The sequence below is a fragment of the Homo sapiens genome, chromosome 12, assembly GCF_000001405.40.
Source record: "Homo sapiens chromosome 12, GRCh38.p14 Primary Assembly".
In the NCBI taxonomy this organism is placed as follows: Eukaryota; Metazoa; Chordata; class Mammalia; order Primates; family Hominidae; genus Homo; species Homo sapiens.
Genome location: NC_000012.12, coordinates 4,466,024 through 4,699,036, shown reverse-complemented (window position 1 = coordinate 4,699,036; position 233,013 = coordinate 4,466,024). Strand labels below are relative to the sequence as shown.

At 39.3% G+C, this 233,013-nt stretch overlaps 5 protein-coding genes and 2 pseudogenes across 39 annotated transcripts, besides 18 other annotated features; 4 read left to right on the top strand and 3 right to left on the bottom strand.

The window, feature by feature from the left end:
- Positions 1-4,719: 4,719 nt before the first annotated feature.
- On the bottom strand, positions 4,720-49,923 carry NDUFA9 (NADH:ubiquinone oxidoreductase subunit A9). The gene is made up of 11 exons (NM_005002.5): positions 49,862-49,923; positions 44,575-44,745; positions 44,115-44,212; positions 41,198-41,289; positions 39,860-40,001; positions 36,402-36,504; positions 30,513-30,580; positions 29,220-29,296; positions 16,737-16,832; positions 13,712-13,778; positions 4,720-12,099 (listed from the first exon to the last, which is right to left on the bottom strand). Exons 1-11 carry the CDS (start codon positions 49,908-49,910, stop codon positions 11,929-11,931), a joined length of 1,134 nt encoding a protein of 377 aa, NP_004993.1. The 5' UTR covers positions 49,911-49,923; the 3' UTR covers positions 4,720-11,928.
- Positions 49,498-50,153: an enhancer, noted in NCBI's record as "H3K27ac hESC enhancer chr12:4758050-4758705 (GRCh37/hg19 assembly coordinates)". NCBI's record gives its function as "activates a minimal SCP1, AML or CMV promoter by ChIP-STARR-seq in naive H9 embryonic stem cells {active_cell/tissue: H9 hESC(naive)}" and the evidence as "EXISTENCE:reporter gene assay evidence [ECO:0000049][PMID:30033119]".
- Positions 49,498-50,231: a biological region, named in NCBI's record as "H3K27ac hESC enhancer GRCh37_chr12:4758050-4758705".
- AKAP3 (A-kinase anchoring protein 3) lies at positions 49,986-83,519 on the top strand. Of its 2 annotated transcripts, none has more exons than NM_006422.4 (6): positions 49,986-50,270; positions 53,845-53,982; positions 57,033-57,138; positions 60,841-60,936; positions 70,232-72,541; positions 83,143-83,519. In NM_006422.4, exons 4-6 carry the CDS (start codon positions 60,841-60,843, stop codon positions 83,296-83,298), a joined length of 2,562 nt encoding a protein of 853 aa, NP_006413.4. In that variant the 5' UTR covers positions 49,986-50,270; positions 53,845-53,982; positions 57,033-57,138; the 3' UTR covers positions 83,299-83,519. The 2 variants fall into 2 exon arrangements, with proteins under 2 accessions (NP_006413.4, NP_001265238.2); NM_001278309.2 differs by having other exon boundaries at positions 49,986-50,292.
- Positions 50,022-50,231: an enhancer, noted in NCBI's record as "active region_5829". NCBI's record gives its function as "activates an Ori minimal core promoter by ATAC-STARR-seq in GM12878 lymphoblastoid cells {active_cell/tissue: GM12878}" and the evidence as "EXISTENCE:reporter gene assay evidence [ECO:0000049][PMID:35858748]".
- Positions 50,512-50,561: an enhancer, noted in NCBI's record as "active region_5828". NCBI's record gives its function as "activates an Ori minimal core promoter by ATAC-STARR-seq in GM12878 lymphoblastoid cells {active_cell/tissue: GM12878}" and the evidence as "EXISTENCE:reporter gene assay evidence [ECO:0000049][PMID:35858748]".
- Positions 62,677-63,890, top strand: LOC100420673 (RAB5A, member RAS oncogene family pseudogene; annotated as a pseudogene).
- Positions 65,058-65,558: an enhancer, noted in NCBI's record as "H3K27ac hESC enhancer chr12:4742645-4743145 (GRCh37/hg19 assembly coordinates)". NCBI's record gives its function as "activates a minimal SCP1, AML or CMV promoter by ChIP-STARR-seq in naive H9 embryonic stem cells {active_cell/tissue: H9 hESC(naive)}" and the evidence as "EXISTENCE:reporter gene assay evidence [ECO:0000049][PMID:30033119]".
- Positions 65,559-66,059: an enhancer, noted in NCBI's record as "H3K27ac hESC enhancer chr12:4742144-4742644 (GRCh37/hg19 assembly coordinates)". NCBI's record gives its function as "activates a minimal SCP1, AML or CMV promoter by ChIP-STARR-seq in naive H9 embryonic stem cells {active_cell/tissue: H9 hESC(naive)}" and the evidence as "EXISTENCE:reporter gene assay evidence [ECO:0000049][PMID:30033119]".
- Positions 68,118-68,981: an enhancer, noted in NCBI's record as "OCT4-NANOG hESC enhancer chr12:4739222-4740085 (GRCh37/hg19 assembly coordinates)". NCBI's record gives its function as "activates a minimal SCP1, AML or CMV promoter by ChIP-STARR-seq in primed H9 embryonic stem cells {active_cell/tissue: H9 hESC(primed)}" and the evidence as "EXISTENCE:reporter gene assay evidence [ECO:0000049][PMID:30033119]".
- Positions 69,981-71,180: an enhancer, noted in NCBI's record as "CDK7 strongly-dependent group 2 enhancer chr12:4737023-4738222 (GRCh37/hg19 assembly coordinates)". NCBI's record gives its function as "activates an origin of replication core promoter dependent on BRD2, BRD4, P300/CBP, MED14 and CDK7 cofactors, with strong dependence on CDK7, by STARR-seq in HCT116 cells {active_cell/tissue: HCT116}" and the evidence as "EXISTENCE:reporter gene assay evidence [ECO:0000049][PMID:35650434]".
- Positions 70,152-70,984: a transcriptional cis regulatory region, noted in NCBI's record as "H3 fragment used in the reporter construct". NCBI's record gives its function as "negatively affects activity of a beta-globin enhancer-driven SV40 promoter in transfected K562 erythroleukemia cells {active_cell/tissue: K562}" and the evidence as "EXISTENCE:reporter gene assay evidence [ECO:0000049][PMID:30886051]".
- Positions 83,520-85,161: 1,642 nt separating the features above from the next.
- DYRK4 (dual specificity tyrosine phosphorylation regulated kinase 4) lies at positions 85,162-136,829 on the bottom strand. Of its 8 annotated transcripts, none has more exons than NM_001371301.2 (15): positions 136,754-136,829; positions 130,989-131,082; positions 110,020-110,100; positions 108,597-108,707; positions 107,739-107,877; positions 105,872-106,035; positions 102,752-102,888; positions 102,308-102,448; positions 99,871-100,009; positions 99,249-99,330; positions 93,951-94,123; positions 91,650-91,710; positions 88,753-88,882; positions 86,319-86,494; positions 85,162-85,525 (listed from the first exon to the last, which is right to left on the bottom strand). In NM_001371301.2, the coding sequence occupies exons 1-15, from the start codon at positions 136,789-136,791 to the stop codon at positions 85,284-85,286; spliced, it is 1,908 nt and encodes a 635-aa protein (NP_001358230.1). In that variant the 5' UTR covers positions 136,792-136,829; the 3' UTR covers positions 85,162-85,283. The 8 variants fall into 8 exon arrangements, 7 of the variants coding, with proteins under 7 accessions (NP_001358230.1, NP_001381708.1, NP_001381709.1 ...); NM_001394779.1 differs by having other exon boundaries at positions 85,162-85,522; NM_001394780.1 differs by lacking the exon at positions 136,754-136,829 and adding an exon at positions 125,681-125,707 and having other exon boundaries at positions 130,989-131,204.
- Positions 93,877-94,216: an enhancer, noted in NCBI's record as "active region_5827". NCBI's record gives its function as "activates an Ori minimal core promoter by ATAC-STARR-seq in GM12878 lymphoblastoid cells {active_cell/tissue: GM12878}" and the evidence as "EXISTENCE:reporter gene assay evidence [ECO:0000049][PMID:35858748]".
- LOC103568124 (coiled-coil domain containing 181 pseudogene) lies at positions 95,401-96,848 on the top strand (annotated as a pseudogene).
- Positions 132,565-132,644: an enhancer, noted in NCBI's record as "active region_5826". NCBI's record gives its function as "activates an Ori minimal core promoter by ATAC-STARR-seq in GM12878 lymphoblastoid cells {active_cell/tissue: GM12878}" and the evidence as "EXISTENCE:reporter gene assay evidence [ECO:0000049][PMID:35858748]".
- Positions 136,700-136,994: a silencer, noted in NCBI's record as "tiled region #10040; HepG2 Repressive DNase matched - State 4:PromP". NCBI's record gives its function as "represses a minimal TATA promoter and a strong SV40 promoter by Sharpr-MPRA in HepG2 cells {active_cell/tissue: HepG2}" and the evidence as "EXISTENCE:reporter gene assay evidence [ECO:0000049][PMID:27701403]".
- On the bottom strand, positions 138,990-160,147 carry RAD51AP1 (RAD51 associated protein 1). Of its 17 annotated transcripts, none has more exons than XM_047428085.1 (10): positions 160,081-160,147; positions 157,104-157,153; positions 155,133-155,274; positions 153,205-153,255; positions 152,619-152,728; positions 150,859-150,945; positions 150,201-150,350; positions 145,890-146,054; positions 142,487-142,684; positions 138,990-140,180 (listed from the first exon to the last, which is right to left on the bottom strand). In XM_047428085.1, the coding sequence occupies exons 1-10, from the start codon at positions 160,095-160,097 to the stop codon at positions 140,044-140,046; spliced, it is 1,107 nt and encodes a 368-aa protein (XP_047284041.1). In that variant the 5' UTR covers positions 160,098-160,147; the 3' UTR covers positions 138,990-140,043. The 17 variants fall into 17 exon arrangements, with proteins under 17 accessions (XP_047284041.1, NP_001124334.1, XP_047284045.1 ...); NM_001130862.2 differs by having other exon boundaries at positions 142,535-142,684; XM_047428089.1 differs by lacking the exon at positions 142,487-142,684.
- Positions 159,715-160,323: an enhancer, noted in NCBI's record as "H3K27ac hESC enhancer chr12:4647880-4648488 (GRCh37/hg19 assembly coordinates)". NCBI's record gives its function as "activates a minimal SCP1, AML or CMV promoter by ChIP-STARR-seq in primed H9 embryonic stem cells {active_cell/tissue: H9 hESC(primed)}" and the evidence as "EXISTENCE:reporter gene assay evidence [ECO:0000049][PMID:30033119]".
- Positions 160,324-160,933: an enhancer, noted in NCBI's record as "H3K27ac hESC enhancer chr12:4647270-4647879 (GRCh37/hg19 assembly coordinates)". NCBI's record gives its function as "activates a minimal SCP1, AML or CMV promoter by ChIP-STARR-seq in primed H9 embryonic stem cells {active_cell/tissue: H9 hESC(primed)}" and the evidence as "EXISTENCE:reporter gene assay evidence [ECO:0000049][PMID:30033119]".
- Positions 160,539-160,588: a silencer, noted in NCBI's record as "silent region_4154". NCBI's record gives its function as "represses an Ori minimal core promoter by ATAC-STARR-seq in GM12878 lymphoblastoid cells {active_cell/tissue: GM12878}" and the evidence as "EXISTENCE:reporter gene assay evidence [ECO:0000049][PMID:35858748]".
- On the top strand, positions 160,568-211,302 carry FERRY3 (FERRY endosomal RAB5 effector complex subunit 3). 11 transcript variants are annotated; one of them, NM_001304811.2, is made up of 14 exons: positions 160,568-160,628; positions 162,826-163,020; positions 164,735-164,880; positions 168,987-169,168; positions 173,454-173,553; positions 173,662-173,783; positions 180,157-180,263; positions 180,782-180,979; positions 181,848-181,976; positions 193,657-193,731; positions 198,697-198,899; positions 207,803-207,860; positions 208,448-208,515; positions 209,138-211,302. In NM_001304811.2, the coding sequence occupies exons 2-14, from the start codon at positions 162,843-162,845 to the stop codon at positions 209,228-209,230; spliced, it is 1,659 nt and encodes a 552-aa protein (NP_001291740.1). In that variant the 5' UTR covers positions 160,568-160,628; positions 162,826-162,842; the 3' UTR covers positions 209,231-211,302. The 11 variants fall into 11 exon arrangements, 8 of the variants coding, with proteins under 8 accessions (NP_001291740.1, NP_065107.1, NP_001333085.1 ...); NM_020374.4 differs by having other exon boundaries at positions 162,818-163,020; NR_144379.2 differs by lacking the exon at positions 180,157-180,263 and having other exon boundaries at positions 162,818-163,020.
- Positions 163,608-163,667: an enhancer, noted in NCBI's record as "active region_5825". NCBI's record gives its function as "activates an Ori minimal core promoter by ATAC-STARR-seq in GM12878 lymphoblastoid cells {active_cell/tissue: GM12878}" and the evidence as "EXISTENCE:reporter gene assay evidence [ECO:0000049][PMID:35858748]".
- Positions 189,179-189,813: an enhancer, noted in NCBI's record as "OCT4-NANOG-H3K27ac-H3K4me1 hESC enhancer chr12:4618390-4619024 (GRCh37/hg19 assembly coordinates)". NCBI's record gives its function as "activates a minimal SCP1, AML or CMV promoter by ChIP-STARR-seq in primed H9 embryonic stem cells {active_cell/tissue: H9 hESC(primed)}" and the evidence as "EXISTENCE:reporter gene assay evidence [ECO:0000049][PMID:30033119]".
- Positions 212,600-212,894: an enhancer, noted in NCBI's record as "tiled region #2870; HepG2 Activating DNase matched - State 7:EnhWF". NCBI's record gives its function as "activates a minimal TATA promoter and a strong SV40 promoter by Sharpr-MPRA in HepG2 cells {active_cell/tissue: HepG2}" and the evidence as "EXISTENCE:reporter gene assay evidence [ECO:0000049][PMID:27701403]".

Sequence of the window (233,013 nt, the reverse complement as noted above, 5' to 3'; positions counted from 1 at the left end):
CAATCATGCCTATGTAATGAAGTCCCTATAAAAATGCGAAAAGACATGGTTCAGAGAGTTTTCTGGCGTAAACCAAAATGTATCTGAGACAGGTCTCAATCCATTTAGAAGTTTATTTTGCCAAAGGTAAGGACGTGCCCAGAAAAAAGGAACACAAATCCACAGAAACAATCTGTGGTCCATGCCTTTTTCCAAAGACGATTTTGAAGCCTTCAATATTTAAAGGAGAAAAGCAGGCTGAAGAGGAAAGAGGGAAGGTATGATCACATTACTGAATCCACATGTTGTAAGAGAAACGGTACAGGTAGCGGAATAGTCAATTATGTGTTTGTCTCACATTCAGTCAATCGGCACTTAAGGTGAACACAGAGTAGCTACCTGTGGAGATATTTAACATTTTATCTGTAGCTATCTGCTTAGGAACAAAAGGAAAGACAGTTTTTGCACAATCAGGTTTTAGCTTTTTTCCTTTTTGCATAGGGAATTGGGGTCCTGAGATTTTCTTTTCTTTTTTTTTTTTTTCTTTTGAGATGGAGTCTCGCTCTGTTGCTCAGGCTGGAGTGCAGTGGCGTGATCTTGGGTCAATGCAAGCTCCGCCTCCCAAATTCATGCCGTTCTCCTGCCTCAGCCTCCCGAGTAGCTGGGACTACAGGTACCCGCCACCACGCCCGGCTAATTTTTTTGTATTTTTAGTAGAGACGGGGTTTCACCGTGTTAGCCAGGATGATCTCGATCTCATGACCTCGTGATCTGCCCGCCTCGGCCTCCCAAAGTGCCAGGATCACAGGTGTGAGTCACTGCACCCGGCCTGAGATTTTATTTTCTTTTCATATTGGATTGCTGAACATGTGGAGGTTCCTGGAGGGCGGCACATCCAGAGACAGCATGGACACTGCGCATCTCTTCCCCCATACCTTACCCTATGCATCTCCATCTGTATCCTTTGTAGTTTCTTTTATAATAAACTGGTAAAAGTGTTTCCCTGAGTTCTTTGAGCTGCTCTAGCAAATTAAACGAACTCATGGAGAAGGTCGTGGGATCCTCGATTTGTAGCCAATCGGTCAGGAGCACAGATAGAAAAACTTAGGGCTTGGGATGGACATTGGAAGTGGGGGGCAGTCTTATGGGACTGAGTCCTCAATCTGTGGGATCTTACGCTATCTCAGGTGGATGGTGTCAGAATTAAATTGAAGGACACCCAGCTGGTGTCCACCGCAGAATGTCCCCAACCCCGACACACACACACACACACACACACACACACACACACACACACACACACAAATTTAATCACAGAGGTCTTATGTGTTGATTGTTGTGGTGTGAAAGCAGTCTAAATTTTTCCACATTCAATATGTCATAGGATTAATAGTCTTGCTATGTAAAATGTCACATGCCAGTTAAAGAAAGATGATCATCTCAATAAGAAAATATGCAAATAATCTTTATAAGAAGTATAATGACCAATAAACATAAGAAAGTTAATAATTCATGATCAAAGTAAGGCATATTGAATAAAAAATAAAATGCCCTTTACACCCTATTAAATAGAAAAAAATTTAAAGGAATATATTTAGCAGTAGCAATGATGGGCTTTAATTGGCAGGTATATACATTATCCAATCTTTCTTGAGGCCAGTTTCTCAGTGGTTAACTAGAACCTTAAAGATGTTAACTCCCTTTAGCCCAGTAATTCCATTTCTTGAGGAAATAATCACAAATCTGGGCAAAGTGTACAGCATGTCCTTTGCAGAATTACTTATGGTGTTGATGAGAAAACACTGTTGGTCACACCATGCTGGATCATCATCTCCAAACTGGGCAAAAGTAATTTGAAGATTTATATCATGCTAATTTACCTGCTTTCCTGGAACAAATTTTTATCCAGGAGTGGGAATAATTTATACCACTTGTGTTCAGGTCCTGGGGACCTTGATGCAGTACAGATGGTCCTGAACTTACTATATGATTTGACTCACAATTGTTCACAATTTACAATGGTGCAAAAGCAATACGCATTCAGTAGAAGCTGTACTTTGAGTACCCATACAACCATTCTGGTGTTCACTTTCAGTGCAGTATTCAATGAATTACACGAGATGTTTAACACTTTATGATAAAACAGGCTTTGTGCTGGTAATTTTGCCCAACAGTAGGCTAATGTAAGTGTTCTGAGCATGTTTAAGGTAGACTAGGCCAAGCAATTATGTTCTGTAGGCTAAGTATATTAAGTGCATTCTCAACTTACAATATTTTCAATTTCTGATGGATTTACTGGGACATAACCCCATTGTAAGTCAGGGGAGCATTTGTATTAATTTTGCCATTTTCTTCAAAAGCAAAGGAACCAAGTGGCCTCATGCAGAAAGGATATGAGGTGGCCATGCCAAGACCCTGGAGCCCTGAGAGTTTCTAGATTATTCTCCAACATCCTCAGCATATCTCTACTTGTATCCCATTTCAAGGGCTCTTCTTTCCCCTTGGACTCAGCATTGATGGTCTCCAAATCTGTACCTTCAGAACTAACTTTAGCCACAATGCCAGCTGTGAACTTTGAAACCCCTCCTCTCTGATTCCCCAGAATCACAAGTCCACATGTCTAAAATGAACATCATTATCCCTATTGAACTAAATTCCCTTTCTGATCCTCATTCCAACTCTGGCCCTGCTCAGGAGTTTTTACTTCATTATGAGAGAATCATTTAGCAAATTTAAATAAGGAAATAAAAATTCAAGCTCTTATGTTAAGGAGAAAATTCAGACAATGATGAGAGTCAGAATGAGTAGAGATCAAGGTAAAGAGACCAATTAGGAGGTCTTCTCTGGAGTAGTGTCAATTTCTTAATTAGCTTGGAATCCCCAACACCTAACACAACATCTAAAATGTCATGAGAGTTCACCAAAGTGAATCAAATAGGAAATTCTGCGATAATCAATGAAGGCAATTGAACCGGCATCGCAGAAAGATTTATCAGTGATTAGCATGTAATATAGTCTTCTTTTTTATTTCAGAGCATATAATTATGAGCACCACAAGACATACCGTTTAGAGCTCTGGACTTTGATGTTTTGCCACATATCAGCTATGCAACTATAGGTAAATCTACCAACTTCTCCTTACCTGTAAGGATATATTTGGCAGGAGGTCAACAATTTTTTAGATAAAGGAAGGAATGCTTCATGTCATGAAACATATTAAGGAAGCTCAAGAGTGTGGAAGCTCTGTTTTTTGTCCACCCTCTGATTCCACCAGCTTTCCTAATAATTTATTCGTGGTGGTTTTTTTTTTTTTTTTTTTTGAGACAGAGTTTTGATCTTGTTGCCCAGGCTGGAGTGCAATGGCGCAATCTCTGCTCACCCCAACCTCCACCTCCCAGGTTCAAGTGATTCTCCTGCCTCAGCCTTCCCAAGTAGCTGGGATTATAGGCATGCGCCACCAAGCCCGGCTAATTTTGTACTTTTAGTAGAGATGGGGTTTCTCCGTGTGGGTCAGGCTGGTCTCAAACTCCTGACCTCAGGTGATCTGCCCACCTTGGCCTCCCAAAGTGCTGGGATTACAGGCATGAGCCACCATGCCCGGCCTCATGGTTTTGTTTTTATTTTGGTTTACAACCATTAGATTCAGACTCTCCTAGAGAAAGAATCTAAGTATTAGGCTTCAAAACCTAGTAATCACTGATAAAAGTCATTTGGATGAGAAAGAAAAGAAACTTTTATCTGAGGAATGTGAGCCTCCTCTAAATTACCTGGCTCAGAGGGCCCTTGAAATGAGACAGCAGTCATGTCCCACTCACCCACCTTGAGCTAAGTAATCACCTCTTGAAGCTGCCTGCTGTATGGACTCTAGACTGACTAACACAAGTAGCTCATACCCTGTAATTCAACAATGCATAGCCAATCACTAACCAATGTTATTTCTATAAACCAATGAGAATTCCTGACAAACAACTTTGTATCAGCTCACTCCTTGTTCCCCATTTTGCCTTTAAAAAGCCTGCTTTGAAAAAAAAAAAGCCAAATGGAGCTCACACCCAAGGTTACTTGGAGAACGTGGCGGGTTATGGAAGCTTCTTTGTAAATCCACCCATCCCACTCCGTTAAAGGATCTCCCAACTCACATTTCTTGTGACCTCCCATGGCTCAGATGTGGACTGGCTCCAGGCAACATTGTAAAGCAAGCCCTTTAGATGCCTCCTCCACTTCTCACCGCTCTCAGCAAAACTGCACTGGACAGTAAATCTGGGTCTGGTCCTGCTGTTGCCATTTACTCTCTGGCACTTGGCATATGTGTGGCTGTCCTGTAAAATGGCATGACAATATCTACCTCACAAGGCTGTGGTGAGAATGAGAAAATACACGAGGAGTACTTGGTCCACTTCAGGTCAGCATACAGCACTTCTTAGATCCAGATGTCCTGTTTCCCTGACCCAACAAGGTGGCCAATGGAACAGATCCCACCACAGGTGAGTTTTCTTAGGCACACTTTTTTTTTTTTTTTCAATTAGTTGCCAATATTGAAACATAAAGAAGTTTCACATATTGACAAAAATGAGATTTTTCAGCTTCCCTTGAAAAAGTGGAGATCTGGCAACACTGGCCAGCGCCCTCCCCTGGTAACAACCACCTGGAGTGGGCAGCTCCGCCTGCCTAGTTCACCACCGTCCCTTTGGTTAAAGGATAATTTTGAAACGAAGGTAAAAATTGCAGCTCTCAAACAGATGCAAAAGAAGAGCACATGCCAAAAATTTTATTTCATTTTTCAGTGAGGAATGTCCAAGGAGAATCCAAAGATCAAAATTACTGAAATAAATGTGCTAATAGAAGCAAAACTGGGGAAGGAGGTCGGGTGAATCTACGCTAAGACACAATGTACACGTCTATAGACAAGAATTATTTTGCTCTGCTATCAGTTACCTACAGCTTACAGAGTTGCAAGATAGCTCCCATAGAATCAAAATCAAACAGCCAGGAAGGAAGGGTCTTTGTCCAGAGTCTAGATTCCAGACAATGCATAGTTTTCCACTGAAGTACAATGGGATCTCCCCCTACACTTCCATTTCCAAGTCCTATTTATGGACTGTCTAGCCCCAGAAAAGATGTGTTTTTCCCCAATCAGATGCTATAAAGCTGTCACTTCTCTTGTTTTTTATTGTTTATTCAGTTATAAAATGTCGAGGGGAAACTAGATAATCTCGATTCCCTTACGATTCCTTAATTCAAATTTCTTACTACTGCTTCCACCCAGTTCCCCGCTACATCCATAAATCATTCATCATTATTTAGCCATTCAGGTCCTTATCAGTGAGGTATAGCTAGTTTTAATTTGTGCTAAGGTGTTAATGGGCAATGTTTTATTAATATGATACTTCATCCTCAACATCTACTTCTACAACTTCAGTTACCATCTCAAACCATCACTCTCCTGAAAGTAGAACCAGATTCAGCTTTAAACACCTGCTGTCAAGAAGGCCCAGACATCTGTCAGCAAAGACCCTTGCCTGGTAAGACTGCCCTTCTCACCCCTGGCCCAGTCTTGGAGAGAGGATAACCACTGCTGGTAAACTGGGGGTGGAGATAAATGAAAATACAGAAGAGTAGCCAGCCACAGGGTCTTCTTGGATCCCAGCTGTGGGGCAGAGAGGAAATTTAACGCTTTAATTATTACACAACACTGGGCATCCTAATTATCAAATTGAGCCTATTATAACTTGAGATTTTATTATAGAATTAAAATTATTACCTGAACAAGACCAGAACAATTTGGGGTCCGATGGAGTTTTCATCTAAGTGTAAAGAAAGACTTCCCACCTCATTCATTCATTTATTCAACAGATGTCTGGGACTGTTTTAGGTGCTGTGGACATAGCAGTGATTATGACAGATAAAAAGTTCTGCTTCAAGTGCTTTATTTTTTTAAAGAGATGGGGTTTCACTCTGTTGCCCAGGCTGGTCTCAAACTCCTGGGCTCAAGTGATCCTCCCACCTCAGCCTCCCAAAGTGCTGGGATTACAGGCGCGAGCCACTGCACCCGGCCTAGTACAGAGGTTTTAAAGGAAAGCCTAGTCACTAAAAATAAAATTCTGGCCGGGTGTGGTGGCTCATGCCAAGCAGATGTTAGTGCCATGCTTGTACAGCCTACAGAACAGTGAGCCAAATAAACCCCTTTTCTTTATTAATTACCCAGCTTCAGGTACTCCTTTATGGCAATACAAAATGGACTCACACACATGCTATCGTATACTACTGCTATCATATACTATGCTATCATATACTATTACTTGTCAGCCCACACAATCCCACCTATGCTCTGGATTCTGGCCCTTCCATTCCCTCTAGGGCTAGGCACCACAAGTTATACCCTCCCTCTCTGCCAACAACATCATCATCTGCTCGCATTAGGGTACTAAAAGATTTCCCCCATCAAGATGGCCTTCATGCTCCCCTCAGCCTGACTGCACTTCAGACAGGCTTCTTCCTAACACGATTAGGCCATTCTTGTATTGCTATAAAGAAATATCTGAGTCTAGGTAATGTATAAAGAAAAGAGGTTTAATTGGCTCATGGTTCTGCAGGCTGTACAGGAAGCGTCACATAGGCATCTGCTTCTGGGGAGGCTTCAGGAAGCTTCCAGTCATGGCAGTAGGTGAAAAGGGAGCAAGCACCTCACATGGTAGGAGTAGGAACAAGGGGTGAGGAGAGTTGCCTCACACTTTTAAATGACCAGATCTTGTAAGAACTCACTATCTTGAGGATTGTACCAAGAGAATGGTACTAAATCATTCATGATAAATCTACTCCATGATCTAATCGCCTCCCACTAGGCCCCAACTCCAACACTGGAGATTACATTGCAACATGAGATTTGGGTGGGGACATCCAAACCACATCACCAATATTAGGCACCTGACTTCCCTTAGAGCATCAGAAAACTTAAAATTATAAATTATTTGAGTTCCCCTTTGAGACATACATCTTCCCTCAGCCTCTTGCCAGTTTTACAACCCAGGACTGTCTTTCTCAAGGACCCAGGGGAACCATTCTCTGAAATGTAACCTCAAAAGGAGATAGCACTCCTTTCTCCCACTTGCTGTGGGATGTGCCTAACTTTGGTGGGCACCTTGCTCCAAGCTGCAGGACTACTTCCTGTCATAAGGATGAGATGTTTACTCTTCCTTTGGATAAAGCCAATCAGCAAACACAGATGACCCATGACCCCCCCCCCCATCCTGGCCCTCACAGGATCCACATGGCTTCTTGTTCTCAGTACTTCTACACTCTCACACAGCCCTCAAAAACCCCACCACCCTCTGCTTCCAGGGAGGTGAGTTCAGACTTTCTTCTAGTCTCTTCTCTATTGTAAATAGCCCCTTTCCTTCTCTCACAAGAATCTTTTCAAGTTTAAGTCTCTCCTTACTTCATTCTCTTGGATTTTCCTTCACAGGAAGGGTTTCTTCAAATACGCCCTCCATTCCACTATACCTCCCATTCACTCCAAGACCTTCTAGAGTGTAACTCTGGGAATGTCTTCCTCCTGAGCATCCTTAAATCCTTTCTGGAACAAGGCATCAGTTTTGTAGCCAGAAAGATCCAGGTTGGAAAACCAATTCAGCTACTTACTAATGGGGCAATTTACCTTCTATAAGTCCCTGTTTCCAGCATTTGGGAAATAGGAATCCCTCCTTCTCAGGAACGGCAGCTATTTTATTAAGTCAGGAAACAAATGTATGGACTCAGATGGGCATGATATTCCCTACTTAAATGATAATGGCTCACATTTACTTAGTTCTTATTATGTGCAGGGCTCAGCATTTTACATGCATGATCTCATTTAATTCCTCATCACTATCCCATCATGTAGTTATTACTATCACCCCCATTTTATAAACAAGAAAACTGAGGCTGACAAAGAGAGGTCAAGTGACTTGTCCAATCTCACAACTAAGAAGTAGTGGAACTCATATTCGAAGCCAAATCTGTATGGAACTCAACTGCTCTGCATCACCTCCAAGGTAAAGGTTAAACTCGCTTGTGCCCCTCCCAACTCACGGACTCTGCCTCCCACTCATAACCACCCACTCATTCATGCCCCACTGCAATTGCTCATGCTGTTCTCTTCCACAGCATGAATGACTGCTTCCTCCTCACCCCGGTCCAACACACACATTTCAGCAGGTTAACATCAAGATGCAGCTTTAAAAATCCGTTTTCTATGGAGTTTTTGCTAATCCTTCCAGAGACCTTTCTTTATCTTCTCAGAGATCTTTGCATATATTCCCATATATGCTTCCATCATGTACCTTTATTATTATTATTATTATTATTTATTTTAGACAGAGTCTCCCTCTGTCTCCCAGGCTGGAGTGCAGTGGTGTGATCTCAGCTCACTGCAACCTCTGCCTCCCAGGTTTCAGTGATTCTCCTGCCTCAGTCTCCCTCCTGGGCTGGGACTATATACAGGTGGGCCCCACCATGCCTGGCTGATTTTTTGTATTTTTTAGTAGAGACGGGGTTTCACCATATTGGCCAGGCTGGTCTTGAACTCCTAACCTCATGATCCACCCCCATCAGCCTCCCAAAGTGCTGGGATTACAGGCAAGAGCCACCGCGCCCAGCCCATAGAACTTATTTTTGTCATTAGGATGAAGAATGTGAGATGATCTTAAGGCCTAGCAAAGCTGTGGGAAATACACAGGAGGGCCAAGGAAGAACATGAACGGAATTTAAAGTAGAATCAGAAGGTAAACAGATTTGCTGAATCACAAAGGTTTAATGATAAATGTAGGTAAATGAGGAAGAAAACATGATAATGGGATGGGTTTACAGTCTTGCAGGCTCAAATCAACTGTGAGAATCAGGTAATGTGCAACCTGAATCCCTAGAAAGGTGTGGCTTGAAGTCTCTATGGGGACAGCCCCTATAAATGGAGACTCAGCCCATGCCTCCTTATGAAGAGAATCACCCTGGATATGAGTGTCCTAGATCTTATGCCCAGCTCCCAGTTACTTGTCATATGCAACCTCCATACACTGAGAGGGTGACATCCACTAGCTTAGGATGGTAAAATTGTTTCCTTAGTCAATGCTACGGCTTCAGTGTTTGTGTGGGGGGCGCCTCCGCCCAGCCAGCCGACCAGTCCGGGAGGTGGGGGGCGCTTCTGCCCGGCCGCCCCTACTGGGAAGTGAGGAGCCCCTCTGCCCGGCCACCACCACGTCTGGGAGGTGTACCCAACAGCTCATTGAGAACGGGCCATGATGACGATGGTGGTTTTGCGGAATAGAAAAGGGGGAAATGTGGGGAAAAGATAGAGAAATCACATTGTTGCTGTGTCTGTGTAGAAAGAAGTAGACATGGGAGACTTCACTTTGTTCTGTACTAAGAAAAATTCTTCTGCCTTGGGATGCTGTTGATCTATGATCTTACCCCCAACCCTGTGCTCTCTGAAACATGTGCTGTGTCCACTCAGGGTTAAATGGATTAAGGGCGGTGCAAGATGTACTTTGTTAAACAGATGCTTGAAGGCAGCATGCTCGTTAAGAGTCATCACCACTCCCTAATCTCAAGTACCCAGGGACACAAACACTGCGGAAGGCCGCAGGGTCCTCTGCCTAGGAAAACCAGAGACCTTTGTTCACTTGTTTATCTGCTGACCTTCCCTCCACTATTGTCCTATGACCCTGCCAAATCCCCCTCTGCGAGAAACACCCAAGAATGATCAATAAAAATAAAAAAATAAAAAATAAAAAATAAAAGAAATATACAGCATCCTGAGATGATACAAGTTAGAGATGAGAAATAGCATTGCTAGAAAATGAAGATAATTACAGTTAAGACAGAAGAAGTAAGACCTGGTGTTCAATAGATCAGTAGGGTAACTAGAGTTAATACTAATCTACTGTACATTTCAAAATAGCTAGAAGAGAGTAATTTGAATGTTACTAGCATAAAGGTAAATGTTTAAGGTGATGGATATCCCAATTACACTGATTGATTATATGAATATATCAAATTACCACATATACCCTGACAATATTTACATCTATTATGTATCAATAAGTTTTTTTTTAAGAATCAAAAAAAGGAAAGAAAGTGTAGATATTCTAAGAGAGGACACTGTGCATTATAGAATTATAGTTCCTTTTCAAATTAAATCCACCCATCTCTGTGCCTAATGGCTGGCTTATGGCCAGGAGGGGTGTCATCCAAAATAACAGACAGCATCTGAAGAAAAAACGTGAAGTTGGGTTTGTGTTCCTTTCCCTAGTACGCTGATTCTGACATACTAGTGTACAGGAGAATAAACTAGAATGTTTAATAAAACTAAAATTCCTGGGCCCTCCTTCCTGAGACTCTGATTCAGTAGGTCTGGGGTGGGGTCAGCAACCTGGATTAATAACAGGGATCACACTGAACTCTGATACAGCTCTTCTGTATGGCAGTGCTTCTCATACTGTAATGTGCATACAAATCTCCTGGAGACCTTGCTAAAATGCAGATTCTGATTCAACACGCCTGGGACAGGACAAAACCTAGGATTCTGCCTTTTTTTTTTTTTTTTTCTGAGACAGGATCTTCAGTCCAAGCTGAAGTGCAGTGGCACTATCATAGCTCACTGTAACCTTGAACTCCCAGGCTCAAGCAATCATCATACCTTAGCCTCCCGAATAACTGAGACTACAGGTGCGTGCCACCATGCCCTACTAACTTTTTGAAATTTTTCTGTAGAGACAAGGTCTTGCCATATTGCCTAGGCTGGTCTCAAACTCCTGGCCTCAAGCGACCGTCCCACCACAGCAACTCAAAAGCGTTGGGATTACAGGTGTGAGCCACTGTGCCCAGCCCGGGTTCTGCATTTCTAACAAGCCCCAAGATGATCCCAATGCTGGTGATCTATGGACCACACTTGGAGTAGCTCACTGTTGACCGTTTTGGGATAAAAAGATTCTGATGCAGGCAGAAAGGGCAGGTGGAGAACTTACCTTCAACACTGATATACCTTTCTCTCTGTAAGGAGACGGGCATTCCCTCATCAAACAGCGTTTTTACTGACATCCCTGTCCCAAATATAGATCAGGAGGCTGAAGTCCAGTGAAACACAATGACCAACCCTGGGTCACCTAGGATGGTGGTATGTTGGCTTCACCACAAATTGTGGGAGTTTTAAATCACACTGTACTGGTGGGATTTGCCAACACTAAACCAAATGTTCATCTGGGTCTTGGCTGCAATTTTAAGAACTTCATTAGAAGGTCATAATTCCTAAGTGCTGGCACTGCTGGCATAGAAGCTGAAGCATCTCCTTTGCATGTGAAGAGAATCTATCTCCACCTATGTGTCTGAAATAATCCAGATGTGGTACTAAGGGCATCGGGCTGGCCTCAGATAGCTCAGATCCAAGAAGACTGTGGAATTACTGCAAGGGGTTTGAGAATCTATGGACAATGTTTTTCTATATATGTACTACTATTTTTAAAAGGCATATGGACATTATTAAAATAAATTTTAAAAACACCTTCAGTGTAAACACATTCAGGTTAGGGGATACTGTATGCTCTCTCATTTAATGGAAATTAAAAAACAATCACATATCACTTGGGGTCTTTACAATACTTTGACATTAAAAAGGGTCCTTGTCTTCTAGAACGTATGCTAGAAGTGGTTTGTCATAGGAAAATTCAAACTCTCTGGCATTTCAGAGAATAAATAGTATATATATCATTATTAAATATGTTTAACAAAAATCATGCTCAAGTTCTAAGTGACTACATTTCTCATTTTGTAAATCAAGGAAGAAAATACTGCAGAATTCAACCTGAAATGTTTTAATAGTGGAACTGTGTACAGGATCCTCTAAAGAGACCGCCTGGCTGGGTGCTCAAACCACATGGGCCGACCCAAAAGACGCCAAAACCAAGAGCTGCTCAGGAGGCACTAAATGTTGACGGTCTTGGCCGGCTTCACATCCTCAATTTCAGCAGACAGCCAGCGGTAAGTGCGATGACGCCGCAGCACCTCAATGGCCTTGAGTTCCAGTGGTGTTGCCTGAATACCAAGGTCTTCTAAGCCAGGCAGGTGAGGCAATTTCATGTCTGTGATGTGCATCTTTGGATAAACAAAGGACCACAGACAATGCTGAAAACTGGCTGAGAACAAAGTGCTATCCTAGCAGGCACTTAAACATTCAAGCTGGCATGAGTCCTATTATTGAGACTTAATTGCTTTCAAAGAATATGTGGCAATTTTCGATTCATGCAAATCACTATAAAAGCAGAACACACAAAGAGGGCTTAAGACAAAAGAGGGCGAGATCACCAAGTATCAGATCGAGGTCCCCAGTGGCAGCCGCGAGCACAGGATGTTGGCACTACATGAGCCATTCTATATACAGATTTCAACAGAAATAAATCTAGGGCAGGGAAGCACAAGTCACCACACTTGCCAGGGGAGGCTGAACAGGAGGGTTTAGGAATAAAATCAGGGCTTAAGCAGAGCTGGTCCATTCCTCAGTCCTCTCACGCCCCTGTTTTCTGAGCACGGGCGTTCTGACTCAGTTTTAACTTTGAATTTAGGAGATAACACAACATTTGTTCCTTGCCCATTAAAAAAAAAAAAAAACAAGTAACTTTTTTTGCTCCAGCTGTACTCAACCTGGTTGACTAATGCTCACTGTAGAGCTAGAAAACCAAACCCATCTTGTTTATAGGGAAAGATAATGAACTGTAAAGTTTGCAAACATCCCAGATTATTATTCAAAACCACATAAATAGAATCCATTTGCACCTAGAGCAGCAGCAATCCCTCATCCTACCCACCTGAAAGTCTGCAATTCTTTTACCAGAGGGCTGTAAGCCAGTCTGCAAACCAAATCCAAAACCTACTCAGGCCACTGTATCAACACTTTCTCAAGTATAAACGTAAGAGACACTTTAGTGTAAGATAAACTGAAGTGTCTGACAACCAGCGATCCTGCCTGATCTTTCATAGACCATGTCTGAAGAAAGTATGTGAGTTGCCCACTTCCACATGTTCCCTAAGCACTACTTTCTCATCTTCTCTACACTTTAGCTTTCAGGCAGCATTCAGGGGACAATTTGGCTACTTCTTGCCAATATATGGTCCATAGGTCTTCCAAGGTAGATGTGGTATTGGTATAGTATTTTTATTTTATTTTGCATCCTCCCTAGAAGCAAATGCACAGGCACATGACATGAGGTCTGAGAACTGACCATTGGATGTGGCAGCAAGGAGACTGGAGATTGTGGATAACCTTGAAAAGAGCAATTTTAGGGGAGAAATGGGAATAAAAGCCTGACTGGAGTAGGTTAAAGAAAGAAGGAAGAAACTGTCAACAGTTTCTTCAGGACGTTAGGAGGAAGTTAGGAGGAGTTAGGATGTGAAGGGACACAACAGGAAAGTAGCTGGAAGAGTGATGGGAGGAAGAGAGGCTTTGGCAGGGGAGCTATTAGGCAATTTTGTGTGTTGACAGGAGTGATCAAGCAGAGAAAGAAACACTGATAATGACGGACAGAAAGTAGGGAGGAGCCGCCCCCTGGAGCAGGGCAGGTGGATGAGCTTCAGCGCTAGTAGAGGGGCTGACTGCAGACAGCAAGAACAGCAAACAGACAAGGGCCGGGAAACAAGCAAGCAGGCAAAGCAAAATAAGTCTAACGCCTCATCATCTGCCCAGGCAGACGCTTTCCACACATGTACTCACCCGCTCCACTTTATCCCTTGTTATCCAGGGCTCAAATGGGCTTATTTCAAAGACTCTTGCTACCCATCTGGAAAGAGAAATACATATAGCACATGTGATAAGCATCTCTCTGCCCAAGATGTAAGCTAGCCTATGAGAACTGCAGGAAGACAGACCGCTGTAGAGCAGTCTGAACTGATTTTTTTTTTTTAAGAAAATAACCACCTCGACCTGTGAGGCTACCTCTGCTTTTTGGTCCATCTCCTCTCAAGCCAACCCAGTCGGCTGCTGTAACTGCTGGTACACTTTGTTCTCCTCCAAAGAAACAACAGATCTTAAACTTAAAATGAAATAAAACCAACAAACAACAAAGCAAACAGAAAAACTCCAGTATTTAATCAAGTCTGTGAAATTCAATTTAATCTAAACCTCAGATATTCAAATATGCTGCCTTTACAGAAGCAGGGCAAGCTGAATGGTGTGTAAAATATACAACGTAACCCCTGAAAGCTGGGGCCCTTGAGGAAAAAAAAAAAAATCCAAAAGCAAGGAGAAGGCTAAAATCTACGGTTCAAATCAGGACGACAATATAAAACCCAAAACGGAAAAGGCCACCTATCTTCATTACTGCCATCTCTTCACTGCTAATGAAAATTGAAGGGCTCCTTACGTGCCACTTGAGCTCCCATCATCAGTTACCTCAGGGCAGTGACTTTTTCTTTTCTTTCCTTGTTTTTGTTCCACAGACAGGGTCTCACTATGTTGTCCAGGCCGGACTCACACTCCCAGGCTCAAGTGATCCTCCCACTTCAGCCTCCCAAGTAGCTGGGACTACAGGTGTACACCACTGTGCCCAGTAGCAGTGGGTTTTCAACTAGCATCTGAGGAACACTAGGAATTTGCTGGGGCCCCACAGAGTCCTGGGGGGCCAAGGGTTTGGGAGTACATGCGTTGAGTATCACCCATCACTGCAACCAGACCAGCTCTTTTATTGGATTTACCCAGCAGGACTTGACGTAAAACTTCAGTGAGCACAGGGTTCCACAGCCGTTTAAAGGCTTGAAAAACAACATTCTAATGCATAGTATAAATAAATGAAAAAGGAAGCTGGCTGGAATTTCTCCAGCAACATATAAAGCCTCAGATTCCTCAACGGCAGAAAAAAATAATTTATTGGGCTAACATAGCTTAATAAAAACACTCATTACAAACCTCTAACTCTCTGTGCCCTCATTCTATGCTAACAGATCACTTCAGGTCTCTATTCTAGTGTCCTCAGTGGGCCATGTCATGGGCATACATAAGCCAACTCTAACTCAATTTTATATACAACCATGAAAGTGCCTCACTGCAATCTGGCTTATATCCCTTTCACGGCACTGAAGCCACGGTCACAATGGTCATTTGTAGACATTTTTTGGTCCTTTATCTTATTTGACTTTTCTGTAAGACTTCATTCTACCAATATTAACAGAGTGCCTAATGTGTACCAGGCATTGTTCTAGGGGCTTGAGATACATGTGAATGAACAGCAATGTTCCCCTTCTTAAAACATCGATTCTCTCCTGAAAACACTCCATTCCCTTTGGTATCTAGAATTCCAAACTCTCATTTCCCACTTAAATGCCTGATCACTTTTTGGCCTTCTTGTAAGTTTCTCTTACTCTGTGGCCTCCTCTTCCACTCACTCCACATACTCTCCTTACTTACTTTATAGATAACTGAGTATTAAAGGAGACAAAGTGAATAGTCTGAAAGGTGTAACACTCAATAAATATCGTTATCACCCTGCATTCTAGTGGTCTATTTTTCTGGTACCCCTGTTAGACCATAAGATTTTTGAGTTTTTGTTGTAACATTCTGACCATAAGATTTTTGAGTGTTTGTTGTAACCTTCTGAGTACCTAGTACATTATCTAAGACATAGTAGGCATTCAATAAACATTTGTTGAATGAATGGATGAAAACCCAAATGAAGATCAGTTTGTGGCACAATGGATGTGACAGTCTCCTTAACCAGACCACTAGGGTGTGACATGGTAAGTTCAAGATTTTATTTTATTTGGTTCAAATCAGGACAATATAAAACCTAGGACGAGAAAGGAGCTCCCATCAACAGTTACCTCAGGGCAGTAGGTTTTTCTTTTCTTTCTTTTTTTTTTTTTTGTTCCAGAGACAGGGTCTCACTATGTTGTCCAGGCTGGATTCAAACTCCTGAACTCAAGTGATCCTCCCACCTCAGCCTCCCAAGTAGCTGGGACTATAGGTGTGCACCACTGTGCGCAGTAGCAGTCACCTAGGCTGGAGTGCAGTGGCACAATCTCAGCTCACTGGAAGCCTTGAACTCCCAAGCTCAAGCAATTCTCTTGCATCACCCCACCTCCACCCCAGTAGGTGGGACTACAGGCAGATGCCACCACATCCAGCTAATTTGGTATGTTTTGTAGAGATGGGGCTTCGCTATATTGCCCAGGCTGGTCTCAAACTCCTGGGCTCAAGCAATCTGCCCTCCTTGGCCTCCCAAAGTACTGGGATTATAGGCATGAGCCACCACTCCCAGCCAAGTCAAAGATATTTAACCCACAAAGAGAAGAAGTAAACTAAGAAGCAGGGAAAGAAGAGAAGGCAACCACAAATCCAAGTCTGAATTAGCCTGACTCCTTTCCCCAATAGCATGATCAGGTTGATTTAATAATGAGCGACATGAAACACAGGGGAACCTGACTGCCCCTTACATATGTGCCTAGCAAGATATTTCTCCAAAATTAAACTCGATGGTTTTAAATTGGAGAAAGTGAAGAACTGCATCTTCACTTTTGGGAAGTGGGAAGATTCACTTTTGGGAATTGGGAAGATTTAATGTTCCAATATATTTTTTTTTAACCAACACTAATCTATTTCTGCTTCTTCTCTATGCTAATGTCATAACACTAGGAGATCTGGAGACCAGCCCTTCACACACCCTATAACCCTAAGGGAGAACATTAGGAACAAGTGTGTGGAGCTGGCTTTTTCAGAAGTCACACAAAAGGAGCACTCTACTTACCGATAGGCAAAAAGCGGCAAGGGGAATGGGAGGAACAATCTGTGAGCCACAGCAAAGATGTACTTCACCAGGTGGAAAAGGAGGTACCGACTGGGACTATAAAAAGACAATACACAGTTCTTTCAATTACACGCTTCTCACAAAGTTTCCTTTATAACAAAATAACATTTTCCTTATAAAAAAGGAAACATATATGCACTGTAGTAGATACAGAATAGCACAAAGAAAAATCACCCATAATCCCATTATGAAAGATAGTTAATATATTTGATCTATATCCTTCTCATCCCCTTACATATATACATTATTCTGCTTTTAATAAATACACAATCCATTCTATTCCGTAATGTCTTTTTCATTTAACATTACATCATAATCGTCTTTCCACATCATTATTTTATTGCATGTTTCATGACAACATATTACACTGCATGTAATCACAATTATTTTATCAATTGCCAGTTTTGAGATATTTATGCTATTAAAATTTTTTTCTTTTATAATGTTTTAATGAACATTCTTGTAATAAATATTTGTACTTATCCATGATTACGCATTTAGAATATATTTGTAGAAGTGGAACTGGGTCAATGTAGACTTTAAAATTTTAAGGCTTTTATTGAATACTTCTAAACTGCTTTTCAAAATGGTTCTATCAATTTATATAAAATGTTAAGTATATAACATTTTAGATAATTATATAAATTATAATTATATATATGTAATTATATATAAGAATGCCCCCTCCACCCGAAATGAGTTGTCATAAGAAAATAAAATTTTTGCCAATCTGCTAGGTTAAAAAAAAAAAGGTATCTCATGTTTTAATTATTATGTCTTTAATATGAGAGATCATTTCTTCACGAATTTTTGGTCATTTATACATCTATCTTTTCTTTCCTCCTGGAGTCCCTGTCTATAAAAATAATTTGTAAGAATTCTCTATATTTTAGTGATATTGTTGGAAATACCTTTTATTGTTTGTATTTTAACTTTTAGTGTTATTTACAGTGTTTTGTGCACATAAAATTTTAACTGTTTAATTTAACCAAAACTACTGATTTTCTTTATGGCTTGGATTCATAGTTAGAAAATTCCTCTGCAGTGACATAAATTTCTACATATTTTGTCTAAACCTTATAAAAAAGATTTTTTTTTTACTATAAAGTTCCTTCTGTGACGTATTTTTGTACATTATATAAGGTAAACATGTAATTATATTTTTCCCAAGATGTAAGCCAATTGCTTCAATGCTACTTACAGAATCATTTACTGTACTGCCTCTTTCCCTATACTGAAATGTCACCCTTATCACATACTATATCCTTACATATAATGGGACTGTTTCTGAACGTTCCGCTCTATTCCATTAATCTGAATAGTTCTGTACGATTTTAACCTAGCATTAATAAGTATCAGTGCTTATAATGCATTTTAATATTTCTTTACCCATTTCCTAATTCATTTGCATGCTTCATGACAGTAAATCTGTGACAACCAAGAGCTGAGTGAAGGTAATTCAGTGAGAACCTCATTATTCTGACATACTTTACTAAAAAACATGAAACTATCAGCCAGGAGAAATATCAGACAAAGGCCTTAGCAGGGTTCTTCAAATTCCAGAGGGATTTGTAAGGATCATTACAGGACATATAATACATGCTACGCCAAGAGCAACTTGAATTTTTACGATGACAAACAAAACTGGTATCATGGGTTAACTAACTCTACATAATAGGTTTCCTTTTCAGCTGTTCTGAAGCACTTTGTGTTCCATCAAGTGCAACCGGAACACTAGTTTAAGTGCCCTTCCTCACAGCCAAAGGTACATTGAAGCCCGCATCCTCCCAGCTTAGATTTCAAGGCTCAGCATCACAGTTATTCCTCTGCAAATATCCTCAGCAAAATCTTGTCTCCCAGGCCCCTACCCACTATACTTGCTAAGCAAAACTCACTCTGGTTGACCCAAACATGTGCCTTCTCTGAGCCTGAAACCCCAGAAGGACAAAACTGTAGACGAAATACAATTGAACTGATTGACTTCACCTTATTTTTTTATCAGTAATTTCCAATGGAACACTCAGTTCTGCTTGGCAATCCCACATGTTCTCCTAGGAAATGCTCTTTCCTGTTCTCCCAGGGCATACTTTCTATCTTCTGTCCTCAAATTTTCCACACACTTTTCTGACCCACTCCATCCTGCCTTTTAGCTAACCTCACATTCCAACAAGAAAAGATACTCCTAACATTCCCACAGCCAAACCTACCTGCATCTGCATATATCCTTGAATTCTTTTCCTTGTTAAAGTTGAAGAAATGTTTGCCTTTTACAAAGGTCAAACCCTCATTTGCACTCTGTATCCAACTCCTCTCAATTCCTGAAGGACTTTGCTCCTTTTCTGTCGGCCTCATCTCCTGAGTCATGAAGTGACATCTCTTTCCTGGACCATTCTTACCAATTTATAAACAAGATGTACCATCTTCCAAATCCAGGGTGGTACCTCCCTTGACAAGACATTCATGTTTCATAGCCTTCTCTTTACCCGTTTCCTTTGCTCCCTTTTACAGGGAAACTTCTCCAAATAGTTACCTAACTGTTGCCTCCACTTCCTATCCTGCCATTCAAATCTCACTGCAATCCAATCTGCCCTTTGCCTAATGTTCAAATGAGGTCATTAAGGTGACCATGAATCTCTATGCTGTCACTCACTCAACCTCCTGGCAGCATCCAATATAGTTGCCAACTTCCTCCTTCTGGTTTTCTTTCCAATTAACTGGACTTTCCTTTTCGGTCATTTATTTTAATTATTTTGCTTAATTATTACTTATGCATCTCATCACTAATCTATAAGCTCCACAAAGGCAGAAATCTTACCCATGCTATTCACTATTGTGGTATAATTTACATACATTAAAATTCATCCATTTTAAGCATATAATTCAATGATTTTTCATACATTTACCAAGTTGTACAATCATTACCATAATCCAGTTTTAGAATATTTTTCCTTACTCTAGTAAGATCCTCCACAGCCATTTAATCCTGGATTTTACTCCCAGGCTCAGGCAATCACTAATCTACTTACATTTGCCTTTTATAGATACTTCATATAAACGGAATCACACAACATGTGATCTTCTGTATCTAGCTTCTTTCATTTACCATGTTTTTGAGGTTCACACATGTAACATGTCAATATTTCATTCCTTTTATTGTTGAACTTCTATTATATGAGAATGCTACTATATTTTATTTCTCCTTTCATCAGTTAATGAATATGTGGGATGTTTCCAATTTTTAGCATTTATGATAACGCTGCTATGAAAATTCAAGTGCAAATCTTTGTGTAGACACATTTTCATTTCTTTTGGGTAAATATCTAGGAGTAAAATTGATAGGCCATATGGTAAATTTATGCTAACTTTTTAAGAAGATGCCAAACTGTTTTCTAAAGTGGCTATACAATTTTACACCCCTACCAGCAATGTATGAAGGTTCTCATTACTCCATGTCTTCCTCAACATTTGTTATTTTCTCTCTGTGAACTGGTATCTCATAATGGTTTTGATTTGCATTTTCTGTAATGACTAATGATATGGAGCATCTTTTCATATGTTTTTTAGTGATTAAGTACATCTGCTGGGCTGATATGCCTATTCATGTCTTTTGCTCATATTAAAAAATGGATCATCTTCTCATTGAGTTCTAAGATTTCTTTGTATATTCTAGATAGTAGTCCTCTATCAGATATGTAATTAACAAATATTTTCCCCCAATCTGTGACTTGTTTTTTCATTTTCTTAATGGTGTCTTTTGAAACACAAGAGCTTTAATTTTGGTGAAGTCTAATGTATCCATTTATTTTTTATTTTATGAAATAGGCTTTTGATGCCATAGGTAAAAATCTTCTAGAATCCAAGGTCTAGAAGATTTTCTATTTTCCTTCCAAAATTATTATAGTTTTATAACTCTTTTATTTATTTTTTTACATTTTTACCAATTGAAATTTTTTTTTTAATTATACTTTAACTTCTGGGGTACATGTGCAGAACGTACAGGTTTGTTACATAGGTATACATGTGCCATGGTGGTTTGCTGCACCCATCAACCTGCCATCTACATTAGGTATTTCTCCTAATGCTATCCCTCCTCTAGCCTCCCACCTCCAGCAGGCCCCAGTGTGTGATGTTCACCTCCCTGTTTCCATGTGTTCAACTCCCACTTATAAGTGAGAACATATGGTGTTTGGTTTTCTGTTCTTGTGTTAGTTTGCTGAGAATGATGGTTTCCAGCTTCATCCATGTCCCTGCAAAGGACATGAACTCATCCTTTTCTGTATACTGGCTGCATAGTATTCCATGGTGTATATGTGGCACATTTTCTTAATCCAGTCTATCATTGATGGGCATCTGGGTTGGTTCCAAGTCTTTGCTATTGTGAACAGTGCCGTAATAAACATACGTGTGCATGTGGCTTTATACTAGAATAATTTATAATCCTTTGGGTATATATACTCAGTAATGGGATTACTGGGTCAAATGGTATTTCTACTTCGAGATCCTTGAGGAATTGCCACACTGTCTTCCACAATGGTTTACACTTCCACCAACAGTGGAAAAGCGTCACTATTTCTCCACATCCTCTCCAGCATCTGTTGTTTCCTGACATTTTAATGATTGCCATCCTAACTGGCATGAGATGGTATCTCACTGTGGTTTTGATTTGCACTTCTCTAATGACCAGTGACGATGAGCTTTTTTCATATGTTTGTTGAGCTGCATAAATGTCTTCTTTTGAGAAGTGTCTGCTCATATCTTTCGCTCACTTTTTGATGAAGTTTTTTTCTTGTAAATCTGTTTAAGTTCTTTGTAGATTCTGGATATTAGCCCTTTTTCAGAAGGATAGATTGCAAAAATTTTCTCCCATTCTGTAGGTTGCCTGTTCACTCTGATGATAGTTTCTTTTGCTGTGCAGAAGCTCTTTAGATTAATTAGATCCCATTTGTCTATTTTGGCTTTTGTTGCCATTGCTTTTGGTGTTTTAATTACGAAGTCTTTGCCCATGCCTATGTCCTGAATGGTATTGCCTAGCTTTTCTTCTAAGGTTTTTATGGTTTTAGGTCTTACGTTTAAGTCTTTAATCCATCTTGAGTTAATTTTTGTATCAGGTGTAAGGAAAGGATCCAGTTTCAGCTTTCTGCATATGGCTAGCCAGTTTTCCCAACACCATTTATTAAACGGAGAATCATTTCCTCATTGCTTGTTTTTGTCAGATTTGTCAAAGATCAGATGGTTGTAAATGTGTGGCATTATTTCTGAGCCCTCTGTTCTGTCCCATTGGTCTATATACCTGTTTTGGTACCAGTACCGTGCTGTTTTGGTTACTGTAGCCTTGTAGTATAGTTTGAAGTCAGGTAGCATGATGCCTCCAGCTTTGTTCTTTTTGCTTAGGATTGTCTTGGCTATGTGGGCTCTTTTTTGGTTCCATATGAAATTTAAAGTAGTATTTTTCCAATTCTGTGAAGAAAGTCAATGGAAGTTTGATGGGGATAGCACTGAATCTACAAATTACTTTGGGCAATATGGCCATTTTCATTGTATTGATTCTTTCTATCCATGATCATGGAATGTTTTTCCATTTGTTTGTTTGTGTCCTCTCTTATTTACTTGAGCAGTGGTTGGTAGTTCTCCTTGAATAGGTCCTTCACATCCCTTGTTAAGTTGGATTCCTAGATATTTTATTCTCTTTGTAGCAATTGTGAATGAAAGTTCACTCATGATTTGGTTCACTCATGGTTTGTCTGTTATTGGTGTATGGGAATGCTTGTGATTTTTGCACATTGATTTTGTATCCTGATACTTTGCTGAAGTTGCTTACCAGCTAAGGAGATTTGGGGCTGAGACAATGGAGTTTTCTAAATATACAATCATGTCATCTGCAAACAGAGACAATTTGACTTCCTCTTTTCCTAATTGAATACCCTTTATTTCTTTCTCTTGCCTAATTGTCCCAGCCAGAACTTCCAACACTACGTTGAACACGAGTGGTGACAGAGGGCATCCTTGTCTTGTGCCGATTTTCAAAGGGAATGCTTCCAGTTTTCGCCCAATCAGTATGATATTGGCTGTGGGTTTGTCATAAATAGCTCTTATTATTTTGAGATATATTCCATCAACACCTAGTTTATTGAGGGTTCTTAGCATGAAGGGCTGTTGAATTTTGTCGAAGGCCTTCTGCATCTATTGAAATATTCATGTAGTTTTTGTCATTGGTTCTGTTTATGTGATGGATTACATTTATTGATTTGCATATGTTGAACCAGCCTTTTATCCCCGGATGAAGCCAACTTTATCGTGCTGGATAAGTTTTTTGATGTGCTGCTGGATTTTATTGAGGATTTTCGATTCAATGTTCATCAGGGACATTGGCCTGAAATTTTCTTTTTTTGCTGTCTCTGCCAGGTTTTGGTATTAGGATGATGCTGGCCTCATAAAATGAATTAGGGAGGATTCCCTCTTTTTCTATTGATTGGAATAGTTTCAGAAGGAATGGTACCAGCTCCTCTTTGTACCTCTGGAATAATTCAGCTGTGAATCCATCTGGTCCTGGACTTTTTTTGGTTGATAAGCTATTAATTGCTGCCTCAATTTCAGAACTTGTTATAGGTCTATTAAGGGATTCAATTTCTTCCTGGTTTAGTCTTGGGAGGGGGTATGTGTCCAGGAACCTATCCATTTCTTCTAGATTTTCTAGTTTACTGGTATAGAGGTGTTTATAGTATTCTCTGATGGTACTTAGTATTTCTGTGGGATCAGTGGTGATATCCCCTTTATCATTTTTTATTGCATCTATTTGATTCTTCTCTCTTTTCTTCTTTATTAGTCTGGCTAGCAGTCTATCTATGTTGTTGAAAAAAACCAGCTCCTGGATTCATTGATTTTTTGAAGGGTTTTTCCTGTCTCTATCTCCTTCGGTTCTGCTCTGATCTTAGCTATTTCTTGCCTTCTGCTAGCTTTTAAATTTGTTTGTTCCTGCTTCTCTAGTTCTTTTAAATGTGATGTTAGAGTGTCAATTTTAGATCATTCCTGCTTTCTCTTGTGGGCATTTAGTGCTATAAATTTCCCTCTACACACTGTTTTAAATGTGCTCCAGAGATTCTGGAATGTTGTGTCTTTGTTCTCATCGGTTTCAAAGAACATCTTTATTTCTGCCTTCATTTCATTATTTAGCCCGTAGTCATTCAGGAGCAGGTTGTTCAGTTTCCATGTAGTTGTGCAGTTTTGAGTGAGTTTCTTAATCCTGAGTTCTAATTTGATTGTCCTGTGGTCTGAGAGACTGTTATGATTTCTGTTCTTTCGCATTTGCTGAGAACTGTTTTACTTTCAATTATGTGGTCAATTTTAGAAGAAGTGCAATGTGGTGCTGAGAAGAAATTATATTCTGTTGATTTGGGGTGGAGAGTTCTGTAGACGTCTATTAGGTCCACTTGGTCCAGAGCTGAGTTCAAGTCCTGGATATCCTTGTTAATTTTCTGTCTCGTTGATCTTTCTAATATTGACAGTGGGGTGTTAAAGTCTCCCACTATTATTGTGTGGGAGTCTAAGTCTCTTTGTAGGTCTCCAAGAACTTGCTTTTTGAATCTGGGTGCTCCTGTATTGGGAGCATATATATTCAGGATAGTTAGCTCTTCTTGTTGCATTGATCCCTTTACCATTATGTAATGCCCTTGTCTCTTTTGATCTTTGTTGGTTTAAAGTCTGTTTTATCAGAGTAGGATTGCAACTCCTGCCTTTTTTTGCTTTCCATTTGCTTGGTAAATATTCCTCCATCCCTTTATTTTGAGCCTATGTGTGTCTTTGCATGTGAAATGGGTCTCCTGAATACAGCAAACTGATGAGTCTTGACCCTTTCTCCAATTTGCCAGTCTGTGTCTTTTAATTGGAGCATTTAGCCAATGCAAGGAAGCCATTTAAGGTTAATATTGTTATGTGTGAATTTGATCCTGCCATTATGATGCTAGCTGGTTATTTTGCCCGTTAGTTGATGCAGTTTCTTCATAGCGTCAATGGTCTTAAGAATTTGGTATGTTTTTGCAGTGGCTGGTATCAGTTGATCCTTTCCATGTTTAGTGCTTCCTTCAGGAGCTCTTGTAAGGCAGGCCTGGTGGTGATGCAATCTCTCAGCATTTGCTTGTCTGTAAAGGATTTTATTTCTCCTTCACTTATGAAGCTTAGTTTGGCCAGATGTGAAATTCTAGGTTGAAAATTCTTTTCTTTAAGAATGTTGAATGTTGGCCCCCATTCTCTTCTGGCTTGTAGGGTTTCTGCTGAGAGATCCACTGTTAGTCTGATGGGCTTCCCTTTGTGGGTAACCTGACCTTTTTCTCTGGCTGCCCTTAATATTTTTTCCTTCATTTCAGCCTTGGTGAATGTGACAATTATGTGTCTTGTGGTTGCTCTTCTCGAGGAGTATCTTTGTGGTGTTCTCTGTATTTCCTGAATTTGAATGTTGGCCTGCCTTGCTAGTTGGGGAAGTTCTCCTGGAGTTTTCCAACTTGGCTCCTGGTTCCATTCTCCCCATCACTTTCAGTTACACCAACCAAATGTAGATTTGGTCTTTTCACACAGGCCCATATTTCTTGGAAGTTTTGTTCATTTCTTTTCACTCTTTTGTCTCTTATCTTGTCTTTTCACTTTATTTCGTTGAGTTAATCTTCAATCTCTGATATGCTTTCTTCCACCTGATCGATTCGGCTATTGATACTTGTGTATGCTTCACAAAGTTCTCGTGCTGTGTTTTTCAGCTCCATCAGGTCATTTATGTTGTTCTCTAAACTGGTTATTCTAGTTAGCAATTCATCTAACCTTTTCTCAAGGTTCTTAGCTTCCTTGCATTGGGTTAGAACATGCCTACTTCTGTCAAATCGTCAAACTCATTCTCCATCCAGTTTTGTTTCCTTGCTGGCAAGGAGTTGTAATCCTTTGGAGGAAAAGAGGCTTTCTGGTTTTTGGAATTTTCAGCCTTTCTGCCCTAGTTTCTCCCCATCTTCATGGATTTATCTACCTTTGGTCTTTGAAGTCAGTGACCTTCGGCTGGGGTCTCTGAGTGGACGTCCTTTTTGTTGATGTTGATACTATTCTTTTCTGTTTGTTAGTTTTCCTTCTAACAGGCCCCTCTGCTGCAGGTCTGCTGGAGGTCCACACCAGACCCTGTTTGCCTGGGTATCACTAGCAGAGGCTGCAGAACAGCAAAGATTGTTGCCTGTTCCTTCCTCTGGAAGCTTCGTCCCAGAGGGGCACCTGCCAGATGCCAACCAGATCTCCCTTGTATGAGGTGTCTGTTGGCCCCTACAGGGATGTATCTCCCAGTCAGGATACACGGGGGCAGGGATCCACTTGAGGAGGCAGTCTGTCCCTTATCAGAGCTCAAATGCTGTGCTGGGAGATCTGCTGCTTTCTTCAGAGCTGCCAGGCAGGGATGTTAAAAGTCTGCTGAAGCTGCACCCCCAACTGCCCCTTCCCCCAGATGCTCTGTCCCAGGATGGTGGGGGTTTTATCTATAAGTCCCTGACTTGGGCTACTGCCTTTTTTTCAGAGATGCCTGGCCCAGAGAGGAGGGAATCTGGAGAGGCAGTCTGGCCACAGTGTCTTCCTGAGCTGCAGTGGGCTCTGCCCAGTTTGAACTTCCTGGTGGCTTTGTTTACTGTGAGGGGAAAACCACCTACTCAAATCTCAGCAATGGTGGACGCCCCTCCCTCCCAAGCTCATACGTCCCAGGTTGAACTCAGACTGCTGAGCTAGGAGCGAGAATTTCAAGCCAGTAGATCTTAGCTTGCTGGGCTCTGTGGGGGTGGGACCCGCTGAGCCAGATCACTTGGCTCCCTGGCTTCAGCCCACTTTCCAGGGGAGTGAAAGGTTCTGTCTCACTGGCGTTCCAGGTGCCACTGGGATATGGAAAAAAAACTCCTGCGGCTAGCCCAGTGTCTGCCCAAACGGCTGCCCAGTTTGGTGCTGGAAAACCAGGGCCCTGGTGGCATGGGCACCTTAGTGAATCTCCTGGTCTGCGGATTGCAAAGACCATGGGAAAAGCGCAGTATCTGGGCCAGAGTGCATGGTACAGTCCCTAATGGCTTCCCTTGGCTAGGAGAGGGAGTTCCCCGACCCCTTATGCTTCCCGGGTGAAGCGACACCCCACCCTGTTTTGGCTCACCCTCCTTGGGCTGCACCCACCGTCCAACCAGTCCCAATGAGATGAACCAGGCACCTCAGTTGGAAATGCAGAAATCACTCGCCTTCTGTGTCAATCTTGCTGGCAGCTGCAGACTGCAGCTGTTCCTATTCAGCCATCTTGCCACCAATCCTTGTTTTATAACTCTTACACTGAAGTCTCTGAATTATTTTAATTTTTTCATGTACAGAGCAAGGTAGGAGTCGAAGTTCATCTTTTTTTTAATGTGGATATCCCAAAACCATTTGTTGAAAAGACTATCCTTTCCCCTTTGAAATGCCATAGCACCTTTTTCAAAAATCAATTGTCCATAAAGATTTATTTCTGAACTATCAATTCTGGTTAATTCATCTATACGTCAATTCTTATGTCAGTACCATACTATCTTGATAATTATAGCTATTAGGTTTTGAAATTATGAAACTTAATGGTTTTGTCTATTGTGGGTCTTTGCATTACCATATAAATTTAGAATCAATTTATCAACTTCTGCAAAAAAGTCTGTTGGAATTTCGATAGAATTAAGTTGAATTTGTCAATCAATTTGAAGGAAATTATCATTTTAATCATACTGACTCATTCAATCCATGAACATGGTATGTCATTACTTATTAGGTATAATATAATAAATTTAATTGTTAAATTTATACTTAAATATTCTATTATTTTTTATGCTGCTGTGAATAAAATTCTTTTCTTAATTTTATTTTCACATTGTTCATTTACTAGTATATATTGATTTTTCTATGCTGATCTTATACATCGTGATTTTGCTGAATGTGTTTATTCATCATCACAGTTGTGTGTAATGTTGTATGAGTGTGTATCAATAGGTATTTTATGAATGAATGGCAAATAGAATGGACCAACATAATATAATTCATAATTACAAAAAACCTAGGAGGAAAATTATAGTCTTATGCCACTGCCTTAGCCTCAAAATATCAGAGAAAGAAGCAAAGTTTTTTCCTGGGGCTGAAGAGATGAGAAATGTGTAGATACCTATCTACAATTTCAAGAGGAAAAATATCTACACTGCAATGTCTAGTATTATTTTTCCCATCGTTACGCCAAACAAGAATGACTTACTGGAGCCCAGACAAAAGGATAATGGCTGGGCAAAGGTAAAAAGGAAAATGTGCAACTCATCCAGAGCTAGAGCAAGTAAAGTTCACAAAGCCATTTCCGCTCATTTATTCCCTGAAATCCTAGTCCATGTACCTCTTCACTGGAACTAATGTCTTTTGTGTAGTATTTTATGAAACCTGTATTGAATATATTGAATTGTAATTCTTATCTAGACTATATAACTGATTGCATGCTAATGTACCAAACTGGGAACTGAAAAGGAGAAATATATTTTGCAGCTGCTAGTTGACATGGAAAACCAAGACTTTCACACTGAAAAAAATTATGTATTAAATAATAATAGTGGAACATAACAATGTATAGATTCAGAATTCTGGGAGTATATTCTATGCCTCTTGGCTTAAAGAGAACAGTGTCATTTTCCTCTAGAGGCAAACATTTCTTATGAATTAGGCTATCCCTTAATTACTGAGCCAGATCCTTAACTTTCATAGATGTCAAGTGTCACTAGTTTGCTTCACAGAATCACAGGGTTATGAACCACTTACCAGGTGAATTTGATACCTCTCAACTTGGCAAATGAAGTCTTAGTTTTTGACTTTTAGTTAATTCAGCAAAAAAATTCCTAAGCTTAGCTGTCACATGATTTAGTAATTTCAGGTAAGCCACATAGCTTAACTGTACCCCTTTTTTCTGAAAGCAAATTTTAGCAAAGAGCATAAAAGAAATAATCAATCTCGCACAGCACTAGTAATTGTGCTATAAACCACCCGTTTTTCAGCCTCTGGAGGCATTGTGATACTCCATCAAAATTAATGTGGTTTTATAACCATACTTACTCCCTAAAAGTGTTTTGTTTGTGTTTTAGAATTTACAGCAATATCCTTTTATATATTAAAAACATCACTGGAGTAGTACAAAACCATCCCTAAGGGTCACTGGACTAAGTATATGTAATAGTCTAGGGCAGTGGTTCTCAGACCTTGGTAACAGAAGAATCATTCATTAAAGTAGATTCCAGGTTCCCTCAAATTCTGATTTAATGCAAGCAATGAGGAGATTTTGATATTGTAAAAGTGCAACAAATAAATCTGTTAGTAACTAATTTAGATATTGATTCCTTCATTATAATAGCACAATTTAAAATTCAAACTCTAAGCACTTACCCAACGAAAGCAAAGGATTTCCCATTGGCATCAGGATCCTTAACTGCATTAACAATTCCTTTGGATACATCTACGACCTGTAAGAAATTATAATATATGTCTAAGTAATTGTTGAAAAAGAGACAGAATGGGAGATGGAGAGATAGAAAGAAAGGAAAGAAGAGAAAAAGGAAGGAAGGAAGGAAGGAGAAAGGAGGAAGGCCACACTGATCTCAACAAAGAAAATGTGAAGTTAAAATAATGGCATTATCTATTCCCAGAAAGCTTCTTAAAAGAATGAGCCTTCTCAAGAGCTCAAATAATCACCGCTATCCAAGTATTTTCCAAGTACGCATAATCCAAGGCTCATCCAAGTATTTTCTGTAGTAGGAATGCACTTACCTTCAGATAGCTTGAGGCCCCTCTGATTTGCTTTTGCCCACAACTTGCCAAGCTCATCTCTTACCATTCCCAACTCTCTTATTAACCATCACAAGCTATTAGGCTTAACCACATGGAATTGCTAATATTCTACCATTTTGATTTTCAAAAACAGTAATAGTAATAGTGATTTTGGCCCCCAGGGGACATTTGACAACTGTCTAGAGTCATTTTCAGTTGTCACAACTGAAGGGTGGTGTGACTGGCGTCTAGTGGCTAGAAGCCAGGAATGCTGCCCAACACCCTTTAACAACCCCCATAACGAAGAATTATCTGGCTCAAAATGTCAATAGTGCCACTACTGAGAAAACTTGGTTCAATCTAACATGGAATCCAACATGCTCTTTCACCTCTGGGCCCCTGTATATACTGTTCCCTCTGCATGCAATACTCTTCCCCAACTCCTTTCATCAGGCTTACCTTTAGTCATCTTTAAGGTTTTACCCTAAATGCCCTTCCTTTTGAAATGCCCAAGTCTAGATTAGGTGCCCTTCTGATGTAATTACATAAAACCCTCTCCTTATCATAGCACTCATCACGTTGTACAATAACTGCTTTATTTATCTGCCTCAGACTGAAAGCAATTTGAGAACAGCAATTTGTGTCTATCTAGTTAATATCTTTATTTCCCTAGTGACATGTGACATGTATGATGTGTCTAGCACATTATGAGTTCAATAACTTTTTCTTAAATGAACAAGTGAAGACACAGAGAAGGCATGTACCTCTTAAGTAAACTAAGAGGCAGCTAGCTGACACAAGTTGACAAAGAAAATGACAGAGTTACTAAATTAGGACAAAACCAGAAACTTGATCACTCAAATCTGAATTCATCAAAAATCCCTTTCTGACCCCCTTCATCCAAGTACTTACATATACTGGTTGTTTAACTGTCTTCCAGCCCAAGGAACCAAGGGGTATAGGACCAAACCGATGCATACCTAGCGGAAGAAAGAATGAGAACTATACTGAGAAGGCTTAAATTGCTGTAAGATCCAACAGTCTTAAGATTAACATAATTATTGTGCATAATAGAAATAATATAATGAATGTAGCTGACTCTGAGGAAGTGAATGCACTTACAAAAGGCAGTCATTAGTTTTTCAGATAATAAACTCGGAAAATAAAAAGGCCAAATGTTTAAAACCATGAAGAGCAAAGAAAAGAGGTCAAATGTCTAGACAACTAGTCTGCTCTGCAATGCTAAATGCATCGCTACGACCAAGACTGGACTCTAGCTGCACCCATTCTAAGGAGAAACATGGAACTCTTCCTCCTTATGATACTCATCTGTTGATATGGCAGATGAGCTGTCTATCTAGTTAATATCTAGATGAGTTCTGCTGCTGTATCAACAGATGAGTGATACAGCACAGATAACCCAGAAAAAGGGCCTGATGGAAATATTAGTTGATATATGGTGCTGGCACAATTATTCTGCTATTTGAAAAAAAGGTGAGATAATGTCTTAGTTCTCACCATAAACTAAAACAAATCCCAAGTAGTTTAAATGTTAGGTTAAAAAAGTTTTTTTTGTTTTGTTTGTTTGTTTTTCTTTTTTTTTTAAACCATTTAAGAGTAGAAATTAGGCCGGGCACAGTGGCTCATGCCTGTAATCCCAGCACTTTGGGAGGCCAAGATGGGCGGATCACAAGGTCAGGAGTTTGAGACCAGCCTGGCCAATGTGGTGAAACCCCATCTCTACTAAAAATACAAAAATTAGCTGGGCGTGGTGGCACACACCTGTAGTCCCAGCTACTTGGGAGGCTGAGGCCAGAGAATCGCTTGAACCTGGGAGGCAGAGGTTGCAGTGAGCCGAGATCACGCCACCGCACTCCAGCCTGGGTGTCAGAGTGCGACTCTGTCTCAAAAAAAAAAAAAAAAAGAGTAGAAATTATTCACAATAGTACAATAAAGAATAAAATACTTAAAAATAAACTTTATCAAAGTGGCAAAAGACACATATGCTGAAAACCACAAAACATTGCTGAAAGAAATTAAAGGCACAATTAAATGGAAAGGCATCCCAAGTTCATGGAATGGAAGACTTAATATTGTTAGGATGTTGCTATGGTTTAAATATGTTCCCTCCAAAGTTCAGATGTTGCCAATGTGATAGGAACTAAGAGATAATTAGGCCATGAGGGTGCTCCCTCATGAATAGGATTAAGGCCCTCATAAAGGAGGCTTCATGAAGCATTCAGCTAGCTTGCTCTTCTCCTCTTCTGCCATGTGGGGACATAGCATTTGTCCCTTTCACCCTTCCACCTTCCACCATGTGAGCACACAGCAAGAAGGCCCTCACCAGATGACAGCACCTGGATCTTGAGATTCCCAGCCTCCAGAACTGTTGGAAATAAATTTCTCTTCTTTATAAATTACTCAACGTTTGTTGTACCCCAAAATGGACTAAGACATATGTCAATTCTACCCAAAGCAATCTCAGATTTAATGCAATCCCTATCAAAATCCCAATGGCTTTTTATTTTTGCAAAAATATAGAAAACTCCATCCTAAAATTCATATGACATTTAAAGGGATTCCTTTAAATAGCCAAAACAATCTTGAAAAAGAACAAATTTTTGGAAGTCTCACACACTTTCTGATTTCAAAACTTACTACAAAGGCACAGTAATCAAAACAGTGTAGTGATCAAAACAGTGGCGTAAAGAAAAACATACAGAGCAATGGAATAGAGAAAAATAACTCTTGCATATATGGTCAAATGATTTCTGACAAAAGCACCAAGACCATTCAATGGGGAAAGATAATCTTTTCAACATACTGGATAACCACATGCAAAAGAATAAAATTGGACCCTTACCTCATACCATATACAAAAACTAAGTCAAAATGGATCAAAGACCTAAACCTAAGAGCTAAAACTCTAAAACTCTTAGACAAAAACAAAAGGAGAAAGCTTCATGGCATTGGACTTGGCAACGACTCCTTAGATACAATACTAAAAGCACAGGCAACAAAAGTAAAAATAGATAAGCCTGACTACATCAAAATTAAAACTTCTGTGCATCAAAGAACACAATTAACAGAGTGAAGAGACAAACTAAAAAATGAGAGAAAATTTTACAAATCACATATCTGATAAGTATTTAATGTTCTGAATAAATAAAAAAACTCCTACAACTCAATAACAAAAAATAAACAACCCAATTTTAAAAATTAGCCAAGGACATGAACAGACATTTCTCCAAATAATAAAGTAGCCAAAAAGCACATGAAAAGATGCTCAACATCACTAATCATTAGGAAAACATAAATCAAAACCACATTGTTGCCAGGCGTGGTGGCCCATGCCTATAATCCTAGAACTTTGGGAGGCTGGGGCAAAAAGACTGCTTGAGGCCAGGAGTTTGAGTCCAGCCCGGGCAAGAGAGCAAGACCTGTCTCTACAAAAATATATATATTTTTTAAGCCAGGTGTGGTGGTACACACCTCTAGTCCCACCTATGTAGGAAACTGAGGCAAGAGGATCCCCTGAGCCCAGGAGTTCAAGGCTGCAGTGAGCTGTGATTGTATCACTGCCTAGGTGACAGAGCAAGACCCAATCTCAAAAACAAAAACAAAAAAACCACACACAATGAAATACCACCTTAGAACTATTAGGATGGCTATTATAAAAAAAAAAAAAAACAGAAAATAACAAATATTGACAAAGATCTGGAGAAAGTGGAAACCTTGTGCACTGTTGGTGGCAATGTAAAATGGTGCAGCCACTGTGGAATACACTATGGTGGCTTGTCGAAAAAGTAAAAATAGATATACCATATGCTACAGAATTCCACTTCTCAGTACATACACCAAATAACTGAAATCAGGGATATTTCGTACATCCATGGTCATTGCAGCATTATTCACAATAGCCAAAAGTGGGAAGAAATCCAAGTATCCATTGATGGATGGCTTATTAAACAAAATGTGGTATAGACATATCACAGAATATTATTCAGCCTTCAGTAGGAAGGAAATCACATCACGTGGTACAACAGGAATGCACCTTGAGCATATTATGCTAAGTCAAATAAGCCAGCTACGAAAAGACAAATACTGTATGATTCCACTTATATGAGGTGGTCAAATTCATAGAAACCAAAAGCAGAATGGTAGTTGCCAGGGGCTGGGGGGAAGGAGGGAACAGAGAGTTGTTTAAGGGGTACAGAATTTCAGTTTTACAAGATGAAAAAGTTCTGGGGATTGGTTGTACAACAATGTAAATATCTTAATACTACTGAACTGTACTCTTACAAATAGTTAAAAGGGTCTTAATCTTGTCTTAGTCTCAAGACTCTAAACTCCAAAGTCGCATCCAAATATTATCTAAATCAGATATAGGTAAGACTCAAGGTGTGGGTCATCCTGAGGCAAAATTCCTAACTATGAACATGTGAAACCAGACAAGTTATGTGCTTCCAAAATACAGCCGTGAGACAGGCATAAGATAGACATTCCTATTCTAAAAGGAAGACGTAAGAAAGAAAGGGTAACAACTCCCAAGTAAGTCCAAAACTTAGCAAGGTAAATTCTATTAGATTTTAGAATCTAATAAAAACACACACACAATGAAACACCACCTATTAGGGTGGCTACTAAAAATCAATAATCTTCTTTGCCTAGATGCATTGCCTTCTAGATTCACAGAGGTGGTGGTCTCACCTTCAGGACCCACTGAAGCGGTAGTTCTAACTTCTAGGACCTACTGGGGCAGCAGCCCCACCCCAATAGCTCTCCTGGGCAGAGGGTCAACACCTCAAAGGTTCCAGGGGGCTGTAGCCCCAAGGATCAGGCAGCTGTACCTCCAAGACTCTGGGTGGTCCCACCTCCAAGGCCTCTGACAAAGGCCATGTGGTGTTTAAACTGAGGCAATGGCCCCATCCTTTGAAACCAAAGAGATAGTTCTAAACATCTCTGAACCCCTTTTGGGGTCATTCTTCCCTTTTCTTGAAGAATAGCTCAAATTCACAGCCAAATAGCTCTGTGGTCTGGTCCTGTAGGATATCAGAAGTCAGACAGGCTTCTTTCATTCTGCCCCTTCTAGTTCAAACTGGTGGTGACTTTGCTGATGTAATCTCATCTCTATTCCTGGCTTCTGCCAAGATAGCTTGTTAGTTGGTGAGTCGCATCCACAATCTCTTCATCAAATGGTTGTTCAGCCACACTCTTAGTGTTCTCTTCAAAACAAGCTTTCTCATTTTTTGCAATATGGATAAGCTGAGAATTTTCCAAATCTTCAGGTTCCGGTTCCTTTTTGCTTAACAAGTCCTTCTTCATTTCCTCTTTCTCTCTTTTTCTATTCTGTTGTAAGCAGTCGGGAGGAACCAAGGCATTTCTTCAATACTTTGTACTTAGAAATCTTCTCAGCTGAATAAACAATTTCATCACTCACAAGTTCTACCTTCCACTAGAACACACACAGATCAGCCAATTTCTTTGCCATTTTATTATATGGATCACCTTTCCTCCAGTTTCCAATGACATCTTACTCATTTCCATCTGAGACCTTACAAAAATCACCCTTAACGTCCATATTTCTACCAGGTACCTCAAAACTCTTCTAGCCTCTACCTTTACATAGTTCCAAAGGCACGTTCACATTTTTAGGTATTTGCTACAGCAGCACCCCACTTCTTGGTACCAAAATCTATTTTGGTCTGCTCAGGCTACCATAACAAAATACCATAGACTGGGTGGCTTGTACAATAAAAATGTATTTTCTCACAGTTCTGGAGGCTGGCAAATTCAAGATCAAAGTGCCAGCCAGTTTGGTTCCTGATAAGGGCTCTCTTCCTGGCTTGTAGACAGCAGATTTCTTGCTGTGTCCTCACATATGGCCTTTCCTCAGTATGTGCACACAGGGAGAGAGAGATCTCTCTTTTTGCCTCTTCTTATAAGGTCACCAATCCTACTGAATTACGACCTCACCCTTATGGCCTCATTTAACCTCAATTTCCTCCAAAAGTCCTAACTCCAAATAAATTCACAATGGTGTTAAGGCTTCAACATACGAATTATGAGGGGGCGCAATTTAGCCCATAGCAGATGGGAAATTTTATACTATGTATATTTTGCCACAATTTTTTTTAAGTAGAAATTATTACAGATGTTAGGTGGACACAAGCAACAGGGGGAAAAACAAGATAGAAACATCTAAATTGGATAAACCAATATCCAATACAATGGAATATACACAATGGAATACTATTTAGCTATATAAAGAAATGAGCTATCAAGCTATGAAAAGAAATGAAAGAACCTTAAATGCATATTGCTAAGTGAAAGAAGTCCACCTAAAAAGGCTACATACTGCAATGATTCTAACCATATATGTAATATCCTGGAAAAGGCAAAACTATAGAGACAATAAAAAGATCAGTGGTTGTCTGGGGTTAGGGGTGGGTAGGAGGGTAAGAATCAATACATATAACACAGGGGATTTTAGGATAGAGAAACTATTCCATGTGATATTCGAATATTTGCCAAGGTCACAGAGTTAGCTGGGCCAAGACTTAAACTCAAGTCTCTGACTCCCAAGTTCATGCTCTTTCCATTAATCTAAGTTGCTTCTTTTGATATGGAATATAACAAAGACTACATTGACTATGAAAATATAAACTTAGGGGAGGAAAAGGCAACTGGGAAAGAAAAAATATATCCTTAGTCTGTCAATCAGAGAAAACTGTTAGCTTGAGCAGCTTCAACTTGGTTAATCAGTATCCCTCTCTTCTACCATTAAGAAAGAATACGTACTTGCAAAAGAATTAAGGAATCTATCCTCTCTTCCAAAGATGTCCGACGGCTTTACGATAATGGCTTCCGGAAATGCATCTCTCACTACTTTCTCTCCAACAGCCTAAACAATAACCAAACAAACCTGTTTTGAGTTTAGAGACAAGTGAATAAAGCATCCATTCTTTCCACTATTAAGACATGACTTGTATTTCAAAGGCGATATTTTCCTCCAGATAAAGGTAATCATGTAATTCATAAAACTCAGTTACACAGAACTTTTAAAAAATATAATCCACAAAAATGTCCTGCACCTTACAGATTGGGTTGGGTCTCTTCCAATTTTTTTATTTTAAGGGAAGCTTACATTGAAGAAGGAGAAAAATCAAAGTAGAATTTCTTCAGCCTCCATTTTTCCTTCTATTTACAGATTCTCTGGTTTGTGTCAACCATCTAGCAGCCTGTTAGAAAAAGGACAGTATGGTGGCAGCAGGCTGCAATAATGGAAGTGTCACCAGTACCTACATATCCAAAGGAGGTTGGGGATAGAGTCACTAATCCTCCTAATCTCAATTGCTGTACCATCCTTACTTGTTATCATCTACTAGCCTCCTAGGCAAGTCTTCTTGTTCGATGAAGATATCAGCACCTAATTCAGTCTTCCTTTCTACTTCCACCACCACTGGAGGTGACATGATGTCCAAGTGGGCTTGGACTTCTCAGGTTCTTGAGCTGCTCAACTCCAACGACCTCCTCTTCCTTCCACCTCTACCACTCTTAACTTGGTTACACCACCTACTGTATCAACATCTGGAATTGCTCTTCTTCTGAGGTATTAAATGAAGACATCCTGCTCTTGGATGTCCATTTCCTACAATTTCCAGCCTGCTTGTTCTTTGTTCATCTGCTCCTGGGATACCTGTTTCTCAACCTTCTCAAGAACTCTAGTGCACTGATTCTGCTTCCCCTGTATCAACTCTTCCGACTGTTCCTGTCCTTCCCTCTGAATTCCAGATTAGGTTCCATAGACCATCTTCTCATCACTCTCTTGCCAATATTGTAAACTACCTTGTCCCTTTGTCCTTTACTCTAGCCACCAGGCAAAATTCTAATCCTAGAAGAACTCCATTGGCCTCCCTTGGGCCATGCACTCCCACTGTCTTGAGCAGCTGGCAGGAAAATAAATCAATAAAAACCATGAATTGGTACCACTATAAATTCATGCCTCCAATTTTAACCAGGCCCTCAACATTTCCCAAAAACCGTGTTTTCCTCTAATTAACTTACTTTCCCATGAGACAATTTGAAACATTTTCTACTGTATTCAAATTTCAGACATCCCTTTCTTTTCTCTTCCTTCCAGTAAATGACTCTGCCTTCTAATAAAAGAGAAAATGTAAGACAGTAGAGGAAAAACCACCTCAAGTTCTCACCACTAAATCTACAAACCCCGGTATATAAAGCACAATTTTCTCCTCCTCTCTTACCTGATGGGAGGAACAGTGCCACTTTCAATGCTTTAGAGCTCATGTCCTTTCACTTTTTCAGGAACCTGTCCAATTTACTCTCTCTTCCACATCCTCAGCCTCACTCTTTTTACCAGCATCTCCCTACCAGCATGTAAACAATGTAGATCCTCTACCTTAAAAAAAAACATACCAACTCCACATCCCCCTCCAGCTTCTATCCTCTCAGTCTTTCATCTTCCTCTTGCCAGTCAAGCTACCTGAAAATGTACCTACCCTTACCATTCCCACTTCCTCAGTTCCAACTCACTCTTCACGCACCCGCATTCTGGATTCTGCTCCAACCACTGCACTCAATCTATTCTTGATAAGATCACCAATGACCTCCATGTCAGTAGATCCAAGGAGACTTTACAGTTAACATTTGCTTGACTTCTCAATGGCATTCATAAGTATTCACTTCCTCCTGTGAGACTGTCTGGCCATGGCTTCCCTAGCACTGTACTCTCCTGGTTTCCCTTCCGCCTTATCATGTCCTGCTTAGTCTTTCTGTTTGATTGGTTTGGGTTTCTGCAGGTGCCTCCTTCTCTACCAGATTACTAACCATTGGTATGTTCTGGGCCCAATCTGAAACTACCTTCTCAATCTTCAGCCATCTTATCCTCTCTCATCACTTAAATTAACAACAAATGCTGGTAACTCCCACATTTCTGTCTCCAACCCAGACCTCTCTTCTGACCTCCAGGATCAGAAACCCTATATACCAGTTACTTGGAAGATTGACACACATCTGAAATGCACCTGAAACGTGAGTCCAAAACTCAATCATCTTCCATTCTCTCAAGTAAAATAGTGCTCCTCAATCTTTGCTGCACTCAGAATTACCTAGACAGAGTTAAAAAATACTGGTGCTGAAGTTGCAACCCCAGAAATTGTTTTAATTGGTCTGGAGCGCAGCCTAGGCATCAGAATTTTTAAAAGCTCCCTCAGTGGTTTTAATGTGCAACTAAGGCTAAGACTCACTGCCCTACAGCCTAGTCCCTCCCAAGCATTTCCCATCTTATTCAACAGTACTATCATCTACCCAGTGGCTTCAGCCAGAGGGCTGGACATCTTTGACTCTTCTCTCTTCCTCACCATTGACACCTCCCATTCCCTTCCAGTCATGAAATTCTGATGATTTTATGAATGTTTGGGCAGAGGCAGGCACAAGCATTCTCTCTCTTATTTTCTCTCTATTTACTACCGTAGCCACAGTGCTTAACACAATATGTGACACACAGTAGGTGCTTAATGAATAGTTTATCCAGTAAACTAATGTGGTGAGTCAAAAACTTGGAACCATTATCAAGGAACTCTCTTGTCCTTATCAGTATGACTCCAAACAGGCTTCCATATGGCAGAATCCAAATGTTAAGCGCACGGCCAGACACTGATATCCCTTCTGCGTCCCTGATAATGAACACGTTTCACTTAGGCTACAGACTGACTCCAAACTACAGTGGTCAGTCTCTAGGTATGGCATTTCTGGGAGTAAAAGGAGCATAAGCACTGTGTGAATAGGCATCTTCCCTGGCAAATATTAATCCCTGTCATTCTGAGCCTTCACATTGCCCCTTTAAGAGTGGCACAAAACCACTGCAGTGCAAGGGGTGAGAAAGAAAGATGGTCCTTTAACCATGGTAGATGACACAGGTATGATTCCTTTGGCAGAAATCTGTGATGGTTTCTGTATAATTCAATGATGCCCCAAAGAAACTTTAAGTATCTGAATGCCAACAGTAACATGGTCTAGCCAACTCCGAAGCCCCATAGCACAGTTCCCTGCAAACAGAAGGCAATCAATCAAAACGTCAAAACATCACACACACCCCTAGTTCTGGATGCAGGGAATCAGAAAACCTTTTAATTCTACATATGTCTGTGATAAACCCTTCTCACTGAAATCATGTTTCAAATGGCCCAAGAAACTCTGGCTCTGTGAACCACTTCCCAGATCAATTTGTTACTTACCTTATTTCTCAAATATCTAGAAGAGCTTTTAATATTCGCATTCAGATGTGAAACATGAATGAATTTTTCAACTCCAGCTTCCTTGGACAGTTGAGCAATTGCTTGGGGAATCTTCACAAAAACATCCTCAAAATCAAAGTTTCTGGAAGATAAAAAATAAAAGGATTGGTTAAGAACTCCACACACAGGATCTCAAAGCTTTACGTGATAAGATGGTTTTCATAACAGTACTGAAATTCACACTACTTAAACTTTTAAACAGCAATGATTTAACTTAAAGCTAAATTTGGCCAGGTGTGGTGGCTCATGCCTGTAATCCCAGCACTTTGGGAGGCCAAGGCGGGTGAATCATTTGAGCCCAGGAGTTCAAGACCAGCCTGCACAAAACAGTAAAACCCTGTCTCTATTTCTAAAAAAAGAAAAAAAATTTTTAATTTTTTTAAGCTAAAATTATTTTTTTAAAAAAGTTGACAGCTCTGCTGTCATTACTCTACACAATTTAAGGACTACTTTAAGTTAGAAATCCAGTATACTTCATGTTCTGCATTATCAGGGAATCCTGAGGCTGAGGCCCTTTAAAGAAACCTGGCCGTACTGGCTGCTGAAGTGTTAGGAATCACTTCTTACCCCGGGACTTTGTTTCCCGCAAGGGAAAAAAAAGAAACTAAAAACAAGTCAGTCAACAATTTCATTCGGTAACGTTAACTAAATGTTTACTCTGTACAATACACTATGTTAATCATTAGGGGGGATAAAAAGTTGAATAAGACCCCCAAGTCATCAAAGAATTTATAAAATATTTGATGAGAAGACACATATTAAAAAACTAAGTCAAATTTTAACACTATAAAAAGAGGTGTAAACAAAGTGTTGTGGACTATAGGATTGAAACATTATTTGTTAATAAACAATCCATACAAAGAACTGTTCAAATTAGTCCTCACGCCACCTCCAATTAACAATGCAGAAAAGACATCTAGAACACTGTCTACACAAGAAAAACCAAAGTTCAGCTTGCTAAACAGCAGAACAGGCAAAATCCTATTTCTTAACCCCATCCCATAGGGACTGATCCAAGTACAGGACCAACAGCAGCCACACCAATACCACCTACTGGCTTTTTATGGGCAGTATATCACACTGCTGACTTATACCAGACTTAATGTCAGCTACATCTCCTCAGGGGTGTCACTGGGTATGCAAGTGGTTGTTCAACCAACCCTTATTCACTAATTGAAAATGTCACTGTGATAGCTGGCACATAAAAGGTGCCCAGCGAAGGTCCATTAAACCCTAAGAAAGACTTAAGCAAAGAAGAAACAAGAGTCAAAGACTTACTTGGTTTCCCAGTCTCGTCCAATAAGATTGATGACCACATTGCTGTGTTGTACTACTCGTCGGATAGAATCTTTATCTCTCGCGTCCCATTCCTATAATAGCAGAAAGCAATCGGATGAAAACATAGGGGTATACCTCAGCACTCAACACTTCTGCAGCCTCCTCAATGCAAGTTTCAAAATGGGCCATCTGCTGTAGTCATAATATAGTGCCATTTCATCCAAGCTCCATTTATTACAACAGAAATGACATCTCAGACTCCCTGCTGATTCCCTCACTCTTTCCGAGACAAACAGGTAACAGTACACTTTACTCAGGTAATCAAATGACAGAGCTAAAAAGGAGGCTATTGATTTTTAATGGAGCATATTAGTTTTTGTCCACCCAACTACTCCTTACTAAGTTTGAAAAGAAACCCAGGAAACCAAGTCTCCAATCCTGAAATACAGACAAAGAAGCAAGGATCATTAGGGAGATAGACTTTCCCTTCTTGACAGCAACCACTTACAGACTGAAGATAGGAAGAGTGTCTTTTAAAGACTAGTGTTAGTTGGGGCCATTCATGACTATTTTCTTATTTCTTTTTAATTCTTTCCTCTTTTATAACCCCAGATCTAGTAATTTCTCCATTAACAACATAAAAACAAGAGTCAAAGAGAACTACCTAAAACTTCAGGGTGAGCCAAGGGCAGGTTTCTATAAGCATTTCAATGGAAGATAACAAGTAATAAGAATTTCTTAGCACCAAATAATAAGTGCACATGCATGAGTCAGTGCAATAGGAAGGAGACAGAGCAAGAAGGGAAAAGAGAAAGAAAGTGGGGATGAAAGAGAAAGAGAGAGAACTAGGATGTCTGTTTAATTTAGGAAAGAGAAAACAAACTATAAAATCAGATTCAAGAACAAAAAGATGAAGCCCCAGCAGGAAGAACCAGTTAGGACTGATGATAGAAAGTGGGTTAAAAGACACAGTCTAAACAGTGGCTTTGGAGTCAAACAGACAGGAATGCAAATCCCAGTTTGCCATATACTAACTTTGTACAAATTATCTCTTCAAACCCCATGTAAAATTAGAAAACACAACTTACCTCACGAGGTTATTATGACGATTAAGTGAAATATACATAAAATCTACAGCAGTGAGTGATGTAATAAAAGGAAACCAAATTTTCAGGGCTAAGGCCCAAGGGCACACAGTCAGGTGGGCAAACCAAGTGGACATTCAGACAGCAGATGCAAACAAAGACTAAAGCGGGGAAATCAGCACCTCACACCCCAAATAGTCCTTCTCGAAAATAAACACATAAACAAACACTAAACATACAAGTCTCTGAGTTCCCTGTGGTCTTGGTCATCCAAACGTGCTCAGAGCACAGGTCAATGCTAGACATTCAGGAAATAAATCTCTGCAGAAATAATGGAATAGATGTCATTTGGTTTAATTCCAATGGTTCAAAAGTTTTCACCTATCACTTTTTAAATACTTCAATTTTGAGGCTCTGACAAGGTGACCAACAAACTTGAGGGACAAAGAACTAGGAATAAGCTAAGATTCTGTAACTTTAATACCAAGAATATACTTAATAGTAAGATTTTGGAGAAGAAAAACATTTTGGAAATAAGAAATTTCTGATACAAGTATTATACTTAGCTTGTGAACACTGAGTCAAGAATAAATGAAAATGTGAAAATGAAATGAAAATAAATCAAAATTTAAAGGGATTACAAATAATCTGTATGAATATTACCAGAGATAGTAAGAAAGTTTAGCAAGTATTTTTTAAAAGGGAAAATGTATAACTCCATTCCTTACAGGACAACACAAGTAGGAAGTCAGCTATAAGATCAGTAGATTTAAGCATCAAGGCCCAGACAGTATCGCAATCAATAGCTTGGCTGCAGGCATTTGGGGCAGCACAACTCTTTGTGGAAAGAGACTGTCCTGTGCTCCGTAGGATATTTAGCATCCCTGTGCCTGTACCTAATAACCAGGACAGCTCCCCAATCACTGTGACAATCAAAGAGTTCCATTAATCACTCCCTTAATGGCCCTCCTCTACCCTCTTTCCCCTGCCTCACCGCATTGGCAACTACTGCCCTAAAGAACCTGTAGATTAAAGGACGACAAAGGGAATGCTCAGAAAGGACTGTTCTAAGTTAAATCTATACTAAACAACCAAGTTATAAAACACCCTATTTGTGATTTTTTTATGTTTATAGAGCACTATTCAATAGAAATATAACATGAGGCACATAGGTAAAAAAGAAACAAGTAAAATTCATTTTAATAATACATTTTATTTAACCTAATATATCCAAAATATTATTTTAATATGTAACAAATATAAAAAATTGTTAATGATGAATCGTATATTGTTTTCTTCATACTGAGTCTTTGAAATCTAGTGTATATTTTATACGTACAGCATATCTCAATTCAGACTAGCCACATTTCATGTGCTCAGTAGCCACATGTGGCCAGTGGCTACCACACTGGACAGCACAGGTCTAGAGCAGGGATTGATAAACTATAGTCCATAGGCCAAATTCAGCCTGCAGCCTCATTTTGTAAATAAAATTTTACTGAAATGCAGCCATGCCCATTTGTGTACATATTGTCTATGGCTACTTCCAGTTACAAGGGCAGAGCTGAGTAATTATGACAAAGACTCTACGACCTGCAAAGCCAGAAGTATTTACTCTCTGTCCCTTCAAAGAAAAAGTTTGCCAACTGCCAATCTAGAGCTTGCATGACAAAGGAGATGCCGGAACCTAGCTGAAAGAATGACCTGGGAACAGAGGATGCCTTTGGTCCATTCTGGGAAGAAATTACTGCTTTATTATACTGCCTATCACTCCTAAAAATGACCTTAGTAATTTATATTTGTCAACTTCATTCAGTCATAAAGGCCCTTACCAGAAACAGAAGCTGGCCCAGGTCACCCATGGGACGAAGGTGCATGATGTCATATTTATCACACCGATAGGGTATGATTACCTGTGACCCCATGCGTCCTAAAAGAGAATGGATTGAAAAAAGGATCAACATTAACATAATGTGGATATATTATACAATTGTGACTTGGTAAATATTTAAATTCTAGTATGGTATGTGAATTGATATTATATTTGACAAAAAGAATATTTTGCCATGCTAAAGATGCCATAGCTTTTCAGAGTCCCTTATTCCTATCCTAATAATTCCTATATAGGAGCATGAGTGTGCTCTTCATGTCACAACAAATAAAAATTACATACATCCAAGACAGGAGTAATTCATAATACTGTTAAAATGAAGAGAAACATAGCTCATGCTTCTCATCAGGCAATCCTGATCAATGGCAATGGAGCATATGAACTTAAGGAACTTTACTTACCAAGGTGGTTGACAACATATCGCCCCAGGAATCCTGTTGCTCCAAACACAGTGGCCACAATCCCACTGACTGAGGAACGTCCACCTTTCCCATGAGGCATGAGGGCATGATGAAGCTGGCGACAGGGTGGGCCGTGACACACAGATGTGGCTATTGCAGTAATGGCAGAACCTTAAACAAAACCCCAAAGTATACAAGCATGGCAAATATTAATATTTTTAAAACTGTCAACACAAATAGCTCCTTTCTCTAAAAACTTGTAACATTATTTTGCAATCAGTACTTTAGCAATTTAAGTATCAAGGGCAATAATAAACACAAACTACTACGACACAGAATCCAGAGGACATGAGGAAATATACTCCCTACCCTATACAATGTAACTTACCTAAGAAGATAAGTCACATTTTTTAAAAAACATATTAAACAGTCACAAAGTAGGAAAGCATAAGCCTATACGGTAAAAGGAACTGAGAATATGTAATAAATGAGCAATAAATCACATTACCATGAGGAAGTATTCCTGGATAAAATGTTTTGAGAAAGGTCTTAAAAGAGGAAAAAAAAAAGAAAGGACAGAATCCCATGAGGAACACATCACAATGCAGAGGTAGAATGAATAAGCCTACAGCACAGGGCAACAGCAAAAGACTCTCCTGGAACAGAATCTGAAACTGGTGACTAATGAAAAATAAGGTTGATGATACTGGTCGGAAGCAGATGATTATTAGTACAGAACATTAAAAAAAAAAAAAAAGAATGCAGTTCAATAGTTCAGACTTACTATAAAACCACTGAAGAACATCACAAATAATGATAAAAGGAGTGAAGTGCTTGAGAAAAGATATTCTGACTTTTAGAAAGTTTAACAGCAAGAGACTTGTCAAACATTCCACCATTTCTTTTTCATTGACTGAGGTTCTTGGTACTAGAATGAACCCTCAAAGTTCATGTACCAATGCTTACATCTTCTCTACAGCATGTGTGCAAAGAAATCATCTGGCTTTTGCCTGAACACCTGTGGAGTTGGGAAACTCACTACTTCCTGTAGCTGCCCATTCTGCTTTGAGCCATTCTAACAGAAAGAAAGTTCTACCACAAGGGGAATCAGTGACTGCTTCCCAGAAGTTTTTATCCCTGTGTTCCTCCAGAATGACAAAGAACAAGTCTAATCCCTCTTCTACAATTAAGTGTAGCAATTATAGCCCCACTAAATATTTTCTTCTCCAGGTTAAACATTCCCTGTCCTGTCAAATATTCTTCATATGGCAGGAATGAGAATCTCTTTTGGATACATTCCAGTTTTCAAGTTATTGCTAACTCCTTAGAATAGAATTTTAGAGTTAGCTGCTCAACTTTCATGTAAGTAGAAACAAAAAGGTTTAAAGTGCTAACGCACTTCTGCTCCAATCAACAAACTTCGGAGCTTAGCATTCGTGCTTTGTACACTTGGGAGAGGTGAAAGACACAAACAGGACTTTCTTTAGAAAATCTGTGTTTGTTTCTAGGGATGACTTTCAGGTGGCATTCTGCCCAAAGGTCATTGTTCTTCCCTATCCAAAAGTATTGAATTGGAGAAATAGCCTAGCTCACTGATAGTGACAGAAATTAAAAGTAAACATCATGGACCACACATCATAATAACAAAATAATAACATCATATTAACAGCTACCTTTACAGAGCTCTTGGCAGGTGTCCAGCATTATTCTAAGTGCTGCATAGGTATTATCTTTTTTAATGCTATCTTTATCACCACTTTATGGATAAGGTTAGTGACTAGCCCAAAGCACTAGTAAAGGAGATTAAAAAGCAGTCCCATGAGGTAGGAGAAAAACTCAGAAGGAAACAGAATCTAAAAACCCAAAATAAGAAACTGTTTCAAGGAGAGAATGGTTAACTTTACCAAATGCTGAAAGTGAAGTAGGAAGAGGACAGAGGACCACAGAAGCTGGAGGATGTGGCTGTAGGTGGCATAAATAAGAGCAATTTTATTGGATTAGTGGGACTGAAAGCCAGACTGGAGCAAACAAGAGAGGCTGTGAGGCAAGGAAGTAGATGAGGAGTATACACAATCCTTCTGAAAAAGGAGAAATGGAACTAGAGAAAACAAGGACAGGAATAGGTTTGTTTGTTTGTTTTAAATATGAGTTAACATTTATGTGCTGATGGAAATGACATGATTTCCATGGTAGAGGTAGAAAATTACTGATTCAGGAAAGGGAATGAATAGTTGAGAGAGGATAAGATTGAATGCAAAGTGAAGGAACTGGCCACAGATTGGAACAGAAGGAGCTCACCCACTGTAACAAGAGAAAAGGCAAAGAATTATCACATATCAACTATTAGAGTTTATGGTGGGAAAATGACTGTTCTCATCTGATTCCTTTGATTTCTCTGTAAAGCTGAGAATGAGACAAAAGCACATGTTAGAGGTTTTAGGAAACTCGCTATGTTAAGTAATGATTATGGAGACAAGGAAACCAAATTTCCTAGAAAAATGTAGCACTGAAAATCTACTTGAGATTTGTATTCATGAATTTAAAATAAGGCCAGTTAGTCTGAAGTTTTCCCTAGCCCCGTTCTCCATTGCTCAGTGGCAGGCAGCAAATTACGTGGAAAGTTTTGTTTAATCAGGGTCAATGTTTTTTACGACAATGGGAGTTGGGCTGGGGAGTTGAGGATGCATAAAAGGGAATGATAAGAGTGAAGAGTAAGGAAATGAGGACATAGGATAAGACAGGCAAAAGATGGCAGAGTCAATGAACTGGGAAGAATTACTTGAGTTGAGGAATTAATACCTCAAAGGACTGTTAAGAGGATTAAACATACATAAACCACGTAGCACATTACCTAGAGCACATTAAGCATTCTATGAATAATAGTTGCTTTTATTACTTTGAAATTTCTCAGAAGGTAATGTCACACTAACCTCACATGGCTATTGTTTTTTTTTAATAATTATGGGCCAAGAATTATTCTAGAAACTGTGACTATCACAGTAAAATACAAAACCCTGGCTTCATGAAGCTCACAGTTTAAAGGGTTAATGAGAATAACATATGGGCAAGCATCTGTCACAGTGCCTTGCAAATACTAGGTGCTCAATAAATATAAATTATTACTCTCTTTGGTTCCAGCCTCTCCACTTTCTTCCATTTATTATGAGTACTATTAGAAGAATGATATTCTTTATTAATTATATATTCATTATATTTCTCTGCTTAAAAACCTACATTAGTTTCCTACTGCAATACCCAAACCAATAGTCCAGACATATTTGCTTGCACACTGCATTAATTTTTTTAAGTATTTATTTAAAAAATTATATGCACGTTCTATGTAGTACCAATATGATATACACATTATAAATCATACATTACTTAGAATAGTGTGTGGCATACAGTTTAAACTACATAAGTGTTAGCTATTATTACTATAGAAAGCAATTTTTAGGAGTTCTAATTTATATTTCCACAACTTATTAGGTCCTCTTGCACAACTCCCTTTGGAGACTACCGATCTAAACTCTGCTTGGCTTTCAAAGGTCTCCATTGTCTGATCCCATCTAACACATTCAACCTCCTTTTCCACTATCCCAGATATTCAGGTAGTCATTTCACTGCCTCTTGAATACCTCATGACTCCATTCTCACCCACTTGTCTTTGCCAGAGGACTTTCCAGATCATAACAGCCCTAAAGAGACCAGTGGGAGCACTACAATTCTCCACTGGTCTTCCAATCATCCCTCAGTACCTCAAATGATACTAATCTTTCCCTTTTATGATTTCCTGTGATACTTAATAGTCTTGCCACACTTAACTATATATAGTTGTCTTACACAGTTCTGTCCTATAGTGTGTGGATTATGTTACATACTAGACTTGCCTCTACAGAATTTACTCAAAAACTTACTTTACCAGACAATAACGCAGAGTGGTTAAGAACACAAGCTATGGTGTCAGTCAGAGGAAAGTAAGTTAAAAGAGGAAAATTAATAAAAATACCTAGAACTGGAGATTGCAGATAGCAGGTACTCAATAAATAGTGATTACCATTCACAATCTACATTACGTCATACAATTGTAATAGTTTAACAAGAACCAGCAAATGTCTTTGCAAAGACATTGTGACTACAAAACCATCCACTATAAGTGATGTGCACCACCACCTTCCCAGTGGTATGCAGGAGTTCTACCCAAGATGGAAAACAAAAAAAAAAGGATCCTCTAAACACTCCTAATTCTTGCCTCAGGCTGAACATCAAGCCTATCTGTGGTGCTTTTAAAAATTTAAGGTGCAAGGAGCTAATCTCACAAATTCTGACTCAATAGCTCTACACTCAGTCCTCATTTCTAATTTTTATAAAGCTTTACGAGTGATTCTGACATGAGCCAATTTTGAAAGCAAATGATATTCTGTAACGACTAAAATACACTAAGAAAAATACAACTTTGGGGGTTTGATTGGAATATGTTTGTGGAAGAGTAGAGGGTGAAAGGACAATGATGAAGTGTAACCGTATTTCTAATTTCCTTGCTTTTTAGTGAGTGGAAGGACAAATGTATGTTTTCAGTTTGAGGAGTGGGAGCAGATCCAATCAGAACAGAAGAGAAACTAAATAATGCTAACAAATTCTAACATAGCCTTCATTCTTCACTTTCCTTTCCACCAAGCTCCTGATTCTTCTCTCCTCAAACATCACTCTCTCCCCCAGACCCCAACGCACTTTGCCGAACACATTCTACATCCGTAGAGACGCTTTTGGGTAAAAGGATGCTTTTACAAATATTAGCTCATTTAATCTTATCAGAGACTCCCTGGTATTGTAATATTATCATTTCCATTGTGCTCATATGAATTGAGACCCATTAAGGGTTTGCACAAGGTCATAAAATCAATCTAAGAAAACCTCTCGCCACTAGCCTTTTTTCCCTCCCTTACACATTTCTCCCCCCGCCCCATACAAATATTTCTCATAACCCTAAACCCTTACAACCATATCAGAATTCTGATTCTCTCGATCCCTAACGTGTCCCCCGCATTCTCCTCTTCGCTTACAGCTGCTTAAGATCTTTTGTCCCCTCCCAAGGTGGTGCACAATTGAATATGTGAGCCGGGGAAGCGGAAAGCGAAAGGAGAAACCAGACTGAGGCAGCTCCAAACCTAGAGAAACCAGAGTGTGCCTAGGAAGTTGGCGTGACCGCTGCAGCACGGTGCCACTTCCAAAACCTTAAATCCCCGTCTCGGAATCCCGACCAGGGGCCGCCGTTCCCGGTAACACTTACGTGACATTGACAGGACCCGGACAACCCGGGATTGTGCGGCAGCCGCCATCTTTTCCCACAATCCCCCACGACAGCACTCCCGGCTGACTACGGCTGCTAAGCTGGGTCAAAACTTACCTTTCTCGCCTGTCTGCGCAAGCGCTAACCAAGAAACGACGGTTTCGGGTAGATTGTTGGTTAAGAAGAAAGCTGGGAAAGTGAAGGAGAGGGGGAAGAAAGGAAGTGAAAAGACTTTGGCTGTTGGAATCTCAGATCTGGAATAGGCTGTATAGGCTATTTATAATCTCTAATTGCCGAGGAACCTGAAGTTCAGAGTTAACCAGTGACTGACTCAGGACATGCAAAATGGCAAGACCCGAGGTAGAAGAGCTCACCTTTCCTGACTCTCAGTTTCCTGTTCCCTGAAAATGTAAGCTAAGCTGGCAGCCCTGGTGAGTCCGGAGGAAGAAGGAGGCGTAGCCCTCCGCGCTCAGGAGATCCAGGGCCCAGGAGAGAGAAAAGGGGGGACAAGAACGAGGGGAAAAGTGGAGAAGAGAAACCAAAATAGGGTGTGTCCCAAGTAAATAAATGTGCGTCGAGCCCGCCAAGCACATTCTCTCATAGGGACCCTTGCGCCTGCTGTTCGCGTTTCCTGGAATGCACACTCAGGTGTCTGCACCAGCTCAAGTCTCTGCTCAAAAGTGACCTCTTCGGATAAAACTTCTCTGACCATCCTATCCAAGGTGGTAATTATTCCACCAATTTTTGGTTTAAGTTTATATACCAAAGCACTTATCACCAACTAGCATATGAATCTAGGAGTTCTTAACCAGAAGTGTGATTCATGAGTGGGCTTCGGGAAATCTGTGAACTTCCTGAAATATTATGCAAATTTAGTGGCCATGTGTGCCATCTGAACATCTGTCTAAGGAGAAACTGCAGATGGCTCTCTCTAGCGCAATGGCTTGTAATTTTTTCTTTAACTGTGGTCACCTTTGAGAATCTGCATTGTTCTACAAAGAGCCATCTAGAAACTGAGGAAATTCCAGGTTAGACTAAGCGCTTGGATTTTAAAATACTTTATTCTGGTCAACCTCTCCAGATTGCTGGGTAGGAGATGGCAACCAGTGATCCTGTGAAACATACCTTAGGCTTATCAGAAAACCACCTAGTTTGGGGAGGGCGGGTTCTTTCTAGACTTGGTAATCCTTCCAGTGCTTTGTTTTTTCAGGAAAAGTATGTGTTTCTGGGATAGACAAAAAGGCCTGTGATGAGTAGGGATGTAGAAGTTGCTTATTACTAGGCTTGAAATCTTGGCTGTTTCCACTCTATCTTGCCCCTACTGTTTACTGAAGTGTCGCCTAACAAATTGAATTGGAAGAGAGAAAAAAACCTTGAATTTCATCGGAGAAGCTTAGTAGTAACGCTACACTGTCATATTTCTTGGCCTTATCCTATGTTCACTTAACACAATTTGCTAATACTTGATTTTGGGACCAATATGGATACTAACATACTTTCCTTGTTCGGATCAACAGATCCTGACTGTCATCAGCAACCTGCTTACTCCTGTATAACACTGCCAATTATATAATTTAAAATCTCTAAGTTAAACACTGCCTCATGTTCTCAGTTCTAGTTTCAAGGTTGCATGGTGTAATTAAAAGAACACTGACTTTTTTTTTTTTCAGAGATGGGGTCTTACTGTATTGCCCAGGCTTGTCTCAAATTCCTGGGCTCAAGACCTCCTCTCACCTTGGCCTCCAAAAGTGCTGGGATTACAGGCATGAGTCACTGTGCCCAACTGAAAGAACACCGATTTTTAACACCTAGAATACTAGATCCCATCCCCAGTTTTGTCATTCGTTAGCTGTGACCTGGACAAGTTTCTACACTTGTCTAACAGGGTAAATAAAACCTACCCTGGTACCTCAAAAGGTTATTATGAGAATCGGGTGGCGTAATGGATGCAAAGATGCTTTGTCACCCGTAAAGTGCTATATGTAGGTCCATGCAGTACTATTCAAATACCACTGAAGTATCAAAATCATAGAATGTTAGAGCTGGAAGAGATTTTAGGAGCTCAGCAAGCCCCATTATTTCAAAGACGAAGAGGCCAGGTGCGGTGGCTCATGCCTGTAATCCCAGCACTTTGGGAGGTCGAGGCAGGCGGATCACTTGAGGTCAGGAGTTCGAGACCAGCTTGGCCAACATAGTGAAACCCAGCCTCTACTAAAAATACAAAAATTAGCCGTGTGTGGTGGTGTGCACCTGTAATCCCAGTTACTCGGGAGACTGAGGCACAAGAATCACTTGAACCTGGGAAGCGGAGGTTGCAGTGAGCCGAGATCGTGCCACTGTACTCCAGCCTGGGCGAGAGTTGAGACTCTGTCTCAAAAAAAAGAAAAAAGAAACTGAGATATTTTGACAAATATAATTTGACTAGTAGGTGCACTTTCTGTGAAAAGAATACAAAAGCTCTTGAGACAATATAAAAGATCATCAATGGATAAATAACTTTTTTTTTTTTCAAGTCTCACTCTGTCACCCAGGCTGGAGTGCAATGGTGCTATCTCTGCTCACTGCAACTTCCGCCTCCCAGGTTCAAGCAATTCTCCTGCCTCAGTCTCCCGAGTAGCTGGCATTACAAGCGTGTACCACCATGCCTGGCTAATTTTTTGTATTTTTAGTAGAGACAGGGTTCTGCCATGTTGGCCAGGCTGGTCCTGAACTCCTGACCTCTAGTGATCCGCCTGCCTCAGCCTCCCAAAGTGCTGGCATTACAGACGTGAGCCACTGTGCCCAGCGATAAATAACTTTTTTGAAGGAACCCTGTGATAAACCAGCCGCTTTTGAATCTGTTGCAATTTTCATCATTATCTCGTGGCCATGCTTGGAATTTCTTTTTGCTCCATGGAAACTATATACTAGTCCTATATTTAATCATTAATTACAGAGTAGCTGAGGTAACATTTTCAGAGAATGTAGTAATAAAGCATAGAAAGAGTAGCTAACCAAATGCCTCTTGGTGTGATTTTTCCCACTACAGTTTCTCAGGTCAGGCATTGCAAATGATAAAATAGGGTTATTGTATCTCTGAAGATCTAAGACAAATTATAACCCAGAGATGGTCAGTTTAGGCAAAATATCCTAAAAATAATTTTTTTACAGAAGGCAAGATGCTTATAAATAAAAAGAGTCCTGGCTGGATCTGACAAAATGAAGTGATTCCATGGGATATGCATAAAATTTAGACCCTCAATTCTTTTATTTCTCATTCTCCTCTGCCGTCCTCTAGATTTGTTAATACATAATACTTACTCTGCTGCTTTAAGTGGAATCCATTGGCAAAATGTCCCCTTCCCGTATTCCCCCACCTATATTAAACACTCTAAAGCAGAGGTCCCCAACCCTCAGGCCATGGACCGGTACCAGTCCATGGTCTTTTAGAACCTGGCCACACAGCAGGTAAATGGTGAGCAAGTGAGCAAAGCTGAGCTCCACCTCCTGTCAGATCAGTGGTGGCATTAGATTCTCATAGGAGCTTGAACCCTATTGTGGAAAGTGTACGTTGTGCACTCCTTATGAGAATCTAGTGCCTGATGATCTGTCGCTGTCTCCCACCATCCCCAGATGAGACCATCTAGTTGCAGGAAGACAGGACTCCCACTGATTCTATATTATGGCATAATAGTAGAAATAGAGTGCACAACAAATGTAATGTGCTTGAATCATCCAGAAACCATACTCCCACCCCACTCCCATCCGTGGAAAAATTGTCTTTCACAAAACTGGTCCCTGGTGTGAAAAAGTTTGGGGACCACTGCTCTAAAGAGAGAATTAATCAGAATAAAGCCCAGTCCTTCTAAACTAAACATCAGCCCCTTGGAGTATATCTTCACCCCTCCTCTTTGTCCTGTTGACCATTCATTTTCTGGTAGCCTCACTACTGTTGCTATAGAGACAGTGATATCACCAATTGTGATTCTGATGTCACTCTCCAGTCCCAGCAAGGGGGAGGTACATGGAAGGCCACAGGAAGAAACAAGATCTTGAGCTGAGCAAGAACATCCCAGCATCTTCATTGACTTTAAAAGTATATTCTGGAGTCTTCCGTGGTTCACTATTCCAGTACTACAGAGGTAGGTAATCTTACTGGACTGATAAAACAGCCCATTTTCTGATCCTCTGTGGTTGGAAGGGAGAATTCAATGACAAGTGATAGGAAAATTGTTATGTTCAACCTAGCGTTGTTCTTCTGTCCAGCTGATTTTTTTTTTGTTTGAGATGGAGTCTCACTCTGTTGCCCAACTGGAGTGCAGTGCTGCAATCTCGGCTCACTGCAACCTCCACCTCCTGGATTCAAGTGATTCCTCTGCCTCAGACTCCCGAGTAGCTGAGATTACAGGCATCCACCATCTCACCTGGCTAATTTTTTGTATTTCTAGTAGAGACAGGTTTTCGCCATGTTGGCCAGGCTGGTCTCAAACTCCTGACCTCAAGTGATCCCCTCCACTTCGGCCTCCCAAAGTAATGGGATTACAGGTGTGAGTCGCCATGCCTGGCCTGCTCAGCCAATTTTAATTTTACCTGTGAGTCCTCTGGAAATAAGTGAACCTCTCCTTCAGCAGCTTTAAAGTCAAACCTACCATCTTTGCTGCTGACATTGTGATTTGGTTACAGATTTGACAAGATCTCCTCAGCTATCCTTTTGGAGACATGAGGGGCCTTACTTCCTGCTTCCCCATTTGATAGAGTAGAAGCTTGACTACCTACTGACTTTTCCTAGTCATTGTGTGGCCATTCCTAAATTTATTTTCTTTCCAGTGCCCCAAGAGCAAAATAGAACTGGTATAACCCCGAGTCCAATTCTCATACACTTTTATCTTCTCACTGTTATTTCTGAAGTCTTGGTTAGACAACAGAACTGGGAAAGGGCAGGATATCTATAGCTATGTGGTGAAAGTATCTATACTAACAGGGACTAGAAGAAGAAGCTCTTACTTAGGGAAGGTAAAAATAAAGACTTTCCACCGGAAAGCTTAACAATGAATGGTGCCATTGAGACACACACACACACAAATCTTTATTTAAAGAAAATCGATTGAAATTCTTATTTAATCAGCAACCAAGTTTATTGAGCTTCTACGATGTAGCAGGCACTTACAGAAAGGAAGGCAGTAAAAGAAAACGGATATGAGAAACATACTGTTCCCTCTCAAAACTAGTAATAAAACCTGGTTGAATGAACCTCAAAACTCGATCAAGTACTTAGCAACCCTGCAAGAACTTTGCTTATGCTTTCGCTTCTGCAATCTGAGTTTTTACATGAGTTTAGGAACCTTGGGTAAACAGGAGCCTCTCACTTAAAATGGATACAGGAGAAAACTGCCTTGAGATAGAGCTATGGTCTAGGATATAACGACCATAACCAAGCCCCTATGTTGCTTATGCCTTTCATGACTGGCATTCAGGTTTGCACTCCTCCTCAACTTGAAGTAATCATCACATTGACATTTTTGAGAAACATTTTAGTCCAATCCTTCTACTTGCCATGGGAAAATTTCACAGCTGCCAGAATGTTATCAGGGCTGGAATATCTAAAGGAATATATCTGCTGATTCTAGTATTTCCTTTCTGAGCCTCAATATCCTAATCTATAAGCTGAGAGTATTAGAAAACATGGTTTCTGAGGTCCATTTATCTTTAATAGATAACACAAAGTATCATTTTCTCTTTTTTTTTTCTACCCTAACTCCAGGATATTATTTACCAGCTTTTAAACTTATAGCAATTTATGAATCCATTCACTGACTTCATTAAACTCTTTAGATCTTCCTTCTTTTCCACTTTTATTATGAGAAACATTGATTTAGAAATCTGAATGTCATTATCATTAATAAGTTTTAAAGTACCTCTTTATAGATGCTGTCATCTAGGACAGACAGGAAGTTTTAAAAGTCCAAAACAAGCTTCATGATGCAGCTAAACCCACTCATAGGACCTAGAAAATAGAATTAAAACATTAGAATATATTTAAGTGAAGTGTTTGCTGAATATATTTGACTAGTAGTTATGCTTTCATGAAAAAAATACAAAAGCACTTTTAAGATGTTGATTTATTTGTACTAGTGGAATAGGAAGGTCTGTTAGTAAATCACTGAGTAAGTCTGTGCGGTGAACGTATCTCCCAAAGGAGTCAAGCTTCAAGGCGTCTTGAATATATGGATTACCGCCATAGTAACCGCCATAGTAAATTTGAGCAAGCCGTCTGTTTTTTTGTCCTTGGATTCTCCAATCCAAAAGGAAAAATGAACTATCTGAAAATGGGCAGGTGGTGCATATTCATTCTTCCAGCAGATAATTATTGAGCTCCAATTTTAAGATACTAGCTACTATAAGGCATACCAAGATGAATAGGAAAATGCCTCTCCCCTTATGAAGTCATCCAGTAAAGAAAATGAAATACATGGGAGCAATTAAACTACTAGATAGAATGTACACATTGAAACAAAATATGATGGAAACTTCAATGAGGGAGCAATCACATTCATTAGGTATCTAGAAAATATTTCATGGATGGGGTAGCCCTTGACCTGGGCTAAAAAGTAAGGGTAGAATTTAGAGAGCCATTACTGGGGGGCTGGGTGGATATTCAAGAAGAGAGTACAGTGCCCTAATGTCTTCCACTGAAATGTCTTAGTAGAACTAAAACAAGGAAGTTAATTAATCTGGAAGATATCTATGAACTCCCTTTATAACTTGAGGGTGTGTATTTCTCTCAAGTCCTCAAAGATGCTTGCAAAGTGTTTTGAGTTCCATAAATTCAGGGTGCTTATTCTTCATTCCAGCTATTTTTCTTCCAACTTCCTATTCAAGCAAATTTAAAATTAAGCTAAAAATTTTTAGGGTCTTCGTTGTTTAAAAAGACTGTATAGCAATGATTTGAAAGTGAGGAATAACAATAGTCATTTAAGAAATCATTGGCCCAAAAGTGCAACCTTTTTGTCATCTTGGAACTGCTAGACTGCATCAAGAATAAGATGTGTGCTCATGAAATTTGAATGTCATTTTGAGCTCATTACTTAAATGCACATGTGAAAAATAATAAGTCAAAAACATTATTGGGTAATAAGAGCAATACGTTCCATCTGTAAAATTAGTCATTTTTATCTGTGTCTTTCCATTGCAGATTCCTTATATTACATGGCAGGAGGGGGGTAAACTGAGGGATAGTGAAGACAACAATAAATTAATCAAGAGCTTTCCTCATATCTCAGAACCTATCCTCTGTAAGAGTAAGTGATCACATAATTTCTGTACTTTTTGTACATAATTGTCAGCATTTTAATTTTATATAGCTTGAATAAAGCAATAGATCCTATTGATTTTGTCACAATTTTCTACTAGGAGTAACTCATTTGGATGAAATATACACAGAAGATTAAGAGATTGTGTTTCTGGCTCTCACTTGTACTATCAATAATCTAGGACAAACTGCTTCCAAGTCTTCCAATTCTTTGGCCAAATAATAGTAGCATTCATTGTTTTCTTTATAGTAACGATGCAAGCATAAGAACATTTCTATGTGTGTATGTTTATGCAGAGGACATTATAGAGTTTAACTTCAAGGCATTAACAACTTCCTTGTTAAGATAACAAAACATTAACATAAGATACCAAAGAAAATTAGGAAATCTGGCCGGGTGCAGTGGCCCACACCTGCAGGCCAAGGCTGGCGGATCACTTGAGGTCAGGAGTTCGAGACCAGCCTGGCCAACATGGTGAAACCCTGTCCCTACTAAAAATACAAAAATTAGCCAGATGTGGAGCGCCTGGTGTAGTCCCAACTACTTGGGAGGCTGAGGCAGGTAATCATCACATGAACATTTTTGAGGAACATTTTAATCCAATCCTTCTATTGGCCATTGGCCATGGGAAAACTTCACAGCTTCCAGGATGTTAGCAGGGCTGGAATATCTAAAGGAATTAGATACTCCCTGGGAAGGCGGAGGTTGCGGTGAGCATCCTGGGAGGCAGATGTTGCAGTGAGCCGAGATCGCGCCTGTACACTCCAACCTGGCCAACAGAGTGAGACTTTGTCACCAAAAAAAAAAAAAAAAAAAAAAAAAAAGGAAGTTAGAAAATCTGTCTCAGAGAAAATTTTTAAAGAAATGGGTAAATAATTATCTTTCTGGACCTACCCAGTCTTTTTCACAGAGTCTGTCCAGATAAGCCCTGGTCTAGGAATTCTCAATTCTTGATGTGTTTTAGAATCACTCAGGGAGCATTTAAGAATGTTAAGAATGCCTAAGTTTCCCCAACCCAAAACCATTGAAATAAGATTTTCGGGGGGTAGTAACTTGGATTCAGTATCTTTACACAGTTCTCTTGGTGATGCTCATGTCTAATTAGGATGGAGAACTCATTGTTTACCTAAGGAATCCATTGTATTTGAGTGCCTGGAAGATTAAAATAAACTGCTTCCTTAGCTCAGTAATCTGAGTTAGTGATTCCTGTGTGAAAATGAGTACAAATCCTTGTAGGAGCAAAGAATAAGTAGCTCTTAAAAGATCTTGTATTTTCTTTGTAATGATTATCTAAAACACCCTGTATAACAAAAATGACATATCCACTTATATAAGTTTCAATGATGTATTTAATCTTTCTTTAATCTGTGTTGGTTTTATTTTGAGGAAGGACGTCTACCCTCACCACAGTCCAAAGTCCTTTAAAACAAATATTTCCAGTTAACCAGATGTTCATGCCTTAATACTGCTTCACTTATTTCAAGCAATTCTTCATAAAACACAATTTCACTATAAAAAATTAGGATAAGCTGTTGAGCTTGATTATAACAGTATTTTAAACAAGTATTTTGTTGGAATCAAAGCACAGAGATATTCTATTTCATAAAGATGTCTGAGGCATTGGGGAGGAGAAATGGGCTATCTTATTCCACCTTGATAATTGAGAAGTATAGATCTGAGCAGAGTTTTTTTTGTTTGTTTTTAAATTTTTTAACGCCACCAACCCAAATGTCCATCAATGATAGACTGGATTAAGAAAATGTGGCACATAGGCTGGGCACGGTGGCTCATGCCTGTAATCCCAGCACTTTGGGAGGCCGAGGCGGGTGGATCACGAGGTCAGGAGATCAAGACCATCCTGGCTAACACGGTGAAACCCCGTCTCTACTAAAAATACAAAAAATTAGCTGGGCGTTGTGGCAGGTGCCTGTAGTCCCAGCTACTTGGGAGGCTGAGGCAGGAGAATGGCGTGAACCCAGGAGGCGGAGCTTGCAGTGAGCCGAGATGGTGCCACTGCAGTTCGGCCTGGGCGAAAGAGCGAGACTCTGTCTCAAAAAAAAAAAAAAAAAAAAGACAAGAAAATGTGGCACATATCCATCATGGAATACTATGCAGCCATAAAAAAAGATGAGTTCATGTCCTTTGTAGTGACAGGGATGAAGCTGGAAACCATCATTCTGAGCAAACTATCGCAAGGACAGAAAACCAAACACTGCATGTTCTCACTCATAGGTGGGAATTGAACAATGAGAACACTTAGACACAGGGCGGGGAACATCACACACCGGGGCCTGTTGTGGGGTGGGGGGATGGGGGAGGGACAGCATTAGGAGAAATACCTAATGTAAATGATGAGCTAATGGGGGCAGCAAACCAAGACAGCACACGTATACATATGTAACAAACCTGCACGTTGTGCACATGTGCCCTAGAACTTAAAAGTATAATTTTAAAAAAGAAAAAATTAAATTAAATTAAATATTACTGCACCCCCCAAAAGAAAAAAATTTTTTAACGCCAACCGAGCCTAAGGGATGAAGAGGGAAGGAGGGGTGAGCTGAGCAAAGAATATAAGAAGGGAAACTTCAGTGTGAAAGCCTGGGAATGGAAGTCTGGCATAGAAAAAGAGGGCAAAGAGAAGGTTCTCATACTTTTAGATGATCAGTGGATAACTCTCAGTCATCATGAGAGTTGGCCATGTTTTCAAAGACTAGCAAGTAAGATTCGGTGTTGTGGAAAGTGTGTGAGACTAAGGCCAAAGCCCAAAGGAGTACATATAATAGGTATGTACATATAATACTCATTTGCAAGGAGAATCAATGAAAGCAGCAGGTATAAGCAATATGTTTAAGAAAAATGACTGCAAATGGAAAAAGAGAGAAATAGTAGCTAGAGGGAAGCTTGGGGTGGAAGAAGACAATTAAAATGAATCTCAGTTTTCTGGCTTAGAAGACCAGGTAAATGGTGGTGCCATTACTGAGATTAGGGAATAGAGCAAAGTATTGGGAAGGTTGTGAACGAATTCACATCAACAAGGAAATCACTGCGTCCATAGACAAAGGCCTTTTGAATGGCGCACATGACATCTCTTTTGTCCTGACTGATACTCAGAAATTTAGCTGAACCATAGAGGCTGAGAATTCCCCCAGGATCCTTGGCTAATGAGGAGGGATTGGTCTTAAGAAAGAGCTACCAGACTTACTGCTGGTATGAGTAAGTAACAGCTTTAGAAATTAATTAAAAATGAAACAATTACTTAAAAGCTAAGTTGGTGGGGCAAGAACAGACAAAGGAGCAGTAAATTAATTCTATTTTGGTCACCTTGAGTTTTGAGTGTCTACTGAAAATCCTGTGAGTGCAGGGGGAGGGTCGTCAAGCAAGGACATAAAGGGGCGGGACATGGCTGCCTAGGTTCATTCATTTAACAAAGATGTGTTAAGCACCTGTCGCAGATACCAGGCACCAGCTTCTTCCTTAGAGTTACAAATATGTTTAAGAAATATTCCTTCCATTGAGAGCTGAGGATGAAGCTATTCAGGGTGGAGTGGTTCTGAAGTGGCTGTTGGGGAAGGTCTCTATTGAAGGCATTGTTCATCTTTCCCGTGCTTTAGCCCTTTACCACATTTCTTCTTACTTTCATAAAATCTGCCCTTGTGATGACCCTTTCTCATTTTTTTCCCCTGCTTCCAGATGTCAGAAAAGGTTGACTGGTTACAAAGCCAAAATGGAGTATGCAAAGTTGATGTCTATTCTCCTGGAGACAACCAAGCCCAGGACTGGAAAATGGTAAGGGTCAACCTCTTGATAAACACTAGGTTAAGAATATGGGGGCTGTCATTAAGAGTAGCCTTATTCTCTCCACCATACCACCAACCTCTTATTTTTCAAGGTGGGATTCTTGAGGCAGGTGGGAAATCAGCCCTTATAGAACAAAACATTCCCATTTATAGTTTTCTGGAAAAAATTCCCATCCTATGGTATTTAATATGCTATAACTAATGAAATATGTATGTACATATAAGCTGTATAACATATATCATGTATGTATATATAAATATATATGTATATGTCAGCTGTATATTACAGCTATAAAATTTTAATTTTCAAACAGAGAGGAATTGGAGATAAATGTCTCCAAGGCTTATAGAAAATATTTTCTAAAGTGTAGGATGCCTTAAAATTCTCAGAACTATAAACTCTCATCTAAGTAACATTGTCATCCTGCCTTCATCATTCAACAAACATGTATTAAATGCTTACTTAATATCAGGCAATGTATCGTCAGGGTCTAGTCAGAAGATAGAAACCGTACCAGTAACTTAACATTTAAAAATTATTTATTAATAAAACGTAGTTAACTACTAAAAGGCATAAAAGAGGACTCTAGGAATCCCAGAAATAACAAATGCAGAAAGCAGCTACTACCCCCAGGCTGAGAATTACATAAACAAGGAAGAAACTAAGTAAATACTCACAAGAGCTCGCTCTCCCTCAACCAAAGCTGCTTCCCATCTCTTTGGAGAGAATGTGGCTGCCATAGGAAACTTGCCAGAGGGAAGCCCTTTCCTCCTGCTCTGACCATGCAGTGTCCCCCAGTACCCTCTGTCGACAATGCCAACCGCAAAGGAGAAATGTTTAGGGTTTAGCTCTGGTATCACAAAGCAAGGCAAAGAAGGGTGGATTTGGAGTGAGAGACAGTAAGTCAATAACTGGCACAGACACTGTCCTGACTGTCAGGGTCAGAGATATAAAAATAAATTAGAATTCTCTCCTTTTAAGGATCTCATAATCTAATGGAATCACTATTATTAATAGACTCTATCCTATTACATCATTTATCAGACTGGGCACAGTGGCTCACACCTGTAATCCTAACACCTTGGGAGGCCAAGGTGGGAGGATTGCTTGAGCCCAGGAGTTGGAGACCAGCCCAGGCAACACGGCAAAACTCTGTCTTTACTAAAAAAAGAATTAGCCAGAGTGGTTGCACACGTCTGTAGTCACAGCAACTTGAGAGGCTGAGGCAGGAGAATCACTTGAGCCCAGGAGTTTGAGGTCGTAGTGAGCTGTGACCATGCCACTGAGCTCCAGCCTGGGCAACAGTGAGACCTTGTCTCAAAATAAAAAAAAAGTTAACATTTATCAAACATTTATTTGCATGTAATCAAATGCAAATGACCCATCTTCTTCTATTTGTCCAAATCTGGTCGATCTATATAAAGTTTTAAAAAGAAAATATTAACAAATCTACATAAGACATTAGACATAAAGATAATAAATATTCAATTACTATAGAGTAAGGGCCAACCAAAACTGCTTCAACTAGATCTTTGATTTACTTCTGCCCTTTCATTTGGAGAAACAAAAGGCAGATCAGTTTCAATGTTAAATCAAATGAACTTAGTGATTTTTTACTAAGTGAGAAACAAAAAGGTATATAACAGTTACTGCCCCTCTGAACCTTATCATTCATTTTGGAAAATAAAAAGTACACATATCAAAGTAGAAATGTCGGTGAGGGTAGCAGCCCAAAGAGCAGATGCCACGGCCACCACCACCGCCATAGACACACTCTCGTCCTACGGGCCATGCCTGGGGCTTCAGCCCACAGCTCCGCTTGCCGCGTCTGAGGTTTCTTTACCTCCAGAAAGAAGAAAATTGACCGCTTGAATTCTGGAAGTTCATTGAAGAGTCTGAAATTAGGGACTTATTTCAAATGTGAACATGGCTAATCGAGGCGCAAGCAAGACCCTATGGCTCAAATACTGGAAATAAAATATGCCAGTTCAATATGCCAGTATTTCTGGGAGAGTCTGCTGTTGGCAAATCAAGCCTAGTGCTTCGTTTTGTGAAAGGCCCATTTCATGAATTTCAAGAGAGTACCATTGGGGTAACTCTCAAAGTGATAAAAGCTGTTTCTTTGTGAAATATGGGCCCAAAAAGAAAACCAACTGCTAGTGTTGGTGATGGAAGTGAAGAAAAAATGGAGAGATCTAAGAGTGGTGGTTCTTAGCCAGAAAATAGACGTTTTGGATAAATTAAAGTGGTTTTACAGATTCAGCTGATTTTCTAACCCAAAATGTGTGTCTTGATGACACTACAGTATAGTTTGAAATACAGGATACAGCTGGTCAAGAATGATACCGTAGCCTAGCACCAATGTACTACAGAGGAGCACAAGCAGCCATAGCTGTATATGATACCACAAATGAGGAGTCCTTTGCAAGAGCAAAAAATTGGGTTAAAGAACTTCAGAGGCAAGCATGTCCTGATATTGTAATAGCTTTATCAGGAAACAAGGCTGACCTAGCAAATAAAAGAGCAGTAGATTTCCAGGAAGCACAGTCCTATGCAGATGACAATAGTTTATTATTCATGAAGACATCAGCTAAACATCAGTGAATGTAAATGAAATGTTCGTGGCAATAGCTAAAAAATTGCCAAAGAATGAACCACAAAATCCAGAAGCAAATTCTGCCAGAAAAAGAGGAGTAGCCCTTACTGAACCCACACAACCAAACAGGAGTCAGTGTTGTAGTAACTCAACCTCCAGTTTGCACTAGCTAGAATAGTCTTCTGCTTCTTAAATGTTAATAACAATGGAATTGGACCATTTAACCAGCCCAGTATGACTTCCAAAAGAGACTTATGATAGAGTCAAGTTTCTAATGCAGAATTATTTTAAGTGTTTTGAACTTAATTTTTAATAACATGCATGGGTCCCTCTTACTAATGTTTCAGCAATAGGGAAAAATGAGAACTGTGTGTATACTTGTTTCATTGGAAGGTTAGGGGGAATAATTTCTCATCGCTAGCAATATAGACAAATGACTATCTGGACCCACACAGTTAACCAGCCCATTTCTCCACACTGGTGCAGTAGTCACCTGTGGAAAAAAAAATAGAATTTACTAATTTGGGCTTTTCAAAAAACATTCTTTTTGTAGAAGGAGATTCTAAAGTTATTTATGCTTAGCCATAGTATTCAGGCAAATGTTCATTTCTCCTGGTATCAGTATTTTAAATGAACATTCCATATTTTAATAAATGAACCACAAGAAAATAATCCCACATATAAAAGGTGGGGGCTGGAAAGAGCGTTAATGGCATCTAAATTATAGCCAGTCCTGTGTGTGTGTGTTTTTTTTTAATGGGGTAAAAAAAAAAATCAAATGCAATCCCATCTTGTTTTAGGAATTTGAGAACTAATAAATGCATCTTAATAGATAGTGTTCCTTTCAAACATGTGAGTTCTTTAACAAAAATGAAATAAACCAGGTGTCTGTGATATCTAATTAATCACTGCTGGCCATTACATAGGTTTTGTTGTTTGGTGCAGGGAGGGGACTTTTGTTCGCTTGTGACACAATGTAGTCAATGCACTAGCAATTGTGTATATTTAAACTTGATTATTTTAAATTCGATCTTCAGCTGTACTGTCAATAGGGTACTGCATTATAGTCTCCATATATGTATTACTTTTCTGTAATATTTAAGAGTTGCTTAAAAGTATACAAAATGTACAGTTACTAAAACAGCCAATGATTTCTCTCTCCCCTTTTGACAGGAAGGGGCTTCAGTTGTTCCTCCATGGCTAGAACCATAACGAGCAATGTACCCGTAATTTGCAACATAAAGTATTGCAATATGTTAGTAACAATCTTGTAGCCTTGTTTTCCAACCTTCATTTTATTTTGATCAATTCGGTATATTGCACTATTTTAGGTATTTTCCTTATATGAGAGCTACCATATGTGTGTCAGAGATGATTTAATCTGTTTAAGTGTTGGACTGTTAGGAGAACTTGTACATCTACAATAATTCAGAATTAGAAAAATGGGTCACCAGTGTTTAGTTTTATATTGAGGTGCTCAGGTTTGAATAAAGTGGTATAAAAAGCAAAAAAAAAAAAAAAAGAATATAGATATGTCACTTGAAATCTCTGAATAACTGTTGGACTAATGAAAAACAGTTCATGATTATTTGTCAAATGTATTTTCTAGACAATAATTGCTATAGGTGTTTAAAGAATTGATCATTTCAAAATGGGAGGTGGTCAGAGAAAATTTTATAAGGTATGTTTAATTGAGACAAAGGTGGAGAAGAGAAATAGAACAGGAAGGTAGATAGCTGACTTAAAACTACTGAAGCAAAAGATGCTGAGCAGAGAAAATAAAACCCATGACCTCTTCTTATATTCTCCTTCATGGACATGAAAACTTGCCCCAGGATTCAGAAATACTGAGATAATTTGGCATCTTCCTTCCCTAATTGCTCAGAATACTATAGTTGTGTAAGAAGAGGAAGGTTGCAAGAGGGCAAGGGGGTTTGAAGAGATGGATGTTTGGTTATAGACTGCATTGATAAGAAATGAATGTGGGTACTTAGTCTTTCAGTCACTACAGTTGGATTAACCCCTTTTGCAAAATCCCTGTGGATAGAGGGGAGTAATAGACATAAGGCACACACGTTTTAGGTTTAAAAATATATAGACATTAAAAACCCATAAACACAGCAACTTAACACAATTCTGTGGACTCCATTGTAAATCTCTATTCTACGCTGTAGGTTTGGTTTTTTATTTTTATTTTTTTAAATTTTATTTATCTTTTAAAATATATTTTTTGTAGAGATGGATTTTCGCCATGTTGCCCAGGCTGGTCTCAAACTCCTGAGCTCAAGTGAGATCTGCCCTCCTCAGCCTCCCAAAGTGATGGGACTGCAGGCAACTGCACCCAACAGGTTTGGGTTTTTTGTTTTTTTTTTTTTTAATTGAAAAGGGTAAAAGAATAAACTCCACAGCTGCACTATAGTAAGGCTTTCCTGTACTGTTACAGCTCAATAGTATGGAAACACACCTATTTGCAAGTTAATGTGCTTATTCGTAAATAACTAGGTAGTAATATATTATCATTTTCAAAAACCCCATTAAAAAGTGGGCAAAGGGGGCCGGGCATGGTGGCTCACGCCTGTAATCCCAGCACTTTGGGAGGCCGAGGCAGGCGGATCACGAGGTCAGGAGATCGAGACCATCCTGGCTAACATGGTGAAACCCCATCTCTACTAAAAATATAAAAAATTAGCCGGGCGTGATGGCGGGCACCTGTAGTCCCAGCTACTCGGGAGGCTGAGGCTGGAGAATGTCATGAACTCGGGAGGCAGAGCTTGCAGTGAGCTGAGATCGCACGACTGCACTCCAGCCTGGGTGACAGAGCAAGACTCTGTATCAAAACAAAAACAAAAACAAAAACAAACAAACAAAAAGCCCTCTGTTATTTACTGTCCTGAGATTAGGAAGTCAAGCCTAAGAAACACTCTCCACCAGGTTTCACCTGCAGTCCCTAGGAAAACAAGCAGGTATACACTTAGACTTCTCTGAAACTCTTGTTCCTAATTATAGTCTCAACCATTAATATTAATCATAACTGCTAACCCAAAGTTAACAGTTATGATTATGAAAGAATATACACTCTTTCTATATCACAAAAAAACTAGGGTGAGGGGTATATAATTGGGAACATCACACACCAGCTGAAACGCAGATGAGTAGAACTCACGACTACACATGACGACGACTTCCTACAGTCACATACACCCCTTATACCACCTCTCTAAGTGGAGAAGATGAACAGACTCATTAACAGATTTAAAGAGGTAGCCTCTTTATAAGTGATAAAAATAATAAGCAAAAGCATATATACTTTACGCTTAGCCATCAATGTCTCAGTGTTCCATCTTACTTAGAAATGATTTACATATCCAGTGAATATGCATTAACTCAATGTAATACCACTCCAGTGTTTTCAGTTATATAAAGATGTTGGAAACTTATCATTAGGCTGACATACTATAAAACATAATAACTGTTGAAATAAAGTTTGTCAGAATGATTATTCAACTTGGTTAAATGCAAATTTACATTTTTCATAATCTTAAACATTAAATAGAAGTAATGTGGCTTTTTTGGATCTGTAAACCTGTATGAGTTTATGAAAAGCATATCAAAGTAAAATAAAAGCATACAATTGTATAATATCTAACACTGATAAATAAGAAAAGGTATAGCTGTTTTTATTAAACCAAAATTATTAAACTAGTATTATTTGCCAAAGATTTACCTAATTTATGTGAATTTGGGTTTCTAAAATGTTTCTGAGTTAGGTTCTGTAAAAATACTTTGTTTTCTTAGCATTCCCTTTGAGTATTTTAAGTATTAGGAGCTTGATTTCCTTATTTTCTGGGGATACAAGAATATGTAATTTACGTGTGTGTTTGTGTGCGTGTGTGTGTGTGAGCATGCACCAATCAGAATAAACTTCCTTTAAGAGACTTCATAGTATAACACATTAATACTCTCTGGGGGAAGACATTGCTGCTTACATCTAACATTTTTTGAATTACAGACACATAGTGATACAGACACTGATAGAGACAGTTTATAGCTTCAATTCTAAACTTTCAGCCCCACTTTGTGGCAAAAATAAACCATAAACATAAAACTCACCTGTCCGGACATCAAGGAGCACTTCTCCTTCCATGTGAGCACAAACGTCTTAGTTGGTGAGCTTAAGATGGACAAAAAATGCTGTCAGAACAGATTTTCTGTTGCCTCACACCCAGCAGAGAATATAACTCTATAAATCATTAATCCATAAAAGAGATTACCAAATGGTCAGACATAAAATCAAATTTCCAATCATTGCTGCCACCAATTGGCCATAAACAAACCGAAGTGAGAACCAAAAACAAAATTAGTAGAGAGGAAAATTAAAACTAGAAAAACCGAATGTCTGCAAACTTCTATTGCTACTCTGGAGGCTGAGAAAAGACACACCTAGTGCACCTGTTTCATGAGGACATTTATCTCCATTAGATGGATCTATTGGGCATCTTGGTGGAAGACTTCCAAAACCATTAAAAGATAATTTTCAAAGAAGGGCAAAATAATGACTCCCATACATATATAAAAATGAATATCTGTTAAAGATTTTATTTAACTCATTAACAAGGAACTGGTGAGGTTCAAAAGACACATATAGCTTGGAAATATTGAAGTGAACGTGCCATTGGAGGCAAACTGACCTTCTCTACAGTGGAAGAGGCAGTCAGTCGACCCTCCCCTTATAGGTGTCTAGACAAGAATTATATTGCATTGATGTCAGTTGTCTATAGTTAACAGAGTTGTAAAATAGCTCCAAGGGAATGAGAATCAGATAATGTGGAAGGGTATGCTATAGATGATGTGTGATTTTCCACTAAAGCACAAAATATCCCATAAAGTAGCTATTATTCTAATTAGGAGAACCATTTGGGAGAATTTTGAACCAAGCACAATGGATCTTAACTCCGACATGATAACAAGCCACTTAAACCAGTCCTGCAGACAACTAGCACAACTGCTTTTCTTTTCTTTTCTTTTCTTTCCAAGTAATCAAAGCACAGCAGGATATTGTAGACGTGGAGCGCCCAGATTTTAGAATCAGAATTGCATCTGAATACGAAACTCCACCATGGACTAGCTGTGAGATGCCTGGCAAACTATTTAACTTCTCTAAGTCTCTGTTTTCTTACCTGTGAAACTGGAAGAGTAAAACCTATCTTACTAGGCGAATATGAGGATTAAACAAAATAGTGCCTATAAAGCATTTAGCACAGAGCCTGGCAAACATTACGAGTACTTCACAAATAGTAACTAGTAACTATATGACACTTGGTAATAAAAATACCGAATTGTTCTTTAAAGGTGGGTAATATCTGTGGTCATTCCCAGATAGACATATGAACTCCAATAATTACAGTGATTCTTTACATTTGATAATAAATAGGAGACTTTCATATATATTATGTTATTTTATCCTGTGTTTCAGAGTTTTTCCCACATGCAGATTGTACAATTTACAAACATATAAACATGTTCATATGCTTATCACAGCTAGCGTCCATCAAAGAATCTAATAAATTGCCAATACATATTAACTCCTGAATTATAAATCGGATTGTTAAATGATGTCAGTCCATTGGAAGCCATTTAACATATCCAGATAGTGTTTGTGCAGCCTGGCAAAGTGATTAATTATCCACAATTTTCCCTGAATTTTCTCATTTTTTTGGAAACTATACTTGTAATAAGATCGAAATAAAAACAGGTAAACCATAGAAAATAGCAATTAATATTAAAACAAGAAAAAATCTGATTCAGTTCAACTGCTAACTCTTCTATCTAGCTGATGACTGTCAGATCTGTTTTTTAACTTTTATTTTAAGTTCAGGGGTACATGTGCAGGTTTGTTACATAGGTAAACGTGTGTCATGGGAGTAGTTGTACAGATTATTTAATCACCCAGGTATTAAGCCTAGTACCCATTAGTTATTTTTCCTTGTCCTCTCCCTCCTCCCTACCTCCACTCTCCAAAAGGCCCCAGTGTGTGTTGTTCCCCTCTATGTGTCCATGTGTTCTCATCATTTAGCTCCCACTTATAAGTATGAACATGTGGTATTTGGTTTTCTGTTCATGAATCAACATAAATGCCCATCAATGATCAACTGGGTAAGGAAAATGTGGTATGTATACACCATGGAATACTATGCAGCCATAAAAAAAGAATGATATCACGTCCTTTACAGGGACATGGATGGAGCTGGAAGTCATTATCCTTGGCAGACTATCCAATCTTAAAGATATATGTCATTAGAAGCAACATAGTATACTAGCTGAGAGCATGGGCTGTGGAGTCAGACTGCCAGGGCTGGAATTTCTGCTCCATCAATGGTTAGCTGTATTATTTCAAGTAAGTTACAGACTTAACCTCTCACTTCTTCAATTTCCTCCTCTGTAAAAAGAAGATAATAAGAGAGCTAAATCTCAGGTTTAGTATGAGAAATAATTAAATGAGATAATAGACTTTAAATACTTGGAACAATGTCTGATACACAGTGAGTACTTAATAAATGGTTACTTTTATTGCCAAGATGGAGCAAGCTTGAGAGGGCTGATGACATTTGTAACTGAACTTTGAGGTTGTCTTGAATATCCCATATCTTTACTTTGTTATAGTCAGATGAATCCTTGTCTATTTTTAAGGACACCTCCACGGATCCTGTCAGAGTGCTCAGCTGGCTCCGCAGAGACCTGGAGAAGAGTACAGCAGAGTTCCAAGATGTTCGGTTCAAACCCGGAGAATCATTTGGTGGGGAAACGTCCAACTCAGGAGACCCACACAAAGGTTTCTCTGTAGACTATTACAACACCACCACCAAGGGCACTCCAGAAAGATTGCATTTTGAGATGACTCACAAAGAGATTCCTTGCCAGGGCCCCAGGGCCCAACTTGGCAACGGGAGTTCAGTAGATGAAGTTTCCTTCTATGCTAACCGCCTCACGAATCTAGTCATAGCCATGGCCCGCAAAGAGATCAATGAGAAGATCGATGGCTCTGAAAACAAATGTGTCTATCAGTCATTGTACATGGGGAATGAACCCACACCCACCAAAAGCCTCAGTAAGATAGCATCAGAGCTTGTGAATGAGACCGTCTCTGCATGTTCCAGGAATGCTGCCCCAGACAAGGCTCCTGGCTCTGGAGACAGAGTCTCGGGATCATCACAAAGTCCCCCAAATTTGAAATACAAGTCCACTTTGAAGATCAAGGAGAGCACCAAAGAAAGACAGGGTCCAGATGACAAGCCTCCTTCTAAGAAGTCTTTCTTCTATAAGGAAGTGTTTGAATCTCGTAATGGAGATTATGCCAGAGAGGGTGGAAGGTTCTTTCCTCGGGAGAGAAAGAGGTTTCGAGGGCAGGAAAGGCCTGATGACTTTACGGCTTCTGTTAGTGAAGGGATCATGACCTATGCTAACAGTGTGGTATCTGATATGATGGTCTCCATCATGAAGACACTGAAGATCCAAGTGAAAGACACAACCATTGCCACCATCCTACTGAAGAAGGTTCTGCTCAAGCATGCAAAAGAGGTGGTCTCGGATCTCATCGACTCCTTCTTGAGGAATCTCCACAGCGTCACAGGGACCCTCATGACTGACACACAGTTTGTCTCGGCTGTGAAAAGAACTGTCTTCTCTCATGGAAGCCAAAAGGCCACAGATATCATGGATGCCATGCTAAGGAAGCTGTACAATGTAATGTTTGCCAAGAAAGTCCCTGAGCATGTCAGGAAAGCCCAAGACAAGGCTGAGAGTTATTCCCTCATCTCCATGAAAGGAATGGGTGATCCTAAAAACCGAAATGTGAACTTTGCCATGAAATCTGAAACTAAATTGAGAGAAAAAATGTATTCTGAACCCAAATCAGAGGAGGAGACTTGTGCGAAAACTCTGGGTGAGCACATTATCAAAGAGGGGCTTACCTTGTGGCATAAAACTCAGCAGAAAGAATGTAAATCTCTAGGTTTCCAGCATGCAGCATTTGAAGCTCCCAACACACAGCGTAAGCCTGCATCAGACATTTCCTTTGAGTACCCTGAAGATATTGGCAACCTCAGCCTTCCTCCATATCCTCCAGAGAAACCTGAGAATTTTATGTATGATTCAGACTCCTGGGCCGAGGACCTGATCGTGTCTGCCCTGCTTCTGATTCAATATCACCTGGCCCAGGGAGGAAGAAGGGATGCACGGAGCTTCGTTGAAGCTGCTGGCACCACCAACTTTCCTGCCAATGAACCTCCTGTAGCTCCCGATGAATCTTGCCTTAAGTCTGCTCCCATTGTAGGTGACCAAGAACAAGCAGAAAAGAAGGACCTAAGGAGTGTTTTCTTTAATTTCATCCGGAACTTACTTAGTGAGACCATTTTCAAGCGTGACCAGAGCCCTGAACCCAAGGTGCCGGAACAGCCAGTTAAGGAAGATAGGAAGTTGTGTGAAAGACCGTTGGCGTCTTCTCCCCCCAGGCTATATGAGGATGATGAGACCCCTGGTGCCCTTTCTGGGCTGACCAAGATGGCTGTCAGCCAGATAGATGGCCACATGAGTGGGCAGATGGTAGAACATCTGATGAACTCAGTGATGAAGCTGTGTGTCATCATTGCTAAGTCCTGTGATGCTTCGTTGGCAGAGCTGGGAGATGACAAGTCTGGAGATGCCAGTAGGCTAACTTCGGCCTTCCCAGATAGTTTATATGAGTGCTTACCAGCCAAGGGCACAGGGTCAGCAGAAGCTGTCCTGCAGAATGCCTATCAAGCTATCCATAATGAAATGAGAGGCACATCAGGACAGCCCCCTGAAGGGTGTGCAGCACCCACGGTGATTGTCAGCAATCACAACCTAACGGACACAGTTCAGAACAAGCAACTCCAAGCCGTCCTTCAATGGGTAGCTGCCTCTGAGCTCAATGTCCCTATTTTGTATTTTGCTGGTGATGATGAAGGGATCCAGGAGAAGGTAAGAAACAAAGGCAGAGGAATTTGGAAGCTTTATTAAGATTTAACTAGGGCTTTAAGTTCTGGTTTCTTTCTGAATGGGAAGATAGCCACAGAGAAGGTAAAATGGGAACAGTGGGATTTGAAGATCATGCCTCCTGGCAGAGATAATGGATAAAGTAAAATTAGATTTTGCCCAATCCAAGGCGTATCAAAGGGGAACAGGGGGATAAATGATATGTTTCTGTTTTCTGCGTTTAGGAGTAGGAGTGTACAGATGAGGAACCTCCAAGAGACCTAGTGAAAGAATCAGATTAAGGTCTGGGCTCTAGGCTGAGTTTTGGATAGGACAGCATTGCTCAAAGGATGAGATGAAGCTGGAAAGTAGCCCTGGGATGTGTTAGGGAAGAGGCAGAGTCTGAATTTATGACCTTTTCAAACATGCCATTACTGTCTTAGCTGGTTGTCTAGGTGGCGTTGGGGATTTGAAAGGATTCAGTGGATAACACCCCTCTTCCCCCTACCCTAAGCTCTGAATCAGTTGACAAGTAAGACTAAAGCATAAGGTAGATGGGAAATCAACTTATCACTGTTATTACTGATAAAGGTAAACGTGCCTGATAAGTTCTTGTCCTCCACCCAAGGTGCCCAGTAAGCATCAGAACTGCGCGCCAAAGGGAGGGTTTGAGTCTGGAGAACACGCACACTTACCCCAGATGCTTCACACTGAAGTGCGGGAATTAAAAAGACCATCCCTACAACCTTCTCTTCTCTCTCCTCTCTGCCTTCTCGCTCGCTTGCTCTCTCTCTCTCTCTCTCTCTCTCATTTTCTCTTCCTCAGTGCTTTTGATTGTCTCCTCTTGATTGAGAAAAGTGGACCAACTGCTGTTAATCATTAAGTAGCAAAGGGTGGCACAAGAGGCTAGAATTATTTAGAAAATTTCATCATCATAGGAATCAGAAGATAAGGAAAAACAGGCTTTCTCTGCTTAATTAAGTGGTATTTACATGGTATTAGCAACGCTTGCAACTGGGTCGCTATATTTATCTGATGACTGGGAAAACACACGATTACAGAGCATCCAGATTAGGCTATATCAAGCCTAAACAAGAAACTGTATGGTCTTTGACTTTGGTCTTAAAAAGACTACACGTGCTACTTAAAGTGTAGTCTGTGGACCTACAACATTGGCATCACCTGGGAGCTTTTTAGAAGTGCAGAATCTCACACTTCCCTCCAGACCTACTGAATCAGAATCTTCATCTTAGCAAAATACCCAGGTGAGTTGTGTGCACATTCAAGTTAGGCTAGAAGACAGTGTGAACTTCCAATATTAGATCTATTCCTAAGGGTCGTTGGCAAGCTCTGTCTCCACGCAGGGTTTCCAATCCGTGAAACAGACAACTATTTTACAGTATATAGCAATTAGTAGAGGTGGGGAGTGGGAGGCTATATGCTGAAGAAAATTTAAACTGATGAAAAAAATCTAAAAGTAAGCATAGCTTTCAGGTGTGTAATGTGTGAGAAAGCCTTTTGTAGCCATCTTTGAAATCAAACCCCTCATATATAACATACATAATACATTCTGGCTTTAGACTTTTTTTGTATTGGAATGTGTTGTTTTAGATTATTTTAAATTGAAACATGTATCTAAAATAGGACAATAGACTTGCAGTCCCCCACTTTTATATACACACACACACACACCTTTGTCTACTCTAAAGATAAAGCCAGTCATCTATTTTATTGACTCCCTCTAAGAGTAGAAGGAATGAGAAGCAGCATGTTCAAACTTCAACTAATAAATAGACGCACTGAATATTAGTATATTTTTAAGAACAGGGATGACATAGACACCAAAGAAACTACCTAAAAATGACTTTTTGAAAAGAGATTAATGTATGCAAATATTCTCATACTGATTCAGGTGATTGAACCTGCTGTCACTGGGATGTCTGTGAGCCCGATGTCTTTAAATACATTTGTATTTATTTTTGAATAAATAATATGTGTGCATAGTTCAAAATTCAAAAGTACAAAAGGATGCATGGTGAAAATTAAGGGTTGTTTTCTCATTTGTGTGCTCCATCCCATTGCCTTCCCTGGAGAAAAAAATTGTTTGGATCAATTTCTTATTTATCCTTCCAGCAATACACACACACACACACACACACACACACACACACACACACACACACACGTAAAGTCACAAATTATTATTTTTTATATATATATCCTCTTCTGCAACATATAGAGTTGCCACATTCTTTTTAATGGCTTTATATATTTTATAATATATGAAGCCATTTCATATATCATATATGTTTTATATATGTTTTATATATTTAACCCCTCCCTTATGTATGGATATTTCAGTTGCCACTATTCTGCACTGTAAGCAATGCTACACTGAATATCCTTGAATATACATAATTTTGCACAGATTCAAATGTATTCACATGTGCTATACACCTAGGAAAGGAACTTCAAGGTCACTGAGAATATTATTTGTGTAATTTGATACATGTTTCCAAATTGCCTTCCATAGAGCTTGTACCAATTAACACACCTATTAAAACAGTGTAAGAGGACTATTTCCTCACACTTTAACCAACAGTGCATGCTAAAATTTTTAATTTGCTAAGTTGCTTTACTTTTTGTCTTATTAGGAATAAGGGTGAGTATCTTTGCATATAAGACCATTTGAATTTCCTCTTCTGTGGATTAATTTGTCATAACTTCTGCCCATTTTTCTTTTTTTAACTTATTTTAGGTTCAGGGGTATATGTGCTTGTTTGTTATATAGGTAAACTCATGTCACACGGGTTTGTTGTACAGCTTATTTTGTCACCCAGGTACTAAGCCTAGTACTGACCCAATAGTTATTTTTTTCTGAGTGTCTTCTTCCTCCCACCCTTCACCCTCAAGTGTCTGTTGTTCCCTCTTTGTGTCCATGTGTTCTCATCATTTAACTCCCACTTCTGATAACACGCTGCATTTCATTTTCTGTTCCTGAGTTAATTTGCCAATGGCAATGGCCTCCAACTGCATCCATGTTCCTGCAAAGGAAATGGCTGTGTTCTTTTTTATGACTGCATAATATTCCATGGTGTATATGTACCACATTTTCTTTATCCCATCTGCCATTGATGGGCACTTAGGTTATCTCCATGTCTTTGTTATTGTGAATAGTGTTGCAGTGAACATCCACGTGCATGTGTCTTTATGGTAAAACAATTTATATTCCTTTGGATATACACCCAGTAATGGGATTGCTGGGTTGAACAGTAGTTCTGTTTTTAGCTCTTTGAGGAATTGCCACACTGCTTTTGACAATGGTTGAGCTAATTTACACTCCCACCAACAGTGTATAAGTGTTGCCTTTTCTCCACATCCTTGCCATTACTTTTAATAATAGCCATTCTAACTGGTGTGAGATGGTATCTCATTATGGTTTGGATTTGCGTTTATCTAGTGACCAGTGATATTAAGCTTGTTTTTATATGCTTGTTGGCCACACGTATGTCTTCTTTTGCAAAGAGTCTGTTTGTGTCCTTTGCCCACTTTTTAATGGGGTTGTTTTTTTCTTGCAAATTTGTTTCAGTTCCTTATAGCTGAACATTAGACCTTTGTCAGATGCATAGTTTGCAAATATTTCCTTCCATTATGTAGGTTGTCTGTTTACTCTATTAATAGTTTCTATTGATGTGCAGAAGCTCTTAAATTTAATTAGATCCCATTTGTCAAGCTTTGCTCTTGTTGCAGTTGCTTTTGGTGTATTCATCATGAAATCTTTGCCGGTTCCTATGTCCAGAATGGTATTGTCTAGGTGTTCTTCTAGGGTTTTTACAGTTTTTAATCTTACATTTAACTCTTTAATCCATGTTGAGTTGATTTTTGTATATGGTGTAAGGAAGGGGTCCAGTTTCAATCTTCTGTATATGGCTAGCCAGTTATCCCAGCACCTATTGAATTAGGGAATCCTTCCCCATTGCTTGTTTTTGTCAGCTTTGTCAAAGATCAGATGGTTGTAGCTGTGTGGCCTTATTTTTGGGCTCTCTATTCTGTTCCATTGGTCTGTATGTCTGTTTTTGTACCAGTACCATGCTGTTTTGGTTACTGTGGTCCTGGAGTATAGTTTGAAGTTGAGTAATGTGATGCCTCTAGCTTTGTTCTTTTCACCTAGGAGTGCCTTGGCTGTTGGCAGGCTCTTTTTTGGTTCCATATGAATTTTAAAATAGTTTTTTCTAGTTCTATGAAGAATTTCATTGGTAGTTTAATAGGAATAGCATTGAACATTTAAGTTGCTTTGGGCAATATGACCATTTTAACAATATTGACTCTTTCTATCCATGAGAATGGAATATTTTTCCATTTGTTTGTGTCATTTCCGATTTCTTCGAGCAGTGTTTTGTAATTCTCATTGTAGAGATTTTCACCTCCCTAGTTAGCTGTATTCCTAGGTATTCTTTTTATGTTCTGCCCATTTTCTTATTGCATTGTAGGCCTTTTTCTTATTGATCTATAAGAGTTTTATATATTACAAGGAATCAACCTTTATGATATTAAATACAAATGTTTCCTTTGCCATTGGTCCTTTGATTGGTGTTTTGTTGTTGTTGTTGTTGTAGTTTGTTTCTGCCATACAAATGTCATCAAATATGAGACATTTTTCTTTTATTTTTGCTGGGTTTTATGTTATATTTTGGAAAACATTCTCCACTTTACGATATTAGCAAAACTTTCCCATGTTTTTTTCTAGTCCACTCATGCATTGCTTAGTCATGGGGATATGCTCTGAGAAGTGTGTCATTAAGCGATTTCCTCATTGTGTGAACATAATAGACGGTACTTACACAAACCTAGCTGGTATAGCCTACTACATATCTAGCTTATATTGTATAGCCTATTGCTCCTAGGCTACACACTTATATACAGCATGTTACTGTACTGAATACTGTAAGCAATTATAACACCACAGTATGTGTGGATCTAAACATATCTAAATATAGAAAAGGTACAGTAAAAATATGGTTTGAAAGATAAAAAATGGTACATCTGTATAGGTCACTTACCATGAATGGAGCTCACAGGACTAGAAGTTGCTCTGGATGAGTGAGTGACTGAGTGGTGAGTGAATGCGAAGGCCTAGGACATTACTGTTCACTACTGTAGACTTCATAAAAACTGTATATTTAGGCTACAATAAATATTTTAAAATATTTTTCTTTCTTCAATAATAAATTAGCAGCTTACTGTAACATTTTTATGTTACAAAGTTTTGATTTTTTTTAACTTTTTGGCTCTTTTGTAATAACAGCTTAAAACACGTTGTACAGTTATACAAAAATATTTTCTTTATATTCTTTTTTATAAGCTTTTTTCTATTTAATTTTTTTATTTTTTATTAAAAATGAAGATACAAACACACATATTGACCTAGGCCCACACAGGGTCAGGATCATCAATACCATTGCCTTCCACCTCTGCATGTTCTCCCATTAGAAGGTCTTCAGGGTAAGTAACACTCATGGAGCTATTATGTCCTATGATGACAATGCCTTTGTCCTGAAGGACCTGCCTGAGGCTGTTTTACAATTAATTTTTTTAATAAGTAGAAGGAGTAGACTAAAATAATACCAAAAGTATAGTACAGTGATACAGAAATCAGTAATGTAGTCATTTATTATCATTATGAAGTACTATCCACTATATGTAATAGTGTGTGCTAGACTTTTATATAACTGGCAGCACGGTAGGTTTGTTTACAGCAGCATCCCCCCAAACAAGTGAGTAATGTGTTGTGCTCTGTTACGATAACTATGATATCACTAGAAAATAGGAGTTTTTCAGGTCCAGTATAAGCATATGGAACCACCATCATATGTACAGTCTGTGGTTCACTGAAACATCATTATGCAGTGTATGACTGTACTTTTATGATTTTTAAAATATATTTAAGACTTTAATACATTTTGAATTCATTTTTATATAAGGTATGAAGTAGGGTTACAATCTCTCTTTTTTTTTTTTTTTTTTTTTGAGACAGTCTCGCTCTGTCACCCAGGCTGGAGTGTAGTGGCACGATCGTGGCTCACTGCAACCTCCGCCCCCCAGGTTCAAGCGATTCTCCTGTCTCAGCCTCCCAAGTAGCTGGGATTACAGGTGCACTGTAATTTTTGTACTTTTAGTAGAGACGGGGTTTCACCATCTTGGCCAGGCTGGTCTTGAACTCCTGACCTCATGATTCACCTGCCTCGGCCTCCCAAAGTGCTGGGATTACAGGCGTGAGCCACCGCGTCTGGCCACAATCTCTTATTTTTTTCCTATTCTTTTTCTAAACTTTCTATTCTGTGCCATTGAATTGTCCATCTACTCTTGTACCAATAGCATCTATTTTAATTACTGTAATTCTATAATATTTTTGAATATCCGATAGGACTGGAGACTCTTTATTTCTCTGCCTCAGAATTTTATAGGCTATTCATGTTTACATTTCCCAGTTTTCATCCCCTATCCATGGGCAACCATTAACCTTTCCATCATTATAAATTTGCCTTTCCTTGACATTTTATGCAATGGAGCCATAAAGTATGTGGTCTTTTACATCAGGCTCTTTACACTTAGTGTAAGGTTTTTGTGGTTCATCTGTGTTGTAGCATGTATCAGTAGTTTATTTCTTTTTATTGCTGAATAGTACCTCATTATGTAGATATACTACATTTTGTTTGTCCATCTATCAGATAATAGATATTTAGATGGTTTCCATTTTTGCTATTATGAGTAATGCGACTATGAGCATTCACATACAAGTCTGTGTGGTTATATGTTTTCATTTCTCTTGGGCAGATAATGAGGAGCATTAATGTAATGCAGCATGTTACAATAAGTGTAATTCAATAAATCTAATTTATTTTCTTTCCTTTTTTCTTATGTTTTTTTGTTGTTGTTGTTGTTTTTGAGACAGGGTCTCCCTCTCTTGCCCAGGCTGGAGTGCAGTGGCATAATCATAGTCACTGCAGCCTCAAACTCCCTAGGCTTAAGCGATCCTCCCACCTCAGCCTCCCGAGTAGCTGGGACTACAGGCATCCCCCACCATGCCCAGTTAATTGTATTTTGTTTTAGAGATGGGGTCTTGTCATGTTGCCCAGGCTGGTCTCAAGCTCCAGGGCTCAAGTGATCTGAACACCTCAGCCTCCCAAAGTGCCAGGAAAACAGGCATGAGCCACCATGCCTGACCGGTTAAGTGTAATTTCTTAAGAAATTGCCAAACTATTTCCTGAAGTGGTTGTAGCATTTTACATTTTCACCAGTAATTTGCACAGGTTTCAGTTTCTCCACATCCTGGTCAATATTATTCTTTCATTTGTTGTAATAATTATAGTGGTATCTCATTGTGCATTTCATTTGGCCTACATACATTAAAATGATGAGAAATATTGAGCACGTTATTCCGTTATGTGCTCATTAGCCATTCATATATATTCTTTAGTGAGATACCTATGCAATCCTTTCACCCATAATTTGGTTGGATTGTTTTCTTCTTGATTAGAATTATAAGAGCTCTTTTATGTATTCTGGATACAAGTCCTTTATCTGATATATTTTTGCAAATATTTTCTCTCAGTTTGTGGCTTATCTTTTTATTTAATGGAGTCTTTTGAAGAGCAAAATGAAGTCTAACTAGATGACAGCCGATTTATCACGTTTTACTTTTATGTCTTGTGATTTTAGTGTCATAACAAATGTTTGCCTACCCAGTGGTTCTCAACCAGGAGCAATTTTGCCCCCCAGGGGACATTTGGCAATGTCTGGAGACGTATTTGGCTGTCACAACAGAGAAAGGGGTTACCACTGGAGTCAAACAGGTAGAGGCCAAGGATACTGGTAAACAACATGCAATGAGCAAAATAGCCCCACAACAAACCCAGAAGGCCAGGAGTGCTGAGAACTAGAAACCTTGACCTATGCAAGGCCATGAAGATTTTCTCCTTGTTTTTGCCTACATGCTTGATAATTTTAGCTCTTATGTTTAGGTCTATGATCTACTTTGAGTTAATTTGTGTGAGGTAGGAGTCCAAATTCAATATCTTGCATATAGATATGAAGCTTATCTTGGCACCATTCGTTGAAAAGACCACTGGGAATCTGGCCCCTCTGAATTATCCATCTCCTTTATTAAAAAATCCTATTGACCATAAATGTTAGATTCAAGTCTTCTTTTGATTGGCATTTTCATGGTACATCTTTTCTTATAATTTTAACTTATTATATTTGAAGTGAGGTTTTTGGTAGGCAGCATACACTTGGGTTATATTTTTTGTCCATTCTGACATTTGATGTTTAGATATGTTAATCATTTATGCTTAGCCCAATTTATGGATATGTTTGAAGTTTACCATTTTATTATTTGTTGCTTCTCTTTTTTCTTCCTGTTTTCCCTTTGCTGCCTTCTCTTGGACTATTTGAACATGTTTTAGTATTCCATTTTAATTTATCTATTGCATTTTTGACTATATCTTTGTGTGTAGTTTTTTTAGTGGTTAATCTAGGGATTACAATGTACATACCAACTTCTCAGAATCCATGTAGCATCAATAGTTTACCACTTAAGCTGGAAGGTAGAAATATTACTACCATATAAGGTTCCTTTATCCTTCTCCCTTTATAGTTGAGTTGCTTTATGTATTTAATCTACATACTTTGAAAAAGCCCTCAATGTTACTTTTGCTTTCAACCTTAAAACACTTTTTTTTTTTTTTTTTGAGACAGAATCTCACTCTGTTGCTCAGGCTGGAGTGCAGTGGCGTGATCTCGGCTCATTGCAACCTCAGCCTCCTGGGTTCAAGCAATTCTCTTGCCTCCGCCTCTCGAGTAGCTGGGATTACAGGCACGTGCCATGACACCCAGTTATTTTCGTATTTTTAGTAGAGATGGGGTTTTGCCATATTGGCCAGGCTGGTCTCAAACTCCTGACTTCAGGTGATCTTCCTGCCTCAGCCTCCCAAAGTACTGGGATTACAGGCGTGAGCCACTGCTCCCGGCCCTTAAAATATATTTTAAAGAACTGAAGAGGATAGCCTACTATTTATACTGAGAGTTTTACTGTTTGTGTTGCTCTTCATTCATTCTTAATGTTCCCAGTTTCCTTCTGATATCATCGTCCTTCTCTCTGAAGAACTTCCTTTAGCAATTCTTTTAGAACACATTTTCTGGCAATGAATTCTCTCAGTTTTATTTAATCTGACAATGTCTTTACTTGACTTTCATTCTTGAGTTATAATTTCTGCTGGATATAGAATTCTAATTTGGCAAGTTTTTTTCTCTTAGCAGTTAAAAGACGTGACACTTTCTTCTGTCCTCTATGGTTTCTGATGAGAAATTGGCTGTCATTTGACTTGCAGTTCCCCTATAAATGGTTTTCTCTGGATGCTTTTAAGATTTTTTTCTTTTTCTTTAATTTTCAGTGATTTAGTTATGGTAGGTCTTGGAGTTAATTTCTTTGGGTTTGGGTTTGGGTTTATTTTATTTTAGGTACCCTGAGCTTTTTGAATGTATAGGTTTAAAACTTTTTGGCAAATTAGGAATACTCTCATCTATTATTTCTTCAGATATGTTTTGCATCATCGCTTTTCTCTTCTTTGGTATTCTAATAACATAAATGTTAAAGTTTTTGGTATTGCCCACAAGTCCTTGGGCTCTGTTTATTTTTTAAATGTTTTTTGAAATAAGTTTAATCAATTTCATATGTTGTTCAGCATGGATAATTTTTATTGATCTACCTTCAAGTTTACTGACTTTCCTCTCTCATTTACATTCTGCTATTTAGCCCATCTGACAGGTTTTTATTTTATATTTTGTAGGTAAGTTTTAGTTCTAAAATTTCCATTTGGTTCTTCTGTTTCAGTTTCTCACATGGATATTTCTCTTTCTGAAGAGGCTCTCAATATTTGGTGTGTTTATTTGCCTGCCCTTTGTTGTAAAAAGTCAAGAGCAAAATGAACAAAATAAAAATCTGATTACTTGAGAGAGTTTGTTGCCCTTAGGATTCCAGATAAATGACAGCGTTGTATTTATATTAGAATGGTTGCTTAACTTTCTCATTTTGTACTTGGAAAAAGAGCTAAAGATAGGCTCCAATACCTGCAATGAATTTTGGTTCTGCTAATTACTAGCAGTTAATTCTGACAAATCTCTGTACTTCTCTGGGAAACATTTTCATGAGGGTTGAATTGATCTCTGAGGTGCCTTTTTGCTCTAACATTTTAGGATTCTGTGGTCTATGGGGCATGGAAAGCAGCATCCACATTTGTCCACTGGACATTTTCCATCCTGCCCTGTTGGTCTTAGGACAATGATGGAGACTTTTATGATATTAGGGTGAGCTTAGAACCTTAGAATTCTTAGAGAGCAAGATCATGGGCAGGTGGGTGTTAACATCTCTTCTTTAAACTAAGAATGAAGTCACCAACCTCCTTCTGTTAAACAGGCCAGCAAACTTTAAAGTCTGTGTTGCAGTTTCCCAAGGTCTGCCTGGCCTCTCTGCTCCAGCCTTGGCAGGCTCCATCTGGCCTGCCATGAGATGCTGTGCCTCACCACTGGTGTTTTCTTTCCTTTCACAGCTACTTCAGCTCTCAGCTGCTGCTGTGGACAAAGGATGCAGTGTGGGCGAGGTTCTGCAGTCGGTGCTGCGCTATGAGAAGGAGCGCCAGCTGAATGAGGCGGTGGGGAATGTCACACCGCTGCAGCTGCTGGACTGGCTGATGGTGAACCTGTAATCGGCAACCCCACTGCTTTCCCCTCTTCTGGCAGTGGGGCCGGCCCTTATCCCCGCCCTTCTTTCTCACTTCCACATCTCCCCCTCTATATCCTCACAGAGCCCTAACATTATCTTCACACCACTCTCATCAAAGACATGTCATCTTGTGCTAGCCACTGGATTTTGCAGATTTTCCTGTCCATGCAAGCAAGGACGTAAAATTAAAAAATTACAATTAAAGGGCTCCACATGTTTTGTTTCCTTGGGATCCAATGGGACAATCAGGTAAAGAAATCCCAGGAGTGAAAAAAATAACCAGATGAATGGTAGAGGTACAACAGAGCTGGACTGAGAGGCCCTGCTGAAGGTCACTCAGCCTGTCCCCTGTCTGTGTCACAATTTGCAGCTTCCTTATTTAAACTATTCTCTTAAAATAAGCCACAGTTTATCAAGAATTCATTTTAACCTTTTATAACCATGAAAATCAGAAGATACTTTTGAATTATTCAATCAAAATCATCCTGATTACAATGTTGAAGACCTGGCTTCTTATTCTCTGTAGAGCTGCAGAACAGTGTCCACCTCCAACTTCATCCATGGTTGAAGATCGTTTCAAGAATGTTCCCAAGGATCTGAGTTCTATTGCTGGTTTTGTGGCTTTCTGGCTATAGAAACTGGGATAAGTTACCTGTTCTAACACTGCTCTGACTTAATGTCCATATCACCCCACTTAAGAAATATTTTCTGTTCTTACCCTGGATTTTCTGTGGAATTTTCTATCTTGACTCCTCTTTCTGTCTAGAAACTTCTCCATTGGCTTCTAATTTTCTTTCTGTATCTCTGGGTCTCTTGGAGGACCTCCTCAACTCTGGCAACTCCTTATATATTTGTCTTTCCTGGGACTTTCTCTCAACCCTCTGCTATTCTAACTCAAGATTTTTCCTGGGAGATTACATCCAAATCCATTGCTTCAATGACCTGGTGTCCCCCTTCATAAAATATTATGCAACAATTAAAATGAAAACTGTACTGGGGGGAGGTTATTCCAAATGGCAAGCAAAAAAGAAAACTATTTTTATATACTCTATGTTGTTTCTGATGTTATGATCTTAAGTTTCACGTAAAATTCTATCTGTCCTATGACAACCACATAAAAATTATGTATTTGTGTAGATGAGGATTAGAAAGGGAAGTAAGAAGACATACTTAGATTTGGCGTATGGTAGATGAGTGAACATGTCCTGCTTGTTTACTTAGCTTCCCTTCCTTTGGGAAACCTTCCATCCCTTGCTCTAGTCTAGAGAAGCATCAGTCACAGTGCCTTCACCATCACTGTGGGCTTGGGGCCCAGACTGGCCAAGCATCCCAGTATCCCAGTCACAATTTCTGTGTCACAATCATTTTGGAGACTCCCTGTTAGCAAGGAAGCCTGTATCTTTTTGACTGGATGTTGGCGGTTAACTTCTGAGCAGGGCCTGACATCAGGATGAAGTTAACCATAGTGAGAAGCAAGGCTAATAGATGAAGAGGGAGTCTGAGCCCTACAACCTCATTTGAATTCCTGGATCCTGCTGCGCCTGAAACTACATCTACCTTTTCTGATGCCCCAATTATGTAAGTCAATAAGTGTCTTCCGTTGTTTAAACTGCTTTTGAATTCAGCTTCTATCATTTTCAAACAAAAATCCTGACATAGGTTGGCAGTCATGGGCAAGAAGAAAAAAAATTTCTTTTGTTTGGAGTTCCATTAATGATGCTGTAACACTGAGAGTTCAAAACTACCCGCCCCCTCTACACACACAGATGCATATGGAATGAGTTTAAGTGCAAGGACATCCTCCCCCATCCCTCATAAGAGGAGTCATGCCAATTGGCCATGTTAATAGAGTTTTTTAACATAAAGTTTTATGTATTTAAAAAAAACAGTCTGAAGTATTGTACAATATAAGTGCTGTCTTAATACAAATCACTGGTGGAAAGGAGCAGGACATACCCTCAGCAAAGGTCATACAATAGGGGGTAAAACGTTTGTGTTCTTGAGGGAGAAGTTTTTGCTCTGTCCTGGGGAGGTCATGGACACCTCCGCCCCGACAGCTGCCTCTGACTTCTTGGGAGCGTCTACCAGTTGAGGCAGCTGAACAGTGTCAGCTCCGTGCTGGAGACAGTCCTGCTGATCACCTGAATGCTGAACATGCTTCGTGGGGCTATCTTTTGTTTTCTCTGTAGTCTCTTTGGTGATCTCATCTGCTAAAGGAGAGAGAAGACAGAAGGGAACAAGATTCAAATGTGGATTATATGTTAATTGTCCTTTAGGTTGTACATCACTTAGTGGAAACGATGACCGTGATGATATAAAAACAGTTCATTTGTAAAGCACCTCCAATGTGCCGGGCATTATTCTAAGCACTGTACATTTACTAATTCGTCTGATCATTTCAGCGACCCTGGAGAACAGGCTTTATTCTCATTCTCATAAATGGAGATACTGAGCTACAGAGAGGTTAAGTCCACACCTGATAAGTGGTAGAACCAGAATTTAATCCCCAGGTAACCTGACTCTTGTGACCATGTACCTAACCACTAGGCTATATTGCATATAAAAATTTGCATAATGCCATAATCTGGCACTGACAGAAATTCTAAAGGTAATTATAGGGCATAAAGGGGTGGACGCAGTTAATGAAAAAGGGAGGAGGAGAAAGGAAATTGATTATAGGAGAAAAATGGAAAATCCTAATAAGGGGCAAAAAAGATCCAGGCTAATGCCAAATTTCCCTGAAAAGGAAAATCCCAAAGGTAAGAAATGGCAGGCTAGTCATGATGTAGCCACAAGAATTATCCCAGGTTGAGGTTAGAGAAATTGACATGCAAATCCTTCAGAAATGCTTAAACAGCATATTAAACAGAATATTAAAAACAAAGATTTTAATTTCCAGACTACAGAACTGGGGCTTCAAAAATATCACAAGGAGATTTACAGAATTCTAGAATATTAATTCCCGGACTGTGGGACTAGGACTGGTTATTTGACAGGCTGTACCTTTTCTGCTCGAGTGATGACAGCCTTGAACCTTGTCCTTCCTTGTCTCAGAGGGGAAAAAGGAATTGGATTTCCTCAGGGTCTGGGGCCTGGGCTGTGGCTTGAGGTTCCGAGACTGATGAATCCAAGCATGCTTGAGGGCCTGGTCCGGGGTCATGCGAAGAGAAGGTTCCCATCTGCACCCCAACAAAGCCCCACATGGGTTATTGTTTTATTTCCTTTTAATATATTAAAACATTTTTAAAACCCAATAAAGATTTTTATTTAAGCTATGTTGATATCTCAAAGATATATAATCATAGAACAGAGATTATGGCATATAACTTAAAAGTACCTGGAAACAACTAATGGAAATAATCTTTTTAGAAGATGTGTATAACAAGCCAGGGAATATATATTACAGTCCAAGTCTTCCAGCATTCCTAGAAATTTCCTTATAAGAAATATTATTTTACAAAAGCTTAATCAATAGGATTTAGGGTTTGGTAAGCTAAGAATATTAAAACAAAGATTTCAATTTCCAGACTACAGAATTGGGGCTTCAAAAATATTGCAAGGAGATTTACAGAATTCTAGAATATTAAGATTTGCAAGGGGACTTGGATATAATCCAATCAAACTTGTAATACAGTAGCAGAATACATTGACTGAACTACCATCATGGAATCACCCTGCAATTCTTGAGTAATTTCAGTGACAAGATACTAACTCACAGAACCATCTATTCCAATTCTGAAAAAACTCCGATTCTTTAAAAGTTCTTGACTTTTATTGTGCCAAAACTGGTTTGCTTCCCAGTAACTTTTACCCAGGTCCTAATTCATCAACACATTACCATCACACAAAATAACTATCCTAATTTTATGGTTCAGTCCTTCAACCATCTGAAAATATTTACATCGCTACTAACTAATGATCATATGATATGGTTTTCACCATCTGACCACCTTCTGAAATAAGGATATTTTAGCAGTTGTCTAACTGGTGTCCATCATGGTGGGAATAGCTTCTATAACTGCAGGGAGACAGTATTAACATTCTAGACTCATTAAGGTCCTAAAACAGCTCAAACTCTCATTTCTGTGTCAAATGAATTGCTGTTAAACAACATCTCTCCTTTCCTGGACTTCTGGAGTTCGCCTACAAAGTCTAGACACGGGGCTTTACATTTATGCCTATTGAACTTGGCTCAAAACTTTTAGTCTCAAAGATTTTCTAATTAGCAATATATATATATAAGATAACAGTCCCCATCAGCCTGACTGCCTCTTGCAAGTTATGAGTAATCAGTCCTTTGCACTAAAGAAGAAAATAATGCCTTCCTTGGTGCTGAGCTGTGTTCTGGATGGTTGAGGTTTCTGGATAACCCATCTGTCTCAGCAGTTGGTTTCTGTCATTTGTTAAGGTAGGGGTAAAGATGGGGTACAGGATCCTTCCCTACCTTGATTATTCTGATGAGTGAATAGCATGACCCCCTACGATGGGAATACTTTCATCATTACCTCATGGTTCACCCTCTGAGCTAGTACTGAAATTCCAGAGAGCACAGATGCCAGAAGAGTATTTTGATAACATCACTCCATCCAACTGGAAGAATAAGAGACTGTAATGATATGGTCTTCTAAAAATACTAAATTATAGGACTGATAGAACTGGAAGGGAGCTTAGGAATACCGTATTTTATAGGAAAGAACACTGAGGCCCAGAAAAAAGTGATGACTTGCCAAGTATCACATGGATAATCTACTTGCCACTCTGTGGAGATAGATTTACCTCTTTAATAGTCGTAAAATAATAAGAATAGCTAACGTTTTCTAAACACCTTTTAAACTGGGTGCTGTGCTGGGTACTACGACTTAAGTACAGATCTAATTTCTAAGATTCAAAATATGCATATAGATTATAAAAAGTTGTACATAATAAATGGTTTACAGCTCACCTTCCCCCTAATTCCCTAATATAAGACGATTTGGGTACTAAATCCTAGGGGGAGGGGGACAGGCCCTGAAACCAGTTTACACTGGATGTGTATGCAAATCATTACAACAAGCAGTCAGGGGGTTGGCTTCAGCTCACAGAGCAGAAGACATTTAGGACTGGCAAACAATCTCACTGCCAGGCAGTTTGAGGCCAGGAAGATGACAAACTCTACCATACGCTGTGTATTCCAGGGCAGGTCACTTAATCTCTTTGAACCCCAACCTCCATACGTGCAAAACAGAGCAAATCATCTGCCCTGACAACCACACAGTAGGGAGAGATGTCTGATGAAACAACAGATGTGGAAGCAATTTGTAGACTTTAAAGCTCTATTGTTAGCATTTCTTGTTACTTTTATAACTATCTCCCAGCCTTAGTCTTTCACCAGCAAACGTGTGTCAAAGTACAGCATTTAAGAGGAAACCCAGAAGCAGAGATGTCCCAACAAACTCACACCAAACACCTTCTGAGAAAGTCCAGGAAGCTGGTGTCATAGGTTTTCAGCACCATCGTGAGGTCCTTGGAATCTGGGTATCTTTTTTTCCCCCTGTTGTTGGTTATATTTTTAGGAAAACCTTTGGAATCTGTAGAGATAGAACATTCTGTATTTAGTTTCAGGTGTAAATCTTTAGTGGTCACATGATGCTGCTGCTTAGAGTGGCCTCTGTAGCTCTTTTGCTCTCTGTCTTACACACTCGCCTCATGCCACACCCCAATAAACACACACACACACACTCAGTTTGAAATAACCATGTGTAGATTACCCAAGGAATGCAATTTACTTTAAAAATTGATTTTTTCCTACTATTCAGTATGTTCTGAACTTCCTTCCCACTGCCTCCTCTCCAAATCAAAGAAATAATTTAAATGGCTTAACACCAACCAAGATAAAATAATAATGCTAATGATAATAATGACAATGGTAAAGTAAATGTTAAGTGACAAGGTCCTGTGAAATTGTACAAATATCCATTTCCTTTTGGATCATGGCCTTAGCCCTCCCACTTCATCCTACATTGTCCTTTTTACCAATGACCAAAGAAGAATCAAGCTCACAGTCTTATCAATAACAAAGCTCCTAAAGTCATGATCATGTAATTGTTTTTTCTCACTCTGGCCCTCATCAGTCATTCCCTCCATCCCCTTCTTACTACCTGAGCCACCTGGGCCACCTAAGTATAATATCTTACCAGCCTTGAGACAACACCATTTTGCTGCTAATTAGGGGTATTAACTAGGAGTCGCCCGGGGCAGAGGAGCAGTTGGCAGCCCAAACCTGGGAAAGGAACAGTCAAGAACTGAAGTGGACAACCGTGTTTCCCAAACTTATTTTGTCATAAGAATCACAAGGAGCCGTCATTAAAAACGTCGAATCCTGGGTCCTATCGCAATCTTCCCATAGCATAGCTTATAGAAGAGAATCACAGGAATTCGCTTTTTTGCCAAGTCCCCAAATGATTCTTACATTTGGATAGAGTTTGGAAAACACTGACGAAGATGCAGTTCTCAGCAACATTCCTTCTTTCACAGGAAGTGAAGACATGGATATTGCTGCCAAAACCCCATCACCATCCTAAAGCCTAGTGCTGATGGTAGAAATAAGGAACTCTATGAAGTAGACATGCCTATGTCTTTAGTACGTTCCTACGAAGGTGCTCTGTGTTCCCTTCCTGCTAGTCCCCACCTAGATGCTATCTCATGAGTTCAGAGTTACAGGCTCAAGATATGTCTTCCCACAGTGACTCTGCCTAATCCAAAAGGCTGAATTATTAAGTTGTGGGTAGAAAAAGTATATTTGGGATCCAAAGACCAGTTCGCGTGCTCCATGTGTAAATTATACTGGGGAGCCAGCCAGATCCTTTGCCTACCGCCAGATTGCTCGGTTAATGTGTGGTCACCATTCTATGGCAACCAGGACACTGCCCTGCTCAGAGGCAAGGTCTCCAAAGCTCCAGCCATGATTACCAGATGATGTTTAAAAGAATTAACCATTGGAATGAATGGCATGGAACCAACTAATCAGAATGGAAGACAGCCCTGGCACTGGAGTAGGATCATAGAGAACTTCTGCTTGCTTGGCCTTCAGCTTTTAGGTTTTTGGATCATGGAGAGTTTAAGGAGTCCTGGGAGAGGGCCAGGGAGCCTGCAGTTGTAGCAGGGCTCAGGGCTGTGGCTTTTTACCAAATGGTACAGAAATAGACAAATTATAACCCCCACATGGCTGAATCAGTTCATACTGACCAGCATGACCCAAACCCTTTTATCCTAAAGGATCTCCCCACGAGAGTGTTTTGGACCTTCCTACTGATGGAGCAAGTTGTGAACAGAAATTGTGTGATTTGCATACATATTCAGAAGCTGCTCGCAGTTGAAAATCAGAGGTGGGAGGGCCAGGAATGTCTGGGATTGTGTGGTCAGAGGGAGTCCATGAACCGACCTGACAACAATGGCTGGTCAGAAATGTCACTCCAGGTAGCATGGAGTCCCTGTCTGTGGAGTTCCCTTTTCCTCCTATTTGGCTTTGCTCCACTTTGCTGACCTTCAGCCCACTCTGGCTGTTTCTATCTGGGACTCTTAGCTTCCTGTGGTTCTTTAAAGGGATTTTAGGTATGAGATTTGCTGCATCTTTTTGGTGCGTGTACGTTGAAAGCCCTGCCTCAGTTGATACCTTGTCGACCCATCCTTCCATCTTGTATAGGACCACTTAAATAGAAAGGCGGAGGATCATAAAAATCCAGAATTCTGGGAATTATGAGGAGAGGGGCAGCCTGGACTGTGGACGAAGTTTACTCCCAACAATCAGACAGATGACACGTACATAACTACCAGCCACAACACATCAAAGCAAAACTAAGTCCTTGCTTAACCATTGGCAATGAACCTGGCACAGTAAGGTCTGGAGGATAAGAAGAATTTTAGCAGGGGAAACAATAATGCAGCAATGGAATTTTCCACTATTCTTGAAATGAAGCTTCTGCTCTTTGATTTCCCTGCACAGTGCATAGTGTGAGAGGGCAAGTTGCTTGGGAGAGTGGGGAGAACTTCCGGGAGAGGATGCAGTTACAATATTTTGAGGTTGCAATATTTGCTGATAGCTCTTCTGAGCAGGGACCTGGCTATTCTCCTCCTCCTGAGCATTTTTACTGTCAAGACCCTGTTCCCACTGTGACTCCCCCATCCCATCTCCAACATGCTATCCGATTCCCCTGCTCATTATCTTTTACTTCTCTGAAAGACGCTCTTAATCACAGCCCTTTGGTATGTGGCCAGGGGAAAAGAATGAAATGAGCCTTAAGGTATGGCAGGTGTCTTCAAGGCCTGTGACACCTCATGAGACACACTAGGACTTACCAAAGAATGTCTGTCTCCTGGAGGCTGTCTGAATGAAGCCGGCTGGCGGCAGACCCAGCACCTTAATAAGGATAATTCAATTGGTTCATTCTTTGTGGGAGCACAGATTCAAAGGCTGAGGGGTGGAGCGTACTTTGGCCAAGCTTTGCCTTCTACAGATAAGGATTCAAAGCATTAAGTAATAACATCTGGTCAGTAGCAGAGCAAACCCAGAGCCTGGGCCTTTTAACTCCTAATCCAGGGCTGGTTTCATATCCTAAGAATCAACACTGGCCATGTTATTCTACACAAACATCAGCACCAACTAGGGGTGGGCCACCACCCTTGATAGCAGCCAGATGTCATTGTCAAAGCAAATAAACTAGTACACATGCTGCCATGTCAGAATTAAAGAATGATATATCCCACCATGGAGCACTGGAAAGGGAGAAGAAAAGATGAAAATCACCGGATGAGCATCAGACAATTATAAGACAAAATACCTTCTTGAAAAGAAAAGTGTAGCACCTACTTGTTCATCTTTTCCTACTGCAACTTAGAGGGGCACACAGAGATAAGGAAATTACAGTGTGGGTCACCTGCCCTTGCTGCTCGGTTCCCACCCATAATCCATCCATTATCCTGCTCTTCTGTTCCTCAGACCCTTTGACACTGAGGTCAAGAGGAAGCTGAGTCAGTTCTGGGGCTGTAGGAAATTTGAAACATAGGCCCCGTTCTCTTTGGTATTGGAAGCAGGAGTGGTCTGGGGATGCTTTATAAAATCATTCATTATCAACCTTAGAAGCCATCTTCTCTGCTCCCCTCATTTTATAGTCCAGAGCTGGGAAATGCCTAGTCAAAAAGACAGAGCCAGGACTAAGACCCCAGGTTTAATGACTCGCAGGCCAGTGTTCATTCCACCACAGCTATTTTTACCTAAGTTATTTTAATATTTTATTATTAGTTTCGATCATGAAATGAAATTATCTATGTTTAGTCATTCTCAAGGCTATATGTGTTTCTCTGTAACTTTGAGACAATCTGGAAAATAGAAATTTGGCAAAGATAGATAGATACAGATACATAGATAGATAGATAGATAGATAGATAGATAGCCAGCCAGCCAGCTAGCTTGGTGTTTGCACACAAAATATCTTTGTTCACTGGGAAAATCCTAAAATGTAAAATTTAAAATTTTTAAAGTTATTTTTCTATTTTGTCTAATTTATTTCCAAAACAAGATGGCTTTCAAGTGAAAGCATAATAGATATAATTAATAATCATATCATGAGTCTTGGTCAAGCCTTGCTATTAGGAGATAGTTTTCCCAGAAAACTGTCATTTCCCATAATGAATGACTAATGCCTGAACAATACACATACTTTGAAGTCAAATAATTTCCAATTCTTTGTTTTCAACATTTTAATCGGGTTGTCAGCTGACAGGCTGGTAAACATAATTTTAGATGACAGATCACCATTTGATTCTTACACAGAACTCAAAAGGAGTCACCGAATTAGACGACATTAATTAGAACAGGCTTCCTCACTGGGTTCACATCTACACCACCAAGCAATTGGAATCACATTGATCCCGAGCCCGGGCATTCTAGCAAGAAGCATTATTCACCTATGGGTATAGGCATTAATTTGGAAAAAAAAAAAAAAAAAAAAAAAAAACCCAGCTCTATTCATTTTTCTAAGAGCTGTATGCCCAATAAGATTTCACATTTTATTTTCAATAATTATCAAAATTTGCACACCAGATATATTTTAATGGTAACTTACCAGAAAGAAATTTTTACACATGAGGCTTACGGTATCAGGAAATTTTTAAAGCTATAATGATTGATAGAAGTTTCTAAACATAAACGTATATTAAATTAGAATAAAATTCCATAGAGGAAGTAGAAAAAAGAGTAGAAACAAAAGGGAAAAAAGAACAAAGTAAAATCATGGCACAACTCTTAAGAACCTGTTCACATACTATCAGATAGATTTTAATGGGTGTCATGTCCGTCTGGTTTTGCATTCTTTTGGATATTTTTGAAAGAGCGGTGTAATTTTATTTTAAAATGTCACTATTTACAATATGATGGAAATGACATCCTCTGCAACTATTTAAATTTATGATAAAACGTTAGATGTCGACTTGACAAGTACAAGGGAGTACACAATTTCAAAACTCCTTTTAGGGAATACTCAACAACAACAACAACAACAAGGTATGCAGGCCATGGTCCTGGGCGAGTCTGGTGCAGCCCCGTGTCTGAGGGCCAAGCCCACGGTCTCCGTGGGAGCCGACCGCCAGCCCTCCGCGTACCTCCATGATGCAGGCCAGCTGCTCCACCTCATTCTCCCCGGGGAACAGGGGGTAGCCCGTGTACAACTCCGCCGTGATGCAGCCCAGGCTCCACATGTCAATGGCCACGTCGTAGGGGTGGCCCAGGATCACTTCTGGGGATCGGTAGAACCGGCTTTGGATGTACGTGTATACTGCGGAGGCAAAGTAAGAGAAACCTCGTGGGACAAACTTCTTACCCTCCAGAACGCTCTCCCCCAGGACAACTTCTCAGTTAGACTGCGCCCCCGCTGGCAGTGAAAGGGAAGTGCAGCTGGCCAGCACTTAGAACTCCCATTACACCATCACAGCATCAAATCCGCCAGCAACCTGATTATAAAGGAGGTGTGACTGTCCCTGCTTTATTGATAACGAACTCCAACGTGGGCACTGTCGTAGGAAAGTGAATCTAAGTGAGCCAAGTTTATAACAAACAAACAAAACATAAGACAAATATAAGACTAAGTTTTCAAACTGTCAGATTGATTTGGGGTAGACAGCTTCTGAGTCTTGTGACTTGGCAAGAGAGTTATCAAGTTAGAAAGGGAGCATATCAAGTTAGAAAGGGAGCATGCAAAGTCTGTATTCAATATAGCATGTGCACTTATTGTATAGAAAGAAAATTCTCAACAGGTGAGGATGAACAGACTGAAGTCGAAGAAATGGAACACGGTAGTTATTTCCGCATAACTGGGGTTTCTGGTTACCTGGGGAGGGGCAGGGATTCTGTAACCACTTTTCTGTTGTTTAAATTGGTTATTGTCAGAACATAATTCTGTGATTTAAAACAAAATAGAGATTTAATAAAAATAATGTTTATATCCTGCCTGCTTCCCAAATGTGTTTGTGGTACTTTGCAAAGTACACATGCACAGAGTATTTTAGAACATGGATTTAATGGTATTTACATTATGTTTAGTATGTGCCAGGCACGATTCCAAGTACTTTTATAGATAAGCCCTTTCAACCCTTACATTAATTCTGTGAAGCAAGTAGTATTATTGCCTCCAATTTAAAGAAGAGAAAACTGAGGCATACAGAGGTTAAAATGTCAAGGTTACTCAGCTATAAGTGACAGAGCTGGGATTTGAGAGTAGGCAGTTTAATTCTAGCATCAATATTAGATACTGCCTCACAGTTAAAATAAAGATAAAAAAGATGTCAGAAAATATGCAAAGGGGGAAATGACTGCTAGAAACCAAGGATAAAATAATTACGAATTCAGTTCCGAGCATCTTGGCAGCCAAGATAAATGAAAACTGAAAAGTTACACAGCTTTCAACATCTGAGAAGGGAAAACATACAAGTTCTTTGTGGGAAGCATTACTTTTTAGCTGGAATTTCTTATAGGATTCATACATAAAGACACAAAGGTTTTATGTCCTCAAAAATTGATCTGCCAGAGAGGCCCAGATGGAGGACACAGAGGCATGCTGTTGCCATGGCAGTGTGGTCCTGGCTGCTGCGGAGGCAGGTGCCAGGGTCTCCCTTGCCTCGATGTGAAGAGCTTAGAAAGCGGAGGAGAGGAGAACTCCCCTGGCCGTCTCTGTGACCCCAGCCGCCGCATTTTACACAGACAGGAGGGAAACAGAGGGAGAGAAGGGAAGGACGGTGTGGAGTAGAAATATTAATGGTGGGAGAGAGGAAAATGAATGAAAATAAAGAGACTGATTCAAAAGAAAGTGAAGAATACAAAGATGAATCTGAAAAGGACCTGGAGGGGTTAACTAATGAAAATGAAAAAAGTGATGCCAGCATAATAGAGATGGCTTGTGAGAAGGAAGAGAATATTAACCAAGACTTAAAAGAGAATGAAACAGTAATAGAACACAGCAAACAGCTTTCTGATCCTGACAAATCTTTGCAGGATGAGGTCTCACCAAGAAGAAATGACTTCATTTCGGTACCGAGTATTCAACCTTTGGATCCCATATCAGATTCAGATAGTGAAAACTCTTTCCAGGAGTCCAAACTAGAAAGCCAGAAAGACTTGGAGGAGGAAGAGGATGAGGAAGTAAGGTGATACATTATGGAGAAAATTGTACAAGCTAACAAGCTTCTATAGAATCAAGAACCCGTGAATGATAAAAGGGAGTGAAAATTTAAGCTCAAGGACAAATTAGTTGATCTGGAAGTTCCTCCACTAAAAGACACTAATACTTACAAAAGTTATTTTGAAAATGAAAGAAATATATTTGGGAAACTGTCACAGTGATGTATTTCCAATGATTTGGGACAAGAAAATATGCTCCTGTCACTTATTAATGGAAGCTGTGAAATAAACAAGGATAGGACAATACTGGTAGAGAGAGATGGAAAATTTGAACTTCTGAATTTACAAGACATTGAAGAGTCAGGGGTATTTGCCTCCCATTAATAATGCAAATAGTACAGAAAATGACCCTCAGCAGGTGTTACCCAGATCTTCCAACTCCTGTGTCAGTGGCATCAAGAAAGAAGATTCTGCAGCAAAGATTGATGTTGTCACTCACTCATCAACAGGAGAGCCGTTGGCTTATATCCCTCCACTTATAAGTTGGCTTATATCCCACCACTCAACCGCAAGACTTGTCCAAGCTCTGCTGCCATCTCAGATCGAAGTAAAGGGAATGGGAAATCTAATCAGGACAGTCTGCACATATCTCATCAGTGACCTCAACATACTGTCTTTCCCCTTGACAGAAAGAACTACAAAACGAGAACAAAAGAGAGAAAAGCTGAAAAGAGAGGAAGAGCAACAGAAAATAGAAGAAGAGGAAGAAAAAAAGAGGGAGAATGGCATAGTATTTAAAGCATGGTTGCAAAAGAAAAGAGAGCAGGTCTTAGAAATGAGGAGAATTCAGCAAGCAAAGCAGATTGAAGACATGAACAGCAGAGTAAGTAAAACTTTTCTGAAAAATAAGTTCATACAGATATGAAAGCTGAACTTAATTACAAAAGGGAGTCTGGATATCAGCCTATGAAAGAAGTAGAAAAGTGGTTCAAGAACTACCCTTGAGAAAGATGCAACATGCAGATAACTTTCCAATTAGGTTCTAAGAGGCCTTGTGAAAATAAAATGATTCCTATTTTGTTCAGACTTTGAAGGAACAGAAAATAGAAAATGATCAATTCATTTTTTCAAGATGCAACTTTGGTATTCAAACAGGACAAAGATACACACACACACACACACACACACACACACACACAAACCCTACAGACTGGTCTCACTTAAGACTAGACATATGGAAATCTTATGTAAATCTTTAGCAAATTAAAGACACCAAATTATTTAATTTAAAAAAATTTTAAAAATTGAAAATCCAAGAGAAAATTTTGAAAATCATCCATATCCTTACTAAAAAAAAGATATATATGTAAAGTAAAAGTTGAAAATTCAACCCTAAGCTCTTCCAGGCTCATCTCCAGTGATAACCACTTTTAACAGTGTGGTGCAAATCCTTTTATATCTTCTTTATATTTATACATTTACATGTCAAAAGTTTCATTATTCAGTTTTTTTTCCACTTACTTCATCATGGACATCTGTCTAGGCCATTACATTTAAATCTCTCTTTTCAAATAGCTGCGTGGTATTACAGCGTTAATTTATTAAACCCTTCTTCATTTGTAGATGTTTAGGTTGGTTCCAATGTTGTGCTAGCTAACAGTGCAGTAGTGAAGATGTACATTCTATGAGAACATCTGTAATCTGTAGGAGAGGTTCTTCAGAGGGGAATTTATAATTTTTGAAGGTTTAGAGTGAAATGTTTGGTTACAGATGCAAAAGTATCCTCCCAAAAGATAATATGAATTCACAGTTCCTCCAACAGTGTGTGAGAGTGAATGGCTAACACTGTATGTGGTGCATTGACTTATTTTTTTCTTCAAACTAATAATATACATGCTTGTATATGAGCATGTGTGAGACACAATAAGAAATAGATATAGGACTTTACCCCTAGTTTTTGGAACAGAGCTCCTAAAACCTTTTTAATTTCTTGAGTGATAGGGGTTCTACATGTATCTCTTGTTCTAATAATTGACCTTTTATCCTGGCTTCTGACACAGAGCTCCTAATCCTTTGGAACTTCTTAGGTGATAGGACTCTCTTTGTTCTAATGAGATGACTCTTGGTGGGCTCCTGAATAGGGGCTGGTTGCCAGAAAGACTAAGCCATGATTAGAAACTTGGAACTTTCAGTTCTAACTCCTTTCTTCTAGGAAGGGGGAAGGGGCTAGAGATTGAGTTAATAACTTCAATGACTATGTGATGACGCCTTCATAAAAATCCCCAAGCTGCAGGATTCAGAGAGCTTCCAGGGTATGGGAAACGTGGTGTTGGGAGGGTGGCGTGCCCCCAAGAGGGCATGGAAGCTTCACACCCCTTCTCAATACTTTGCCTTGTGTATCTCTTCATCTGTGTCTTTTATTATATTCTTTATTAATAAACTTGTATATGTGTTTCCCTGAAAAAAAATTGATCCACCAAATATTTGGAAACATCCATCTAGTAGTCCCGTCTTCAGCCTCAGGAAGCTTCCTCTGACAGCCCTTGCCACCTTAAAAGCTGGTCCCAAAGTCCCTGTGTTGTATATCTTTAACACAGCCTGTGTATATCTCTAATCATTGTATTCACCATATTATTTTTATCTTTCTGTCTCTTACATTAGATAGTAAGCAACCTGAGGACAGGGAATGTTCACTAATTGTTCCTGGTACCCAGGACAGTGACTGACACAAAACAGATCACAAATGTCTGTTGAATGGTACGTGTTCTCTATAGCGAACCTGATAGAAGCCGAAAGAACACAATATTAAATAAAGTTCAGTAAACGCTGTGAAAATGTACTCCAGAGCTACTTTTTTGGATCCTAGCTTGAAAAAGAATAAAACCTAGAGGATCTGGGGCAGTGAATTCCAAACTTCAGAATGACTGTGGTTTCTGAAGCGCAGACTTCTAGCTACTTCCCAGAAATTTGAATTAGGAACAAACTACAATTTTTCAGAGCCCCAAAGCAATTCAGATACACAGTTAGTTAGTTTTGGGGCTCACTGTTCTAGGATAATTCCATATCTACAGAATATGAGAGCTTGAAAGCACCCTTCTAGTATTTGGATACAACTTTCTCAAATTGTAGATGAGGCAACTTGGGCTCAGAGAAGCGAAGCACCTTGTTCAAAATCATACTGGTAGTGGTGACAGCTGAGCGCAGCCTAGAAGGCAGGTGACCTTGTATGTGAAGGGAGAGAAATTGCAATAGGAAAACTCAGATGATGGGACTGACATGGGGCTCACCTTTCTGGTGTTCATAACAGCTTGATCCAAAGTCAATGACTTTAACAGAGGCTTGGCCCTTTTGGTATAGCACTATATTTTCCTAGAGAGAAGAAAAGACATATGTCAAGCTACAGTAATGCGGCCCTAGGCCCTCTACTTACCTAAATGCTCCTCATCCTTCAGGGCCCAGTTCAAATATGACCACCTCCATGGGCATCCTCCCACATCCTCTCCAAAATCCCATCATCCTCCGCTCTGACTTTCCATTTGACTTGTGGTCGGCGTTTCTCATTCAGACCTCATAGTCACTGCTTTGCACAGTTTCTTTTGCATATATTTGTCACTTTCCCCCTATTGATTCTGCAACTCCTGAAGATAGTGACTTTGTTTTTATCTTCTTTGGCACCTGGTTCTAGGCCTTGCTTGCACGGCCTTAGAAATGCCATTGACTGAATTTGTTCGACATTCCCACGAAATGCCCTCCCTTGATATACTGCCATGACAGTAGAGCACCAAAAAAAAAAAAAAAAAAAAAAGTCAAAGGCAATTATTTGATTGGAGTTTGTGATTGTTACACGGCCTGGGGAATAGAATGGGTATTTCCAGAGTGTGTCCATGGCAGGACGGAGATGGTACTCACGGGCTTGAGATCACAGTGAATGATTTTCTCTACCGAAAGCATCTGCAAGCACTTCAAAACAGAGAGAGTGAAGCGCCGAACTATGGACAGACTGAAGCCTTGAAAGTTGTTATTCTTCATCAACTCATACAAGTTGATTCTGGAAAAGAGGGGAAAAGTGATGCATATGGGTGTAAAAAAACATATAAGGCTGAGTTTGAACCTGCAAACAATCTTGTATCACCTGGTTTCCGTCTAGTAGCAGGCAAGCCTCAGGCCAGGAGGCAAGGCTTTCATGCCCTTATAGACTCAGCTTTCCCACTGAATCGTGGTGGGCGCAGGGTGAAACTGTGTCAGACTCTCAGATGTCCCCTCATTTCTGATGTGACAAGGCCACTGAAGCACTTTGTTATGCAGGCGGGTTAAGAGGTTGGCCCAAACTTCTGAAATAGTCATAGTTCCTCAGGCCCTTGGGAGGGAACCAGGAAGCCCACCAGTCACTCAAACAAGCAGCCACTCCTGCCCAGGCCTAATAAGGGCTGTCTAAGGACATGAGGTTCCTGACAAGTAAGGAACAAGAGAGTGGGCAGATGGGGGCTGAGGCCAAAGGGAGCCCCTGCTCCACCCAAAGTGTGGCTGTTTGGTCCCACCTAACTGCTCCTTTGAGAAATGAAAGCTCGCTTTTGCCAGAGAATCTTAAATTCTCTAGGGTGGCAGAAGCCTACTATATTATATGAAGTCTACAGACTTACGAATGTTAGAAACTAATATTAATACAATGCATTGACAAAGAAACATTTATTTGTGAGCTGCCAGTTGCAACCTCTGTGCAAGCTGTGAGATGGGGAGAGAAGGGAAAGAGCATGACTCCAAAATGGCTCTGCAGCAAACTTCTGCTGGTTCCTCCTCATCTTCCATTTCTAAGATCATCTAGCTTTGGTAGTATTTAGCAAGCCACTCATTCTTAATGTTTTTTTAGAGATGGGGTCTTGCTCTGTTGTCCAGGCTGGTCTCAAACTTTCGGACTCAAGTGACCTCCCAACTTGGCCTCCGAAAATGCTGAGATTACAGGTGTGAGTCACCATACCCAGCCAGAGCCATTCATTCTTTTTTTGTTTGTTTGAGACAGAGTCTTGCTCTGTTGACCAGGCTGGAGTGCAGTGGCACAATCTCAGCTCACTGCAACCTCTGCCTCCCACATTTAAGTGATTCTCCTGCCTCAGCCTCTCAAGTAGCTGGGATTACAGGCACGCACCACCACGCCCGGCTATTTTTAGTAGAGATGGGGTTTTTAGTAGAGATGTGTTTTTAGTAGAGATGGGGTTTCACCACGTTGGCCAGGCTGGTCTGGTACTCCTGACCTCAAGTGATCCACCCACCTCGGCCTCCCAAAGTGCTGGGATTACAGGCATGAGCCACCATGCCCGGCCACCATTCATTCTTGAGGGCTGCAATGGAGATGTGAGTCTTGGCTCTGGCCCCATCCTGACTAGTCACCTGGGCAACTCCCTCATCTCTCTGGGCTTTGGACTCCCCCTGCACAGCCCTGGCCCTCTGACCTCCCAGAGCTCTTTTAAGCACAATGACATTCTAACTGTGCACTGTGATTCATGGCCAAGAAAGGCAGACCGAGCTGTCCATTTGGCCACAGAGAAGATAATTTACCTCTGCATATCAGAGACTCGACCACGCTTTGTAATAACCAGAAATGGTGAGGAGAGTGTCACCTTACCTGCTAATTCAAATGTAGCTGGTTCCTAGAATTTCATCGTCAGCAATGGTGTCATGGGGGCAGTGAGCTACCAGCTCGCTAAATCCAGTAACACTCTGAGAGCTCACCCCTGATTATTCTCCTTTGCTAAATGCATTCGGGGTTTCTAGTTTTATATAAATTGCATCAGATGGTCTTCCCAGAGAGAAAAATAATCAAAGTAGCATGCCTTGTCAGCTCCAATATTCAGCCAGGCCACGCCAATCTATTGAAGTCAGGCTCTGCTCTCTTACCAAAAATATCTGCTCTTGTCCTTATTTACTCAAAATCAAAACCCATTTCCCACTCTGAGCAGCCAGCTGCCTGTTCCTTTGGGTTTCAGCCTCTGCACGACCAGGCCAGAAAGCCAATGAGTGGGGAAAATGACTGCAAACAAAGAAATGTCCTTTTTGACTATTTCAGTTTAGCTCTTAAGGAAAGAGGCCTTGTTTTGGTCATGTCACCTGGCTCAGTACCCAGCACCAGGGAAGTACATCATGGGTATGCTGGCAGGTGACAGGCATACCAAGATGGCCTGCTTTCATCCCAACCTCCTTGCTCCTGGGCATTCTGGATAACTGAGTGACTGTCATGTCCATTCTAGTTACTAAATATTCACATCCAGAGAAATCTAGTGTTCTGACCTCAAAAACTATCACTTAGGTAACTTTTCCAGAGAAAATGAGTTAAGAAGAAAAGGCAGCTGACCCCAGGAGCTCAAAGGTGATGCAGAAGTGATTGCGAAAGTAGAAAAAGTCCTTCATATGCACCACATTGTAGGTGTTGTCTTTGTCCTTCTTTCTGAGAGCTTCCAGGATCTTCAGCTCCATCAGGGCCTGCTGGTGAAACCTAAGGTGATTGGGAGTGGCCGGCAGGGTGGGAAATGGGGATAGAAACATCAGTGTCAGGTCCCGCTGCAGCAGTCAGCCCCTCCCCATGACCCCAACAAGACTGTCTAGTGGCAGGAAGCACTAAAAATACCACACTCTCACCTCCTCTTTGCCCCCTCATGGAATCAGACGGGTAGAAAGAGAAAAGGGAAGACAAAAGGGAAGATTGGAGGGAGAGGCACAGTCAGGAAGGGCTGGCATTCTGCAGGGGCCACAGTCACGCAGTCCCTCCTCTGTGGCCTATGTCATCCCCAAGCCACACCTCTTCTTGTTCCTGATGATTTTCAGGGCCACCAGCTCATTGTTTTTGTGATCCAAGCACTTGGCCACCTGTCCAAAGGACCCCTTCCCGATTGTCTCCAGAACTTCATAGCGGTAGGCAATGTGATCATGCAGGACCTGTGGAAGCCAGGCCGGAGGTGAAGAGCAAAGCCATGGGCTCCCAGGCCTTCCTGGTACATGGCCCTGGCATTCCCATCCCCAGATTATGGCTCACTCCTGGAGGAATTTTCTAACTACACTGGGCACTTGTGCGACTCTCGCCCTCATCTCATTGCGACTATGATGAGGAGCTTGTTGCCTGGATTCTGGGCCACCCATGTGGTGCCAGGGAAAGTCCCACAGGCTTGATCCATGTCAAGCAGCACAAAGGACATTGGATGGTTTTAGGAAACTTGGGATCTAGTCCCAGTATTGTAGTTCTAGTTCTAGTCCTCTAGTTTTCTGCATGTTTTAGGACCTATAAAGTAAGAGGGTTGGAAAAAGCGGCCCTGAAAGTCCCTTTCAGTTTGGACATTTTATGAGTCTTGAAGTTAAGCAGCATCTCTGGTTTGGGGGAAGTTTTATTTCTGACCCCTGATGTGTCTCTATCAATTAGAGAAGGCGTTAGGTCTCCTCTCTGCCTCTTCCTGGCCAAATTTGGTTCTCCTTTGGGCTTACTGGGATTTAATCCTATCCTGGAGTTAGCAGTACAGAACTTGGACCTTTCTTGGTGAAGAGAAATATTTCAAGAGCCAGAATCACCCATGTCTCTCCCTATGCTGGAAACTAGGGAGCAGGGGGTTAATCAAAACCACAGGAAATTTTCTATTAAAAATACTTCAGCTTTAGACAAGCAATTTATCCATTCTGAGCTGCAGTGCTATTGTCTGTGAACTGAAGATGCTGGATGAGATTATCTCTAAGGTCCTCAAGCTCTGTGGGTCTCTAATTTCTAGTGTTACACTCATGAGTTTGGGAGAGGTGAAGGATTAAGTGTTTGTGCACAAGTCCTGAGGATGTGTTTGAGAATGTGTGCCAGGGGTCTGTTCATACAGGAGGAATCAAGACTGAATTTGAACACGTACAACTTTCCTGATCTATGCATGTAGGTTAGTCTACTTGTAAGGGTCTGTCATGAGAATGTATGGGAAAAGGACAGGGACAGGATCCACACACATGTTGCTATAAAATTACATATGTGTTTTCTTAGCATTTGTGCTTGCCTTCTGCATGCTACCACTTTGTGTCATAATTGTTCGTTCGCAAGTCAACTTTGACATTGATTATGGTTACTTGAAGCAAAAACCATTTTGTATTCATTTATGATAGCTTCCTTTATATTTCCAGAGTCTAGTAGATGCCCAACTTTATGACAGATTATCAATACATAGGCATTCAATTAACATTTGCTGACAAAATTAAGTGAGAATGCAGCTATGTTGCTTGCTTGGGAATTTGGCTGTGTGCAGTATGTATTTGTGTGTGTACTGGAATGCAATAAGGATGGTGATTCTGAGCTTACGGAGAACACACATTGTCCCTTTCTTCCCCACAACGCCCTCACCAAAAAAAAAAAAGGCTTTTCTAAGATTTGAGACTGAAGAACTGAGTTCCAATGAATTAACTTAAAAGTAGTACTGACACCCTTAGGGAATTCCCCAGAGACCCTAGGCTCAGCTAGGGTGGAGCAGAGGAGGGAGCAGGGAGGGAGGGGTTGAGGAGGTCTAGCTGAATCAGAGTTAAGATTTATACTGGAGATTCCCAGCCAGGCGCAGTGGCTCACACCTGTGATCCCAGCCTTTTGGGAGGCCAAGACGGATGGATCGCCTGAGGTCAGGAGTTTGAGGCCAGCCTGGCCAACACGGTTTAACCCTGCCTCTACTAAAAATACAAAAATCAGCCAGGCGTGGTGGCGGGCGCCTGTAATCCCTGCTACTCTGGAGGCTGAAGCAAGAGAATCACCTGAACCCAGGAGGTGGAGGTTGCAGTGAGCCGTGATCACACCACTGCACTCCAGCCTGGGCAACTCCATCTCAAAAAACATATATACATATTTATATTGGAGATTCCTAACCAAAGATCCACTAACCCCCTATAATTTTATGTATGCGCAGGTTGTCTTTTCTGAGATGAGGACCTATAGCTTTTATCAGGCTCCCAAAGGGATGCTTGACCGAAAATATTGAAAACCCGGGCTCTAGAAGGCAGCTGTGTGACAGAAACGAAATCCTTGCTTCTCAAAGTGTGGTCCAAGCATCAACAGCACAGGCATCACCTGGAAGCTTAGGCCCCAGCCCCAGACCTGCTGGATAAGAACCTGCATTTTAACGAGCTCCTCCAAGTGGTTTGTGTTCACAGTAATGCTAGACAAACACAGCCCTAAATGCTGTTAATAAAATCTGCCTCTTCTATGAGCCATCAGACTCATCCTGTATCTTAAATCCAAGTTGCAATGAAATGTTCCGAAGAGGAAATTCCTGACAGCCCACAGCCTAGTGGACTAAGCAGCACACATCCCAACATGCTCAGCCCTGGGAATCACTGCTCAGCTTTCACCTTAAGGCTGGGAAGAGGCACTGTCCTGGGGAAGCCAAGGGCTACAGTCAGAAGAGGGGGAGGAAGAGGAGCTGCTGGGATTGTTTTTTAAAAAACAGAATGAAATTAAGCTCTATGCACCAGGGTCTACAGTGACAAAAGCTTTTTTGTCTGTGGGGGAAGTGACATCTACTATAAAATAGAAAAGAGTCCATGTATGGGCTTGTATTGAAGAGACAAAAAAGGGAATGTTGGGAAAACTGCTCCTTATTTCAGTCTGGCCTTTTCCAGTGGGCTATGCAGGGAAGGAGCCTGTGGGAGCTCACCCAGGATGCAAACCGGCTACCCCAACTATGCTTGGGGGAAAATTAGTCTTCCATTAGTAGAGTATTTTGCATACTAAATTGCATGCTTCCCCATTTTCAAACATGGTATTTCCTTGGTTTGGCACTACCAGAATACTTCAGGATATCTAGTCTCCAACGTATCAGCCCCAAATACTACAAAATACCGTTGCTTTTTTCCTTTCTAGACTACCTCTTGTCCCTGGGCCCCTGCAGGTTCCCATGGCCCCCACCCCCATCACCTTCAGATAGAAGCCATGCTCATCATCAAAACTCGTCTTGCTAAATTTCTCAGGAGCCGTGTCGAGCTTCTTGGCTTCAAGACCCAGGAACCACAGCTCCGCGTAGCCCAGGATTTCACTTTGTTCATATGGAGACAGCTGGTTCTTAAAAAGCTTTAGGGCCTCTGTGTGAAAAACACTACAATTGTGAGTTCAGTTGAGGCAGCATGGGATTTGCCCCGGATGCAGACGATGGCATCCCTTCCAGGTCACGAGCCATCAGCCTGTTCCCCAGCTGGGTGGCTCACTGAGGACCCTGCATCTGGCATCTCACAAGATGGAAGTATGACAAGAATAAATGTCAAGGTCTTGTATTTATTTCAACAAATCGAGAAAGGAACACAAGGACAGGGGAACAGAGAGCTCAGTTCCCAAACACCTGGGGGTTAGAGCAGCGCAGGTAAAAATTCCAGGAGTCAAATTAGTGTCGACAATAGTATATAGTTTAGGTGGCAAGTTGCCCAAGTTAACGTGGAATTAAGCTATAATTAGTCCGTCTTGAGAGGCTTTGAGAACTGTAATGTCTGCAGGGCCAGACAGGTAACATAAAGGCAACATTAAAGGCCCAGGAGGCTTCACGCTCAAATCTGCAGCTGGATCAGGAAGGACCTCAGATTGCAAGAAGAGATTATGAGTTAGGACTTCCCTACACCAGCCAGATCACATTGGCGCTCTCGTGCGTGGTCAGGGGTAAAATTCACAGTAACTGATGAACTAGAGCATTCTCAGAGAAAAGAAACTAGGATTAGGATAGGGGGCACCATATTATTTGACAAACTGCTGAAGCACTAGAGAGGGAACTGCAAGGAAAAAGAAAAAGACTTATAGGGAACAAGACTTCTGTTTTCATATATGTGAAGGGCAGTCAAGTATAAGCTGAATAAGGCATGTTCTTTGCCCAGAGGACAGAGCCAAGGCATAAGATAGCAGGGGGGCAGATGGCAGCTCTGTGAAGGCAGAACTAGCTCAGGACTGAAATGACCTCTTCATGCATAGTTCCCGGAGTTGTTTAAGAACAACAAGCACCAATTTCAGTTTCTAAGCTGTGGTAGAAGAGCTGTAAAGTGTCTGATGATGGCACACATAGTGGATGCTCGGTGGATTTGGGCTCTCTTCCTTTGCATCCTAATAGGTTATGAGTCTCTGAATCCCATTAAAAGTCTAGCTACTGGCCAAAAACCCATGTGTAATCTTTCAGGCCTGACCACAAGGCAATCCACAAAGGCTTCACCTGGCAAGCCTCACGGGCAAAGCTGCCCTCCCTGCACCAGAGCTGGTGCACAGCCAATGCATTGCAATCTCTGGAGGAAGCTACAGCCAAGGACTGAGACCCCTGGCTGGCCATGCTCTTCTACATGTCTGCATTTCTAATCAAGATCCCCCTACAGAGGCTCCTCTCCAACACCTCCTTATCAAGAGGAAGGAGCAAGCTTCAGCACCCTTTGCTCTGCTCTCAGTATTCAGTACCTTTCCACTCCTGGCTCTTCCACTCTCTCAGTGCCTTCCCGCTGGCCCCTGGGTCCATAAAATGACAGGAGCCTTGTGTCTGGGCTCCTTAGGCAAATGAGACACTTCCTTCTGTCTGCATTGGTACATCCCGCCCTTGCCCAGAGCCACTCCTTGGGGGAAATTCAGCCTCCTATTCAGCCTCTTGCTTATACTACCACAGTCAGAGGTTCAACGCTTAACTTCTACTTTCCTCTTGGCTGGCTGCCTTCTTTGACTACTCTGACACCTGGCAGCTTAGCTCACTCCAGCGCAGCTTAGCTCTTAACACCCCGACCTTCCATAAGCACCTCCCCACCCTGCTACTGCCCCAAAGGCATACCTGCCGCTGTCAGAGTCACCTTTTGCTTCTTTGGTGACTTCTCCTCTGCCTTGGGATCCTGGGTTTTAATGCTAGGGTGGAAAGGTATTTCTGAAGCCTTGAGCTCTGAGGCCGGCATCTGATTGTGAGCTTGATTCTCCTGTCCAGGAAAAGAGGTTTGCAATAAATAACTACTTAGGACTCTCCTGGGGGCCATAAACCATTTATTTAACCAAAGACACCCACCTTCAGCCAGGCTCTTTACCTACCTCTCCAGGGAGAAAACAGCGATTAAGAGACAGAAGGTTCTCCCTACCTCTCTCCCAAAGGAAGCATCTGTCTGACTGACACTATTCCTGGGGAGACCCCTGTACCTTACCGTATGCTGCTGACAACCCCAGCAACATCTCACTATGGGAAGAGATGGGAACAGTTTTTCACTGCTGCTCTTAAGAAGGTGAGCTCCCAACAAGACAAAGTGACTTGCCCAGGAGCACATGGACTTATGTGTGTGTGACGCCTCTTTCAGTTGGCACCTTCGCACCTATTATCTTATTTGGTCCCTACACAAAAGAAGTAGGAGGACATGGGAGGAAACTAATATTTTGTATGGTTCCACCTTTTATGTACCAGCACTTCATTTTTCCTCAATGAATCCTCCTGACAGCTCTAGAGAGGGCCCATTTTGTAGCTAAGAAAAGGTCAAGGACTTATTTGCTCAAGCTTATAGTCATTGTAAAGAATGAGAACAGGACTAGAACCCACCTCTTCAGCAGCTACTGTGCTTTTCCCCACTATCCTGGGCCTTTCTAAAACTGGCTTTGGACTAAAACCAGGTCTTTCACCTGCCTTCTCAGGGTCCAGTCCGTCTGCACTCACCTGATACAGCAGGGATGACTTCAGCAGGACTTTCTTGCTAATGTGTGGGAAGCTTACCGTATTCTTCTTCCCCTTGGTGTCCACAAAGGGGAGTGAAGTAACACTGGTGTTCTGTAGAAGGAGAAATTGCATGTGTTACAAAAGCCTTAGGCAAGAAAACGTCTCCAGGGGTCATTTCTTCCAGCCTCCCTTCCCAATTCCCCAACAAGAATGAGCCTAACCCCAATCTGGACCTAAACCTATTCTTAAAGTTCTTGGCAAGAAATGCAGATTCCAGAGCAGCAGAGTCAACAAACACATGGGCTCTGGGTTTGAGTCCCTGCTCTACTACTTACTAGCTGCAGGCTTTCAACAGCTCACACTGACTCTTTCTCGAAACCTCAATTATTTCATCACTACCATGGGAACAAAAATGGGGCCTACCTCATAAGGCTTTTGTGAGGTAAATGAGTCAATATATAGAGAGTATTCTGTAAGTGCTGGCCATTATTATTATTACTCCAATATCTTACCACCCTAACGCAGGGAAGTTCTTCCTGTTATATCACACAAATCTTCCTCAGTGCAACATAAGCTTCAATTTCCTCTATGACTACATTATTGACTTGACCTACTCACTTGGATCCCTGCCTCCTGCACTGACTGATTGACTGATTAATCAGGAGAGAGGTCAGAAGAGCTAAAATTTGGAAACAACCTAAGTGTCCATCAACAGATGAATGAATAAAGAAAATGTGATACTTAAACACAATGGAATACTATTCAGTCATAAAAAAGGATGAGAACCTGTCATTTGCAAGAATATGGATAGAACTAGAGATCATTATGCTAAGTGAAATAAGCCAGGCACAGAAAGAGAAATATCACATGTTCTCACTTATTTATGGGATCTAAAAATCCAAACAATTTAATTAAGGGAGACAGAGATTAAAAGGATGGTTATCAGAGGCTGGGAAGGGTAGTGGTCAGGGGAGAGGTGGGGATGGTTAATGGGTACAAAAACGTACACTGAATAAGACCTCATGTTTGATAGCACAACAGGGTGACTATAATCAATAGTAATTTAATTGTATTTTATTGTATGTAACACAAAGGATAAATGCCTGAGGGGACAAATACCCCATTTTCCATGATGTGATTATTACACATTGCATATCTACATCAAAACATCTCATGTATCCCATAAATATATGTACCTACTATATACCCACAAAAATTAAAATAAAAACATTTTTAAAAATCATGTGGAGGAGATGGGGCGTGGTGATGTGGAGATGGGGTGTGGTGACGTGGATAGAGTGCTGTCATCATGTTATGATACATTTTATGATAAATTGGCCAAAACTGTCTGTTCAAAGCTACCCTGGCCACCCACCTCTCCTCATTCTCTCCTAGAGAAAAGGAGCTGACCATCACTCCCTACCTTATGAAAGACTTGGGTCATTCTGGAGTTCTTGATATTGGAAGGTGGCTTCTGGATCTGAACCGAAAGTTTACTTCCAACCTGGATCAAGTGGAAGAAAATAGGAACAATGCTTGGCATGGCTTTATCCCACACTGTATATTTTTGTTACATTACAATAAACAAACTATGCTTGAGGCCAGCTCTCCTGAATCCTTAGCTGGGAAGAGCCAAGAGAGGCTCCAATAAGTACTCAATGAATGTATGAATGGATGATTATCCAAACAAATGATCTTTCCCAAAGTGTTCATCCTGGATGGGCTTGGCCTATGGTTTTCATGCTTTAAAAAAAATCAATATGGCCTTTTCTTCCAACAAAATCTTAACTAGAGACCCTGCTTACGGTAAGGAGTAACAGCTGAGCTGCTCTTGCTCTTTAGAAAAGAAAATGGCCATTGCCTTGCCTGGAAGTCTTTTCGCCCTGAGTGTGGCTCTGAAGGTGGCATAGTGGAACCCACCCAGTGGAACACAGGCACCCAGCCTGGACACCAGTGCCCTGATCAGAAGAGACTTCACGCCTAGAAGGGTGAGGAGAAGAAGACCAAAATACTAGAGCAGTGTGTCCCAGAGGGCGGCAAGCACCCCGCAGAGGAAGAGGACGTAATGTGTACAGTACGCAGATAAAGAGCTATCTAATGGGTATGGATTTACTGTAATATCCATTTGAAAAACTGTAACAAGCACATTGAACTTGTAACGTTGTGGTTGTTATTATGTAGGATGAGATTAAAATTTAAGTTAAAAAAAAAAGTAAGGCCAGGCATGGTGTCTCACACCTGTAATCCCAGTGCTTTGAGAGGCTGAGGTGGGACGATCACTTGAGGCCAAGATTTCCAGGTTACAGTGAGCTATGATCGTGCCACTGCACTCCAGCCTGAGCAACAGATAGAGACCTTGTCTCTACAAAAAACAATAATAAAACAAAACAGAGTGTGAGGACTATGTAGGCGTAGGCATGGCAAAAACTGTAAAGCTGGCCCTCAAATGACTGAAGTTTAGCAAACAACAGGCTAGAGCTTGAATCGAAGTTCTGGTCTTTGAAGCCAAACCAGGGTTCCTCCTTCTTCCAGACCTCCCCTATGGAGTTGAAGGATGTTTATCCAAAGCTGACACACAGCTGGTATCAGACCCACTTCTGTAAACATTTGGCCACACTGAAATAACAACTGGGTACAACACTTAATATCATCCAGCACAGCTAAGTCCTGCACAGCACAGTAATGATGAGGACTATTTGGGACAGTCAATCTTGACCTCCTGCAATAGGGAGGTAGTCTGAGGGAGAGAGGGTTGCATAGAACATGGGGCATGGTCTCAGACCACGTTAATTCGCTAATGTGCTACATTTAGGATTCCACTATTGAATGGAAAATGGTATCTGAGCAAATATTGCAATTGCAAATCTCAGAGTCTCAATTTCTCATCAAGTAGGTTTGTGGGGATGAATATTCATTAGCATCGTCAATAACAGGCTGACATTGAGGATGCGGTAGGGAGACTGGACAGATAAATGAAAGGTACATTAACAGAATACAGCCCAAACTAAATACGAAACAAAGGGCATGAACAGTGAGTATCAACAAAGAAGGAAAAGATCACTGTGAATGCAATCGGCCCAGGAGGATGGTGGTAGAGGGGGCGCTCTTCTGAATGGGTGAGGCTTGGTCTGGGCTTTAACCGAGAGGACGGGTAGAGAGCATGCTTGCTCAGTGAAACAACACCACCCAGGCACGCTCCAGGGCTCTTCCCTGCTCATGCTGGGTAAGCAGGAACAGGGGGTTGACCACAGGGCATGGAAAGCACTGAAAGACTAAGACGCTTGGTCTTTATCCCGTGGGCAACAGTGAACCACTAACAATTTGTATAGCTGGCAGTTACATGTGCAAAGCAGTATTTCAGAAAGACCCCATCAGCAGCAATGTGATAAAATAATGCTCATGGGTATGGACTCTAAAATCACACTCTTTCATTTTGATTCCTGGTTCCACTACTGATTGTTTGAACCTGGGCAAGTTATTAGCCTATCTTCATGTAATGTGGTGATAATATTAGTACCAACCTCAAAACACTGTGAGGATTAAGGGAGTTAATATGTGTAAAGTGCTTTGCACATGCCAAAGTTGTCTGCTAGAGTTCATTTTCCTTATTTGCAAAATGGAGAGAGCGATCTTTGCTCATTTCCCATGAACAGGAAAACCATGGACTCAGAGCTTAGCTGACAGAGCAAAGGGGTGTGTGTGTGTGTCTGTGTGTGTGTGTGTGTGTGTGTGTGTACGCAGCCCAGGAGTTTAGCAGCCCCAGGTGACCAAGTGACCCCGAGGACTGGTGGCCTCTACATCTCTGCACACTTGTACTCCATTCTCAAATACCCACAGGTCACACAAGTTTATGAACTTGCTGATTGTTGGCTGTCTTTCAGCAGCTTCCCCAAGAGGCACACAGTGCCCCATAAAAACACTTAATTCGACCAAGGGATCGCTGGGAGGCAAAAGGAAGCGGGTGTGCTCTCCCGTATTCACAGCTGCAAGACAGGATTTTTTTTGAAGAAAGTGAGCTTTCATGACATTGTTATATCTAAGCCAATAAAACAGGAATCTCCTTAGTAGTCCTGAGCTCTGTATCTAAATCTAGAATCTCCTATGTAACAAAAGATTTTATTCACAGGGGTCCAGAGCAGGGGGGTGCTTCCTGTGCAGTCTAAGACCTGGGCCCTGCCTCTAGAGGGGACAGGAGATCAGAAGAAAGGGCATCAGTGAAAGCCAACGAGGCTCTTTTCTTGTTTCTAGAGAAGGTGTCTTGCCCTGTTACCCAGGCTGCAGCCTCAACCTCCCAGCCTCAAGCAATCCTCCCACCTCAGCCTCCCAAGTAGCTGGGACTACAGGTGCATGCCACCAAGCCCAGCTAATTTTTATTTTTATTTTTATTTTTGGTAGAGACAGGATCTTGCTGTTTTCCCAGGCTGGTCTCAAACTCCTGAGCTCAAGCAATCCTCCTGCCTTGGCCTCCCAGTGTTGGGATTACAGGCGTGAACCATCATGCCCCCAGCTAAAGCTCTTTTCAGTTCTCGTTTTTGTGACCATCACAGCTCTCAGAAGACTTCTAAACAGCCAGAACTAAATTATGAAGTTTCTTTATCTTCCAAACTTTTTGTATGAATATGTACTGCTTTTATCATTAAAAATACCATTTTGAAAAATTATTATTATACTTTAAGTTTTAGGGTACATGTGCACAACGTGCAGGTTTGTTACATATGTATACATTTGCCATGTTGGTGTGCTGCACCCATTAACTCATCATTTACATTAGGTATATCTCCTAATGTTATCCCTCCCCGCTCCCCCCACCCCACAACAGTCCCCGGTGTGTGATGTTCCCCTTCCTGTGTCCATGTGTTCTCATTGTTCAATTCCCACCTGTGAGTGAGAACATGCGGTGTTTGGTTTTTTGTCCTTGTGATAGTTTGCTGAGAATGATGGTTTCCAGCTTCATCCATGTCCCTACAAAGGACATGAACTCATCATTTTTTATGGCTGCATAGTATACCATTGTTTAAAAGCAAAAGATATTACAGCAGATAACTATAAATGGTTCCATGCAATGCAAGGGAGGAGAAGGCAATAATAAGTGCAGCAGCACTCTCTCCATGAGACCCTTGAGAGAGTGGAATAGGCTCTAGAAGGAGGCATCAAGGAAACTACGCTGGGAGAGCTTCAGTCTATGGAAACAGCAATTGTGGGAATCAAGAGAAGGGACAGGAGATGCTGGGCTCACAAGTAGGCTGAGGCCACTAAGATTCACACGTAGGCCCACACTTGAGTCGGGATTCCCTGGGGTCTCCCGCTGTGCTTGTCATCACTAAGAGATAAACCCATAGGATCTGAACACTGCGGTGACATGCCACAGGCAGGCTGATGGCGGGTGAGGGGTGCTCCAGTCTCAAGTCCTGACCCAGGGCCCCTCCTCTGCCGTCTTGTGAGTCTGTGTTTTGAGCTAGCTAAGCACTTGGGTTCTCACACTTCTTTTGTTTTCTCAGAAGAAAAAAAAAGCAAACTCCATCCTCATGTTTCAGCTAGCTCACCCTTCTCCAATAGAAACTGAGTTCAGCTTAAAAGCTGATTAGAGGCCAGGCGCGGTGGCTCACGCCTGTAATCCCAGCACTTTGGGAGGCCGAGGTGGGTGGATCACGAGGTCAGGAGATCAAGACCATCCTGGCTAACATAATGAAACCCCGTCTCTACTAAAAACACAAAAAATTAGCCGGGCGTGGTGGTGGGCGCCTGTAGTCCCAGCTACTCGGGAGGCTGAGGCAGGAGAATGGCATGAACCCAGGAGGCAGAGCTTGCAGTGAGCCAAGATCGCACCAGTGTACTCCAGCCTGGGCGACAGAGCAAGACTCTGCCTCAAAAAAAAAAAAAAAAAAAAAGGCTGATTAGAAAAGGAAGGGGGAAACTTGAAACCAGTTTACTCACCCTGCCCCCTACTCTGCACCTGGCATTTATGCAAAATAACTACAAAGGTGCCAAACTGTTCCTTCCAGTTACTCAGTCCTGTGATCCTGCTCTTCTTCTTGCCTCAAAGATTCTTCCGGCAACACCTGCCTCCTGCTTCCGCAAGCCGGAAGGATGCACAGAATCACTGAGTTGCAGTGGACCTTGGAGATGCATTCATTCTTAACGCATTTACTGAACATATCTATGTGCCTACCGAGCAGTGTGCCAAGCACAGATCACACAGTCCAGCCTCCCTAGCAGTAGAGCCCAGAAACCTGTATTTTAAGCTTCCCCAAGTGAGTTCTGTGCAGGCAGATTTGGGAGCCACATTCTAATATAATCCCCTCTTTTGGAACTAGTCTCTCCCACCTCTGAACTTTTGTTTTTCTTTGTGTCATTGATGTTTATGTATCCTTTCTAACTTTTTACAAATTTTTCTCATCTTCCCCCAGGAAATTCCATGGCAACAAACATTAGGCTTTCCACAATGTGCCAGCCCTGGAACTTCAAGACCAGTCCCACTGGCTGGGTCATCGGGCGGGGCGGTCCCACAGAACCTGCCCTGCGTGTCAGTGTCCATGCCATCATTACAAGAACGTAAAGTGAGCTGGGACCAGCTCCAGAGCCAATCTTGGATTTGCTGCGTGTCTCAGGAGGGAGTAGAATTTCACTAAGTGTCATCTTCCCTGACACTACTTCTTTGTATGATGTCACAGGGAAGTGCCTCAATTGCAAATTCATATTACTGAACACAAGCTGACAACCATCTCACTTTCAAAAGTGAGAGTCAAGGCTGGGCGCAGTGGCTGACACCTGTAATCCCAGCACTTTGGGAGGCCGAGGCAGGTGGACCACCTGAGGTCGGGAGTTGCAGACCAGCCTGGCAAACATGGTGAAACCCTGTCTCTACTAAAAACACAAAAATTAGTCGGGCGTGGTGGCAGGCGCCTGTAGTCTCAGCAAAGGTGCTGTGACTGAAGTACAGAGCACGGGGTAGCGAGTGGCTTACAAATATTAATACAAGAGGGAATGGTCACAGAGGCTTCCTGGAAAAAGTGCTGCTATGGCTGAGGCCCAAATGCGGGTGAACGATGGGGACGTGGACTGGGTCACATGGCGTTGGGGTGGGTGATGGGAGAACATTCCAAGCAGAAACAGAGCAGGAGCAAAAGTGCTGAGATGTAGAACAGTGCCATGTTTGAAAATGGCAAGACTTGCAATGGCAGGAGCCAAAAGGCAGGGGTAGAAGCTGAGGAATGAGAATTGCTTGAACCTGGGAGGTGGAGGTTGCAGTGAGCTGAGATGGTGCCACTGCACTCTAGCCTCGGTCATGGAGCAAGACTCTGTCTCTTTTTCAAACTTCAAATTGTTACGATTTCTTACTGTGAGTGGCATAATTATGTGAGAATAAAGATACCCCTTCACCATTCTTTGCCCACCACATCCCTAGTTCAGGCACCTATTGCAATGGTCTCCTAAGCAGTTTTCCTGCCTCTCCGCATTCCATCCCATCCTCTACCCTTCCTCCTGAGTGGCCTCAGAAATTAAACATGAGCATCTGATCACATTAGTAAGTTGCCTCCATCTCCTAGCAACTTACCAGGGAGCAGAAGTCCTGGCTCACAAAGCGCCCCCAGCCTCAACCCTTGTCATGGCCCTACCCCTGCCTTTTGGCTCCTGCCACTGCAAGTCTTGCCATTTTCAAACACCGCACTGTTCCACATCTCAGCACTTTCACTCCTGCTCTGTTTCTGCTCGGAATGTTCTCCCATCACCCACCCCACCGCCATGTCATCCAGTCCATGTCCCCATCGTTCACCCGCATTTGGGCCCCAGCCATAGCAGCACTTTCTCCAGGAAGCCTCTGTGACCACTCCCTCTTGTATTAATATTTGTAAGCCACTCGCTACCCTGTGCTCTGTACTCTATTACAGCACCTGCAAAGGCTTGTTAGACAAGGTTGTTTTACTGGTTTCTTCTTCTGGTATATAAGACTCTTTTTTATTTTATTTTATTTCATTTCATCTCATTTCATTTCATTTTATTTGAGATGGAGTTTCGCTCTTATTGCTGGAGTGCAGTGGCGCCATCTCGGCTCACCGCAACCTCCGCCTCCCAGGTTCAAGCGATTCTCCAGCCTCAGCCTCCCGAGTAGCTGGGATTACAGGCACGCGCCACCACGCCTGGCTAATTTTGTATTTTTAGTAGAGATGGGGTTTCTCTATGTTGGTCAGGCTGGTCTCGAACTCCCGACCTCAGGTGAAACCTCCCACCTCAGCCTCCCAGAGTGCTGGGATTACAGGCGTGAGCCACTGCTCCTGGCCAAGACTCTTTAATAAAAGACCTGGGTCTTATCTCAAAGCCTAACATGATAAGCATTACAGATAGAGCATCCCTAGCCTGAAATGCTCCACTTTTGAGTGCCGACAATGACACCACTCACGTGCACAAACTTTGTTTCATGCACAAAGTTATTTAAAATACTGTATAAAGGTGCCTCAGGCCACATGCATAAAGTGTATATGCAACATAAATGAATTTTGTGTTTAGAATTGGGTCCCATCCCCAAAATATCTCATTATGTATATGCAAATATGCTTAAATCTAAAAAAATCTGAAACTCAAAACACTTTTGGTCCCAAGAATTTCGGATAAGAGATGCTCAACCTGTAGTAGGCACTTAAATATTTGCTAAAGGAGGAGGAAAAGAAGGTGAGAGGGAAGGACAGGAGAGAGGCAGGGAGGGAGCAGGATGTTTCAGGACCCAGCACTTGTCCTGAAAGATCTGAGACAACTCTAGGCTGTCCAGGGAGACAACTGAGCTTTGACTTCAGTCCTTCCCTCTCCTGGTGGTCAGTCCATCCTTGCCCTGTTCTAGCCTCATTCCTCGTTCTTAGTGGCTTCTATTCCCACCAGGAAAGTGCTCCCATGCTCCCCGGCCCTTCTTTTGGAAGGAAAGCCTCTAATCAGCGAATTCACACAAGAGAATCTTCTCTGCTCATGCCCCCTCTCAAAGGCAGCTGCAATTTCAAAGAGAATGCCTGGAAAAGGAAGCGCTTTCTTCCAAATAAATGAATTGCTACTCAAAGGAAACAAGAGATGGTTCATGGTAGGAAAGAAGAACCTGTCTGGCAGAAGCCTGTTCCCATTACAAACCGCACTGACCTGACTATGTAATCTCTGTGTCAGAGTGGATGAAAGAGGTACCCTGAGGGGTGGAATTCCCAGTCCCATGTCCCACTTCAGTGTCTTGTCCCTAGGTGCTCTGCCTTCCCCTCTATTCTGTATTCTCATCATGTCAGGCCCTGACCCCCAGCAAGCACAGGCTCTCTCACCTTGGGTATCAAGCTCAGTTTACCCAAGGACCACAGGGGAGTATTATGTCCTGCCCTCTCACACCAAGACCCAAAGGATAATAGGACTGGTCCCTATTTAGGGCTAGTTAGAGCAGAACTCTAGAAGCACTGGCTCATCTTATTACCTTGGACCGAACGCTGGATGTCCTCACCTGGACTGTTCAGGGAAGATAGCAACTGGACTCTCTGCAGGCCTCAGGCCACCCAGCCTTTTCGGAAAGGCACACCTCCATCACACCATCCCGCCTCAGTCATACTTCACAGGCGATTTTCCTGTTTTCTCAGCTGACTCCTCCTTGTCTCTTCCTGTTTCCCATTTAAAAAAAAAAAAATCCCTAAGTGCCTGGTGGTTGGATGGGCAAATGAAGCTCAGCTTCTGTGATATCAGCTCACAACTTCTTCCTTACAGGCTCTGTCATCCCTTCCCAGAGGCCAGAACTACCAGGAGTTAAAAATAAATGCATTCATGCAGGGAGGGGGTGTGACCAGGAGAAAGAAACAAACTCTTTGGGGATTTTCTGCAGAATGCAACTAGTTAGACAATTAGGCTCAGCAGAGCATCACAAAGAACTGGGAGGGAGGGAGGTGGCTGGGCTCCTAAGGGTCCCCAGCTAAGGGATTAAGCTACCCTGGCTGCTACAGACCTTGAACAAATCACAGCATCTCTCCCACTGCCATTTGAAGCTAAGGGTCTGCCCTTTAAGTCCCTTTGCTGTGCATGAGGGAGCCCAGGATGCCTAGATGGGGAGGAGCCGCCTCCAAATCACACCAACAGCCACAGCTGCACCCCTGAGACCCATTAGTGGGACGAACGTGGCCAGCCTCTTGGGAGGACCAGATTTTCATCTCGTTGATGTAGTAGCCTCCCTGGGGTCCTACCCACCAGCTCTGTCCCTAGTAGAGGTGGAAAGAGGAGGCCCTGCCATCCTTGAGGAAGGGCAAGAGCCTGGGGGTCCAGATAGCTGGAGTCAATTTCTAATGCATTCAGTGCAGGGCCTTGGGGAGATACTTTGTTTTCTGGACTTCTGTTAAATGCACCTTGGTAAATCATGATAATGAATGTGACCTTAGGGCATGTGTAGTATAATGCCCTCATTTTACAGATGGAGAAAGGGAGGCAAACATTATCCAAGTGACTTGTCCAAGATAACACAATTAACAGCAGCAAGCCCGTCTAGAACGTAAGCCCTCTAGCGTCATTTTACTGTCTCATGCTGCCACCCAGTGATCTCCTCTGACCTCTTTGTGTTCTGCCAGGAAACCGGGTGACAAGGGATTATAAAGAACTTCCCCTCCAAAGGTCGCTAATTAAAAGTAAGATCATGCTTTTATTCTGATAGTGCCTGAATTCAGCTGACAATAGAGACATTCAGAAAGCAAGCATTTATTCTATAAATTAGACACTAAATTTCCTATAATATAAAGTGGATTTATGCATCATGTAGGAGGGTTTGAGTAGATAATTTCTAAGGCTCTATTTCTATCGATTTAGATAGAATGCCTTTGCATGCTTTTGTATATGTTATTTCTTCTGCCTGAAATGCCCTCCCTCCAGTCCACATGCAGCCTCCTTGCTTAACTCCAGGGGGAGTGATTCATTTAGATGAAAATATGAATAAAGAGCCCTGTAACTCATGCCATGTGACAGTACTAAAGTGACCGGCATGTCAGTGAAGCATGAAATGGTACGCTGGGCATTAGCCAATGGCTTAAGAAAACTTTGTCTAGACTCTCAGAGAACTGTTTCTACCTGCATGAGAGCACTCCCATGCCTCAGTGTCACTTGGCCATTGTGTGTTTTATTTTTTATTTTTATTTATTTATCATTATTATTATCATGATTATTATTATCATTTTGAGACGGCATCTCGCTCTGTCACCAGGCTGGAGTGCAGTGGTACAATCTCGGCTCACTGCAACCTCCGCCTCCCAGGTTCAAATGATTCTCCTGCCTCAGCCTCTCAAGTAGCTGGGACTACAGGGCACGCCACCACGCTCAGCTAATTTTTGTATTTTTAGTAGAGACGGGGTTTCACCATGTTGGCCAGGATGGTCTCAATCTCTTCACCTCATGATCCACCCACCTCGGCCTCCCAAAGTGCTGGAATTACAGGCATGAGCCACTGCACCCGGCCCATTTGCAGTTTATGTCACACTAGACTGTGAAAGAAGGAGATGTGCATGTCTATTTTTGTATCCCAGCACCAAAAACAATGCTTGGCTCTCAATAATCACGTATGGGATGATTTGTAAAAGAGTTCATCAGTCAAGGGTCATTAGGCCTCACAGGATAGAGAAAAGTACACAGACCTCAGAGTCAGACAGATTTTGACTGGCATTCCTATGCTGCCACTCGCTGGCTGTGTGGCCTTGGCAAACCATTCATACTCTCTCAGACTCAGGCTTTTCCACAAAACAAGACTAGTAAAAAGTTAAAAGATACAAGACAACAAGGTGCTGTGGGTGAGAATTAGCAAAAACTATAAACACCAGAATCAGATCACCCCCAATATTTCCAAATAGTTATATTTCCAAATATAATATCCAAGTATTGGAATTATCAGGTAAAACTTATAAATTAACTACGCATAACTTGCTTAAAGAAATTAAAGAGCCTAAAAATGTGAGTAAAGTGTAAGACTCCATGCAAATAACAGAACAGATTTAAAAATGAACAAATTAGAATTTTCAAAACTAAAAAATATAACAGTTGAAATTAAAAACCAAATGAATGGGCTTAATAACATATTATACATAGCCAGAGGGAGTATGAATGAACTGGAAAAGACAGGTTTGAAGAAATTAACCAGCAATTTCTTCAAAGAGATAAAAAATCTGGTCAGAGATTATAGACGTAGAGGATAAAACAAGGTTTAACATACATTTAATTTGAGTTTCAGAAGAAAAGAAAGAGTATGAAAGAGATAATGACAAAATGGCTAGAAGTATTTTTCAGAACTGATGAAAGGCAAAATTATAAAACTTTTAGAAGGCAATACCTGTATAACTTCAGAGTAGGGAATGATTTATTAAGACAAAAAGTGCATACCATAAATTTACCTGCTTTTAATTAATTACTTCTGTTTATCTAAAAACAACATAAAGAAAGTAAAAAGAAAACCCAAGATTGTATAAAAGCTGCAGGATAAAAGACATTAATACACAAAAGTCAATTGCTCTCTTATATACAGAAATGAACCATTGGAATTTGAAATTAAAAGTGCAATACCATTTACATTAACACTCCCAAGAAACTGAAATACTTAACTATAAATATGACAAAATGTGTATGAGATCTATCTGAGAAAAACTACAAAACTCTGGTTGAAGAAATCAAAGAGGATCTAAATAAATTGAGATATTTTCCATGTTCATGATAGGAAGACTAAATATCATGAAGATATTAGTTCTTCCCAACTTAATCTGTAGATTCAACACAATCCCAATCAGAATCCTAGCAAGTTATTTTATGGACATCAACAAACTGATTCTAAAATTCATGTGGAAAATGAAAAGACCTAGAATAGCCAACACAAAACCAAAGAACAGCAAAGTTAGAGGACTGATGACCCAACCTCAAGACTTACTATAAAGCTACAGCGATCAAGACAGTGTGGCACTGAAGAAAGAACAGACAAATAGTTCAATGGAACAAATAGAGGCCCCATAAATAGACCCACACAAACATAGTCAACTGATCATTGACAAAGGAGCAAAATCAATTCAATGGAGAAAGGCATCTCTTCAACAAATAGTACTAAGCCCAGCATGGTGGTGCACACCTGTAGTCCCAATTACTCAAGGAGGCTGAGGCCAGAGGATCACTTGAGGTCATGAGTTTGAGACCAGCCTGGGAAATGTAGCAAGACTTATTAAAAACAAACAAAAACAGTGCTGGCACAATTGGACATCCACAAAAAAAAATTAATCTAGACACAGAATTTATACCTTCCACAAAGATTAACTCAAAATGGCTCATAGACCTAAATAGAAATCACGAAACTATAAAACTTCTAGAAGGTGACATAGAAGAAAATCTAGGTGACCTTCAGTTCAGTAATGACTTTTTAACTACAATAAAAAAGCACGATCATGACGGAAAAAAATGGATACGCTGGGCTTCATTAAAATTAAAACTTCTTTGCAAAAGACTTTGTTAAGAAAACGAAAAGAGAAACCATAGACTGGTAGAAAATATGTGCAAAACACATATCTGAGAAGGGATTGTGTCTAAGTATACAAAGTACTCTTAAAATTCAACAATAAGAAAGCAATCCAATTAAAAATTAGCAAAATATCTGAATAAACACCAGCTCTCCAAATAAGATATATAGATGTCAAATATGCATATGAAAAGATGCTCAATATTATGTTATTAGGCAATTGCAAATTAAAACAATGAGATGCCACTACACACCTACTAGAACGTCCAAAACCGCATTTTGACAACACCAAATGCTGGCAAGGAGGTGGCATAACAAGAATTCTTATTCATTGTTGGTGGGAAGGCAGAATGGTACAGCTTGTTTGGAAGACAGTGTAGCAGTTTCTTATGAAGCTAAATATAGCCTTAACATACAATCCAGCAATCATGCTCCTTGGTTCACCCAAATGAACTAAAAAAATGTATGTCCACATAAAAACCTGCACATGAATGCTTATAGCAGATTTATTTATAACTGCTAAAAAATTGGAAACAACCAAATTGTCCTTCAGTCAGTGAATGGATAAGCAAACTGGTACACCCATACAGTGCAGTATTATTCACTGATAAAAGGAAATAAGCTCTCAAGCCATGAAAAGACATGGAGGACATTACTGCTAAATGAAAAAAGCCATCTGAGAAGGCAATATACTGCATGATTCCAACTATACAATATTCTAGAAAAGGCAAAACTAAGGAGACAGTATAAAGAGTGGTTGCCAGGGGTTTTGTTGTTGGGGGGAAAGGATGAATAGATGGACAATGGGGTATTTTTAGGTCAGTGAAACTATCCGGTATCATCCTATAATAGTAGACAAATGACATTATGCCTTTGTCAGACTCCTAGAATGTACAACACAAAGGAGGAACTCTAATGTAAACTATGAACATCAGCTAATAATAATGTATCAATCTTCGTTCATCAATTGTGCCAACTATACATGAATGTAAAATGTCAATAATAGGAGAAACTGTAAAGAGGAATGGGTTATATGGAAAGTGTACTTCTCTGCTCAATTTTTCTGGGAACCTAAAACTGCTCTTTAAAAATTAAATAAATAAAAAACAGACAAGCCAACAACTAGGAGAAGCTGTTTGCAGCACATACAACTGACAAAGGATGAGTAGACAGAATATGTAAAATATTCTGTAAATCAATAAAAAAGGACAAACAGCACAACAGAAAAATTCTTAAACAATAAAGGCATGACCAAGTATTTCAAAGAAGAGGAAACACAAATAGCCAATAAATACATTAAAAACGGTTCAATCTCATTAACAGTCATCATCAAAATGCACATTAAAATACAATAAATTGGCTGGGCACGGTGGCTCATGCCTGTAATCCCAGCACTTTGGGAGGTCGGGGCGGGTGGATCACGAGGTCAGGAGATCAAGACCATCCTGGCCAACATAGTGAAACCCCGTCTCTACTAAAAGTACAAAAAAATTAGCTGGTAGTGGCGGCATGCATCTGTAGTCCCAACTACTCAAGAGGCTGAGGCAGGAAAATTGCTTGATCCCGAGAGGCAGAGGTTGCAGTGAGCCGAGATCGCACCACTGCACTCCAGCCTGGGCAATAGAGCGAGACTCCGTTTCGAAAACACACACACACACACACACACAGTAAGTTATTGTTAGTAAATTGGCAAGCTAAAAAGTCACACAATATCAGGTAATAAAAAGTATGTGGAAGACTGAAATGTGTGCACACTACTGGTGACAAGGTACATTTGCACCAATGTTTTGGAAAACAGTTTGTCATTATCTGGTAACGTCAAGCATTCACATATCCTGTTACCCAGCGGTTCCCCTCCTGGGAATACATCTTAGAAATGCCTATACAGACACACTAAGAAACGTGCACAAGAATGCTCATAGCAGCATCATTTTCAATAGCAAACATGGCCGGGCACATTGGCTCACGCCTATGATCCCTGCACTTTGGGATGCCGAGGCTGGTGGATCACTCGAGGTCAGGAGTTTGAGAGACCAGTCTGGCCAACAAGGTGAAACCCCATTTCTACTAAAAATACACAAATTAGTTGGGCATGGTGGCGTGCACCTGTAATCCCAGCTACTGGGGAGGCTGAGGCACAAGAATCACTTGAACTGGGGAGGCGGAGGCTGCAGTGAGCCGAGATCGCACCACTGCGCTCCAACCTGGGTGACAAAGCAAGACTGTGTCTAAAAAAAACTTTTCAATAAAAAATAAATAGCAAACGCACAAGAAAAAACAAAATGTCCATTAATTGTAAAACTGATAAAAAATGTAGTGTTCCCGTATAATGAAACATGGTAGTTAAGTTAATTGAGAACCAGTGTTCCTAGAACAGAGGTGATATTCATAGTATTTAAAGACTCGGGGCACAGGTAATGATCAATCAGCAGAGGCCTAATCAATCCCAGTGAAAGCGGCCAAATGTTATACCAATGTACGCTGGCTTCGCACTGAGCATAAAAAGCAGTCTGCAGAAGAACACTCAACAGTATGATTCCATATATATTTTTAAAAAACATGCAAAATGAGCCAATACATAGTTTAGAAGGTTTAGAAACAGATAAAGAAAATTAGTGGAATAATAGATGTAAAACTCAAGAGAGTAGTTATCTCAGACGGGACAATGAACAGGACGAGATACCATGGGGAGGGACACACATGGGACTGCTTTCTTTCCTTTTTTTTTTTTTTTTTTTTTTTAAGATGGAGTCTCGCTCTGTCGCCCAGGCCAGGGTGCAGTGGCGCGATCTCGGCGCACTGCAACCTCCGCCTCCCAGGTTCAAGCAATTCTCCTGCCTCAGCCTCCCGAGCAGCTGGGATTACAGGCACCCGCCACCACGCACGGCTAATTTTTTGTATTTTTAGTAGAGATGCGGTTTCACCGTGTTAGCCAGGATGGTCTCCATCTCCTGACCTTGTGATCCACCCGCCTTGGCCTCCCAAAGTGCTGGAATTACAGGCGTGAGCCACTGCGCGGGGCCTGGGACTGCTTTCTTAAAACCTTGTGTTGGGTACACACAAGGGTGATCATTGTATCATTCTTTATACCTTACACATATTTCTTTAATATTATTTTATATATACTCAACACAATAATAAAAATTATTTCTTGAAAAGCATTCATGAATTACAGAATAAAATCTGAATCCTGATTTCAGCTTTTATTCCCAGAATGACTTCAGGTGCCTGGCTACATAAATCTCTTTGGATCTCAGTTTCCTCCTCTGTAAAATGGAGGTAATGACCCCCTCAACACTGTTGAAAGAAGCAAACAAACACTGCTATAACACACACCGGGAGGGCAGGGATTGCATTCCGAATATCTCCTTATCCCCACCTTCAACGTCGAACTGATACTCTATTTGTCATGGCCTGAAGAAGCTTTCAATAGAAGTGACTATTGCTCTGATTAATTCTTGTACTCAGAGACATGCCCCCACCCGCCAATTCCTGCTCACTTCACATTCCTTTGACAGAAACCAAAGGTAATTTCAAATCTTTGTTCTCCTTTCTTTGATTGGAAATTAAAGCACCAATGAACACGCAGAACAAAGGAACTGGTACTTACCATGTAGATCTCAGAAAGAGTGGGGCCCTAGGAAAGAATGGGGAAAACTATGTAAAACTCTCCTTCAGGACCCCAAATCCATTCCAAATGTAGACATTATATAGAAGTAAATGCCTATCTTCATTGAGCCACTGATTCTAGATTGGCTGCTTACGATTATATTTTAAACGTTTTAATGTTAACTTGCAATGATCATTACAAGTTCTTCTAGTTCGAGTCTTCCATTTGCATTTAACAGGTGAATGCATTACCATAAATAATAGTGTGCCAACCTAAAAACCTAGACAGAACTAGCAATTCACATCTCTGCTGTTTGCTGTCTCTTCAGCTTGAACTGATTTCCATTCCTTTGCCCAACACCAAATGGTCGGATCAGGATTTTGTTTTGTTCCTGCTTTTCGTATAGGAAGTGCTGATGAGACATGGAAATGAGACAATGAATGACCGTCGGATATCCTCTTCCACTGTGTGACACTCACTGATAAGCCCGTCTCTTGCAGGAAGCCCCTTTCTGTTAAATGGAGAGACAGAGGGAAGATAAAAGCAACCAATACTTATCGGGCTTCCAACATGTGCCAGCCGGAGAGCTCACATTCTCTTACCTCCCTTAATACCCCTGCAATCAGGGGATGTAGGAATAATTATTCCAGTTTCACAAACAGCAAAATGTCAGAGATTTAATGACCTGAGGTCTCACACCTGGTGATGAAATGGACACCTGTCCCCACATGATAGAAAAGAACTTTTTAAAACATGTCCATAGGCCAGGCACGGTGGCTCACGCCTGTAATCCCAGTACTTTGGGAGGCCAAGGCGGATGGATCACGAGGTCAGGAGATCGAGACCATCCTGGCTAACATGGTGAAACTCCGTCTCTACTAAAAATACAACAACAACAACAACAAAAATTAGCCAGGTGTGGTGGCGGGCGCCTGTAGTCCCAGCTACTCCGGAGGCTGAGGCAGGAGAATGGCGTGAACCCGGGAGGTGGAGCTTGCAGTGAGCCAAGATCGCGCCACTGCACTCCAGCCTGGGCGACAGAGCCAGACTCTGTCACAAACAAACAAAAAAAAGTCCATGACCCCTAAAGATTCTGATTTCAGTAGTCTTTAAAACTTCCCTGGGTGTTCCCAATATACAACCCAGGCTAAGAAACCACTGGTCTATTCAGTTCCAACTCTTTAACTGCCAGTGAAAATGAAGGTGAGTCATTACCATTCTCAGCATTTAGTCAAAACATCTGGTCTTCCTACAAAGAATCCCAATTTTAAGCTTTATGAGAGTTTTACGGCCTGTTTTGTTCTCCACTGCATCCCTAGTCCCTAGAACAATGTCTGAGATGAGTAGACAGCACATACTTGTAGAGGAAATAAATGAATAAACACACTCCTAGTTTTTATTCCACAAGCACACATCAAGTGCTAGTCTGTGGGAGGCACTGACCTAAGTTCTGGGGAGTTGGCACTGAGCCAGTCCAGTAAAACCTTTGCCATTGTGCAGTGTCCATTCTAGAGCAGCACTGTCCAATAGAAACATTATGTGAGTCATGAGTATAATTTTAAATTTTCTGGTAGCCACATTAAAGAGGTAAAAAGAAATAGATGAAATTAATTTTAATAATATGTTTTATTTAACACATTATATTCAAAATACTATTTTAACATATAAACATATAAAATTATTTTACAACTTTATTGAGGTATTAATTGGCATACGATAAAATATAAACTACAATACGATATAAATAAAATAAAATACAATAAAATACGACAAAATATAAACCCAACTATAAAAATTACTAATACATCATTTTACATTTATTGTTTTCACACCGAGTCTTTGGACTCTGGTGTGTATCTGACACTCACAGCACACCCCCAGTAGGATACATGCCAAGGGCCACCATATTGGACAGCACAGTTCTGGAGGGCAAGACAGACAATAAACAAGTAAACAAACAGATGTGTAATTAGAAATGGTGGGGAAGGAACGCCTCTCTAAGGAGGTGGCATTCAGCAAATGAATGATTGAAAGGATCTAAGAAATTAACAGAGAAAAAGTAGCTGTGCTTCTGGTGCTGAAATAGAAATGTGTCTTCAGTATGATTCTGGATGTGCTTTGTAGCATCTTGTAGTTGTCGGGGAGATCGTAATGTAATATCCTAAATTAACAGCTTCCCTCCCTAGGACTCTCTCCCAGGTTCTCTTCCTGGCATAGCCTAAGCTGTGATCCTGGAGCTCAGCTAGCTCCTCGAGTCCCAGAAACCAGCTGAGGCAATGCTGAGATGCAGAAAAGCCAGATGTCCTCCAGCCTACTGCTTGAGATGACTGAGGACCAAAGGGCCTCTGTTTCCCCTGCCGGCAGTTACGACAAATACAACACACAGCATTTTCCTGAGAGTCCTCTGATCCTTGCCAGCTAAGCAGAAAGGACAGGGAAGCTCCACTGGCATCAAGGTTTTACCCTGTGTTAGCCAAATGAATAGGGCATTCTGAAAAGAACTCCAGATTACTAGAGAGAGCGCCACACTATTGTCTTAAAGCCCAGTGAAATCACATTTTAAACTTTCCCTTGGCTGAAATGTTACCAAAATCCAAATTAAAATATGTGAATACTTGATTGTTATATCACACTTATAATCTATAATTTTAAATATTGTGAAAAACATAAATAATTATTAATTTATTTAAATAAGTTGTCCTCTCAACACCTGCTTGGGGCAGTAGACATGGTGAGATCCACAGCTCCCTCTTCTTAAGTGTTTTTTTAGATGAAGGGATTATAAGTCATACAATTCATTTTCTTTCTCCAATTAGTATCACAACTGTCCACTGAAACCCAATACTTCACGTGCAGAAGCCAGTTACTGAGTTGTTTGCATTTCCTTACTTAAACCTATTAAATTCAACTGGATGAGAAGTCCATTGAGGAAAGCCAATCGACGTTGAAAAGACATTTATTTAAGACCCATCAGAACAACTAGCAATACAAACACAGTAGTTTTAAGTTTCAAGAGTATTTTTAAATGTCATTGTGAATTTGCCAGTAATTACTATAAAATACGACATAATCAAATCAATTTTGAATGTGACTTTTTTTTTAAATTTTATTTATTTTGAGACAGGGTTTTCTTCTGTTGACCAGGCTGGATGCAGTGGCGCAAGCACGGCTCACTGCAGCCTCAACCTCCTGGGCTCAAGCGATCCTACTACCTCAGGCTCCCAAGTAGCTGGGACTACAGGCGTGCACTACCACACCCAGCTAATTTGTTATTATCATTATTATTATTATTATTATTATTATTATTATTATTATTTATAGCGACAGGGTCTTGCTATGTTACCCAGGCTGGTCTCAAACTCCCAGGCTCAAGTGATCCTCCTACCTCAGCCTCCCAAAGTGCTAAGATTACAGGTGTGAATCCTCATGCCCCGGACTTATTTTATTTTTGACAATTCCCGTCATCGTAACTGCAACAGAGTTTGCTTTCTTTGAAATTAATCAAAATGTATAAGGAACTTTACGGAACAACCCTTAACAGAGCTATCCTCATGCAACAGAGAGGCGTGGAAGAGAGTGGTTAAGAATACGGATTTGGTCGGGTGTGGTGGCTCACACCTGTAATCCCAGCAGTTTGGAAGGCTGAAGTGGGAGGATTGCTGGAGCCCAGGAGTTTGAGACCAGCCTGGGCAACATAGCGAGACCCTGTCTCTACTTTCAAATTTTTTTTAAATAACAATTGAAAAAGAATATGGGTTTGAATTCCGTCCTCCACTCACTGGCATTATGACCCTGGGCTAATTGGCCTTGCTTGTATATTAATTTCCCCCTCTGTAAAATTGGGGATAATAATAGCACTTGCTGCTAAGGCGCATGTGTGAGTCACCTCGGCACTCAATAAATGTGTGCTCAAGTAGCTTAAAAAAGTGCAAGTTGCAAACCTCATGATGATTTTGCTAAAATAAAATCATAACCAATACTGTTCTGTTTGCATCATAGTTTAACATTTGAAAAGAATGCCATCTTTATTATATTAGCATGTTTTGCTGGAGATTTATTATTTCAAATATTTTACAGTAATTTTTATTTTATCAAAATAAGTTTGTTTTAGGTATTAAAAATTGCACCTATAAATTGCAAAATAAACGTGTTTTGTTATACGTGGTAGTGGCACGGGTAGTGGGGTGGAGCAAAGGACTTTGTATTAGGGTCCATTTGTATGAGTTATAATCCCAAGGGGGACAACACTAGAGTTAAATCAGGAACAGCGCTTGGAAGAGGAAACCTAAAGTCATAATTTTAAGTAAATATATGTGATTTATAGGAGGACGATTTTTGCTAGGCCTTGGGTTAGGCTGCTGAACTCCAGTTCTGCCAAACAGTGATGCAGGCAGGATTCAGAAGTCAAACCTGAATGCTTTGGGCTGAAGTTTGCTGTGAAACTTTCAGGACAAAGACCCCAAACAATATGATCTTTTGAACAAACTAAGAAATTCAAACTGAGTGGTGTTAGATTTTTAAAATACACCTGATTTGGAAGTTGATCCCATAGATGGTTATCACAAAGTCATCCCATCACAATTTTAACTTCAGTGCAGTGGCATTTTACTAGTTTTTGAGGCAGAGTGAAAGGAAAGACACCATGTCTGTATTAGAAAAAAAGTAGGTCTTGGCCAGGCGTGGTGGCTCACGCCTGTAATCCCAGCCCTTTGGGAGGCCGAGGCGGGCAGATCACTTGAGGTCGGGAGTTCGAGACCAGCCTGATCAACATGAAGAAACCCCATCTCCTCTAAAAATACAAAAATTAGCCAGCCGTGGTGGTGCATGCTTGTAATCCCAGCTACTTGGGAGGCTGAGGCAGGAGAATCGCTTGAACCCAGGAGGTGGAGGTTGCAGTGAGCTGAGATTGCACCATTTCACTCCAGCCTGGGCAACAAGAGTGAAACTCCGTCTCAAAGAAAAAAAAAAAAGAAAAAAAGCAGATCTTTTCTGGAAACGTTCTTCAACTATTCCAGGTAACTTCCAGTAGGATCTCACATATATACAGCAGAATAAAAGATACCATGGATGCACTCACCCAGGGCCTTCTGGAATACAGCTTACCTGTTAGATTAAGGCCTTGCCCTTCTGCTGATTTTCCCTCCACACCCACCCAGATTTGGCCCTGCCAATCAGCATGATCCTCCACACCTTTGCCTTTGCGCTGTACCCAGAGGTGCTTGGGGCACAACCATCAGCACTGGGTCCTGAGTCCCTAGGACCTCGCAATGATACCTCTCTTCCCCAGTGAAAATTCAAGGATCTTTACCTTCGCAGAGGTGAACTTTTGTTTCTTTCTTGCTTTCAAAACCAGGAAGGGAGTCAAATCACATTTCCTTGGCTTTTTAGCATCCATTTGAGTCCTGCATGAGGGAAAGTAAAAAATAAATTGGCAGGAGGAGTCAAATCTAAGTAATGGCCCACACACTCAGGGACAGAAGAAAGCAGGCAGGTTTGAAGAAAAGAAGGCAACAGGCCTAAAAGCAGGAGCAGGGTCCCTGCTTCTCCCTTGCTTCCCTTCTGATGGTCACATGAGGTCAGGAGGTCAGACAGAAGCCAGGGAAGGAGGAAGAGATAATCAGGTGATTAGCAGTTTAGACAACCAAAGGGGAAAAAAACCATTTCCCCTACTTAACTGGAAAGTAAACCTCATGCTTTTGCCACAAACATAATATCCCCTTACAGGATGGGCGTATTCATGGGCTACTTAGATAGTTTAATGCCTATAGAAAAAGAAAAGGGGAACAATTGGTAGAAACACTTCCTCTAACTCTCATTTGGCCATGTTTGCATCTTCTTCATTCACAGCACAGTTCTATTAATAATTGACTTACTGCAAGACAAAAAAAACCTTGCACACATTTATGGAATCTAGTGTAAGCAGTAATTTCTATAAGTGGAAGGTGAGTCTCAGAGGGGTCTCAGGACACTTACATTCCCTGTTACATTAGCAGAGTACAGCTGAAACCGCTTGCTCTGTGTCCTTTGCAAGTCCCTTTTCGGCTTCTAGCTTTAGCCAAGAGCCAGAGGAATCAAGAATACAAGAAACAAGGGCAGAACAGGAACCAATGCAAATATTATGACAGCTTCTGCAAATCACTCCACTGGCAGGCTCTTGCAGACACCATATAAATGATGATGGCACCACAACTTTGAAAGTATTCAGAGGATTAAAGAAAAGTCATGCTAACATTTCTTGCAGTATAACTATTGAAAAATCAGAACTTGTCCATAATGGGAAGTTAACAATTCATGGCACACATATGTTTTATGAAATATAATGCAGCCATTTAAAAAATAAGATAGATCTTTATATGTGCCCATAATGTATTGAGCAAAAACAGTAGAACATGTGTGTAATATAATTCTATATTTATTTAACAGAAAACAAAATGCTTGCATGTCTTTATACAGGCATATTGAAAGATCTAGAAGAAATGAACTGTAATAGTGACCTCTTCTCAGTAGGGCTGGGGGAGGTAAGTAGGAACATTAACTTTAACATACACACACATACAGACAATATGAAAAAATCCTGCACAAAAGCAAACAAAAATTACCAGTAACTTCTCTGCTTAAGATCATAGTTTCACTTCTTCCTTCTCTTCCTTTCTTTCTATAAACATTTGCTGAGACAATTTCACTGATAAACCAGACATGGTCTCTGCCCTCAAAGAAAACTCCTTATCCAGGAAAGGAGGTACATAGAAGAAAGTAGATCATGACAATGCATGTGATCGATGTATTAATACAGCCTTCTGCAACCAGCTCCCAGAGCATGTTTCCAGGTGTTGACTAAGTCAGCTGGAGGAGCTGAGGAAGCCTTCACGCTTGAGCAGGGTAGAACCATCTCTGAAGAATGAGCAGAGCAGGCAGGAGTGTCAAGGGCAGATGGAGGAGGACACACAAAGAACATAAATATGAAAGAACATTGTTTTTTCCAGAAATTTTGAGCACTGTCCTTGGACATTGCCGATGGAGGGCCAGGGAGGTAGATTAGGTTGTAAAGGGGCACGTAGTCCAAGTTAGAGTCTTGGAGCCTGCGTGGCTATGCTAAACCTGGGCTGAAGATCAGATTTGTATTCTGGTACCATTTCTCTGGCAATATCACGAAGCACGATTTGGAGGAACTAGGAAGGCATTTTGGGTGTCTAGATAAGAGTGAATGAGAGCCTCAACCAAGGCACTGACAGTGGGGATAGAAGTATGAACTTGGGAAAGATTTGGGAGACAGAACAGGTAGAATTGTGGCCATCAACTGGACATGGGATTTGTAAAATCGCAACATTGGGCAAAAATGAACACAAAAATTTTTCCTGCCAAGACTCTGTATCGAGTGTTGCCTTCCTTTACTTCACAGAGATGTAGGAGACTATGAAAGTACATGTGGGATGGGCATGGTGGCTCACGCCTGTAATCCCAGCACTTTGGGAGGCCGTGGCGGGTGGATCATCTGAGGTCAGGAATTCAAGACCAGCCTGGCCAACATGGTGAAACTCCATCTCTACTAAAAATACAAAAGAAGTTAGCTGTGTGTGGTGCCTCACGCCTGTAATCCCAGCTACTCGGGAGGATGAGGCAGGAGAATCTCCTGAATCCGGAAGGCAGAGGTTGCAGTGAGCGGAGATTGCACCACTGCACTCCAGCCTGGGCAACAGAGCAAGACTCCATCTTAAAAAAAAAAAAAAAAGTAAATGTGAAATCTTCCAAACAGCTGGAGCCCTTTCCTCTGTTCAGCTCTGACAGCGCTGGAGGCAGAGAAGGAGCAAACACTGAAGGAAACGCTGAGGAATCATGGAGCCTCGTCACAATGCCACCTAACACACAGTGCCATGATTTTGAATGAGCCATTTGTCCTCTCTGTGCTATTTCCTCATCTGCAAAATAATGAGACTGGAGACTGGAGCAGGTGACTTCTAAAGTCCCTTTGGGGTCTAAATTTCTTTAATTCTACAAAAATACTGACAGACTGAAAAAAAAATCTCTTGTGACTTATTCCAACTTTGCCATCCCTTGGATAATTCTGTGATTATTAAAGACTATTTTGTGCCTTTCTTTTTTTATGCATGAACTCTGGCTTCCAACAGTACAACTTAACCCTTGCTCAAAGCTTTGCAAATGCTACCTTTTTATCCTCAAAATATGTGGTGAGCTATGTGGAAAAGAATTAAACTGCTTTTTATATTTCGTTTGTATCTTGTTACATGAAGGATTGAAGATAACTAATAAACTCAGCTCAGAGCTAGAGTGAATGTTCCTTTGAGAACTGAAACCAAAAGTTTGGCCATTCTCATTTCATCTTACATGCAGATCGGAGTTCTCCTTCCCCTTCCTCTCTTTCCTCGAGCGTTCAATCGTGTGTTTGCCTAAGAAACCATTTTTTCACTTGGTCAAGAGCTTTAGTGTCATTTAATTATCTTAGGTGCATATATTTTTTGTCTCATATTGATTGTTAGTCTTTTGGAGACATAGATGGTGATCCTGCATTTTTAAAAAATTCCTTTTGGGGTAAGGACAGTGACTTGTCTGTTGAAAACTTGGTACAAATTTGCTGAGGGAAGAGAAATCTAAAATAGATTAATTCATCAAAAAATTCCAGAGCATCAACTGTGTGCCAGCTACTGGGCTAAGCATGGAGGATTCAAAGATAAATAAAACAGAAGCCTTGTTTTCAAGGAGTTCGAAGACTCAAGGTTAAGGCAGATCCACAGAGGTGCCAGCCTTACTGCACTGCATAGTATTTTATATTAATATATACACATCATCTGTGTATAGAGTACTTCAATATCCAGAAAGGAAACAAGTCTTTTGAGATTTACCTGTTATGATTTTAGGATTTCTACTGCAATTGCCAGTAGCTTGATCTTTATGCCCTGGGGGCTGTCTTTGGGGCAGAAAGTATGGCAGTGCAGGGTTTGCAGGGATTCCGTTTGCATTCTGTGAACAGGTGATAATGTTTTTAATGAACTTAAGTTACATTCATTTTTTAATTGATATATAATAGATGTATATTTATATTTATATAATATATAATCAAGTCAGGGCTTCAAATTATTCTCTACTAGCTATTTTGAAATATACAATAGATTATTGTTTACTATTGTCATTCTACTGATTTATTAAACACTAGGTCTTATTTCTTCTATCTAAATGTATTTTAAGTCACACTCATTTCTGCCAGAGAATTCCTTGGACCCTCTGCATATATCCCTGAGACTCTTGAGGGTTCACTGACTCCCAGACTCTAAAGAGCTAGAAGAGGTTTTGGAGACCATGTCATCCATTTTCCCACCCTGGGGAAGAATCCTCTTTCTATGGTATTCCTGGCAATCACTCTGTCTATGCTGGAATATTTCTATGACAGAGTGCACTGTTTTTCTAGGCAACCCATTTCACACTCAACTGTTAATTTACATAGGGTTGGTACTTGATATTTCTTGGAAGAATAAACTATATTGAGCAAAATTTCCTCCACTGATCCTTGCTATCCTCTGCAGAGTACCAAGGAACAAATCTATCTCTTTTCTACTCAAGAGTTCTTGAATGTTCAAAAGTTGAGTAGAAAAAAGCTTTCTCTCCCTTGCATCTCCTCATCTCCAGGCATTCTGTGAAGTTTTTTCAAACCTCTCTTCATGTGATGGCACACCCAGGCCTGACAGAGAGAGCCTGCCTTGTGGTTGTTCCTATTTTCCAGTTCTTTGTGATCTCAAAGTAGCTACAGTTTCTAGAGTCTGGATTATGTTCTACTCATTGCTAAGTCAGGCAGCACGACCATATTCTTTGATGTGGTCATTGCATTTCTATGAATGCAGCCTCCACCAGCATTTGCTCTTTGGGGAGCCATCACAACACACTCACGATGGGCTTAGAGTCAGCTAAAACCACTAAATCCCAGCACTGGGTCCTCCACACGCTTGAGGACTATGCATTCTAGCCAAGTTGCAGGCAACAATATGTGGAGTTGGAGAGGGCAAAGTCAGGGAAGAGTGGCTGGCATATTGCTAGAGAGTCCCTTCCGATTTACCTCTGCTTTCTCCATAAGGACCAAAACAAACAAGAGAAACAACAGATTTAAGTAACAGAAACAATAAGGTAGAGTGCATGTTTGAAGAATTTCTTCGAACTCCTAGGTTTTACATACCGACCACATGTAGGTGATCAAATCGCTCAAGCAAGACAAAGGACATTTTCATTTGTTGTTTCCACGGTTTGAACTTTTCCACTAAATGGCCTCCTGCTTTTGCCGAGTCTCCACTTAAGCCTGGACAGTGAAGCTTGAATTAATATTGGTGATGCTGTCCGTTGCTTAAGACATGTCAGAGGGGTCACGGTTTTCCTAAGCTTTGAGGGGCTGCTGGACATTTCAAATGCAGCAAATGTCACAGAATAGCCTTTAAAAACCCTCAAATTGTGCATTGTTCATCTCTTTTTTAAGGAAAGATTTGCTAATATTGGGAATTTCCTGAGTGGCAGCTCTGGGTGTGTGATCTACACACACCTTCGCGCGCTTTTGTGTCAGGGGCTGGGCCCTGGTTGAGCACAGAGGTGCCCGGGCATATGGGCTGGGTGGGAACATGAGTAATGCCTGCCAGAGCCTCATCCACGCGAGGCGTGTGGTCGTGGACCCACTTACGACTACCAAGAGGACATGCAGTAAAGAAGAGAAAGAAAGGGAGGAAGAAAGTCTGGCGTCCCAGTGAGGGCTGGAAGCACAGTTCCAGGATAGGTCTGCTGAGTTCCTCAGAACCCCTCGCTCCCTGTCCTGCACTCAGCTGGAGTCGCCGATGCGACAGCATCTTAACATGGAAGTATACTGACGTCGGATTCCGGGGATGCAGCTGCTGCAAAAACTACAACTGTATTTTCTTGTCCGCGCACCACAGCCCGCCTCTCTCTGACCCACATTCCCCGGTCAGCTCTTGCATTCTGCACGCTTTTCATTCTCCCCCCACGACCCCGTCGACCAGAAGCTTCGTCGCCTGCCTCGTACTCGCGCCTGACTGCTCGTGAAGTACGAGCCTCCGCGGCCCTTACTTTGTTCCGGTGCGGATAGGCGGCGGGAGGAGCTGCATGAGGCCGGCGCTGACCGCCCGCCGCTGCGGGAGGCTGTGAGAGCCCGGCAGAGGGCAAGGGACGGCCACGCCCTCCTCCCGTCGCTATAGAAACGGCTCCCGCCCTTTTTATGACTCCAGAGCTGGAAGGGCTTTCTCAGGCTGTGGTCCCAAACCACCTTGCAGAGTAGCAGCCTGAAGAACATACTCCTCGTCCTCCTACTCGCATTCTCTTGCCCCAGTTCTTTAAAGTATAGGGCAAGAATTGAACAAAATCCCAGCATAAAGAACTTAAAGTTGGTTGCCCAGACCGGACACATGAAATTATCCCTACTCTCTCCCCTTCTTCAAGCGAAGCATGTGGTTATCAGAATTACATCACAGAAGTTCTGGCCGGGCGCGGTGGTTTTACACCTGCAATCCCAGCACTTTGGGAGGCCTAGGCAGACCACTTGAGGTCTGGAGTTCGAGACCAAACTGCTCAAAGTAGTGAGACCCCCCCGCCCCTGTCTCTATTTAGACATTTTTTTCTGTAATCCCAGCACTTTGAGAGGCCAAGGCGGGTGGATCACGAGGCCAAGAGATCAAGACCATCCTGGCCAACATGGTGAAACCCCGTCTCTACTAAAAATACAAAAATAAGCGGGGCGTGGTGGTGCGTGCCTGTAGTCCCAGCTACTTGGGAGGCTGAGGCAGGAGAATCGCTGGAACCCGGGAGGCGGAGGTTGCAGTGAGCCGAGATCGCGCCACTGCACTCCAGCCTGGCGACAGAACGAGACTGCATCTCAAAAAAAAAAAAAAAAAAGAAAAAAAGAAAAAGAAAAAGAAAAAAAGTAAGTACATAGCAAAAGTTCTGGGTAAAATCCATATATCAGCTGAACACTTTTTGAGTGCTTACTCTGCACCAGATTGTAGAAAGCATGAAAAGGGAAATTTGTAATTGAGTGGCAGTAGGTTGACCTGGAGGTGCACAGTCTGGTCCAGGCAGAAAAGACATTCAAATGAAGCTTTCTGAAAGAGCTGAGTTGAATCTGAGTCTTCAAGGACAGGCAGTAGTTGTCTACGTAAAGGAGGCAAGTCCTATTCTGAAGGCCAGAGCCATAGAAAAGCTTGGTACCATTGTGCCAGCACCCAGTTTAGTGGGGCAGGGATCAAAGTTGCACGTGGGCAGAGACAAGGTTGAAGCAGCAGGAAAGGGGGAGTCAGACACCAAGTAGGCTATGAACTCGACCAGGGTAAGGTGTGTATGTGCAGACTGCAGAGGGGTGTTCATGCTGACTTTATTTTATAAAACCCTCTGTGGCAATAACAATGGAAGTAGGCCCGAGTAGGTTAAGAATCAAGGCAAGGATGCCTGTTAGAAATAGTGAGTGATGATGTTTCAGAGTAAGGGAGAGCACATGGAAGAGTAGTTTTGAGAAATTTAGGAAATGGAGTAAGACTTGGTGACTGGATGTGAAAGTCGAGAGAAGACTCAATCCCAGGATGACACCTTTGGCACCTGCAGTGATGGTGGTGCCATTCATTTACCAACAGAAAACACAGGAGAGATGTCAGGGGTAGGAGGAGACGTTGAATTTAACAACTGATCTGCTACATCAAATTGTCAGTGGACCATCCACAGGTTCTGTTGTCAAGAGCATGGTATAGGGTACAGACCCTGACTTGGCAGTCACTGTCACATAAGTGACCCCTGGAGTTTGCATAGAACATGAAACTGGTAAGACAAGTAGGTAAAGGTGACACAACAGATTAGAAAGCTGCAAAATAATGAAGAGTAGGCATGGAGATGGGAAGAAATGACAAAGAAATGTGTCACATGAGCCAAGGAAATCAAATGTTTTCATCAGAGTATAATGAATAGGGTGTATAAGATTAGGTGAGAAAATTGTACACTGGGTTTGGCAACATAAAGGTATCAGTGCTTTCAGCCAGGCTGGTTTTAACATACTTTGAGGTAATTTTCAAATCCCCTGATAAACTATAAAGAACACGGCAAAAACAGGTTATTGAGCTGGTGCCAGATGATTAATCAATTATATCAGTACCTAATATACAGTAGGCTCTTATGTTTATTGTTGATCTACACCAAATAGAGTACCTCAGTGCTATGTAACTGGAAAATATGTTTTTAAAAAGGGGACAGGTGGGGCAGGTTAGGGGGCTGGTATATGACACTATAAAAATATACGTTAGATAAAAGAAGTGTACAACAGCAATAGACAAATGCTCACTTTAATCACAATTCTAAATTAATTATTTTCACATTAATATAGATATTTCCATAAACCAAGAAAAACTGAGTTATTATACATTTTTTAACAGCTAACATGATTTGAAAATTTTTTATTAAAAATTGATCAGAAGCTAGTTGAAATTCTCAATGTAAATATAAAATATTCATTACAATTGTTTTTCAAAGTAAATTCAGATCTAAGCTTCCTGAAAAGCTGTACTATCTCATATCATAATAGGGATGACTAAGTACTTGACAACTACTTTCTAAAGAACTTAACAAAAAGTGACTACTTGAAGATTACATTTACAACAGAAAGGCTAACATTCTCTGCGGAGCTCTCATTTTATCATGAAATGTGGACAATCAGGAACACGTGGATGAGTGGTATCAAGAAAAAGGGCATTTCAAAATATTTCCACTTTTATTAAAGGTTTTGACAATGAAGATTTCATAAAATGTCTTTAAATACTATTTTCTAGAGAATAACCATCTAAATCGGAGACATATGCCATAAAACTGCAACCATTTTAGTGTGTAAAATAATTCTAAGTTTGTACTATAAAAAGATTTGGCTAAAATACAAAACATCTTTGCGATAAAACTGACAACGTAGCTTAAGTAGCTTATAAGATTTCAGAAATGTCTTCTGAAAGAAATAAGAATGTTTTCCTCTGCCAGATAAAACTGAACAGTTAAAGTTAAGGTGCTATAAACTAGACAAAGCTAGAAAGGCACATCATGTAACTAGAAAAGAACAGCATGTGATGTGGACTTCATGTCGAACTGATAGAAAAACAGAATACGCTCTTCACAAGGAAAGGTATGAGAAGATAATTCTTATAAACAAACTTCTCATTGAAGTCTTGAAGAGTTTTACAGAGAACATAATCATAAAATGGCTAGAGGTCATTTATAGGACATGGTAATGGATTCCTTTATATTACAATACCTGCCTCAAATATAAACACAAATCAAATATAAACACCCTTGTAAAGCTGTGATTCTCCCAACCAAACATTCCTCCTGTACCACACTCAGGTGCTAGTGGCATTTGGATGCAAAGGTTTAACTCGTGCTAATCTGGACAAGCCAAGGCGGAGACTCTGATTGGGAGACTTCACAGACACTACCACCAGTGGGCTGCTGCTACTTCTGCTACCTCCAGATGCCGCTGAAAGGAAACATATGATGTGATGCTGATGATGTCAGAAATCTCTTAACAAAGATTAATTTATAAAATAAGCAGCAAAAAAAAGGTAGTTAAGCATTATTCTGCTTTCCAGTGTCTATCAAGCAATAAACTAGATCAAAAGAACAGAATGTTCTAAAGAGCAGAAATTAATACAGTATTGCCTATTTCCAAACATCCCAGAAGCCAAGGTAATGACACTAAAACCTCACCATGAAAGCTGAAAAAGGAAGGCTGGGAACAAATAATGCTAGTTGTAAAGGCATACAAAAATGCATATAATTATAATTTCTAAAGTAATAGAAAAAGCAAATGCATTTTTAAGGTCCTGCAATTTTTACAAGTAGTCCTTGAAGAGTCTATTTTTCAATTATTAAATACCTTTAAAAATGGCAAATATTGTTATTTATTTATACTAGTTTCATTATACTATTATCCTAATGTCGCAATTATTTCCATCTATTTCAAAATTATCCACATGAATGTTCACAGTTGATGGTGACTGTAGTTGCTCGCCTACACAACAGTATTATAAATTTAAAATAAATAATTATACCTGCTACCCTATAACTCAGACTATACTGCTTTATTGTTTTCTAGTTTGAAAGGTATAAAATAGTATTTTATTTTAATTTACACTTCCTTAATTACCAGTGAGACTGAAACTCTTCATATTTTCTTGTTGTATTAATAGTTCTTGGGGACACTGTTATATTTATGCCTCTGGCTAATTTTACTTTTGGGGTCTTGGTGGTCTTCTCCAGTTGTATAAGATAGGTAACAAACTGGCAATCTGAGGGCCAAATCTAGCTCTCAGATATATTGTTTTGGTTCACATGGTGCTAACAACAACAACAAAAAAAATCAACTTACAAAAATTAGCAGATTTCATATTAAAATCTGGATTTCTGGCTTCTCTTGAAAACAGCAATCAGATCTAGAAATACCAAGCCCATAATCTTGCATGGAAACAATACGATGGAGCTGAGTAGCAGCTGCTTCCTTCAAAAGGGTACGCGCTCCTGAGTCCAACAAAATTCCTACCCACGCAAGTCTACTGCATGGGCCCAATTCACTCGTTTACATCACTTGCCTGACTGTCACATGCTGACTTGATAAGCACTTTGTGCTTGATGACATTAACTCTTTATCCATCATTCCACTGTTTCCTTGTATTTTTTTAATTATGCTACTTTTAAATTTCTATAGTTATATCACTCCATTTAAATTTCCTTCATTGGGGAAGCATTAATTATTTTTAGAAATATACTAAGTATTACTCTTTGAATGATATGACATCAAGTAATTAATCTTCCCTCCTTTCCTTCTCCAAAAAGTTTTTAAGTCCTCATTAAAAATCTTAGAAGTTGTAAACCAGAATGGACTTTAAAGATTACAGTTGTTCCCAATATTTCACATGATGAAATGAAGACTCTGTAAGTTAAGTAATCATGCAGCCTCACAGCTCACGCCTAAATCTATGAATAGTAGTCAGCAGGGGAGTGAGCACTGTGGACCAATCAAGAGAGGCCCCTCAAAAGAAAAACAGGAGTAGAATTGGAAGGGCTCAGGCAAGGAGAGGGGACACATGAAGAAAGACACACCAGGCAGAGGAGGATTAAGAGAGGCCCTGAGAGAGGCATACATACAACATGTTTGAGAGACAAAAAGTGTTTCAATTTCACTGAAGTGGACGGTTCATGCAGGTGGATGACAGAAAGTAAAGACAGGACTGGTTAGGAAAGGCAGCAACAATTTGGGCCTGGATTAGGGTTTTAGTAATGTCAAGAAGGGTGAAGGTCAAAGAATTCTTGAAGGATCCATGAGACTTGGCTGTGGAGCAAAAGAAAACAGAGAAGTGAAATTTGTGAAAGCAAGAGGTTGAGTTTGCTAGGGCATTTGTTAAATGCTAGAATTGCCACATATAGATCCCAAGGCTTCAGTCAGACTGTGGAGGTCAGCAGGTCCTGAGCAAAAGATTTGCTGCCAGAAATACATACTTCAGGAATCTCAAATGTTTACACCCTTTAACACTGTAATTTTCCTACTAGAAATTTTATCCTAGGAAAATAATCAGTAATATGCCCAGAGATTTCTAAAATAAGGACATTTGCACTTATTGCAATCTTATTTATAGCACTGAAAAAATAATAAACCTGGATGTCCAATAATAAGGAATGGTTAAATAAATGAATATATGCAGCAACCAGGAACTTTGGTTTTGAAGAATATGTAATAATATGGGGAAATGCTCACACATGATGTTTGTAACTAGGAAAAAAATTTACCAGTGATAATTTTCCAAGCTCCTGTCCTTGATGATAAATATGCCATACCTGGTGGGACCCATTTAGGTTTCTTGCTTTCAGCTGAAGGACTGCGTATTTCTAATGGTTTCCTAGTGGTATCTGAAGACAGAGAAACCTTTTTTGGCAAGGACTGAGATTCTGATTTGACGGCAGCTGGAGCAGAGTCCACCGAAGTCACTTATTTGAAAAATATACGTAAAAATGTTTGTCATGCAGGAAGAAAAAGTAAGTCTAGCATATATGTGTAAAAATTATAAAGTTACATAATCATATAAAAAATAAACTTATTAATCAACAAACATTTATTGAGAGCCTAAGAATAGCCATCTTTTATGAGCATTAATATGCCAGGCAGTGTGGTAGGCATATCACACACATTACCTCTAACTCTTTACAACAACTCCAATACAGATATTACTATCCCCACTCTCAGAGAAGGAAACAGAGACGTTAAGCAATCTGCCTGTAGTCTGACAGCTAGTAAGCATCTAAGCTTAGAAACCAGATTTTCCTCCAAAATCCCATCCTTGTAACTAACCATTACACAATAGTGTCTCGTGAGTATGTGTCAGTGAGATTATGTGTCAGGCTCTAGGGTTAGAAACATGGCTCCTGCTCCCAAGGACTTTAAGGTTTAGTCACTAGACTTCAGTGGGAAGAACAGGAAAGTAAAGATGTGTAAAATGCAGTGTGGTAAGGGATATGGCAGACTCTAAAGGTATGCCAAGTAGAAAAGGAAACTGCAATCTGGGGGTATGTGTTTTAAAGTTAGAAGGAGGTGAGTGAGGATGGTCTGAACCAAATCAAGATTGAAGAGTAAAGGTGAATTGAGAGAAGCTTTCCAGGCAGAGGGAGTACAGTGTGCAAAGATGGAGGATGCACCAAGTTCCAGAATCAGTAGTACTGACTGGTTCAGTGTACGGCTGGAGCAGAAATCTCAAGGGTAGGAAATGTGAGAGATAGACACTGGGTGTAGATCACTTATGAAGAGCTTTGCAGACCATGTACAAGAGTCTGGCTAGTCACAGTCATGCACATATTTTTCTCAGGAGTGATTTGTATTTTAAAAACATCTTTCTGGTGGTAGTGTAGGAGAAGTAGGCTACTTAGAAGGTTATTATGGTAATCAGGTAAGAGGAAATGGGGGCCTGCTAAGGTGGAGAATAGAAGGAAAACAGCACATTAGATATGTTTTGGCAAAAATAGGTGGGAGGCAGCAATGGAGATGAAGAAATAATCCATGACTTGCAGGTTCCTGTCATGGGCACACTTTGATGGTGCCATTTATCTAGAGAATAAACACAAGCCTGGAAGTATGTTTTGGTTCTATTTATTTATTTTTTTGGTGGTGGGGAGGGAGGAGAGGTGGCATTAAGTTCACTTTCAGACAGTGCTTGTTTTGAGATACCTAGGGGTATTTCAACACATATAAACATGAACATTTTCACCGTATACTCTTCCTAATGTTAACATCTGCATCCTCTAGATCAGCACTGTCTGATGGAACTTTCTGTGATTATAGAAATGTTTTGTGTTTTGTGCTGTCCAATATGGTAGCCGCTAGCCATATACAGTTACTGTGCACTTGAAATGTGGCTTGCAAAACTGAGGAACTGATTTTTAAATTTTACTTAATTTTAATTAATTCAAATGTAATATAGCCACACATGGCTAGAGGTTACCATATTGGACAGCATAGCTCTCAACATTTTTTCTATCAAGGGAAAATTATAACATGTGCTAGACACAATTCGCAAAGTTTACCCAATACATTACTAGTAGGACTAAAAATATAATCCATTTTTCCTAATTCCTAGTCCTATCACTTAATGGTTAAATTTCATTTCTAATATTATATATTAAATCTCAGTTGTGAAGCAACTTGCTCCAAGGGATAGAGAAAAGATTTTAAATGGTAAACTCCAACTTGGGAACTGAAGTTTTATTTTTAGTTATTAGTGTGTCTTGGTGAAGAAGCATAAACAAACATCTAAAGAAAATACAAAATATATTCATGGTGTTAATAACTTTTTCCTATTATAGCTTGTAGTAGGCAGAATACTGGCTCCTCAGATGTCTACATCGTCATTGCCAGAACATGTGAATATGTTACCTTACATGGCAAAGGGACTTTGCAGATGTAATTAAGAATCTTAGATGGGGAAATTACACTGAATTATCTGGAGGGGCCCAATGTAATCACAGGGTCCTTATAAGTAAACGTGAGCAGGAAGAAAGTCAGAGTCGAGTAACATGATGTGAGAAAGTCCCTGCCATTGCTCTCTGAAGGTGGAAGGGGCCACAAGCCAAGAAATGCACCCTCAAGGAGCTAGAAAAGACAAGAACGTGGTTTGTCTCCTAGAGCCTCCACAAAGGACCACAGTTTTGCTGACTACTTGATTTTAGCCCAGTGAGAACCACTTTCGACTTCTGATACTCAGAATTTCTGGAACCCAGATGAAGTCATCAATTAAAAAAAAAACACTCTAATTAAAAAACCTCATTAATTCAAAATACAGGAGAGAGAAGAATATAACTCAATCAGTACTTAATTCTCATTTAATTCTTAGTAAGTACTCAGCAACAGGCTACTGAAGGTGACAGCAGCTCCTATGAATAAATGGAAAGACTAAATAATGGAACTTTTAATATCAATAGCATATATATTAAATAAACCAAGACATAAAAATGATTATCAAGAAATAAAACAAACTCAGTTAATGACAGTTATATTTTGCAATAACCTATCATATACTATGAACTCAAAAATATCCTAACTTCTTTTACACAAGAAACAGGTATTCCATGTTCGAGTCACCATAAATTTTAAACGTTTTATCATAAAAGTAGTTTCTAATGGAATTTGTTTTGGGGAAATAAAAAAAAAAAAAGGGCCCTAAACATGTGGCAAAAGAGCTCTCAAATCAGACTAAGTAAAGCACAAAAGCAAAAAATTAGAATTATGCAAACTTCCTTGTTTTGTCTGGAGAAAATATGGTCCAAGATACAGCTTAGACTCTGAATGGACAAACATGGGTTCAAATTCTAGCCCTTCACCTATTAGATGTAAGATTTCCAACAAATTATTTAACCTCTCTGACACTCAGTTTTTCACTGTAGAATGCAGGTGACAACAGCTAACCACAGACGGCAGCCATGAGTACCAAAGTGAGGTCATATACAGTAAGTGCTAGCATACGTAGTGGAGTCAGCATTCTTGTCCGCTTTTCTCCCTTCCCCACCCCACCTTCCTTTTACATATTTTAACAAGAAATGGACGTTAGGAAAATGTTAAAGAGAACAAAGGCAAAAATAAGAAAAATACGGCAAACAAACCACATACATTTCCTTTATAAAATTAAGTGTTTTGGACCAAGCTTACCCAAAGCATTACATTTGGATTTAGATTTCTTCTCTTTCTTTTCTACTGGGGATTTTACCTTCACTTCTTTCTTTTTAATTTCTTTAACTTTACTTTTTCTCATAGAGAAGTCTTCGTCATTATCCTCACTCTCACAAAAATCAGAATCATCCTCAGAATCTTCACCTAAAACAGAAGATTATATAGTTCATCTTTGCTCTAAAAAGTGAGGATTCTGTTGCCTTAACTTTATCCACAGCTTTCAGATTCTTATGCACCTTTGTGCTGCACTGTTTCCAGTAGCAGAACACTGCAGTGGTTGCCATTGTGGGTGCCTGGGTTTGCATCCTCAGACAGGTCACTAACTTCACTGAGCCTCAGTTTCCTCACCTAGAAAATGGGGATAACTGTAAACCTCCATCAAAGGGTTGTTGCGTGGATTAAATGAGTTAATATATATATAATGCATTTAGAATAACATCTGCAATATACTGAGCAAAATAAAATTGTTTGCTATTACCACCATCACTATAAATTTCCCATCAGTAATCTTTACTTCAGATTTTACCATTTTAACTCAGTGACTTTTGAAAAGAATGGTAGGGTATGACAATAGCTAGTCTTTCAAAACAGTGACATTTATGGTAATAGTGAGCCTTCCCTTAATCACATAAACTTCAACATTCTGGAACAGACCAAATGAGAATTGAGATAACCATACACAACAATCTTAGCAGATAATCCTAGAGCTGATTTCATTTGGGACAAACCTTTATTTCTCAAAAATGCTTTTCTGCACTTCGTGGCAAAATATAAGCCAGTGATCTAATTTTGAAAGTGCTACAGCTGCTCTAGAAAAAAGCATTTCCTAACCTGATAGTTAAGCAATGATCTTTCTATTTTTTGAGGGGGTTAGGATCAGAAAACCATGCCTTGTAGATAAACTCTGAAAACTAAGTGTAAATAGGGTTAGTCCTATATTAATATAAAACTTTTTTACATTTTTAATATTATGGACATGCTTATTGCAGAAAATGCTTAAATCAAAAAATGTACAAATAAAATGAAAAATAAACAGTACATGCTGATTGTAGAAAATACAGACCATACAAAACTTTATTAAAGAAAATCTACTCTGTAATCTCACCACTCAGAGATAACCACTATTGTCCCCACATACTAATATCTACCTATCTATAAGAAATATTATATGTAAAATACAATCATATAAAATTTTCAAACCTATACCACAGTAGACAGTAATAAACCACCACTCAGATTCAACAATTATCAACATTTTGCTCCATTTGTTTCATCTATCTCGCTCTTCTTCTTCTATTCCCTTTTGTAGTATATTAAAATAAAATCAAGGCATCACATCATTACATTCCTACATACTTCAGAATGTATCTCTAAAAAACATAAGCATTTTCTCATACAACAATGCCATTATTACATCTAGCAATACCAACACTAGTTTCTTGGTATCATCTTCTATTCAGTCTATATTAATCTCTTTTAATATAGAGCAGTATCTTCTCCCTGTCCTCCCTTGTGTCTGACTTGCTGAAGCAGTTGAGTCAATTGTCCTGTAGAATGTCCTAAATTCTGGATTTGTCTGTTTTCTAGCTCATGGTGTCATTTAACTTAATCTTGCTTTTTTTTTTTTTTTTTGAGATGGAGCCTCACTCTGTCGCCCAGGCTGGAGTGCAGTGGCACAATCCTGGCTCACTGCAACCTCTGTCTCCCAGGTTCAAGCAATTCTCCTGCTTCAGCCTCCCAAGTAGCTGGGATTACAGGCACACAACACCACGCCCAGCTAATTTTTGTGTTTTAGTAGAGAAGGGGTTTCACCATGTTGGCCAGGCTGGTCTCGAACTCCTGACTTCAACTGATCCACCCACCTCAGCCTCCCAAAGTGCTGGGATTACAGGTGTGAGCCACTGTGCCCGGCCATATTCTTGCATTTTATGTGAGCTGGAATTCTGCTCTCAAGGCTTGAGTGGATTCAGGCTCGCTTTTTTTGGTGGTGGGGGGAGGAGGGACGGCAAGAATATACTTCATAAGTATATTCTTTGTACTTCATATTACATCACATCAGAAATCATATAATGTGTGGTTGTCCCTCTCTTAGGTGGTTCAGGTGATGCCAGCCTGAATTCAACATTGTAAAGATCCTTATCAACCTTCCATTGATGACCTTTACCTAAATCAACAATGTCATTTATGGGCTGGGCACAGTGGTTCACCTCTGTAATCCCAACACTTTGGTAGGCCAAAGCAGGTGGATCACATGAGGTCAGGAGTTCAAGACCACCCTGGCCAACATGCTGAAACTCCATCTCTACTAAAAATACAGAAATTAGTTAGGCATGGTGGCGCATGCCTGTAGTCCCAGCTACTTGGGAGGCTGAGACACAAGAATTGCTTGAACCTGTGAGGCGGAGGCCATGGTCAGCCAAGATCGTGCCACTACACTCCCGCCTGGGCGACAGAGCGAGATTCCATCTCAAAAAACAAAACGAAACAAAAACAAAAAACAATGTCATTATGATCTTCAAATTGCAATGTCCTTATTCTATCATTGTTCCCACACACAATGTTAAAGATAATCAACTCACATGTTCACATAACGGTTCCCGTGCTATAGAGAATCAGCCCAGAAAGGCCAGCAGGTCCCATGAGGGCTGTTAGAAATGCAGCCTGCAAATTCAAGCAATCCTAAGAAGCTCTCCGCTCAAAGAAGGCAAGGGGTAGAGGAACTTTCTCCAAACTTTCCAAATATATTATCTACAACAAAACTTTCTGTGTATCCAATAGTTCTGATACTGCATGTGTTCAGTAACTTAGAAGTCTGAAGGATTCTCTTCTTGGCTCAAGAGGATAAACAGTAGGCCCTGGCAACATTTCTGTGTAACAAGCTTGTTCAGAAATGGGGTCCAACTAATCTTCGTCAGTCAATTGAGAAAGCAATTTAAATAAAATTAGAGATGGGGAGTTGGAATTCCCAAAATTCCAAGTCATTCGCATCCCATAGAGGAAAATCTGGAAGGCCCAAACACTTCAGTTACGGATTTTGGGAACTGTTAGAGAAAAGACTTATCTTCTCTGCAATTTTCTCTTTTCTTTCCCTAATGAAGGTCACACATGGTCCTTTCTATTCTCATCCAGGACAAGCGAATGCAGGGGGAAAACTGAAATGTCACTTTGGGGCTGCTTCCACTTCTTGGCTATTATGAATAATGCTGCTATGAACACGGGTATGCAAATGTCTCCCTGAGATCCTGCTTTCAATCGTTTTGGATACATACTCAGAAGTGGATTGCTAGATCATATAGTATAGGCTGAGTATCCCTTATCTGAGGTGCTTGGGACCAGACATGTTTCAGGGTTCAGATTTTCTTTGGGTTTTGGAACATCTGCATTATACCAGTTGGGCATTCCAATTCCAGAAATCCAAAATGCTCAAATGAGTATTTCCTTTAAGCATCACATTGGCGCTCAAAGAGTGTCTTTGCATTTTCCTGTCTCCCAGGCCCTCCCAAAGTAAAACAAATGCAAAACAGTCTTTTTTCATGTATTTCCGTTGTTCCAGAAGGACAGGAGCTGTTTGTTTTTTTCACTATTGTATCCCTAGTATCTAGAATATAATGCACATAAAAAGCATTCAAATATTAGTCGAATAAGTGACGATGAGCAAATCTGTTATTGTTTGTTGATAGTATATCAAAATCTAAAATATGGTATCTTGATTTGGCCTACATTTATGAATTTATGAATTTAAATTTTTAATTAATATGTTATAATGTTCTGTCAAGGTCACTACACTTTCCATTTGCCCAATTTCTAAATGAGTCTAAAAACCATCATAATAAAATATAGATTTCATATCACTTCTGCCTCAGAATAATTCATGGATTTCTACTACCTCCAGGAAAAAAAAGCCTACACTTCTTCCAGTGGGTCTGAGACCCTCCCTGATTAGTACCAGCCTCCCTCTCGAGCCTCTTCCATGTTCATCCCAGCAAGCCTCAGTTAGAGACAAATAGAGCATTTGTCTATTCCACAGGTAATGCCTTTCTGTTAGTCAGAAATGCTACTTTACACCTTTAGTTTGTTGAAACGCTACTCATTTTTCAAGGCATAGCTTAAAGGTTAACTCGTAGAAAAAACTTTTTCCCCAAATGCTATCACTGAATTGAACTGTTCTGTGTGTCCCTGAAGTTTGCACACCCCAAAGGTTTAACACAGTGCTTTGCACAATTAATAGCTTCCAAGAACTTTTTTGACTGAATTCCCATAGAATTAATTTCGAAGTAGAATAAAACCTACCAGGTGCAAAGTCTGGTTCAGTGTCATTAGCACTATCACCATCACTGCCTTCCAGAAGAATCTTCCTCTGCTGTGCTGCAGCTTTAGATGCTGCTTTTCTTTTCCCTTGAACACCACCAACATCATCTTCCACAGTAATCTTATCCAAATCTTCAGGAGAGGCATAAAAATCAATGGAAAACTTTCTGTGACAACTGATATTTCAAGAACTGCAGACCAGACTCTATTACAGCTATTGTTTTTATTTGCCCAGGTTCATCCCTCCCATGCTTCCAGTAATAGACTATTAGCCCAATCTGGGTCAACCATGGTACATCAGTGCCCTGGGAACACCTCTAGTTTTAGGGATAAATCCAAGACCCAAACAGAGATAATCTTTCCCCCAAAATTTTCAAACTAGAATTGGGAATATGCAGCCCCTTTCTTCAAAGGTCAGTTGCTCCAACTAGAAGCCACGGGTAGTTATGACCCTTCAGGGAAGAATGTGTGTCTGCAGTACGACAGAATGAGACTAAAACACAAAGAAATAAAGGCCATGACATCAAGAGAGTCTTGACAAATTTAAAGAACTTGCTTCTAGCCACAATTTCAGCAATTTAAACAAAAGTCAGAGAAACAGCATTGTTGATGAGAAAAATTATTAATATAAAAAACTTACCTAAATAATCACTGGCTACACTGCAATTAGAGATATGAGGAGACTTATTCATTGTTTCTATTTTACTACTGCCATGTTTTTCAATGCCTAAATATAAGGAATAAGAAAGAAAATTCAGATATATCTTAATCAATGTCTAGATATAGGAAAATTAGTACTAAAATGTAATAGCATTTAGATATAAATAAATGATCCCAAACTCCAACTGGCACAATAATTTTATTCAGAGAGGTTAACATATGGTTAGAAGTCTGGGCTCTGAAATCTAACATGTTTAAATTCAGGCTCTACCATGTAAACTGGCTATATGACCATGGGCAAGTTGCTTATCCTAAGACTGAATTTCCTCATCTATAATGTGGAGATAAAAATAGTGTCTTACCCAGTGGTATTACAGAAGACCAAATGTGGATCTCACATAGGAATTGCTTATTATTGTGCCTAATATACAGGAAATGGTCAATAAACTATCAATTCTGTGTAGGCAAATCCATGCTTTTACTAACGTTAAGAACTCTCCAATCGTTATAATAACCTTAAAATGACCCAAAGCATTCTAAGAGGACTTTAAGACATAATAATTGGTACTATTAAATTCCAATGCTATAAGGTGCATTATTTAATAAGAAATGGTATAATATTAATACTTCTAAGGAACTCCCCTTATACATTCTACAATGTCTTAAAAGAGAGAGATGAATTTCAGTGCCTCCATTTTAAATGTAATTCATGATAATTCTCTTTTGATGTTTCTTTGATTCTTGGTTACTAAAAGTCTTCCTAATCAAACTTTCATTTCTTTTTAAAGAGGAGGCAGCCAGATAAGGTGGCTCTCGCCTGTAATCCCAGCACTTTGGGAGGCTGAGGCAGGAGGATTGCTTGAGGCTGGGAGTTTGAGGGCAGCATGCGCAACATAGTGAGACCCCTCTCTACAAAATAAAAAATTAGCCAGGCATGGCGGCACATGCCTGTAGTCCCGGCTACTCAGGAGGCTGAGGCAGGAGGACTGCTTGAGCCTAGGAGGTCAAGGTTGTATTGAGCCATGATCATGCCACTGTATTCCTGCCTGGATGACAGAGAGAGACCCTGTCTCAAATAAATAAATAAATAAGGAGGCAGTACTGATTTAAGAAACAAAGAAAAAAGCTCCATGTATACCCCTAAATAAGATAATAAGCTAAAATATCCCCCAACATAAAAACTTTAAGCCAAAAAGCATTTTAGCAGTAGAGTATCTTTTTCAGGAATAATGATTTCTGCCTCTCTAGAATATTAATATATTGCCAGAAAAATCAAAGGAGAAAATCAACAGAGAAATCCAAAAGCCATTCTCTTAAGTCTACTGAACTTGCTAACCAAATTAATACCTTTGACCTTTGTAAGTAATAAAAATTACCATAATTAGGGTATGTTTAACTGATCTGGAAAAAATGGAGATGGATTGTTAGGACTGTACAGATCAAATCATTTGATGAAGAAATTAAATGTTCACTGTACAACAACATATAATTCGAACACTGAGGCTCACAGTCCGTGCCCTCAAGCTTATTCTGGGTGTTAAGCAGAGATGTATGTCTGTTTGTATGAGATTTAGGCAGCTGAATTAAGAACTAAATCCAATCGTATTCTCTGCAAATGGGTCTATTTATAGTGCAAAGTATTCACATTTTACCTGTTTCCTCTGTGAAGGCCCACCCAAACAAATAATCACAAAAGCATTAAGAAGGTTTTAAAGCTAAATATACAGAAAATAAAGTTACTTTTATCTTGAGAGTTCTGCACATTAGTGGTGACTGTTGGAAGTTCCTTCACTGATAAAGCTAGTGCAACTTCTAAGTCTCTCTGGTAGAGCTTGTCATCTAAAGCCATCCTAAAATAGATACACAAGTAATAATGAGTTCTTCAAAATATCAATCTCAACTAAAGAGCAAAGTTTGAGATTTCTCCAAATTACTATTCAAGAGTTGCTAACTTCGCAAAAATGTTTTTAAACAATCATCATTAATAGACCTTTGATGATAAGATAAGACTCCTAAAATGTCACAGTATCATGTTACATACAGAATAAGAGGTTTGAAATAGGAGGACCATGTGCCTCTTTGCAATGACTGTTCCCTTTCATTGTAATGTGTCACCTTACTACCAGCTGTGTCCAGGTGGGAAACACCCTACTCAACCCAAAACAGACTTGGTTCAAACATCACTTCCACTTAAAACTCTTCCTTGACCTCACCCACTCCCCTTTAGCAGATTTTATAGCTCTTACATTAAATTAAAATTATTATCATTTTTTTACATCTCTTCCTCCCAATCCAGACTTTAACAAATATTTTACCAAGCACTTACTTTGTACAAGGCACTGCACTAGCTGGAATACTAAAAGTACCTTCAGGGAGTCTGCAATTAAAGGAGGAGGGTGGGGAAACAAGACATGCTAATAATTATCCTATAAAAGGCAGACTATAAAGTCCTATTCAAGCTGCTCAAAAGTGCTATGGAGTATAAGAGGAAGAAAACGTCAAAGACAGATAAGGAAAAGTTACATAAAGGAAGAAGCACTGAGATGTACCTTAAAGAATTTATTTTTTTAGAATAACAGTTTTCTTAAGATATAATTCACATATCATAAAGTTTACCTTTTAAAGTAAACAATTCAGCAGTTTTTAGTACATTCACAGAGCTGTAAAACCACCAACACTACCTAATTTCAGAACATCTTTATTACCCCAAAAAGAAACCCCATACCCATTAGCATTCACTTCCTGTTTACCCCTCTCCCCTCCTAGCAACCATTAATCTGCTTTCCGTTTCTATGGATTTGCCTATTCTGGACATTTCATGCAAATGAAATCATGTAATATGTGACCTGTATATCTGGCTTCTTTCACTCAGAATGATGTTTCCAAGGTTCATCCATATTGCAGTATATATCAGTTATCAGTTGTCATTTCTTTCTATGGCTGAAAAATATTCCATTTTGTGGAAACCACATTTTACTTATCCATTCATTAGCAGATAGACATTTAGATTGCCTCCATTTTTTTTTAGCTATTATGAATAATGTTGCTGTGAACATTCATGTATGGGTTTTTGTGTGGGCATATGTTTTCATTTCTCTTGGATACATACATAGGCTGGGTCATGTAATAACTCTGTTTAACATTTTGAGGAACTGCTAAACCATTTTCCAATTTAGCTGCACCATTTTACTTTCCCACCAGCAATATATGAGGGTTCAAATTTCTCCACATTCCTTGTCTTTTGTATTAAGTCATCTAGTGGGTGTGAAGTATTATCTCATTCTGATTTTGATTTGCATTGCCCTCACAGCTAATGATATTGAGCATCTTTTCATGTGTTTATTGGTTATTTGTTTATCTTCTCTGGAGAAAGTCTATTGAAATCTTTTGCACATTTTAAATTGTGTTGTTAGTCTTTTTACTGTTGAGTTTTACGAGTTCTGTGTATACTCTGGATACAGTCCCTTATCAGTTATCTGATTTACAAATATTTTCTCCCACGTGTGGGTTCCTTTTTCTATATATTTAAAATGTAATACAAGAAACTCACAAACAAAAACCAAAAAAAAGAAAAGCAAAAAAGAGCATGACATGAGGTAAGTTTCTCCAGGCTAACTCACTTTTCATAGAGAAACTTGTGGCAGTAAAACATTATATATGCCATGTTCCATTTGTTAATATTCCCCTTCCGCCCATCTCTTCTCCATACTGCAAGTTTTGGGTCTCTAAGGACTTCCTTCACTCCTTTCTGCCTCTTGATACTATCTAATGGAATTCCACGGTTAGTCTAGAAACTATGGGAACTTCTCACTGCTGGATAAATCTTAACAACATGGGGAGAAGACATCTTTTTCTGCAAGAAAATACATGGTTTTATATTTTAAAAACTGTCCTCATATTAAGTCATCTTGTGTCTTAATCATCTTAAGTCATCTAATGTCATTTTTAACAAAGTAGTCTCGTATGATTTGAGGAATTCAGAGATAAGTGCTGGGTCCTGTCAAAACCAGTCATAACTTCTGAATTCTACAATCATTATTGTCTTAATATTTAATGATACTTCCTTGAATGTTTGTGAATTTCTTTAAGTCAGAAAGCCAGAAAAAAATAGTACGTCCTGTTTTCTGACTGCACCTAGTAAAATAAGACCTATGACTCTGCCCAAGTTCTAATTTAAATCAAGGGTTCGAATCTGTGTCTCTTTAAAATTAACACATCTAATGTCATATATTTACTGCATGTCTTACCTCTCACCTTTTTTTAGGGGTTTTCTCTTGTACTGGGATTTCTTCTTTCCGGAGATTGTTCAAGTTAGGTTTTGGTTTATCTTGTTTTAACTCCTTTGGTGCTGTTCTGGATTTCTTGTTTAAAGGTACAGTTGCAGAAACAAAATCATCTATTCATGTGTGAATTAAAACCAAAAGAAAAATATTATTTTCTTCATAAATGAAAATCATTACCATGTGTGTTCAAGTTTTTATAGGCTAGGCAAATTGTTTAATTTCCACAATTTAAAAATCATTGTTAGTATTTTGTTTATCTTTACTCTCATTTATCTATTTCGACTTTTGTTTTTGTGCCCTTTATATTTAAAAATATCAGTCTATCAAAAACCAATTCACTAAAAACTGCAAAAGCAATTAAGACAGCATATAAGTGTCAAAGAAAAAATGATTAAAAACCTGTAAAACCATTAGAAAAATTGGTAGAATTTAATCACATTGAAAAGTGGAAATAAATTATTTTTATGGGAACTTCACAATGTAGCCAAATATCTTTTTTCAAAGCCCATTACTTGGGCCAGGCACAGTGGCTCACACTTGTAATCCCAGCACTTTGGGAGGCCAAGGCGGGCAGATCACCTGAAGTCACGAGTTCAAGACCAGCCTGGCCAAAGTGGTGAAACCCTGTCTCTACTAAAAAATACAAAAATTAGCCAGGCATGGTGGCGGACACCTATAATCCCAGCTACTCAGGAGGTGAGGTGGGAGAATCGCTTGAACCTGGGAGGCAGAGGTTGCAGTGAGCCAAGATCGCGCTGTTGCACTCTAGCCTAGGTGCAAGAGTGAGACTCCGTCTCAAAAAAAAGAGAAAAAAAAGCCCATTACCTATTCCTAGTACATTAACCATGCTAGAGGAAATAAGCATTATGGGGGGAAGAGAAAGTAGCTCCTATTTGAGGATTTTTACAATAGTAGTATTTTCTCTTTCCATTACCATAATGATCTTCCTAAGATCCTACCAAAGTAACTTCTTATTTTCTTGCAAAAGGATGTTCTTTTCCAGTCCATTACTGTTTCTCACAGGTTTTTCTGTCTTACCAATCCTCTGAACTGTTGTAGTTCTACTCTTGACTGTCAACGTAAAACTACTGCTGTGGCTTTTCCACATGTATACAACACATATATGCATACTTTCAGGGTCTATGCAGTCTTCATCACATACTCAGCAAGCACTAATACTTGTTGTCTCTTATATGCTTCCCCATGTAAAAATAAGATAACTTAGGACTCCCCCCACCTACTACTACACACCTGGCAATTTATAAGTATCTGATGACAGACTGATGACAAAAAAAAAAAAAAAGCTAGATGTTATACTCTACACTCTTTTTCCCAAGTGGTAGATACAGTTAAGGCTGTGCTCAAGGCAAAAACAGATTCCTTCAAACCGAAGACTTACTAAATATTTGACTTACAGAAAACTCTAGTGGTCTAAGAAAGAAATATTAAATCCACTTCAACATATAACATAATCTAATGCAATGTTCCTCAAACTTTTCAATCATAGCAGAGTCAAGTAAACATATGACTAATGCTTAAAAGGCATAACATAAGCCTAACCTTTCTTCAAGGTCTTGTTTTATAGTACAATTAATAGGGATTTTATATAATATGCTGTAACATCTTTGTATCTCAAAAAGACAGTGTTTTCCTTCTTCAGGGATGGAATAGGAGACAAACCTCTATGTTGCAACTATGGACTTTAGAGTAGTTTAGATCTAAAGAGACTTTTCACCTGGCCTGTTCATTTATCACCTACTAACATAATTTTTATCAGTATAATTATCAGCATAATTATCCCAAATGATTAGAAAACTATCTTTCCAGACCTACCTCATATGCATTTGGGCAATTTAGTCAGTGTTTGAGCTATATATGTCATATAAATTCCGAGGAAATGAGTTTCCAAATCTTTAGAACAAAAATAAGAAGCTTTACTTACCATCACTGTCAGAGTGGTCAAACTGTGAGTAATTGACTGGTTTCTTATGTCTATGACCAAAACAGAATTTTTTCATTAACACAAATGTCAATTTCTCACCACTATTACTTAAGGCTATTAATGAATATTATTTATTTATTTAATATTATTCATTTATTAATAAATAATGAATAAACGAAATAAATAAAAATGTGTTAAATGAAATGTGTTTCAATAAATGAAAATGTGTTTGGGTTCAAGTAAGAATATTTAACTCTAAAACATGATTTGCATTTTACCGCGGGGATTTATCATTAGCTAAAATAGTTACAACTATACCTGATATACCTGGGTATTGTTGGCTTTTCAATTATATGATAAAGGAAAAAAATTCAGGTAACTTACAAAGAATAATCTACATAATTAACATTTATAATTGCTATACTGTTTAATTGCTGTTGGGCATTTGTAAGTTCCCGTTGTACGTGTTCTTCTGTTTTGTGTGTGCATTCTATCTTCCTTACTAGATTATAAATTTCTTGACACTAAAAGCTACTTTCTTTTCAATCTCTCCACCATACCAAATAACATTTTTATGCAACGGACACTTAAAAATGGTGAGTGACCTTGTTCCTACCACCTGAGATGAGTATCCCTTATCTGAAATGCTTGGAACCAGAAATGTTTTGAATTTTGGATTTTTTCAGATTTTGGAATATCTGCATTATATACTTACCAGCTGAGCATCCCAAATCTGAAAATCTAAAATCTGAAGTGCTCCAATGAACATTTCCTTTGAGTGCCATGTAGGTACTGCAAAAGTTTCAAATTTTGGAGCATTTCAAATTTGGGATGCTCAACTTGTACTACTTCAGAGGGCATTAGAAGAAAATGATATTCAAAGTGAAAAAAATAATTTTTTCCTCCCTCCTCTAGGCACTAAATAAAATGTTTTTCTAGTTTTTATTTCTATATTTTTGTCAAATGGCTAAATGTGAATAACCTAATTTGTCAGCTGGTTGTTCTTTCAAGTAAAAAGAATGTTCTATGAAAAAGAGGTAGTAAGCTCAGCTCACAACTCAGACAATCTCACAAGTGCTTTTCCTTGAGATAACTATCACGCATCAGTATACAGAAGTGCTTTATGTGTACTTCCTGTTTCCTCACGCAAACTATTAAAAAGTGCACTCATATTACTCTCTTACTCTTCAGAGTTAAAGAAGTTAGAGCTGAATAAAATGTGAAAACCCCTTTATAAATTCTGAACTTGAATAATAGTAAAATAAAATCAATAGCCTATTTTTAATTAGTATACTTAAGGGTTAAGCTATGATGAATATAATAATTTCCACTACTTCATCAAGCATATTCTTAACTGAAATGATTTTTTTTTTTTTTTTTACTTTTAAGAGTATGGCAGTAAACATTGCAAAGACTAGTAGTACAATTTAGTGCCACTGCCTTAATTGTTCTGAGGTGCCAGCAGTTTTATCGGGGTCACTGCAGTGCAAATGACAAAGCAGCGAAAAAGGCAAATCATATCTTAGTATTGTTATGAAAGGAGTTTTGACCTCATAGACCTCTAGAGAAGTTTCCAGGGACCCACAGAGGTCTGTAGACCATACTTTAACAACTGCTGTTCCTTACAAAGGGATTATGACTCCACTGCCTGGATGCTTAAAACCCATTTCAAATTCAGCATGTTCGAAACAGAAATCTTGATCCCTCACACCTCCTAACCTTCCTTTTCCTAGTCTTCCCTATCTTAATACAAAGATCATCCATCCTGTAGCTCAGACCAAAACTATTGTGGAGTCATCTCTGATTCTTTCTTTCCCTTACCTGTACATCTACTTCATCAGCAAGTTCTGTCCACAGTGCCTCCGAAATACATCCCAAATTCATCTGTTCCATTCCATGCCCACTAATAATACCCTATCCCAAACCGCTCTCCAATGATATAATACCTGATTTTCCTGCTCCCGTTCTGGTCACCCTATCCATCATTTATTCTCCACCAACAGCCAGTGACCTTTATAAAAGCAAACTTAGATTCCTCTCCCCTACTTAAAACCCTCCACTGACTTCCCATTGACTTAAAATAAAACCTAAACTCCTTTCTAAGACTTACAAGACCCTATCTGTTCTGGCACCTGCCTATTTCTCTGGCCTAATCCCCCTACGATTCTCCCCACTGCTTGTTAATCCTATAGCATTAGACTGTCCCTAAAATATGGTCAAGTATGGGGCCTTGGCTCCTATTCCCTCTACCCTGATTCATGACTCAGTGCATGCATTATCGCCTCAGAGTCACATATTAACTACTATATTTAAAGTAGTGCTTTCCTCTTTCGCACTCTCATATTTCGAGGCTTATTTTCGGCCCCCTAACCTCACCTCCCACTGGAATGTAACCTCCAGCACCTCGTACACTAAAGAAGTGAATATATTCAATAACTTTATTAAATGAATGGCTAACTATAGGCTTCCATGGCACTCAACTGTGTAAATAGAAGAATCGTTTCTAATACCACGATGGAAAGCACAGAGGATCTTGAGTGAGATGACTTAGGTTTGAGTATTGCCCTGCCACTTACTGGGCTGTATGACTCAGATAACTTACCCTCTATACGTAGAAATGTTAAATCAATACAACAGGAATGCTTACTCTTTCTATATCAAATAACTACAGTGATAAACAAATAAAATAACACATAATTGGGCGCTCGGTGAAATGTAAAGCGCTGTTCAAACGCTAACAAGGTCTTGGTAAAAGAAACGGCGACGGTTGTGAAGGGAGGCAAAGAGAAGGAAAAAGCTACGATGCTAGGATACTTCTGAGCAACGGGTGGCTCTCACTGGAGACTGGGTTCTTGATAACCGTCCATCCTAACCCCACCATCGCTGCCCTCCGGTCTTACTCGATCCTTTCCCCTTAGTCTCATGTCTTTTCCCTTAGTTTTCCTCCCACCCCCGACGAATGTCAGGAACTACCCACCTCACAGGCCGCACCATGGTCCCTTTCAAGGCTTGGTATTTACAGTTCTCAAATTCTTGTTGGCTTCAGCGGCGGTTTCAATTCCCGCCCAAAACCAGACTTCGGAGCCCTCCGCCCCCTGTTACCAGTCGTCCAATCATCACCAGCCATGCTTGCGGCGGCGCACGCGCTGTGGGGAAAGCGAATTTGCTCCCGCCCTCCCCAAGGCACCGCTTTTCCGTATCCGGTCCACCAGAGCCGAGTTTGTGCTTTGTCCCTGCACTTTCGTCACAACGGCGGATTTGCCCTGTCTCTGAAATACAGAATAACAATAGAAATACACCTTATTGCACCTTTCAAATTGTTAAATTGAAACAGGTTGGGACATAGGGGCACTTGGACTGAGAAATTTTCTACAAGATGCCAGGAAATAGAAAAGGATGTGGCGAATCTACGTTCGCGGATCCGCGGTGTGGAAAAAGTATGTCGGCAAGTCAGCTGGTTTCCCAGTGCAGGACGCGCTGACAGCTCGAGTGAGCGGACTGCCCAGGACTTCGGAACTAGACGAGGTGAGCCCAGAACCGAGTGAGGATGCCCTTTCAGACTGACAACCGTTACAGAGGGATTAGTCCCCTCACCCGGCTGAAGTTTCTCAGCTCGACCGTCTGTCTTCCTTTTCCCTGATTAATGTGAGCCTCAGAGCCTCCGCTCTGTTGGCTGTGTGTGTTCGGTCCAGACCTTCCATCCCATTTTCTTATGGGAAACCTTCCTGGATTTCACGGTTGCTAAAACTGAACCCAGGCTTCAGGATAGACCATTAGTCTAAAAAAAGAGCGAGAGGAGAAAGAACTAAAGTTATCAGTTTCTTGAAACACAAGTCTAAATGTTGAACCAGAGCTTTTGTGTCTGCCTTCTCTTTTTTTTTTCAACATTCCTGATTCATTCATATTTTTGCATTTATCAGTGGTTGATTCTTTTTTATTGCTGTGTAGTATTTATCTCATAAAATAAACAAGTTTACTATTCTCCTACTAATACGCATTTTGGTTGTTTCCAGTTTGGGGTATTATAAATAAAACTTATATGAGCATTCTTCTGGGTGTACTTTAGCGAACATATGCGTGTGTGTGTATTTGGATATATACTTAGGAATGAAATTTCTACATCATAGAATATACCTTTATGTAGTTTTGGTAGTTTTCTAACATTATAAAAATTTGTATTGCTTTACGTTTAATTTTAATTCTTTCTGAGTAAAACAAATACCCTATCTCTTTGCATTATGGTGAAATAGACGAAGATTTTTGTGTATAGCCTACATACAGATTTGAAAATATAGTCTGGATAATTCAACTTAGCCCCGCCCCACGACATGTACAAAAGTCCTTTGAGTTTTTTTTATATTTCAGGTGATATCTTTTTAAATAACCGTATGAATAATTTTTTGTTCTTTATTTTTCCAGTGAGCACCATAAAATAAAAACGCCATACAATCCAACAATTATTTATTAGTTCTTGCCATTCGCAACATCCTGCCTAATACATGGAATACAAGACAGTATTCCTTCCACTTCAAGAAGACTGTTTTCTAGCCAAGAGTAAGAAATAGAGCGTGATAAGTGCCATGATTCAAATAAGTCTAGGCTAATATGAGAGCCTGTCGGGACCCAATCCAGTTTTAGGGAGTTGGATAAGTCTTCCTAGAGGCTTAACTGAGACCTGAAGAATTAGCAATTGTTATCCAATGAAATTAAGATCAGTAAGAGTGCTCTAGGCAAAGGAAAAGGCATTCAAAAAGATTCGGCATGGAAGGAGAAGTTTGGTGTTGACAGAAGTTCAGAATGGCTGGAAAATAAAATTTGTGAATTTGTGTATTAGGAAGGAGAGGTGCAGTTTCTGAGAGAAGAGTGGAAATATAAGCAGGGGTGTTGTAAACTGGGATAAAGAGTTTGCATTTTATCCTGAGAGCAATGGAATGTCATAGAAAGTTTTTAAGCGGATGAACAACATGATCAGATAAGTATATTCCTTTTTTAAAAAGGAAGATTACTATAACTTCAGTGTAGAAAATAATGTAAGAACTGATTTGATGGGAGAAAGCCTAGCCATAGGAAGTCCAGTTACAAGGCTGATGAATAAATAAATCTTTAATTGATGTTGATTCTTACTGCCTTTAACTAGATTTTCTTCTTCCTTAGTAGTGTCTAGTTTGCCTTTGGGGTGTGGGCCGGAAGTGGAGGTCCTGTACTCTCTCTTTTCTGTGTATCTTCTTCCCACATGGAAATCTTTCTAACACTTTCTTACTCCCCTTCCCCCAGTCGGATCTCATGACCACAACCTCTAAGTTCTCCAGGATCACTCCTTGGTCCCTGATCTGCTTCTTTGACTTTCTTTTTACCAACGGTTTCTTAAGCTTTGTATTTCCCCACCCATGAACTCTCCCTAAGAATTCTCTCTGCTCTTCTCTCCATGGTCCTTCCCTATTATTGAGAACCCTGCCTTGGAATATAAAGTACTTTATGGCCATAATTTTTTTTCTTAAATCAAGTTTAAAACAAAGTGTCTTTTTTTTTTTTTTTAAAGAAGCACTTTGTTTTCATCATGAAGATGGAAGTACAGGGATAAACACTTGGGAAAAACTAGAATAATTGGCTCATAGACAAAATCTCTTGAATGGTGGAATGTTTTCTTAGAAATGGGACAGCAATAATGAAACATAATTTCTTTATGGACTTATAACCTACTGCTTTTTTGTTAGTTCTGTAGAAATCCTGTCAAAGAATATGAAGAAAAACAGAGAAAGATTCTGCAATAGAGAGAGAGAATTTGTATATAAATTTAAAGTAGGAAGTCAGTGCTTAGAACTGAGAGTGCCACTCAAATTTCCTGTTCAAGAGAATGCCAGTCATTTGCATGGACGTCTGATGCTGCTGCACAGTTTACCGTGCTTTATAGAAAAAGGTGAGGACTGTTTTTTTTTTTAAGTAACACCACTTTATTAGTTTCAATAGTCTGTCATTGGAAGTTTCATATTAGAAAGCATAAACCTAAGAAGCTTTGGAAACAGCCATAACATAGGAACTGATTCCAAGAATAAAAACATTTCTCCAGAGCTTTCTTTTATTGAGTGTTTTTTCCTATAAGTGGTAGTTGTTTATAAAATATAAAAATTAGATTTTATAATGAAAAATTAGCTACAAAGTTTGGAATTAGAGGAGCTCTTCTGAATTTAGTTGGGTGAAGTTATAAGGCAGTTTAGCTATCGCTAATTGTGCTAATAGAATTATAGTGCTAAATTGGTTGCCCTTTTAATAATCTGGTCATTAATTTCTGAGATGCCATAGAACAGAAAGTGTACTAATTTTTGAATAGTCTTTGCTTACCTAAATTAGTTTTATAAAGTTAGATGTATTAAACCATTTTTAAAGGTCTGTGCTCTATCTCACAGTCTAGGAAAAATTTAAAATTCAGAATATGTTAGATCACAGGTTAGAGTTATAAGAGAACCTAGAAACTTTATAGCCCAATCACATTGTACAAACAAGGAAACTGGAACATAAAGAGGTTAAATTATTTACCCTAGGCAGTGGTTCTTGAAATATGGTTTCTAATCATTTAGCAGCAACAGCATCACCTGCAAGCTTGTTAGACATGCAAATTCTCGGGCTGCATCCCATTTCTGCTGAATCAGAAACTAGGGTAGCATGTGGCAGTCTGTTTAAATAAGGCCTCCAGGGGTTTCTAATGCACACTTAAGATTGTGAACCACAGTCTAAAGTCGCGAACATAGTGATAATAATAGAGCCAAAGCCAGAACACAGGTGTCCTAACTTCTCTCTCAGTGCTCTTCCGTTATATCATTCTCTAAGTGGTGTCTGTAAAACTGAAATCGGTCAGTCATCTAAGTTAAATGTGTTAATAAGCTAGTCATTTAACTTCTCTTTCAAAGGATGTAACAATGTACCCTTTAAAGTTACATGGAAAACTCTTTTTAATGTAAATACAGTAATGTTCAGACCTTCAAAATCTGTAGCATTTTCTTTATGTCCTTATACCCACTTGGCTTCAAACTGAAATATCAGGCTTAAGAAAGTAACATTACTTTATTAGTATCAAGGGAATACGTAAGAGTTAAGACTTTTGACCTTTCTCTATGCAATAGCCTGTAATAGTAAAGGAAAATAATCATGAAATTAGTTAAATGATCCCCTAAGCTGATTTCATTTTAGTTGGAGATTCTATTAAGAGTATCAGCTTGATAAAATAAAATTTCATGTCTGGGCAAGGTGGCTCACACCTGTAATCCCAGCACTTTGGGAGGCTAAGGCAGGTGAATCACTTGAGCTGACGAGTTCAAGACCAGCCTGGGCAACATGGTGAGACCTATCTTTACCAAAAATACAAAAATTAGCCATGCATGGTGGCATGCACCTGTGGTCCCAGCTACTCGGGAGGCTGAGGTGGGAGGATCACTGGAGTCCGGGAATTCAGGGCTGCAGTGAACTGTGATCATGCCACTGCACTCCAGCCTGTGTAACAGAGAGAGAGACCCCATCTCTAAATAAAAAATAAAAATTTAACAATAAGATTTCACATTGGAATTCTCAGCCAAGTAAAATGTTCCCTATTTATACCTGGATTTTGCTGACGATGGTGTTTGATGTCCCTGTAACAGACTTAAAAGAAGCTCTGACTCAGTTTATAGAAGAAGAATCCCTCAGCGATTATGATAGAGATGCTGAAGCATCCCTGGCAGCTGTGAAATCAGGTGAAGTAGATTTACATCAGCTGGCGAGTACATGGGCCAAAGCTTATGCTGAGGTAAGAAAATAGGTCAGATTGTAAATTTCAAGGATATTCTGGATTTTGGTGAAAATTTTTAAAATGCTGTGGTAATCCTGAAATCGTTATAAGATCCTTTTTCTCCACATACAATATTCTATAATGTATATGTTGCTGCTTCTGTGCTTCCTATATCAGGGTGAGCACATAAGACAAAATGCTATTTATGTAATACCTTTGTAAAACAAGAGGCTACTTGCATATATCTCACCAGCACAGGGTCTCCAGATTTAGTAATTAAAAATATAGGACACCCAGTTAAGTTAGAATTTCAGATAAATGAATATTTTTTAGTATATCAACATATTACATGGAACATATTTATACTAAAAAAAATTGTTCACTATTTATCTGAAATTCTAATTTAAGTGAGTGTTCTGTGTTTTATCTGGCAACCCTAAATCAGCAACAGCATTCATGTAACCTTTGGTTTACTTTTATAAACTTATCTTCATTATTGTTGTGTAGTCACATCATATCATTTTCTATTTAAATAATATACCCTGTTTCATAAAGTCTAAGATGCCATTAGGTATATCACAAATGATTTTATTTACTAAGAAAGAGCACTGCAAATTAAACTATGAGAGAATGCCAAGATGACATCAAGTATAAGAGGCAAAGAAAAGACTCAAAAATATCCATTGTATTTATCAAGTAATCTTGTCTGTGGCAAGATCAGTTTCGGTAAGTTGGTGGTGGTGGAAATGAGATTTCACTGACTCTAAGCATGTGGGAGTGTGGAAATAGGAAGAATTAGTATACTAACTGAAGAAGTTCGAATATAAAGAGGTGAAGGATGGGGCACTGGCTAAATGGGAACACAAGGTCAGAGGTTTGTTTGTTTGTTTTTTAAGGCGGCAAAGTTTAGGACTAGAAGGGATAGAATCCAGAACTCAAATGGAGAATTAATCATAACTGGGAAGACAGATGCTTCTCCACTTACAGCCAAAGAGAAGCAGGAAAGGTTGGATATAAATTCAGATAATTTTATTAATTTGGTAGCAGGAAGTTGAGAATATTCTCTTCTGAGTGTTTCAACTTTAAGGAAAGACAGGTTATTTGTTTAGATGAGGCAGTAGGTATAAAAAGATTGTTGGATATTTAAGGAGAAAACCGAGCAGCGAATGATAGGATTGCCAGGCATCATTGAGGCCAAGATTAAGAGTGGCACCAGTTTGTCACCATAAACTTTATAGAGTTTTGTGATTTTTCTGCTACAGCTCTCTAAAGCCCGACTGCAGGCATAGAGAAGAGGAATAAGATGAGGGTTTTGTTAGGTGGGTAATATAAGGTACATCAGTCAAGGGAGTTGAGGATATCGGCAAGACAGTGGTTGAATGCTAGATCACAAAATGTAAGCTACATAGGGAAAGAAGTGAAGCTAAGTGGCAGTTGATGGCTGATTTAAAAAAAAATGAAAACATTGAGAAACTTATGAAGTGGAGGTCCTGATGAGGTTAAATATCAATTACCTGGGGATTATTGAGCGAGAAATCTTGGGTGGAGGTTGTAGTCAGAGACTAGAATGTTTGAATACTGACGGACTGAGTTTCTGGTGAGGATACTAAATGGATGGCTGAGGTGGTGTGGAGAACTAGTAAATGTTGCAGGTAAACGATGACTATCTGGGCTGGTGGTACAGGGGTAAAAGAATTTACCAAGACAGTTGTAGATAAAGAAAGGTAGGTTTATTAGAGAAAGTAGGAAAATATGTTGCGAGGAGGCAATGGGCAGGCCAACAGAAGAGAAGCTGACTTCAAGGAAACAAAGGCTTGCTGGAGATTTTATAGGACAGCGTTTATGCTGTATGCTGTACAGTGCTGTGTGCAGTACTGATAACCCCAAGACTGCAGTGAGCTGCAGTCTTGCAGCTATCTTGCAGGTGTCTGGTGAAAGGTGAGTGCAGGAGGGCTACGTGGCCTGGACCAGGGGTGTCCAATCTTTTGGCTTCCCTGGGCCACACTGGAAGAAGAATTGTCTTCGGCCACACATAAAATACATTAACATGAGGGATAGCTGATGAGCTAAAAAAAAAAAAAAAAAAAAATTCACAATTTATGAATTTGTGTTGGGCGGCATTCAAAGCCATCCTGTGCCACAGGTTGGACAAGCTTGGTCTGGACCATGAGGAAAGGCAGACTTATAGCTTATCTGCTTTCTCTTTTTGCTTTCCCCTGGTCCTGCCAGCCTGATTCCTTTTCCCTAATTGGGACTCCACAGTAAAGATTGTAGAGTTCGGGAAAGTAAGAAGGCAGTGCCTTGGATGGGTTTCCACATGGATATCCAAGTAACCCAGGTTGATGGCAGGATGTGGGGCAGAGAGGAATTCTTTGAACTTGGTGCCAAAGCTTTACAGGAATGAGGGTGAGTGACAGACAGGTAGGTTGTTAGATAATGATGGCCATGAAAGATAAGGGGTGCTGAATGGTTTGAACCTCAAAGAAGTCAGGCGTTATGCCTGAAAGTGGAGGTGGAGAAATAATGGCCTGGACATTGAATCGCTTTCTCTCTGCAGTCACTTCCTCAGTGCCCCATTCCTCTCAGCCGTCCCAGTCCCCTTTCTAGTAGCATCTGTCCTGAGGGAGTGGCGTAAATTAGGTCAAGGAAAAACCTATGCTTAGTTCTTCTCACGTAGGTATCTTCTACCTATTCATAAAGCTTCCCCTAGGCTGAGTTTAAAATTAATGCTGCAGATTTTTGTAGTTAGATGATCTGGTAGTGGGGCTACTGAACATCTGGTGTTGTGTGTGGCCAAGCACATCCCTACAGTCTTACAGTAGCTCCTCCCTACAAAATTTCAACTTTGCCCTGAAGTGAATTTTAAACAGAAGTTAAGTCCCATAGGCTGGTTATAATTCCTACAGCAGTCGCACGTCTAAAGATGAACAGTTATCAGAACAGTTTTGGAGTTTCAGAGGCATAGAGTAGATGAAATCGTAGTTCTAGGTTCAGCTAGTCTCCTGCCTTTTGATGTGGCAACTGATTGAAGTGAAAGAGAACAAATTAGAAAAGTTTTCCTGTTGACTGACTGAGTTCAAGATAGCTGTTTATGTGATGTGTTTGTTTGTTTTAAGGTAAATTATTACTCTTAAGTCATATTATAAATTCCAGTTTTTAATATTTTCGTGGGTAAGAAAAGGGAAGAATTTAGTTTTTTTTTTTACAGGTATCTTTTGCAAAGATCTATAATGGAAAAAACATCAAAATCTTTGTTTTATTTCCACTTAATGCCATTAAGTCATATGATCTTTGACTTCTCAGTGTATCAGTTTCCTCCGATGAGTTGAGGAGGCAGCCCTTGGGATAGGCATCTGTACCTCCCTGGATGTATTCGTGTGTGCTGAGGGCATTCCCATTTTGTTTCTCCCTGTTTCTGCTTTTCTTGTCTATCAGCGTTTACTCAGTCCCTTCATCATTTTAATAGCTACCATTTTTATATCCTTAAAAGCCTGCTGATATTTTAAAAAGAAAATGTAACACTAGAAAAGGTCAAACTAAATGCATAATTACACATTTATCTTGATATAGGTATGCATGAATTTGGCTTTCATTCGCAGGTGACCACATAGGTCACCTTATTTTCTAAATATGTAACCTACTTTAACAGTATTTTTTTAATAATGAAAAGTTTTCTCTGATTATGTAACTAATGCATGCAAGTTATTTTACCATACAGTATGTTAGAATATAAATAAAGGCTATCAGAAATCCCACTGTCCTGAAATAGCCACCATTAGCATTTTGTTGATCATCTGTGTGTGTGTGATTTCACAGAAATGAGGTCACAGCATAAGCTTTTATTGTGGACACTTCCTATCCCTTCCTCCACATTAGTACCTCCTTCTCATTTCTGCTTCCGGGTAACTTATATTAAGAACTTAGTCTGTATCTCTCCACATTTTTTTTTTCTGTGCTTAGACAATCCTGTATAATACACACACATATATTTACACACACATATATATATAAGAGGGTCTTTCTGTCATTGAAGTGCAAAAATGGAATCATACATACTTTTCTAGTAGTGTGTTAAATAAAAATACTAGATCATGATTTAAGATTGTCTGTATATTATCTTGTAGACCACGTTAGAGCATGCAAGGCCTGAAGAACCCAGCTGGGATGAAGATTTTGCAGATGTGTACCATGACTTAATTCATTCTCCTGCCTCTGAAACTCTCTTAAATTTGGAACATAATTACTTTGTTAGTATCTCAGAACTGATTGGTGAAAGAGATGTGGAGCTGAAAAAATTACGAGAGAGGTATTTCAAATTTCTTGCATTATCAGAATTAAATGTTACGTTGTCAAATAGATGGCCTGCAGAACAACTTGTTTTTATTTTTTACAAAAAGGATAAGATAGAAAAAAAAACTTCAATATTAGAAATTAATTTTCTTGTATGTTTAAATGTGTAACTACAACTGGGAGGGTCCTCATAGGTTTATATACCTTCTGAGTGGTTTAACTAAGTAAATGATACTGGTGGGCCTTATATATTCTTATCTCTAATAAGAGGAATAGATTACTTCTGTTGAAGGTTTGTTTTGTTCCAGGCACTGTGCAAACTGCTTTGGATGCCCTATCTCATTTGATCTTTACCATAACCCTACTATTATTTCCATTTTACAGATGAAGAAGTTTTTGCTTAAATAAGTAACTTGTCCAAGGGCATGCTGGAATTTGAAACCAGGAAACCTGACTTCAGAACTGTTAACCACTGTACCATTCTGTCTCCCTATTCAGAACCTCTGTATTGCCCTGCTCTAACTATGACCATGGCTCTTTCAGTTCATTTTGTACGCTCAAGTACCTTAGAAAAAAATAATAACACTAGTATTGTTCCAAGAAATTGTAATTAGATTTGAATTCCTGCTGTATGGATTACTTAACACAGTATACAAACAATGCTTTTATTATTTATCTTTTCTTCAGAGTATGTAAAAAACTTCTAGCATTATTTATTTTAAAGTAATAAGTGGCTTCCCTGACTGCTTTCTAGTAACTCTATATAAATTGTGATAGGAATTCAGGATGTGTCCTTCTAGATAATCCATTGTAATTTAGCAGAATCTAATAATATTTATTATCTTAAAAACACTTATTTAAGACATTGGGTGTATATGCCATTAAGATAATAGTTTTAGTGTTGCTTTGATTGTGAGAGTATATTAGGACTAAATCACTTTTGTTTGTGTGTGTGTGTGTGTGTGTGTGTGTGTGTGTGTGTGTGTGTAACTGATTTAATAGTCCCAAAGGAGTAAATTTAAAAAGATGTGCTGGTTTGTTCCTGGTTCTCATTAGCTTCCCATTAGAATACAGTAAGGCTAGCAAGATGAGAATAATCTTTGGAGCATTGTCATGGTTAAGAAAATTTTAAGTACAGAAAAATAATAAGGAAATGTATTTAATAATTGTTCCTGAGGGATACTCTCTTCTGTGTACTAAATTAGCATATTTATTATATTGCATAGATTTGTAAATTTTCATAACAATTGTACTCCTCTGGACCACTTATTCTCATACTTTGTAAAATATTAGAATGATCTCTTTGTCAAAAAGAACATGCTGTTTTGAGATATTTGTCACTGTTTATAGGTTTGGTTTGTTGACCAGCTGTATTGGGGCAGTTTATTCCTTTTTGATGAGATACCTGCAGTGAGTGGTTGCCACTAGGTATATAGTTGAAACATATTTCCCTGGGGAAGACAAAATTTTTTTCTAGTTCTTTATTATGTAGCCCATAAAATTGTGAATATAGTTTAAAAAGAAGAACAAAATATAGAATTAGGTTTTTAAAAATACGTAAAAGTAGAATTACCTAATACTAATTAATTACTTTCTGTTGAACTTCATTTGTTTGATTTTTCCTCCTAGGCCTTCAAATAATATAACCTTCAAGTCATCCTGAATCTGTTATTAGCCGTCAGGTTTTCTGTGACTATACTCATTCTGCCTCTTTGGGTATATTGATAAATTCCCATTTTGGCTCCCTATACTTCCATTCCTAGTACTTTCATTGAGCTGTTGAGTGACTCTAACTTGCAGCATAGTTTGCTGCCTCTACCCCCTAGAAAACTATATATCTAGCCATTAATAGTCTATAATGCTTCCTTATTCTAAATCTGAAGATTTGTGTTCTACATGATTCTTCATCTTTTGGGAAGTTCAATTAACGTGCTAATTACCTGCATTTACTGGTATTCATACTTTTTTTTTTCATGGAATAGTTTTTTAGTAGAGGTTTGTTTTGACTTATTTTATTGTTTGAAATCATATTTGGCCATATTTCTTGATGGGGTTTGGCCTTCTTTTTTCTTTCTAAACATATAAATAATACTTGAATTCATCTAGTTTTAAAAGTTTTGTAATTTATTTTTAACCTGTCCAAACCGCTAGCTTGAAAAAGAAAAATAAGCTGTATTCCTCTGGTAGGTAATATTTATTGCAAAGGTGAACAGTATGACTTAAGGTAAGTTGAAATTCACTAGTGTCTGTGGAGGTTGACCCGAAATTTTGGTGCTTAATTTATTTATCCATTTCATGAGCAGAAGTGACACATTTTCTTATTTCATTTTAATGCCATTGTACATCTTTAAAAGACAGTTTCTCGGCACAGCATCAATAATACAAGTTATAATGATTTTTTTTCTTAAAGTATCTTCAAGATAATATATAGGTTGCCAGAGTTGTCACATCTCACATACTGAGCCAGGCTATATTTAGTATTTCATCTGAGACGTAATAAAATTTTCTTCTATCTTAATCATAGAAAAAATATATTGTATCATCAACTATATGATTAGCTAGTTGCCTTTTGGACATATTTAGGATGAAATAAATGTTCATGAAATTTTATTTGTTGAATTTCTGTCTGTCTTTTTCTTCACAAGAGATGTGCTCTTTTTTTAAGCAAACCAGATTCTAGATATTTCTTTAAACTTTAAAAATGGCAATGATACCTTTTATCCACTAGAGGGAACATGTGTAATGTAAAATAGTAATATATATTTATATCTGTTTGTATTTATAAATGGTTAGCAGTTATTTCTGTTTCTAAATAAGAATCTCACTTGCAAGCATAATTTTCATTTGACCCATAATAGTTATTAAAAGTTAATGGAGTCATCTGCCTTAGAACTAAGTGGGATTTAAGTGATATTGAATATTTACTACCAGAAGGTATATATAGAAATGTATATATGTGTAACTTGCTTGAATTTAATTTATCATATATATATATCTTAATCAGTGTTATAAATAAGTATAAATTCACCCTTTTTTTTTTTTTGAGATGGAGTCTTGCTCTGTTGCCCAGGCTGAAGTACAGTGACACGATCTCAGCTCACTGCAACCTCAGTCTCCTGGGTTCAAGCAATTCTCCTACCTCAGCCTCCCAAGTAGCTGGGATTACAGGCGCCCGCTACCATGCCCAGCTAATTTTTGCATTTTTAGTAGAGATGGAGTTTCATCACGTTGGCCAGGCTGGTCTTGAACTCCTGACCTCAGGTGATCCGCCCACCTCGGCCTCCCAAAGTGCTGGGAGTACAGGCATGAGCCATCGCGCCTGGCCAAAAATTCACTCTTAAGAGCAATTTACCTGAATTAACTAGGATGATAAAATCCTCTTAGTTTATATCTGTGTTTTGTTCTTTCCCAGTTTGTTAGAAATTTGTTTTAGAACAAACTTTTTGCATACATTTGTATTAGAAGATAATCTTTAATTTCAATTTTTTAAGTGAACTTATTTATTAAAATATAACATACACACAGAAAAGGCAACAAACTGTGGGTGTACAGCTCATTAAACTTTCACAAATTAAGCACGACCATGTAACCATTGCCCAGATCAAGAAATAGAATATTTCCAGCATTACAGAGTCCTCTTTCATGCCCTTCTAGTCCTTTACCCTTTCCCTCATAAATAACCATTATCTGTACTTCTAACACCATTGGTTAATTTTTCCTGTAGGAAAAACCATTTTTAATTTTTGCACATTATTTCTTTGGATAAATGCAGAAGGTGTGACTAACATCTTCAGACTGTATTTTACGTCTCTCTGTAAATTTTATGACTTAATAGTAATTTGACTCAGGATCTAATTGTCTGCTTCTGGATATAATGTAAACTAACTTTCAGAGGTTGAAGTCACTTTAGTTCATATACAAATAGAAAATCCATTTAAGCTGAAATTGCAGAGCCTCTTCTTTGAGGAAATTTGCAGGTGAAAAGGGGTCCAGAGTTTTTAACATTAGCCATGGTAATTGAAAGGTAACTTAGATTTTGACTGCATTCGTCTGTGCAATACATTTAGATGAAAATTTAGCTGCACAAATGATGTTGATATTATATGACACTATCATCGTTATTGGCTAGTCTCCATTTCCAAGGATTCTAAAGTACTTTCCAGTTACAATTCTCATTCCTGGACACATTTCTATAAAATAAATTTTTTATTTTCACTTTATAGAGATTGTTTGATGAATCTGAAGGATCATATACCTTGAAAGTTTGATGAATATCCCTGATTTGTTTATTTGTGTTTTAGACAAGGTATTGAAATGGAAAAAGTCATGCAGGAATTGGGAAAATCACTGACAGATCAAGATGTAAATTCACTGGCTGCTCAGCATTTTGAATCCCAGCAAGTAAGTGAAATACAGTGACTTTTAGGTATGCAGTTGCATTTTCTTTTGTTTTTTTGTTTGTTTGTTTTTGTTAAAAAAATTAACCAGTTGGTATACTGTTTCTTTTAGGACCTAGAAAATAAATGGTCGAATGAATTAAAACAATCAACTGCCATCCAAAAACAAGAGTATCAAGAATGGGTAATAAAACTTCACCAAGACCTAAAAAACCCCAACAACAGCTCCCTTAGGTATTAACTATGTATTGTTCTTATTCATATAGTAGTCCATTGTTAGTAATGTTTATATTTACTACAAAGTTAAACCTTTTAGCTGTATGTCTTTTTAATTTGCTAGTGAAAGTTCAAGACAATTTTATGCTGTGCTTTTACCACCTTTTGCATTATAGGCTTTATGTGGATTATTTGGGGGGCAATGGTTATTGGTTAGTTTGAAATAGAACTTTAGTTTTATGTTCTAGATACATACACCTAAATACTTAAATACTATCTTTATTTCTTTAGTTTCCACTCCATGCAGTAAACATTGGTTGAATGCCAAACACTCTCTAAGCAGAAAAACAAACAAAAAAAACCCCTGCCTATATGGAGCTTATATTCTAGAAAGAGAGACTGATCTATAAATAAAATAATACTGCATAGAGTGGTATGTGCAGTAACAGAAGCATGTAGAAGGTACAGAAATAGCATGGAGGATTTCTCATAAATTATAACTTGTATGGCATCTCTTGGCCTAGATAAATTGTATTTCACATATTCCCTTAGAGCTTGACCATACCTATGTTATTTCCTGGCTATGTATCTGTTATGTTTGAGAATTAATATTTTTCAAATCCTAAAGTATATTCAGTTGGAAATATACTGAGTACGGTATAATAATCCTATTTCCAGCATATGCCAGTGTATGCTATAAATATTTTTAAATAGCATTTTATTTGTATAATGTCAGTCTCATGTCTTTTTTTTTTTTCGTTGTGTACCCAGTTCCTTGCCAAGTGTTTAGCTCTTGACACTAGCACATAAGACATGCTCAGTAAAAATTTATGGGATGAATGGATGGACAGATGGATAGGTTATTGTTAAAGTCTTTACCTGACATCTCTATCATCTCTTATCTAAATATTACAGTTTTTCATTTGCCTTACTGTTTTCCCCAAACTGTTCGTTGCAGCCTGCTATGAACCATTCTACATCCCTTATTTTCCAACGAGCCTTTTAAAAATAACAATAGGAAAAAAATCAGGGTGCATCATATGTGAAGCTTTCTATAAATGAATGTGTATATTGAGCCAAAATGTAAAATATATACTGTATATTGTAGTCAGAAACATTGAAAGCCACTGATTTAAGGAAGCTGTGAAAGCCCTTTGCTGTGAAAGTTATCCCTTTATGATCATGCTACTGCACTCCAGCCTGGGTAACAAGAGTGAGAAACTCTTAAAAAAAAAAAAGTTATCTCTTACTTTGCTGCTAGAGTTTCAGAAATTCAATCTTTAGAATCAATTTCTTTTTTTTTAAATTTTTTTATTATACTTTAAGTTCTAGGGTACATGTGCACAACGTGCAGGTTTGTTACATATGTATACATGCACCATGTTGGTGTGCTGCACCCATTAACTTGTCATTTACATTAGGTGTATCTCCTAATGCTATCCCTTCCCCCTCCCCCAACCCCACGACGGGTCCTGGTGTGTGATGTTCCCCGCCCTGTGTCCAAGTGTTCTCATTGTTCAATTCTCACCTATGAGTGAGAACATGCGGTGTTTGGTTTTTTGTCCTTGTGATAGTTGGCTGAGAATGATGGTTTCCAGCTTCATCCATATCCCTACAAAGGACATGAACTCATCCTTTTTTATGGCTGCGTAGTATTCCATGGTGTATATGTGCCACATTTTCTTAATCCAGTCTATCATTGATGGACATTTGGGTTGGTTCCAAGTCTTTGCTATGGTGAATAGTGCCGCAATAAACGTACATGTGCATGTGTCTTTATAGCACATGATTTATAATCCTTTGGGTATATACCCAGTAATGGGATGGCCGGGTCAAATGGTATTTCTAGTTCTAGATCCTTGAGGAATAGCCACACTGTCTTCCACAATGGTTGAACTAGTTTACAGTCCCACCAACAGTGTAAAAGTGTAGAATCAATTTCATTTGTGTAAATATTGGCCTGTAGCTGATGCTGCTTTTAAAAATCAAGTATTCCTAGGAAATAATGTTTTTATTGTGACTTTGTTACTTTGCTTTTCTTTTTGATAGATGTTTCTTTGGGCAGGAGAGATCTCTTTTCAACACAACTATATATGGAACCCTTATATGTGATTGATAAAAGTGGTATTTTAAAATTTATTTTTGCTTTATTTTTCTTTAAAGTCAGGTCAGTTGAGGAATAAATTACATAAAGTTAAAATTCTTCTCTTTTAGGTGTACAGTTTGATGAATTTTGACAAACTTAGTCATAAAATCATCACCACAATCAAAATACAGAATTTCCCTTTTTGGTAGTTTTATTTCATTGTAGTTTGATTTTTCTAGAATGTAACATAAATGGAATCAAACTGTATGTAGCAATTTGTATCTTGCTTCTTTCATGTGGCATAATACTTTTGAGACTCATTGGAGTTGTTGTGTTTATTAGTGGTTCTTTTTATTACTCAGTACTATTCTATCATCCATTTGTTTATCCATTTACTCAGTGATGGACATGTTGGATATTTCCAGATTTTAGCAATTATAAAGCTGTTGTAAACTTTCATGAACAGGTCTTGTGTAGACATGTGTTTTGATTTCTCTTTCATAAATATGCAATCCCTCTCCCCTAGGAATGGGATTGCTTGGTCATATGGTAAGTGTACATTTAACTTCAGAAGAAACTGCCAGACTATTTTCCAAAGTGACTGTACAATTTTGCGTTCCCACCACCAATGTATGAGGGTTCCAGGTGTTCCATATCTTCATCAGCACTCAATATTGCTATTTAGACATTCTAGTAAGTTTTGCAGTGATAGCTCGTAATTTTACTTTGCATTTCCCTGATGCCTAATTATGTTAACATTTTTTCATGTGCTGGAAAAATGTGTCTTCTTATTGAGTTGTGAGAGTTCTTTATATATTCTGGATACAAGTCCATCATCAAATAATGTATTTTACAAATACTTTCTCCCACTCTGTGGCTTGTCGTTTCATTTTCTTAATAGTGTCAGTCAGAGAGTGAAGTTTTTCATTTTAGTTAAGTGCAGTTTATCAGTTAAAGACTTTATTTCTTCAAAGTAGTTTTAGGTTCACAGCAAAACTGAGAGGAAGGTACTAAGATTTACCGCCTGACCTACAAATGCATAGTCTTCCCCATTATCAGCATCCCCCAGCAAGATGGTACCTTTGTTATGATCAAGAACATATATTGACATCATAATCATTCAAAGTCCATAGTTTATTTTAGGGCTCACTCTTGCCATTGTATATTCTGTCAGTTTGGACAAATGTATAGGACGTGTATCTGCTATTATAGTACCATACAGAGTAGTTTTGTTACTCAAAAATCCTCTGTGCTCTGCCAATTTATCTATTTTTAAATGGTTTCTATCTTGCCTAAGATACCTTTGCCTAATGGAAGATCACAAAGATTTTATCCTGTGTTTTTTCTTCTAGAAGTTTTATTGTTTTAGGTTTCACATATAGGTCATGATATATATTGTTTCACACAGATATATGTATATGACATATATCCACCAACCTATATATTTATGCATGTATGTTGGTCTATAGTTTGTTTGTTTGTTTGTTTTTCTTACAACGTCTTCATTTGGTTTTGGTGTCAGGTTAATGGGGGCATTGTAAAATGAGTTGATCTGTGGTCATCGGTCTGATACGATGTTTTGATTTCTAGAATTTCCAATTGTTTTCGCTCTTTGCTAAAATTCCTTGTGTGTTGTCTACCTTTCCACTAGATCTTTTAACATGTTGGTTATAGTTTTTTGAAAGTCCCTTTCTTTTCGTCCCAATATCTGGATCCTTTCTAAATCTGTTTCTGTTGATTGCTTTATCTCGACAGTGGGTTGGGTTTTTTTCTTGCTTTTCTGGTTGTCTCTTCTTTTTTCTTCTCCTCCCCGGCCCCGAGACAGAGTCTTTCTCTGTCTCCCAGGCTGGAGTACAATGCCTACAATGCCGCGATCTTGGCTCATTGCAACCTCCACCTCCTGCGTTCAAGCAATTCTCCTGCCTCAGCCTCCTAAGTAGCTGGGATTACAGGCGTATGCCACCACACCTGGCTAATTTTTGTATTTTTAGTAGAGACAGTGTTTCACCATGTTGGCCAGGCTGGTCTTGAACTCCTGATCTCGTGATTCGCCCACCTCGGCCTCCCAAAGTGCTGGGATTACAGGCATGAGCCACCGCACCCAGCCTATTTTTCTTCTTTTCTTTTTTTTAACTGATTACTGGATATTGTGGGTATTAGAAGAGACTGAGGTTAATAGTATTTATGTCCAGAAATGAACAATATTAATGTGAAGGTTGTGTACATCTTATCAGCAGTTGAGGTAGGTTTGGTTTCCTTTTTTTTCCCCTTTGCGTTAGACTTTATTTATTAGCTTATTCACTGGAACAATGCTTGGAGAAATCTGAAAATGCATGGCAAGTTTGTTAGAGATCTTGCTTTCATATAATTTGTAGACTTTATGGCTTTATTTTTAAAAAACTTTTAATTTTTTTATTTCAGTAGGTTTTTGGGGAATAGGTGGTGTTTGGTTACACAAATAAGTTCTTGAGTGGTGATTCTAAGATTTTGGTGCATCCATCACCCGAGCAATGTACACTGTACCCAATGTGTAGTCTTTTACCCCACTTTTATCCCAGCTTGGTTTCGTGTCTGTCAGTACCTTCAATGTACCACCGGCTTCATTTTCTACTGGTGCTACTTTGTGCTTAGAACGGCACTTGGGGGTCCAGGAGGATTTTTCTCTGTCTCTCTGCTCCATCCCTTGCTTTCAGCAGCCTTCGCATGCCAGAGCTGCAGAGTGGAGTCTGCCTCCATACTTTTGCTCTGCCTCCCAGCAGTAGGCTTGTTACTTGTTACTTGAATCTAGGCTCATAGTTGGGGGTCCGGAAGGTCACTTTGTTCAACTCTTCTCCATCTTTGTTGTCTTTGTCCACTCCCGGTTTGGTCAAGCCTCGTGTATCTTGATTCTCAGCATTTCTGCCTGTGCCCTTGAGAAGGCTCTCTTGTCTCCTGCCCTCAGTGTTTTCTGGAAATACCTGATGGAGGCCAGTGGAAAAGAGTTTGCAAGTTCATGTGCCTGTGGCTCCGACCTATTCTAACTTGATATGCTAGCCCACTTGGCCTTCAAGAATCTGTTAAAATTTTAGCTGCTTTCTTTTTACCCCCTTGTATGACAGCATCCTATTTCAGCTATGCTGTAACAAAGATGAAACTCCTTATGTGTCCTGTCTGTCCTTGGAGGTATATGTCACGGTTTGGAATTCAGTTTACTAGGTTGCCTTATGATCACAAATCTTTGATGGACTCCAGAAAAGTATGATTTTGTAGATCAGCAGTCCTCTGAGCCTTTTTGGCACCGAGGACCAGTTTCACAGAAGACAGTTTTTTCCAGGAGAGCTGGAGAGGGTTTGGGGATGAAACTGTTCCACAAGGAGCACACAACCTCGATCGCTTGCATGCGCAGTTCACAATACAGTTCACGCTCCTATGAGAACCTAATGCTGCCGCTGAGCGGATGGGAGGTGGAGCTCAGGTGGTAATGCTCACTCGCCTGCTGCTCACTTCCTGCTGTGCGGCCCGGTTCCTAACAGGCCTGTACGGGGAATTGGGGTCCCCTGCTGTAGATTATCTGGCTAGATTTAAATTTACCGTATTTACTAATGAAGTCAGTCATTGAGTCTAATGGGGCTGTTGGGATTAGCCCCAAAAATTTAGTCAGGGAAATGGATGACTCGTACAGACTTGTATCATCCTCAGCATATACCACTGTTGGAATTGAACGGTGATACGGTTATTGCTCTTTTGTGGAAGTCTTCTCAGGAACTATAAAGAGGAGAGCAAAAAGAAAGGCAGTTTAGTGGGAGGAGAATGTTGGAGGTAAAAAAGAAAACAAACAAGAAATGGTAAAAGTAAAGGGTGTGTATACATCAAAATGAACTTCATCTTTTTTATTATCTACTTTATTTGACTTTAAATTTTTATTGCTATCACTTCATCTATTTTCTGATTTTGCCTAGGGCTAGCCCTGGTATAGGATGTATTATATATTTTAAAATACAATGTGATTTTAAAGTAATAAGTTAATCGCTTCATTTAATCATTCTCTTAGGCTGCTAAAAGTGTTAAATGGCAATATATTAATTGACATTATAATGATTGAAAATAATAATCTGCTTTATTTATTGTGAGGAAATGAAAGAACAAGTGGGAATTTTAGAACCTGTTGGTGCTTACCTGTCTTACTTGTCACCATGGATTAAGGATGAGTTTAGGAAAAAATTAAGCAAGACTTTCAGCTGTTCAGTTTTCTCTCATTATAAAGCTTTCCTTTAAGAAAAGTTTTTGACAAACATAAAAGTATATCAATAATTTTATTACTTTTAGTGAGGAAATTAAAGTTCAGCCAAGTCAGTTCAGAGAATCTGTAGAAGCAATTGGAAGGATTTATGAGGAACAGAGAAAGTTAGAAGAAAGTTTTACCATTCACTTAGGTAAGTGTGTTAATTTTTTTGCAGTTATAATTTATTGTAACTTCTGAAACTATTTTTTAATTATTATTTTTTTAAAATAATAGAGAAAAGGTTTCGCTATGTTGCCCAGGCTGGTCTTGAACCCCTGGGCTCAAGCAATCCACCCACCTTGGCCTCCCAAAGTGCTAGGATTACAGGCATGAGTCACCGTGCCTGACCGCTGCAACTTTTTTTATATGCTGTAAGAGAAAAATTCCTAACATGTGAGTAGAGTGTACCTATGTTATTTTTAATTCCAAATTATGTTTTACTTTAAGAAAGACTATATTTTATTGGCTTTAAGTTTTGTATATTTATATAATGTTTTTTGCAGATAGATTAAACTGAAAAAGTCATTAAAATGGGAAGTTGCAAGGCCCATTTTTAATTATTTTGTGGTACAGATTTATCTGGATTCTTGCCATAGAGATTTGCATCTTGTTATACTGGACTTTCTGTAGCTGCTTAAGTATCTTTCCTGGACTATTGCCTACCCCCAGGAGCCCAGTTGAAGACCATGCATAATTTGAGATTGCTGAGAGCAGATATGCTGGACTTCTGTAAGCATAAAAGAAATCATCGAAGTGGTGTGAAACTTCATCGGCTCCAAACAGCTCTGTCACTTTATTCTACATCTCTCTGTGGCCTGGTTTTACTAGTAGATAATCGAATTAATTCATATAGTGGTATTAAAAGAGGTAAGTTAACATCATACACATTTATTTTGTTAAATTTCATCCTGTAACACCATTCTTACAAAGAAAGGAATTACAGGGAAAATGAAAAAAAATTTTAATCACCTTGACATCCAAGTAGACCAAACAAACATACCCAGCCATAGTTATTTTATTTCAAACTGTAGCATCGATAGAGTGCTTCATATTTATTTTTCTTAAAATGCTATTATAAATAATGTTTTTATAGAATTCTCATTACGAGGTAAAACAAAAAGAGCAATCACATGTTTTCAGTTTAGAAGCAAATTCTGGCTTGGTGATTTTTAGCTCATCCATTTGTCTCTCTCTCTCTCTCTCTCTCTCTCTCTGTCTATATATATATATATATATATATTTTAATAACCTACCTCTTAAATTTGCTAGGTAAAATTCTACCTTCCCTCTTAGTACAATTCACTTTTTATGATTATTTCTAAATTTGTAAATATATAAAATGTAGAATATATAAAATATATGAAACGTATACTTGTTTTTGAAAGAAGCTTAAATAGAATTTATTTCCCCTCATAAATATAAGAACCTTCTTATATTTTGTAGCACCTTTTGGGGTGGATTATGATGAAAGTATTATTTAAAGAAGACCTGGAATTACATTAACAAAGAAATGTCAATATAATTAACTCTTTTGAGTGTTAGAGAGGTTAAGTCTCTAATCAAAACAAAATTGCTGTGCCCTAACTTAAGGCATAATTATTTAAAAGACAAGTATAAGAAATCTTATTAAGAAAAATAAGTATTATTTTCTTTTTCTACTAAATCTCATTGTAAGTAAATACTAAATATTTGATAGTTCGCATTTAGAAGTTTGTAAATGTTTTGGGTCCCTTAGATTTTGCCACAGTTTGCCAAGAATGCACTGACTTCCATTTCCCCCGAATTGAAGAGCAATTAGAAGTTGTCCAACAGGTGGTACTTTATGCTAGAACCCAGCGCAGGAGTAAATTGAAAGAATCACTTGGTGGGTAAAACTCACTTTTATTATATTCTGTCTATAATCACTGTAATAGTATGTGGATCAGTATTAAGATCATATAGAAAATTATGTTGGTGGAAGATAGGAAATTAAAAACAAAATTAAGATTTTTTTAAGTTTTTTCTATTTAGAAAGAACATCAAAATGTATTTTTGGTTTTTTGGGGTTTTTTTTCCTTCAACTTTTACTTTAAGTTCCAGGGTGCATGTACAGGATGCGCAGGTTTGTTACATAGGTAAACGTGTGCCATGGCGGTTTGCTGCACAGATCAACCCATCGCCTAGGTATTAAGCCCATCGTCTATTACCTATTCTTCCTGATGTTCTTCCCTTCTCCTAACAAGCCCGAGTGTGTGTTGTTCCCCACAATGCGTCCGTGTGTTCTGATCATTCAGCTCCCATTTATAAGTGAGAGCATGTGGTGTTTGGTCTTCTGTTCCTGCATTAGTTTGCTGAGGATAATGGTTTCCAGCTCCATCCATGTCCCTGCAAAGGATATGATCTCATTCCCTTTTATACCATGTATTCCATGATGTATATGTGCCACATTTTCTTTATCCAGTCTATCATTGATGGGCATTCAGGTTGATTCCACGTCTTTGCTATTGTGAATAGTACTGCGAAGACCATGCGTGTGCATGTATCTTTATATAGAATGATTTCTATTCCTTTGGATATATACCCAGATCTTCAGAAGCTTGGACTCTGTGCCTAATTTTCTTTTTTAAGAGGATGATTTTCTTCAAGGTTCTGAGTGAAAACTATTGTTAAATTTCAGTACTATAGTTATACTTGAAGTAGGCACTCAGTGGAAAGTTGGTGATCTTTTGATCCAAGTTCTATATCTTTAAAGTGGACGTAATTATTACTACAGAGGGGATTGGAAACGTAGACTAAAAGGTAGCACAAAATACACACCTTTTTATGTCATATCTTTGACTGTCTTAAGTAGCATGAAGTCAGTTAAATGAATTATTTTTGGTTCTTTTAAAAAAAAATCACTGTATCCTTGAATGACTGCTTTTTCTATATTTATCCATAACATAACATTCTTTCTATTTAGGAAATTTACAGGAAAAAATTTTTTAATTTATTGAGATGTATTTGATAATTAAAGATTGTATATATTTGAGGTATACAATTTGACGATTCAATGTACACAGATATTGTAAAATAATTACTTCAAACGAATTAGCATATTTATTACCTCAGATAGTTACCACTTTTCTGTGTCCGTGGTGAGAACACTTAAGATCTGTCCTCTTAATGAATTTCAAGTATACACTAGAATATTGTTAAATATAATCACATTGTCATACATTAGATTTCCAGAACTAACCATCTGTGTGGCTGAAACTTTGTACCCCTTGACCAAAATCTCCCCATTTCCCCCCGCCCCAGCCCTGGTAAGCACCTTCTACTCTATCAGTGTGAGTTCAACTATTTTAGGTTCCATGTATAAGTGAGATGATATAATATTTGTTTTTCTGTGTCTGGCTTACTTCACTTAGCATCCTCCAGGATGCTTAGTGTCCTCCAGGTCAATCCATGTTGTTACAAATGGCAGGATTTTCTTGTTTAAGGCTGAATAATATTCCTTTGTGTGTCTGTTTGTGTATGTGTGTACATTTAGGTGTGTTTTTAGTATCTTGATTATTGTGACTAATGCCAAAATGAAGTCTTTAAGAAACTAATTTCATTTCCTTCGGATATATACACTAAAGTGGAGTTGCCGGATCATAAGATAGTTCTGTTTTTAATTTTTTAAGAAACCTCCATCCTGGAAATGGTTTTTAAAGCTATTGAAAAAGTTAATGGCATCTTTCTTCAGAAGCTTTCTATCTACACATAGGAAGAGGATTAAGGGAAGGCAGGTAAAAGAAAAATTTCTGGCTCAAATCGCAGAGTAATTCAGCTGTTTTTTAATTGAAAAATGAAAGTTTATTTTATTCTTTATTTATTTATTATTATACTTTAAGTTTTAGGGTACATGTGCACAATGTGTAGGTTAGTTACATATGTATACATGTGCCATGCTGGTGTGCTGCACCCACTAACTCGTCATCTAGCATTAAGTATATTGGTTTCTTTGTAAATTAAATTGGTACCATAGGTTTGTTTAGTTAGGACCTAAATATTTTTTATTTTATTTTATTTTATTATACTTTAAGTTTTAGGGTACATGTGCACATTGTGCAGGTTAGTTACATATGTATACATGTGCCATGCTGGCACGCTGCACCCACTAACTCGTCATCTAGCATTAGGTATATCTCCCAATGCTATCCCTCCCCCCACCCCACCACAGTCCCCAGAGTGTGATATTCCCCTTCCTGTGTCCATGTGATCTCATTGTTCAATTCCCACCTATGAGTGAGAATATGCGGTGTTTGGTTTTTTGTTCTTGCGATAGTTTACTGAGAATGATGATTTCCAATTTCATCCATGTCCCTACAAAGGACATGAACTCATCATTTTTTATGGCTGCATAGTATTCCATGGTGTATATGTGCCACATTTTCTTAATCTAGTCTATCACTGTTGGACATTTGGGTTGGTTCCAAGTCTTCGTATTGTGAATAATGCCGCAGTAAACATACGTGTGCATGTGTCTTTATAGCAGCATGATTTATAGTCCTTTGGGTATATACCCAGTAATGGGATGGCTGGGTCAAATGGTATTTCTAAGTTCTAGATACCTGAGGAATCGCCACACTGACTTCCACAGTGGTTGAACTAGTTTACAGTCCCACCAACAGTGTAAAAGTGTTCCTATTTCTCCACATCCTCTCCAGCACCTGTTGTTTCCTGACTTTTTAATGATTGCCATTTTAACTGGTGTGAGATGGTATCTCATTGTGGTTTTGATTTGCATTTCTCTGATGGCCAGTAATGATGAGCATTTTTTCATGTGTTTTTTGGCTGCATAAATGTCTTCTTTTGAGAAGTGTCTGTTCATGTCCTTTGCCCACTTTTTGATGGGGTTGTTTGTTTTTTTCTTGTAAATTTGTTTGAGTTCATTGTAGATTCTGGATATTAGCCCTTTGTCAGATGAGTAGGTTGTGAAAATTTTCTCCCATTTTGTAGGTTGCCTGTTCACTCTGATGGTAGTTTCTTTTGCTGTGCAGAAGCTCTTTGGTTTAATTAGATCCCATTTGTCAATTTTGGCTTTTGTTGCCATTGCTTTTGGTGTTTTGGACATGAAGTCCTTGCCCATGCCTATGTCCTGAATGGTAATGCCTAGGTTTTTTTCTAGGGTTTTTATGGTTTTAGGTCTAACGTTTAAATCTTTAATCCATCTTGAATTGATTTTTATATAAGGTGTAAGGACGGGATCCAGTTTCAGCTTTCTACATATGGCTAGCCAGTTTTCCCAGCACCATTTATTAAGTAGGGAATCCTTTCCCCATTGCTTGTTTTTCTCAGGTTTGTCAAAGATCAGATAATTGTAGATATGTGGCGTTATTTCTGAGGGCTCTGTTCTGTTCCATTGATCTATATCTCTGTTTTGGTACCAGTACCATGCTGTTTTGGTTACTGTAGCCTTGTAGTATAGTTTGAAGTCAGGTAGTGTGATGCCTCCAGCTTTGTTCTTTTGGCTTAGGATTGACTTGGCGATGCGGGCTCTTTTTTGGTTCCATATGAACTTTAAAGTAGTTTTTTCCAATTCTGTGAAGAAAGTCATTGGTAGCTTGTGATGCGGATGGCACTGAATCTGTAAATTACCTTGGGCAGTATGGCCATTTTCACGATATTGATTCTTCCTACCCATGAGCATGGAATGTTCTTCCATTTGTTTGTATCCTCTTTTATTTCCTTGAGCAGTGGTTTGTAGTTCTCCTTGAAGAGGTCCTTCACATCCCTTGTAAGTTGGATTCCTAGGTATTTTATTCTCTTTGAAGCAATTGTGAATGGGAGTTCACTCATGATTTGGCTCTCTGTTTGTCTGTTGTTGGTGTATAAGAATGCTTGTGATTTTTGTACATTGATTTTGTATCCTGAGACTTTGCTGAAGTTGCTTATCAGCTTAAGGAGATTTTGGGCTGAGACAATGGGGTTTTCTAGATATACAATCATGTCATCTGCAAACAGGGACAATTTGACTTCCTCTTTTCCTAATTGAATACCCTTTATTTCCTTCTCCTGCCTAATTGCCCTGGCCAGAACTTCCAACACTATGTTGAATAGGAGTGGTGAGAGAGGGCATCCCTGTCTTGTGCCAGTTTTCAAAGGGAATGCTTCCAGTTTTTGCCCATTCAGTATGATATTGGCTGTGGGTTTGTCATAGATAGCTCTTATTATTTTGAAATACGTCCCATCAATACCTAATTTATTGAGAGTTTTTAGCATGAAGGGTTGTTGAATTTTGTCAAAGGCTTTTTCTGCATCTATTGAGATAATCATGTGGTTTTTGTCTTTGGCTTTGTTTATATGCTGGATTACATTTATTGATTTGCGTATATTGAATCAGCCTTGCATCCCAGGGATGAAGCCCACTTGATCATGGTGGATAAGCTTTTTGATGTGCTGCTGGATTCGTTTTGCCAGTATTTTATTGAGGATTTTTGCATCAATGTTCATCAAGGATATTGGTCTAAAATTTGCTTTTTTGGTTGTGTCTCTGCCTGGCTTTGGTATCAGAATGATGCTGGCCTCATAAAATGAGTTAGGGAGGATTCCCTCTTTTCCTATTGATTGGAATAGTTTCAGAAGGAATGGTACCAGTTCCTCCTTGTACCTCTGGTAGAATTCGGCTGTGAATCCATCTGGTCCTGGACTCTTTTTGGTTGGTAAGCTATTGATTATTGCCACAATTTCAGATCCTGTTATTGGTCTATTCAGAGATTCAACTTCTTCCTGGTTTAGTCTTGGGAGAGTGTATGTGTCGAGGAATTTATCCATTTCTTCTAGATTTTCTAGTTTATTTGCGTAGAGGTGTTTGTAGTATTCTCTGATGGTAGTTTGTATTTCTGTGGGATCGGTGGTGATATCCCATTTATCATTTTTTATTGTGTCTATTTGATTCTTCTCTCTTTTTTTCTTTATTAGTCTTGCTAGCGGTCTATCAATTTTGTTGATCCTTTCAAAAAACCAGCTCCTGGATTCATTGATTTTTTGAAGGGTTTTTTGTGTCTCTATTTCCTTCAGTTCTGCTCTGATTTTAGTTATTTCTTGCCTTCTGCTAGCTTTTGAATGTGTTTGCTCTTGCTTTTCTAGTTCTTTTAATTGTGATGTTAGGTTGTCAATTTTGGATCTTTCCTGCTTTCTCTTGTGGGCATTTAGTGCTATAAATTTCCCTCTACACACTGCTTTGAATGCGTCCCAGAGATTCTGGTATGTTGTGTCTTTGTTCTCGTTGGTTTCAAAGAACATTTTTATTTCTGCCTTCATTTTGTTATGTACCCAGTAGTCATTCAGGAGCAGGTTGTTCAGTTTCCATGTAGTTGAGCGGCTTTGAGTGAGATTCTTAATCCTGAGTTCTAGTTTGATTGCACTGTGGTCTGAGAGATAGTTTGTTATAATTTCTGTTCTTTTACATTTGCTGAGGAGAGCTTTACTTCCAACTATGTGGTCAATTTTGGAATAGGTGTGGTGTGGTGCTAAAAAAATGTATATTCTGTTGATTTGGGGTGGAGAGTTCTGTAGATGTCTATTAGGTCCACTTGGTGCAGAGCTGAGTTCAGTTCCTGCGTATCCTTGTTGACTTTCTGTCTCGTTGATCTGTCTAATGTTGACAGTGGGGTGTTAAAGTCTCCCATTATTAATGTGTGGGAGTCTAAGTCTCTTTGTAGGTCACTCAGGACTTGCTTTATGAATCTGGGTGCTCCTGTATTGAGTGCATATATATTTAGGATAGTTAGCTCTTCTTGTTGAATTGATCCCTTTACCATTATGTAATGGCCTTCTTTGTCTCTTTTGATCTTTGTTGGTTTAAAGTCTGTTTTATCAGAGACTAGGATTGCAACCCCTGCCTTTTTTTGTTTTCCATTTGCTTGGTAGATCTTCCTCCATCCTTTTATTTTGAGCCTATGTGTGTCTCTGCACCTGAGATGGGTTTCCTGAATACAGCACACTGATGGGTCTTGACTCTTTATCCAATTTGCCAGTCTGTGTCTTTTAATTGGAGAATTTAGTCCATTTAAAGTTAATATTGTTATGTGTGAATTTGATCCTGTCATTATGATGTTAGCTGGTGATTTTGCTCGTTAGTTGATGCAGTTTCTTCCTAGTCTTGATGGTCTTTACATTTTGGCATGATTTTGCAGCGGCTGGTACCGGTTGTTCCTTTCCATGTTTAGCGCTTCCTTCAGGAGCTCTTTTAGGGCAGGCCTGGTGGTGACAAAATCTCTCAGCATTTGCTTGTCTGTAAAGTATTTTATTTCTCCTTCACTTACGAAGCTTAGTTTGGCTGGATATGAAATTCTGGGTTGAAGATTCTTTTCTTTAAGAATGTTGAATATTGGCCCCCACTCTCTTCTGGCTTGTAGGGTTTCTGCCGAGAGATCTGCTGTTAGTCTGATGGGCTTCCCTTTGAGGGTAACCCGACCTTTCTCTCTGGCTGCCCTTAACATTTTTTCCTTCATTTCAACTTTGGTGAATCTGACAATTATGTGTCTTGGAGTTGCTCTTCTCGAGGAGTATCTTTGTGGCGTTCTCTGTATTTCCTGAATCTGAACGTTGGCCTGCCTTGCTAGATTGGGGAAGTTCTCCTGGATAATATCCTGCAGAGTGTTTTCCAACTTGGTTCCATTCTCCCCATCACTTTCAGGTACACCAATCAGACATAGATTTGGTCTTTTCACATAGTCTCATATTTCTTGGAGGCTTTGCTCATTTCTTTTTATTCTTTTTTCTCTAAACTTCCCTTCTTGCTTCATTTCATTCATTTCATCTTCCATTGCTGATACCCTTTCTTCCAGTTGATCGCATCGGCTCCTGAGGCTTCTGCATTCTTCACGTAGATCTCGAGCCTTGGTTTTCAGCTCCATCAGCTCCTTTAAGCACTTCTCTGTATTGGTTATTCTAGTTATACATTCTTCTAAATTTTTTTCAAAGTTTTCAACTTCTTTGCCTTTGGTTTGAATGTCCTCCCGTAGCTCAGAGTAATTTGATCGTCTGAAGCCTTCTCTCAGCTCGTCAAAGTCATTCTCCATCCAGCTTTGTTCCATTGCTGGTGAGGAACTGCGTTCCTTTGGAGGAGGAGAGACGCTCTGCGTTTTAGAGTTTCCAGTTTTTCTGTTCTGTTTTTTCCCCATCTTTGTGGTTTTATCTACTTTTGGTCTTTGATGATGGTGATGTACAGATGGGTTTTTGGTGTGGATGTCCTTTCTGTTTGTTAGTTTTCCTTCTAACAGACAGGACCCTCAGCTGCAGATGTGTTGGAATACCCTGCCGTGTGAGGTGTCAGTGTACCCCTGCCGGGGGGTGCCTCCCAGTTAGGCTGCTCGGGGGTCAGGGGTCAGGGACCCACTTGAGGAGGCAGTCTGCCCGTTCTCAGATCTCCAGCCGCGTGCTGGGAGAACCAGTGCTCTCTTCAAAGCTGTCAGACAGGGACATTTAAGTCTGCAGAGGTTGCTGCTGTCTTTTTGTTTGTCTGTGCCCTGCCCCCAGAGGTGGAGCCTACAGAGGCAGGCAGGCCTCCTTGAGCTGTGGTGGGCTCTGCCCAGTTGGAGCTTCCCGGCTGCTTTGTTTACCTAATCAAGCCCGGGCAATGGCGGGCGCCCCTCCCCCAGCCTCGCTGCCGCCTTGCAGTTGGATCTCAGACTGCTGTGCTAGCAATCAGCGAGACTCCGTGGGCGTAGGACCCTCCGAGCCAGGTGTGGGATATAATCTCGTGGTGCGCCGTTTTTTAAGCGGGTCTGAAAAACGCAATATTCGGGTGGGAGTGACTCGATTTTCCAGGTGCGTCCGTCACCCCTTTCTTTGACTCAGAAAGGGAACTCCCTGACCCCTTGCGCTTCCCAAGTGAGGCAATGCCTCGCCCTGCTTCGGCTCGCGCACCCACTGACCTGCGCCCACTGTCTGGCACTCCCTAGTGAGATGAACCCGGTACCTCAGATGGAAATGCAGAAATCACCCGTCTTCTGCGTCGCTCATGCTGGGAGCTGTAGACCGGAGCTGTTCCTATTTGGCCATCTTGGCTCCTCCCCCCAGGACCTAAATATTAGGGTAATAGTCATTTCAAATATTTTTTAAGTTGTGTTTTTCTTATATTTCATGTATCATAGATGTAAAATCACAAACATCCTCTTGTCTGGCTTGAATGCATACACAGTATTTTATTATTTCTCCTTTTTTTTTTTGAGACAGAGTCTCACTCTGTCATCTAGGCTGGAATGCAGTGGCACGATCTCAGTCCCTGCAACCTCTGCCTCTTGGGCTCAAGCAATTCTCGTGCCTCAGCCTCCTGAGTAGCTGGGATTACAGATGTGTACCACCGTGCCTGGCTAATTTTTGTATTTTTAATAGAGACGGGGTTTTGCCATGTTGGCCAGACTGTTCTCAAACTCCTGGCCTCATGTGATCTGCCCACCTTGGCCTCCCAAAGTGCTGGGATTACAGGCATGAGCCACTGCACCTGGCAAGTATTTAATTATTTCTTATAAAAACCTGATATTGGTGCCCAGGAAATAAAATGTGGTAAGCTTTAAAATTGGGGCTGTTTGTACCTTTAAATCTGTGTTTGGTACTTTTGAATGCTTTTTTCTTTCTTTTCTTTGTTTGCACCTGCTGTGTTTAAAGAAACCATTGTAGTATTTTAGGTGCATATATTTTCTGTTGTACAGTAGCAGAGAGATATTATATCTTTGCTTGATATAAGGAAGACCTTTCTGAAGGGTCTTTGTTCCCATCTCCCATCTTCCTCTCTCCCAGAAATTACAGAATTCTTTCCTTTCTCCCGTAGCTAGAATGTGGCTATCTAGTCATAACTTGACTAGCATAACTTGACTAGGGTTCACTGCAGTTTCTTTATCTATTCAATAAACTTGTAAAAAATAGTTTATATGTTTTTAATCATTTTTTAAATAGGTAAAACACTCTCAAAATTCACAATTCAAACTGTACAAAAGAGCATACAGTGAAAGTGTCCCTAACTCTGTTCCCAGCCATCCAGTTTCCCTCTTCAGAGGTACCCAGTGCTATCTCACATGTACCTTCCAGACAGATGTTTATGTATGTGTAAGCAAGTGTATGTGTGTACTTATTTTCCTTTTTTACATAAATGGCAGCTTTCTACATAACACTATTCTGTACTCTGCCTTTTTCACTGAGTAATTTATCTTGGAGGTCATTTCGTATCAGTCCATAAAGACCATCCTCATACTTTTATGCTGTTGCATAGTAGTCTGTTGCAGGATATCCTGTTATTAATCAGTCTCCTCCTAATAGACATTTGATCTATTGCTTATTTTTTGTTACTATAAGTAGTAATGACTACTAATTGTAAATAACCTTGCATATGAATAATTGTGCATGTGTGTGAGCAGTAAGCATATCTACAGAAGAGATTCCTAAAGATAATTCCTGGGTTAAAGGACACATACGTTTATAATTTTCCGTAGTATTGGCGATTACTCTGTATAGTATTTCTACCAGTTTATATTCCCACTAAAGGGAGGTTTTGCTGTGGCAATATGTGTTATATATAACAGAGCCAGCTGAGTATTAGAAAATCCCTATAGAAGTATATCCTAACAAAACCTTTCAGAAAATCTCGGTATACCCTCTTATTCTTCTACCAATTGTTATTACTTTTATCAACCCTCGCAAAAAGAACTCATATCCATATTACGTAAAAATAGCTTCCTTCTTCTCGTACAAACTAGCAATAATGTGATCAGAAACATTTTAACCTTATTCTTAGTAGTGACTAAAAGCATGAAGATTGAGATCATGACAGGTGTGGAAGGAGGAGGAGGATTCTAAGTATATTTATGAGAGATAGAAAGTGTGCAGTCAATGACAGGAAGTTTTTAAACCACATACGGCTAAGGCAGTGCGTGTATATCATGATTTTATTTTGTTCTTGTTCAAGCAACTACTTTGTGGTTTCAGTGAGTCAGTGATGCAAGTAGGTTTATAAAAGACTTTCTTAAAGCTGCATGTTGTTATAGAAGGACTTTGTGAAAATACCTTCTCCATCTTTTTCTGTGCACGCCTACATGTGTGTTCTGCATGTTTACATCCTGATATGCAATTACTTGTTTATTCTAAGACATTCCATTATTTTTCTTACTATGGTTGTTATATTAACATCTTCATATTTCTGTGGTCCATGATAAAAAGCCAAAAATGTTTATACACATTTATATACATTTAAAAAAAATAAAACTAGCCATCTTCTTACTATTACTAAACAAGGTATTGCCATGAAAACATGGAAAGGGAAATGGACTATGAACTGTTCTCTCTCGTTTACTTAACAGAGATTCTATTTGTTCATACTCCATGTGAACAAGATTAGAGTCCTTCTTTATTGTTCCTTATAATCTATGCTACGATTAGACATCTATTCAAAGCCTATCAAATCACATGGCTCTATATTAGAAACGATAATTCATTAAATATGGATTCTAGCATCAAAGCCTTCTATCTCTCTGACTCTTGATTTATAAAATATGTGCATTTACAAAGTACAGTGTTATAAATCAATTTATCAAAGTCACTGGATAAAAATATTGTTACTTTTATTCAGATCTCTTTTAAAACTATAATATTTTGATATTTGCTGTTTACTTGTTTGAAGGTCTGTTTTCATGTGATTTTCTGATGCTAAAGGCCATTCCAAAATAGATTCCAAAATAGTTTTTAATTGGAATAAATATGCAATCTCTTAAAGATAGCTACTTTGAAGGCTAATATTCAGTTTGCATTTGTGAGTTCTGATGGAATTCTTATAAACTTTAGATGTCTCTTTTATTAAAATATATATGTAAAATAATTTGCATTCAGTCTTTATAATGTATATTCAATCATAATGTTTATTTTATTTATTCTTCTAAGAAATAGCGTGCCTTCAAAAAAGAAGAAAAACTGTTAAATATCTGAAAAAAAAGCTGTTTCATTTGAAACAGTTTCACCTATCTGTTATAATTGTATATAGCGTCAGGTAAGAAATAAATTTTAGGAATGGGGTGAATATACAGTGATTCCTGGTCCCACTAGCCATTTATTTGTAGCCCTGAACAAGTTATATCAACAACAGTGACTCAGATTCTAAAAATAAAGATGGCCACACCACAACTATCTAATGAAGTTATTTTATATGTGGTTAACTTGGTGCCCTGAACCTCCCAGATGAAAAATAGGATACTGGCATGTCTAATATGGGTAATACCATAGGACTTATAATCTGAGTATGTGAATTAAAGACCTGGCTCCACTACTTATCTGTGCATGCTTGGTTAAGTTAGTTAACCCATCCAAGCCTCTGTCTCCTCATACATAAAATGGACATAGTAGTAGGACTTACCTCCCAGGGCTGTGGTTATAGAGGTTTTGTAAGAATTAAATGACATCATCCATGTAAAGCATATAGCAGAATGCCTGGCACATAGATGCCCTTAGTGAATTTTTGCTGTTGTTGTGATTCTTTTGGGAGCAGTCATAGTAACATATTCTCATATGTTGTTATGTTCTTTCATATTGCATTGTCTTATGAATAGATTCTGGAAACCAAAATGGAGGAAATGATGATAAGACTAAGAATGCTGAGAGGAACTATTTAAATGTTTTACCTGGTAAGTATTTCTTTTTATTTTAAATTACTGTTTTCTTATACCAAAAGATGTTTTATAATGCACACCATAGGAATTTATGTTTTAAATCTATGATTTTAGTATATGTCATTATATCACTTTGAAACAACACTTTGTACCTATATAATACACTTTCACAGACGTTTTCCAGTGTTAAACTTAATTATTTTGTTGGTTTGTTTTGAGACGAAGCCTCGTTCTGTCGCCCAGGCTGGAGCACAGTGGTGCGATCTCAGTTCACTGCAACCTCTGCCACCCGGGTTCAAGCGATTCTCCTGCCTCAGCCTCCTGAGTAGCTGGGACTACAGGCCCACGCCACCGTACCCGGCTACTTTTTTTGTATTTTTTGTAGAGATGGTATTTCACCATGTTGGCCGGGCTGGTCTTGAACTCCTGACCTCAAGTGATCCACCTGCTTCAGCCTCCCAAAGTACTGGGATTACAAGCGTGAGCCACCATGCCCGGCCTAAAAATTATTAATATTATACTAGTACTCACTTTTTTCTAGATCCATAAAAGAAAAATTGCTCAAGAAGTTGCATAAGTTTTATCATTGTTTGCTATTGCAAATTTTCTCTTATACACTATTTCTTAGCTTCTTGAGAAATAAACCAAAAAATTAGTTTTACTCTGAAATATAAACTATACACTTCTCAGCCTTATAGCTAAAATCAAGTGATATATGAACAGTAGTGCACAGAGATATAAACAGTTGAACTTAAATATAAAGAAAATGGATCATCTCATTTATTTTATTTTCATTTCCTCTTACGTTTTTCTGCTTTCCATTTTTCTCCTTTATTATTCTTGAATATGTTGTTTAACAACTGAAAATTCAGTCTCTCAATCCTCTTTCTGATTGAATTCACTCTGATGACCCTTAGTGTTTGTATCACAGAACATAACAAGGACTATTTGTACACTTTATACAATTTTTTAACTAAATGGTACATTTTACAGTTTCAGAAATAGCCATCTCTTGATGGTTTTTTATTCTCCTTTAAGGTAATTTTCTCACATTTTCTTCCCCAGATCTTTGACATGTAGATCACATTAACCTACACACGAAACCGCCGTCACTCAGTGGGAACACATTACATTTAACCTAAGCCAATATTGTACCCATTGCTGGTATTCATCTTGTCAGGCCCCGTCTGTTAGCCTGTGGCCATCAGCCTCGAAATTTCCTCCCACCTTCAGTTATCCCATCTTAGTGGATAATGTTAGCATCACCACATGCTGTTTCCTCCACTGTGTGGAACAGGAGACCATCCTCCTCTTCATCTAAAAATACCTTCAGTGAAGGATCTATTGTATTTCTCTTCATGGATCCACAATTTAAATCATCCAGATTTTGTGGCTTTCTTAAAATTTGCCAATCTTATTACTACTCTGGAAGAACTAATATCTGTTTTTTTTTAAACATAACTCTTTGTTGCTATATGTGTTTCCTTAGTCTTTTTTGGAAAAAGCCTATAGGTTGTTTAACAACTGGAAGTTCAGTCTCTCAGTCCTGTTTCTGATTGAATTCACTCTGATGACCCTTAGTAGTGTTTGTATCACAGAACATAACAAGGACTCTCTTATTTGTATACTTTATCTCTGTATTACAACCAAATCAGGAGGATGTATCATAAGTCTGAGATAGAAAAGGAATATTAAAGTATTCAGTTAGAGATAATAGCATCTTAATTTCCATTTAAAGTATACCTACACAACCAGGATGTTTACAGTAGATGAAAAAAATCTAAATCAAAAATTAATTTAATTTTTAAATTGCAAAGAAAAACAGTTTTATTTATATACTTGTAAGCCAGTCATAGTTTACTTAATAATGATCTAAGTATTTACAGTTTATGTCATCTAATTCTCATAATAACCTTGTAAGGAAAGCAATCAGCATTATTTTTCCCATCTCATACACTAAGTAACAGAGGATCAATAAGTTGAATTGATTTGCCCAAGATCACTCAGCCAATGTGCTAGAAATCACATCTTCTTAACATCCAATCTGGTCCTTTTTCTACTATATCATATTAATTTGATTACTACTGCCAGCCCCATGGCCCCCATTTTATTAATGGGTAAAATTAGGCCAAGAAACAAGTCATTTAAGGTCAAAGAAAGCAGTGCCAATTTGGGGATTAGGAGCACCTGACTTGTTCACTAAGTCATCCTGCTACACTCCTGGATCATGGCCCATATCTCAAGCTATGACTTCCATCATCTGAATTATCAGTAGCGGTTTAGAAGGTAATACACTTCACTGGGCCAGAAGGATATTGTCTTATCATATAGTTCACTGAGTTTCTGATAAGCAGTCTGTGTCTTTTGTTGCCTTCCTAGAAAATTATAACTACACTATTCCTCACGAATTTTCTTTTTTACTGTCACTTTATCCAGTTTATTGTGATATATCTGTTGCTGTCCTTTCTTTAATTTCCTTCTCTGTTTATCTAATTCCTTTATCTTGTTCAAGTTAAAATAAAAAATAAAAAGACCTTTGCCTGGGACCTGTCAGAGGCATCTGTGGATACAGCTGATGCACAGCGGCAACTAGAAATGTTAACCATAGGGCTAAAGTATATTAAGTATTTTAAGTATACTGTATGTTTATAAGTAGATCCTAAGATAATGATGTTGCTGCAAGGGCGAGCAGAATTTGTGAGGGCAAAGGTTAAGAGTGGAAGAGTAGAGATACGCAGACCTTTCCTAGAAGGACTTATCAGAATTTCCAGTGAGGTGTATGTATTGGTAAGAACATATCCTTTCTATGTTTTCTATTTTATTTCTTTATATTGATAGGAACTACAGAAAATACAAGCTGATGAGATTTTTCTTGGCTTGTAGAGCTACACAGAAAAAAGAGTGATGGTAGGAAGCATGGATTTTAATGTTTGAGAAAGACTGCTCCAGCGTTCAGCCTTAAATACTCATTCATTCAACAAATACTTATCGAGTACCTTCTACGTGCCAGGTGCTGTTCTACTTGCTAAAGATAGAACATTTAACAAAATAAAATCCCTATAATTATGGCATGTACACAGTGGTCTCTTTAACATAATATGTACATAAAAGAATTTCAGTGCTAAGAAGAAAATAAAACCGAATAAGGTGAAAGAGTAAAGGGTGGAGGAGACCACTAGTACATAGGATAGTCAAGGAAGACCTTTCTGAGGAGGTGACTTTTGATCTGAGATGTGATTGATGAAAAGAAGTCAGCCCTGTGAGAATCTTGGAGAAGAGTCCTCCAGGCAGCAGCCCTGAATTGGAAACAAGCTCTGCATGTTTGAAGAACTAAACAAAAGCATATGTAACTGGAGTGAGGAAAGAGTGAGACAAGATGATGTTGGAGAGAGACGCAGGGTCCAAGTCATCTTGGCCTTCTAGACTAGTGGTCCCCAACGTTTTTGGCACCAGCACCAGGGACCAGTTTCATGGAAGACAGTTTTCCACAGACCGGGGGTTGGGGAGGTTTGAGGATGATTGAAGTGCATTACATTTATTGTGTACTTTATTTCTATTATTATTACATTTCAATATTTAATGAAATAATTACACAAGTCACTGTAATATAGAATCAGTGGGAGCCCTGAGCTTGTTTTCCTGCAACTGGATGATCCCATCTAGGGGTGATGGGAGACAGTGACAGATCATCAGGCATTAGAATCTCATAAGGAGCACGCAACCTAGATCCCTCGCATGCACAGTTCACAATAGGGTTCGTGCTCCTGTGAGAATCTAATGCTGCCACTGATCTGACAGGAGGCGGAACTCAGGCAGTAATGTGAGCAGTGAGGAGCGGCTGTAAATACAGATGAAGCTTCACTTGCTTGCTGGCTGCTCACCTCCCACTATGCAGCCCGGTTCCTAACAGGTGATGGACGGTGCCAGTCCATGAGGGACCCTTGTTCTAGACCACGATAAAGAGTAGGGATTTTAAGTAGGGGAGAGATATAATATGATATATATTTAAGTCATAACTGCATGAAGAATTGGTATGTAGGTGGACAAGTAGGGAGTAAGGAGATCGATTAAGAGAATGTTACAAAAACCTAGGTGAGAAATTACAGTAGCATGAACTGGGGTGACACCAATGAAAGTGGAATACTCAGATGTGGGCTGTTCTGGAGATAGAACTGAAAATAGTTGGTGGTAGATTGGATTGTGGATGGGGTGATAGGCATTGAGGGAAAGCAAAGGAATTAAGGACACCTATCTTTGTGTCCTGGGCAACTAACTGGACAGATTGGTCTCATAAGTTGAGATGAGGAACAGCAGATTTAGGGCACGTAAAAAACAAGTAACCTTTTTTACATGTTAAATTTGACATTTTAGGCTGGGCACGGTGGCCCACGCCTGTAATCCCAGCACTTTGGGAGGCCAAGGCGGGCGGATCATGAGGTCAGGAGATGGAGGCCATCCTAGCCAACATGGTGAAACCCCATCTCTACTAAAAATACAAAAATTAGCTGGGCATGATGGCACATGCCTGTAATCCCAGCTACTCGAGAGGCTGAGGCAGGAGAATTGCTTGAACCAGGGAGTCGGAGGTTGCAGTGAGCCAAGATGGTGCCACTGCACTCCAGCTTGGTGACAGAGTAAGACTCCATGTCAAAATTAATTAATTAATTAATTAATTTGACATCTTGGGCATGTACATCAAAATAAAGATGAGTACTCATTTGATTTATTTACTACTTGGTGGTCACTTCATACCAATTTATGAACCTATTGCATAATTGGCTATTGTCTCTTATTTTCATTACCTTCTCTCTGAGAATTGAAGAGCAGTAATCACAGTTGCTTCCTGAATCCAGTAAATGTTTGGGATACACCCCTACTAGTTCAACACATTGATTGCCCATTACACTTACTTATAAAGCCCATTGATGAATGTGACTTACTTAGGCATTTGGTAATCATGATTGTATTTATTGTTCACAGGGGAATTTTATATTACACGGCATTCTAATCTCTCAGAAATCCATGTTGCTTTCCATCTCTGTGTGGATGACCATGTGAAATCGGGAAACATCACTGCTCGTGATCCTGCCATTATGGGACTCCGAAATATACTCAAAGTTTGCTGTACCCATGACATCACAACAATAAGCATTCCTCTCTTGCTGGTACATGATATGTCAGAGGTAAGCAGATAGAAAAATCCTGTAATTTTATGATTTACATAATCATAATATTGATTTAACCCCCAATATTATATAATAATCCACTTTACATTTTTTTAAACTAATGGATTTTTGCATCTCCGATCTGGTTAGTAGAATCGAGTGAAATATAATACAAATTGGTGAATAATCCTTAACCATTTATGTTCAGAGAGCTATAGCATTGTCCTATAGTAAATAAACTAGAAAATCCAAATAATACTTAGCTTTGGATAAGGCATGTGCCCCTACACCTCTTTCTCCTCCTTTTTTTCCTCCTCTTCCCTGTCTTCCTTCTCCCCTACCCCCTCTTCTTACCCCTCTTTCTTCTTTTTGGCTTAAGTAGCATTAGATTTACATACACATAGATTTGGCTTAGGCTGCCATGAAAATTAGTCTGCATTTTCTGAGTTTGCATTAATAGGTATTGGGAAGAGATGCTAGATGACAGGAAGAAGCCAGCCTTAGTTTAACATTTGTCTCAAGGGTTCCTTTTAGCTAATACAGTTCTGCAATTAGGATGTAGCATGATCATTCTTCCATTTTGTTACGGACTATAATTTAATTTTTAACAGTCTTTTTCCATGAATGGTTTTCCTCTTTCTTCCTTCACCCACATAGAAACTGGTTAGAAGGCATACATTGTAGAAATAATATAAAGACTAAAATTCAGCTTTACATAGTCTGGAGAAACAAATGAGCCTCAAGCCAAACAGGTCCAGACAAGTCATAGGAGAGCCAGTGCTCAACTTGGTGATGAAGGGCTACTATCAGCAACTCTGTGCCTGCTTATTTTGAGGAGGCATTTTTTAAAAAGCAGAGTTGGCACCTGTAGTCCCAGCTACTCCCAGGACTGAGGCAGGAAGATTGTTTTAGCCCAGAGTTCAAGACCAGCCTGAGCAACATGGTGAAACTGTATCTCTTAAATAAATCACTGACTGGGAAGCAGAGATTGTGATTGTCAGGAAAGAAGTTTGATTATTGATTATAAATAGCTATTTACCAAAAGAAAAATGCTATATTGTAAAGGACAGTGTAAAAGATTTTATGTTTTACTTTTTAGACTAAGTCCCTACTTAGATTCATTATATTACAGGGGCCTCATTTTAAATTTCATATCCTGTATAACAGGGCTCCCAAACTGCCAGGCCAAGAACCTGCCACACAGCAGGAGGTGAGCATTGAAGGGCAAGCATTACTGCCTGAGCTCTGCCTCCTGTCAGATCAGCAGCCACATTAGACTGTCATAGGAGCGTGAACCCTATTGTGAACTGCGTGTGCGAGGGAGCTAGGTTGCGTGCTCCTTTTGAGAATCTAATGCCTGATGATCTGAGGTGGAACAGTTTCATCCTGAAACCATCCCTGCTATCCCCACCCTCACCCCCAACTCCAGTCTGTGGAAAAATTGACTTCCGTGAAACTGGTTCCTGGTGCCAAAAAGGTTGGGGCCTGCTGCTATATAAACACAAAAAAATAATTCTTGTCCTTCCGAGACAGGGTGATTTTCAGTGATTTCCCATTTATAATCTATGCTGGTATAGTTTTACCAGGCACGTTGTTGTTTTGATTAGGAGAATCCTGGTACTATCCTATGAAAGCTTCATCAGACTTACTAATTTCTCATTCCATTCACTTCTGTAGCCTCAGTCATACCTAATATGGTATCAAGAGAGATGGACAAACATTTTTTTCCCTACTGTAGCTTTATAAAGTTTTAGTTCCATCAGGAATTTTTAGCTATTGTTAAATCATCATCACTAACTAGTCTATCTATAAAAGGGTCTTTGGGGAGTAACAAAGTTTATGATGAATTCCTACCACAAGAAATTCATCCAAACATTCCTGCAGCTGGACTCCTGGTTAGCCAGTTTATAAAAATGGTTATATGTAGGTGGGAAACAGCCTCAAAAACAGTGTTTCCAAAAGTCACTAAGTTCAGATTTTCTTCCAGACATCTGATACTACTAGCATTCCCTCTCCCACAATGTTACAAAAGTTACATGTTTTAAATTGGGAAGGCCAGCTGCAGAACATTAAGTTTGTTTCCAAAGTGTCCAATTTAATTCACAAAAGTATATTGAGCTATGATTCTCCCATTTGTTGTATTTAAACATCCATTCAGGTCAAGAAGTTTACTCTATAAACTCAGACAACACTACACAGGATATAGAGGTAATATTGTTTTAGCTTTGGTGCAAGCATCCCGAAGCATTTTCAGGTGTCATTTTCCTCTTCTAACAGAATTGTTAGACACTCAGTTACCATGTTTTAGTGTGTGCAAGAAAATGAAGATGACTGAAACAGCCCATGTCCTATGTCAGATAAAAGAGCTATAGAAATTAATTGCAGTTTAAAAAGAATAAAGGAAAAATAACCTATCAGCAAGAAGAAAGACGTATCAGTTTTATCTCAATAGATCTTTGTGATCTGAAGATACTGTCTTATTGGAGTCAGTCTTATGGAATGAGGAGCTGCAAGCCAAGAATACTGAATTCTCAACTTCCTTTTATTTTTGCTGTTAACTTGTTGAATAATTTGGGGCTTACCAAATTATTTAGTTTTGTAACTGTTGGTTACTAATGAAGATTTTGTTGTTTGTTTTTAACTTCTTTATTGGAGTATAACACACGTATAGAAAGGTACACATAGGTACGCAGCTCAACTTTTCATAGACTGAACACCCATATATAACATATATGCAGATGATGAAATGGAACATGACCAGCACCCAGCAGCCACCTCCCTTTTAGTCAGTTAAACCACACTCCCTCCTCAAGGGTAGCCACTGTTTTCATCTCAAAAATTATGGATTAGTTGGGCTTGCTTTTGCTGTTTATCTTATATCTGGCTTCTTTCGTTCAATATTATGTTTGTGAGATCTATCCATAATATTGTGCATGGTTATAGATTGTTCATTGTTATTGTTATATATTATTGTGTGACTAGACCACAGTTATTTATACATTCTACTATTTGTGGACATTTGGGTAGTTTCTCCAGATTTTTATTGTTATGAGTAGTATTGCTATGAACATTCCAACAGACATCTTTTGACATTTCTGTTGAGAATTAGCTTGTCAAAATACTTAGGGATAGAATTGTTAGGTCTCAGGGTATATTTATGTTTAGCTTTGGTAGATATGCCAAATAGTTTTTCAAAGTGGTTGTACCTATGCTGTTATATTGAATGCGAAAAATAAGAAATAAAGCCAAACTATTTCTCATCTTCTGCTAAGGACTGTGAAACTTATTAACACAAGTGTTTCAAGTACCTCAGAGGCACATACTTGAGAAGTAAAGAATAATCTTGGATATTCCCCATTGGAGCATAAACTCAGATAATAATTCTTATATCTGAATTCCAAGACATACAGTGAAGACTTCAAAAGAACATACTGGCTAACTCTGCAGTTCAGCCTTACCCTAATGAGAGGATTCAAGTTGAGTAACAGTGAGCTTTAGATAGAAGGCGTTGTCTCAGTTATAGTCAGAACTGAGATTTCAATTTCATTTTCATAGGTTTAGAATCTTCTTTGCACATGTCATCTAAAGTGTGACAGTAGGGCCCAATTTTTGGCCAGTTATAAAGTCTATAGTGTTTCACCTGATCCTTCCAGCTTCATTGGATTTCTCTAACAGTGCATTCTCACAGGCATGTTACTAAGATTTAGTCACTTTTCCATTATTTAGAACTTATGATCAAAAACTTTCTGTACTGTTACCTGGCCCACTATGTTGTCTATACCATCTATTATATCATATATACTAAGATTTGTTTCCAGAAGTGAGCTCCTTGTGAAACTGCTGACCACAACTCATGGTGACATTGAATAAGTCATTCTTCTCATGACCTTATTGAATTCTAAAGCTCACAGTTTACTTTTTCTAAGTACCCAAAGCCATTCTTTTTAGGTGCTGGTTTTAATCAGAGACAAAAGGACAGGATTAAAAAACCTTGCAAGCATCTATCTTAAGCTAACGGTGGAGTCTCTATGGAGGCACATGGAAGATTTGAAAACAACTCAGACGTATGTGTGTGTGTGTTTGTGTGCGTGCACATGCATATACAGGTAGCTGTCTAGTTTCCTCTTAGAGTCATACGCTGCTAAGTGGCATTAAGTTAAAGTATACTGAATATGAGAGTTTATATCATCTGAGAATTAAATTTATTTTTAAAATATGTCCGTCACTTCAAAGATTTGCTAGGGTCCTGTCACAAATTGGTATTTTGGTATATTCTCTAAATAGCATTGATGAAATTTTGTCATTAATTCATACCAAATTCTGAAAAGTGTGAAGTTCTTAATTTGTATCACAAATACTTGCTCTAGACCATGCTATTAATCACACATATACACAAAGCAAGAAAGCAGGGTATTAATGAGGAAAACGTGATGACCTTTGGACAAGTGGGACAACGAACTTCATTACTCTTCCCCTACCTACTTTTGGTCATACCATTTAACCCATCCCTATTTTAACTTGCGTTACAATCTTTCATTATTACCATTAGTATCCTAATTTTAATGCATTGGAATAATATGTATTCTATTTGTGGGTATTCAAAACTAGCCCTTCAATAAGCTCTATGCTTACAGTTCACATTAGTTGTCCTCCTGTGACTAGTGGTGCTTAGACTTGACCTTAGCCTGAAATAATTCAAGGCTAATCATAGATGTCAGTAAATTCTGGATTATAAGAAAAGTTACTGTCAGAAAATGCTTTTTTATATTTAAAAATGAGTGCTTCATTAAAACAGTATAAATAGTACTAATTCCTTGATTCTGATTACTATCATAGTATTTCAAAAAATGATTGGTTTTAGAGTAATATTTTAAGATGATACAAATAGTTATACAATAGTATTTATTCCTACATGTGGGTTCTTGAATAAAATGTTTAACGTAAGTGAATAAGTAGGTCCTTAATGAAATTAGATGCCGTGAATGAGAATCAGCAGAAACAACTGAACATAAAAACAGATGCACAAAGACTTGAAGCACTGGAATTATAAAACACAGACCATACAATAGTTGATTACTGTGTTTAAAGAACTGAAGACAAGCTTGAAATGCCTTCAAGTAAAAAGATGTTATGAAAAGTGATCTGGCAACTATAAAACATTGCTGAGAGATATTTTAAAAGACCTAAATAAATGGAAATATATCCCGTACTCATGGATTGGAACACTCAATATTGTCAAGATAATAGTTCTAAAATTGATCTATAGATTTAAATCTCAATTGGAATTCTTATAAGGTAATTTTGAGATTTTGACAAGCTAATTCTAAAATGTATATGGAAATGCACAGGACCTGAAACAGCCAAAACAATTTTGAAAAAGAACAAAGTTAAAGAACTTACACTAACTAATTTCAGAACCTGCTATGAAGTTACAGTAATCAGTGCAATGTGATATTGGCAAAAGAATAGACTGTGGATCAGAAAACAGAATAAAGCATCCAGACATAAATCCATACATATATGGTCATTTGATCTCCAGCAAAGATGCCAAGGCAATGCAGTGGGAGAAAGGATAATCTTTTCAGTGTTGTTGAAACAACTGGGTATTCGTATAGAAAAGACAATCGTAACCCTTACATTATATCATATATAAAAATTAATTTAAAATGGATCAGACCTAAACAAAAGAGCTAATATTATAATGCTTCTAGAGGAAAACATAAAAGAAAATCCTGATGACATCAGGTTAAGCAGGTTAAAATTTGTTAGGCCACAAAGGCATAAGCCATAAAAGACGAACGTAATAAATTATATTTTAAAATTCAAAACTTTAGCTCATCAAAAGATGCTATTAAGAAAATGAAAATTCAAGCCTCAGGCTGTCACATAAGCAATTCGCTGTACCTCTCTGAGCATCTTTTTTTTTTAAATTTATAAAGGTTATTTTTGTTAGATTATTTATATTGTAAAGTTCCATGTAAACATAAGACATTATTATTGTAGTTTTTAGAGCCATCAGCATTGCTCCGTAGCGGTAGACATTTATTTATTTATTTATTTTTTGAGACGGAGTCCTGCTCTGTTACCCAGGCTGGAGTACAGTGGCGTGATCTCAGCTCACTGCAACCTCCGTCTTGCAGGTTCAAGCAATTCTCCTGCCTCATCCTCCCAAGTAGCTGGGATTACAGGCGCCCACCATCATGCCCAGCTAATTTTTGTATTTTTAGTAGAGACGGGGTTTCACCACGTTGGCCAGGCTGGTCTCGAACTTCTGACCTCAGATGATCCGCCTGCCTCGGCCTCCCAAAGTGCTGGGATTACAGGTGTGAGCCACCACTCCCGGCCAGCTGTAGACATTTCTTAGTCACCTCGTTCTCTCTGTACATCATCTTTTCACTAGGAGGAAGTAATACAAAAAAACCAAACACTTGTCCCTCCATGCATGTGTGTACTCCATAAGACCACTGTAGCTCTTTTGTAGCAGCCTTTGCAGTTAGAAGGAAATACTCTTCTTTCTGTGAACTTTGAAGCCAAAGTGTTATAACTTAAAGTGGAATATCAGAAAATTCTAGTGAATTTTTAGAAGCTTCCAGAACCTAACCCAAGAGGATTCTTTACTTTTTAGCCAACTAAAAAACTAGACCTTTCTTTAATCAATCTTAAAACAAAGTGTCTTGGACACAAATTTAAAAGTAGCTTCCTATTAAACCCTATTTCTGGCTACAGAGAAAGTCACATTCTTTTTAAATGTCCATGGATAAAAGCTAATTCACTCAACCTATGTTTTTGAGCATGTGTATTGCTCAGTATTATAGAAGGCATTGTAAAGGTAATAAGGGTGAATAAAAAGTGGCTTCTACCTTCAGAGAGCACACAACTTAATCAAGAAGAGAAAGAATAAATCCCATTCTTCTGCCCATTCCTCTGCCCTCCTCCCCAAAAACGACAGGATAAAAATGTGAGCATTGAGATAAAAGAACAGTAAAGTACTTTGGGAGTTCAGAAAATGGAGACATATTTGTAGCTGGAAAAATAGGAAATACTGTATGGAGGAGATGGCAATTAAGCTGGACATTGAAAAATGAAGATCAGGTTCAATAGATGGAATTACCGAGAAGGGCATTGTAGGTAGAAGAAACAGATTGAGGAAAAATGGAGGGAGGTGGGTGACAGGCATTGCAGACCATGTTTAGGCAAATGTGAGCAGATATACTTGAATGAAACCTTCATTTTTAAAAATTTAAAAGTCACAGAAGCTTAAAGTAGCTTTGGCTTTAAAGTATGTAGCCTTAAATAGTAAAAGAAAGGCTTACATATTATGTGTGAGACAGTAGGAAGCAATTGTAAGTTCTTAAAACAGGAGTATAATATGATCAGAAATGTACTTAAAATAGCCAAAATTAGTGGTTTAGAGGGGAAACACTAGAATTCAGGACACTAGATAGGAAGCCATAGTGGTAACTAGCCTTGAGGTCACAAAGACCTTCAGAGATAGGTGAAGAACTGGAATAATTTGATGCTATATCAGCCCCAGGGCAGAGGGGGGGAAATGTCATGAAGAAAAGGAGTGGTCCTAAGGTATGTGAATTACAACAATAGGTAAACGGCAATTAGAATAAGACTGAGAAAAGGTTTGGTAATTAATAATCATTGATGATGTCACGTAAAGAATTTTCAGTTGAGTGATGGGATGGAAGCCTACTTACAAAAGATGAAAGACTGAGTAGTTGGTAAGGAAGACATTATTTGCCTTTTTATTCTTATTCTTGCACGGGTGTCCAGTGAGTTTTTCAGAAGCTACGTGCTGTGTGATAATATAACAGATTGAATGCAGAGACAGATATCAGAATCCAGATATCTTCTGTTAGGCTAGGCCTTAATGAGATTTGCAGAAATTTAAAACATTATTACACTTACTAAAATTTTTTTTGTTTTAGAAAATAGTTATTTTTCATTAAAATGTTATTTATATTAACATGAATGGGTTTATTATTTTTAAATTAATGTTTTCTTAGTTTTAATTCTGAATGCAATAAATATCAAGAGATATAATCTACATAAAGAAAAGCTCATTGGAATCCTCAGTGATTTAAAAAAAAATTTTTTTAGAGCAAGGGTCTCACTCTGTTGCCCAGGTGGACTTGAACTCTTGGACTCAAGCAATCCTCCTGCTTCAACCTCTCAAGTAGCTGGGACTACAAATGTGCACTGTTGCACCAGGCTAATATTTAAGAGTGCAAAAGATCCTGAGACCCGCAAAGTTTGAGAATCACAATAGTGAAATAATCTACATGTTTTATAGTTATAATTATGAAGATTTAGGGAAAAACAATTCTGGTGTTTGTGAAGGGGGACAGATTTTTAAATGGCATACGCGCTAATCATACTGTGGAAGATTATCAGTGTTTTGGTTATAGACTAACAGTGACACTTACGTCCATATTTGACTGAAGATTAGAAAGTAACATAGAAAAATGAATGCATTTGTTTTGTTAGGTGGCTGGGATGGGGCATTTGTTTATTTCCACTCATTTGTAATAATGTATTATACAGTAAAAACATTTTATTGCTTATGCAAATATACAGTGCAATAGAATTATTCATGCTAACATTGAGAGTAGTAGGTAGAGTTCCTATGTCATTTATATTTGTCTTTAGAATTATCCAGAAAAATTAAGGATATATATATTTTTTAACTGTATTTAGGGGGCTAACTAAATTAGTTTGTATTCCACAAGTATAGTCTAACAGCTGGAAGAAGCTGCATGCCTAAAAACTAGAGGAAATCCAGTTGGGATTAGCAAACAGTTACCTAAATCTGTTCACAACATGGATAGTCAACACTATAGATAAAGATCTGACTTTATTTTTTATACAAAGTTCTATCAAAAACATATCTTATGTTTTGTTTCTGTTTTTAGGAAATGACTATACCCTGGTGCTTAAGGAGAGCGGAACTTGTGTTCAAGTGTGTCAAAGGTGAGCATAATCTTCTCTCTGACAACCACCACCTGTATTTCCTCCCAAACATTGAAAGTAGAGCAACCCAGAAGAGAGAATGTGAAAGATACCCCTGTAATCTAGTGCCTCAGTTAGATAGTTTAGCAAGCAAATATTTCATAATAGACTTTTTTAGTTTTATTTTTCTAGTCACAAAATAAGTCTCCAGCCCCTTTGAAATACAAGGCTATTTGGACATTATTTACATTTTGTTCTGCTGCCAGCTTGCTATTACCTTTATTCTCTTAAAAAGAAAAAAAATAGAGCCACATATTTATTAACTTTTAATAAACTATCTTGGCTTCATTGTATGGAGACTAAATTTGATTTGAGAAATCATAAATAAGAGCATGTTGACAAAACTCTGTTAAACCTCTCTGGCATGAAGAATTAGGAATTGCAAACATTTATCTGTCCTTTAGGTGTAGCCTATCCTACGAGCAAATGGCTACCTAAAAAGTCAAGACATGAAGCCCCACAGTGAAAATTCAGTTAATTTCAGTAAGTGACTGGTAGGTTTGAAGGCCAGAACTTGTCATGCAGCAACATCTGTTTTTCTATTTTAGGTTTCATGATGGAAATGGCTTCATGGGATGGAGGAATTTCTAGGACAGTGCAATTTCTAGTACCACAGGTATGTTATCTGAATAGATCTCACCCCAATTTAATCTCTTTTATTAGATTTCTCACAGATACAGCTAGGCATCCTGCCCTAAAATCCCAAAAACAACACAAAAGGCTAATCGCTTTCTGTTTTTTAAGGAGAGAAGTATTTGGATGTGATAAAGGCACTTAGTGTATTGTCAAAGATATTAGCATCTACCACTCAAGGGATTTGTTACTTAACCCCTGAACAAAACTTGACTCATCATTCCTTTGTTTTTCTCCACATTTGTATTATATAGATTATAAAGGGTTCTTAAATAAGGACATTAGCAGATAATGATTCTGTATTCTGTGAAGAACTTAGCAAAATTAGTGGTTTTTTATTACTGATTACACTAGTGTTATCTAGAGGTTTTTCTATTACTCAAACGTATTATTTGACAGAAATGACATAAGTTCTCAGAAGATGGAGCCGGAAAACCAGCCCTTGTCCATGGCCATGCAGTTACATCGGCCATGAAAGATAATTTTCACCTACTGCACTCACATATTCCTAGTAGAACTAGGTCCATATTTTAAAATACTTCTAAAATTATTTTTAAAATCAATGATGATTTAACAAGTGCAATTATTATTTTTTCGTCTTACAGAGTATTTCTGAAGAAATGTTTTATCAACTTAGTAACATGCTTCCCCAGATCTTCCGAGTATCATCAACACTCACTCTGACATCCAAGCACTAAACCCTTATAGATTGACATGCTGGCAGAAGATGATTGTTAAACTCTCCAGGAACTTGTGCTATGCTGGGAATCTGTCAAGCAAAAGATGCCCAGAAAGAGAACTTGCAGCTCAATCCACAAATCAAGATACATGTGTGTGAAACCATTCCAAAAATTTATATACTGCACAAACTGGTGATCAACCCCTAACTTAAACACTTAAAGTCTCTTTATGAATTTCTCTTTTTTTCTTCTCTGTGTTACCTGTGAATATTAGTAATCTAAAACTTTTTATTTATCACACATGGACACTTGGGAAAGGAAACTTGATTATATTTACATGGAGGCATTTGACTTTTTCAAGAGGCTTGACTCGTCTCAGGTGCAATCCTTAATTAAACATACAAACAAAATTTTCCTTTTACTTTCTTTGCCAAAACAAAATGTAAAAGCACTGAAATATACATTGCAAGTACAAATTTCCTGTGAAAATCTTTTTATAGAAACACAAATGTATAAGACAAATGTGCTTGTTCTTTTAAATTCTCCTGTTTCAGAATCTCTTTTTAATCTACTCCTAAGGATGTACAAGTTAGAGTCAGAAGACGTTTTGGATTTTTTCCCTCTCTCTCATCCTCCCGCTGTGCCCTTGCACTTGCATATTAATAACATTTCATGGACTGGGAAATAGTGTTCTTTTTTGCAAGCTTGATGTCAAGTTAGTCTAAACCAGCACCTGGCAGTATTTTAGTGCTCATCAACATTGTGACAATCACACAAGGAAGATCATTTCTACATTTCTGTCCTCCCTGCGTTCTCAGCTTGCTTAACCATTCCTCTACCTCTTGCATTTTTTTGCGGATAAATGTATCCCCATTTCTGCTTCTCTGTTTCCCCTCCTTTTCCATTGTTTTTCCTTATGGTACTACTTTCTCAGGTGCTACATATCATATATTTGTCCCATCTATAACATATTTAAATGCTATAAGTAGTAACTCCATTAAACAAAGGCATTTACAAAAGCACACAGGTGTTTAGAAAAGCAATAGTTTCATCAATTCCAAGTTATGTGGATATTGTAACTGGCCACAAGAATGAAATGGAGGGCATTTGGTGTCATAAGATGGCATGTCTTGATGACAAGAAACAAAACGCCCTTCATTAATATGCCTCAGTGTAATAACTATTATAGAAACTGTTGGCAAGCAGAGTGCTTTCCTATAACAGAATGTGTCTTAATTTTCTACTCGAGGGAAAGGTTTGTCCAGGTAACAACACTAAAGACAACCCTAAGAACACCCACTCCAGCAGTATGTCCATTAGACACTAAAACTCTCCAAATTATTTGTCAGGGAGCCTGGCGATTCTGCCAAGAAGGCAGGTGTTTTGCCCTTAGAGCCTATACAGTTCTCTTGGAGAAATTGTCTTTCAGGCACCACTGTTAATCACTGAGACTGATTCTAATGCAAAGCAGGGAAGACAGAGGCAGAAACCAGGAGAGTGGTAGATCAGTGCAGCCCAGATATCGGAATGGAGGAGCAAAGTTTCATTCACGGATGTTTGTTGAATGCTGCTGCCCAACTCTTCCTTTGTCACCTCTAGGCTATTCCACTAAGTTACTTATAAACTGGTGGCTTTAACTGAGGGCTGTGTAAAGGTACTATTTGGCATGTGAAGTCAGGATAAATTTATCGAATGTCCGTTTTCCACATGCAACTGTGTTACAGAAGTAGTAAAATTGGAAGAATCATGTTTATGGTGTTACCACTGATGGAAACACACAAACACCAAGCTAATAATAAATATATAACTTAAAAAGCTAATTATATGCACTGAAATGGTGGGAATTTTAGTGATGCAGTAATTGAGGAGTCTGGAGTTTTGTATTTGGACCAAGAATTATGAGATGAGGATCTTTTTCTGAGTGTTCTAAAGGGCTTCTTGAGGGGGAGTGGTTTAAAGCACTTCATGAATGATGTGAAGAAGGTACCTTGGGCTGAGACAGCATTCTAGGTACAGATGGCACTCTGTTCAACCAACTGTGGATGGAAAATATTCTGAAAAAAAATACAATAAAAATTTTAAAAATACAATATAACATCTGTTTACATGGCATTTACATTGTATTTGGTATAAGTAATGTATAGACGGATTAAGTATATGGGAGGCTGTGTGTAGGTTGTATGCAATTACTACACCACTTTATATGAGACTGGAGCATCCAGGGATATTGATATTGGCAGGGGGTCTGGAACCAGTCTCCTGCAGATACCAAGGGACAACTGAGTAAGGCGCAGATAGGAGCAGAAGCAGAATGGAGGCAGTGGTAAATGGCCAGTAAGTTGAGAGGAGCTGACCACGAGAGTCTTTGAGGATGGGGAGATTAGCACAAACATTGACATTGGTGAGGATTGTGAGTTAGAAGTTTTCTATTTGTATAAACAGTTACATATTCCTAAATGGCCCTCAAGGCCTTAAGAGTGTGCTTTGGAAATCAGGCAGAGGCACTGAACCTGAGGTCTCCATTCTGTGCTGCTCTTTCCCCCCCTTCCCCCATTTCTGCTCTCGAAGCACCACACAAGCAAAGCCATTGATCTAGAAGTGTGGCACCAGCTGTTTCTCAGCATGACAGTGTGACCAGAATGGAAGAAATGCATGAAAAAGAATTTCAGCGGGAAGAAACTGAGCTTGCCTGGGAGTTGGCAGATCTCTTATTGGCACAGTACACACCATCATTTGTGTTACTTCAGTTGGATCCTGGCTAATTCTCACAAGAAGAAAACATGTTTCACAAAAGAAAGATGAAATCACAGAAACATTTCTTTTCTAGAGGCTCTAAGGGAGAATTCACAGAACTGTAGAAAGAACCCACTAAAGTTAGAGACGAGCCTCAGGCCTATTTTTCAGTTTCTTTTTATTTTCTATTTTTCAGTTTCTAGGTGAAAATGGCTGCTTTTCTGTGACTTAAGTTTTTCCATTTATATGAAGTGGGACTGATTTGCTCAGTAGGAGTAATAGAAGTATAAAAATCATAAATGTGAAGCAAAAAGAATACAACACCTATTTGGAAAAAGTACCATGTTTTCAGGACCTTTTAAATCAGTGATTTTCTATCCTTTGTTCAAGAATCTTTCATTATCCATCACATCTTTGCCCGAAATGTTTTGAGAACATAAACAATTGGAATTATTTGAGCAATCTTTTTTACTAAATCAAAGACAGGTATGTCTGGAGAGAAGCTTCTGATTAGCAAATGGTACATAGTATTATCACCTACAATTATCACTGTGCATTCTCATGCCTAGTATTACCACATAAAATGCATAGAATTATCATTGTGTAATTCCAGGCAAACTTGCAAAAACAAAGCCTTGGTGTTTGACTTAACCTGTGGGACATCATCCAAGTGAAATGTATTTTTTGAGAGATTCTTTATAGCTCAATATCTTAAAGGATCACTAATTCCAGGAACCCCAAGCTGGGAACCACAACCTTGGGCAGAAATATTTACATGAGAATATGTTACAAAGGGACGGCAGAGATCAAGAAAACATAAATAGCAGATTGACCCTGAGAATCTCGTTCAATAAACAGCCAGTGTTTACTGAGTTTCTTCTATACACAAAGGCATAGTGCAAGCAAGATTCAGCCCCTAGAAGGTTATACAAAGGCAATGGGACTTGTAAAGACAGAAGACTTGGCGGGCTTTTCTGTAATCTGTGATGCTGATGATCTCTAATAACTAAAATAAAATTTCAGCTAAAGCAGGGGAAAGGAGGAGTAACCTCCTGAGGTGCCTGCAGGACCAATATGTGCTTATAATGTCCTATTTAAATATACACAGATAAAATTACCATATACTTCAGTTCTCTCTTGCGGTTCATTTCCTGTTTTCCTACAGGAAAATGGTTCTGGATATGTCCAAATCGAAGACATATGAGGCTTTCTCATATATCCAAATCTAAGGCTGGCTGAACTTCATACTATATACAGTCAATCCTCATTAGTTGAAGATACCATATTTATGCAATCACCTATTCACTAAAATTTATTTGTAACTCCGAAATTGTTAAAGACATTTACAAAAGCATACAGTCATTTACAAAGACAATAGATTCATCACCCCAAAGTCACGTAGATGTTGTAACTGGCCAATAGAATAAAAAGCAGGGCCTTTGGCAGCACTTTCAGGTTATCTGTGGACATGTTCAGAGCACCAAAATGTTTGAGTCGCCCAACACATATGTTCCCAGCTCAGATGGAGCAAGGTGATGCTCTGCTGCCTTATTTTAGCTTTCATAGTGCAAATAAATGTCCCTTTCATGGGTCTGTTTAGCACCATGTTTTTTTTTCCATTGCTTTGTGGTGATTTTGTTGTTCAAAATGGTCCAAGTGTAGTGCTCAAGTGCTATCTGGTGTTCCCAAGTGCAAGAAGGTTGTGATGTCCCTGATGAAGACAACGCATGTCTAGATAAGCTCTGTCCAGGTAGGCAATGTAGTGCTGTTGGTCAAAAGTTCAATGATAATGAATCAGTGATGGGTATTAAATAAGGTGTCTTTCAACAGTAGCACACATAAAACAAGATTATATCTTGATGGGCTGATGAGACTGTTGTGGTCAGAGCCTTGCAGGAATTTAACTCTCTGTCTCCCTTGGGAGCAATGATTTAGTATTCACTAATTCAGGGTTCACAGCATCTTTATCGAACATAACTACTGTGAACTGTGAGAGTCGACTGTATGTGTCTTCTCTCACCGGCAAGAGGGTGCAAGAGCTATTCGTAGATATTTTTGGTGCATAGAGAATGAAACCTGGAACACGTTACCAAAGAAGCAAACAGATCCTTTCTTGACATGTTCAGGAATTAAGCAGAAACTGTACTGTCATCTGTCATACGTTAGGTGTGACATCTGCAGGAGGAGAATGTACTGATGCATGTCTCCTCCTTTCTCCCTAGCCTTCTCTCCTTTTCTTTCTTTATAATAAATTCTCATTTCCTGGTATCAGCTCATCTGTGCTCAAAAGTCTCTACTCTGAGCAACAATATAACATCAGAGATCAGGAACATAGTCTCTAAAGTTAAGCCTGATTCAAATGCTGACTCCTCAGTTTATTTGCTGTGGCTTGTTACATCGGGCATATTACCTAATCCCGTTAAGCATGTTTCCTCATCTGTAAGCTAGGGAAAATTAATAATAGTATCTACCTCATTGAGTGGTTGGAAGGATTGCATAAGAAGGGCACATTACCTGGCATATAGTCATCCTATAAATATTTGCTGCTATTATCCTTCCTTCCTTCATTCCTTCCTGTCTCCTCCTTCCTTTCTTCCTGTCTGACCTTTCTCCTTCTTCCCTTTCTTCCTTTCACTAGATAGAAGGGATGCTAAGTCACTTAAGACACCGTGTCCTCAAGAAGCTTACAGCCCAATTGAGTTGGTAGGAAAACACACAGTAACCACAGTACCAGCTAGCATATACTAGAGGTATACAGTCAGTGCAGAAAAAAGCATACACAGAGTGCTATGGAAGTCAAAATAGAAACATTAGCATACGTTGGGCCAAGAGAGATGTTGAGCCTCTTGAAAGCAGACTGCTTATCCCTGCCTTTCTCTGGCACTGAGTGAGTATCCTCTGAACCCTCATTATTCTCAACAGGTGAAGCACAAATCCTCCTGGCAGATGGGAAGAATGCCACCTGTGCCAGCAATGGCAACAACTTCAGATACAAAGGATCTGAATGTCAGGAGGAAGTCACAGGGTAGGTGACTAACCCTGTATTTGAGTAGAGCAGGAAGGACTATCATATTTTTTATATGAAGTGAATCTAGATTTTAGAAATAACAATAGTATGAAGTACTTATGGAATTTAAAGTCTCCTACCCACATAGCAGCTGAATGAACAACTTGCCCCTGTAATGCTTTCCTGGTTCAACTCTTAGGACTCTCTTGTCAGCAAGCTGATCATGTGTTTGCTGTCTTGCAGATGAGCAACTGAGGCAAGAGGATTAGATGCTAGGAAGGTGTAGAGGAGATGTCCTGGGATGAGAGAAGAGGATCAGAACTCAGAAATCACTAATCTACTTAGTCTACTTTATGTGTGTGGTGATGGGGATGGGGGAGGGGCACTAGGATAAATACTTTTTCTTTTTAAAAATCATCTTGGCTGTCTTGGCTAGTGTAGCACATTGACTCTGCTATCTGAATTTCCTTTTATCGTGAAATACTTCAAAGATAAAAAGAAGTTAGAGAAATTATAACAAATAACCATGTACCTACTACTTGTTTTTGTTCAAGCTTAAAATTTTGCCACCTTTGCTTTAGGGCTGTCTTTTTTATCACATAAAAGATCACAGATGCAGGTTCTCTTTTGCTCCTGTAGCTTTAGCCTCTCCTTGTATCAGCTACTTCTGAGGAACAAACCACTCCAAAACTTAGTGGCTGAAACAATAAGCATTTATTCTTTATGATTCTACGGGTGGTCACCTCAGCAGTTCTGGTCTCGCCTGGGCTCATTTTTGAGTCTTTGGTCAGTGGTGGGTCGAGTAGGCCACTCTGATTATCTGGGCTAGGCGTTGTCACATGTTTGGGGGTTGGCTGGCTGTAGGCTGGTATAAATGACCTCTGCTGGCACAGCTGGACTTTTCTTCACTGTGAGCCATCCTCCGTGAGGCTAGCCCAGACGTGTTTACATAGTGGTAGTAGAGCTGGAAAAGAGGATTGACACACCATCACTTCCACTACATTCTGTCGTCGATTAAATCTGGTCACACAGCCATCCCAGACTCAAGAGGTGGGGTAATAGACTCCTTATTTTGATGAGAAGTGCTAAAAAGTCACATTGAAAAGAGCATGAACACAGGATGAGGAGAAGAACTGGGAATATTTTTGTCTTCAATGTGTCATAGTCTCTCCTTGGCAGTAACCGCTATCTTGACTTTGTTGTTATTCATTCTTACAGGTTAATTTATAGTTTTAATGCATATCCACAGAGTGTAGCCATAAGATGTATATAGTATTGTACTGAAAGCTTTATCTTCTACAGATCATTCAACATTTGCATTTTTAAGAATCCAATATCATGCTTTTGGGATTTAATCACGCTAATATACATATAGCTACTTTACTAATTTTGGCTGTAGTATATTTGAAGACTGAATTATATGCCTATAGTCCAATTTATGTATTTACTCATTCTCCTATTTATTGACAGTGAGGTTGCTTTCACTTTTGTGTCACTTCATACTGTGCCACAGCAACTACATTCTTGTACATGTATCATTGTGTACATATGTTACAGTTTTTCCATGGTTTATATCTCTGAAAAGAGTTTCTGGATTATCGACATCTTAAAATTTAAGAAATTCCAAATTTAACTCCATAGTTGTACCAAATTTTCCTTCTAATGGCATGTGTGAACACTCCTTTTTCTTCATATAGACTGGGCAGAAATTTTTGGAAATTTTAATTCTTACCATTCTGATAAGTATAAAATAGTATCTCGTTACTGTTTTATTTTGCATTTCCCTGGTTAGTGGCGATGTTGAGCAGCATGGCACATTTGTTGGTCATTTGGATTTCGCTTTTCTTTTTTCTTTCTTTCTTTTTTTTTTTTTTTTTTTTGACAGAGTCTTGCTCTGTCACCCAGGCTGGAGTGTAGTGGCACAGTCTTGGCTCACTGCAACCTCCATCTCCCAGGTTCAAGTGATTCTCGTGCCTCAGCTTCCCGAGTAGCTGGGATTGCAGGTGTGCACCACCACGCCCAGCTAATTTTTGTATTTTTAGTAGAGACGGGGTTTCGCCATGTTGACCAGGCTGGTCTTGAACTCCTGACCTCAGGTAATCCGCCCTCCTCAGCCTCCCAAAGTGCTGGGATTACAGGCGTGAGCCACCACTCCCTGCGTGGATTTCCCTTTTCATGAGTTGTCTGTTTGAATCCTTTGTCCATTTTCTTCTCTTCCATTGTTTTCCCTTTCCTTATTGAATTTGCAGACATTCTTTCTATATTCCAAATATTAAACTTTTTTTTTGAGATGGAATCTCACGCTGTTAACCAGGCTGGAGTGCAATGGTGTGATCTTGGCTCACTGCAGCCTCCCCTTCTTGGGTTCAAACGATTCTCCTGCCTCAGCCTCCCAAGTAGCTTGGATTATAGGTACTCGCCACCACGCCCAGCTATTTTTTGTATTTTTAGTAGAGACAGGTTTTCACCATGTTGGCCAGGCTGGTCTTGAACTCCTGACCTCATGACCCACCCACCTCAGCCTCCCAAAGTGCTAGGATTACAGGCTTGAGCCACCACGCCCGGCCCCAAATATTAAACTTTTATTAGGTATTCTTGAAAACCTCTTTTCTTTTCCCAGGCTGTGGTTTGTTGTTTTACTTTTTATTATGTTTTATTTTCGCAGAGGTCTTAAATTTTGATGTGACATATCAATCTTTTCCTTTATGGTTTAAACTTCTTATATCTCACTTGAGATACTGTTTCTTACCCCTAGTATCGTAGCTAAATACTCATATATTTTCTCCTGTGAGTTTTAACACTTTGCTTTTTCTTATTTGGGCCTTTAATCCATTTGAGATTCACTTTTGAATATTGTGAGGTAAGCATCCAATTTTATTAGGGGTGTAGACAGAAACAGGTAGAAGACAGTAACAAAACATGACTAAAACTTTCCCAACATTGATGGACATGAATCTTCAGATTCAGGAAGCAGGTTGACATCTAAGCAGAAAAAGAAAAATAAATCTACAGCTAGACCCTTTGTGGTAAAATTGCAGAACACCTAAAACAAAGGTAAATCTTAAAAGTCTCTAAAAAAATTTTTAAGAATCAAATAAAGAGAGATTTGCATGACAATTTTAAAGACTACAAATTTTCAACAGCAACAATAAGCACCAGAAAATAATAAGCATTAAGAGAAAATAACTGCCAATTTAAAATTTTGTAACCAACTAACCTGTCATTTAAGCCCTACCCATCACTTTCATTACTAGCTGTGACTAGGACAAATTATTTTATCTCTTTGAATCTCAGTTAATTTGCCCATAAAGTATGATTAATACATTTTCCTCTCTCTAATTCATAAAGCCACACAAGAAAAAAATAAGAATGCTTTACAAATTATCAAGTTACAAAACGATATAGTTTACTTTGATCGTTGAGAGTAGGTTCATATTTGAATGTGACAATCTTCATATTTTTTGGGGGATGAGGCAGAGCATGGAAAGTTGGATGCATGGACGAAAGGAAGAATATAATTATGCATTAAATGAATATTTATTGAGCATCTTTTGTGTACCATGCATTGTTTTAGATACTGGAAACATTGCATAATACTGAATAAGACAGATAATCTCATCCTCTGTCGAGCAGAAGAGACATTAAAATCAATGAACAACTATATATGAAATTATAGATTATTATGGGTCCTGTGAGAAAATAACAAGGGGAATATAATGGATATGCAAATAAGACAAAGCTTTTAGGAGGAAATTATATTTAAACTAAGACCTGAAAAATCGGTAGCAATTAGCCAGATAAAGAGTAGAGGAAGATGCTTTCCCAGGCTGAGGAAACAAAACAAAACACAAACAAAACCAAAAAGCAGGAGTTACAGGATGAACACAACTGAGTGTGGGAAACTAAAGCCCTGGATTTCTGTCTAGAAAGCTGAAAATGGGAGACACAAGGTAAATACAAGGAAAATTATAGAAAGGGAGAGTTTGAAAGCCAACCCATAGAGTTGTTTATGAACTCCTGGGCTTACACTAGAGATGTGCCAGCATGAATCTAATTCTAAACTTCATACCAAAGCTTTTGAGAGCTTAGACTACACCCAGGTTTTAGACTGTCTACTGAGTGACACACATGCAAGACAAATTCAGATAACACTGCAAAGTCTTTGAAAATGGGAATGACATTGAAACCATAACCCACAAGAGGTCGGTCTGAATGTGTGGCCTGAAACAGACTGGTTGATTGTCTGCTAGAGAAAAATATCAACATTCTCCATAGGACTGAAAACCTAGAGTCTCATAACAATAGTAAAAATGACCTGAATACAAACTAAAATTACTTGCCTTACAAAGAATCAGAAAAAATCTCAACTCTGAAAAAACAATCAATAGACAGTAATTCTGAGATGGCAGATGTTGGGATTATAATACAAAGACTTTAAAACAGCCATTATAAAAGCCCTTTTAAAATTCATTTGAAATGTGTAAAACAATAGAAATTCTTAGCAAAGAAATAGATCTAAAGAAGAACCAAATGGAAATTTTAGAGATAAAAAATATAATCTCCAAAATTAAAAAAAACACTCACTGGATAGGAACAGAAACACAATCAAGATGACAAAGAGAAGAGTCAATGGCCAGTGAACTTGGAAATAGATCAATAAAAAATTTCCACGTTGAATACACAGAGGAAAAAAAATGAAAAAATGATCTGAGCCTCATGGGCTGAATGGGAAAAACAAAAAGTTCTAAATTCATGACATTGGAGTCCCAAAAGAAGAGAAAAGATGTAGTGATGAGAAAACATATATTTGAAGAAATATTGGCTGAAATTTCTCCAAATTTAGTGAATAATCAAAATACTGAAAACTAAAGACAAAGAAAATAATCTTGAAAGCAGCCAGAGAAACCCAATGCATTACTCATAAGGAAACACCAATTTGAACGACTGCAGATTTCTCATCTAAACTTGTGGAAGCCAGAAGGAGGTGGAACAATTTTAAAGCGCTAAAAGACTGTCAATCTAGAATTCTATATCCAGTACAAAAATTCTTCAGGAATGAAGGGGAAATAAAGACATTCTCCAAGAAAGAAAAACTAAGAGAATTTGTTGCCAGCGAACCTGCTAAAGGAAGTATTGCTAGAGGAATTTCTTCAGACAAAAGGAAAATGACTTTCAGGATAAAAATTGGAACATGAGGAATGAAGGAAAAGGAATAGAAACGGTAAATGCCTGAGTAAATACAATATTTTCCTCTTGGGTTCTTTAAAGTATGTTTGATTATTGAAAGCAAAAATTATAACATTATCTAATGAGATTTTCAAGATATTTATGCAAAGAACACCTAGAACATAAATGGAAACCTATATGGTGACAAGGTTTCTACATTCCACTGAAGTGGTAATATTGAGTCTAAGTAGACTGGGGAAAAACAATATTGTGAGACAAGAAAGACTGAAACATTCATGTAAATGAGAGAAGTCTAATAGTATCATTGAGCTATTGGGTCACTACTGCTTCTTTCTCATCTTAGAAAAATTCCAAATGGAAAGTTTGCCTGAAGTACCATCCCTCTCACACAGTCCCACAGCTGATCACCAAATCCTCATCTTTCAAATCTGTTCATTTATTTCCATCCCATTGGTGCCTTCATAATTGAAGAAATAATTGGTGCCATTATTTCTTGCCTATATGCCATCTTTCAAACTGGTTTCTCCAACTCCAGTTTTGCCTCTTCTTCTTTCTTAATCTCACCATAATTATCTAAAATTCAAATATTATCATGCTGTGTTCCTGCTTCAAACATGTCAGTTGCTCCTATGTTGCTTTTAAAATAAAGAGTGAACTCTTTGGTCTGTCTCCTGATTACCTCTCCAACTCCTTCCCCCAAGCAATATTCTCTAGACCAGCATAGTAACTATTTTAGGATTTGAGGACCATGTGTTGTCCATTGCAACTACTCAGTTCTGTGGCTGTAGTGCAACAGCAGCCATAGATAATATGCAAATGGCTGAGTGGGATTGTGTTTAAATAAAACTTTAATCACAAAAACAGATGGCTTGCTGGATTTGGCTCATGGGCTATTATATGATGATCCCCTGCTTTACACAACTGAACTACCTCCAGATCTGTGTAGATGACATTTTCTTTCATTTCTTGAGTACTGCATAATCTACTCTCTGAAATATCTCCCTCCTTGATCTGGTTACCTTCAATTCACCACCAGGCCTCAATTTGGATGCCACTTCTTTAAGGAATTAAAGAGCCTTTATCCCTCTACCACCATTGTTGCACTTACCACACTAATATATTTATCTTTTCATTTGTCTGGCTTTCCCTATTTGTCTATAATCTTTTCAAGGGCAGAAACTGCCATGTCTACACTTTAATCTCTAGTGCCTAGCAGAGTACTACTACCAGGCACATAGCGCCCTCAATAAAACTTACATTTCCCATTGAGTGAGTAGAAGCCCACTAGCCCTCGGGCTGACCCAGCCCTAGTCTTAAAACTTTAGGGTTGGCAAAACACTGGCTGACAGTGTAGTTGTATCTCCATGGAAGCTGTGATCTGTTTTGGGTAAGTCATCCCTTTCCTTTGGCCTGGACTTTTCTCCCAGGGCAGTAGAGGTCCAAAATTAAGGACCAACCACTATATCTCTTCTTGGGCAGCACCCATCCCATCCACCAGGCAGCTCAGAGCCCTCAGCTCTGTCTGACCCCACTTCCGACAAGCACTCTCAGCCACTGACTTTAAAAATAAGCCCTGGGGGGGAAATTGCTACATCTCTTTCCAAATACTGTTACAAATGCCAAAAGTGGTGGACAATGAACCATTTGTGGTTAAGGGTGGAGCAACCACCATTCAGCCAGGCATCCTGGGGACTCTCTCCGCCAGTTCAGTGTCCTCCCTTTTCAGTGCACCACCAATAAAATGTCAAAGGCACAACTCTGTCTGCCAAGACATCAGGTAATTAAGCAGCTGAAGGGTCTAACTCACTCAGGGGTCAACCATATGTCCTGTTCTGAACTTGTGCTAAATCTCAAATAGAGATGTAGACCCTTTCTGCAGCACCTTACAGTCAAGTTGAAGAAACAAGACAAGCACATATGAACCATTTAGAAATTAGTAAAAATGCAGTTTATACATTCACTTTTCAAAGTGTATACTCAGTACCAGGCACTGTGCAGGATGCTGAGTTATAGAGATGAAAAAGAAGGGTCTCTTCATTCAAGGAACTGTCGTTATACTAAAATTTATGCCAAAGCTGGAATACTATAAAAGCAAACAGTGTTTAGAGTCCGAAGAAATTAACAAAGACTAGTTTTCAGAAAAGTAGGGCTCGAACTGATCTTGAGGAAAGTATGAGATAGAGATGAGCGGAGGAGAAAAGGATTTTAGTTAAGAGAAACGACATGACCAGAGATGTGGAGGAGGACTGGGTGTGGAGAGTGGAAAGGACAGCTGAATAGTGGGAGATGAAATTAGACTGGAGAGATAATGAAGGATCATATTGTGGATCTTGAAGATCCAGAATTTAACTCCAAAGGGGGAGATGATAAAATACCTTTCCTCTTTTTCAAAATTAGGCTTTAATTCACACCATCAAACCCATCCTTTTAAAGTGTAAAATTCAGTGGTTTTTAGTATATTCACAAAGTTATGTAACCATCACCATGATCTAATTCCAGAACAGATAACATCTTTCTGAATATTTCTGAACAGAGAGTTCATGGGATAAAATTGTTTTTCAAGCAGATTACCCTAGCTACAAGAGCAGGAATGATTATGTGTGATATAGAATTGGACATGGAAGCAAGCTAACAGACTCAGAGGCTTGGGGACCCGGGCCAGAATCGGTCACAGTGCCACCTCCTTTCCATGATATTCTCACCTCATCCATGAAGTGGGATAATTTATTGAAATAATAATCTGTATCTTTTTCTCCTTGTATTTTTCCTCACTCATGCCAAGAGCACGGCCAGACGTTTGTGTTCCCTAGCCTAAGCAGTACTGGAAGCTAATCTAAAATCCTCTCCTGACTTCTGTTTTAGGAATTCTGAACTCAGTGTTGGGATTATATTTGGGGAGAGGAGAAAGGGGACTATTTGGGAGCAGTGGAAGCTGAAGCTGAGAGAGCAGAGATTCCCCCAAACTGGTTGTATGTCACAGTGGTTAATAGAACAGATTCTGGTGCTTGACTATCTGGAATTGAGCCTTGACCTTGGGCATGTCACTGAACTTCTATCTGGGTTTCCTTGAAATGGGGATAATGAGAATCAATGATCTTGTTCTGAGGACTAAATGAATGAACATACATGAAATACTTATAACACTGCCTGTCATATAAGGAGAGCTATATAAGGGTTTGCTTGTTACTATTAATAAATCAGAGAAAAATAAATCATTGGCACAGGGTGGTGGAGTGTTGTCCTGTAAGGACTATTGGGTGGAAACAAGAGTAGGAAAAGATTTACGAGTAATGAAGAGAAAAACCTGAAAAATAGAGGGAATATTAAGGATGCAAGACTTTTAAAAATTAATTGTTATTGACAAAAATTATACTATTTATGGCTTACAAATGTTTTGATAGATGTATACATGGTGGAAATGCTAAATCAAGCTAATTAACATATTTATTACCTCATATACTTACTTTTTTGTCATAAGAACATTTAAAATTGACTCTGTTAGCTATTGCAAGTATGCAAGATGTTTTCATTAACTGTAGCCACCATGTTGTACAGTAGACCTCCTGAACTTATTCCTTCTGTCTAATTGAACATCGGCCTAATTCCCCCCCTAATTTCTCCAACATCTACCTAATTCTTCCCCTTCATCCAGCCCTCGGTAACCACCATTCTACTCCCTGCTTCTATGAGTTCGACTTGTTAAGGTTCCACATATGAATGACATCATGCAGTATTTGCCTTTCGGTGCTTTGCTTATTTCACTCAGCATAATGTCCTCCAGTTTCATCCATGTTGTTGCAAATGGAAGGACTGCTGTCTATTTTAAGGCTGAATAGTATTCCATGGTGAATACAGGAATATATATTCCTATATTCCTCACAATTCTATGTTATGGCTGAATAGTATTCCATTGTGAATATGGGAGTATATATTCTTATATTCCTTGCATTTTATTGTGTACAAGGATTCTCTTTTCTCCACATCTTCACCAACATTTGTTATCCTATCTTTCTGATACATAATAGACATCCTAACAGGTGTCGGGTGACATCTCATTGTCAATTTCTGATGTCATTTCTGATGACATTTCTCATGTCATTTCTGATGATTACTGATGTTGAGCATTTTTTTCATCTACTCGGCCATTTATATGTCTTATGTCTTTTTTTTCTTTTAGAAAAAGCTACTCAAGTCCTTTTTAAATTAGATTACTTGTGTTCTTGTTATCTAGTTGTTTGAGTTCACTGTATATTTTGCATACTACCTATCAGGTGTATGATCCCCAAATATTTTCTCCCATTCTGTGGATTTTTTCTTTATTCTGTTGATTGTTTCCTGTGCTGCATGTAAACTTTTAGTTTGATGAAAGCCCATTTTTCTATTTTTGTTTCTGTTGCCTGTGCTTTTGGGGTCATATCCATAAAATCTTTGCTAGGCCAATGTCAAGAAGATTTTTGGGTCTTACATTTAAGCATTTAATCCATTTCAAGTTGATTTTTATATATGGGGTGAGATAGGGGTTCAATTTCATTCTTTTGCATGTGGATATTAAGTTTTCCCCACAGCATTTTGTGAATAGACTGTCCTTTCTGGGTTGTATGTTCTTGGCACCTTTGTGGAAGATAGGTTCATCGTAAATCCATGGACTTATTTCTGGGCTCTCTGTTCTGTTCCATGGGTCTATAATGTCTATCTTTGTAGCAGTACCAAGCATTTTTCATTACTATGGCTTTATAGTAGATTTTGAGTTCAAGCAGTGTGATTCCTCCAGCTTTGTTCCTTGTGCTCAATCAAAAGTGGTGATTGAGGTCTTTTGGTGATAAGGGTCTTTTGTGCTTCCATGTAAGTTTTAGAACTCTTTTTTGATATTTCTATGGGGAATGCCACTGGAATTTTGATAGGGATTGCATTGAGTCTCAGATCACTATGGGTAGTATGGACATTTTAACAATATTAATTCTTCCAATCCATGAACACAGGATATCTTTTCATTTATTCATGTCTTCTTAAATTTCTTTCATCAATATTTTATAGTTTTCAGTGTACAGATCTTTCACCTGTTTGATTAAATTTATGTCTAAGTATTTAATTGTTTACATTATACACATTTTTTGATATTATTGTAAATAAAATTGTTTTCTTGATTCCCTTTTTTGATATTAGTGTGTAGAAATGCTACTGCTTTTTTATCTTGATTTTGTATCCCACAACTTTTCTAAATCATTTGTTAGTCCTAAGTTTTTTGGTGGAGCTTTTAGGGTTTTCTATATATGAGATTGTGTCATCTGCAAATGGAAACAGTTTAATTTCTTAGAATGAAAGACTTAAGGCAGATAACCATTTAGACATAATAGAGAAAGGACAGGAAAGTAAAAAGAGATGATCATAAATAGGGATAGAGAAATACATTATTTGACAGAGAATACATAGGGAAATAGATATGAAATAACAAGATTGAGAAGTAAATATATCACACAATGAAAATATAATAGAGTGAGAAGTAAATATATCACACAATGAAAATATAATAGAGCTAGAAGATAGTGGCAAAAACAAGCTGATGAAACTGAGAGAGATCAACTAATGTAGATAGATGATAAGCTCAGAATGATACATAAAAAATAGTGCTAAATGCTAAATGGAAAAAATTCATAATGGGAAGATAAAACGGAGGGTGGAGGTAAGAACTAGGTCGGGGGGATTAAATGGCTTCAGTCTGTGGGATGGGGGAGACTGCTGTCCTAGCCCTGCCCCTTCCTCTCTGCTCACCCCACCCCCACTAGCTCAGCTCTGTCTTCTCCAACTTCTAGGCCATGTTGTCCTCTTCCTTCAGTTAGGAACACTCTGTTCTGAACAGTTCAGAAATCTGTTTTCTTCTGTCTGGTTTTCTAATGGTTTTGTGTATGCAATTCTTTGTCTTTATTCCAGAAGACTGTGTCCCCAGTGAGAGTGGATCTACCACTCCACTCTTAGTATCCTACTCAGTGTGAGGCTAAGAGAAAATGTGTTGCGAGACAGTCCTGGTATAGAAGTTGGACCAGTAGGGGCACAACAATCTCCAAATGCCACTGTCATCACCTGTAGAACATCACCAGTCACTCCTGGAAGGGTCCCCTCTAAAAGCATAAAATAGCAGAAACTTGTCCAGCCTGCCTTTGCACAGAAAAAAAAAATATATGCAGTATGTGAAATATATTCCCTTCTGTGCTTCTTGAGGGTCAGACCTCTGTAACTCTGTATTTTCCTACAAATAATTGTCTCCCCTACAAAACGGAGAGCTCCCAGAGGACACGGACTATGTGGATAGAGTTGCAAAAACGTTATAGAATGAGCAGGACCCTATAATCTGTATCCATCACTTCCAACCATCTGAAAGTTTCCACCATCTTGTAGTTTATGTACTTGGTCCTAAGGACAGAAATTGTGTGGTAAGGAGAAGGGAGATTTTGGTATAATAAAAGAGACATAAGAATTTCCATGACACATGTTCTCAATATAGGACAGGAACCCTGTTAGGATCCAGAGAGAGTTCTGGTCATCTCCGTCAAAGGAAACTCCCCCAGACTGATCTAAACCAGTTCCTTTCCTCCTAGACAAGAGGAAGGAAAAGTCCCATTCATAACCACAGAGAAATGAAAGTCTTCCTCTCTGATTATATGCAATTTACAACAGAGTACTTCATTTGGTGCCCAAGAACCTGTAATAGCTGGAATTACCCTTGTTCCTCTTCCTCTTTGAAGGGTCAGAGCTGAGAAGTGCTCTGTGATTATGTGTCAAGGGATGGCATCTCCATGCCAAACTCGCCCAGCTCTGGTTTTGTGTGTGTGTGTGTGTGCATGTGTGTGTCCCACAGCCAAAATTTTCCCATCTCCTTGCACTGTTTCTCAATTCATCAGTAATGAATTCAAATGATTTTGCCATCTTGCCCATCCTTTTTGGGGAGAAGGAAGGAAGAAAGAGAGAGGAAAGAAAGGAAGGAAGGGATGCCTCCATCCCACAACTTCACATGTGGAGTGAGAACTCTAGTATGAACAAAGCAGAAAAACTGAAGTGGGGTGAGTTGTGATACACCGATGGTTATTGTGGGCCAGAAAATGAGAACCTGGAATGACAGACTCCCCAGATTGTGAAGGTGAATGCTGCCACATGGAGATATGTTGTGCCCAGTTCTCCCCAGGAGTTTTGCCACAGAAGCCCCAGGTAGGCTGGTACACAATATGAAATATTAGAAACGCTAACTCTGGTGGTGCAGACTTAAGTTTTGTGAGCCATATGGTTTCTGTTACCACCACTCAACTTTGCCATTGTACTGCAAAAGCAGACATAGACAATATGTAAACAAATAAACATGGCTATGGTGCAATAAAACTTTATTTACCAAAACAGGAAGAAGGTCCCACTTGGCCGACAGACTGTAATTTTCTGACTCCTGCTCTGAGTGATTGCAAGGACCTAGTTCTGAAAAATCTTGCAACTGTTAGAGTAACTGCAGAATCAGGAAGGATGGAGACAGAAAGGAAGAAGAGGAAGAGGCGGTCAGTAACTTTAGCTGTTTTCAGAACAGGGACGCCCTGACGCATCTGGATCTATGGCCTAGGTACACAAAGAGTAAAAATCCTAGTGTGAGTAATTTTTTGGATAAATTTAGGAAAGCCTCAAGTAGGGCTTTGAGTAATTGTAAGGAAAACAGTTGTGACTAAGAACTGAGGAATAAAACGTGGGTCCTAAGATAACAGAACTTGCTACCTGTATTAATTATCTATTTCTATGTAACAATTTTACCCAAAGTTAGTGACTTAAAAATAAATATTTATTATCTCTAATAGTTTCTATGGGTCGGGAATTTCAGAATGGCTTGGCCAGGTGGCCTGGCTCATGGTTTCTCATAAGGCAGAATCAGAGGTCAGCCAGACTGCAGTCATCTACAGGCTTGATTGAGCTGCAGGGCCTCCTTCACGTGCCTGACAAGCTGGGACTGGCTATGGTGAGACGCCTCAGTTCTTCTCCACATGGGCCTCTCCACAGGTTGCTTGAGTGTCCTCTCAACATGGTGGCTAGCTTCCCACAGGGAAGCAATTCAAGAGAACAAGTAGAAGCTTCAATGTCCTTCATCAACAAGCTTCGGAAGTCACACACCATCACTTCCGCCATAATCTATGGTCACAAAACCCATCCCTGATTCAGTGTGAAGGAGGCTAACAAAGGATGGAAATACCAGTAGGTAAGGATCATTGGGGCCCATCTTGGAAGCTGTATACCTAGCACCATAATATCAAAGAGAGCTAAAAGATGTAGCTCTCAGTACAGCATCTGTCTATTAGGATGGCTTAGGAATTTGTATTAGTTAGAATGTACTGGAAGAAAGGAAACAACAAAAAAAGACCCAACTTAATGTTGCTTAAGTGATGGTGTTTGTTCACTTAAAAAAGAATCTAAAGGTGGGAGGATTCAGGGTTGGTAAATTCAGCAGCTTGATAACAGGTTCTTATTAAATCTTTCTGCAGTTTTCTTGGCTTTTCCCTCTTCATCACAAGATGGTTGCCACAGCCCACATTTCATGCTTACGAAGTTGCTTGTCAAAGCAGAAAAAAGAAAGGAATCTCTGTGGGATAGCCAGCTAACAGTCTTGCCACAGAAACCCAATATATGAACATGAGGCTGAATTCAGTAATCTGAAACAGTACACTTGTAACTTCCCTAGAATCAGAGGATCTTAAAGATAACCAAGTCCAGCCTCCATCTGATGTTTGTGTCCCTTCTAGCACATCCGGGGAACATAGCTAACCACCAAGATTCCCTTTCACTGTAGTAAGTTAGCATGGACTCCCTGCATATGTGACAGAGCCTTTTGGTCTAAGTACAGAATTATAAGAAATGTAAAAAGTTGAGGCCAAGCTATTTGGAGGACAATCCCTGAGCCTCTAACTGGTAACAGGAACTATGCGAGCCCAATGGGGGTTTTTTTATTGGGAACTGCCTCCGTCACTCTCTGACTGCCATGTAGATGGGCAGCTCATCTCTCCTGTCCTTGAAGTGAATTCCAGGAGAGACATCCCCCAAATGACTTTTTCTCATAACAGTAAAATTCAAAATTGGATGACTAAGATCCAGGGGTAAAAGTTACCAGGAGAAAAAGATTCCCAGTTTAATCCTATTAATAATTTTTTTAACAATTAGTATAATCCAATAATGGATTTGCTTTGCCGAGTGATGGCTTCAAGTAGATCTCCACAATAACCTAATAAAAGAGTCTATAACAGGCATTCCTATATAGGATAAAAAGTTAGCATAGTATAACCACCAAGCTCCCTCCTCCAAAATCAGTTGTTCTATGTTTATTGCTGGGATTTCTTCCTCATGTCAAGCCTAAACCTGTTTTCCTAGGCTTTCAGCCTCTTTCCTGAAGTCATGGCGTATCAGAGCCGATGTAACCTTAGAGACTATGTGCCCCTGTGTTTCTCAAATATCTTCAGTCAGTGCTTCTAATTATATAGAATAAATATTGTCTGACCTTCCTTTGTTATTTGAAATTTCAAAATCATATTTTAATCAACTTTTTAAAAATATAATTTACATAGAATAAAATATAGTCATTTAAGTATACTATTTAACACATTTTGAAAAATGTGCAACCATCACAACAGTCAAGATACAGATTATTTCCATCACCCCAAAATGTTCCCATATGCCCCTTTGCATTCAATTCCCACCACTCCTGGCTCTGCACCACTAATCTGCCTTCTGTCAGTATTGGGTTTTTTGGGTTGTTTTTTTTTTTCCTATTCTAGCATTTTATTTCTTAAGAAATTGAATCATAAAGTCTGAACTCTCTTGTGTAGCTTGGGCCCAGCAAATGGTTTTGAGATGCCTACATGTTACTGCATATAACAGTGTTATTGTTCAGCAGTTGTCCATTGTATGGATGTACCACATTTTGTCAATCGTTCTCTGGTTGATGTACATGTGAGTTGTTTCTGGTTCAGAGCAATTATGTATATATCTGCTGTTAATTTTCATGTACAAGTTTACAGTTTTTGTATGAAATGAATGTCTCGGGCAAAGGCCTAGCATGAAATTGTTGAGCTGTATAGTAAGTATACTTGAAGCTTTATAAGAACTGCCAAGAGGTTGTACCATTTTACATTCCCACCAGCAGTGTTTGAGAGCTCCAAGTTGCTCCTCATCCTCATCCATACTTGGCATTCTCATATCTTTTAATTTTAGCTATTCTAGTGGATATGAAATAGCATCTCATTGTGGTATCGATTTGCCTTTTCCAGGCAAAATGCTGTTAAGCATCTTTTCATGTGCTAATTGACCATTTTTATATTTCTCTTATGGAGGGTCTGCTCGAATCTTTTGCTCAATTGAGTTGTGTCATATTATGGAGCTGCAAGAGTTCTTTATATATTCTGAACATCAGTCCTTTCTCACATATATGTACTGCAAATATTTTCTCCCAGGTTGTGGCTTGTTTTTTTATTTTCTTAACAACATTAATTTTATCAAAATTAAAAACTTCTGGCCGAGCGTGGTGGCTCATGCCTGTAACCCCAGTACTTTGGGAGGTTGAGGCAGGTGGATCACTTGAGGCCATAAGTTCAATACGAGCCTGGCCGACATGGTGAAACTCCATCTCTACCTAAAATACAAAAATTAGCTGGGCATGGCGACACGCACCTGTAGTCCCAGCTACAGGGGTGGCTGAGGCATGAGAATCGCTTGAACCTGGGAGATGAAGGCTGCAGTGAGTTGAGATGGTGCCAGTGCACTCAAGCCTGGGCAGCAGAGTGAGACTCTGTCTCCAAAAATAAATAAATAAATAAATATTAATTTAAAAAAACTTCTGGTCTTCAAAAGACACATCTAATTTAAAATTATTTTCTTTTATAGATCCTGCTTTTAGTATAGTACCTAAGTAACCGTCTCCTAACCAAAGTCATAAATATTCTTTTCTGGATACTCTAGAAGATAATCTCCATTTCTTTGCCTTTCCAGCTGCTAGATGCCACCCATATTCTACTCCTTGGCTCATGTCCTCTTTTCTCCATCTTCAGAGGCAGAAACACTGCATTCCTCTGTGCCTTCCTCTTGTAGTCACATCTTCCTCTCTTTCCTCCTTGTTTCTCCCATGTTTAAGGACTCTCATACTTAGATTGGGCTCACCTGAATAATCCAGGATAATCTCCCCATCTGAAAGTCCTTCATTTGATCATACATGCGACATCCTATTTTTTCATATAAGGTAACATCCTCATGTTCTAGGGATTAGAACATGGACATCTTGGGGGGGGGGATCGGTGAGCATCATTCTGTCTACCCCACCTGTGGATTGTTCCAGCATCATTTATTGAATTACCTTTTTGTTTTTGCTGAAAGTGGTTGTCTATGCATGTGTGAATCTCTGCCTGGACTCTATTCAGCTGCATTGATCTATACATCTGTCTTGCAACAGTATCACGCCCTCTTGATTTCTGCAGCTTTATAGAAATCTTCACATAAGTTTTCCGACTTTGTCCTTCCCTTTCAAAATTGTTTTCACTATTTTTGGACATTTCCACTTCCTATACATTTTAGAGTCAAATTGTCAATCTCGATAAAAAGCTCTCCTGTGTTTTTAGACAGCTTGATTGAAGTATAATTTGCATATTATAAAATTTACTTGTTTCAAATATAAAATTCCAAGAGTTTCAGTAAATTTACACTTGTGCAACCATCACCACAATTCAATTTTAAAACATTTCATCATCCCCAAAAGATCCCTCATGTTCATCTGGAGTAACCACCCTTTTTCACCTGTAGTCTCTGGCAACCACTAATTTACTTTCTGTCTCTATAGATTTGCCTTTTAGGGATATTTTATATAATAGAATCATATGATATGTGATTTTGGGGGCCTGGCTTCTTTAATTTAGCATAAAGCTTTTAAAGTTTTTCCATTGTATAGCATGCATTAGTATTTTGTACCATTTATTGCCAAATAGTATTCCCCATAAGGATAGAGCACATTTTGTTCATTCATTCACCAGGCATTTTATTGTTTCCACTTTGGAGTTACCATGAATAATGTTGCTGTGACCATTCCTATATAAACCTTTGTGTGGATACATGTTTTTATCTATTTTGGGTAGATATCTAGGAGTGGAAATGCTGGATCATACTGTAAATTTACACTTAGCTTTTTGAGGAGCCACTAAGCTATTCTTCAAGGGTGTGTCATTTTACCTTCTCTCCAGCAGTATATGGGGGTTTCAGTTTTTTCTTTTCCACAATCTCACAAACCCTTGTTATTGTCTATGTTTTTTATTATAGAGCCTTTCTAGTGGGTGTGAAAGGATATCTTATTGTAGTTTTTATTTGTATTTCTCTAATGACACCTCATCTATCACCTCATGCATTTATCATTTCTTTGTGGTGAGAACATTCAAAAGTCTCTCTTCTAGCTATTTTGCGATATACAGTATTTTACTATTAGCCATAATCACCCCACCATACAATAGAACACCAGAACTTATTCCTCCCATCAGTGGTGACTTTGCTCCCATTGACCAACCTCTCCTCATCTGCTTCTTCCCCTTCCCCTTCCCAGTCTCTGGTAACCACTGTTATACTCTCTGCTTCTATAATATCAACTCTTATGTTTTTAGATTCCATATATAAGTGAGATAATGCAGTATTTGTCTTTCTATGTCTGGTTCATTTTACTTCACATGGTGTCTTCCACGTCCATCCATGTTGTCATGAATGACAGGATTTCATTCTTTTTATAGCTGAATAGTATTTCATTGTGTGTGCGTATATATATATATATATATTTCTTTCTCCATTTATCTGTTGATGGACACTTACATTGATTCCGTATCTTCATATCTTG

Coding starts and splice junctions, on each gene's coding strand:
- FERRY3 (NM_001304811.2), top strand. CDS start 162,843: ATGAAGAAAAACAGAGAAAGATTCTGCAATAGAGAGAGAGAATTTGTA. Junction 180,980..181,847: donor ATATAGTGGTATTAAAAGAG/GTAAGTTAACAT, acceptor TGGGTCCCTTAG/ATTTTGCCACAGTTTGCCAA. Junction 208,516..209,137: donor TGCAATTTCTAGTACCACAG/GTATGTTATCTG, acceptor TTCGTCTTACAG/AGTATTTCTGAAGAAATGTT.
- DYRK4 (NM_001371301.2), bottom strand. CDS start 136,791: ATGCAGCTCCTCCCGCCGCCTATCCGCACCGGAACAAA. Junction 102,889..105,871: donor AGCATGGCTTCTATCTGAAG/GTGATGGGGGTG, acceptor TGGCTTCCACAG/GTCCTGCATGATCACATTGC. Junction 88,883..91,649: donor CAGGAGACAGACATTCTTTG/GTAAGTCCTAGT, acceptor CTATCTCTACAG/ATTCCAAAGGTTTTCCTAAA.
- AKAP3 (NM_006422.4), top strand. CDS start 60,841: ATGTCAGAAAAGGTTGACTGGTTACAAAGCCAAAATGGAGTATGCAAA. Junction 60,937..70,231: donor AAGCCCAGGACTGGAAAATG/GTAAGGGTCAAC, acceptor TCTATTTTTAAG/GACACCTCCACGGATCCTGT. Junction 72,542..83,142: donor ATGAAGGGATCCAGGAGAAG/GTAAGAAACAAA, acceptor TTCCTTTCACAG/CTACTTCAGCTCTCAGCTGC.
- NDUFA9 (NM_005002.5), bottom strand. CDS start 49,910: ATGGCGGCTGCCGCACAATCCCGGGTTGTCCGGGTCCTGTCAATGTCA. Junction 36,505..39,859: donor CTAGATATTTGAGAAATAAG/GTAAGTAACAAA, acceptor GTTATTGTTTAG/GCTGTTGGAGAGAAAGTAGT. Junction 12,100..13,711: donor CAAGGGATAAAGTGGAGCGG/GTGAGTACATGT, acceptor GTTTATCCAAAG/ATGCACATCACAGACATGAA.
- RAD51AP1 (XM_047428085.1), bottom strand. Junction 152,729..153,204: donor AGTGCAGTGCCTTGTACAAA/GTAAGTGCTTGG, acceptor TATCTATTTTAG/GATGGCTTTAGATGACAAGC. Junction 140,181..142,486: donor AGCTTGGAAAATTATCACTG/GTAAATTTTTTT, acceptor GTTTCCTTTCAG/CGGCATCTGGAGGTAGCAGA.